The sequence below is a fragment of the Podarcis erhardii genome (genome assembly GCF_964252035.2).
Source record: "Podarcis erhardii genome assembly, chromosome: 5".
NCBI lineage: Eukaryota > Metazoa > Chordata > Lepidosauria > Squamata > Lacertidae > Podarcis > Podarcis erhardii.
The window spans coordinates 13,746,574-14,034,931 of record NC_138509.1 but is presented as its reverse complement, the minus strand read 5'-3'; the positions used below and the strand labels follow the sequence as shown (position 1 = coordinate 14,034,931).

At 46.2% G+C, this 288,358-nt stretch overlaps 1 protein-coding gene and 3 long non-coding RNA genes across 13 annotated transcripts; 2 read left to right on the top strand and 2 right to left on the bottom strand.

Annotated features, from left to right (window-relative positions):
* Positions 1-80,258: 80,258 nt before the first annotated feature.
* LOC309341685 lies at positions 80,259-82,290 on the bottom strand. Its single transcript, XR_014156531.1, has 3 exons — positions 82,175-82,290; positions 81,549-81,887; positions 80,259-80,852 (listed from the first exon to the last, which is right to left on the bottom strand). It is a non-coding gene; the product is annotated as an uncharacterized lncRNA (long non-coding RNA).
* A 33,561-nt stretch (positions 82,291-115,851) lies between these two features.
* Positions 115,852-119,145, top strand: LOC309343162. The gene is made up of 3 exons (XR_014157138.1): positions 115,852-116,994; positions 117,031-118,239; positions 119,020-119,145. It is a non-coding gene; the product is annotated as an uncharacterized lncRNA (long non-coding RNA).
* Positions 118,984-257,191, bottom strand: PAX2 (paired box 2). Of its 10 annotated transcripts, none has more exons than XM_081864353.1 (11): positions 256,580-257,191; positions 252,958-253,126; positions 252,570-252,731; positions 251,490-251,687; positions 198,866-198,951; positions 186,743-186,862; positions 151,415-151,590; positions 147,547-147,673; positions 130,846-130,947; positions 124,381-124,467; positions 118,984-119,198 (listed from the first exon to the last, which is right to left on the bottom strand). In XM_081864353.1, the coding sequence occupies exons 1-11, from the start codon at positions 256,620-256,622 to the stop codon at positions 119,008-119,010; spliced, it is 1,461 nt and encodes a 486-aa protein (XP_081720479.1). In that variant the 5' UTR covers positions 256,623-257,191; the 3' UTR covers positions 118,984-119,007. The 10 variants fall into 10 exon arrangements, with proteins under 10 accessions (XP_081720479.1, XP_081720481.1, XP_081720480.1 ...); XM_081864355.1 differs by having other exon boundaries at positions 118,984-119,919; positions 256,580-256,718; XM_081864354.1 differs by having other exon boundaries at positions 118,984-119,900; positions 256,580-256,718.
* Positions 257,192-265,442: 8,251 nt separating this feature from the next.
* On the top strand, positions 265,443-286,954 carry LOC309343203. Its single transcript, XR_014157180.1, has 3 exons — positions 265,443-266,210; positions 267,309-267,460; positions 286,127-286,954. It is a non-coding gene; the product is annotated as an uncharacterized lncRNA (long non-coding RNA).
* The last annotated feature ends 1,404 nt before the right edge of the window (positions 286,955-288,358 follow it).

Genomic DNA, 288,358 nt, shown 5'->3' with positions numbered 1-288,358 from the left:
CCAAGTGGGGCTTGCTGATGTTGCTTGCAGGTTTTCACATTGGTACCTGGGGCTGAGTCCAGTCAGGGGGAAAGACGGGGGTGCAAATAAAAATATGAAAAGAATAAGAATCTGGTTGGAAACTGGGAGAACTCAGTGCTGGATTAGGTGGGTCCTTGGCTTGATCCAGCATTACTCTTTTTATCTCTTTACCTTGACTATTATCCATAGCCTTCTTGAAGGGACGTGGGTGGCGCTGTGGGTTAAACCACAAAGCCTAGGACTTGCCGATCAGAAGGTCAGCGGTTTGAATCCCTGCGACAGGGAGAGCACGTTAAAGTGCAAGTAGATAAATAGGTACCACTCCAGCGGGAAGGTAAATGGTGTTTCTGTGCGCTGCTCTGGTTCGCCAGAAGCGTCTCAGTCATGCTGGCCACATGACCCGGAAGCTGTACGCCTGCTCCCTCGGCCAATAAAGCAAGATGAGCGCCGCAACCCCAGAGTCGGCCATGACTGGACCTAATGGTCAGGGGTCCCTTTACCTTTACCTTAGCCTTCTTGAATCTGTCTAATTCCCCCTTTATATCCATGAAATCCACATTGTGAAATATTTCCTTTTGTCTGCCCTGAACAGACCAACATTCAACTTGATAGGAGAGCCGCAAGGCCTAGTATTATGAGAGAGGGAGAGAAACTCAACGGTGTGCATAATTTCATATACCTGGCTTGCGTCTCCCCTTACTCATTACTCCCTCCACTAAACTAAATACCATATTTTTCTGTGTATAAGAGGATGCTTTTTGCTCAAAGAAATTAGGAAAAAATTGGGTGTCGTCTTATACACGGACAGTGAAAGCAGAGGGGGGACGTGTGATTAATGACAGCAGCAAGCAGGAGATTGGCAGTGGCGATTGGGCGGGTGATTGGTGGCTGTGGCAAGACCTGCTGGTGATTGGCTGTGGCAGTTGGGCAGGTGATTGGCAGCTGTGGCAAGGTGGGCAGGTGATTGGAGGCTGTGGCGAGCGGGGGTGAGCTGTTGGTGGTGGTGAGTGGGCAGACAATTAGCGGCTGCTAATGAGGTGTGCAATCGGCAGTGGCTGTGGCAAGTGATTGGCAGTGGCGGACAGGCGGGTGAGCGATTAGCAGAAGTGACCTCCCCCACCCCCCAAAAGCTAAACAACTTCATTTCTTAATTTTGGGTTAAAAATAGGCATTGTCTTATACATGGGAGTGTCTTATACATGGAAAAATACAGTAGCTTTTCTTCACAGGGAATCTTCCCAGTTCTTACTTCTCACACCAGATCCCAGCCATCATTTAAGATTAAGTCTGGGGACATTTCCTTTCTGGTTGGTTCCATGACCAACTGCTCTACGGCACAGGAATTAGGGCATCTAGAAGTTTTGCATCTTTGTGTTTACCAGAACATGTGGAGGGGCAGCCAATATTGTGCCCATCAGATGTTTTCGACTCTCAACACCCATCAGTCCCAGTCAATGCAGCCAGTGGTCAGAGATGATGGGAACTGCAGACCATAATACTAAGAGAGCACCAACTTGGCTACCCCTAATCTAGCGTATGTAAAGGTAATGGAAGCTAACCATTAATACCACACTTCCCGTTTTGTATGCCTCCATGATTTCTCTCTCCACCTCCACCTCCATTGGCTAGGATTGCCAAAAGCTGTTGAGCTTTTTGGCAAAATCTCCAAAAAAAGTGAGAGAAGTTTTAAGGTGTGTGTGTGGTTTTTTTTTTGAAATTTGAAATTAAATCAACAACACCTTTGATATGGGCTGTCATACGCCCAGGTTTCCCTTGACATTTTTATGGATGCCATTTTTGATGGGCAAATCCTGGACATATGGCAGCCCTGCCATTGGTACTCTCAGCATTTAGTTGGTGGGGGGTGTAGCGGGAATTGTGTCTGAAGTACTTTTGAATACAGTGGTACCTCAGGTTACAAACACCTCGGGTTACAAACACTTTGGGTTACAAACACCTCGGGTTACAAACACTTCGGGTTACAGACTCCACTAACCCAGAAGTAGTACCTTGGGTTAAGAACTTTACCTCAGGATGAGAACAGAAATCATTTGCTGGCGGCGCAGCGGCAGTGGGAAGCCCCAATAGCTAAAGTGGTACCTTAGGTTAAGAATGATTTCAGGTTAAGAACGGATCTCCGGAACGAATTATGTTCATGACCAGAGGTACCATAATAATAATAATAATAATAATAATAATAATAATAATAATACAATAATTTATTCTTCATATGCCACCCATCTGACTGGGTTTCCCCAGCCACTCTGGGCAGCTTCCAACCAATTAAAACACAGTAAGACGTCAACACCATTAAGAACTACCCTATATAGGCCTGCCTTCAGATGTCTTCTAAAACTCAGTTATTTATCTCCTTGACATGTGATGGGAGGGCATTCCACAGGGAGGGTGCTACTACTGAGAAGGCCCTCTGCCTGGTTCCCTGTAACCTCACTTCCCGCAGGGAGGTAACTGTCAAAAGGCCCTCGGAGCTGGACCTCAGTGAACGATGGGGGTGGAGAAGCTCCTTCAGGTAAGTTGGAGTCTGGTATTGCCACCCACACAGATTTTTGGAGGAGGGTACTCCTCATGTATTTTTTAGTTTAGGTGTTCATGGGCCAGAAATATGATCAGAAGCGTGTTGGTCATTGACGTGTGTATGTACATCTGCCTGTATAGATATCTTGCGAATACAGAGAGAGGAAAGATTTTTGTCCCCCTTTTAACAAAGTGGTGCCAAAAGGCCAAGAAGCAGGAGCAAAAGACTCTCCGAGTGTCCCTATTTTTCAGGGACAGCCTCAAATTTACAGAAGCTGTCCCGGTTTCTGATCTGATCCCGGAATGTCCTGCTTTTCCTTAAAGGTAAAGGGACCCCTGACCATTAGGTCCAGTTGTGGCCGACTCTGGGGTTGCGGCGCTCATCTCGCTTTATTGGCCAAGGGAGCCGGCGTACAGCTTCCGGGTCATGTGGCTAGCATGACAAAGCCGCTTCTGGAGAACCAGAGCAGCGCACGGAAACGCCGTTTACCTTCCCGCCGGAGTGGTACCTATTTATCTACTTGCACTTTGACGTGCTTTCGAACTGCTAGGTTGGCAGGATCAGGACGTCCCTATTTTCATCAGGGAAATGTTGGAGGTTATGGAGCAACAGCAGTAGGTGTGCTGCGTGGAACACAAATGAGACCCAGGCCCATGAAGGCAAGTTTCACCCCTCACAACGATATCTCAATCCCCTCACTCCCCCGACTGGTTACTGAGCACACTCAAATCCTGCAATGCTGTTACAGTGGTACCTCGGGTTAAGTACTTAATTCGTTCTGGAGGTCCGTACTTAACCTGAAACTGTTCTTAACCTGAAGCACCACTTTAGCTAATGGGGCCGCCGCGCCGCCAGAGCACGATTTCTGTTCTCATCCTGAAGCAAAGTTCTTAACCTGAAGCACTATTTCTGGCTTAGTGGAGTCTGTAACCTGAAGTGTATGTAACCTGAAGCGTATGTAACCCGAGGTACCACTATATTTGTTTTGGAAGCTGTCTCCACTGGGGGCTTGGGGATGCAGCAGTCAAACTGTGCTGGCTAGGCTCCACCACAAGAATCTTCTTCTTCTTCTTCTTCTTCTTCTTCTTCTTCTTCTTCTTCTTCTTCTTCTTCTTCTTCCTGCCCCCCCCCCACTCCAAAGTGAGTAATTGAATGAAAGAGGCAGTCGGTGCTGGTGCGGGGAGCTGACTTCCAGCCCAACATCATTAGGAGAGCTGCACACAATGGGGGATGACAGGGAGATTCAAGTGTCCAATTTCTCTCTTGAACTCTCTAAACAGGAGGCTCCAGTCAGGGAAGTCCCCTGCCCCCCCCCGTCCCTCCCTTCCCTTCCCTGACAGTTTCTTTATTAATTAACAGAGTTGGCCAGAGGACGGAAACAGAGGACAATAATCAACACAGATGGGGCCACAGACCTATTTTTAATAATGTGCATTGCATCCATCCTAATTGGGAAAGAAACACTGACCTGATTGGAATGGCTGGGCGGGAGCCCCTTGGGCTCTCTTTCTTTCTTTCTTTCTTTCTTTCTTTCTTTCTTTCTTTCTTTCTTTCTTTCTTTCTTTCTTTCTTTCTTTCTCCCTGTACTCCAATTTTTGTTTGGTGTAAAAAAATCTGACCCGGTGGGGGACAGAGGGGCCGTAAGAAAGACAAAACCTGAGCCTTTAAGGGGCAAACGTTGAGAGCGGAAGGGTAGGGAAACCAGGCAGAGGAGCTCAGGATGGAGTTGAGGCGGGAGGGGGGGGAATCGCCTCATTTAGTGGCAGTATCACAAAAGGAGAGGCGGAAGAGCCCAGCTGCTACCTAGGGAGATGTGTACGCGGCCTAGCAGGAAGCCCGGGGGGGGGGGGAGGGGGGGAAGGCAGAGAGGGGTGTACGTGTTTGAGTGTGTGCAAGAGAGCAGGGAATCTCATCGCAAGGGCCAAGCTGCCTGCTGAGCAATTATTACAACCCATGCTACTGTATAGCACTTGGCAGCCTTCATAGAAAGGCAAGCACTAGGATCTATATGAGTTAATTTTTTTCTTTTAAAAAAAGACATATTCATGGCGGTGCCAAAAATAGCAGGGTGTGTGTGTGTATGTGTCATAGAATGAGAAGCAACAGTATAGCTATGGTGGGTGGTGGGATATGGTAGGCTTGACTTATCTCAGAGTTTTGTTGCCATCCAGTCTGCCCGAGATTTTTGCCTGTCTTCATCTCCTGCCCATTGGCTCAGTAGAGACCATGCAAGAGAAATGTTGGAGGGTATGGTAAGGTAAAGGTAAAGGGACCCCTGACCATTAGGTCCAGTCGTGGCCGACTCTGGGGTTGTGGCGCTCATCTTGCTTTATTGGCCGAGGGAGCCGGTACAGCTTCCGGTTCATGTGGCCAGCATGACTAAGCCGATTCTGGCGAACCAGAGCAGCGCACGGAAATGCCGTTTACCTTCCCACCGGAGCGGTACCTATTTATCTACTTGCACTTTTGGGAGTGCTTTCGAACTGCTAGGTTGGCAGGAGCAGGGACCGAGCAATGGGAGCTCACCCGGTTGCGGGGATTCGAACCGCCAACCTTCTGATCGGCAAGCCCTAGGCTCTGTGGTTTAACCCACAGCGCCACCCGCATCCCTATAAGAGGGTATGGTAGGACATCCCTATTTTCATTGGAGAAATGTTGGAAGCTATGGAGTTATGCAACCCCCAAGCCAAGGAGATAACTAACTCTACAACCTTTAGAAGACATCTGAAGGCAGTCCTGCATAGGGAAGTGTTTTTAATGTATAATGTTTTATTATACTTTTATATATGTTGGAAGCTGCCCTGTGAGATAGGTGTGGCATAAATAATAAAATTATTATTAGTAATATTATGGAATAGAACGTCCCTATTTTCATTGGAGAAATGTCCTTTTCAACATGTTTGTGGGAGGTGGGCTCTTGGTTTTATTTGTTTTTCTTCTTGTTTTTTTTATTATTTATTGTCCTTTTTTATTTTGCATTTTTATGAGATCTTCAGACGAAGGGCAATACAGTGGTACCTCAGGTTACATATGCTTCAGGTTACAGACTCCGCAAACCCCAAAAATAGTGCTTCAGGTTAAGAACTTTGCTTCAGGATAAGAACAGAAATCGTGCTCTGGCAGCGCGGCGGCAGCAGGAGGCCCCATTCGCTAAAGTGGTGCTTCAGGTTAAGAACAGTTTCAGGTTAAGTACGGACCTCCGGAATGAATTAAGTACTTAACCTGAGGTACCACTGTATACAAATTTAACAAACAAGCAAACAAACATTATTAGAAGTACTTTGTGCAAGTCCCATTCTGAAGCATGGAAGTTCCCTACTCACTCTGGCCTTGCCATTTCCCGTCCTTTACACCCATGGGAGGCATGTGCGAGTGTTATACCCTCCACCCACAGACGACAAGGACGACAGAAGAATCAGAGGGAATGGCGATGGCGCCATGTCCTGTCACCTCGAGGAACTTGCCAGTACACCATATAAATCAAGGGCAACACTAACTAATTTCCTGGGTCGTTCATGATGAAAACACCACATTTCATGGCTTGTTGCCTATTCATAGAAAGCTCCCATTAAAACTTGGCAGATTATTGATACAATTTAAACAAACGGCGATAAAAATTGTGCGATATTCGGTGGCCAACAAAACGAAGCACTGAATATTGAATATGTCGCTGGTATATGTGGTAAAGAGGAAAGGAGGCAAACCTCTGTGGTTTCCCCCCTGCCTATCCCTCTCCACCCAGGAGTATAAGATCTTGCCTGCGTGGGGTGGGGTGCGACCCTTCGACTGAAATAATCCTAATATAATTCTGTGTTCTGTTTATCAGCTCCATCTGGTACGCAGGCTGAGACCCTACCTGCCCGCAGACTGTCTCGCCAGGGTGGTGCATGCTCTAGTTATCTCCTGCTTGGACTACTGCAATGCGCTCTATGTGGGGCTACCTTTGAAGGTGACCCGGAAACTACAACTAATCCAGAATGCGGCAGCTAGACTGGTGACTGGGAGCGGCCGCCGAGACCATATGAAAGACCTACACTGGCTCCCAGTACGTTTCCGAGCACAATTCCAAGTGTTGGTGCTGACCTTTAAAGCCCTAAACGGCCTCGGTCCAGTATACCTGAAGGGGTATCTCCACTCCCATTGTTCAGCCAAGACACTGAGGTCCAGCTCCGAGGGCCTTCTGGCGGTTCCCTCCCTGCGAGAAGCCAAGTTACAGGGAACCAGGCACAGGGCCTTCTCGGTAGTGGCACCCGCCCTGTGGAACGCCCTCCCACCAGATGTCAAAGAGAAAAACAACTACCAGACTTTTAGAAGACATTTGAAGGCAGCCCTGTTCAGGGAAGCTTTTAATGTTTAAGAGACTATTGTATTTTAATATTCTGTTGGAAGCCGCCCAGAGTGGCTGTGGAAACCCAGCCAGATGGGTGGGGTATAAATAAATTATTATTATTATTATTATTATTATTATTATTATTATTATTTTCAATTTAATGGAATATCAGCAGAGCACAGTGCTCCTTGCCTTCTTCCCAGAACAGCCATCTGTTTCCACACCTTCCAGCATTTCTCTGATGACAATAGGGAGGTCCTAAGGAAAAGCAGGACTTTCCGGGATCGTATCAGAGACCGGGACAGCTTCTGTAAACCTGTCCTTGGAAAATGGAGACCTTTGGAGGGCCTGCCGCCTACCTGCCTCATGTACCTGTCTTTGCCTCCCTTGTTCTATCTTGCTTCTCCCTTGTAGCGAACTTGCTTTACATGCAGAGAGTTCTTAGTTCACTGCCTGGCATTTCCAGGTATGACTGGGAATGTGCCCTGCTTGAACCCCCGGCAGACAATATTGAGCTCGCTGGACCAATGGTCTGGTACAATATCAGGCAGCTTCCTGTTCCCCAATGTCAATCTTCACCAGTCCCACACAACTGACATCACCATCCTGTCCCTTCTGCCACAGTCACCCAGCTGAAGTCCTTTTCCACTGCCGAAGACTGGAGCAATTGCTGAAGAAATGAACCGACCTTTCGATGTTAAACCAGTGGTGAAGAACTAGTTTTACTATTCTGAAGGAAATCAGCCCCGAGTGCTCACTGGAAGGACAGATCCAGAAGCTGAGGCTCCAATACTTTGGCCACCTCATGAGAAGAGAAGATTCCCTGGAAAAGACCCTGATGTTGGGAAAGATGGAGGGCACAAGAAGAAGGGGACGACAGAGGACGAGATGGTTGGACAGTGTTCTCGAAGCTACCAGCATGAGTCTGACCAAACTGTGGGAGGCAGTGGAAGACAGGAGTGCCTGGCGTGCTCTGGTCCATGGGGTCACAAAGAGTCGGACACGACTAAACGACTAAACAACAACAACAAACGTGGAGAATGAGGGACAGTGCTTTTCAGGCAAAGCCTGGACTTTCCAGAGAGGAAGTTTTGGTTGCCAGATATCTTACTGGAAACTCTCCTGCCCTGCTTTTGTCATTGGTTTGATGCACAGAACATCAGACAGAGAAGCTGCTCGCAACAGGGGGATATGCATTATCACCCAATGATGCCTGCACATCAAGCTGCTGTTGGAAGTCAGTCACAATGATGAGCTGAAAGGCTGGCAAGCTTTGCTGAAACATCTCCGACAGGAAACAGGAGTGAGGAATAGGAGGGAAATGGAACGGATGATAGCTCAGATGGACCACTGGATAGTTCAGTTGGTTAGAACATGGTGCTCATAATACCAAGGTCGCAGGTTCGATCCCAGTATGGGACAGCAGCATATTCCTGCATTGCAGGGGGTTGGACTAGATCAGTGTTTCCCATCCTTGGGTCTCCAGCTGCTGTTGGACTACAATTCCCATCATCCCTGACCATTGGTCTTGCTAGCAAGGGATGATGGGAGTTGTAGTCCAAAAACAGCTGGAGACCCAAGGCTGGGAAACACTGGACTAGATCAGGTTTTCACATACTTGCATCTTTAACTGTTGTTGGACTACAACTCCCATCATCCCTAGCTAGCAGGACCAGTGTTCAGGGATGATGGGAGTTGTAGTCCAAAAACAACTGGAGATCTGAGTTTGGGAGACCCTGGACTAGATGATCCTCAGGGTCCCTTCCAACTCCACGATGCTATGACACTAATTCACGTCCAGTTTTTTGAACCAGCAAAGATTCAAAATAGGAGCAAAATTGGCAGTGCTTTGGAACATCAAGGACTTTACGCCTGCTTTGTCCTTTTGAAGGACAGCGGATCACCGTGCCTGCCGCCTGCAACATTCAAACAAAGGCTTTTAAGAAGGTGAGGAGGCCAGAAAGCTGGATTGACCACCTGGGTTTGAAAAAGGTAATTGGCCAGCAGGGAGCACCATAACCTTTGTTTTTGCTCGGCGCTTCTCACTTGACTGGGCAAAGGCAAACACACAGCAGTGTTGTGTGTGCAAACACCCACAGACTGCGTGCCTGCAAAAGAAGTCCAGCTCCTCTCTGCAACCACAGAGCTCTCAAGCACCCAAACGTGCGACCAAAGGAAGGCATGAAGCACGTTCACTCTCAGAGGAGCTAAAGCAGTTCCTTTCAAGAGGAACTCTTGCCTAGCGCAGGATGGGGAAAATACATATGGCACATATAGGAGACAAGGTCTGCTCTGTTGTCCAGTCTAGTTATATCTCACGGCATCAAACAGTTTTATTATTTCTAAGGTTTCAATAACTGCTGGACAGATATAAGCTGAGCCAGGTCCCTGACTCAATCTTGAGCCACAATATAGCAAAGGAAGAGAAATATGTTTGCATTCTCATCCGCAAAGTAATGATATTTCCTAGGGGGACAGGGGCTGGGTGGGGGACTCCCTGGTCTTGAGTGGGGTAACTGTGCCCCTAAAGGGCCAGGTGTGTGGCCTGGGAGTCATTTTAGACTCACAGCTATCCATGGAGACGCAGGTCAATTCTGCGTTCAGGGCAGCTGTCTACCAGTTCCATTTGCTACTCAGGCTGAGACCCTACCTGCCCGCAGACTGTCTCACCAGAGTGGTACATGCTTAGTCCCACTTGGGCTACTGCAATGCACTCTACATGGGGCTACCTTTGAAGGTGACTAAGAAACTACAACTAATCCAGAATGCGGCAGCTAGAACGTTGACTGGGAGTGGCTGTCGGGATCACATAACACTGGTCCTAAAAGATCTACATGGGCTCCCAGTACGTTTCTGAGCACAATTCAAAGAGTTGGTGCTGACCTTTAAAGCCCTAAACAGCCCTGGCCCAGTATACCTGAAGAAGTGTCTCCACCTTCATCGTTCTGTCCAGACACTGAGATCCAGCTCCGAGGGTCTTCTGGTGGTTCCCTCACTGCGAGAAGTAAAATTACAGGGAACCAGGCCTTCTCCATAGAGGCACCCACCCTGTGAAATGCCTTCCCATCAGATGTCAAGGAGTTGAGTAACTATGCAACCTTCAGAAGACATCTGAAGGTAGCCCTGTATAGGGAGGTTTTTAATGTTTGATGTCCCTACCCTCTCTTTGCTATTTTTACCATGAAAAGCTAAATGGATGAAGCTGTGAATGTAGAATATTCCTGTAAAGCACATTTGAAACACATTTCCCCCCTCAAAGAATTATGGGCACTGCAGTTTAGCCATCACAGAGTTATTATTTCTAGAACCCCTTGACAAACTACAGTATCCAGAATTCATTGAAGGGGGAAATGTGTTTTGAATATGCTTTGATGGTATAGTACATAGAGATCCAAAAATTCATTGAAGTGCTGGTATTCCCCACATTTGAGCATAGATGCCTGTCTTTTCCTTGTTTTGTCCTGTACTTTAATCAAAAAGAGATCCTGATCTACTTACACAAAATAGAATAAAATTATAGATAGTAGTCCAATGTGACAATGATTAATTACAAACACAAAGATGGCATCTCAGTAGTTAAAAGCTTGAAACTGCATGGTTTTCCAAAAAGCTCCAATGACGGTAGAACTTACATTACCCAAACAGCCCCTACTTGCGGTAAGTACTTTTTCTGCAAAAGTGCAGGAGGAAACGGAGGCCGTTCAAAACAAAACGTTGTATGACTACATGACATGTTCAAATTGATCTATATCTCTTGAAGAAGTTATAAAAAGGGATGAGGTGGGGGAAAGCAGGTCTTAAATCAAGGAGGTTGAATCACTAAGTTTCGGAGCAAAGACAAAAATAGTACAAGAACTCCAAGCCTTAATCATATAATAATAAATTGTACAGTACAAGACATCCAGATATTAAACTCTATATCTAAAGCATTATTTAAAGGTGCCCTCCCAGCCAAAATGATTTTTTAAGAAGTCCAGTATATTTTGGATCACAAATGGAACAATGTAAGAACTATTGACCATAAGCAATTCACACCTAAAAATATTGTTATACGGCTATAGTTCACAATGACGATATAAAATATGGTTATGTTTAATGGTATGTTTAAAACAGGGGTGTCCATGGAAGACAAGATTTGGTTCAGAGCTTGCTTCGGTGCTTTGTATAAAGGTAAAGGTAAAGGGACCCCTGACCGTTAGGCAGAGTCACGGACCACTCTGGGGTTGCGGCGCTCATCTCGCTTTACTGGCCGAGGGAGCTGGTGTACAGCTTCTGGGTCATGTGGCCAGCATGACTAAGTCGCTTCTGGCGAACCAGAGCAGCACACAGAAATGCCGTTTATCTTCCCGCCGAAGTGGTACCTATTTATCTGCTTGCACTTCATGCTTTTGAACTGCTAGGTTGGCAGGAGCAGGGACCGAGCAACGGGAGCTCACTCCATTGTGGGGATATGAACCACCGACCTTCTGATCGGCAAGCCCTAGGCTCTGTGGTTTAACCCACAGCGCCACCCGCATAGTGGGGTGATTGGGTGCCAACTGCTTTGGAGACCCACTTTCCATTGAGTCAGAATTTTGCTGAACCTTCATTTCTCCACATTTCAGATCATGTGGAAAGACAGACCCTCCAAGGACCCCTATTTTCCAGGGACAGTCCTGGATTTACAGAAGCCATCCCAGTTTCTGATTTGATCCCAGAATGTCCGTATTTCCACCCCTATTTTTCTTGGAGAAATGTTGGAGGGTGTGGAGTTATGCAACCCCCCCTAACCAAGCAGATAAGTAACTATGCAACCTTTAGAATACATCTGAAGGCAGCTAGTATAAGGAAGTTTTTTTATAATGTTTACTGTTTTATTATGTTTTTATTTATGTTGGAAACTGCCCAAAGTGGCTGGCGCAACCCAGTCAGATGAGCGGGGTATAATTATTAAAATCATCATCTTTCTTTATCGTCATCATCATGATGGAACAGGGCATCCTTATTTGCATCGGAGAAATGTTGGAGAGTATGAAAGCTGTGGGGAAGCAGGAATGTAGATCAGCCCTGATTGTGGGGCTTCCATTTCTACTCTAATGGTGGGTTGGGGCCTGATTTGGGAAAAGTTACATGGTTGTAGTCACAACCATTGCGTACCCTTGTGACCCTCCAGCCAGTCAATGTCAGATTTAGGAACATATGCACATTTCACAACCTTTCTTTTGCATTTAATGCCTAGTATTCTAGAATTTGGATCTCGTGGGAATTTCAGAGATTAGAGGAGCAACTACATGCCTGCCTGAACTATGGCAAACTTCGTTACTGCGCTGAAAGTTTGTCTGCCGTGGGTAGTAGAGTCATACCTTGTGTTGCGTTAGGTTCATGTTGCGTCTTTTTAGCTTGTGAATGCGGCAAACCCGGAAGTTTATACTTCTGGGTTTTGCCGCACGTGTAGAAGCATTCTGCATGCTTTGCACATGCACAGAAACGCCGCTCTAGTTGTGGACTTTTTGGGGTGCAAATGGCACCCCAGAACGGATCGTGTCCGCAACTAGAGGTACCACTGTACTTGGACTTGGCACCATTGCCTCTCTCTTTTGAACTGAGCTCGCAAACTGCCTGCTTGCACAAATCAGAGGGAAGTGGCACAAAACATATGGCACCCCCCATCCCCTCCACAAAGAAACTGGGGCGATGATTTTGCAAGTCCTGCGCAAATGAAAACATTGAGGCTCCGTTCTGGATCTTTAACAAAAGTTAAGACATTTTGCAGTAGAAGAAAAAGCATTTTCAAAGAAATTGTTCCAGAATAATGGCAACCTTGTGTGGCAGCATGCCAAAAAATCCCCACAAATCAGCAACTACAGCACAACACTATAAGGGGCGATTGCAGAAAGTGAGATCTGTGGTCCTTCTACCCCAGTACTGTACTGCCTGGTATGACTGGCAATGGCTTTCCGGGATTTCAGCATCCTTCAGCCCTACCTTGAGATGCAGGAATGGAACCTGGGACCACCCGTCATCCACATCACGGCATCTTCTGTTGTCAGCACTGCTTCTTAGCTGAATTGTCTATAATTTTATTGCCCGGGGCCATGAGGAGCACAGGGCCATCCTTACCGCCTCCAAAAGGGCTTGTCCTTTTCTTGTTTTGTTTATGAAGTTAGTTAAAGTTTAAACAGAATAATATCCAAAATACAGAGTAGATTCACTGAAATCAACAGAGTCTGAGCATGTTGGATATCACCAAGTGCTTTAAAATAAAAATGTTTAGGGGTACTCTCATTTTGACTCAAAAAACCCAAAATTTTATAGTTCAAATCAGGGAAAATAAATACTATACGGTAAATGGACAAAAGTACAAAGATTCCCAAAATGTTTAGGGGTATGCGTACCACTGTGTCCCCCCAGAAAAAAGCACTGTCTATCACTCCCCAAAACTAATCTTGTGTACGACAATCACAAAAGCTATGCAGCTTGCCATTCTTGGAGTGGGGAAGTGATAATATATTTTTCTGTATTCATCCTGTTTTGACAATCAAAAAAGAGTAACCAAAACTCATCAAAATGTGCTTGCATTAGCTTTGCCTTCCCCTAAAGTTCCCTTTTTTTTAATCGAATTTTATTTATTGAAATAATAAGTTTGGCCATAGCCATAAATTTTTCCTATCATTTCCTCACATTGTCATTGTTTATAGACATGAAAGCATCTTAGCAGCACAAACAGAAAAATACCTCCGATTCAACAGTCAATAATGTTTTGAGAAAGTTGGTATTACTATGATCCAATATGGTCCATTTCTAATCATATACAGTAAGCTCAAAACTGCTTCTTTAAAGTTTAAAAAAATTAAAGATTTTGGACTGAGAGACCATAAACAACATTTTGGTTTAAAGAGACTCAGTTTCCTCAGATAACAACAACAACAGCAATAATTTGTAAACTGTTGCATACCCATAGGTCTTAGGGTTGTTCACAAGAGAAAGTTACCATATAAAAGCACAACATACATAATAAAAATAATTAAAATAAAAAACAATTCTAATGTATATAAACGAATGAAAAATACCCTCCCCAGCAAAAGCCCCCAACAGTCCCCCCGCCAACAAATACAAACACCCAAATTAACATATAACAAATACAAGTACAAGAATCCAAATTAACATATAACATTTAAAAACAATTTGAGAGCAACCCCACCCCAAAGAAAACATCACCCACCCGAGTTAAAACCCCATCTCCCATTAAAACAATATAGCAAAAATATATAAAACTTGCCACCTCTTCTTCCTATAAATGCAGTGAATAAACGAGCCCCTGCCCTGTGCATTGACAGGCGTCTATTTCAGTCTATAATAATATTATTTTAAAAGGTGTAGGCTGTGGGTTCCTAGATAGCATCATCTGTAGGGCTGCCATACATCCAGACATTAATGGGATTTCAAAGACGGAATTCATGCCCGTTTTGGATTTTAGGCAAAAAAAAAAGAGGAAAAAAAAAGGGGGGGGGTGTCCTGGTTTTTACTTTTTGAAATATGGCAACCCTAATCATCTGTTGGTTTTGGGAGGCCTCCCAGTGCGCTGTAATTGCTTTCTGTCTCAAACCTTTGCAGTGATTGGGAATAAAAAAACGCAACTATTACCAGAGCTTCTAATTCCTGGTGTACATTACATTTAAGGTGAGGAGTGCAGAGGTGCTTTGTCATATTTCTGTTGCTTTTGAAAGCAGTAGCTAACGATAGTTTAAGATACAGGAGCAACAACTGAGCGTGACATTCTAGAGTGTCCATTTTTTCCTACCTAACAGAGAACAGTTCTCTATTTTATGGTCTGTCAAAGAATCATCTTTTATTTGAAGGTTCCATCAGTACGAAAGGCTGACTAATCTGTGTCTGGGGAAAAGATAAAACCCCCTAAGAACATACCCTCCAACATTTCTCCGATGAAAATAGGGGTGTTCTACTCCACGATGATGACCCATTAGCAATGGCAGTAACTCAGCTTCTTTCCTTTTGGATGAAGTTAATCTAGATGAGATGTGCTTTCTTACGACTTTTCTCCAGTGAAAATAGGAATAGCGGGTCTCTCTCTGGGATCATATCAGAAACCATGACAGCTTCTGTAAAACTGGGGCTGTCCCTGGAAAATAGGGGCGCTTGGAGGGTTTGCAGTTGTAAAATAAAATGCCAATTAGAGTCTGTGGCCCTTAACGCCAATCACAGCAGAGACAGGGGTTTTTTTATGTGTGTGTATGGCAAGTAGTTTGGTGTTTGGTTCAAACAGTAGAGAGGGCTCAGCAAGGCCTGCTTTGGAAACACAGCGGAAATAGTGAGGATTGTGAGGAATTCATTCCCCAAATTATACCTCGGGTTGAATGTGCTTCAGGTTGAGCATGTTACTTCCGGGTTTCGCCGCACGCACAGATGCTCAAAATGACGTCACGTGCATGCGCTGAAGTGGCAAAACGCGACCCACGCATGCGCAGACGTGCTGTCGCATCGTATGTTCTGTTCAAGATGCGAACGGGGCTCTGGAACGGATCCCGTTCGCATCCCGAGGTACCACTGTACCTCGGTTTAAGAACAGTCCTGTCTATGAACGATTCGGTTTACGAACTCTGCAAAACAGGAAGTAGTGTCCCAGTTTGTGAACTTTACCTCGGTCTAAGAACGGAAGCCGAATGGTGGAAGGGCACCGGCGGTGGGAGGCCTCATTAGGGAAAGCGCGCCTCGGTTTAAGAATGGTTTCGGTTTAAGAACGGACTTCTGGAACGGATTAAGTTCGTAAATCGAGGTACCACTGTATAGGACTTTGCATTCCAATTCTTGGTGGCCTTGCTTTACACAAGTCTGTGTCCTTTGTGTTGAATCGTGGCCCCCCAAAGCCCCTGCCACCCAAATGCAGCATATTCCCGGCATTAAGGAGACTGTTTCTTCTCCCTCAATCGCCTTCCCCGGTGTGCGCACCAGCTCCTTTGGCCTTGCTTGCCGAATTTATGAAACGCATCCCCCGGGCTTGCAGGAGTCAGCCCTTCCTCCCCCGAGTGTGCTTCTGTGCTCGTGTGAGAGAGCTGATAATTGTGAGCGCTCCCTAGGAGAATCTGTGGGGCCATGGGACACAATAGGCAAGGTTTGAGGGTCTGAAACTGTAGACTTTAATAAAGCCACTGACAGCAAATAAAGAGTCTGACATGTGACTCAGATTACGGACAACAAGGGCTGCTTTGTAGCTCCATCTGCACCCTGATCGGGTCCCATACAGTAGCTGAAAGAACAGAACAAACTGCTGCTGCCTCCAGTAAATACAAGAGTGACACAAAGGCGGCCAAACAGACCAACTTTGTGCAGCTCTGCTACAGCTGAGCTGCCCTCCCACCTTCGCCTGCCCTCACCCCCATTCCTGGGCTCAGCCTTCCCTGGGTCCTTCCTTCCCATTGGGAATAACCAGGTGCTAACTAAATATAACACGCAGCCATATGAATTAAAAGCCTCGTTGCTTGCTCCTTCTGCTGAGAAGCAGTGATGGGAGGGAGATCTCGGAACAGATAAGGGAGGGGTGCCTCCATGCTTTCTCCACCCAATGGAAATCATTTGCAGCGTTCCAGACACGTTGACCTCACAGACAATGCATCTGGAACCCTGCAAGGTTGGGAGAACGACGGCCACTTTCCGTGGAGGCAGGGAAGGTCTCAGGAGTAGCCATCCCCCTGCCAAGGTGCCTCTGACCCATCCTGCTTTGCAGGAAACCAGCCCGCCTATAATGTTTAAGGTAAAGGGACTCCTGACCATTAGGTCCAGTCGTGACCAACTCTGGGGTTGCGGCACTCATCTCGCTTTATTGGCCGAGGGAGCCGGCGTGCAGCTTCCGGGTCATGTGGCCAGCAGGACTAAGCTGCTTCTGATGAACCAGAGCAGCGCACGGAAACGCCATTTACCTTCCCGCCGGAGCGGTACCTATTTATCTACTTGCACTTTGAGGTGCTTTTGAACTGCTAGGTTGGCAGGAGCAGGGACAGAGCTACAGGAGCTCACCCCGTCGCGGGGATTCGAACCGCCGACCTTCTGATCGGCAAGCTCGAGGGGCTCAGTGGTTTAACCCACAGCGCCACCCACGTCCTTTCTATAATGTTTAGTTGCCATTAATTGATACTTTTCTGGATCAGAGCTGATTTAATAACCTATGTGCGCATGTTGAAAGAGACAGCATAGTGCATATTGAAGGAGACCATATATTGCTTTTAAAAACAACAACCCAGTACAGGACTAACAAAACAGGACTAGCTCTGAAACTGCCTGCGCCAGTCCATTCTCCACTCGAGCAGCTTTCGATTCTTTCGGAGCGGCATGCAATGCAAACAAGGAATCTTCTCAGTCGGCACTCACCACCCTTGGGGCCTGGAAGGCTACTGAATCAGTGAAGCATTGGGGGCTACCCAATGCAGAGAATGGGGCACCCCCCCCAACTTCAGTCTGCCCTCAGCCAACCCTCATCTGCCTACCTTCTTGCTTACAACCAGCCCAGGGTGTGGCATTGGCTCTCAGATTCCTCCCCCATAACTCAACAGCAAGGAAGATGGCGGTTGGGAAACAACTAGTCATCTGTACCTATCATAGGCTGTGTCTTCGCCTTCTGTTGGCTTCCTTGACTTCTGCCTTATCGTTCCTAATAGGATTCCAGTGCACCTCCAAAGAGGATTCCTCCAGTAGCAGGAAGCTGTTCCTATCAAAAGCACTGCTAAAATGGAGGGTTTTTTGCTCCACTGTAGCTGTTAGGGTCGCGGGTGGTGCTGTGGTCTAAACCACAGAGCCTAGGACTTGCCGATCAGAAGGTCGGCGGTTCGAATCCCTGCGACGGGGTGAGCTCCTGTTGCCCGGTCCCTGCTCCTGCCAACCTAGCAGTTCGAAAGCCCGTCAAAGTGCAAGTAGATAAATAGGTACTGCTCCTGCGGGAAGGTAAACGGTGTTTCCGTGCGCTGCTCTGGTTCGCCAGAAGCGGCTTAGTCATGTTGGCCACATGACCCGGAAGCTGTACACCGGCTCCCTTGGCCAATAAAGCGAGATGAGCGCTGCAACCCCAGAGTCGGCCACGACTGGACCTAATGGTCAGGGGTCCTTAGCTGTGGTTTCAATGCAAATCGCTTCCTGCTCCCATCAGCTGATGAATGGTGAGATTGTTCTTTGCTCCAGCAAACTGGGAGCAACCAGGAGCTCACTTTAAGCTTCTGACTGTTCCTTTGAAGCCACATCTGTAGGGAAGATCTGCAGCCAAAATGCCAATTTATGTTTACTGCACAAGTTTATGAAGAGAGCTGAATGCCTAGAGAGAGCACCTCCGTGATATCATTTCCCTTTAATTCTGTAGCGGGAAACATAGGCAAAAGATTTAAATCCTTAGTATTTCCTCCTTGCCTCAGATCACTCTCTTTTTCATCTGCCTGCTGGTGGAGATGGACGTGTCGTTTGCTCTTAGCACATTTTAGAATGTAGAAAGTAAGAATAAAGTATCACTGCCTGCCTTGTATTCTTCACAGTGGCGTAGCGTGGGTTGTCAGCACCCGGGGCAAGGCAAGTTATTTGCGCCCCCTAACCCATGGATTTGCGCCCCCTAACCCGTGGATTTGCGCCCCCTAACCCTAACCCCCAGATGTTGCGCCCGGTGTGGCCGGCCCCCCCTGCACCCCCCACACTATGCCACTGATTCTTCACCGTAGAATCATGGAATCATAGAGTTGGAAGATACCACAAGGGCCATCGAATCCAACCCCCTTGCTGAAGCCTGGCAAGACTTAAATGTGAGTAAACATAGCATTTTTTCTTATACTTACTACAGAGTTTGTTGCCTGATTATTTTTGTAGGAGAGAAAAGGGGGAAACTCGGACTGCTAAGGCAGTCTTGATAAGCATATTTAAGGCTAAACAGCCTAGTCTCAAGTTTCCATTTTACTCTGCAAAGGGATGGCAATATTTTAAATCAGTAGAGTTCTAAACCCCACTCAACTGAGACTGGGGAGATAAATTAAGTTTTATATATCCTCTCCTGCTTATTGAAATCCACCCAACAACTTTGGTACATGCTCTATACCTGACATAAAATGTGATATCAGATAGGGAGTAGTTTGGTTCGTCAGGAAAAACTCCCCCATGGTGGGTCAATTTGGGACCCCTCCTGGGACAAATTTGGCCTGTAGGTTGGAGGTTCTCCACCTCTGCCCTAAACGATCCAGGATTGGAGTATCTGAGTAACTGTCTCCTTATGTACAGAAATTGGCCAAATCTTAAGATCTCCTAATAGGCTGCTCAGTATCTCCCACCCATTGGTGAAATTATAGTGAATAGACTCCAAGGAAAGAGTCTTTACAGTGCCAAGAAAATGGATTACCCTATCCAAAGATGTTTGGCTGGCCCTGCTCACCTTTTGGCAGGCAGCTAAGATTGCTTCCAGGGATAGGTCTTTTTAGGCACAGTCTTTTGAAACGGGTTTTGCTTTGTATCTCTGTGTTTTTAAAAATTCCAATCTGTTTCTGAGTCACTCTGTGCTCTCTCTCTTTCTATCTATCTGTATTTTGGGTCCTGAGCTGCTTTGTATAAAACAAAGCTCTGTGATCTCTATTCATTCCAACAAGGAATCTACAAACCTTAACTTTCCCCCCTTGGGGGCCAAAGTGGATGAAATTTACAGGCAGAGCCCATGAACCGACAGAAATATAGAGACAGATGAAAACATAAAGCTATACGGTACAGGAACAGCATAGTAGCATCAGGCAACTGGGTTGGGTATGTTACTGACATCACACTTCAACTTGCGGGGAGAATACCCATCACCCCAACAACTCATGTCTCATTATTTGGTTCCCCCAAAGAGCTGATGTACACCCCTAGCTTTTACTGCTGCTTTTATTCCATTGTAAACTGCCTTATACTTTAGTTTTATTTTAGAATTGCATCATCGTCATCATCATCATTTAAAATGTTATCATAGGTGGTCACCTTGATTCTATTGTTTTACATAGGAAAAAAACTGGTTTTAAATGAAATAAATAAATAAATGCCCACCTTGTTTGAAGAAGAGAGTGATCAGGTAAAAAATTTACTGACTCCTGACTGCTTTAGATGCCAAACAATCCTCACGGTGTCTCTACACTATGGAAGTGCTCACATGCACTTTTAAAGCAGGTGAAACTAAAAACTCCTGTTTTCAGCAAAACTGCAAGCCTGTCCAGTTATGGGCCCAGTAAGCTGCTGCTGCAGCTGTTCTTTAACAGAATTTATATACCGCTGGATTGTAAAACAAAAAAAACAAGCCCCACCTCTAAGGGATTTACAAAGATATAAAATAAAACTTTAAAACTATCATTACAAAGTTAAAGAAAGAAGAATGCACAAGTAAAGTGATGGGCTATGCTGAACCGAGCAAGTTAACAGCTAAGAGAACTTAATGATGATTGCTTTATGGAAAAAATGGACTATTTAAAGAAATATCATAGCATGATGAATTTGCCAGAAGGATTTGAACTATGAGCAACAGAAGGAATGGGAGATTATTGTATTATTGTTATGATAGTTATAAGAGGGAAGATCAGGTGCAGCAAGGGGGAGAAATAAAAAAACACAGTGGAAAATGGGATGGGAAGTTGACAAAACAAAACAATTTTTTTTAAAAAAATAATATTTATTAAAGTTTCAAAAACGTTACAAAAGTGAAAAAGAAAAAGAAAAGAAAAAGAAAATACAAAATACAAATTTTTTTTTTAAAAAAATTCAATCTTTCCATGTCTTGTCTTTCATTTACTTGTTTCCCAGACCTCCTCACACCTCCCTTTTTTGTATTCTAATTCAATTAGCAATTTCAGCAAATCCTTTCCATTTTTGTTTTTATCTTAGTAATTTATCTTAATATATTGTAACTTTACATTCCCACCTATTCATAATCCAATTTTACCTAATTCTATAACATTACTGCTAAAACCACATAACTTCATTCCCGCATCCTTCTAACATTCCTTAATTTTACAGTGTTTCTGTAAATAGTCTTTAAATTTCTTCCAGTCTTCTTCTACCAACTCTTCTCCCTGGTCTCGGATTCTGCCAGTCATTTCCGCCAGTTCCATGTACTCCATCACCTTCATCTGCCAGACAAAACAAAACAAATTATTATTTAATGGAATGTTTATGTGAAATTTCTGGAAATTTAATAAAACCTATCTTAAAAAACATTAAAATTATTGTATTTAAAAATATTCAGAATATGATTAAAATCAACAGGAGCTAAAATGATAAAGCACAAGTAACTGATATGTGTCTGGAAAAGTTTGCCTGATTAAAAATATTTTTAGAAGGTGTTACCAAATAAAAAGTTCAGCGAAGATGCCTGTCTGATGTAAATAGGTAGGGAGTTCCCAAGTTGTAGGTGTCGCGGCACTAAAAGACTGAATGAGCATTAATTGGCACCTGTAACAGTTTGAAGTCGGATGAGTTGATGGGAGTGGCTGCCGAGACCATATAACACTGGTCTTGAAAGACCTACATTGGCTCCTGGTATGTTTCCGAGCACAATTCAAAGTGTTGGTGTTGCTCTTTAAAGCCCAAAATGGCCTTGGCCCAGTATACCTGAAGGAGCGTCTCCACTCCCATCGTTCTGCCCGGACACTGAGGTCCAGCATCGAGGGCCTTCTGGCAGTTCCCTCCCTGCGAGAAGCGAAGTTACAGGGAACCAGGCAGAGGGCCTCCTTAGTGGTGGCACCCGCCCTGTGGAACACCCTCCTATCAGATGTCGAGGAAATAAACAACTACCTGACTTTTAGAAGACATCTGAAGGCAGCCCTGTTTAGGGAAGTTTTTAATGTTTGATGGCATTTTTAATATTCTGATGGGAGTAGCCCAGAGTGGCTGGGGAGGCCCAGCCAGATGGGCAGGTATAAGTATTGCATCTAGATCAAGGGAAGTAATAGTGCCACTGTATTCTGCTCTGGTCAGACCTCACCTGGAGTACTGTGTCCAGTTCTGGGCACCACAGTTCAAGAAGGACACTGACAAACTGAAACGTGTCCAGAGGAGGGCAACCAATATGGTCAAAGGCCTGGAAACGATGCCTTATGAAGAACGGCTAAGGGAGCTGGGCATGTTTAGCCTGGAGAAGAGGAGGTTAAGGGGTGATATGATAGCCATGTTCAAATATATAAAAGGATGTCACATAGAGGAGGGAGAAAGGTTGTTTTCTGCTGCTCCAGAGAAGCGGACACGGAGCAATGGTTCCAAACTACAAGAAAGAAGATTCCACCTAAACATTAGGAAGAACTTCCTGACAGTAAGAGCTGTTCGACAGTGGAATTTGCTGCCAAGGAGTGTGGTGGAGTCTCCTTCTTTGGAGGTCTTTAAGCAGAGGCTTGACAACCATATGTCAGGAGTGCTCTGATGGTGTTTCCTGCTTGGCAGGGGGTTGGACTCGATGGCCCTTGTGGTCTCTTCCAACTCTATGATTCTATGAAATCATCATCATCATCATCATCATTATTACTATGATCCCACAAGTGAAAATAAAGAGAATCTTGGACCCCTGAATGGGATTTTGGACCACATTTGAAAATGAGGGTGAACGATTTACAGCGAGGGGAGGGGATTTACAGGGAGTGGCCACCCCGCCCTGCGGTCTTGGGGAAGGAGAGCGGTGCCCGCAGGAGAGGAAAGGTCCCCGACGAGAAGCTGTTAGCATCTTTCAGGCCTCGAGTGCAGGAAAAGAGAAGCTGCCCTCGATAACACCACTCAAGAGCAATTTCCCCGCTGAAAGGTGGCCTTGACGAAGGGAAGGAGGAGTAGCCAGAAGCAGCTGCATGTCACTGCTGTCAGAGTTGGCCAGGTCTGTCAATTAAGAGAACACAGAGCAATCTGTGATCGCTGAAAGAGATCCCTTCAGTCTGCTTGGCGGCTGAGAGACAGGCCTTTTGTCTGCCTGCATGTCTCAAATAGTTGCAGGGTCCTGATAAGAAGGCATCCCATAAAAAAACCCGGCCTTATGTGGCAGCTCCGGCATACCTCAGCTGGGGCGCAGGAGGTGGGTGGGAGAAGAGGGAACAGTGCACCTTGGTTCACCAGGAGGCAAGTTAGTGACAGATGCCTGGTTTGGTGGTCGCTGCGTAAAAACCTGCTGTCACAAACTCTTGTTGATGGATGGCGTAATTTACCTCTCCCATCTCAATGGAGTTTCATAATGGACGAAAGGGTTATGACAGCGCAGAACAGAGGGGCAGATCATCAACTTTCAACATGTAGCAATGCCGGTGATGAAAGCCTCTTTGAGTGGGGAGCAGGGAGAGGACCACCAGCGTTCTTTGAACAGTGTACAGGATTTGAACCCAGCGCAGTTGTGAGACTGGGAGACAAGAGAGAGAGGTGTCTTAGAATCATGGGACCTATGCGGACGCTGCTTGTTTGAGATGTTTCCTTTGTCTGCCTTGGACAAAGATGGCGTTACTGCAATCATGAATTTATTTATTTTTTAAAAAGTGTGCCAGAGGCAAAATCATATAACTGCTTCTAACTGTTTGACATTTGCAGCCACTACCCGTTGGATGTGTCTGGTTCAAAGGCATACCAGTGTTTTTGGCAATTATATGTGTTAATGGCAACAACCAGGAGAAATGTTGGTCTTTCCCTGTTTTCTACTCATCTGCAACAAGATGTCTGGCTCAAACTGTTTCCAAACCATAAGGTACCATACAGGAGCATGCAACCACCAGCCTTTGTAAAGTATGAACAATTGTGGAAAACAAAACTTTGGGAGATTCCTAAATTTAGACATTTCACCTTGAAATTTGAAATGCACCGAAATTCATGCTCGCTTTGTATGCAGTCTCTTGGTTCTGGTGAGGTGTTGAGGGGATATTTTAAAATTTGTTAATATGGTTTCCCATGTCTTGAAACTTCCTAGCTGGATCGGAAATTATGTGAACAAATGAGGGTTGCTCGAATTGAAGGGTTTCCCCCCACCTATTGGCCATTTGAGACAGGCTTGATTGAATCTCCCCTGCATCTCTTTCCCCATCAGACTGTTGACTGGTAGAATCCAACTAAGTTTGCCCTATTTTGTACAGGTGTCTTGCAAATAAAAGCACAGAGGCACTGCTGTTGTTGGTAGCTGCCTGTCAGTGCCCTGGGGCTCCTCTTCCATTATTTATTTTCCTCCCTGTTTAACACCTTCCCCTCCCAATGCCTGGTGTGTGTGATTTTCAGCAGAACTGACACAGAAGGGCTAATTTCTCCCTCCCTGCTTCCCGAATTCTTGATCCTGATTACGCACCCCCACCTGCTATTTGCGGTTGCTAAAAGATCCACACATCTTAAACCAAAGCACGCAATGCCACGAGTCGCTTAGTCCTGAAAATCTCCAGATTTTCAGTAAAAGAAAGCACTCTTTAAAAAAGAAAAAAGAAGAGACTTGACCTCTGCTAAATGCCTCTTGTGTGATTCTCATAAAACACTTGATGTGAGAGACCACTTCTCATGGGTCTGATTCATGTTTGAGTGCTTTGCAAAAATTTTGTGTCATTTAACTGTTGCTTCTACTTAACACCCACAGTTTCATGATAATAGATATCCTTGTGTCTACCTGGCCCAATCCCTGGAATACTTAACAGATATCCGCAGGATAATTTGATGTGGTTGTAATAAGGGGCAGCTCAAGATGTTTTGCCGCCTGAGGCAAAGGACAAGCTGGCATCTCCTCCCGGTTTCATATGTAGGAGCCAACTGGACTGCACTTAAATCTTGCTGCAACACTGGTGGCAGGATAGCATCCCACCACGTCTGAGACAGCAGGCCGGATGAGAAAGCACAGAAGAGGTCATGTGGCAACAAAGGAGAACAGTTGGGGGTCCAGAACTGAGGGGCTGCTGCTGTCCTGTGAGCATTTGCCACCTATTTCCCTCTGCCTAATGGTAGGGCCGGCCCTAGCTTTAATTCTTTTCTCTTTATTGCACAAGTCTGTGATTGATCTGGCCTGTTCGCCGTTATTTCATTAACTAACCTCCTTTTGCCTTGAAATCTTTTGATTTATGTACATGTGAACAAAGCTGTAGCATCGCTTCTGTGCTGGTCAGTGTCCGGTGCAACGGCATTTTGTGCATTCTCCCCCGCTATTGATTTATTGCTTTGGGTGTTTCCAATAATCTACATCACGTCCACTTTCTGGAACAGTGTAATATATGTCACACCTCTGCAGCTGTTTATGGCTGATGTGTGAACACGTTGATGCTGAGTCACAGAGTTTGCAACGAGGAGGAGCACATCCTTTTCACCAACCACTGAAGGTGCAAAGGGATGCTGGCGTAGGAGAGGGCTGCCAGCCTGCTTTTTTAAAATTACTTTTTTATTCAAAATTAAAACAAAACATATTGTCCAGAAACATATCCTTATTTCACCCCTTTTTTCCTCCCTCCTCCTCCCTCCCCCCACAGAACCCCCCCCGACTTCCCTCAGTTCCAGTCTTTGATATCTCTAAAAATGCTGTTTTCTGCATGTTACACAGTTGTATAGATCCTCAAACTATTTAAGTAATAATTATCAATAAAAAGTTTGTGAATGTTTATTCAAAACCAGCCAAGGAGTCCAGTTCGCTTTGTTGCGTCTTCAAATACTTTGTAAAGGGTTCCCATTCATCTTTAAAGTCACAGTTATCCTTGTCCCGTAGCTTGTATGTCCGTTTTGCCAGTTCTGCATAGTCCATCAATTTTTCTTGCCATGATTCTTTAGTTGGAGTTTTTTCAGTCTTCCATCCTTGTGCTATTAAAACTCTCACGGCCATTGTCGCATACATAAAGATGTTTTTCAGCTTTTTTGGCAGATCTTTCCCTACAATCCCTAATAGAAATGCTTCAGGTTTTTTAACAAATGTTAAATGGAACATTTTCTTCAATTTGTTATATATCATTTCCCAAATTTTTTTAATTACCTTACAATCCCACCACATATGATAAAATGTCCCCCCACCTTTTCTTTACATTTCCAACATATATTTCAACTAGTTTTGTACATTTTCCCTAACTGCACTGGTGTTATATACCATCTGTACATCATCTTCATGTAATTCTCCTTCAGTAGGGAACAATCTGTAAATTTTAAATCAGTTTTCCATAATTTTTCCCAATCTTCCATCATAATCAGTTTTCATCTTGTGCCCATTTAATCATAACTGATTTTACCGCTTCATCTTTCATCTCCCATTCTAATGCCAGCCTGCTTTCTGAACTAACACAGACCAGGTCAGCTCTGTTTTGGGACTCATTCTAGAATAGAGTACTATTTCAGAGCCCAACTTTGACGGCTGCCCTGTTTCCCAGATTAAAGCAGCCATCCTTCATTCTTCCTTCCAGGTGATGACCCTGATATTCCTTCCTATTGCCATGAAACTTCCATGATTGCCTTGAGTCTATAGACTTAGGATCCAGTCCTGCCTGGATCCTCAGTTATAGTTCCAGACTCTCCAAGTGTCCCTATTTTCCAGAGACAGTCCCGGATTAACAGAAGCCGTCCTAGTTTCTCATTTGATCCCAGAATGTCCCGCTTTTCCTTAGGACTCCCCTATTTTCATCGGATAAATGCTGGGGGCTCTGGTAGGACATGCCTATTTTCAGTGGAGAAATGCTGGAGGGTATGGAAACATGGATGTCTGTTTCTGGGAAGAAAGTATGGAGCACTGTACCAGCTGCAGTGCCAGGATTCCCATTCCATTCTCCTCTCCTTTCTGCAACTCAATCGGTTTTTTAAAACCTCAATGGCAATAGCAAGGGCTCCAGCCAAAATCCTGTTCCCCTGCTCTCAGTATACGGTACATGCTTTAATTTAAAACATCAAAGGGGGTGCAGGGCTGGGGGGGGGGCTTCTCCTGCTGGGGGGGGGCTTCTCCACCCTCATAGGTGGCCATGGGTTTTGTGTGTGTGTGTGTGGGGGGGGGTTGGTTAAATCTTATGAAGAAAAAACGAAGCTCAAGTTTCCACGCACTGGTAGGTCCCAAACCTGAGCTGAATGAATCAGTTCAGCTCCCCTCTCCACCTATCTTCCACTCCAGGTGGCAAGGAGGTCGCAGAGAAACTGTCTCTTGCAGTAGGGTAGGCAAAATAAGGCCCAGGGGCCGGATCCGGCCCAATCGCCTTTTCAATCCGGCCCGCGGACAGTCCAGGAATCAGCGTGTTTTTACATGAGTAGAATGTGCCCTTTTATTTAAAATGCATCTCTGGGTTACTTGTGGGGCATAAGAATTCGTTCATATTTTTTCCCCAAAATATAGTCTGGCCCCCCACAAGATCTGAGGGACAGTGGACTGGCTCCCTGCTGAAAAATTTGCTGACTCCTGGAATAGACTCTTTCTCTTTCTCATAAAAAAATCCTGGGGGAGAGCATGAAGACACCAGTGCCTCTTTTGTTCCATTAAGAAGAAGGATGCAGGAGGTGCAGCAGGTGGAATTAAAACAAACAAACAAACAAACAAACAAACAAACAAACAACACAACACAACACAACACAACACAACACAACACAACAATAACAAGAAGTGCTGTTTTTCTAGAAAAAGAGGTGCCAGAACTCACCATGAACACCACCCTTATAATGGCAATGGCACCCACCTGAGAGGTGCCAGAACTGAGCTCTGGCTGAAAAAAAGCCCTGATAATAATAATAATAATAATAATAATAATAATAATAATAATAATAATAATATACCACCTTCTTGCAAGGATACATGTCACAATGCCTGAAATAAGGACGGAGCTATGTAGAGGCATTTGCTGGCTTTACAGTGCTTCCCACACTGTGATTTTTGCAGTGCTTTTTTTCCTAAAAAAAAATGTTTAGGGGTACTCTCATTTTCCTCCTCATATTGAAATACTGCCCCTCAATGATGCCAAACTTAAGATTCACAAAACTTTTAGGGGTATGCGTCCCCCCAGGAAAAAAGCACTGGATTTTTGCATAGCATACACACACATCATGACTCGCAATATATTGCCAGGTCAAAAATTATGAAGCCGATATCACGATAAGGACTCCAAACCAGTTTTGGACAATATATCGATACATCACTCAGCCCTAGTGCAAACTGGAGTGGATATCATCCAGTCGCAGTGGATTAAAGTGTACTCATTTGAGAGAGGCAGTGGTGTACAGTCATTGTTTCAAAACGTGGTGTCAATCCTGCGAAGAATGGTTCTCCGGGGATAACTGAGACTGCTCAAAGATCACCCAGCGACACCAACATGAGATATAATATCATCAACCTACAGATTGGTAGCTTGTGGGAAGAAGCTAGTTCAAGTGTGTCTAGGATAGGACAGCCATTCTTGGTGAATCTCTTTCTCTCCACCTTTAAGAGACGATTCTGTTCCTGAATGGCTGAAGAAGGAATTGGGCCTCTTTGGGGCTCTTAATGTCTTCACTGCCTCTAGTTTAGCACCTTTTATCTCTTAATGCCCTTAGCCAGCCAGCCAGCCAACCAGCCAGGGAGGTAACTGAAATCACCACCCAGCCATTTGCGTTTCCTTTATTTTCCCTGGTTGCCTCCCTGTGTGCGAAGAGCCTGATTTCAAGAGAGAGGGAGGAAAAGAGAAAAGAAGGGAGAGAGAGGGAGAGGCGCTAAAAGCTCATTTTCCTGGTAATTTACTCTTCTCTTCAGTTGGGTCCTGCTGCTCAGAAGCCTATTCCTGTTACAATATTAGATATAAACAAGTAAACTGTGTAATGGATCACATTAAGCAGACCCTGCATCTTGAGGCAGGATTTAATTTGCATGGCAGATTATCTTGTCTGCAGTAGGAGAGACGCCCTGGGGCACCAACCGCATTAATAGGATCTACTCTCTTAAAATCCATTAAGTCAATTGAGTGGACCACTCTATAATCTCATTTCAAATACAGCGTGAAAATGCTTAAACACTGGCCCCTATGACATTGACAGCAGCGGGGAAGGGGCTAAAGGGAAGCTGGAGACCTCACTGTACCATATTGCTCGCCTGCCTGCGGCAAGGGGGAGGGGAAGGGGAGGTGATGCTCTCTTTCAGCAAACTCTGTTCGCAAAGAGCTTGACAGCAGGAAGGAACGGGGACCAGAACAGGAGGCAGGGGCTGCACAGGGAATGAGCCTGGGCTGCGTTCCAAGTCGCAAAGAGCTGCTGGAACCAAAGTGCGCCGTTTTCCTACGAGGGTCTTAGGCCTAGGAAAAGGCAGAGTAATGGCAACTTGGCTTTTACGCACCTCCTCACAGTTCTCTGTTTATCTACACACCTGTGCCGATCCCTGCTTGGGTTACTTTGCTCTCGTTCAGACGTACAGTAGTACCTCAGGTTACATACGCTTCAGGTTACAGCCTCCGCTAACCCAGAAGGCAGCAGCAGGAGGCCCCGTTAGCTAAAGCGGTGCTTCAGGTTAAGAACAGTTTCAGGTTAAGTACGGACCTCCGGAACGAATTAAGTACTTAACCCGAGGTACCACTGTATGTCGTAGTTACTCACAAAACAGGGCTCCTAAGTTGCCACAGGTTCTCCCCACACACCATGTGCCAGAACTGAGAAGATGCTGCGTTTGAGGAGGGTGTGCCTGCCAAGCATTTAAAAATACAGTGGAACCTTGGTTTTTGAACGTCTCCGTCGACGAACAATTCACAACTCGAATGCCAAAAACCCAGAAGTAATTGCTTCCGTTTTCGAACGGGCCTCAGAAGTCGAACGGCTTCCGAGGCATGTTTCTCCATTTTTTCAAAGGATTTTGCTGACTGCCCTTTGATCTTCGGTTTTTGAACATTTTGGAAGTCGAACTGTCTTCTGGAACGGATTACGTTCGAAAACCGAGGTTCCACTGTATTCTGTCCCATACTTTCCTGATCTGGGCCAATTGTTAAAACAACAACAACTAAAGACTTATATATGAAATTGAAAGGAAGTAGAGAGTGGCGGGAGATATGATATTGCTGCCCCTCTTGCCTCTTGTTTAGCCTTGACCACAAAGAACCATCTCCATTGATGGTTAGGAGGGCGGAGATACCAAGGTCTTTGACTTGAGATGGATCTCTCAAGAGAAGGTATTATACAATCACATGACAGCAACTGGGAGAAGAGACATTGACTCTCAGGGTCCTGCTCCCTTTCCTGCGCTTCCTCTTCAGCCTTGGAGCACTTGCAAAGAGCGGAGGGAAAGTGTTGGAGAACTAAGGGCTGAGTTTCTCCTGAAAGATGTCAACCTCTGAAGATGCCTTCAGCCTTGGCCACAGTACAGAAGGAGTTCCATGGGGGAAAGCAATGCATCACCTCATTTTCCAAGACATTGCAAGTTAGGTGACGATTATTGTCATTCTTCAAATCGGGGAAATGAGGCACAGGTGAGTGGAGATGTTCAACCTGCACACTCTTTCCAATGGACTTGCCTTCTTCCCACCTCAGGGAGACACCCTTGAAGAATGGGTGTGTATGATATTTAGTACATGTGTCTTTACATGGGAGAGCAAGCAGTGGCTTGGACCCCAATATTTTGCTGCATGGACTGCTTTGGCCCCGAAGTTCAGGAGGATCCCCAGAACACCTTATGAGGTAGTGGGTGGTGGGGATACAGATATTGTGATTGTGTGTGTGTGTGTGTGTGTGTGTGTGTGTGTGATAGAGAGAGAGAGAGAGAGAGAGAGAGAGAGAGAGAGAGATGCAAACAACAATTGCCCTACTTCAGGCATGTCCAAAGTCAGGCCCGGGGGCCTAATCCTGCCCACCCGTCGGTTGAATCCGGCCCCTGCGTCCGTTTATTTTCTTAGGTAAAATCCTAAAACCAGGTGAGCAGCTTCAAACCTAAAAAAAGGTCGGCAACATCCGGGGGAAATCCCCCCAAAAGTTCAACGACTTGAATGCTAAAAAAAGCTCAAGAACCTTAATCGTTAAAAAAGCTGAACAAATTTGATGTAAAATGCAAAAAGAAGCGCAACAACTTCAATCCTAAGAAAAGGTCAACAACTTTGGTCAGCCCTCACGCATGTTCACGTCATCAGATCTGGCCCTCTTTGAAAAGAGTTTGGGCACCTCAGCCCTACTTGAAAGATGGTGGCAGAGGTTCCCTTCTACTTGAAATGATTGGAGTGAAGGATATTGAAATATTATTTCAAACAAATATGTTGCAGTGAGTTTCCCAAGAACTGATAGTCCTTATTTAAAACAACAACAACTCTGGAAGCACATGGTGTGTGTGTTTTAAAGGAGATCTAAGAAAAGCTGCGTCATCCATCATTAAAAAAAGAGCTGACAAAGTGAGGGCTGGAGGTGAGCCTGCAAAACTCACGTCTTTTTACAAAAGGTGTTAAGGGCAATCATGGGAATTACAGGTCTCAATGAGCCTCACATCTGGAGCAGGAAGAATTGCTGAGTAAATCATTAAAGGCAGAGTTATAAATGTCGAGATGTGCAAGGATAATCTAGTCAAGGGAGGCCAGACAGTTTCTGATTGGTGGCTCTTAATCTTGCCTCTGAGAAAATTCATGAAAAACAAAAATAGAAAAAAAGTATAAGGACTAGAAGACTACAGAATTGAAAGGGGGGCCTTGTCTTGGTATCCTTTACTAACCACCATGGGCGTAGCCAGGATTTTTTTTGGGGGGGTGGGGTGGGGAGCAGAACCTAAAAAATGCTGAACTTTTTTTGGGAGATCACAGACATTTTCTTTAAAATGTAAAAATCTGCCCCCCCAAAATACATTACGGGGAGCAGACTTTTGATTGGGGGGGGGAGACTTCTGCTGGGGGTGGTGGAGGCAGAATCTCAGTTTCTTAAGTATTTTTAATGCTTTTTATTACTTTTGGAGGATTTACACCCATGCCAATCAACCAGGAATATCTTGCTCTGATCCTGAACAGTAATAAATAATAATAATAATAAAAAAATTTTATTTATACCCCGCCCTTTCCAGTTCAAAAACTGGGCTCAGGGCGGCTAACAACAAATTTAAAACACTTTAAAACACTTAATTATAAAAGCAGCATAAAATACAGTATAAAAACATGAATAACAATAAAAATCAAAAATCAGTTAGATAATCCCCAGGGCTAGCTGGATGAATTGGTCCTACTTGGGCCAGCGAGGAGGCCAGGGGAGAATGAGCTGGGGGTAATGGATCATGAAGCTGAGGCTCCAATACTTTGGCCACCTCATGAGAAGAGAAGACTCCCTGGAAAAGACCCTGATGTTGGGAAAGATGGAGGGCACAAGGAGAAGGGGACGACAGAGGACGAGATGGTTGGACAATGTTCTCAAAGCTACCAGCATGAGTTTGACCAAACTGCGGGAGGCAGTGGAAGACAGGAGTGCCTGGCGTGCTCTGGTCCATGGGGTCACGAAGAGTTGGACACGACTAAACGACTAAACAACGACAATGCTTTGGAAAAGTAGTACATTGCAGCTATAAAGTTTTGCAGTGCAAAGGAGAGAGATTTCTTTTTCTCTTGAGCAAAATGGCACAAACTCACGGACAAGACAGCAGAAGATCGAGTCACACACATTTGTGGTGTGCGGAGGCCATCCCAATTTGCCTTCGGGAGAGTGGAGAAGGGAGAAGCAGCTTTGTTTTGCTCTGAGTTGGCTGAGAATCAGTTCTAGCACAACTTTATGCTGCACCAACATTGATAAATAATGCATTCTGTCCAATGGTAAGGCATCTATCTATTCATGGGGCTGAAAGGAAAGTAATTTTCAGTTATACATCCCTCCCCCACTAAGCCTGATCCAGGAGATTGGGGGACCTTCCATAGCTGACACAGGGGGTGAAGGGGACTTTAGCGAAGTGGGGGATTGTTGAACATTGTTTCCTTCCCCATTCCATTGACGGAAGCCTTACTGTTAAGTCTCACTGTTGGATCCAACCCCCCAAAAATATGTAAAAGAGAGCATAAATCTCTATCAGAGGAAAGCACAGCATGAAAGTATGTCTCCAGTACTGTAATTAGTTGGAGAATCTATGCAGGGGCAGCCAAAATGGCACCCATTGGATATTGTTGGACTCCAACTCCCAGGAGCTCCAGCCAGCACAGCTCATCAAAGATCATTGGAATTAGCATCCACAAACAAGTGGAGAGCACCCCATTGCTCCATACCCACAGCTGTAATCCATGTCTCCAGATGACACCCTACCTGAGGGAGCTTCAAGAGCACTGCTCTTTGTTAGGAGCCCCATCTCAGCTGTTGTTGTTGTTTTGTCGTTTAGTTGTGTCCAACTCTTCGTGACCCCACGAACCAGAGCACGCCAGGCACTCCTGTCTTCCACTGCCTCCCGCAGTTTGGTCAAACTCATGCTGGTAGCTTCGAGAACACTGTCCAACCATCTCGTCCTCTGTCGTCCCCTTCTCCTTGTGCCCTCTATCTTTCCCAACATCAGGGTATTTTCCAGGGAGTCTTCTCTTCTCATTTTAAGGGCCATAATTCAAAAGCATCAATTCTTTAGCAATTTGTTTTTTATCATATTTTTTGGAAATGTACATACAGGTTTGTTTCCTTTACATTTTTTTTAGGGGGCCCCAAGAGAGTAGGAGCCTAAGCTATGGCTTGTTTAGCTTATACGTAAATCCGGTACTGAGTTTGCACATTATCTGCTCCTTTTGTCAAAGAGCCTTAGCAGTCTTCCACCCCTTCCCGGCTGAGAGTTTGCTTTGTCCAGTTCATTCACTGAGCTGCGCTCTGAAATTCCTTCATTTCCCCTCTGCCAATTGACTTTGCCTGTCTCCTCGCTCTCCCCCTTTCTCAAGGAAACCTCGCCAGACCCATCTTTAGAGGTCATCCATTTAATTTGCTGCTTGTTAATCAGAAGGGGGTCCTGGTCTTCCTTCCTTCCTTCTCTCTCTCTCTCTCTCTCTCTCTCTCTCTCTCTCTCTCTCTCTCTCTCTCTCTCTCTCTCCCTGCCTCCAGAGTTCAGACTGGAGTGCCACCACCCCAACACACACACACACACACACACACACCACACACCACACACTGCTTTTGCTCATCTAGCCTCCATCTGCATCTCCTTTCCTGGATTCCTCCCCAAGTCTCCGTTATAAAAAAAGAAAAAAAGTACCAGATTGGAGTTACTGTGTAAAAGTGTTCATTTGCCATTTGCCACCATATGGGCCCAAAAGCAAAATCGTCAGCTAGGCGATTAAATCAAGTATGTCGAACAAAATGTTATGAACTGACATTATGGGTATATAATTTTATGCCATTTGTTGCCATCTGTTTATCTAAACAGTGCCTGTTCCACACAAACACACACAAATCTCTGCCACACACAAGGCTTGCCGCACAGCAGCCAGCCAGCTCTTGAATCTCTCTCGCTATTCTGCTTCTCCTTTTGCCCTTCTTTCTGCTTTTTTCCTTCTGCCTGACTCCCAATGACAAGGGGCAGAGAAGCAGCAACACCTGCAATTTTACTGTGGCGGATTGGGGGCGAGGGGGTGGTGGCGGAAGGAAGGAAGGAAGGAACAATTCAGTAAACAGTAGGAGCACCTCTTTAATTTCAGTCCCTTTTGCTCCTCTGTATTTATATACCAGCTAAAAGTCATAATAATAATAATAATAATAATAATAATAATAATAATAATTACCTGCCCCTCAGAATAAGATTCCAGGACTTTTTAAAATAAAATAAAATGAGCCAGTACTCAACATAAAGTGATAGGTTTACTATAAATGCCACATTTTTATTTTTATTTTTTTAATTTAATATAAATTTTATTAGTATTTTCCACACAACAACACGAAAAATATCAAAGAATAACAATACACAAAAACCAACATTCAGAAAATAAAACAAAAATCCATATCTTACAAGTTAACAATATAAACACTAAAATGAAAAACAAACATTGACTTCCACCAATCCCACAGCACCTCCTTTATCTCTCATTGTGTCTTCCTGTTTTCCTTATCATCTCTATCCTAACATCTAGATATAAATCCCTCTTTCTTATCCTTTCACTTCACAAGGTTATTCCAGATTCAGCCAGATTTCTGTCCTCGAACCTTGACTTTTAAGGTATTCATTTAGGCACTCCAATTCTTTTTTTTACTTCACTTTTTGGTTTTTGTCTTATTAACGTCTTTCAATTTGGCTACTTCTTAATATTCTGAGAACTTACATAACCATCCTGGTGGCTAAGTATTGGAAAGGGAATCAGTTACCCACTAGGGGAGAGTGGTTATGTAAATGCCACATTTTAAACATTTTTTTGTGAGGGAGGGGAAGTTGCCAGTTACAACCATGTAAAAATACATTAAAATTAGTTAAAACATGATGTGCTATCCTGGGTACTGAACTCCAAACATTTCGTTGTTTAAGAGAATCCCTGGGCTTTATAGAAGTGCATTAGCCCAAATTTATAACCCAGCAAAAACCTCAAATTAGCTTAAGAAAACTATGAAACCGAACTGCATTTGCAGTGAAAATCAGGTGTTTTGAGACTTCGAAAACGGAATGTTGAAGTGCACTCCTTGGTGAAGTTGAAGGCCAACGTATCTCAAAGAAGAAGTTGTTTAGTCTGTCATGATATCTCACTGCTTCTAGACAAGGTCTGATTTGGTACTGATTTCCTTTTTAATGGAAAATATCCCCCCCAAGGGACGCGGGGGGTGCTGTGGGTTAAACCACAGAGCCTAGGACTTGCCGATCAGAAGGTCGGCGGTTCGAATCCCCGCGACGGGGTGAGCTCCCGTTGCTTAGTCCCTGCTCCTGCCAACCTAGCAGTTCAAAAGCACGTCAAAGTGCAAGTAGATAAATAGGTACCGCTCCGGCGGGAAGGTAAACGGCATTTCCCTGCGCTGCTCTGGTTCCCCAGAAGCGGCTTAGTCATGCTGGCCACATGACCCGGAAGCTGTACGCCGGCTCCCTTGGCCAATAAAGTGAGATGAGCGCCGCAACCCCAGAGTCAGCCACAACTGGACCTAATGGTCTGGGGTCCCTTTACCTTTACCTTTATCCCCCCCTCCCCAGCAAAATAAATAAATGTATTCTTCAAATTATATTTGGATTCTGAAATGTAATGTGTGAGATTCAGGAACCAAAATGTTGGATACTGAGATACTGAGTGTAAGACTGAATTTCAAAATGCTTATAGTGTTTGTCTCCAGTCTCCACCGCTCCTGCCCTACAGGGATTTTGCTGCCCAGATAGCAGTCAAGGTGCAAAGCAGAATGTTTTCTGCCTGGGAAAAATGAATTCTTTCCCAGATAAACACGTCCACAGCTTTTGAAATTGCCGCAGATTGGAGTTGTACTCCATGGAAATTGTTTTATTCAGGAGCCCACAACTGTATCCAGTGTGGATCCTACTCAGAGGAGATCTGTGACATGAATGGATCTGGTTAACATAGAGTAGATTCATTGAGTAGTGTTTGGTTGGCTACAATGCCAGTTGTTATAATAATAATTTATTATTTATACCCCGCCCATCTGGCTAGGTTTCCCCAGCCACTCTGGACAGCTTCCAACAAAACACTAAAATACAATAACCTATTAAACATCAAAAGCTTCCCTAAACAGGGCTGCTTTTAGATGTCTTCTAAAAGTTTGGTAGTTATTTTTCTCTTTGACATCTGGTGGGAGGGCGTTCCACAGGGCAGGTGCCACTACCGAGAAGGCCCTCTGCCTGGTTCCCTGTAACTTGGCTTCTCGCAGCGAGGGAACTGCCAGAAGGCCCTCGGCGCTGGACCTCAGTGTCCGGGCAGAACGATGGAGGTGGAGACGCTGTGAGTATGATCTGCTCCTCTGAAGGAGAAGCTCCTGCAGATGAGGGTTCTGCTTTGGCTTTGCTCAACAGCAGGAAATTGTTCTTTGGAGTAGCTTTTCCACCATCGTTCCCTTGATTTCAGGAGGGCTTGAGCTATTTGCAGGGGCTAGTGTAAGAAGGCTTGCAATGAAGGCCATCTCCCTGTTCAAGGAGTTTTGATTAATCATGTCAGTTTCGTTCTATTAATTGGACGGTTTGCGTATAAACAAAATGGAAGTTCTGGAGGGTGGGAAGCATGCGTTGCTTTTAGATGATGCACCCAGGTGTCGCAGGAGGAATGAGTCTTCTACAATGATTCCGTAAAAGATGGCTACCTTCTATGAAGGCTCTTTTGAAATTAACCTAACCAATTAATTGACTACTTATAACAGGCCTACTTCCAAGCTATCCTTTGTCCAGTGTGCTTCTCCTTCTTCACACAAGACTTGGACCACCAGGTCGAATAATCCAAATATGCATGTGGAAGGTGTTTATGTTACCAATCACCTGAACTTGATGTTTCTCCTTACTCCACCCCAGCATCTTCTATCTGAGGTAGCTGCCTCACTCTGCCCAATATTGGAGCTGGACTTGTCTCTCCTGTCCGATTTCTACCCAAACACACACAACAAATATTTTAAAAAAACTAAGATCATGGCCACTGGTCCCATCACTTCCTGGCACATAGAAGGGGAAGAAATGGAGGCAGTGAGAGAATTTACTTTCTTAAGCTCCATGATCACTGCAGATGGTGACAGCAGTCACGAAATTAAAAGACGCCTGCTTCTTGGGAGAAAAGCAATGACAAACCTAGACAGCATCTTAAAAAGAAGACATCACCTTGCCGACAAAGGTCTATATAGTTAAAGCTATGGTTTTCCCAGTAGTGGTGTATGGAAGTGAGAGCTGGACCATAAAGAAGGCTGATCGCTGAAGAATTGATGCTTTTGAATTATGGTGCTGGAGGAGACTCTTGAGAGTCCCATGGACTGCAAGAAGATCAAACCGATCCATTCTGAAGGAAATCAGTCCTGAGTGCTCACTGGAAGGACAGATCGTGAAGCTGAGGCTCCAATACTTTGGCCACCTCATGAGAAGAGAAGAATCTCTGGAAAAAACTCTGATGTTGGGTATGATGGAGGGCACAAGGAGAAGGAGACGACAGAGGACGAGATGGTTGGACAGTGTTCTCGAAGCTATGAACATGAGTTTGACCAAACTGTGGGAGGCAGTGGAAGACAGGAGTGCCTGGCGTGCTCTGGTCCATGGGGTCATGAAGAGTTGGACACGAGTAAAAAACAACAACAACACATACAGCAACAGTGTTTTGTGTTGTGTAGGCTCCTATGATGTAAGTCATGTGCCCCGCCTGCTAGCCTGCTCCCTAAAATATCACTGGTTTCTTCATTTCTATATATAGGGTGCCTACATTCTGCATGGACTGGTTGCATGGCAACATGTGCAAATGGCTTTAGATACCTATGAGGTCCACAAATCACCATATAGCAAATATTCAACACAAACGGTGACAATTGGTTGTTGACAAAGGATAGCTGGACATATAAAGGGTCCCATTACCTTCAGTAGCTTAGGGCCTCATCAAATCTAAATCCATCCCTGTGCAAACTGGATTTTTCACAGGAGACAGAGTTTAAAAAGCAGGGTTGGAGATGGGGGATGGGGACTATCTTCTAATGTCAACCAAGATCAGGCCTGCTATTGGAAATGATTTGGCATGGCACCCGCCTGTGCCAGGCGTGATGTTCAGGGGAGGCACTAAGCAAAGGCATACCTAGGCTCCTGAAATGTACTCGGAGTCCTGTATTGATTTCATGCTCTTCATTGCAGCTTGTAAAACAGTGATTGAATTGCCCCCCAAACCTCAGACTTTTATATACATTATTTACACAATGAGTCCCATCTGACTGGCTGATTCGGCTTCCCTCCTGGATCCTGATTGGTCTTTTCCTGCAGGCCAATCAGTTGTTGCATTCTACGATCCTACCAGCCTAATAGGCTGATTAACTTTCTCCTGGAGCCTGATTGGTCTTTTCCTTCAAGCCAATCAGTTGTTGCATTCTAGGATCCTACTTGCCTGTTGTTCTAGGATCCAAGCTTAGTACATAACAGCTCCCTTGTGCCCTTGGCAAGGGCCCTTGAATCAGTGCTCCCTGGTCCCCTTGGCAAGGAGCTGAAAGCACTTCCTGCTGACTGGGGAGGGGGCCCCACAAGGCTGCTGTGACAGAGCCAGAATGGAGAGGCACTACTTTTGCACATACACCCCAAAGATATGCCCTTGGCAGGTGCCAACCTACTAACCCCTAGGTACGCCCCTGGCACCAAGTGCTCTAACTGACCTCACACTTAAGGCAGCAAGGTGGACTATACAGATGAGAAGACCTCTGCAGACCCCATGCCACCTTGCTTAGCAATTAAGGAGGAGGAAGGACTTATGGATTGCCACATTGCCATGGTCTCCTTCCTTTTTAATGCGCAACCAGGTTGTCCCCTCTCCAGTACAAATGGCCATCTGAGGTCAAAATGCAGTGAGGATAACTGACTGAGCTAGACTTTAATTCTTAAAATCCCATTCAGTAAAAGAGTGGGTGACAGGGCGGCATGGGAAGCATCAGCTGGGCATGAATAATTTGTCCAGGCCAGAAGTTAATGTAGGCAGTTACAGACCCTCCCTGTTTTCCAGGGACAGTCCCAGATTTACAGAAGCCATCCCAGTTTCTGATTTGATCCCAGAATGTCCCACTTTTCCTTAGGCTGTCCCTATTTTCAATGGAGAAATGTTGGAGCATATGGAGTTATCCAAGTCCTGATCCATCTGAAGGAAGCCCTGTATAGGGAAGTTTTTTTAAAAATGTATAATGTTTTATTATGTTTCTATATATGTTGGAAGCCGCCCAGAGTGGCTGGGGCAATCCAGTCAGATGGGCAGGGCATGAATTGTAAAACTGTTGTTGCTGTTACTGAATAGGACATCTCTATTTTCATCAAGGGACGCGGGTGGCGCTGTGGTCTAAACCACAGAGCCTAGTGCTTGCTGATCAGAAGGTTGGCGGTTCGAATCCCCGCAACAGGGTGAGTTCCCGTTGCTCGGTCCCTGCTCCTGCCAACCTAGCAGTTCAAAAGCATATCAAAGTGCAAGTAGATAAATAGGTACTGCTCCGGCGGAAAGGTAAATGGTGTTTCCGTGTGCTGCTCTGGTTCGCCAGAAGCAGCTTAGTCATGCTGGCCACATGACCTGGAAGCTGTACGCTGGCTCCCTCGGCCAATAAAGCGAGATGAACGCCGCAACCCCAGAGTTGGTCACGACTGGACCTAATGGTCAGGGGTCCCTTTACCTTTACCTTTATTTTAATCAAAGAAATGATGGAGGGTAGGCAGTTTTAGCAACTGCCAAGAGGACCTTCTAATTTCTGCAACTTCTCTCAGAAATATTTGCAAGGGGGGAGTATTCTGGCTCCTGGTTCAGGTACCCTCTTCATCCCATGAAGCACTTTCTGGGCCCTGGCTTCTTGCAATTTAGGAACACACTGGGACTGAAAGGAGGGGGTCACACACCACATGGCCTAGAGAGAAAGTAGGGGTGTTTGATGCTGTGGATTGTTTGCACCCAGAAAGAAAGCGCAAGGTGTGCCCTTTTCGAAACAGTTCTAGTCAAGTACTGTGACTACAGCTGCCACTAAAATCTACCACCAGAGATCACTATATATGAAGCTCTGCTTGCTGGTCTTGCATCTGTTATCCTGAACTCAGGCGCAACATGGATGCTGTACAGATCACCGGTACTGAGGAAACAGCAAGCTCCCCCTTCTTTGCAACATAACAGTTTATCCTTCCCTTGCATTTGGGAGAATCTGGTAATGCAAGTACTCAAATAACTCATGTCTGCGGTCATTTACCCCCTGCCAGCACAAAGCGGCTGTGCATCTCTTTCTCACAGTCACAAATGCCAACAGAATTGCCACAACTCTACTTTCCCCACCAGTCCCAGAAAGCACCAATGCCATTTTATGGGCTGGCTGCCTTTGCCAAATATCCCGACTGGATGTTGGTTGTCAGGCAGAGTTCACCTTGATTACACACAGGACTCACTTCTGGAGTCAAACAGGAAGAACCAAGCTTCCTTAAAACCCCCTCAGTACTTTGACATACATCTTCCTTTGCTCTTGCAAAACACCCTGAAGCTATTCTGTCACACCACTGTGCCAAAATTCACATGCCAGACACAAGCCAAGATGGAAGTGTAGCATATAGAGAGACACGACACCATGTGGAATCACAGAAAGTTAATGTGGTGGCTCTCATTTGTGTTGTCTGAATCTTGACTATGGAATTCAGCCTCCATACAGGTGTCAGTAACTTAACAATGGAATATACAGCTCAGAGAAATTCCCCTGCATCCGAAGACAGGCTCTGGTGGACTGAGCAGATGAGACCAAAGGTGGTTTCTGTTCAGATATCAAAATGATGAACTTTTCACACAAGAAAGGAGGCCTTTCGTGGGCTATTTTAAAAAATTACTGTGGTCAAAAGAAATTGCGGGCAGGATTCGAGATAAACTCAGTGGAAGAAAAACGATAAAATAATTGTAATGGAGAAACTATGTGTAATAGATAAAGCTACAATGCAGTAGAATAAAAGGTAAAGGGAGACCTGACCATTAGGTCCAGTCGTGGCCAACTCTGGGGTTGTGGTGCTCATCTCGCTTTACTGGCCGAGGGATCTGGCGTACAGCTTCCGGGTCATGTGACCAGCATGACTAAGCCGCTTCTGGTGAACCAGAGCAGTGCACAGAAACACCATTTACCTTCCCGCCGGAGCGGTACCTATTTATCTACTTGCACTTTGACGTGCTTTCAAACTGCTAGGTTGGCAGGAGCAGGGACCGAGCAACGGGAGCTCACCCTGTCACGGGGATTCGAACCGCCAATCTTCTGATCGGCAAGTCCTGAGCTCTGGGTTTAACCCACAGTGCCACCCACGGCCCTAATGCAGTAGAATAGGTTTGGGTAAAAACACCCATGTAGGAAAAAGGAAATGTCTTCGGGAGCAGAGCATTTGTTCCCTTCTTTTGTGGCATAATGCAGTTCACTTCGACTGCAGATTCCTGCTTGGCACCCACCCTATTTTCTGTGACTCTATTTTTTATTGTAAGTTTTAAAAACTGCCCTTAACGTTGCATTTTAAATTGTCATAAGTAACCCACCCTGGGATCTTAGGCTGAAGAGTGGATAATAAATTAATACAATAGGAGCGTAGGTTGGTATTTGGAGGTGCTGAGCCTAAGTGAGATGGTTCTGGATCAGGGTTCGCCAACGTGATGCCCTCCAAGATGCTATTAGTCTCCAACCATTGCCCATGCTGGCTGGGGTTGATGGGATTTGTAGTCCAACAACACTGGGATGGCACCGAATTGGCCATTTCTGATCTCGATTGTGTCCAGTCTCCATCCCACTCCTGGGCTGGGCTGGCTGGGCTGTGAAAAAGAACAACCTGCCTCAGCATTTGATGCTCAGCCAGCCCTAATCTCTGGAACGAATTTCTTCGAGATCCCTCTTTTGTCCGAGTCCCTGCTCCGCTGATTCAAAAGGAGCTGCCAGCCAGTCGCAGCCGCCGCCCAGATCCTGCTGAATCAGCTGTCCACCCGGGTGGCAAGCGTGCCTCTGCGTCGTATCTGATTGCAAATGAAGGACACCCAAACTGGGTCTCTCTGCAGCGAACAGTCTCCGGGAATGGGATCACTCTTTGGCACGTACCTACCTCCTCCAAGATCCCGCTTAGCATCATCCCTACTTTTGTAGGGCTCGGTTTACAAGGTACTGTAATGAAGGGGAGCTTGCAACTGAAGACTTCATCATCTTCCCCTACACCTCCAGCCTCTGGCCCCGGAACTATCCCCCCTTTCCTTTTTTTCTCATTTCGTACCATTCCTGGCAGTTGGCAACAGAGACTGCTGGAGACAAGAGAAGCTCCCTGGTGCCTCTTTTAATTGCCATTTAGTTAAATGAGAACAGAGACCTACAAATAAACGTCCCCCCTCCCTTCCCTACTCCCCACTGCCAGAAGCTCCGCATTTCAGTCAAGTGCTCACTGGAGAATTTGCCCATTTACTCTTGTTATTTGCATGATAAAGGCGGCTGTGCCAGCCCTGGCGCTGCTGCACTCAGCTCGAAAACCCACCAAAGTTGTCCCGAGCAGGCAAGGAGAAGGGAGGGAGGGTTTGCGGAGCGCAGCTGAAAGCCCTTTTTTAGTTTCGTTTTCAGTCTTGTCAAAAAGCAGCTCCGCTTGTCAGGGTGGAAGGAACTTGTAGAGGTGTGTTCTATAAAATGGATCAGGAGCTCCTCTAAAAGGCTCCCCTGTAAAGGGAATATCTGGAGCCCATTGCAGTGCTTGCAGCCATAGGAAGAAAGAAGACAATTTTCAATTATGCTGAAGTTTTGTTAAGCTAAAACTGCAGCCAACGTATACAAAATACAAAGCAACACCTGAAAGCTGATAATGATCTGTTACAGGCATGGGGAAACTCAGGCCTGGGAGCCAAATGTGGCCCTCAAGGCCTCTGGCTCTCAAAGCTCTCCCCATTGTTTTAGCAGGGGATTCCATGTAAGCCCCTACTAAACTGAAGAGGGGGGAAATCCTCCCTTTTAGCAGCAGCTTGCAAGGTGCTTTGAAGTCCCAGCTTTGGGACTTCAAAGCCCCTTAACAGGATACAATTGTGAAATGATGTGATTGACAGGTGGATAGCCCTGCCCACTCATCTAATTTGGCCTGTTAGCCTGATAAGGATGTGTCCCACGGAGGCAAAAATGTCCCCCACCCCTAGCCGAAGAGACACGAGGGAAGGAGTTGGTGAGGTCTTTGGAGAATGGGAGGGTTAGCAGGGTCTGGAGGAATGGGGGAATAGTGAGGTCTAGGGGGAAGAATACTTTCCAACATTTCGGTCCCCCAAATCGGGACGTCAGGAAGGGCTTCCAGTCAGGCACTCTGACAATCATCAGCAAGGTCACGTCAGAGCTCTGGTGTGACCCTGCTGACTTGCTTCAGAATAAGTGTCTTTTGGTCCAATGTTTTGGTGTGAGGACTCATGCATCAGTACAGACCAAAACACAGGGCATTCAAGGGTCCAAACAGAAGCCAGGATTGGATTCTGTGATCTACGATATCCCACTTAAAATGGGACACTTTGGGACTGGCAGAAATGACCGGCAGAATCCGAGACCAGGGAAAAGAGTCGGCGGAAGAGGACTGGAGGAAATTTAAAGACTATTTACAGAAATATTGCAAAATTAATGAATGCTAGAATGATGTTGGACTGAAATTAAGTGGTTACCAGCTGTAACTTTATAAAGGCTGAGTAATAAGCTAAAATAATCTATATTAAATTACAATAAGAATTTGCTGAATTATGATTTGATTTAGAATACAAAAGGGGGAGGTGAGAGGAGGTTCGAGACATAAGGTAACGGAAATAAGTGATTGGAATTATATTTGTTTTATTTTGTTTAAAATTGTGTGTTTTTGATATTTTTGTTTTTCCTTTTTTTGTGTATTATTTGTTTCTTTTTTGTGGTATTTATGTTTGTATTAAATTGGAAACCCTAATAAATATTTATAAATAAAATAAAATAAAATAAAATAAAATGGGACACTTTGCAGGGCATGGGGGGAGTGGAGAAATGGGTGGGGTTTGTTGAGGGGTGTGGGTAGGTGTGGTTGGTGAGCTAAATGAGTGTATGAGTGTGTGTGTATGTATTTCTTCAAGTGTTCCAGGTGCGTCCTCAAAATTTCATCTTGTTTCCCTCCTCCGGTAAGAAAGCATGCTAAAACTCTCCAAAGCTGGCTTCTAAGGGCTTGCTTGACGAAACCCTTATACTGCATTTAGAAATGCCCTTATCCCCTTCATAAGTTATCTTTCACATGTTACAAGCAGGGCCGGCCCTACCATGAGGCGAATTGAGGCAGCTGCCTCAGGTGGCAGAATCCTGCGGGGCGAGGAGAAGTTGTGGTGGCAGCTTCCAGCAAGTCTATGAGATCTCACCAGAAGCCACTAGACAACCCCAGTTAGTGAGGCATTGGTAGGGGTTGGCAGTGGGGGAGCTGGCACCTTCCTATTTCACCTCAGGTGGCAAAATGGGATGGGCCTCCCCAGCTCTTGTTCTTGCCTGCTCAACCTCCAAGCCTTTGTGCTTGGCGGGGGGGAAGAGAGATCTGAGGGGCTCCTTTGTGTGATCAGCTATAGGGGCAGGGGCGTCTTACCCATAGAGGCTAGTGGCTCAGGGTGCCAAGTTCTGGAGGGCGCCGGGGAGGAGGTGGAGGCTGGACGTGGCGCCTCCTGGCATCAGCTCGCCGCCCTCGCCCACCTCCGCCATGCCGCACTGAAGCAGCGCTGCACACGGAGCCTCTGCCTGCCATGGCCACCACGGCACGAAGCGGTCAGCTGAGCCTGGAGCCGCCACATCCAGCCTCTGCCTCTTCCCCACCGGAGGAGCTGCCCTCCAGCTGCTGGCCACCTCCTCCATCCCCGCAAAGCTGGGTGCGTCGCCAGCAGCGCCGTCCTCCCTAAAAAAGGTCGGCCACTGGGGGGGCGGGGGGGAACTTTGCACCACAGTGCCGGATATTCTTAAGACTGCCCTGTATAGGGGCTCCAGATTTCACCCCTCCCATATCCCAGAATCTCCTGACGAGTCTGCTGATTCTCCAGAGAGGAGGAGCAGTGTTCTGCTTTCTACTTATTCAGCTCCAGCACCAAGTCAGTCAGTCAGTCAGTCAGTCAGTCAGTCAGTGTGTCCGGGAGAGAGAAAGAGACTGAGTGTTAGAGATCGTGTGTAGAGATAAGGTTGCTGCTAAGAGCAGCTGCAGACACTCAGTGCAGCATTCATTTATGCTTAGACCTATTTAGCTCTGTATATAGTTTTGTATTATAGTTGTAGTTATAGAATAAAAGGAGATATTCTACAGAGCTGCTCTCCAAGTTGTTTATACACTGCCAGACTCTGCTATACTCTGCTGTGCGACGACTGTATTGTGGAAGTGAATCCGGTGCTCACAACTCTAAGCTGTGAGTCCACAGCACTTTGACCTGGTGGTCTCTGGAAGTGCTACCCAGCTCGCCTAGCCCAGTCGGGGTTGAAGTGCATGAGTCCAGTTGGTGACACTGGCTCAAGGGCGATGCTGACACTTACATGCTTTCAACTTACGGGTAGGTAGCCATGTTGGTCTGCCGTAATAGTAATAATAATAATAATAATAATAATGATAATGATAATAATAATAATTTATACCCCGCCCTCCCCAGCCAAGACCGGGCTCCGGGGCGGCTAACAACCAATAATAAAAACAAGTTGATTAAAATACAACTTAAAAGACAAGATTAAAATACAACATTCAAACATTAAAATGCAGCCTCTTCACAGGAGGAGAAAGGAAAAAAGAAAGAGGGGGAGGGAATCAAATTGATTAGTAGTCAAAACAAAATAAAAAAATTCCTTCCAGTAGCACCTTAGAGACCAACTAAGTTTGTTCTTGGTATGAGCTTTCGTGTGCATGCACACTGCTTGTCTTCCACCCAACAGTCAAAGGTCTGGGGGTGGAGCCACTGGGGGCAGGGAAGGTTGAGGGTGGGGCCAGCACCCACAGACCCCGCTCCTGCCTGCCTGTGTTCCTGGAATCTCTGAAAGCCGCTGTCGTGTCTCTTTGCTGCAATGCTTTAGACCCAACAAATCATTCCCTGCGATTTCCCCCAAACTATCAGATTGGGAAATCCTAACCTGCCCTTTTCTACAGCTTGGCATATTGTATTAAATCACTCCCATACCATCTTACTGTCTTAACAGCATATAAACATTTATTGATTTCTTTTATAACTGAGGATTTTAACAAGGACCTAGGTAGAATTCCAATGATCAGATGAGGAGGCAGAGAGTTAGGTGGGGAAATGAGAAAAGGGATCGTCCCTAGAAAAAGAATACAGTCCCATCATACAGTCCCCTGATAGGCCAGTCCAACCGGTCTGAGATCTGGACATCAGTTGGTCTTGAGCACAGAAAGAATGACTTCACATCACAAACTTGGGGCTTTCTCGTGTGGTTCTACCACCTGCCCCAAGAAATGCCCCAAGATGTTTTGGTGGCCGAAGTAATACACTGTAATGACACTATCTGGGCGATGACATAAATGGTGCAATCCTATGTGTGCTTATATGACTGTTGTCTTTGTCCATGGAGTTTTCTCGGCAGGGATACTGGCTTGCTGGTTCCTCCTCCAGGTGGATCACGTTTGATCAAAACTCTCCACTATGACCTGTTCATCTTGGGTCCCCTGCTCGGCATAGTTCATAGCTTCTCTGAGTTATTCAAGCCCCTTCGCCACGGCAAGGCAGTGATCCATGAAGGGGGAAAAGAGGAGAGCGCAAAATATGGTCTGAAGCTCAACATCAAAAAACGAAGATCATGGCCACTGGTCCCATCACCTCCTGGCAAATAGAAGGGGAAGAAATGGAGGCAGTGAGAGATTTTACTTTCTTGGGCTCCATGTTCACTGCAGATGGTGACAGCAGCCACAAAATTAAAAGACGCCTGCTTCTTGGGAGAAAAGCGATGGCAAAGCTAGAAAGCATCTTAAAAAGCATCTTAAAAAGCAGAGACATCACCTTGCCAACAAAAGGTCCATATAGTAAAAGCTATGGTTTTCCCAGTAGTGATGTATGGAAGTGAAAGTTGGACCACAAAGAAGGCTGATCGCTGAAGAATTGATGCTTTTGAATTCTGGTGCTGGAGGAGACTCTTGAGAGTCCCATGGACTGCAAGAAGATCAAACCTCTCCATTCTGAAGAAAATCAGTCCTGAGTGCTCACTGGAAGGACAGATCGTGAAGCTGAGGCTCCAAGACTTTGGCCACCTCATGAGAAGAGAAGACTCCCTGGAAAAGACCATGATGCTGGGAAAGGTGGAGGCGACAAGGAGAAGGGGACAACAGAGGACGAGATGGTTGGATAGTGTTCTCGAAGCTACCAGCATGAGTTTGACTAAACTGCGGGAGGCAGTGGAAGACAGGAGTGCCTGGTGTGCTCTGGTCCATGGGGTCATGAAGAGTTGGACACGACTGAACGACTAAACAACAACATGTGTGCTTATTCAGAGCAAGCGAGAGTCAAATGGAAACAGGCTGATCATAACTGGGCTTTCAGATTTCGTAACCTCAGTAGGCAGAATTTTACTGGCGTGCCGGGCTCCATAACTCATCAAACCTCTGGCTATTTTTCAACATCATTCAGGGCATTTGCTGGTCTGGCTTGACTTTACTCTGACAAGAACTTCCAAATACACACAGTACTGTACTCAATTTAGCTCTGACTTGGGGATATGCCCTCACTGTATTGAGGAGGCAATCTATGAGCCATGCTGCGCACTAGGTGATCAGGCTGACGGTTATATCACCTTGAGCTCAGTCACAGGTGGGTAGTTGAAAAATGTTTTGAAGGTTAAATTACATGAGGAAACCAGACACATGTTCAGAAAGAAAGAAAGAAAGAAAGAAAGAAAGAAAGAAAGAAAATGAGTGCTTTTATCTAATTCATCAAGTGTCTTACTGCAGTGGTGGATCAATTCATGATGCTATCCAAGTACATTTGTGTCCTGCCAAAATAATTCTCTGGTCTTTCGAAGGAACTTGGCGTTTCCCTGCCCATAGATGGTGGAAATTCCTCCGGTTTACCCGTTTGCCATTTTGAGGACACAGACTTATCATTATTATTATTCAACAACTACCAGACTTTTAGAGGACATCTGAAGGCAGCCCTGTTTAGGGAAGCTTTTAATGTTTGATGTATTATAGTATTTTAATATTTTTTTGGAAGCCGCCCAGAGTGGCTGGGGAAGCCCAGCCAGATGGGCGGGGTATAAATAATAAATTATTATTATTATTATTATTATTATTATTATTATTATTAATCAGTGTTGTATGCTGCCTAGAGATAAGCTGTGCGATCTGAGGACCTGGTTAAGAGTGTTTCCTTATGTCTGAGTCTAAAGGGACTAGAGAAGCTGGTTTGTTAACTTCTCCTTTAGATTGGTGGTTCCGGGGCGAGCATTGAGCATTTGTGTGATGCAATGAGGGGTGCATGGGCCCAGCATCACCATCTCTAGGTCACTGTGGGCCCAAAAGCTGATTTTCAGGTCTGTGTGGAATTTTGGGAGAACTACAATGGGGTATTGTTCCGAAGGGATGAGATACTGTTTGAAGTTGAGCTGCAGCCTCCTCCTGATTTAGCTGGCAGGTGGTGTCCCCAGGCCTGCCCTCCAGAACAGGGAAGGGAAGGGGTGATTAGAGACCTAACTTTCCTAGGATTCCCACCCCCATCTTAGTCACAGTTCACCTGTGTGCTGAGGAATTTTCTAATTGCGCAATGCATTTCTTGTGGAGTAATTAGGGCCCTGCCCTTATTAATTCCCTTACTTCTAAGTCCTCCAGGGTTGTGCGATTCGTTAGGAATGTATTTTGCGGTGCTTGCAATTCAATATTCTGTTTGTACCACAGTACGCGGGTGGCACTGTGGGTTAAACCACAGAGCCTAGGACTTGCCGATCAGAAGGTCGGCGGTTTGAATCCCTGCGACGGGGTGAGCTCCCGTTGCTCGGTCCCTGCTCCTACCAACCTAGCAGTTCGAAAGCATGTTAAAGTGCAAGTAGATAAATGGCTACCACTCCAGTGGGAAGGTAAACGGTGTTTCCGTGCGCTGCTCTGGTTCGCCAGAAGCAGCTTAGGCATGCTAGCCACATGACCCGGAAGCTGAACGCTGGCTCCCTTGGCCAATAAAGTGAGATGAGCGCCGCAACCCCAGAGTCGGCCACGACTGGACCTAATGGTCAGGGGTCCCTTTACCCTTTACCTTATGTTTCCAATGTGGATTGTGGCATAGCCAGGGCCTCCTCACATCACCAGGTGCAGCATTTTCCAGCTTTGGCTCTATCAATGATTTACTGCAAGAGGGACAGGCTAGAGGTGCCTGGAACCTACGAAGGTGTGTTGCTCTGCATCTGTAGCAGCATCTAGCCCAGGGGTCAGCAAACTTTTTCAGCAGGGGGCCGGTCCACTGTCCCTCAGACCTTGTGGGGGGGCCAGACTATATGGGGGGGGGGATGAACGAATTCCTATGCCCCACAAATAACCCAGAGATGCATTCTAAATAAAAGCACACATTCTGCTCATGTAATGACTGCTCCCCACATTAAATGGGGGCACCCTTTGCGTGGTCGCGCACAGCCCCCTGGACCCTATGCGGCACCATTAGCACAGGCTTGGCTTCACCTTCCCCCAGGTGGGATACCTGGAGGTCTCCGCCTACCTCAGTCAGTTGTCCAATCCCGCCTGGGGGAAGCATTGCCAAGGAGACCAGGCCAGGTAGGGGAGGGACTACCTGCCCACACAATAGAGGGAGGATCTTACCTGGGAATCCTCAGTTGGCTCCAGAGCTTCTCCCACCCTACCCACCCTCAGGCCTTGGGCGGAATCCTTTAGTCTATCTTCCCTAAATGGGGTGTGTGTGTGTGTGTGTGCAGCGGTGACCCACGCCCCCTTCCTCTTTGCAGCGGCGATACCAGGGTTCCCCGTTAAAGGGGTTTCTGAGGGGAGGCTTTGACGGTACGCCGAGAGGTCGTCATTGCTCTCCCCTGTGATGGCGCGTAACGGGGGTGGCTATCTCTGCTTGAACATATGTTCTCCAGAGCCGGCCCATCCCCCCCCCCACTGGATAACCCTGGATAACCCCTGGATCTCCAGCTTTGGACTGGGAGGGATAAACGCCCAATGCCTGAGCCAAGGTCTACCCACATCTGAAATATAATAAAGTTGTGGCCAATTTAATCCCATAGCATGTTGTCTTGAGTCTTTATTCCACATTGGGGGGGGGGCGCAGGGTTTGGGGGACTCCGCCTGTCCATGCAAAAACACACTGATTCCCGGACCGTCCGCAGGCCAGATTGAGAAGGCAATGGGGCCAGATCCGGCCCCTGGGCCTTAGTTTGCCTACCCATGATCTAGCCGTATGGCAAGTCTTCTCTAGGGCCCTGCATCATTTTTGATACTTTAGATTCTGTGAGCAGCTTTGGGGCGTTTCCCATTTATCACTTGTTAGGATACTTGTAGGTCTTTGTGCTCAAGGACAGGCAGTGCGACCTACATTGGCATTTTATGTCAAGGTGCTAGGCAAGGTGGCCCTAGGTAAAGGTAAAGGGACCCCTGACCATTAGGTCCAGTCGTGACCGACTCTGGGGTTGCGGCGCTCATCTCGCTTTATTGGCCGAGGGAGCCGGCGTACAGCTTCTGGGTCATGGGGCCAGCATGACGAAGCCGCTTCTGGTGAACCAGAGCAGTGCACGGAAACGCCGTTTATCTTCCTGCTGAAGTGGTACCTATTTATCTACTTGCACTGGGGTGCTTTCAAACTGCTAGGTGGGCAGGAGCTGGGGCCGAGCAACGGGAGCTCACTCTGTCGCGGGGATTCGAACCGCCGACCTTCTGATCGGCAAGTCCTAGGTTCTGTGGTTTAACCCACAGCGCCACCCGCGTCCCTAGGTCCCTAGGTGGCCCTAGTGGTGTTTTTAAGGCCTCTGAGAAGTTAGATGGCTGGATTCAGAGAGCTTCAGGTCACCACCTTTGGTCGGGCAAAATAAAGGACGGGTTGGAGGGAGGGATGTGGCTGGGTAAAAATTACTTAACCTGGTGCAGAAATAACTTCAGAGCCATCCACTGCAATGGCACACAGCAGTTACAGGGGTTTATTCAACTGAAAAAACACACACAAAAAACACATCTATTTTTTAGATGTCCCTTTTACGATGAGGCATGCAGGGAAACCATCGACCCCTCTGCTGGTGAGGCTTGCTGACCTCCCAGTAAAGCAAAAATTCGATCTTCTCCTGTTAGGCAAAGACTACAAAATGACCCAGATTGTCACCAGATTCTGCACACAGATCATCCCCCGATTCAATCTAGTTTGTTAAGAAAATTCCCAAACCCGGATCCATGGGCGACTTGGGGTCATTTCTCTAAGGTAGTCTATTTTAAAGTTTTTATGTGTTTATATGCCTATCACACTTTTAAATTTAAATTACATTGCTGTATATTGTTTTAAATGTTTGTTTTGCTATTGAGATTTGTAGTTCCATTTGTGTTTCTCAAGCTGGTCTCTGACCATAATAAATTCCATGCTATGCCACACAAAGCGCTATGAATTGCAACTGTAAGGGGGGGGGGAACCCTCTCTCTCGCTCTCTGACTTCGAGTCTCTGTCTCCGACCCAACCACCCCTCTTTCCCCCTGCTCTCCACCAGGATTGCTCAAACTCCCTCTCGGAGTCTGACGCACCCTGACTCTTCTGCCCATGCAAAAACTCCCCACCCCATTGTACCAGACACCTGCAAACCCCTTCTCTCGCTCTTCAACCCACCTGCCACCCCCCTTACCCGAGCAAAACCCTCTGTCTGTGTCCCACAATAACTCTCACTCTTGCCTCTCCCAATTCAGGCTCTGCTCTCTTCCTCCCACTGGACCCACCCTCTGCCTGCATCGTTTTGAGGAAGAGAAGCTCAAATGTGTGAAAAAAGGGATGCCGTTTGGACTTCAAACAGGACAAGGGACACTCCCCCCCCCCAAGAAAGCACAATAACATTTTTCTAGGGATGGGTAGCAACCCTAGGAGAGCTCTTAGGAGAGCTGGTACTGTGTCACATTTATCCTGTTCTGTTCATGACTAGGCTAAGGTGTTTCAAGCAGGTATTGTCTCGTTCAGCATTTTGGTGCTTAAAGCAGCTCTGCTGAAGGCCACCTTTGGGTTCTTCTGGCTCAGTGAGTTGCTAATCAAATCAAGTTTGAACATAACGGATAGAGCAGGCATAGGGAAACTCGGCCCTCCAGATGTTTTGGGACTACAACTCCCATGATCCCTAGCCGAGTTTGCCTATGCCTAGGATAGAGCCTACATATAGCAGAGAAGATGATAAAATTATTGATTTAAAAGATTCTTCCTAAATGTCCCTATGCATATTTCATGCAAACTGGCACCCTCTTTTTTTGGCAGTGAATAAATGGCAAAGCCAGTGCAGGTTATGGGGTACGTTTAAGCTATGGATGTTGGTGAGTACCCCCAGGCATCACTCAAAGAAGGTTTCTCCATAATGGTCTTTGGGGTTACTTGACTCAGGGCACTTGGGACAAGAATCCTCTACTTCATTTGCTAGAGAAGCAATGACAAACCTAGACAGCATCTTAAAAAGCAGAGACATCACCTTGCCGACAAAGGTCCGTATAGTTAAAGCTATGGTTTTCCCAGTAGTGATGTATGGAAGTGAGAGCTGGACCATAAAGAAGGCTGATCGCTGAAGAATTGATGCTTTTGAATTATGGTGCTGGAGGAGACTCTTGAGAGTCCCATGGACTGCAAGAAGATCAAACCTATCCATTCTTAAGGAGCCCTGAGTGCTCACTGGAAGGACAGATCCTGAAGCTGAGGCTCCAATACTTTGGCCACCTCATGCGAAGAGAAGACTCCCTGGAAAAGACCCTGATGTTGGTAAGTTTGAGGGCACAAGGAGAAGGGAACAACAGAGGACAAGATGGTTTGACAGTGTTCTCGAAGCTATGAACATGAGTTTGACCAAACTGCGGGAGGCAGTGGAAGACAGAAGTGCCTGGCGTGCTCTGGTCCAGGGGGTCACGAAGAGTCAAACACGACTAAACGACTAAACAACAACAACAACTTCATTTGCTTGGTGCTGGGGGACTCTATTAGGCCTTTTTTGGCCCATCTTCGATGTGTGGCTCCCCATAGGAGTGTGAGGAGGGCAGTCGTTTCTCACTCTGTTTGATTTAGGTACCTTGATTTAGGTGTTGATTATTTAAATAGAATTAAAAGTGATTTTTAAAAAAGCACTGCACATCCTTAAGTTAACCAATCAGGCTATAGCCTTTCGTTTTCCATTGTCTTGAACCCTGTCTCTTCCTGTGTGCTATTGTATTTCTTCCTGAAGTCGCTGCAACTTTGTGCATTGTCTCTTTCCCTGTTGCAGCTCTCTGGAAAGTGAGGAAAGAAAAACAGAAAGTGTGGGGTGGGGTGGGGGGGTTTAGGAGAAGCAGCTGTTTCTCACCGTCTCCTCCACCCTCTTGCTTGATGGGGTCAGAGGTCAGGCCAGGCAGCTTGCACCCAGCAGACTCCATGCTGTCCCTTCCAAGAGGAGTTGTGTTTTTATGACTGCCTTGAATTAAGATTGATTTTCCCAGGGATTCGCAGCCGCTTCCCCTGGGTCTACACTCCAAATACCAAGTGACATAGAATGGACTAATTAAAAGCACCATTTATCAGCCTTTCAAAATAGTACTTAGGAGTTTATTTAGGATTTGCTTCACCCCCCCCCCTTTATTGCTAAGGAAAACTCTTGTGCTTAAAGTACTTCTATGTCCCCCCCCCATACAACAAGGGACATTTCAACTGCCATGGGAAAATGGTTAAATCACCCTCTACCCTGTGCCGCCATTTCAATCTGAATTCAACTCCTCTTCCATTTTCTAAAAATGTGGCAATCCCTCCATCTTGTCTCTATGCTTTAAAACACATAGCTCCTTCTGTGGGGGCTTTTACAGGCAATGGGGTCACCAAGCTAGAAACATGAGGGAATAATATTGTAGAAGGATCGCTGGAGGATTTGACCAAGCACCTTTCTTACCTGCTGTTAGTAGGTAAAGGGACCCCTGACCATTAGGTCCAGTCGTGACCGACTCTGGGATTGCGGCGCTCATCTCGCTTTATTGGCCGAGGGAGCCGGCGTACAGCTTCCGGGTCATGTGGCCAGCATGACTAAACCACTTCTGGTAAACCAAAGCAGCGCACAGAAACGCCGTTTACCTTCCCGCCAGAGCAGTACCTATTTATCTACTTGCACTTTGACGTGCTTTTGAACTGCTAGGTTGGCAGGAGCAAGGACCGAGCAACAGGAGCTCACCCCGTCGCGGGGATTCGAACTGCCAACCTTCTGATCGGCAAGCCCTAGGCTCTGTGGTTTAACACACAGCGCCACCCGCATCCCGCTGTTAGTAGAGATGCTCCCAAATTTCACAACCATAGTATTCCTCTACAGCCCTCTTTCTAAACCTGGCACCGTCCAGATGTTCTGGACCTCAGCTCCACCATTCCTGATAGCTTATGTGGACACTGACCAGAGATGGACTCCCAAACAGCTGAAAGGCTGGGCAAAGGCTGCTGTAGAGAAACTGCTGTTCCAGCCCATTTCCCCCCAGCATGGCGAATGGGAACCACATGCAAGTATAAATGCAGATATTGGGTCAAGCATTAGGTTTTCCTTGAAGGGAAATGATAGGCAGTTAGTTGGCTACAGGAAGGAGGTAGGTTTCGGGAGAATTTCATCCAAATGGTAAAGCTGTGCAAAAATAAGAATGATTTTTTGTTTTTAAAAAACAGGGAGCAATATGAAAGGATTGTAGGTATTTTCTAATAAGTTTAAGTATGCAGTCCTAAACTCACTAACCTGAGAGTTTTCCCCATGGAACTGTATTGAAAAGGATTTCATGTACAGGATTGCGCAGTAAAGCTGTAATCCTGTGCACACTTACTTGGGAGTAAGGATCACTAAGTTCACAGTCATGAAAAGTTGGGAAAAGTCTGTGCAATATCCATGAAGCTTATGAAAAGAGGAACAGCTATGATAGCAAAAGTGCCTTATCTGTTTAATGTAGAAAAGGCCCTGGTAGATGATAATAGTGTATAGCTACTGGAAAAAAATAGCCACATTTGGGGCTTTTTGTCTTAGAACAACAAAGGTGTGTGCACAGGGGAGGCCCAATTGCAGGTGTCTGCACAACATGGAGGAAGTGAATAGAGCTTTTTCTCCCTCAAACACAGGGTCATCAAATGAAGAAGAAGAAGAAGAGTTTGGATTTGATATCCCGACTTTCACTCCCCTTCAGGAGTCTCAAAGTGGCTAACATTCTGCTTTCCCTTCCTCCCCCACAACAAACACTCTGTGAGGTGAGAGGGGCTGAGAGACTTCAGAGAGGTGTGACTGGCCCAAGGTCACCCAGCAGCTGCATGTGGAGGAGCAGGGAAGCGAACCCGGTTCACCAGATTACGAGTCCACCGCTCTTAACCACTACACCACACTGGCTCTCATGGTGGGAAGCTTAATGGTGGGAAATTTCAAGAGACATTAAATACCGTAAATTTCTTTATTTAATAGTTAAACAATGGAATCTGCTACCACAAGCTGCAATGATGGCTGCCGACAGTGTCACTGTGCTCTCAATTGTATTAGATTCATGGAAAATAATAAATAGTAAATAGTAAATAGTAAATAGTAAATAGTAAATAGTAAATAGTAAATAGTAAATAGTAAATAGTAATAAATAATAAATAATAAATAATATTATTTTGTACCCTGTCCATCTGGCTCTAATGGTCAAGATTCCAGATACCATCCACTGGGGAGCACAAGCAGCATAATGCTGTTGCCTTCGTCTAGACCACTGAGCCTCTTGGGCTTGCCGATTGGAAGGTCGGTGGTTTGAATCTCCGCGACGGAGTGAACTCCTGTTGCTCTGTCCCCGCTTCTGCCAACCTAGCAGTTTGAAAGCACGCCAGTGCAAGTAGATAAATAGGTATCGCTGTGGCGGGAAGGTAAATGAAGTTTCCATGCGCTCTGGTTTATGTCACGGTGTTCTGTTGCGCCAGAAGAGGTTTAGTCATGCTGGCCACATGACCCAGAAAGCTTTCTGTGGACAAACATTGGCTCCCTTGGCCTGTAAGCAAGATGAGCGCCATAACTCCTTAGTCGCCTTTGACTGGACTTAACCGTCCAGGGTCCTTTACCTTTACCTTTACCTACTTTGGGGTTTTCCAGACACATCTGGTTGGGCACTGTAGGAAATGGGATGCTGGACGTGAAAGGCCTTTGGCCTGATACAGTTGCAATAGTCATGGCACAAAATAAGGGTGTAGACAAGAGATTTCATTGAAAGGACGGTGAGGAAGGGCTCTATTTTTCTAACGTTCTAAAGGAAGAAGCAGGGACATGGGCGGCGCTGTGGGTTAAACCACAGAGGCTAGGACTTGCCGATCAGAAGGTCGGCGGTTCGAATCCCTGCGATGGGGTGAGCTCCCGTTGCTCGGTCCCTGCTCCTGCCAACCTAGCAGTTCGAAAGCACATCAAAGTGCAAGTAGATTAATAGGTACTGCTTCAGCGGGAAGGTAAACGGCGTTTCTGTGCCCTGCTCTGGTTTGCCAGAAGCGGCTTAGTCATGCTGGCCACATGACCCGGAAGCTGTCTGTGGACAAACGCCTGCTCCCTTGGCCAATAGAGTGAGATGAGCGCCGCAACCCCAGAGTCGTCTGCGACTGGACCTAATGGTCAGGGGTCCCTTTACCTTTACCTTAAAGGAAGAAGCTACTCACTGGAATTGGGGGTCAAAAGAGAGGAGAAGGAAGCAAGGGCCTGATGAATTATGCTTCTGGTGGTGTTCTTGGAGCCAACGAGGGTTTGGGAGGAATAATGGGAAAGATGGGAAGTTGGTCTCAGACTTGACAAACTATACTGACTGGGCTACACATGAGGAACCTGTCCCACTGAGCTGGAGAAATTAATAGATCCGGTGTCTTCTAGACCCCAATGCTTGGAAGACACTTGCTTTGGATCAGATGCTGACTTTGTGGGCCGGTGTTCCCTATGGGCCCCCTGCGGACTGAGCATCGCTTTCAAGGCACGGGTAGGGCATGCTTGTAAGGTGGCCAGGTGCTTCTCAGCTGAATGCATTTGTTCCACAGTATTACAGCCGGCTGTTTCTTTTCCCCTGCTTTCCAAAGCTGCTGCAACAGACGGTTGAGGCAGGCACTTGGGTCGGGTCCAAGATCTCGTGCAGCTCGGTCTCTTCTCTTCTCGGATTCTCACTGTGCACGGAGCTGGCCCCCCTGCCGCTCCGTTTCCAGCTTTTACAGCCACCCTGCCTGTCAGAACAAATGGCACAACTCAGAAAATAAACTTATCTCATTTGTATGAAAACACAACCCCTCCGGTTAGAGTGCTGTGCTGCTGCTTTTAACAAGGCTTTAAGTTCTCTGATTCAGAACATATAAGCAGTCTCCAAAAACTGGTCCTGTCCAAAAACTCTCCCCCACTTCCATATTTGCATGCTCACTAATATACCTAGAACATCATTATTGTGCTTAGAACACTCTGCAGCAGTGTTAGAAACAGACAGGAAAGCTAGGAGCTCAATGGCACCTTAAATCTAGGTTATGGGAGTCACAATGGAATGTCTAGGTGTGCTTTTTTATAAGAATACACAGCTGAAAATGAGTGAATGAAGGCTAAAACATTGTGTTCATTTTTCACATGGTCTAGTCCTTCCCCTGCCCACCCCCCTAATATTCCTAAGAAGGTCTCTTCTCCAGTCTTCAGGGAGTAGCTGGAAGTGGGGAGGCAGAAAAAGCTCCTCCTTTTCTTCCACTCTGCAGCTTTAATCTGAAATCTTAGGCGCAGTACCGTGCCCAGAGCCCAGAAACTGCTCGCACTAACGAAATTCCCTGTCGCAAAATGCGCCTAGGACAATGGGAGTTTCGAACCATGCTCTGCAGCCTGTAGAAAGGCAATCTGTAACCTCCAGTTACATTTTACAACCATGGCTTTCTCCTTGAAATGAAAATTATACAAGCCTGTTTTATAAATCTCAGATGTACTATTTTTATTTTTATTTATTAAATTTGTATACTGTCCTTCATCCGTAGATGTTGGGGTGGTTCACAACATAAAAAAAAAAAATGTATGGAGAAAATGAGATTTCAGTGCATTTCAGTCCATGCAACAATCTCTTTCTTTCAACACCACCTTCAAGAGCCTTTTTCTGTTCTCGCACATCACTTTGAACCATAGTTAAAAAACAAACAATGGCTTATTGTCATAGCTGTCAACTTACAGATTTGAAAATAAGGGACCAGCAGCCTCGAAAATCAGCAGCCAAAATAAGGGATTTTAGTCAACCAGCTGAAATACAAAGTTAAAAGGGACCAGTTAAAAGCGCCCAAATGGTTTTTAGCCCTTCGTTTCCAGAGGTTGCTGCTCAAGACACCAGCTGATGAAACACTGCAATTAAATAACTACAAGCAGCAACCACTTTTCGTGCAAAACGAAGTCCAAGCTACGAAGATGCTGCGCAGTTCTGTATCTTTTCTCTCATGCTCCATCTGCAGCTCTCAGTTCCATCAGGCGGGGTGGGAGTAAGAGGGGGGGGGGGAATAGCTACCGAAGTATACCCGTAGCTCAGACCATCTATGCTAGTGTACCACTACAAATCTATGGGAGAAGCGCTTGCGGTCCTTCCTCCGCTTTCCCCCTCTACAGTTAGCCCTTGGAACACCCGCCCGTGCCTCTGCCTCCTCCTCCTCCTCTCTCTGAACTGCTTTCTCTATGGTTGCCCTCACTCTCCTCTCAAGGCTCCTCAGCATTTCATAGGCCGCGCCAGGCTGCCCATCCGGGTCCCTCGGCGGCGCAGCTGCAGTATGGCCTAGTGGGAGTGGCAGCGATGGGCAGAGAGGAGGCCCCAGGCAGAGATGCTCAGTTTGGCGGCCGCAAGGAGGATGGCGGTGGAAGGGCCCAAGGCTCCCGCCAGTCCCGGCAGGGAGGGGTTCCCGGGGGCCAAGGCTGCTGAGAGGAGGCCGGAGGGGGGCGGGCCGGGCAGCCAAGCAACACAGTTGGAGCCTCCTTCCTCCCTGGCTGGCAGGGAAGGAGGGAGAGGAGCTGCTTCCTTTGAAACCCGGGAAATCTAAGGGGCATCATCAATAAGGGACAGCAGTGGGACACTGCGCTGGGATAAGGGAGTTTCCCGCCAAATAAGGGACGGTTGACAGCTATGCTTATTGTGAATGAGCAGTGGGCTGGTTCATGCTGCTGAAAAGTTATCAACCTCCTTCTCCCCCTATGCCTACTGGCACACTGCTGGGAAACATGCCAGAGTCAGTCAGTGGGCACTCTGCATATGCTAGGAGATGATGTTGGGGAGAGCTAGAGCAGCAGTGGATGGTAGAATCATAGAATCATAGAGTTGGAAGAGACCACAAGGGCCATCGAGTCCAACCCCCTGCCAAGCAGGAAACACCATCAGAGCACTCCTGACATATGGTTGTCAAGCCTCTGCTTAAAGACCTCCAAAGAAGGAGACTCCACCACACTCCTGGGCAGCAAATTCCACTGTCGAACAGCTCTTACTGTCAGGAAGTTCTTCCTAATGTTTAGGTGGAATCTTCTTTCTTATAGTTGGGAACCATTGCTCTGTGTCCGCTTCTCTGGAGCATCAGAAAACAACCTTTCTCCCTCCTCTATGTGACATCCTTTTATATATTTGAACATGGCTATCATATCACCCCTTAACCTCCTCTTCTCCAGGCTAAACATGCCCACCTCCCTTAGCCGTTCCTCATAAGGCATCGTTTCCAGGCCTTTGACCATTTTGGTTGCCCTCCTCTGGACACGTTCCAGTTTGTCAGTGTCCTTCTTGAACTGTGGTGCCCAGAACTGGACACAGTACTCCAGGTGAGGTCTGACCACAGCAGAATACAGTGGCACTATACAGTGGTACACAGAGCCAGTGCAGGAGTTGGGGGGAGGGGGGAACCAAGGGAAGGGTAGAATAACTGTATGCACAGGGTGGTGAGCAGCGATTGCTACTGGTGCCAGAGAGCTGGCTTTGTAGACAGAACTTGGACCAGGGATGCTTGTGTCCAAATCATCACTCAGAAATAATAATAATAATAATAATAATAATAATAATAATAATAATAATAATAATAATAATTTATACCCCACCCTCCCCAGCCAAGGCTGTGATCAGGGCGGCTAACAAGAAATAATAAAAACAAGTTGAATGAATACAACTTAAAAACAAAATTAAAATACAACATTAAAATATTAAAATATTAAAATTAAAAAATAAATGAGGCTTACGTCATGAGCAGCCTGGGACTAGTCACTGTCTTCCAGTATGACCTGGGATGGTAACACTTGGAGCAGGGGCAGGATATAAATATGATAAAATAATTAATAATACTGCAATAACAAATAATGCATAAACAATACTGTCTTGGAAAAAGAAGCTCAAATCTCCAACTTCAGCTCACGTTAGCTTTTTGACTTTTCCTCATTTGCTCTGATGGAATTTGTCTAACCTCAGAAGTGGTGGCAGTGCCGAAAATATGAATTTGAGCTCTAACATCGTAATATTTTCATTTTTTAATCTTTTTATTTAATGCAAACGGGATTTTTTTGTATTGTTTACTCAAGAACACCCATATCTGCACAGAAAAATATTAACGCTAGATAGATCTTCCCAAGAATTGGTAGGATTGTTCCTTGCTGGCTTTTGCAATGGGTCCGACAAAAACTTTTATCAGCTGAGATTTGTTGCTATTTCTCCTTTAAAGGTGTCTGCATTAAATCTGGAATCATGGAGCCACATGATGTGGAAAAACATATATTTCCATAATGGTTAACTGATGGTCTCTGATTTATTTATTTTTAATGTGTTTTTATTATATATAGATATCACTGTAAACCACTTTGCTATCTTGTTATGATATGGCAGCATATAAATAATTTTATTGTAAAAATACAACCCGAGATCTCTTGACATCTTTTCATTTACATAAAAGTAAATGATTTGGAAGCTGATTTGGAACAAGGCTGTGGCACTCTGATCAGGGCTAGGGGAGCTAACTATTTCCTGGATGCAAGTCCCCTCCCCGCACTTAGCTGTTGAAGGAAGAAACATAGAGATACAGTGGTGCCTCGCAAGACGAAATTAATTCGTTCTGCAAGTTTTTTCGTCTAGCGAATTTTTCGTCTTGCGAAGCACGGCTATTAGCGGCTTAGCGGCTATTAGCGGCTTAGCGGCAAGACGTTTTCGTCTTGCGAAGCAAGCCCATAGGGAAATTCGTCTTGCAAAGCACCTCAAAAACAGAAAACTCTTTCGTCTAGTGAGTTTTTCATCTTGCGAGGCATTCGTCTTGCGGGGCACCACTGTACAAGTTTCTAGCTAAAAGCAGCTCCATGGAGAGTGAGGAGCGATTTGCATCAGAGGATCAGGATGTCTTTAAGGCCTGATCCATCTCTCCTTCAATACTGGGCCTGCAAACCAAGCCGCCCTGCCATAGTAGCTGCTTTTAGGGAAATAGCAGATTGTGCAGAACTGAACTGTAGACTGGAAAACGAGAATCAGAAACGGACATGTTTGCCCCTCCATAGTCTGGTAACAGACTAAATCCACTGTTAGCCTTTTGTGCAGGGCTGGATTTAGGTTTGATGAGGCCCTAAGCTACTGAAGGTAATGGGGCCCTTTATATGTCCAGCTGCCCTTCGTCAACAACAAATTGTTGCTGTTTTTTTGTGTTGAATATATGCTATATGGTAATTTATGGCCCTAATAGGTAACTCAAGCCATTTGCACATGCAGAATGTAGGCACCCTATATATAGAAATGAGCAAACCAGTGATATTTTAGGGTGCAGGATAGCAGGCGGGGCCCATGACTTACATCATAGGAGCCTACACAGCACAAACACTGTTGCTGTATGTAGGTTTTCTTTTATTTGTTTTTTATCTTATATTTTAGAAATGTGCATCCAGTTTCCCCCCCCTTAAAATGTTTTTTGGGGCCCCCAAGAGAGTGGGGCCCTAAGCTATAGCTTGTTTGTTGTTGTTGTTGTTTAGTCGTTTAGTTGTGTCCAACTCTTTGTGACCCCATGGCAGTGGCGTAGCGTGGGTTGTCAGCACCCGGGGCAAGGCAAGTTATTTGCGCCCCCTAACCCTGAGTGAGCCAGGTAGGGGCAGAGAGCTGAGAGTGCGAGCGCCCCCCCCGATGTTGCGGCCGGTGTGGCCGGCCCCCCCTGCACCCCCCACGCTACGCCACTGCTCCATGGACCAGAGCACGCCAGGCCCTCCTGTCTTCCACTGCCTCCGGCAGTTTGGTCAAACTCATGCTGGTAGCTTCGAGAACATTGTCCAACCATCTCGTCCTCTGTCATCCCCTTCTCCTTGTGCCCTCCATCTTTCCCAACATCAGGGTTCTTTCCAGGGAGTCTTCTCTTCTTATCAGGTGGCCAAAGTATTGGAGTCTCAGCTTCAGGATGTTTAGCTTATACGTAAACCGGGCACTGCTTTTGTGCCATGTCGGACTGTGAATGATCTCTGCCTGTAGAATTGGGGGGGCAACCTTCACAGATGTCCTTCCAGAAACAATTCTTGTAAAGAACAGGCCTACCGGAAGTCGGTTTACCTGAGCGCCAACCTGGTGAAGGGACAGCAGCTCCACAATGCAGGATCCTCATTTATTCCTAGACGATATAGAGCTGAAGACCTTGGATCATCACTTTGGCCTGCCTGGACCATAGCCCAGAAAAGGGTGAAGCGAGGCCTGAGCTGAGTCAGCGTTCGTTCCTCTCCACCTTGCCCATCTCCTTCAGCCGTGGTCTCAGCTGTGCTTCTCAGAGGGCAGAGCGGCTGCCTCAGAGGGAAGGAGGCCAACCTAAAGCGATTGTTGCTGCCCACAACTCTCATATTTCATGTCATGCGGAGGAAGCCTGACTGCAGTGGCCAAGGCCTGACTTGGCTCAGAGTCTGCCTCATCTTGTTTCCTTTGCTCGGAACCGCCGATTAAATCTCTCTTCTCTCCTTGATGTCTCGAGGGTTACCAAACCCAGGGTTACCAAATCCAGACACACACTTGTAAGAGCTGCGTACAGGCAAAAAGTTCACCGGGTGCGGCTATTCTCACCAGTGGCATAGCATGTTGCCCTGGGCACAAAATTTCAGCGCCTGGTGCTGCCTCAATACAGTGGTACCTTGGCTCTCAAACTTAATCCGTTCCAAAACCAAAGCGTTCCAAAACCAAGGCGTGCTTTCCCATAGAAAGGAATGCAAAATGGATTAATCCATTCCAGAAGTCCGTTCCAAAACCAAAGCATTCCAAAACCAAGGCGCGCTTTCCCATAGAAAGGAATGCAAAATGGATTAATCCGTTCCAGACTTCTAAAAACAACCCCTAACACAGCAATTGAACATGAATCTTACTATCTAACGAGACCATCAATCCATAAAATGAAAGCAACAATCAATGTACAATTAAAATTAAAAACATTTCTTACTTGCACTTATGATAGTCATTGTTTGGATGGGGGGGGGGCTTTTTTCCATTTCCGCAGTCACAGAATCAATCAGTAGCTGAACTGGGTTCCACACAGTCACAAAAACAAATTAACCAAAAAAGCCTCAAAAACGCAAAATAAATAGCAAAAACAAAAGCGCCAAACTTAATCCGCTTTGGAAGTCTGCTTGACTTCTGAAATGTTCGAAAACCAAGGCACAGCTTCTGATTTGTGCATGTGCCCCAGAAACAATAGCCGCCAGCTGCATCGGATGTTTGGCTTCCGAAAAACATTCAAAAACTGAAACACTTACTTCTGGGTTTTCGGCGTTAGAGAACTAAGGTACCATTGTACTTCTGTTGCTGGGCTCTGTTGAAAATGGCTTCTTCATGTGAACCAGGAAGTGACCTCTCTAGACAACAGTAGCAACTCTGCAGCTGTGATCTGCTAGGTGATATGGATGCTGTTAGGCAGTTTAATGCACATGCATATTGTGCCCATTTCCATCCCCACTCCCTCCGCGGGTGCCCGGGCACTGGCAACCCATGACACACCACTGTTTCCCACCCCAAGAAAGACTGCATCTGGCAGAACTTTCCCCATGAATCTTTTCAGCTTGCATTTCACTTGGTCACCTTGCCCACCCATCTTTCTGGATCCTGTATCTCCCTGCCTAAACAAGTTCGCCACCTTTTCGTTTCCCAGCCTGCTTCTGCGCCTTTAACATTGGTGAGGTGCAAAGCAGGTGAGAATTTTTACCATTGGTTTTCTTAAAAAGAAAAATGCTTGGCTCGCTGAAGGAGGCACAGAAAAAGTTGGCAACCACACTGTCCGCTTGTCTGTGGCCCTTTGTGTTCTTAGGGTTGCCAATTTTTCCTTAAGCTAGGGCTCCTGAATCCTTACAAGCTACAAAACAGACCTGTATGTTTGCCCATAACACCACCATTTTCCCGATCTCTCCCTTTCCTCAGCACCATCCTTCCATGTGCAATTCATCTTTAAGGTTATGGCATACACACAAACATATATTTTTAGGCGCCAGGTGAGAATGTTCAACTTCAGCTAAGCTTTGAGCTAATTGATATTCTACAGCCTCTCAAATGTGTCTGTGGGAAGGGGGGGTTATTGTTTTGCTGTTTTGTTTTACTCATTTTTATCCCGTACTTTAGGGACGCGGGTGGTGCTGTGGGTTAAACCACAGAGCCTAGGACTTGCGATCAGAAGGTTGGCGGTTCGAATCCCTGCGACGGGGTGAGCTCCCGTTGCTCGGTCCCTGCTCCTGCCAACCTAGCAGTTCGAAAGCACACCAGTGCAAGTAGATAAATAGGTACCGCTCTGGCAGGAAAGTAAACGACGTTTCCGTGTGCTGCTCTGGTTCGCCAGAAGCGGCTTAGTCATGCTGGCCACATGACCCGGAAGCTGTACGCCGGCTCCCTCGGCCAATAAAGCGAGATGAGCGCCGCAACCCCAGAGTCGGCCACAACTGGACCTAATGGTCCCTTTACCTTTACCTTTACCCTGTACTTTATTCTGTGAACCGCCCTGAGATCTTATGACGAAGGGAGGTATACATACCCTCCAACATTTCTCTAATGAAAATAGGGGCGTCCCATTCCATAATGATTATTTTATTATTATACCCCACACATCTTACTGGGTTGCCCCAGCCACTCTGGACAGCTTCCAACATACATAAAAACATAATAAAACATTAAACATTAAAAATAAAACCCCATCCCTATACAGGATTGCCTTCAGACGGCGTGGGGGTTAGATAACTCCACACCCTCTCAACATTTCTCCAATGAAAATAGGGACATCCTAATGAAAACGGGGACATTCCAGGATCAAATCAGAAACTGGGACAGCTTCTGTAAATCCGGGAACATCTCTGGAAAATAGGGACACTTGGAGGGTCTGCGGTATATAAATCTAATAAATAAAATAAACTGGACAATCTAGTCCTGCTCCCTGACCCTAAATCATCCCTATCCTTTTCCTCACAAGTCCAGCAGTGAACCACGTTTAGGGAGTTGTCTGCAATGAAACGTGACAAAGCGTGTTCTCCTTCATGGAGAGCACGTGTTGCGGTGGGGGCCGCCAGGACACTCCAAAGTTGGGGGGCGGGCTAATTGATCGTTGGCCGCTGATGCGATTGGGGCTTCCCTTGTTGTTGGGAAGAAGTTAATGTTGCCATTTATTGATTGACAGCCAGAAATAGTAAAACTCCTTGCACGAGGCTAGGGCTTCCTCTTTTCGCCCGTGCATCGGATTGCCCGTCCCCCCCTCCCTAGAATAGGGTTGTTCGCTTTGACCTTGCTATGCCTGTCATGGGGTCGTCTGCTTTGGAGCGGGGGCCTGGTAGGAATTTTGTCCATCTGGCTGATTGGCTGGGGCCATTTGGTTTTTGCCTACTGCGTAGCAAATTGTCACAACTTGTAAGGTTCGCGGTTAGGCATTGGTTTATGGTTTGGTTGGTTGAGGGGCATGGATTGGCTGTGCCTGCCCCTCTAATGCTGCTGCTGCAAGGGATTCCGTTAAAGGAATCGGGGGCTAACTATTGCTTGTCCACTCTGTCAAGGGGGCTCGGGCCATAGCAATGAGTTCCTGGTTGCATTTGGGGTGAGGGCAGGTTCCCTGCTCCGTGTAACCCCCAAGTGTATTCCCCCATTCTGACTTTCGCATCGTGCGGAATGTCAGTCTGTCCCCCATGGTGGGGGCAGATAGTCGCAACCAATGCCTACGCAACCACTCACAAATTTGTATTTTAATAAAGTTGTGGCCAAAATTATGCCAAGAATCTTAAACAAAAAATTTCTGTGTGATGTGTGAGTTATTGGGGTGGACCTGGGGACCTTGACACACAATACTTTACAAAACTCCACTGTTCTTGTCTTCAGCGGATGGCTTGCTTGCTCTTTATGGATGCTGCATTCTTGTACGGTCTGTGCCATTTCTGGGCATACCAAGGCTATGGACCTGTGGTGGGCAGTGAAGGGAGCAAGCAAGTGGAAGAACAGGATGAGCGACCGGAGGCCACGAGCCCAAGATGGCTACTTTTTAGCTTTGTGCCTTGCATGTTCCTTGGCAAACCACGGCAAGGGATACAGAATGCCACAAGTAGTCAACCTAGTTGGTGCGTTCCGGCTCTCGCTATATGAGTCACCCCAACAGCCCCCTTCTTCCCCAGGCAGTGCAAAGATGCCACCAAAAACAAGGAGAAAAGAAAGCCTAAAAGGGCGAAGAAGGATTTTCATTATGAAGTTAATTAGCTTCTCTGAGTCAAGCTGCACCTTTTCAAGAGGAGGAATTAGAGGGATTTAATTGCTTTATCAGCCTTCTCTTTGATTTTCAGCAATCAGGCCGATTCCATTTAATTTAACTGCCACAGATGAGAAGAAAATTGATGCACTCACCTGCCTTGGAGCAGAAAAGAGAAAGCGAGATGGGGGGAGGGGGGGGAGGAAGGAAAGGAAAGTCAAGAAATTGGCAGATTAATGAAAACCAACAGCATTTGCTCCCAATTGGAACGATGTGCCTTGCCCCGAGGTGTTGGGATCTTTGTGTGTGTGTGTATGTGTGCTTCTGCAGTGAGGTGCACAGTGATGCGAGACCCATCTTAATGGTAGCAATGGGGAGAAACAGGGGGCTGCTCTGCCTTCGGGAAGCAAGGGAATGCATTCTCAAGGAGGTCGGGGACCAATTAATGCATATATACATGGATGATGTCGAGGAAGAACAAATTAATGGCTCAGGAGCTGGTAGCCTACGAAGTCTTGGCTCACTCTTGGCAAGTCCTTCCATTGGGTGATCATCAACTACCAACCGATGCCAGTTCCATGCTATGGAAACTGTAGGCCTTGCCTAGCTGAAGAAGATTTACCACAGGCTCTCTCCCCATATAATCTACTTTTATTTATACCTACTTAGTGCCTGATCCCCTCATCTGTCTCCTGAGAAATCTCTATGTGGGACAAGACGTTACAGTTAGAACTGGATATGGAACAACTGATTGGTTCAAAATTGGGAAAGGAGTATGACAAGGCTGTATATTGTCTCCCTGCTTATTTAACTTATATGCAGAATTCGTCATGCGAAAGGCTGGGCTGGATGAATCCCTAGCCGGAATTAAGATTGCCGGAAGAAATATCAACAACCTCAGATATGCAGATGACACAACCTTGATGGCAGAAAGTGAGGAGGAATTAAAGAACCTTTTATTGAGGGTGAAAGAGGAGAGCGAAAATATGGTCTGAAGCTCAACATCAAAAAAACAAAGATCATGGCCATTGGTCCAATCACCTCCTGGCAAATAGAAATGGAGGCAGTGAGAGATTTTACTTTCTTGGGCTCCATGATCACTGCAGATGGTGACAGCAGCCACAAAATTAAAAGATGCCTGCTTCTTGGGAGAAAAGCAATGACAAACCTAGACAGGATCTTAAAAAGCAGAGATATCACCTTGCCAACAAAGGTCCGTATAGTAAAAGCTGTGGTTTTCCCAGTAGTGATGTATGGAAGTGAGAGCTGGACCATAAAGAAGGTTGATCGCCGAAGAATTGATGCTTTTGAATTATGGTGCTGGAGGAGACTCTTGAGAGTCCCATGGACTGCAAGAAGATCAAACCTCTTCATTCTGAAGGAAATCAGCCCTGAGTGCTCACTGGAAGGACAGATCCTGAAGCTGAGACTCCCATACTTTGGCCACCTCATGAGAAGAGAAGACTCCCTGGAAAAGACCCTGATGTTGGGAAAGATGGAGGGCACAAGGAGAAGGGGATGACAGAGGATGAGATGGTTGGACAGTGTTCTCGAAGCTACCAGCATGAGTTTGACCAAACTGTGGAGGTAGTGGAAGACAGGCGTGCCTGGCGTGCTCTGGTCCATGGGGTCATGAAGAGTAGGACACGACTAAATGACTAAACAACAACAACAACAACAACTTGGCTGCATATGCTCGTACATTTCCATTCACAGCATCATTGAGGGACTTGGTTCTGTGCTGTTTCCCAGCATTCTTTGTTTTGAATATTCACAGAGGCATAAGTTGGAGATTAATAGGTTCTTATCATCACATCTTTATTAATTCATAGAAATATTTATATACTATTACTTCATAAAATATATCAAAGCAGTTTAAAACCAAAGTACATAAAGCCATACAGTAAAAAACCATGTCAAAAAGATTAAAAGCCAGCCAGCAATTAACTATTGTGGAAAGATACATTGTGGAAAGATACATTTTTAATTTCCCGCCCAGGCCTGGTAGAATAGAAAAGTTTTCAGCGGGCATTTAAAGGTGGAAACAGAAGACACCTGCTGAATCTCTACAGGCATTTACAGTCACCCATAATACTGGACCAGGGGACGCGGGTGGCGCTTTGGGTAAAACCTCAGTGCCTAGGACTTGCCGATCGTATGGTCGGCGGTTCGAATCCCCGCGGTGGGGTGAGCTCCCGTCGTTCGGTCCCAGCGCCTGCCAACCTAGCAGTTCAAAAGCACCCCCAGGGGCAAGTAGATAAATAGGGACTGCTTACTGGCACTAAGGTAAACGGTGTTTCTGTGTGCTGCTCTGGCTCGCCAGATGCAGCTTTGTCACGCTGGCCACGTGACACGGAAGTGTCTCCGGACAGCGCTGGCCCCCCGGCCTCTTAAGTGAGATGAGTGCACAACCCTAGAGTCGGACACGACTGGCCTGTACGGGCAGGGGTACCTTTACCTTTATAATACTGGACCAATGACACTAAAAGCTCTATTTCTTGTTTTCAAACGAGTCTCACCAACTTGAGGAATGACCAACAGCACTCATATGAAAACCCTATTAGAAGAAGATTGTGTTGATTGTTTCTCACGTTCAAACATACTTTCCCTTCACTTCAAATCATGATTAATTTTCCAGATTTTGAAAAGTGCCCCAAGTGTTAAATATAAATGAACAACACAGGAACCGAGTGTGTTGTGGGTTAGATACAATTCTGTCCATGGTACATTTGACTGGATTTGTTGTTAAAGGTAAAGGGACCCCTGACCATTAGGTCAAGTCGTGACCGACTGGGGTTGCGGCACTCATCTCGCTTTATTGGCCGAGGGAGCTGCCGTTTGTCCGCAGACAGCTTCTGGGTCATGTGGCCAGCATGACTAAGCCGCTTCTGGTGAAACCAGAGCAGCACACGGAAACGCCGTTTACCTTCCCGCCGGAGCGGTACCTATTTATCTACTTGCACTTTGAGGTGCTTTCGAACTGCTAGGTTGGCAGAAGCTGGGACCGGACAACGGGAGCTCACCCCGTCACAAGGATTTGAACCGCCAACCTTCTGATTGGCAAGTACTAGGCTCTGTGGTTTAACCCACAGCGCCACCCGTGTCCCTGTAGTAGTGTATAAATTGAATTGCTTATGTTTTGAATCATAGGGCTGGAAGGTAATGTGATCCAGCTCCCTACCTTGTTTGCTTGTTCGATTATTATCTCATCTTTTATTTATTTAATATCCCAACTTTTTCTTCCCCTTCTATCCATCCTAGTTTTCCTTCCACCCCTTTTGTAGCAGTATATTGGATGTTGCTTGTAGTATGCCTTTACTTTAACGTTTCTTAAAAAAACAACCACACACGGCTCACTATGTAAAAAGCATCAGGGATTTCAGGGTCTCCTGAAATGTTTTAGGTTTGTTTTTCAGTGCCAGGCAAAGTTCATCTCGTTCTCACAGTGGTTTTTAGGATCTTTTTATTGGCCTTAGGTGCTGTCCTTATCAGGCTGCTTCTTTTGCCGTTTTATCTTCTGTAGTTTTTATGAGTCTTTTTTATGATATATGTTGTTTATTATGTTTTAATAAGGGGTTGTTCTGCAAGTCACTTTGCAGGCACTTGTCAAAAGGCAGGATATAAATCCTATAAGCAAGCAAAGAAGCTAATGAACGGGCAAACCAACAAACCAACAAACCAACCATGGCCTCCAAAATGGAATAGCAAATCCCAGATTCTTGGTTTACATTGGTGGCACTAAACTCCAAAGCTTGAGACTTATCTCAGTTCTCATGGCTGTTTAATGCCCGCTTTTGATATACATGTCTGAAATAAAAACTGAAAAAGTGTCCCAGATCGATCAATATTTAGCTAAAGGAACTAGAATTTAGGGGCACGGAGAACCAAGAAGGTAGCTCTTCTCCACGTTCCCCCACGTTGAAAGGGTTAATTGGGAATTATTTCCCCCCAGGACTTCCAATTATAAGTCTCCTCCTTGCCAGCCTGCCACCCTCTACTGAGCTCAGGGAATCAAAGGCTGGTTATCGTGAATATTGAGCTGCTATAACCTCTGTCCCCTTTTATTAAAGTGGCACTGCCATGAATTTCTCAGTTAATCACACGTTGGCTTGCAGAGGTCAGGGAACTAAAGCAGAGCAGAGGAAGGTAAAATGGTATTATGCAAATGGACTCGGACGGGAGTCCACCCAGGAAGAAGGGGATAAAGCAAATAACTCTTCGAGGGAGAGGCGTGAATCTCTGGCACAGGTTTGCTCAACTTCTTCCCGTTGGGAAGAGCAAGATCAGGGGCGAAACCAGGGCCTTGGGAAGCTTTTAATGTTTAATAGATTATTGTATTTTAATATTCTGTTGGAAGCCGCCCAGAGTGGCTGGGGAAACCCAGCCAGATGGGCGGGGTATAAATATTATTATTATTATTATTATTATTATTATTATTATTATTATTATTATTATTATTATTTTCAGCTGCTTACACTTTGCACAGAGGGACTTGAAGGCTATGTCTTCATCAGCTTGAATACAGTATCCCGTAACACATACCCACTGGAATTGTGGGGTGTGTTTGTGTGTGTCGAGGTTCCAGTTTGCAGCCTTTTGCCTCTCTACCCGTTCATAGTTATGGGACAGCAAGCTGGCCAGCTTTTTCAAAAAGCCAGCTCAATGTCATGTACACGAAGAGCGACGTGTGCGAAGAGTGAAGTCCGAGACGTGGGGTTTTGTGACAAATAAAATAAACTGCCATAATGAATGCATTTCTGTCATGCCTCCCCCTCAGAAGCCTTTCCCCCCTAAACTAACTTCAGCTGTTGTAGGCTTTCAACTGCTATAGCCCCCTAATCACTTGACCTGCATCGTTTCTGTCTTTCTGACATGCTCCCCCCCCCCCCCAGATTGGATGGCCAGAACTTTGTACAATATTCCAAGTGTAGCAACATCATGCATAAAGACACGATGGTGGTCTTATCAGCAGGAATGGAATACTTGTATTGAATCTCATTTTGTTGTCCATTCACCCAGTTTGGAGAGATTCCCTTTGAAGTTCTTCAGTGTCTGCTTGGGCTCCCACCATCCTGAATTACTGGGCGCCATTTGCATATTTGGCCATTTCACTGTGCACCAAACATCTCCAGATCGTTAATAATTAAGTTGAAAGCATTGGTCCCAAAAGATGCTCTGGGGACCACGCCACTTTTGACTTCCCTTCCTTGTGAGAAATTCCTCTTTTTAAAATGTTCTCTGCTTCTTGTTCTTTAAGGTTTTCATTTATTTAAGCTGTTAGTTGCTTTTATCTGCCAAAGGCAACCCAAAGAGACTTACAACCAACCCAACTTAAATCCAAAAGAGGACTCACCATGAGTTTTGGCCATAGACTTCTTTGGAAGTCCAAATATTTTCCTGCTTGCTCACACTTCCATAACCCAAAGGAGAAATATTAAATGACATCTACTTCTATTCCCTGAAGCTCCTGACATCCATCTTGCACAGTCTTCTTAGCATCTTCATAATAATTATTTTTATTGAATATTTTTACCGCCCTTGATTTGAAGATCACAGGTGGTAGTCAATATAAAAACACTAAAATGCATATTATAAACAAACGAAGACAATACCCGCCCCCTAGTTTAAAAGGCAATATATTGTTTAATTATCCAAAGGCCTGGAAGAAGAGGAATTTTTTTGCTTGTGTTGCATACCCTCCTTCATTTTTCTGATGAAAATAGGGATGTCCTATTCAACAACAACAACAACACCCCTCCCATCTGCATTAAACATTAAAAAACCTTTCTATAAAGGGCTGCTTTCAGATGTCTTCTATCTATAGTGATAAAGAAAAAAACCTGGGGTATGGATTTACTCCGCTACCCAGCTCATCGAGGTGCCTCTCCCCACTGGTCTCTTGGGTCAACAAAAGAAGGAGTCTCCAGCCAAGTTAAAGAAGCAAGCAGCGGTCAGTAGACCTGATCTTTATTTGTTGCAACAAGCTTCAAACACACAAAGAGTAGGAACCCTGAGCATGGGGTTGTGTGAACTTTTAAGACCTCCCCATTTCCCATAATACATTCTCCAACAGCATCATCAATGCATCACAAATGAAATATACTTGGAGTCGAGAGTGGATTTCATGCTCTTTATTCAGCTCATAGTGGTGAGGAGGAATGGAACTTCCCCCAGAATGTCTGCTTTATATACATCATTTACACAATGGGCCCCACGTGATTGGCTAATTCCAGGATTCTCCTGTAGGCCAATCAGGTTGCAGATTAGGTTGTGGATTCGCTTCCACCTGGAAAACAGGAACCCTTGGAGCTGGCTTCCTCCACCTCGGCCCTCCAGATGTTTTGAGACTACAATTCCCCTCCCCCTTGACCGCTGGTCCTGCTAGCTAGGGATCATGGGAGTTGTAGGCCAAAAACATCTGGAGGGCCGAGGTTGAGGAAACCTGCCTTGGAGGGTTTGACAAAGCCATAACTTCCTTACCCCAATTCCCTCTCCCCCTGGTGTCCCCAACTTTCAAAACTAGATACTTACATGTGGTACTGGGAGTGGAAAGTATTGCATTGCCATCACTGGCTCATGCCCCCCCTTCTTGGGTTACACTTCTCACTGGCTCTGTGCCCTCCTTAGTGCTTTTGCCTGGCTGGAATTGGTGATAATACCTTATGTTTCCTTGGACGTAGAGAGGTACATGTGGAAAGATTTTGTATGGCTGGAAAAAGCATGCTGTCCAAAGGTAAGAGTCGTCTCCGTTGTCTCACACCCTTTTGCCTCTGGGCCCGCCCACCACTTCTCTGTGGCCCTCGGAAGACTCCCCATGAGGAAATGTGGCCCTCGGGCTGACAGAGTTTCTCCAGCTCTGCACCAGCCCTGTTTACCTTTGGTGACTGATAAGAGATATCGGGGCTATTTCACAATTATGAAGCTCAACATCAAAAAAACGAAGAACATGGCCACTGGTCCCATCACCTCCTGGCAAATAGAAGGGGAAGAAATGGAGGCAGTGAGAGATTTTACTTTCATGGCTGCTGTCACCACCTCCTGGCAAATAGAAATGGAGGTGGTGAGAGAATTTACTTTCTTGGGCTCCATGATCACTGCAGATGGTGACAGCAGCCACGAAATTAAAAAACACCTGTTTCTTGGGAGAAAAGCAATGACAAACCTAGACAGCATCTTAAAAAGCAGAGACATCACCTTGCCAACAAAGGTCCGTATAGTTTTCCCAGTAGTGATGTATGGAAGTGAGAGCTGGAGCATAAAGAAGGCTGATTGCCGATGAATTGATGCTTTTGAATTATGGTGCTGGAAGAGACTCTTGAGAGTCCCATGGACTGCAAGAAGATCAAACCTATCCATTCTGAAGGAAATCAGCCCTGAGTGCTCACTGGAAGGACAGATCGTGAAGCTGAGGCTCCAATACTTTGGCCACCTCATGAGAAGAGAAGACTCCCTGGAAAAGACCCTGATGTTGGGAAAGATGGAGGGCACAAGGAGAAGGGGATGACAGAGGACAAGATGGTTGGATAGTGTTTTCGAAGCTACCAGCATGAGTTTGACCAAACTGCGGGAGTCAGTGGAAGACAGGAGTGCCTGGCATGCTCTGGTCCATGGGGTCACGAAGAGTCGGACACGACTAAACGACTAAACAACAAAAATAGCACTTCTGACTTCTTAGTGCTTTGCCAGCACACCATGAAAAAGAGTCAAGACAACCAAACGTGGATAAATAGGTTATATATATTACACAGAACAACTTGAGGATCTGCAAAACAAAGTAACTAGTCAGCTTCAACCAATGGAACCTAATCAAATTAAGTCTGGGCAGGTGTTCATTAAGAGATGGGGGTAATTTCTATCTCCATCACCTGGGCAAGTTATCAGCTGTGGTCATGCAGCAAAGTTTATTGTGATTCCTCCCTCACCACTGTGTGGGCCTTGGGTGTAAGAGGCAAAAGGCAACCCCCAGGATCCGTAGGCCATGCCCGACAACAAGGATGCCCACCACCCAACGCTGCCTCAGGTAAGTGTTCCCATTCTTTCCAAAATCTTTTCAAATGCCCATACTGCATGCCAACTAACCAAATTTAAAGAACACCACTCAACAGCGTGGAGCAGGGGAAAAAAGAGAAGGCGTAGAGCCAATTAAGGTCTCTCCCCCCCCCCCAAACAAAATCCTACTCAGACCCTGGAAAACAAACAAACAACTAGCCTGTAGGCCCACACTGCAAAAGCCGAATAAAGAAAGAGGGAGGGAAATATTATTTTATTATTTATTAAATTTGTATACTACCCTTCTCCCAAAGATCACAGAGTGGTTCACAGCATAAAAATACAAAATGAAAACAGGCCGGGGAAGAGAGCCTGTGCTTTTTGTTTGCGTTAAAACATGATTCTCTGTCGATATAGAGATCACTCTTCCGCATTAGGAAGCCACTGGCAGAACGTCTGGTTAGAAGTGTGGTCTTGCAGGCATAACAAGTTCACTTTGGGTGGTTAATGCATGCTCTTATGTGTAACACATTTTTGTGCAAGCTATGCGAGCAATGGTCCAGGGCTCTGCCAACTCCACTTTAGGAAGGAAGTTAACACTAGATACCCATTCATCCAGCTAGGAAAACCCACCAGAACAAATATCTTCAAGCATTTCTGGTTCTGCATTTCCATTCCGGAGCATGTAATAAAGCATCTTACTAAATCAGCAAGTTATTACAGTAGCACGGAGCACAAAACGATTGCTTGGATTTATTTACAATGAGGAAGGGTGTGGCAAATTTGTTCATGGGTTGAAGGGCTCCATCTGGTACACAGGCTGAGACCCTAATTGCCCGCAGACTGTCTCGCCAGAGTGGTGCATGCTCTAGTTATCTCCCGTTTGGACTACTGCAATGCGTTCTACGTGGGGCTACCTCTGAAGGTGACCCGGAAACTGCAATTAATCCAGAATGCGGTAGCTAGACTGATGATTGGGAGTGGCTGCTGAGACCATATAACATTGGTCCTAAAAGACCTGCAGTGGCTCCCAGTATGTTTCGAGCACAATTCAAAGTGTTGGTGTTGACCTTTAAAGCCCTAAACAGTCTCGGCTCAGTATACCTGAAAGAGCGTCTCCACCCCCATCGTTCTGCCCAGACACTGAGGTCCAGCTCTGAGGGCCTTCTGGCGGTTCCTTCACTGCGAGAAGCCAAGTTACAGAGAACCAGGCAGAGGGCCTTCTCAGTAGTGGCACCCACCCTGTGGAACGCCCTCCCACCAGATGCCAAGGAAATAAACAACTACCTGACTTTTATAAGATATCTGAAGGCAACCCTGTTTAGGGAAGTTTTTAATGTTTGATGTTTTCTCATGTTTTTAATATGTTGTTGGCAGCTGCCCAGAGTGGCTGGGGAAACCCAGCCAGATGGGTGGGGTATAAATAATAAATTATTAGTAGTATTATTGAGTCTGTCCCTCACAATGGTCTCGTGAAAGGCTCAATCACTGTTGCTCCTAAGATTTAGTAGGAAAAGTAAGGTAGAAGGCTTCGCAAAGAGTCTAAAAGTGAAACGAGAAGCTGAATGGGGTTCTGCCAGGTGGTATAGTGGTGAGATGTTGAGGAGAGAATAAGCACAGCGGGGCCCTCCAGAACAGACCATCTAATTAACTGCTTGCTCTCATTTTATTTCCTTCAATCTTTCCACTCCTGCATCATTTGTTCCCTTGTTTAAGTGAAACAGCAAGATACTTCTCAAAATTTTAATTCTGAAGTGCTGCAGTTGAGTCCTGTTGGGCGGGATGTCCTGGGGGCTTTCTTCTTGATGGCGTTGAGAGAGCCGGCGTTCCTGGGGTTATCGAAACTCAACAGGTTTGGGGGAAATGGAAGAACTAGGATATCTGCAAGGGACCTGAAAGGGCATTTGTGCCGCTCACAACCATGACGTTATTTGCCCTCACCCCTGGCCCTGTCAGACTTTGAATGATGTTGCCTTTCCATAGCTGTGTTGCTGCGATGGTGGTCGCCATTTTTCTTCGCTACCGAGGCCTTGTATCGAGGGCAGAAATCAGCTTTTTCTGAGGGGAAGCTGAAATCGTAGGAAAACAAAATCTCTTGGATTTCTGCCTATGCTCACATCTACACCAGAGATTGAAAGCCCACTGTTCTCCAGCTAGATAGCTCAGCTGGTGCTGGTAATGCCAAGGTTGCAGGTTCTCCTCTCTGCAGGAGGCTGGACTTAGATGATCCACAGGGTCCCTTCCAACTCTACGATTCTATGATTCAAAGAATCATGGGAGCTGTAGTTTGTTAAAAGTGCTGGGAATCAAAGCTCTGCAAGGGACACACTACAGTTTCCAGGGTTCTTTGGGGGAACTGGTGTGTTTTCATGTAGCTCAGGCTTCCTCAAACTCACCCCTCCAGGTGTTTTTGGCCTACAACTCCCATGATCCCTAGCTAGTAGGACCAGTGGTCAGGGATGATGGGAGTTGTAGTCCCAAAACATCTGGAGGACCAAGTCTGGATCTAATCTAACCTCCTACGATGCAGAAATACACAGCTGTCCCAAACAGGGATGAAACCTGCAGCTTTGGCACCATGCTCTAACCAACTGAGTTATCCAGGCTCATGGACTAAACAGAAATGTGGGGGAGCCCTTTGAATGTTCTTTGAACGATGGGCAGTGGGTTCAAGACTCTTCAGGAGCTGCAAATAAAGGGAACTTGAAATGGCTACCAAACCAGCATGTTTCAACCAGAGCGAATATTTCACTATGGTAAAGGATGCGAGAAATCGCCCCACCTCAAATTATTAGTGCCTTAGGTTAATTTTCTGTTTTCAGGTAGGAAGTCTCTTCCATCCCTACCTGGTACCATCTGCACACAAGGCAAATATTCTACATACCCTCCAACATTTCTCAGATGAAAATAGGGATGTCCCATTCCATAATGATAATTTTACTATTTATACCCCATACATCTTACTAGGTTGGGGTCATGGGAGTTGTAGTCCCAAAACATCTGGAGGGCCAAGTTTGGGATGCCTGGATAGGTGATCCTCAGGGTCCCTTACAATTCTACAATTTCTAGGCACAAGTCCTTTCTGTTTGCCCCACTGCAGAAAACCTGATTGATGTTCTGATTCATTTTTTAAAAAAATATAATTTTATTTTTATTTTTTCAAATTAACAACAATAACAATCAAATACAAATACATATAGTTGTTTGGACTCCCCTCCTCTCCTTCCTTGGTTCCCTATACAAGCATTTGCAAAAGTGCATCTCTTCCTTAACTCCTTTATTACACTTTATACTTCTTCCAAAGTCACCTTTTAACTTTTGTTGTTTAGTCGTTTAGTTGTGTTCGACTCTTCGTGACCCCATGGACCAGAGCACGCCAGGCACTCCTGTCTTCCACTGCCTCCCGCAGCTTGGTCAAACTCATGTGCGTAGCTTCGAGAACACTGTCCAACCATCTTGTCCTCTGTCATCCCCTTCTCCTTGTGCCCTCCATCTTTCCCAACATCAGGGTTTTTCCAGGGAGTCTTCTCTTCTCATGAGGTGGCCAAAGTATTGGAGTCCCAGCTTCAGGATCTGTCCTTCCAGTGAGCACTCAGGACTGATTTCCTTCAGAAGGGATAGGTTTGATCTTCTTGCAGTCCATGGGACTCTCAAGAGTCTCCTCCAGCACCATAATTCAAAAGCATCAATTCTTTGGTGATCAGCCTTCTTTATGGTCAGGCTCTGACTTCCATACATCACTACTGGGAAAACCATAGCTTTAACTATATGGACCTTTGTTGGCAAGGTGATGTCTCTGCTTTTTAAGATGCTGTCTAGGTTTTCTCCCAAGGAGCAGGCGTCTTTTAATTTCGTGACTGCTGTCACCATCTGCCGTGATCATGAAGCCCAAGAAAGTAAAATCTCTCACTGCCTCCATTTCTACAGTGGTACCTCGGGTTAAGGACTTAATTCGTTCCGGAGGTCCGTTCTTAACCTGAAACTGTTCTTAACCTGAAGCACCACTTTAGCTAATGGTGCCTCCTGCTGCCGCCGTGCCGCTGAAGCACGATTTCTGTTCTCATCCTGAAGCAAAGTTCTTAACCCAAGGTACTATTTCTGGGTTAGCGGAGTCTGTAACCTGAAGCGTATGTAACCTGAAGTGTATGTAACCCGAGGTACCACTGTACTTGCTTTTAAATTAGCCCTGCTAATGTATTTAATTGTTTTCAATAATTTTTTTAATAATCCACATATCTCCCCCATTCTTTGCTGCAAGTTATTTTTTCATGATTTCTTAATCTTCCCGTGAGTTTTGCCATTTCTGCATAGTCCATTAACTTGCCATTCTTCCTTTGTTGGGGCAGTACCCTCCTTCCACCTCTGGGCAAATAGCATTCTGGAGGCTGTGGTTACTTACATAAACAATTTTGCCTGGTCTTTCGGTATATGCATTCTGATTCAGCAGCAAACTGCGTGTTTTCCTGAGTTGGTTGAAAGAACCTCTTGGACCTGGGACTCAAACTCACGGGACAAACGAGTTTGCGTGAGCCTTCAGTGAAGGCAGTTCTGAGCTTGTGGCCCAATGGTCTGACTCAGTACGAGACAGCTTCCTTTGTATGTATTTTCTGCCATGCTTGGTGAATGGTGCATGTCTTAAGCCAGGGGTCAGCAAACTTTTTCAGCAGGGGGCCGGTCCACTGTCCCTCAGACCTTGTGGGGCAGCCGGACTACTTTTTTTTTTTAAAGAACCAATTCCTATGCCCCACAAATAACCCAGAGATGCGTTTTAAATAAAAGGACACATTCTACTCATGTAAAAACACCAGGCAGGCCCCACAAATAACCCAGAGATGCGTTTTAAGTAAAAGGACACATTCTACTCATGTAAAAATACCAGGCAGGCCCCACAAATAACCCAGAGATGCATTTTAAATAAAAGCACACATTCTACTCATGTAAAAACACGCTGATTCCTGGACCATTTGCGGGCCGGATTTGGAAGGCAATTGGGCCTGATCTGGCTCCTGGGCCTTAGTTTGCCTAACTTAACAGGTGTTATATGGCGATGGATCGTGATAGTGAAGATGCAAGGAATGAACTCGTGGAACAGGAATGACACTGTGCATCATGGATATTTTGAAATACCACATTCAAGATGGAGCTTGAATTGGTGGCAGTAATTTAATTGCAGCTGGGAGGGGGGGCGGCAGGCTGACATTTTTTATTTACTTTGTTATTCTCAGGACTTCCAATATTGTGCTACTTCAATGGAACTTTCTTCCTTTCCTCGCCTCCTCTCTTCTCCTCTGCCTTCTACTCTTCTGTCTTGAGTTTGCTGCTTCTTGATTAAAATGTTGACTTTAACTTGGAATTAACCTGATTAATGTAATTGAAAGTAAAAGTCCGCTGCTCAGCACTTTGGGTGATGAGTGGAGATGGATTGAGAAAGAAAGCTTTCAGATTGAATATACTTCTCTCCCCTGGCTGTTAATTGCTCCGTTTACTGGTACCTGCCTCACTGACCGTCACTGTTTAGTCCAGTTAATGATGATACACAGTCCATACTTTCCAGAGATAATTAAAAAACATTTCAGCACATAACGGTACTGCAGGGAGTTTTCCTCTCAGTCACAGGGAAAAAAAGACCTCAGAGGGGAGCGGTGCGCTGGGAGGGGAACATGCGCTGTCGCAATCTCTGTAGAGTTTCACCCTTTGGGGAAAAAAAGAAGCATCAACTTTAAGTGCTGTTGCTAATATCTGTGCAGGTGTCGGTCTTAAGGAAGAGACAGGTAAGGAATCTGCTCTGGGGAGAAATGAGAGAGAAGTAAAAACAAATTAATGCAGGGTGGAGAGCCCCTCTTCCTATCATTGATACCAGGCACCCCCAAACTCGGCCCTCAAGATGTTTTGGGACTACAGTTCCCATCATTCCTGACCATTGGTCCTGTTACCTAGGGATGATGGGAGTTGTAGTGTACTGGGGGTGCCTTCCCTGCTTTTGAGGTTAGGGGCGAGAGTCTTGCTATAGGGCAGGAGGGGAGAAGCTGCTGTTGGGCTGCAACTCCCATCAGCTCCATCCAGCATGGGTGAGAGTTGATATTCAGCAGTATCTGGAGGGCTACAGCCTCCCTGTAGGACGTGAGAGTCCTTGGTTGAACTCTTGGAAAGCCCAGCTGGGGCGGGGATTGGATGGCTTCTTCCAGTTTCCTAAGAAGAGAGCTTTCCCTTGTTGCAGGACCCCCCCCCCGCCAATCATTCAGTTTGTACAAACACGCAGTGGCGTAGCGTGGGTTGTCAGCACCCGGGGCAAGGCAAGTAATTTGCGCCCCCTAACCCGTGGATTTGCGCCCCCTAACCCTAACCCCAGATGTTGCGCCTGGTGCGGCCGGCCCCCCCTGCACCCCCCACGCTACGCCACTGCAAACACGACACAAATACACAAACACACACACAACATATGCAGTGTTTCTGTTGTAAATTCATAGTAAATCAACCATACATCGGATTTACACTGGTCCACTTTTATTTTACTCCATGAAGGAAGGACTATCAAAGGGGGATGGTTTGATACAGGACGGCCATAATCCCTTAACCATACCAGCACATACACAGGAGCCCTACCCAGTTGGCATGACAACCTTGATGGTCCCAAAAAGAAGACCATCCAGGTCACAAAGGACTTGCATATGGGAGTGGATTCAACATGGACCAGAACAAAGGACAATGATCAGATTTTCCCTCTGGGGGCAGGAAACTGCCAACTCCCCTTTGTCCTCTGGAAATGACTCATGGGGAGGGGGAGAGGAGGAACCAGCCAGGTGACAAGATACTCAGGTTACTCCCACAACTCCTCCCTCAACCCCTCCTTTTTTGTGATGTAGTTGTGATGTAGTCTTTGGGGTGTAGTTTGTGGGATTAGTAACTAATAAAAGTTGGGGTCTTTTGTTGTTCTGGACTTCCGTTTTGCTTCATCTTGTTGCGGGTGGGAGTCCTGTTGCGACAGTATTCAATAAAGGCCAAGCCTACAGGCTGCTGTTTTGCTCCAAGTTATCCTGGTTGGTGTCTTTGTTTTTGTCTAAGGAAGCCCTCAGATTCCTCCGTTAATACCCTCTTCCTCCTTAGCACCCCAACACAGCACTGCAATGAGGAAGAAACCCCCTCCACCCTTTTGCCGATTGACAAAACGTTTGTGAGGAGTGTGAGTGCAAGCGATGTGTCATGCAGTCCTTGGAGGGAACCCTTCTGTGCCAGAAAAAGTTAACTACTTCTGTGCTCTCCCCATCTCATCCCCTATCTGATCACCATTGGTTTATTTGCATAAAATGCCATTTGCGTGAATCTGCAACATTTAAGGAGGTGTGAGCATCTAAAACAGGGTCTCCAGCTGTTTTTGGACTACAGTTCCCATTATCCCCGATCACTGGTTCTGCTAGCTAGGAATGATGGGAGTTGTAGTCTAACAACAACTAAAGACCCAAGTTTGGGAAACCGTGATCTAAAAGGATCGATACATTAAAGAGCTACAAGTGTTTTCCATAACTGCAGAATGAGGCTCACGACTAGGAAAAAGTATATACAGTGGTACCTCGGGTTAAGTATTTAATTCATTCATTTATTTAATCAATTACATTATTTCCCCCCCTTTAATCCCCCCCTCAACCCTCCATCTCCCTCCTACCAAGGACTTCCCTCAGCTCCCCTCCCTGATTTTTTTACATATCTTGTTTTCTGCACGTTATAAAATTGTACATACTCTTACTTTATCTATCATATGTTCAACTAATAAATTTGTGAATGTTTATTCAAAACCTGCCAAAGCATCCAGTTCGTTTTGTTGTCTTTTTAATACAGTGGTACCTCGGGTTAAGTACTTAATTTGTTCCGGAGGTCCGTTCTTAACCTGAAACTGTTCTTAACCTGAAGCACCCACTTTAGCTAATGGGGCCTCCCGCTGCTACTGCGCCGCCGGAGCATGATTTCTGTTCTCATCCTGAAGCAAAGTTCTTAACCCGAGGTAATATTTTTTTTTTTTAATAATATTTATTAAAAGTTTCCAGTTATAACAATATATATAAAAAAAAACATCCAAATTTAAGATCTTGTTTTCCATAACATCTTTCCAGGACTTCCCCTCCCCTCCCCCTCTTATATTCCAATTCTTACAAATAAATTCAGCAATTTATTATCCCAAATTTGAACCTTATTATCATTAGCCCAATTTAAAAATATTTTCCCATCTCCTAAGATCGACCTATTCCCTTCCACGCGTTCCCCCCTTTAATATACATAATAGATTAAAATATAATAAAATAAAATATGATTTTACACCCTTTGGATTCCAAATTTCCCTCCCCCTTTTCCTGGTTGCCTTAACCCGAGGTAATATTTCTGGGTTAGCGGAGTCTGTAACCTGAAGCATATGTAACCTGAAGCGTATGTAACCCGAGGTACCACTGTAATGGCATCCCTGAGTCCGTCTTTTGGAAAATAGGCTTTCACCATCTCTTTCTTTTTCTCAGTACGCCATGCAAACTTTATTGAAAGGTGAGCATGATCTTTGAATACGAGGCACATGTAACAAGCATTAAAAACTGAAATTAATTTAAAGGCAACCACCTTTTTGATATGGACACAGCGGCAGAGATATGGGGGGCATATGGGGAACTGCAGCTTTTAATGGCATCTTTGTGATCAGGTTTGTTCACAGGAACCTGAAAATGAACAGACACCAGATAATCTAAAATAGCTCTATTTCATGCAGACTAAAGATGGCTGCTTACAGTATACACCACATCAGCTACAGACAGGGAAACCTGTTGGGAGCAAAAAATAGAGTCTTAGTATTGCTTAGGAAAGCACTCCCAGGCAAGGAGAACAGCCCAGGGTTCGAGTTGGCAAAGTTAGCTCAGTGGGCCGCAGAGCCAGTCACACTGAGCAAAGAGTCTCAGCTGCTGTCACATATAACTACATCCAGCTGAGGGGCTGGCCCATTGACTTTTAATGGATCTACGGTACAGAATTGCAAGCTGAATTTTGGTTCTGCCTCATACATTCTTAGCAAATGCATGAGTTAAGTTCCAGCAGTAAAGCCTTCATTGCTGATGATAATGGACAAAGTGTAAAGAAGCCAGCTGGAGCTACTCATTTCAGGTGCACTGTTTTGTGACACTGCAACCCTGTGGGAGGCAAGGAGGGAATTATCTTTTTGGCTGGTGACAGGGTAGCCCCACTGGAAGGTTTCCTGAATGTCCCGGAAGGAAATCGACCCCGAACCTGTCTTTTCCCATCCCTGGGGTTCACAGGGACCAACCAAATTGGCATCTGCAGGAGATTCTTCTCTTCATTTATTGTTGTTGTTTAGTCGTTTAGTCGTGTCTGACTCTTTGTGACCCCATGGACCAGAGCACGTCAGGCACTTCTGTCTTCATTTTTCGATGCTGCCCATCTGGTGATGTCCATGTGTAGAGTCGTTTCTACACTTGTTCTCTTGACAGAACTCTATTAACCTTTGTCCTGCTTTGTTTTGATCTCCAAGGCCAAACTTGCCAGTTGTTCCTTTTATCTCTTGATTCTCTACTTTAGCATTCCAATCCCCTATAATGAGAAGAACATCCTTCTTTGGTGTCACTTCTATAAGGTGTTGTAAGTCTTCATAGACTTGGTCAATTTCAGTTTCTTCAGCACCAGTAGTTGGTGCATAAACTTGGATTACTGTGATGTTAAAAGGTCTGCCTTGGATTCGTATCAAGATCATTCTATCATTTTTGAGATTGCATCCCAGTACAGCTCTCGCCACTCTTTTGTTGACTATGAGGGCCACTCCATTTCTTTTACGGGATTATTGCCCACAGTAGTAGATATACTATTCATGGTCTCTTCATGGTGTCCTACAACTCTTGAGAAGATAAAAGGACCCTAGTGACCACCAAGAATGGCAAAGCTGGCCAATAAAACTATACCCAAAATTGATTATAGTTTCAGCTAGAGGTGTACATTAACCTTGTGTGGGGGCTGAATAAGGCAAATTGAGATGATTTGGGGGTCCCCCTCCCAAATCAAAGTACAATGTCAACAACCCCTTCCATGAGTTGAAGCAGGGACAAAGTCTTTATCTGTTGCTCTATATCTGTACTTTTCTGCGTTGAACAGTTCTATATTTTCCTGTATTGCTATATTTCTCTATGTCTATGGGCTTTGCAAAATTCAGCTTTGAAATAAGTGGAGCACTGACATTGTCTGTATTATAAATTTTTTAATTAAAGCGCAGCAGCGTTTGGGTTTTTTTTAAAAAAGTAGAAGCTTAATTTAAGTTTATTTTAAAATTCCAGGTTACTCTGCTGTAACAACAACAACAAAATCAAACACAAGGTCTAACACAGAACACAAAGAAGTAGTGGAGAGGGAAGACTGATGTAAAGCTGCAAACTTTAAAATAAATATGGGGAAGAATCAATGATCTCTTCATTATCGTAAAGTAAGGTAAAGGTAAAGGTACCCCTGCCTGTACGGGCCAGTCTTGACAGACTCTGGGGTTGGTGCGCCCATCTCACTCAAGAGGCTGGGGGCCAGCGCTGTCCGGAGACACTTCCGGGTCACGTGGCCAGCGTGACAAAGCTGCATCTGGCGAGCCAGCGCAGCACACGGAAACGCCGTTTACCTTCCCGCCAGTAAGCGGTCCCTATTTATCTACTTGCACCCGGGGGTGCTTTCAAACTGCTAGGTTGGCAGGCGCTGGGACCGAGCAGCGGGAGCGCACCCCGCCGCGGGGATTCGAACCACCGACCTTTCAATCGGCAAGCCCTAGGCGCTCAGGCTTTTACCCACAGCGCCACCCGCGTCCCTTTTAATCGTAAAGTAGGGAAGGGCAAAAGACAGCATTCCCATACACAAAGTATTAGGAAAGTGAATCTCTTTTACTTTACTTTCCCCACAAAAAGCAGCTTGGACCTATTTGTCTGCAATTTGGCAGGCTTAATCCACTCTGACGGCAACTCCTATGCCTGTAAATTTCATCCACTTTGGCCACGATGGGGAAAATTATAGCCAATGTTAGCTTCCCTATTATAGTAAATGGGGACCAGAGAGAATTGTTTTCCACAGAGGAGCTTGGAACCCAAATTACAGATCAAAACAAAGTGAGCATAAAGTGATATGGGAACAGATTGGAATGTTTTTAAAAATGCACAGATACAAGGTGAATCTTGGGACCTGTACACCACCCTAGTTTCATCTCTCACAACTGCAGTCCATTTGTCAAGCAGTGACAAGTTTTCCAAGTCGTGGGTAACCATGTCAAAAGAAGGGTACTGTAGAATGAATTTACTAGAACTAGGATACACAACTTTCTTCTACTACCAGCTCTACTAACAGTGTGCAAAGTAGTGAAAGCTGAAGTAGAGGCTTTTATGAAAGGTGATTGCCCTCCAATTTTTCAATATTTTCTAGCTCATTGACACTAAATTACTTATTAGATAAGCATGGACAACAAGACAGATGTCGAAATATGAACAACAAACCACAAGACACAAAATCTGATTAGGATAAAACATGCTCTTTACAACATAGGCAACTAGAACTAGAGCCAATCTGAAAAAAAATATTGGGATACAGTTCTAAATTTACAAACTTAGGAGCAAGAAGGGTCATGGATATTCAATAATTTACCATCTAGTTTAATGTATATAAACCTAAAGGAGAGCTTCAATTAAATGAAACGTATCATAACACTCCAGGCTCTAAAGGCTAACTCAAAATCAACTTTACTCTTTTATGTAAAATAATAAAAACAAGAAGTCGACCCTCAGCTTATCATAAATCTTCCAGATGCAGCAAGGATGTGTACTACTCATTGTTCAAAACCAACAGAAATACAGTGGTACCTCAGGTTACATATGCTTCAGGTTACATACGCTTCAGGTTACAGACTCCGCTAACCCAGAAATAGTGCTTCAGGTTAAGAACTTTGCTTCAGGCTGAGATCAGAAATTGTGCTCCGGCGGCGCAGTGGCAGCAGGAGGCCCCATTAGCTAAAGTGGTGCTTCAGGTTAAGAACAGTTTCAGGTTAAGTACGGACCTCCAGAACGAATTAAGTACTTAACCTGAGGTACCACTTTACCTTGTAGATTATGGGTAGGCAAATTGCCTTCTAAATCCAGCCTATGGACAGTCCAGGAATCAGTGTGTTTTTACATGAGTAGAATGTGTCCTTTTATTTAAAATGCATCTCTGGGTTATTTGTGGGGCATTGGAATTTGTTCATTCCCCCCCCCAAAAAAATATAGTCTGGTTCCCCACAATGTCTGAGGGACAGTGGAACAGCCCCCTGTTGAAAAAGTTTGCTGACCCCTGGTATAGATGGTATACAATTTATTGCAATAGGTTTTTTTTAATTGGTTTGAACTGGTAGGGTGGCTTTGATTCTTAGCAAATGCAGTTTTCAAGCCATGCAGTCATGCATATCCATTGACAATCTGTAAGTTGCATAACGTCTTGCAGGCCTGATAGGGTCACGTGCTGCTTTTCAACCAGGTGTCAAAATACCTGGGTAGTAGCAAAATCCGTTCTAGGATTGCTTTTATGAAAACCAACACGCAGCATTTGCTCCCCACACACCATACGCTGAAAATACAAAATCCATTTCCGCGGAAAGTCCAGATTTAGTAGATCTGAATTTCGTCTTTGTCATTATTTAAAAGCTGAGACCTAAGATGTAAGTCTGAAAATTCGGAACTTGCCACTGCAATATGAATATTGCCGCTTTTATCGCTGCTCCAATATTAAATACTGAAATCTCAGTGATTCCCCGCTCCTCAGATTCAAAATGTGATAATTGAAAAGGAAATGTTGCATTTGAAGTGGACAGAGGGAAAAATGAACATGTGAGAGTGCTGGCTGCCATTTCTTCCAAGAGAGCCTAAAGATTACTGGTTCACTCACTTACTAGACCAACTAGAGTGATGTTTGTAAGTGTCTTTCCTGGGATCTCATACCAGCTGTTTCTGTTCCTGGCGGTGTTTGTTAGCTGCCTGGGCTCCTAATTCTGCTTCAGCTACAATTGCCAGACAAAAAGGAGATTCAGGCAGCAACTGTATTCCAGAAATACAGCAGACTCGGAAGCAATTGTTATTACAATTGGGGTGGTGGTAGTGGCATTGTTTTTGTTTGTTACTATGGTACTTTTTTGTGTTTTTCTATTGCAAACCGCCCTATGATCCTTAGATGAAGTATCAAAATTTAATCAATTAGTAATACAAATAATGTGGGACGTGGGTGGTGCTGTGCGTTAAACCACAGAGCCTAGGACTTGCCGATCAGAAGGTCGGCAGTTTGAATCCCCGCGACGGGGTGAGCTCCCATTGCTCTGTCCCAGCTCCTGCCAACCTAGCAGTTCAAAAGCACATCAAAGTGCAAGTAGATAAATAGGTACCGCTCCAGCGGGAAGGTAAACGGCATTTCTGTGCGCTGCTCTGGTTCTCCATAAGTGGCTTAGTCATGCTGGCCACATGCCCCGGAAGCTGTACGCCGGCTCCCTTGGCCAATAAAGCGAGATGAGCGCTGCAACCCCAGAGTCGGCCACGACTGGACCTAATGGTCAGGGGTCCTTTTACCTTTACCTTTTACAAATAATAATTGCAACATTTGTGAATGAATGGCGTACAACCATTGTTTTCTCAGGTTGCGTGACTCCACCACCACCAGTTCAGATTCAAGACCATAAAGAATTAATATTACTATTACTTCTGCCCCATCTTTCCTCCCAAAGGAGTCCAGGGTGGCAAACAACAAAGCAGGAAAACAATACAATAAAATGTTGAAATAGATTTTTTTAAAAAAAAAACCTTTGGAAATTTATGCAGCGCATCTTGGACTCTGGTAGGATCCCAAGCTGCACAATCTAATTAACAAGGAGGGCTCTGTGTCTGAGCACTGCTCCTTGCAATGAGCATGTTCATGCCCCTGTGATATAGTGCGGCCGACAGCTGGGAATTACCTGGGGTGTGTTGAAAAGTTGGATTGGACCAGCCTTCTGCACCATGAGATTTGGACTACAACTCCCATCATCCCCGACCAGTGGCCATGTTGGCTGGGGCTGATGGAACTTGTAGTCCAACAACATTTTGGAGGGCACCAGTTTGGGGAAAGCTGGTTTAGACACTCTTCACCTACTCCTGCCTATCTGTAAGTAACCCACAATGGCCGGGGAGGGCAGGGAGAACTTCTGTAGATCAGCCCTGGTCTCAACGCTCGACCCTTCAGCTTCCATTTAATTCTGCAGACTTCTTTCTGCATTCCCTTTGCCTGCATGCTGTGGGACAATGAGCAGTAAAGGTGATGAGTCCACACTGAGACAGTGACGTGTCCCCCTTGCTGTTACATATAATTAATAAATAAAGCACAGGGGGAGTTCTTACCATGTTGGCTGCTATGACAGGGGCTGTCTACAGTGCACTTAAGCATTAAATGACCAATTTCTGTCAGACTAACTTCCCAAGCCTTCCTTCTCTCTCTCTCTCTCTCTCTCTCTCTCTCTCTCTCTCTCTCTCTCTCTCTCTCCCCCCTCCTTCTCCTCCTCCTCCTTTCTCCATTTGCTTTCTCACTTACAGAGCAAGTCTCCTCGCTCTCTGCACTTGGAGTTTTTCAGCAACTGATGGTTCCTGGTTCATTTCTGTGGAATTAATTGGTCCCTGAATGAATTGTTTTGACAGGGCAATTTATCATGTGTTTGGGTTGACAGTGCTGTATACCGGAGGGGTTCCTGGAGGGGAGGAGGGGAGATGGGCAGGGCAGTGGATGCCTGTGCCAGGAGTTTGCAAAGAAAGGAAGGCATGGGAGGAGGAAGAAGAGGAAGAGGAGGAGGAGAGAAAGAAAGGAGGAAAGGCGACAACCGGGAGGCAGTTAAAAATAGAAAGAGCCACATTCCGTTCACCATCTCTTCCCCCACCCCACTCCATCATGTTGAACAGAGGACAGTGTCCTGGTTATTCTCTCACCCTCTTCGCAAATGCAGACACTTCCTTTGCCAAGTTCCAGATTCAAACATGGACGGGACCCACAAGAGCCGGCAAAAGTTTTCTTGGCTGCCTGGGGTATATGTAGTTCTTTCTGGGCCCAATGTTCGAGTGGGCTCTTAGCATTCAAGTCACCAAGACCAATCACGAAGCCCTAAACCCTACGGAGGCAGCCTTGGATTAGCACACGACTGAGTTACTTCTCATTTTAGAAGAATGTGACAAATTTGACAGCTGTTATTTGAGTTTGTTTGGCATGATAATCAGGGGCTTAGCAATGCCAAGAGCATAAACAGTCAGATGTACCATTTTTAGCATGCAAAACTTGTGATTTATCCAGATTTGGCTTTTTCTGTTACCTAATGTTTGGATTCTCAATATTCTAAAATCTGTGGACTTAGTGATCATCCAGCCTTATTGCCGATTGACAGACAGACATACTGACGCAACAAATACTTGTCATTGACTGCAACTTCCCCCCATCTGGATGAGTGCATGTTTTGCTGACTAATGTACAGAGTTTATTTTATCTTCCTTCATTTGTCTGCATTGATATTCAGCAGCAAGCATTGCATGATGCTGTCAGATTTCATCCTCGTCCCCATGGTGGAAAACAAGACTAAGAAAAAAGCAGTATGACTAACGATACTGATTACAGGGCAACAATTGAGAGCCCGTTGCAATATACCTTTCTTCCTCCCCTTTTGAAAAAAAAATATAGGTGCAAGGGATTGAGTAAATTCTCAAACCTCAAACAAAAAGCTGTCTGCTATTTCACTGTTCAAGGAAGATGTTGCAGTGTGGTGGATGGTATTCAATGTTTGTCATCTGCTAGTAGAACCATGTAAAAGGTAAAGGTAAAGGGACCCCTGACCATTAGGTCCAGTCGTGGCCGACTCTGGGGTTGCGGCGCTCATCTCGCTTCATTGGCCAAGGGAGCCAGCGTACAGCTTCCGGGTCATGTGGCCAGCATGACTAAGCCGCTTCTGGCGAACCAGAGCAGCGCACGGAAACGCCGTTTACCTTCCCGCCGGAGTGGTACCTATTTATCTACTTGCACTTTGATGTGCTTTTGAACTGCTAGGTTGGCAGGAGCAGGGACCGAGCAACGGGAGCTCACCCCGTCGCGGGGATTCAAACCGCCGACCTTCGGATCGGCAAGTCCTAGGCTCTAATTTCAGGGAGTCTACTCTGTAGACTTTGGGGCTCATCATCCACACTTCTGCTGGTTCCATTCTTAGAAAGCACGTGTCTAAGTGGTTTTTCGTTTCTGCCCCACTTTCCCTGGGAAAACCTGCCATTTATCACTGACTCGGAACAAACTTCAATCCACAGAAAAACCGATGGATGTTTGTTCCATTTCAGCAGTAAGCAGGGGGGTTACCCCAGGGGAAAGCGGTGGACCAAGTGGAAGTGTAGACCTGCCTTAGTGGGTATCGCTCAGACACGGGTGGCGCTGTGGTGTAAACCACTGAGCCTCTTGGGCTTGCTGATCAGAAGGTCGGCGGTTCAAATCCCCATGACGGAGTGAGCTCCCGTTGCTCTGCCCCAGCTCCTGTCAATCTAGCAGTTCGAAAGCACCCCAGTGCAAGTAGATAAATAGGTACCACTGCAGCGGGAAGGTAAATGTGTTTCTGTGTGCTCTGGTTTCCGTCACAGTGTTCTGTTGCACCAGAAGTGGTTTAGTCATGCTGGCCACATGACCTGGAAAGCTGTCTGTGGACAAACGCCAGCTCCCTTGGCCTGAAAGCGAGATGAGCGCCGCAACCCCACAGTCGCCTTTGACTGGACTTAACCATCCAGAGAACCTTTACCTTTACCTTCACCTTTTTCCTTCCTCCGCTTCAAATTGGATATGGTGGTTGTACACACTATTTGATCACCCAATAGAAAATTATATTCCATCCCCTTCCAACAATCCCCCTTGGAATGATGTAGGGATAGCTCAGTTGGTAGAGAATGAGACTGTTAATCTCAAGGTTGTGAGTTTGAGCCTCACCTTGGGCGAAAGATTCCTGCATTGCATGGGGTTGAACTAGATGACCCTTGTAGTCCCTTCCTACTCTATGATTCTAAGGCGATTCAGAAGTGTGAAGGGCAGCTCCCGAGAGGAGTGCTGAGGCCATTACTGTGAGACAAGCGACAGCGGCTGAAGGTGAAAGAGACCAGCTTTGTATTCAGCTAGAAGTCCTCATTGGAGAACCTTTGGCCAAGTCTTTATTAGTAGACTGCAGGTGGATTTCAGTACAGTGGTGCCTCGCAAGACGAAATTAATCCGTTCCGTGAGGCTCTTCGTATAGCGTTTTCTTCGTCTTGCGAAGCAAGCCCATTGACAGCTTAGCGGATTAGCGCTATTAGCGGTTTAGCGGCTTTTAGCGGATCAGCTGATAAGCGGCTTAGCGCCTTAGGAAAAGGGGGAGGAAAGAGGGGAAAACCCGCAGGAACTCGCAAGACATTTCGTCTTGCGAAGCAAGCCCATAGGGAAATTCGTTTTGCGAAGCGCCTCCAAAACGGAAAACCCTTTCGTCTAGCGGGTTTTCCGTCTTGTGAGGCGTTCGTCTTGCGGGGCACCACTGTACAGTGGTAGCTCAGGTTACATACGCTTCAGGTTACAGACTCCGCTAACCCAGAAATAGTGCTTCAGGTTAAGAACTTTGCTTCAGGATAAGAACAGAAATCGTGCTTCAGTGGCGCAGCGGCAGCAGGAGGCCCCATTAGCTAAAGTGGTGCTTCAGGTTAAGAAGAGTTTCAGGTTAAGTACGGATCTCTGGAAGGAATTAAGTGCTTAACCTGAGGCAGTGGCGTAGTGTGGGTTGTCAGCACCCGGGGCAAGGCAAGTAATTTGCGCCCCCTAACCCATGGATTTGTGCCCCCTAACCCGTGGATTTGCACCCCCTAACCCTAACCCCCAGACGTTGCGCCCGGTGCGGCCGGCCCCCCCTACACCCCCCACGCTATGCCACTGACCTGAGGTACCACTGTATTACCATAATTACTATGCTGGAGATGTAAATATTATTCTTTATCACTGATATTTAGTCTCTCGTGTTACCTTCTTTTAAATTAGCATGATATGGCTTAGAACATGAGTAGGCACTCACATATTCTGAAAATACTCAAAACTTGCATGGCCTGGCAGAATTGTCTTCCACAGAAGACCACAAGTATTACTTTTTTAAATGCTTGTAAAATCTTTTAATCCATTCAACATCATTTGGATTTTTGATACAATTTTTCGGCATTTGCTTTTAAGTCAGATAGGATGTGCGTTTTAGAGGATGCAGGTGGCGCAGTGGTCTAAACCACTGAGCCTCTTGGGCTTACCGATCAGAAGGTAGGCGGTTCGAATCCCCGTGACGGGGTGAGCTCCTGTTGCTCAGTCCCAGCTCCTACCCACCTAGTAGTGTGAAAGCACGCCCCAAAGTGCAAGTAGATAAATAGGTACCACTGTGGTGGGGAGGTAAACGGTGTTTCAGTGCGCTGCTCTGGTTTTGGTGTTCCGTTGCGCCAAAAGCGGCTTAGTCATGCTGGCCACATGACCTGGAAAAACTGTCTGCGGACAAACGCTGGCTCTCTCGGCCTGTAAAGCGAGATGAGCGCCGCAACCCCAGAGTCATCTGCGACTGGACTGGACTGTCAGGGGTCCTTTACCTTTTTAGGATGTGCATTTAGCCCTATGAGATTGCTTTTGTTTTCACCGTGATCAGATGGAATCACAGTGGATCTCGCTTGCTGGATTTCATTGTATTGTTGTGAGCTGGATTTTTCGGGGGGTGGTTTGGGCTGTATGTCTGAGTCCTTTCTCACTCCTGGATCCAGCAAGGGTTAAAATCTAATGGAGGATTCCACTGTTGGAATAGCCAGACTAGCTTCTTGGAAATGGCCCCCAAGTATGGGTCATAAATATAAGAAAGAAATCTGCCAGAGGGGAAAGCCGAAGTTGAGCGTATGAGCTAGAAGCAGGAGGAAACCTGAGGGCAAGAGCCATGCCTGATTTCTGCTTGAATCCAAAGCTGTGACTTTGGGAGAAGCAAGACCTACTGGGGTGTTAATGCTGTGAGCCCCTCCATCTTAGTCTCAGGTTGTGATTTGTGTAAATGAACCATACATCATAAAGACATCAGTGTCTCTGCTGTCCCTCTTTCCAAGGAAACTGGATAAGTGCCTGTAACCCCTGGAATCTCTCATCTCTTGGAGACTGAGGTGGTGGGCAACAGTATTTTATGATATTGTTTCAATTTTCCTGTTTTTAACACAGACACACTCACCCTTGCCCAAATAAATTCTGTTTTAGGGTGATTCATAAATATAGTTAAGAAATTCCATGATTCTGGTCAGGACTGATGGTTTTGAACATGTTATGTCTGAGGAGATACGATAGCAAATCTTCAAATATCTAAAGCACTGTCACATGGAAGAGGGTGCTCTGGAGGCTGGGACTCGAACCAATGGCTTCAAGTTACAAGAAAGGAGATTGCGACTAAACACCAGTAAGAACTTTCTGACAGTAAGAGTGGAACGGTCTCCTTCAGAAGGTGGTGGACACTCTCCTTCGCTGGAGGTTTTTAAGGAGAGGTTGGGTGGTCACCTGCCATGGATGCTTTAGCTGAGATTCCTGCATTGTAGGGGGTTGGACTAGATGACTCTCGGGGTCCCTTCCAGCTCTACTAATCCATGATTCTACAATGTGTTCTGGGTAAAAATGGAGGCAGCTTGCAAATGTTGACAAAAGCTCTGCTGCCCAGTGGCGTAGCATGGGGGGTGCAGGGGGGGCCGGCCGCACCAGGTGCAACATCGGGGGGGGGCGCTCACCGCCTCCGGAGTCACCGAAGAGCCTCGGGCGCAGGCTGTAGCAGAGACCCATGTTTCGCGGAACCAACGAACTGTGCGCGCGTCCGGGCTGAAGGCATCCGGCAGGCAGCGGCTCTCAGCGCTCGCCGCAGTCCCCGCGCGTCAGAGCCGCGGAGGGGGTGCCAAGCAGCCCCTCCTCACAGCCCCACCGCCGCCGCTGCTGCTGCAGCTGCTGGGCCATGTTGCATTTTCCTCGCCTCTCTGCCCTCCTCCTCCTCCGGGCAAGCGTCGTCGTTTGGGCGGCAGCGCCAGCGGCAACTCGCCTCAGATCACCTGACACGGACCCGCCGCCGCCGCCACCGTGGCTACCTTACTGTAAATACCCCAGCCCAGGCAGCAGCAAGAAGAAGCTGGCAGCGGTGGCAGGTTAGGGGTTAGGGGCGCCAATTACTTGCCTTGCCCCGGGTTAGGGGGTGCAAATTACTTGCCTTGCCCCGGGTGCTTACAACCCACGCTACGCCGCTGCTGCTGCCCCCTCTGGTGAGTTTGTCTCCTGCAGCAGAGGGGAAGGGAGCTCCACTGCCCCTCCAAGGGGTGGCAGAGCTTTTTAAGGTAAAGTAACTGGAACCTCTAGGGACACGGGTGGCGCTGTGGTCTAAACCACAGAGCCTCTTGGGCTTGCTGATCAGAAGGTCGGTGGTTCGAATCCCCGTGACGGGGTGAGCTCCTGTTGTTGGTCCCAGCTCCTGCCAACCTAGCAGTTCGAAAGCATGTCAAAGTGCAAGTAGATAAATAGGCACCGCTCCGGCGGGAAGGTAAATGGCGTTTCCGTGTGCTGCTCTGGTTCGCCAGAAGCGGCTTAGTCATGCTGGCCACATGACCCGGAAAAACTGTGGACAAACGCCGGCTCCCTCGGCCAGTAAAGCAGGATGAGCGGCACAACCCCAGAGTCGTCTGCGACTGGACCTAAAGGTCAGGGGTACCTTTGCCTTTACCTTAACTGGAACCTCTGCCGCTTCATAGGAAAGGAGGAATCTGTCAGTTTCAGTATCTCTTAAGTTTCCCATTTTTGCCATATTAAGTTGAGTTAACATTAAATAACCATGGAACACGAACCTGTAAAGCAGCTTGGTCAATATAATGCTGACTGCACAAGTGAAAAACCTCACTTTATAGTCTTGGTCAGAGAAGAGCTTTTGGAGGAAATGGCACTTGGTTAATATTCTATCTGAGCATTGTGAGCTTGACAAATTCACCACTTGAGCTTGGGCAGCCTCTCCAGGTAGAAGAAGAAGAAGAAGAAGAAGAAGAGGAGAGTTTGGATTTGATATCCCGCCTTTCACTCCCCTTCAGGAGTCTCAAAGTGGCTAACATTCTCCTTTCCCTTCCTCCCCACAACAAACACTCTGTGAGGTGAGTGGGGCTGAGAGACTTCAGAGAAGTGTGACTGGCCAAGGTCACCCAGCAGCTGCATGTGGAGGAGCGGGGAATTGAACCCAGTTCACCAGATTACGAGACTACCACTCTTAACCACTACAAGAGGAGTTCCCCGAGTGCAGCGTGCATATTATTGCTTTGGGTTTTCTGCACAAATTCTCCACGTCCCCGAAAGCAGGAGAAGTTTCCTTATCAAATGGACGGATGGACTCATTTGCCTAAGAGGGAAATTCAAGAGTGGCTGTGGGATCAGTTAAACAGGGAATGTCCCCCCCCCAATACTGAGGTGTCCCGTTGGACCTATACTTTCAAGGTTGCTTTGCGCTTGATGTGTTCCCAACACAGAGAGAGAAAATTATAGTTGTGAAGCATTGCTGTGAAGAATGGCTGCACCATGACTTGGTCTTCACAGGAACATACTGCCCAAAGCACAGTGATGGCCACCTTTCAGTCCCTAGGTGCCTCTGGGTCTCTGCCCCTCTGGCTTTGGCTGCTACCCACTTTTTGTGGAGCTGGGTTGTCTCGTTCCATTTCCACCTGCAACCTTCTGGAGTGTATTGGGATGGACAAATCTGTCAATTTCCTTTCCTTTCAGTTTCTCATTTTCCAAATCTTCAGTTTAGCTAAGCCCATTTCTGCATCAGTTTGCAGTTTTTGTCTTTCCTGTAATATATGCATTCCCCCTCATATCAGGGCTTTTTAAAAAGTTGGCACTTGCCAGAACTCTGGCACCTCTCAGGTGGGCACCATTGACATTATAAGAAAACAAGGGAGAAGTTCAGGGTGAGTTCTGGCACTTCTTTTTCTATAAAAATAGCACTTTCTTATATAAAGAATTTTCCACATGATTTTCTGTAGATAGGTGTGTGCATGCACACTATTTGGCTGAAGAACTGCACTTCACAATTTGGAGAAGGGCAAATTTTGCAGGATAGCTGCGTTTCGGTTTGCATATTGATTTGGGCAGCACAGATGAGCCAGCTTCATGTTAAACTGTGAAGTGTACAATCCTTTTTTTTTTTTTTTTTAAATATTTTTATTAATTTCACAGAATAAAAAAGAACAAAAAATAAAATACAAAAGTTTCATAAAACATATTTCTTTTACAGGATCTTTTGGACTTCCCCACATCTTCCCGAATCTGCATTATTTATAAAACCAACTTCAGCATTTTGTTATCTTATTTCATCACTTATTGTATCTTTCATTTTGTCATATTACCCATTTCAATATATTTGTAACCCAATATTCATAATATGAAATCTTCAACTATATTATTATCTTATTTCATTACTTATTGTATCTTTCAATTCATTATTATATCTTTTAATTCATTACTTATTGTACCTTTCAATTTCATGTTACCAAAATCAAAGTTATTGTAACCATAGTCTTATATGTTATAGTTAAAACATAATGCAATAAAAATTTCCCTTAATTTCACCTCTCTTTTCTTGTACCTTAGTTTTCATTTCACCTAATTACCGTTGCTGGGGCTAGTATTTCCTAAAAAGTGCATTTTCTTAACATTCATATAACTTGTAATATTTTTGCAAATAGTCCTTAAATTTTTTCCAGTCCTCTTCCATTGTTTCTTCTCCCAAGTCTCGGATTCTGCCAGTCATTTCAGCCAATTCCATATAGTCCATCAACTGCGTCTGCCATTCCTCCAGTGTGGGTAAATCTTGTGTCTTCCAACACTTTGCGATGAGAATTCTTGCTGCTGTTGTAGCATACATAAAAAAAATTCTGTCCTTCTTTACCACATTCTGGTCTACAATGCCCAGAAGGAAGGCCTCCGGTTTCTTAGGCAAGGTATATCTAAGTACCTTTTTTAACTCATTATAAATCATTTCCCAAAAGGCCTTCACTTTCGGACATGTCCACCAGAGATGAAAGAACGTCCCTTCCGCCTCTTTACACTTCCAACATTTATTATCAGACAGGTGATATATCTTAGCAAGCTTGACTGGGGTCATGTACCACCGGTATATCATTTTCATAATATTTCCATAACTTTTCCCAGTCCTCAAACATTATGTTATGTCCAATATCCTGTGCCCACTTTATCATGGCGGATTTGACTGTCTCATCCTGTGTATTCCATTTAAGCAGCAAGTTATACATTCTTGAAAGTAATTTGTCTTTAGGTTCTAACAATTCTGTCTCTAATTTCGATTTTTCCACCTGGAACCCAACCTTTTTGTCTGTTTTAAAAATTTCCCAAATTTGGGCATAATGCAACCAGTCTCGCACCTTGCTTTTTACATTTTCAAAACTCTGCAGCTTCCAATTGTCACCATCTTTTTCTATTAATTCCCAATATTTTGGCCAATAGGCCTCCATGTTAAGTCTCTTACGTGCCTTGGCCTCTACCGGTGAAAGCCACCTTGGTGTTTTGCTCTCCAATAAGTCTTTATATTTTGTCCAGACCATAAAGATTGCTCTTCTAACAATATGGTTTTTGAACATTTTATGAACTTTAACCTTGTCATACCACAAATACGCATGCCACCCAAAAGCGTTATCGAACCCTTCCAGATCTAGGACATCAGTGTTCTCTAACAAAAACCAATCTTTCAACCAGCAGAAGGCTGCAGATTCATAATATAACCTCAAGTCTGGCAGGGCAAATCCCCCCCTTTCTTTCGCATCTGTTAGTATTTTAAACTTAATTCGGGGCTTTTTGCCCTGCCAAACGAACTTAGAAATATCCTTCTGCCACTTTCCGAAGCATACCACTTTGTCCACAATCTGCAGGGTCTGAAACAAAAATAACATTTTCGGCAAAACGTTCATCTTTATAGCTGCTATTCGGCCTAACAAGGAAAGTTTTAATCTTGTCCAAGTTTCCAAATCCCTTTTGATTTCTGACCAACATTTCTCATAGTTGTCCTTAAACAAATTCAAGTTTTTAGAAGTCAAGAACACCCCTAGATATTTTACCTTTTTAACCACATTTAATCCTGTCTCTTTCAAAAACTCATCTGTTTCTGTAGATGTTAGATTCTTAGCTAAGACCTTAGTCTTTTGCTTGTTCAACTTAAATCCCGCCACCCGACCATAATCAGATATTAAATCCAAAACTCTTTTTGTGCTAGAAACTGGCTCCTGTAATGTTAGTACCAAATCATCTGCAAATGCTTTCAGTTTATATTGTTTCACTCCGACCTCAATGCCCCGAACTGACCGGTCCCTTCTAATCATATTCAAAAGCACCTCCAGGACCGAGATAAACAATAATGGGGATAGAGGGCACCCTTGTCGTGTCCCTTTTTCAATATTGAATTCCTCCGTCACCACATTGTTTACTATCAATTTAGCTTTTTGATCTGAATATATTGCTTCTATACCATTTTCAAACCCCCGTCCCACTCCCATCCCTTCCAAATTTTTCTTCATGAACATCCAAGAAATGTTGTCAAAGGCTTTCTCCGCATCAATAAAAATTAACGCCGCTCTAGTGTTAATATTTGTTTGTAAGAGTTCCAAAATGTCAATAATGTTTCTCGTGTTGTCAAACAAATGCCTACCCGGGAGAAAGCCTGCTTGGTCTTTGTGAATCACTTCATTCAGTACTTTTTTAAATCTATTTGCCAAAATGTCTGCAAAAATTTTGTAATCCACATTTAGGAGTGAGATGGGACGGTAGTTCTTAAGTTGAGTCTTTTCAGTTTCTGTTTTAGGAATCAATGTGATGAAAGCTTCTTTCCACGTTTCTGGTGCCTTCTTACCCTCCATAATCTGGTTACATACCTCCATCAAGGGTTGTATCAAATAGTCCTTCAAAGTCTTATAATATTTGGAGGTAAGTCCATCAGGGCCTGGAGATTTGCCTAATTGGAGGTTTTGTATGGCACTCTCGATTTCCTGCTGTGTAACTTTAACATTCAGGGTTGTTCTCATTTCCTGAGAAATTTTTTGTAATCCGTTAATTTTAATAAATTGGTCTATCTCGGATTCTTTCTGCGGCCCTTGTGCATAGAGATCTTTGAAATATCTCTGGAAACATTTCCTAATTTCTTCAGGCTTCTGAACCATTCTTCCTTCAATCTCTAGATTTGTAACTGTATTTAGTTTTTGTCTTTTTTTCAACTGCCATGCTAGCAGTTTCCCACACTTATTTGCTGAATCGAAAGATCTTTGTCTCATTTGTTTAATTTTCCACTCCACTTCTTGGTTTATCAGTTTCATATATTGGGCCTGGAAAAATTTCACTTCTCTCAGCACTTCCTTAGACTTGGGCCTAGATCTTAATTTCCTTTCACCCTCACTTATTCCCTCCAATATCTTCAGCTTCTTTTCATTCCAGAGTCTTTTCTTTACAGTGTTTTGTTGTATTAGAAACCCTCTCATCACCGCTTTACTTGCGTCCCAGATTGTTCTTTTTTCCACCGTAGTGTTCAGATTTATCTCAAAGTAATCTTTGAAAGTTTTTTGGGCCTTCTTCACAATCTCCTGATCTCTGAATAAGGTGTCATTCATTTTCCATCTGAAGGATCCGGTTATGTTTAGTCTCAGTTCCATTTTCAAAGCATTATGGTCGGAGCAAGTTTTTGGGCAGATTTCCACTTTTCTAGTTTTAGGTGCCAGTCCTTTAGATGTCCATATTTGGTCGATTCGTGTCCATGACAAATGAGCTTCAGAAAAGAAAGTTCCTTCTTTTCCTAGAGGGTTCTTGACTCTCCATATATCAATCAAATCCCTATTGTCTGTCATTTCAAAAAAAGTTTTAGGTAGTCTGCCTTCTTTTGTTATGTTTGCACTCTGCGACTTATCCATATTTACAGAGACAACCCCATTCATATCTCCCAACATAATGATGTTGTTATAGTCTAAATAATCCAGTAAAGTCTCATGCAGCTTCTTAAAAAATTCCGATTTTCCATCATTTGGCGCATAGATTCCTAATATCAAAAATTTTTCACCATGTGTATGAATTTCGATAGCCAAGATTCTGCCTTGTTCATCTTTAAATAGAAATTTCGGTGACAGGCTCTCCTTTGCGTAGATCACTACTCCTCTTTTCTTAACTCTGTCCGAAGAAATAAATTCTTGGCCTAACCTTTTATTGATTAGCACTTTCCGATGAAGCCTTGTCACATGTGTTTCTTGCAGACAAATAATGTCCAATTGCTCTTTCTTCAATATATGGAATACTTTCCTTCTTTTTTCTGGAGAATTTCCGCCATTTATATTCCAACTAAGAAGTTGCAGAGACATCCTGAATCAATTTGTAGGCCTTACAATGGGGTGTCTAGTTCTCCCGATCCCGGCGGTGGCAGTGATGGTCCAGCTCCAGGCTGTTTAGTTCCTGGTGGTGGAGGTGGCCAAGACGCAACTGCTCCTTTCTGGAGGTCTTCCCCGTTGTCGTGAAGAAACTTCTGCTGGTCCTCTGGTGTTCTGATTCTTATTTTCCTTCCTTTATAGCTAAATGATAGTCCTTGCGGGAACTCCCACCTATAAGGGATTGTGTTGTTTCTCAACAACTTTGCCAGTTCTAAGTACGAGGCTCTAAGATCCAATAACAATTTGGGTATATCTCTGTAAATTTCAGCCTTTTTACCTTCTATCTCTAGAGATTTTTTGAAATGTAGGCCTAGTATCTTGTCTCTTTCCTCTCTTGATTTCAGAATAACCAAACAATCTCTGGACTTGTCTTTCTTCACCGATCTGCCCAGTCTAAATGCAGTCACAATTTTAAAGTCTTTATCCTCTTCTATTCCCCAAAATTTGGAGAATAAAAGTGTCAAAAATCCCTCCAAATTGCCTTCTTCCAATTCTGGGACAGCTCTCAACCTGAGGTTATTCTCCTTGTTTCTCAATTCCACCATCGACAGGTAGGCCTGTTGTTCCCCTACCTGTCTTTGCAGAGGCTTGATTTCACCTTTAATCTCATCAACTCTTTTACTTGCTTGCTCCGCTTTTTGGTAGGCTTCCACAGCTAATTTATGATTTTCAGCTGTAGCTCCTTGTAGATTCTCAATTGCCTGTGTGTTCTGAGAGACCTTTTCAGAAAGTACGCCAATAGTAGTTGTTGCTTGGTCTATTTTTAATGATTGACTGTCCACTTTTTGATTTAAAATTGCTAGTTGTTCTAAAATTTGTTTCAACACTGTGTCAGATCCTCCTGTTGCCATGTCCTCTTCAGCAGGCTGTTCGGCCTCCATCTCCTGTGCTATCAGGACGGTTGGAACAGATGATCTGCGATGATGAGCTAAAGTTGTTTGGACAAGTTGCACAGGCTTCCTTTCTTTTTCTTTTTCTTTTTCTCTTTCTTTAGCTTTGGCTGCTCTTGTTTTCCCTGTGCCACTCATTCCACACCTGCCTCTTGTTCAAGGTCAAGTTATCCTTTATTCCATGAGAAAGCAAGTCCAGAGTACACACAATTAAACCACAGAAATTCCAAACAAAAAATGTTTCCCAGGCCTCTATAGCTCCACAATCCTCTAGGGGGAGTATCTTAAAATTTCAGGGAAGGAGAAGATTTTTCCGCCATTTAAAGTTTCTGTAATGTCTTTTATAGTTTGTAATTCCAAGACAAAAAGAAAGATTCGCAGAGTCCTTTACTTTTTAAGCTAAAGCCACTAGGAGCCAGACTGGTAATTGCAACAGTATCTTAAACATTTAAAGTTTCAATATATGTAGCGACTTAAAATCTTGTTACTGTAATCCGCAAAATCTTGTTACTGCGTAATCCGCAGTTTGACAGCTCAGTTATATACTGACAGCCCGACGACTTGCGTTCTTAAAGCAAAGTCCCAAATACAAATCCCATAGGCAAAAATAAAGTCTCTCTTGGTCTTTTTAATAAGAAGACTGCAAATTCTGTAAATGCACGATAGTTCCACTTTACAAAGTTCCCATTAAGCGCCTCAGCGCTCCTCTGTACTTTTGCTTTGATCTTGAAAGCAGTATCGGGAGACGGACTTCCTTTTACTCGTCACCCGTTTTCAAACCCGGAAAAAAGATATTTAGAGTCCAAATTATAGTTCACTTTACTCACGGGTATGTTACTTGCCAAATTGATGTTCACAGGAAGAAAGGTCGACGCTCATCAGCAGCAGCTGCGCGGCTTCGCCTCCCGCAGAAAGAGCGATGAACTCACAGCGCCGCTCCCCCTTTCGCGCTCCGGAGCCCCTTACGGGGTCCCTTCCACACTTCTGGGGGAGTTCCTGGCGCCCGCCGAGTCCCACGGCCACGGGCTCCCTCTGCCCGTGGTTTTTTCAAACGGGTCGTCGCTATGCCGCAGCGAACGACCCTTTTCTGCGGAGCCCCTCTTCAGACAATGAAGACAATGAAGAGGACCGCCATCGCTGTTTCGCGCCGCCTCCGGAAGTCCGCCGCCTCCGGAAGGAGGAAATGGCACTTGGTTAATATTCTATCTGAGCATTGTGAGCTTGACAAATTCACCACTTGAGCTTGGGCAGCCTCTCCACGTAGTAGTAGTAGTAGAAGAAGAAGAAGAAGAAGAGAGTTTGGATTTGATATCCCGCCTTTCACTCCCCTACAGGAGTCTCAAAGCGGCTAACATTCTCCTTTCCCTTCCTCCCCACAACAAACACTCTGTGAGGTGAGTGGGGCTGAGAGACTTCAGAGAAGTGTGACTGGCCAAGGTCACCCAGCAGCTGCATGTGGAGGAGCGGGGAATTGAACCCAGTTCACCAGATTACGAGACTACCACTCTTAACCACTACAAGAGGAGTTCCCCGAGTGCAGCGTGCATATTATTGCTTTGGGTTTTCTGCACAAATTCTCCACGTCCCCGAAAGCAGGAGAAGTTTCCTTATCAAATGGACGGATGGACTCATTTGCCTAAGAGGGAAATTCAAGAGTGGCTGTGGGATCAGTTAAACAGGGAATGTCCCCCCCCCCAATACTGAGGTGTCCCGTTGGACCTATACTTTCAAGGTTGCTTTGCGCTTGATGTGTTCCCAACACAGAGAGAGAAAATTATAGTTGTGAAGCATTGCTGTGAAGAATGGCTGCACCATGACTTGGTCTTCACAGGAACATACTGCCCAAAGCACAGTGATGGCCACCTTTCAGTCCCTAGGTGCCTCTGGGTCTCTGCCCCTCTGGCTTTGGCTGCTACCCACTTTTTGTGGAGCTGGGTTGTCTCGTTCCATTTCCACCTGCAACCTTCTGGAGTGTATTGGGATGGACAAATCTGTCAATTTCCTTTCCTTTCAGTTTCTCATTTTCCAAATCTTCAGTTTAGCTAAGCCCATTTCTGCATCAGTTTGCAGTTTTTGTCTTTCCTGTAATATATGCATTCCCCCTCATATCAGGGCTTTTTAAAAAGTTGGCACTTGCCAGAACTCTGGCACCTCTCAGGTGGGCACCATTGACATTATAAGAAAACAAGGGAGAAGTTCAGGGTGAGTTCTGGCACTTCTTTTTCTATAAAAATAGCACTTTCTTATATAAAGAATTTTCCACATGATTTTCTGTAGATAGGTGTGTGCATGCACACTATTTGGCTGAAGAACTGCACTTCACAATTTGGAGAAGGGCAAATTTTGCAGGATAGCTGCGTTTCGGTTTGCATATTGATTTGGGCAGCACAGATGAGCCAGCTTCATGTTAAACTGTGAAGTGTACAATCCTTTTTTTACTCCTGCCCATGTGGTAACATTATTGCTGCTCTCCAGTACTGTGAAAAGGACATAGGAATAGGACCAGGCTGCCTATTGCATCCAAACTGCACTGCGATCTCCTGCAACACCTCTGTCCTCCCACCCTTCCTCTCACGGGGAGGACAAATTCTGTTAAGGGAGTCCCCGGGACTAGAGGGCTTTACTGCGTGACTGGCAAGCATCTTCTGATATGCCTAAGTGAGGCCAGCCAATCGGAGGAGCCCATTCCGCTGCTCTTGTCATCTGGCTTTGCTTGCAAAATATGCATTTGATTGGCAGGTGCATCAAAGTTCACAGTTTACTGGGTTTTGCAGAAGAGCCGGATCTGCCAATTTAAACAGGGGAGTGACACAAAACTTTCCATCTAAACGGACTAATTTCACCATAGGGAATTTCCCAGCAGAGCATGCCAAGGCGGGTGCAACCCAGCCTTATTTTTTAACAAGGAGTGAATGACAAATGCAAACGACAGTCTGGGCCTGACGGTACATCAGCATTTGACACTTTACACAGGGAGCGTGAAATAAACAATAGGCAGAGAAATTGAATTAGAATCGGCTGAGCATCCGTGGTACTGGTGGGGGTAGGGGGACGAGAAGGAAGAAATTAAGGGGAGAGCGGGAATGGGGAAAAGTGGGCGAAGCTGCCACCATTTTGATGTGTACTGCTGGGACTTTCTGTGATTCCACCTTGAATTTCCGCTCTAACACAGGTATGGCTGCCCAATAATCCTTTGTTTTATTAACTGAAAAAAGGGGGTGAAGGAAAGAAAGGGTGCTTCTGGCCCTTAAAGTTATAAGGGTGCTTGAAAAAGGAAGACAATTTGTCCCTTTCCCCTTTGTTTTTCCTGCTGTTACATCTAAATTTGAAAGCACACACCCCTCACTCTGATAGGCCCTCAGGAAGGCTTGTAACACTATAAAGGAGAAATAATACAGATTCTCCAAGTGTCCCCATTTTCCAGGGACAGTCCCAGATTTACAGAAGCCACCCCGATTTCTGATTTGATAGTGGAATGTCCTGCTTTTCCTTAGGACGTCCCTATTTCCATCAGGGAAATGTTGGAGGGTATGCACCCCCCCCAGTCAAGGAGATAAGAAACTATACAGTCTTTAGAAGACATCTGAAGGCAGCCGTGTATAGGGAAGTTTTGTAATGTTTTATTATGTTTTATACGGCCTCGGCCCAGTATACCTGAAGGAGCGTCTCCACCCCCATCGTTCAGCCCAGACACTGAGGTCCAGCTCCGAGGGCCTTCTGGCAGTTCTTTTTTTTTTTTAAAATAATTTTTATTGGGTTTTTACATTTTATAACAACAGACACACACACAAAGACAAAGACAAACAAACACACAAATACAATTACATACCCTAAGTTTCTTTACCCACTTTCATTGACTTCCCCCCACCCCCTCCTCTTACATCCCAATTCCAAAATTAATTCAGCAAGTTCTTACCTAACCTCTTAAAGATATTCACATTGCTTTTAAAAATTAAAATCTTTTGTTTATCTGTATTCAACTATCCAATTCTCTTATAATCATTAACTTCTTTTTTTTTTAAGGTCGATCTAACTTCCCCTTCACAAATTTTCCCTTTATTATATTAATTATAGGTCACATTGACCAAGTAAAACAAAACATAACATTTTAAAATTCTATTCTCTCCCCCCCCTGCCCCGGTTTCTGTCCCTTCCTAGACAAATGTCCAAAAAACAAACAAAAAATATTTCTAGCCCGGATTCCTCACGTCCGAGGCGTCTGATTCTCTGTCAGTCCCTCTCTGCCAGCTATGTTGGTAGTCCTCTTTGATGGTCCTAAGACCCCGAAGGAGTTCAGTCAGAGTCAGATCATATTTTCTTTCATTCAGAATGTTGAAGAGTGTTTGCTGCGAAAGACCATCTAGTTTTCCATACTCAAGAGAAAAGTCCCAATCATATTGCTTTGTTCTTTCTAGTTTTAATATTCCAAGTACTCCAGGGGCTTCTCTCTTCTTCTTTCTCATCTTTCGCAGGTCTGTAATCCAGAGGTCTTCTTGCTCATACTCTAACGCTGCAGATTTCTGGTTGATATTTTCCACTTGTAGTGTCTGAACTCCTTCTTTTTTCTCTGTCAATTCCAAAGGCATCTCTTCCTGCTCAGCTGCAGAATTTTTATCGTACATCTCCTTTGTGCATTCAGCAGAGTTGTTTGTTTCAGGATTCAAGGTCATAAAAACTTTACTCAGAGCCATACTCTGCTCCTGCAGGATTCCCACGAGAAAAAACATTTTTTCTATCTCCGCCAGTAATTTTCCCTCTGCAGCCATTGTAATGTCACTAATTCCCCCTAGGGGGCTTTCAGTTATTTAGTAGTCCTTTTCCAATAATCTGTTACTTTGTTATTATCAATACTTTGTTTCCAATCGCCTCAGTCCAAATGTATCAGCTTTAATTCCAAGAGTTATTAAATAGCAAAATTCTTTACTTTGTCCGCCCGTTTGACAGCTTCTTTGACAGCTGTCAAACTCCTTTCACTTCTTCCTCCGGGACCCAAATAGGACACTCCCGGGTTTTTTGGGGGGGATACACACAAAGTTCCAAATTCCCTTTCTCTCCAGCACAAAAATCTTGTTCTATCAAATTTGTGAGAAACTTTTAAATCATCAAAACAGTATTCATTCCGCCTTAATTCTCCGTTCCTTGCTTTGAAACGTCTATAAGTAGAGGGGGTGCGGACTTCCCTTTAACACATCCCCCGATCGTGCCGAATTCACAGGATAAAATTTTTAAAGTCCAAATTCCACTACTCACGGGTCCTTTGTTATCCAGTCCAAATTTTGGGAAGAAAGTCAGCGCTCTCCGGCCATGGCTTGCGGCTTCGCTCTACTGAGGTAGCGGTCTACTCTCAGCACCACGCCACTCTCCGTACCCTCTCCGCAGCCTTTAAAAAGGCTCTTCGTGGGTCGGGGAGGGCGCTTAAGGTGCCCACCGAGTCACCAAGTCCGCAGGCTTCCGCGCCTGCGGTTTCTGAGGGTCCCCGTGTCGCCGGCACGGCAAGACCCGTCCTCAGCAGAGCCGATTCCCTCCGGGGCTCGGAGGGAATCCGCCATTAGCCGTTCGCGCTAACCCGGAAGACCTGGCAGTTCCCTCATTGTGAGAGGTGAGGTTAAAGAAGGGAACCAGGCAGAGGGCCTTCTCAGTAGTGGCGCCCTCCCTGTGTAATGCCCTCTCATCAGATGTCAAGGAAATAAACAACTATCTGACCTTTAGAAGACATCTGAAGGCAGCCCTTTTTAGGGAAGTTTTTAATGTTTGAAGTTTTATTCTGTTTTTAGTGTTCTGTTGGGAGCCTCCCAGAGTGGCTGGGGAAACCCAGCCAGATGGGTGGGGTATAAATAATAAAATTATTATTATTATTATCATCATCATTATTATTGATGATGGAAGCAGCCCAGAGTGGCTGGAGTAGCCCAGTCAAATGGGCAGGGTATAATAATATTAATATTATTAATAATAATTTAATAGGGTGTTCCTATTTTCATCAGAGAAATGTTGGAGGGTATGAAGTCATAGAACTATGGTCTGTGGTCAACTTTTCAGGCAAAAGGTGAATTGGGCCTCCCTGGACAGGCTAAGCATAGCGACAGAAAATGTATTCCCTGATGCAAGGATGGGGAACTTGTGGCCTTTCAGACGATGCTGAACTACAACTCCCACCATCCTTAAACATTTCCTGTGCTGGCAAGGGCTGATGTGAACTAGAGTCCAACAACGTTGGGAAGGTCACAGGTTCCCCATCCTTGCTCTGCTGCATATTGCATCTCTGCCCATGCCACCTACTTAGACCAAGAGGTCTAGGTGAGAAATCCACATGTTTCTCAGGCTAACACTGAAAAGACAAGCAGCAAGTACCGTATTTTTCGCTCTATAGGACGCACTTTCACCCCTCCAAATATTAAGGGGAAATGTGTGTGCGTCCTATGGAGTGAATGCAGGCTCCTTGGCTTCAGCGATAGCAACACGAAGCCTCCGAAGAGCAGAGGGAGCGCTCCCCCCGCGCTCTGGAGGCTTCACATTGCTTTTGCTGAAGCCTGGAGAGCGAGAGGGGTCGGTGCGCACTGAACCCTCTCGCTCTCCAGGCTTCAGGGATAGCCGCCGGAAGCCTTCGGAGCACAGGCGAGTTCCCGCTGCACTCTGCAGGCTTCAGGTTCCTTTTGCTGAGGCCGGGAGAGCAAGACTCTCCTGGCTTCAGCAGAGAGGGAGAGCTGTGCAGCGCCCCTACAGCGAAGCGGGAGGAGAAATGGAAGGGGCTCTGTTTCTCCTGCCGCTTCGCTGAAGGGGCGCTGAGCAGAGAGGGGGAGAATTTTTGTTTCTTGTTCTCCCCCTCTAAAACAAGGTGCGTCCTATGGTCAGGTGCGTCCTATAGAGCGAAAAATACGGTAAGTGGGAAGGATTTTCTGCCTCTTTGCATTCCCAATAGCAGCATCACTTCTTTGGAGTACTGTGCTAAGGCTGGCCTTTACTTAGCACCCTGAAAACATTATAATAGCTTAACTACCTGGAGCGAGATGAAAGCCAGCATGGGGTGCCAAGTATGCTGATGTCACTGAGAGATAACTGGGTTAAAGTCAACAAACGAAAGCACCCATCAAATCAGCCCAACAAACAGCTGCTCCTCATACTGAGCCATGGCTGAAACACTGGAATTTTACGCATATTAAACTGCTCATACCAAGCAAATTTGGGTTGGCTGAGTACAACCAAAGCCCTGATTAGCCAATCTATTAATTTAGGGGTTAACCGTACAACAAGCCACCAGCTGCTTTTGCTGTGTTGATTTTTCATGCACTCTCAAACTTTGATTTCTGATTTGCTGCCACGTTTCCCAAACAGCTACCCTTCTTCCTTCCTTCCAGGTGAGGACCCTGGCATTCCTTCCTTTTGCCATGAAACTTCCATGATTGCCTTGGGTCTGTTGGCTTAGCATTCAGTCCTGCCTGGATCCTCAGTTATAGTTCCAAACCCTCCAGGTGTCCCTATTTTCCAGGGACAGTCCTGGATTTACAGAAGCTGTCCCAGTTTGTGATTTGATCCCAGAATGTCCCGCTTTTCCTTAGGACATCCCTAGTTTCATCAGAGAAATATTGGAGGGTGTGGTAGGACACCCCAATTTTTACTGGAGAAATGTTAGAGGGTATGGAGTTATGCAATCCACAAGCCAAGGAGACCTTTAGATGACATCTGAAGGCAGCCTTGTATAGGGAAATTTGTTTTGTTATGTACAGTGGTGCCTCAGGTTACATACGCTTTGCCCCGGAACTTTGCCCCGGAACCCAAACGGGGTCCATGAGCTTCTGTTTCTACTGTTGTGTAGCAAATTTCAGTCCCTTGCATAGTAATTAAGCCTTTACTCTTCCCGCTTCTACCCTTGCACTGTGCATTTGAGTCCCCCCGATGGTAATTAAGCCTTTTTTCCTCCCTCTTCTGCCCTTGCGCCACTCATCTGAGTCCCCCCGATTGTAATTACAGTGGTACCTCAGGTTACATACGCTTCAGGTTACATACTCTTCAGGTTACAGACTCCGTTAACCCAGAAATAGTGCTTCAGGTTAAGAAGTTTGCTTCAGGACATAGCTGTCAACTTACAGATTTGAAAATAAGGGACCAGCAGCATTGAAAATAAGGGACCAGCAGCCAAAATAAGGGACCTGCAGCCTCACCTGTTCCAGGCACTCCAGTCTTCCTGTCCTCCTGCAGTTTGGTCAAACTCAGGCTGGGTAGCTTCGAGAAAACTGTCCAACCAACTTTGTAACCAGAGGTTCAACTGAATAGAATCTGAATCACATTCACCACAAGGCCTATGCAGTCTCAACTTAAGATGGCTCCCCGGCTTGGCTTTGTACTGCAAAGTTTGCAGCAGCACGTGCAACAAAATGGTGTCTAGCATTCAAAAACCCCCTCAGCTTGCATTAACTAGCCACACACAAGGCATGCAAGCTCCACCCCCCAGTCGTTCTTAGACTTCTTATTAGGTGAGCAACACAGCGAAGCAACACAGTTAGAGCCTCCCTCCTCCCTGGCTGGCAGGGAGGGAGGGAGAGGAGCTGCTTCCTTTGAAATTTAAGGGACATCATTTAAGGGACATCCATCAATAAGGGACAGCAGTGGGACATGGCGCTGGAATAAGGGACTGTCCCTTCAAATAAGGGACACTTGACAGCTATGCTTCAGGATGAGAACATAAATTGGGCTCCGGTGGCGCGGCAGCAGCAGCAGGCCCCCATTAGCTAAAGTGGTGCTTCAGGTTAAGTACGGACCTCCAGAACGAATTAAGTACTTAACCTGAGGTACCACTGTATTTATATATGTTGGAAACTGTCCAGAGTGGCTGGGGCAACCCAGTCAGATGAGCAGGGTATAAATAATAAAATGATGATGATTGTTGTTATTGTTGTTGTTATGGAATAGGACATCCCTATTTTCATTGGAGAAATGTTGGAGGGTCTGTAGTTCTGTGTCTGTCCTGATGCCTTATGGACTTGTGATCTTGAGTGATGGGCATTCATCCTCATCCAGCATCAATTCAAGGAAGGCCTTAGGATATGTGGCTACTTTTTATTTGCTGTATTTATGTCCTGCCACGTGACACGCAGGAAGCATGCGGTGTGAGGACATGGTCTTTTGTAGCCATGCCTCTGTGTGAAATGTTACTGTTTGGGTGGGCATACACGTCCTCTGGACCACTGACAAGTGGCCCTGTAAGTACACAAGACAACCTAGAGAATTCAGGACTGTCTCCCCAGCCGGTTTGGAACATCAGGCTAACAACTTACGCCAAAAGGTGGCTGATGGAAGCCAATATTTAACAGTGTTGCCACAGTTTTAGTTAATCAGAGAAGGGATGGAAATCCCCATAAAGGAGAATGGAAATTAGAGCTGAATGCTTTAATCAATGCACCCATGTAATTACTGGCAAAATTCATCTGGAACTTATCTTGTGATTCAGCAAATAGGGGTTATGCCAACTTTTGCAAAGTAGATTCCTGGTGTCTTTTCATGCTCAGTGCATTTTAAACCATTTAATTTCCCAAATAAGAAAGGATTTGTTGATATCGTATAGTGAAGCGAAAGCATTGCCTTAACTAAATTGGTTAATAAGGAAGGTTGGACTTCAGTACTTATATATATATATTTATTTTCCTTGGTTCATGAATTCATTAGTAAGGTAAAGTGAGGTGGTTAATCAACAAAAAACAAAACAAAGCCCTTGACAGCTCTAGTTTCAATATTTACTGCTTGTGTGAACACTTTCCCCCTCTAAGCGTTAAAGGTTAAGATCAGACTCTCGTCAAGATTGAATTTTAATGAATGCAGAATCTTGTTTCCAATCTACTGTTCAGTGGAACAATTGGATTCTCAACAACTGCAATTCATACTACTTTAAAATAATGGGTGCAACATCATGCTGTTAGTTTGTGAGGGAAGGAATGCAAAAATTAATTTTATCTGTATCCAGTACTTCACATGGAGAGCTTTCGATGTGGTGGTAACATCTTTGATACCTATGGTGGAGTGCCATTACCATCTAAATTTCTTAATTACATTTTTGCACCACAGTTTCTGAAATGAATGCAGGGTAGCATGCTCTGTTGCCTTTGTGCTTCCTCACTACGCTCTAATTGCATTAGACAGTCATTCACCAGGTGAGTTTAATGGCTACCAAGGGATCAGGGCCATAGGTACAGAGGGGCTAGCCAGGTTTTTTTTGCCTCCAGAGAGGCACCATTGAAGCTCCCTGCCTGTGTGTATGCAAATGTATGTAAGGTGTGTGCACGAAACTGAGTCTTTGACCTGGGTGAAGTAAAGCCTAATTTTCTCCCCTGCCAGGGATTTGCATTTGGGTGTCCCTATATCAGACTGGTTCTTTACAAATATGACCCGTTGTAGCTTATAGCCTCCATGGGGGCTGGGAGGCTAATGTGATTGTGAAGAATGCTAGACCCAACAGTTTTCAAGATTTGGCCATTGGTATCTGTTGCTCTGCTGGTGGCTTTGGAGAGGGGTATCCAATGTGGACCCTCTAGATCAGCCTTTCTCAACCTTGGGTTCCCAGATGTTTTTGGCCTACAACTCCCATCATCCCTAGCTAGCAAGGCCAGAGCTCAGGGATGATGGGAGTTGTAGTCCAACAACATCTGGGGACCCAAGGTTGAGAAACACTGCTCTAGATGTTGTTGAGTTACAATGCCCATCCCTGGCCATGGTGGCAGAGGCTGTTGGCAATGGCATACCAACAACATTTACAGAGCACCATACTGGTTGCCCCCCAGCCTAGGTGATCTCTAGAATGAGATACTGATTAGCAAGGTTGCCTCTATATACAAACGTTCCCACTACCTTTCAGAGGCTTGCTTCCTGGTTAATGGTGGCTAGGGTGTTGAGCCAAGATGAGTGCAAAGCAAGGGGCAGAAACACTGGGCTTAATTTTCCTAAACACAGCATGGAGCTCATTTCCAGGTCTGTACTGTGGCAGGAATAGTGGCAACAAAGGCCTTTTTGTTGCATTTGCACGACAGAGCTGCTGACCCTCCAAGTCTCCCTATTTTCCAGGGACAGTCCTGGATTTACAGAAGCCATCCCGGTTTCTGATTTGATCCTGGAATGTCCCGTTTTTTTCTTAGGATGTCCCTATTTTCACCAGATGACTGTTGGAGGGTGTGTAATTGTGCGGACCCCGAGCCAAGGAGATAAGTAACTATACAAACAAACTTTAGACTCCCTCCTTTCCTTCCCAGCCCTACCTTTGGTCCACCAATATTCCAGTCCTCTTGCCTTTGAAACTTTCATGAAACATCTAAAATAGCACCAGTAGCACTGCCTTAAATATATATATTACCGCTTAGACCTTCTAGAGTTGGGCTGCCCACCCACTTAAATTTGTGGTTAAAACTATGGTTTGTTTTCAATTCAGAATAGACCCTTTAAAGTTAATGAACCCAAGCTAGCCATGTCCATTAACTTCAGTGGGTCTACTCAGAGTAAGGGCTTTTCCCCCAGCCGGAACTCAGTTCCGGCACCTCTCAGGCCATTATAAGAGAACAAGAGAGGTGTTCATGGTGAGTTCCGGCACCTCCTTTTCTGGAAAAATAGCACTGCTCAGAAAAGACTAGTGTTGACTATCACCCTTGTATTCTCTTGTGCCAATTTACAGTTCAGGTAGGGATCAAGTCAGCCTACCCTGACCAAGTGCTGGCTGGTCCTTGTGGTTATTGTAGAGTCCAAAACATACAGAGGACACCAGGTTGGGGATATCCCTTATCTTGGGTATCTCAGAGGTGACTCGATTTAAAAATAAAAGGCTGGGTTGGGAGGAAGTGAGCAAACAGAGATAAGCAAGCTATGGGTCTCTGTGTCACAGGCTGACATAAAAAAGAAATTGGTTGGTTTTTGGCAGATAAGAAATAAAAACAAAGAAATGAAGAATGGCCAGGTTGAGATGCAACAGCTTGGAGGGTGACAAGGACAGAAGGTCCTAGCAGTTGTGGCTCCTCCTTTTTTAGTTTCATCAGTCTGCACCCTAAAATGTGTGGAAACAAAATGGGCAGAAACTTGTGTGGGTAGGATCCAAATTAGGTTAGTTCCAAGCAGGCCTTTTTCCCCAGCAGGAGCTCACTGGAGCTCTGGCACCTTTCAGGTGGGCACCATTGCCATTCTGAGATAACAACGGAGGGTCCATGGCACCTCTTTTTCTAGAAATATAGTACTGGTTCCAAGTTGCTATGTAACTTACATTTGTCTTTCTGGTGCTGTGGTCTAAACCACAGAGCCTAGGGCTTGCCGATCAGAAGGTTGGCGGTTCGAATCCCCGCGATGGGGTGAGCTCCCGTTGCTCGGTCCCTGCTCCTGCCAAACTAGCAGTTTGTAAGCATGTCAAGTGCAAGTAGATAAATAGGTACCACTCCGACAGGAAGGTAAACGGTGTTTCCATGTGCTGTTCTGGTCTGCCAGAAGCAGCTTAGTCATGCTGGCCACGTGACCTGGAAGCTGTACGCCGGCTCCCTTGACCAATAAAGTGAGATAAGTGCCACAACCCCAGCTCCCTTGGCCAATGAAGTGAGATAAGCGCCACAACCCCAGAGTTGTCCGCGACTGGACCTAATGGTCAGGGTTCCCTTTACCTTATCCCCAAAATAAACCAAGCCACCACGTGTAAGTGCTCTTACCGCAAAGGTTATGAATGATTTTAGACAGTTCAGTGCGAGAAAATACTTCAGATTTTCTTTAAAGGAAGACTCAAGAGGAGATAAGAGTGTCATTTGTTTTGTTTTTTTTGTTTTTTGACAGTTTAATAGCTTCACATTGGTCTGTGATTAGTTCAGAATCTTTTCCTCTGTATTTTAATTGTCACTATCCATGGGCGAGAAAACATGCAACAGCCCTGTCTCTCCACGAGGGCTCATCACCACTAAAGACACTATTCTTTTAAAGAACACTTACAGATCACCCAAGGTGTCTGTTGCAACAGAAAATGTCTTGCTCCTCCCATCCCTACCATTCTATAAACTCCCCCCGCCCTCCCGATTCCCCCTTTCTGCGGCTGAGCCATTCCTGACTGACGTAAAGAAGGCTACGGTTCATATTCCCTGTGGACTATGTCAGTGGCAAGAGCTTCTGGGATCCTTTCCCCCAACACAGAAAAGTAGATACAGTCAAGGTTGTTCCTTTTTCTACCTGGGATGAATTTAGGGAGGAGGTCCAGCTGAAGAGGCCAGTTAAATGAAAGAACAACATGACAAGACGGACGAGAGGGAGATAACAGAGGGTAATATTGGTTGCCAATCCGAAACATCCCCCGAGATTTCTCTCCAAAGGTGTCCAAATACTCAGGCGATACTAGCAAGCAAAGAATCACAACACCCCGCCAGGTTAGGGTGTTTTCTTTTTATTCCTATTGTACAGCTGGGGAAACAGAAAGCACAAGGTGGCACAGCATGCCCAAATAAGGTCCCAAGGGGGGGAAAAAAACCCCTCCAAAGTCTTCAATTCACCTATTTGCATTGGCCATCAGACAGCCCTCTGTGGAAAGGGAGTAAAACTATAGGGAGAGCAATGGAGAAATATACCATGGCAGCAAAAGTAGAGGAATCAGGACACATGGGCAGAAATGCAAAAGATGCTAACATTTTTTTCATATTTTTTTCTTTTGCATAGAGAATATTTTCCCCCATTCGATTTTTTGTGTGTGTTTTTCTTTCCCTGCCTTTTCAATTTTTTTGTTTAGGTTTTTTTTATTTTATTAAAAAAAGAGTAGTGGTAAAGTCAACCACTTTTTGGGGGGGGGGCTGCTGTAGGTTGCCAGGGAAAAGGCCTTGTCAGGCTTGTTTGTTCCCACAGAGTCCGAGTTTGTGCTGTGCTTTATTGAACACAGAGCTTTGTTTTCAGTGAGCACAATGCGATTCGAACAGTACAGACGGTGCGTTCTTTTATCTACACGATGAGGTGAGCCTGTTTCAATCACTAGCATGATGAAGATGGAGAATGGGCTTATATACAAGAGGAATTGCCTTCACATTACAAACATCATCTTCCTACAAAGCAGCAAATTTCCCCCCGCAAATAACAAAATATTAAATAATTTTTGCATTTCCCGCATTGTCCAGTCCAGTTGAATCTATATGAATATTGATGGTTGTCTTCCGTAGAATATCATCACGTAAATCCCCCCCTTGTCGGTTACTAAACTTAACTATAATACTGCTTTACAATGCAACCCACCAACTGTAACTCAAAACAGCAGGGGCCAACACAAGAAATTCTTTGGCAAATGTAATACACATTTGCAGGTGGCTCTTCAGAAGACAAGGTAGAAAGACTTAAGACTCAGCCTAGTAGTCCTTTGCATAGGATGTTCCAAATAGAATTGCTTACTCTCTTTATGATCATGCCAGGCCAAATCAAAATCAATGTAACATTATCTATGTCAGCGGGCCCCAAATCAAGCCAGTGGTTATGGACAGACACACATTCCCCTTCTTTTCTACCAGTGTAAGTAAAAGACCATGACTATTCTCATTTGCATCTTCCTTTATTTGTGTTTTCCTGAACCAGATAATTTTAAGTAGGTGAGATGTGTCACTGTTCTTATACTCTCGCTTTTCTGGGATAGCCAAAGTTGGGGCTTCAAGGACCTAACAAGTTTTCAGTTGACCCAGTTAGCTATTTTCCTTCCCAGACATTCTGGGGTACATTTAACACTAGTCAAATGGGCAATAGTACATGGGCCGTTCCCCAAACAGTGTCATAAATACAGGCATGAGTAACTGGTGTGTATGTGTGTGTTTAAATTGTTGAGCGATGTAGGGACCCTAGCTGGATAAAGCTGAATTTGGGATGAGGTTTGAGGAAGCACTGAAACAGTTTCTGTTTGCCCAATATTTCTTTGTGTGCACTGGATGAGATAAAAAAGCAGGTATATTTACAGAATGATTTCCTGCTACAACCTTATAATTTGGGGGTGTTAATGGCATACAGTATATAGCACAGATGTGGATATAGGTAACTTCCGTAGGCCTGGAACATAAAAGCCTGTTCTTGTGAGTGTCTGCGACAAGCAAACAATTGTTTGAATCGTCTCAGACAAATATAGGTGAATTAAAAGAGAGTTGGTCAATTCACCTGGGGCAAGCAGGTTACAGAGAAAAATGGAAAGGCGCCATTGGAGTTCCTGGCGATCAACATGCTTTGTTGATCCCTATAAAAGGTGTTTATAAAGCAAAAGTATTGCCCCAAATACAGAGATCTCTTATTTCCCCTCGGATATGGCAATTTAGAAAAAGAAAACAGGGCTAAAAACCTTCTGCTTTACACTAGTTTGAAATTTGGTCCGCACTCTGCCTTCTGGAGATGTAAACTGGAGGAGGAGGTTGTTTTCGCCCCATGAATGCTTTCCCTTTCCCCTGTTGATAACTGCTCACCACATAGCAGATTTATGAAATATAAAATGTGAGCAAATTTTGTTCTGCCATCTTCTGCTTAAATGTCACCCTTCACAGCCAACCCTGCTGCAAATTCCACATGCAAAAACAATGTCTGTAAACCATCAGTTAATGCAGTTGTGCCTTTCTGCATGAAATGGCTCCCATCTGCATGTTTATTTTTGATCCTGGCATTTTGAGAGTTTGCATAATTTGGGATTTTTTAACCATAGGATATTTCATGGTGTGGTCGCAAGAGGAGACGAGCGCTGCTTACGGAACTTAAAGCGGATGCCAAGATAAGAGGATGGAGAGTGATGCAGGATCCCACCTCTCTGTTGCAGCAACCTTTTATAAGAACGGTAACTGCGTGTTTTTATCTATGGGTCCACAAAGACAGGAAATTAGCCTTAAAATTAAAAAAGAGTGAACTTCTTAGAAATCCAAATTCTGCTCAGTTTTTAGGCATGCAGAAACAAGGAAATGAACAGCCCCCAGGAACAGGGAAGTTGCTGTGCTGACTGATGTAAGACTCAGTTAAAACAAGCTTGAGGTTCAAGGATAAAACACCTGCTTTTTGCTGTATGCCACTATTTCAGAGTACTACAGCTCCATGGAGAGTAGAAACACCCCCCCCCCTTACCCCAGACCTCTAGTCCATATTGGTATAGCAGAAATGGAAGGACAGAGAACCAGAAAACATTCCCAGTTAGTCTGGAATTGTTTTTGTCCAGTGTCACATGCCCGAAATGTTTCTACCCCTTCAGCAGTGATTAATGAAATGTGGCACACCAGTCGCTGGGGGATTTAAGCTTTTTCCTTCATAAATCTTGCTGGAGTTGTGTATTAGGTGAACAAGTTCCCCCACAGAATACACTTGCACTCCTCGCCGCCATGCATGTAACAACTCCGGCGCGTAACAGGAAAAGAATGAAACCTAGGAATGAAAAGGGAGAATTATTCTTCATGTCTGCCGTTCAGGCTGGGGAGCTATTTCAGCTTGTTTTTGCCAGGACTTTTTGATTTTTAGAAAACGGGGGGGATTTGTTCATTTCCCTCCCCTTCTTTTTTGTTTTGTTTTTTTTACAGACCTTCAGGACAAAGCATTAAAAACAGTTATATTTATATATCTATTTATATAGTTCTTGATTTTGCCAGCAGGTTGACATCGCTCCATACTCCTGTCTGACTTGACTGTAGGTGTGTGTGTGCATATGTGTGAGAGACTTGCCATCCCAACTCCAGCCTGTAAGGTTATGACATCGGACGCAGTCGTTCTTCGGATGGAACGGTAAGGAAACCAAGGCCTTATTCAACCAACCTATGGAGGAAATGGGAGGGAAACGGGTCACACAAAACAACCCTTGTCGGACACACAGAGAGGATGACACAGGTCTTTCCCCGCTTTGCTAGACCGAGCCAGAGTTGGTCCCCTCTGGCTTCCGGGAACCGTCGCTTATCATGCGGAGATGTTTTTCACAGACGATCTCTTGGGGGAGAACAATGAGTTGGTACGCAGCATTCTCTCCTTCGTTACCTTCTGTCCAGACCACTCCCAAAAGACGACAGTGCAGGCTATATATTGCTCAGATTCCCCTCAGGCTTAAGAGGTTTGGGAAGCCTCGCATGGAAGGCTAGAGAGCCGAGGAACAATTTGTGTGGGGTGGTCTGAAGTACTGCAGTGGCAATAGTGACAGGAGCAGGAGCACTGGCCGCAGTCCTGCTTTTGCCATCAATCCAGTGAAGTAGCTTGGTTGGGTTACAAGGGGCATGAAGTTCTCAAAAATGTGCGGTATTCCAGTACGTTTCTGCAGTCTGAAAGAGGGCGGAGGGGGCAGAAGGGGCAGGCGAGGGACACGGAGAAAGTTTTCTTCATCCTTCCGAGTGGCGCAGAATGTTCATCAGACAGGTACAATATGGAGGCCTAGGCTGTCACCCTGCAGTTTCATGTGGTTTCCATGGTAACTAGTGGCGGTCATAGGCAGCGGCAGCAGTGGGAGGTGCGGAGCCCCGGGATGTGGCACTATAATAATAAGGGGAACCTGAAAGTTAACACAGGAGAAGAATGGACTGATTGAAAGGACATACAGTAAAATAAAATAAGAAAAGAAAGGAAGAGAAAGAGAGAGAGAGAGGCATATTAAAAGGAACTAGAGACAGAAACCCGAGGATGGGGACTCATTAGTGGCCAATATAAAGAACAGGGAACCTGCATTTGCTAAATTACCATATTTTTCGCTCTATAAGACGCACCAGACCACAAGACGCACCTAGTTTTTGGAGGAGGAAAACAAGAAAAAATATATTCTGAATCTCAGAAGCCAGAACAGCAAGAGGGATCGCTGCGCAGTGAAAGCAGCAATCCCTCTTGCTGTTCGGGCTTCTGGGATAGCTGCGCAGCCTGCATTCGCTCCATAAGATGCACACACATTTCCCCTTACTTTTTAGGAGGGAAAAAGTGAGTCTTATAGAGCAAAAAATATGGTACCTAGTGCTAGTCACACAGAAAGAGTTCTGGTGCAGCAGCTGCATTCTGGATTCCAGTTAGATGATGTTCAGGAGGATAACCTAGATTCATAGGAGCCAACTCCTAGAGGCCAAAGGTCCCTTTGGCCTCCTAGTAACATATTTGAGGGGGTCAGTCCAAGTTGATGGACATTGCCATTCAAATGGTATGTGTCTTGTGATTGATTAGGTGGGGCAAAATATTGGGCCCCACAATATTTATTCAAGTTGGCACCCCTGCCTAGATTCCTCGTGTAGCAATTACCTCATGCCTGCATTCATAGGAATAATTCCCCTAAAGCACCTCATGGATACCAAATGTCAGATTGGAAACCTCTCTGCTGTTCCACCACAATTACAATTCAGAATGTTTTGTAAGGAATGTTATGGTGCTGAAAACTTTACTTGCTTTGTGAGCTTACTGAGCTTCAAGCTTCCCAAATACCTGGGTTGCCTGGTCCACTCCAGGGAGTACTGATCTGGTTTTTTAAATTAAAGAAATGGGTACATAGCCTTCTTTGTATCGTGTTAAATATTCAGCCCTGCTAAATATTCAGGAGTGCTGAAAATCAGGGGAGGAAAAGGGGTGGGCCTTTAAAACAAAGCTGCAAAGCAGACAGCGATTAAACTGATGGGAAAAGGGGAGTTTGTAAAAAAGTGTGACATATTTTACAAAAGGGCTGTTGGCTGCTGCTAAGGGCAAGGCTGATTTTTGCAACAACAAAACCAGAAGAGCACAAACCTGAAGCATGTGGTGCAATGGATCAGTGTGTCTGGCTGTTAGCTAGGCTGGAGGTTCAAGCCCACCCAGGGATGGGTGTGGGCAGATGTCCTGCATTGCAGGGGGTTGGACTAGATGACCCCTGGGGTCCCACCCAACTCTAGAATTGGGTATAGAACATGTCTGCACCTGCCAGTTTTGTGTTACAAGTACTGAGAAGTGGAGCACAGCGTTTTGCTTAAGCAGTCAATTTTAGGGGACTTGAGGTGAAGGTGTAGGAAGGGCCTGAACCAGCAAAAGTATGGAATTGTTTCTAGTCCCTCGGCCTAATAATAATAATAATAATAATAATAATAATAATAATAATAATAATTTATTATTTATACCCCGCCCATCTGGCTGGGCTTCCCCAGCTACTCTGGGCGGCTTCCCAAAAAAATATTAAAATACTGTAATACATCAGATATTAAAAGCTTCCCTAAACAGGGCTTCCTTCAGATGTCTTCTAAAAGTCTGGTAGTTGTTGTTCTCTTTGACATCTGGTGGGAGGGCGTTCTTATGTTGCCCATTAGTTTGTTGCTTATGTTGCTATCTTATGTTGCCCATTAGGAAGCTGGACTAGATATGCCTTTGCTCTGATGCAGCAGGACTGTTCTTATGTTCTTACGATGTGTGCAGAGGAACTGATCAGATTCTTAGGGTGGTGCGTGTAGGACCAGAGAAAGGAAAGGGTGCTCAGTAACAGCCATATCAACTAGGTAAGACCCCCGTGGCTTTTTGGAGAAATACCCTCGCAGGTGGAAGATATCCTTCTCTGTGAGTTTCTTCACACAGTCAGTAAACAACTGCTTTTAACGCACTTCAATTTCTGATGCGTTTACATGATCAAGGGGCTAATCAGATGCAGAAAAGAGATGGAAGCTAATGAAAAGAGCCCCGTGAGAATTAAAGACTCTTGTCTCAAATCTGTTTCATATTAGGATAAATGGCTCTGTAAATAGCTGTGAGGCCCTCATCTCAGGCATGCAGAGATGGGGGTACTTTGGAATTCGCTGCGAGTACACAGGGGAGCTCACGTGGGAAAGTGGGTGGGATAAAACCCTCTGGGGTTCTGTGCTTACACAGGAGGGACTCGATAATATTTATTTTGCCCGTGCATGAATGCTTCTCTAAAGTGCCCAGAGAGCATGATGTACTGAGAGGGAATGTTGCAGGTCATCTTGGGTCTAGGGCTAACTACCGTATTTTTCGCTCTATAAGATGCACCAGACCACAAGACACACCTAGTTTTTGGAGGAGAAAAACAAGAAAAAAAATATTCTGAATCTCAGAAGCCAGAACAGCAAGAGGGATCGCTGCGCAGTGAAAGCAGCGATCCCTCTTGCTGTTCTGGCTTCTGGGATAGCTGCGCAGCCTGCATTCGCTCCATAAGACGCACACACATTTCCCCTTACTTTTTAGGAGGGAAAAAGTGAGTCTTATAGAGCAAAAAAATACGGTAATCCTCATCTGGTCTGACACCTGAGCCTTCCAGTAGCAGTCTGTGGGAGGGCTAGACTGGCCCATGCAGCCATCACCCTGACCTGCTTAAGTAAATTGCAGTGATGCTGGAGTCTGGAGCTACTTATCCTATCTTCTATTATAACAGACCCTCCAAGTGTCCCTATTTTCCAGGGACAGTCCCGGATTTACAGGAGTTGTCCCAGTTTCTGATTTGATCTCAGAATGTCCCATTTTCCCTTAGGATGCCCCTATTTTCATTGGAGACATGTTGGAGGGTATGGAGTTATGCGACCCCCCGAGCCAAGGAAATAAGTAAGTGTACAACCTTGGACATATGGAGGAAGCCCTATATAGGGAAGTTTTTAAATGTTTAATGTTTTATTATGTTTTTATAGATGTTTGAAGCTGCCCAGTGTGGCTGGGGAAACCCAGTTAGATGGGTGATGTACTACTACTGCTGTTGCTGTTTGAATAGGACGTCCCTATTTTCATTGGAGAAATATTGGATGGTATGTTATAATGGTGGTCCAGAAGGCCACATCCTGTCCCGTCAAATTGGCCAACTTTTGCAACAGGAGTTTCCATAGCCTCTTTTTTCACATGCCTTTCATAAAATGGGGGGGGGGGGCAAGCTGGAGACATAGCTGTTAGGAAAACTGAAAGTTGCATGAGTGCTGCACACATTTCTTTTCTGTTGTTATCTTTGTTGTTTTCTGGTTAGGCTTTGCAGGTTTCTGAAATGCTACAAAACCCTACAGAACCAGTTTACCAGAAACAGTTCCAGAATCAGTACACTCTACGGGACTACAATCTGTTTCTAGCCAGTTTGGTCCTGTAAAAACTGAGGTAGGTGGCTGTCTGAACACCACTACCTGCCATTTTCAGGTTTTGAAAAGCTTTGCTAACTTAGTAATAGTGAGATATTAACGATCCTGGAATAAACTTTGACTATTACTAAGTTGAGGGATGCGGGTGGCGCTGTGGTCCATAGAGCCTAGGGCTTGCCGATCAGAAGGTTGGCGGTTCAAATCCCCGCTATGGGGTGAGCTCCTGTTGCTCGGTCCCTGCTCCTGCCAACCTAGCAGTTCAGGAGCACGTCAGAGTGCAAGTAGATAAATAGGTACCGCTCTGGCAGGAAGGTAAACAACATTTCCGTGGGCTGCTCTGGTTCGCCAGAAGCGGCTTAGTCATGCTGGCCACATGACCCGGAAGCTGTATGCTGGCTCCCTTGGCCAGTAAAGCGAGGTGAGCACCGCAACCCCAGAGTTGGCCACGACTGGACCTAATGGTCAGGGGTCCCTTTACCTTTACCTTATTACTAAGTTATTAAAGCTTTTTAAGCCATTGTGTCCCATTTCTTTTCCAGACTATCAAACACTGCCCATTGTCTTATAGGGTTTTCTGTTAATTGATTTTGCCAACGGTGTGTTCTTTATAACCTTACTGTTCGCTGCTTAGAAACTCTGGTGTTAAGCAATGTATACCTTGTTCAAATAAATAAATAGCCTTGCAAAACAGAGACGTGGGCAGGGGTGTGGAGTGGGGGAAATAACTAAAGGTACCTCATTTGTATAAATGATCAGGTCATCCTCAAATTATTAACTGCCAGGAACAATGAACTGAGCTGATGGCTAAATCATGAAGTCATTTGAAGGTGGGAATGTACCCTCCGTCCCACCCCCTGGTGAAATAGAAACAAATAAGGAAAAGAAAACAAGGAGACAAACAGAAGGAGAGAGCAAGAGATGGAAGGGGATGCAAGAGAGATACTCACTTAGTAACGCAGGGTTGCTGAACCTCCAGGCCTCGTTGTAGGTTGTGTACTGAGGGTGGCTGTAAGGATTTCCTGAGAATTCACTCCCTAGAAAAGAGCAAAGGAGGGGGTGAGTCATTCATTAAGTATGTTGCACACTGAAGGTGAGGGAGCAAAATTGTGACAATGCCTAAAAGGGGAGAGGGGGAGCGTGAAGCCACACTTGTGAGTTTTCTCCTTGTTACCCATGTTTCCTTGTGCTTTCTCTATCTCCCCACTTTCATAATAATAATAATAATTTATTATTTATACCCCGCCCATCTGGCTGGGCTTCCCCAGCCACTTTGGTCGGCTTCCAAAAAAATATTAAAATACTGCAATACATCAAACACTAAAAGCTTCCCTAAACAGGGCTGCCTTCAGATGTCTTCTAAAAATCTGGTAGTTGTTGTTCTCTTTGACATCTGGTGGGAGGGCGTTCCACAGGGAGGGTGCCACTACCGAGAAGGCCCTCTGCCTGGTTCCCTGTAACTTGGCTTCTCGCAGCGAGGGAACTGCCAGAAGGCCCTTGGTGCTGGACCTCAGTGTCCGATAGAACGATGGAGGTGGAGACGCTCTTTCAGGTATACTGGACCGAGGCCGTTTAGGGCTTTAAAGGTCAGCACCGACACTTGGAATTGTGCTCGGAAACGTACTGGGATTTCGTACCATGATTTCAGCTTTGCCTGTGTGGACTAACGCAATGCAGGCATTAAACGTCTTCTATTTCTGACGTGCTGTTTCGGAGGATTTGGTCTGCCTAACCTACGGACGCAAATTGTGAGCTGGCGGGAAGGGGTGGTTTCAAAGGGGTGGGTGCAAAGATGCCCTTCCACTTGCCCAAGGGGACGACTCCCTGCTTTCCTCTCCCCCTGCGGCCACCAGCACACCCTCAAAATCTGCTCCAAGCAGTTGGGAGAACCCTCTGGAGCAGATTTTGGGGATGTGTGGAAAGAGAAGAAGAAGAAGGGGCAGTCCTTCTGTGTGAGTGGAATGCTGCTCATACAGTGTTAGGTACAACCTCAAGGTGTTCTTAATATATAAAATACTGTATTTTTCGCTCTATAAGACGCACCAGACCACAAGACACGCCTAGTTTTTGGAGGAGGAAAACAAGAAAAAAAATATTCTGAATCTCAGAAGCCAGAACAGCAAGAGGGATCGCTGCGCAGTGAAAGCAGCAATCCCTCTTGCTGTTCTGGCTTCTGGGATAGCTGCGCAGCCTGCTTTCGCTCCATAAGGTGCACACACATTTCCCCTTACTTTTTAGTAGGGCAAAAGTGAGTCTTATAGAGCAAAAAATATGGTATGTTGTATTTTCTAGGAAAGCTCAATCTCACCTAGGGATGGATGAATTCATTAGTTTTGATTTCTCTCATTTTCCCAGTCTTAAGTACTGTTCACCACATTTCTGAATTAGTTTGTGGAGTGTCGTTGTTGTTTCAAAACCAGCATCTCACATTGCACATTTCTCCTTGTAGACACATTTATGCAAACAGTTCCCCCTAAAGTTATGCATTTTGTATATTGTTTTCACTAATACGTGCATTTTTTTTTGGCCCACTTTCCTCTAGGGGGTTGGTTACATGACGCTCAGGGTCCCGTCCAAGTCTACATTTCTTTGATTCTAATATAACTTATTTTTTGCTCTATAAGACTTTTTCCTGCCTAAAAAGTAAGGGGAAATGTGTTTGTGTGTCTTATGGAGCGAATGCAGGCTGCGCAGCTATCACAGAAGCCAGAACAGAAAGAGGGATTGCTGATTTCACTGTGCAGCGATTCCTCTTGCTGTTCTGGCTTCTGAATATTTTTTTTTTCTTGTTTTCCTCCTCCAAAAACTTGTGGTCTGGTGTGTCGTATTTTTCGCTCTATAAGATGCATTTTTTTCCTGTTGGATAATTGCATCACAAAATTCGTAGAAGTGCAAATTTCAAATGTGCAAATTTTGTGTTTCGGCTTACGCATCGTTTCAGGGAGCGCAAATTGGGTGGCTTTGCAAAAGAATGGAAATTGTGCAGAATTTCTTCCCCCATTCCTGTAAGGAAAGCATGTGCAGGGACTTGTCCAAGTCAGAGAGGAGTTTCTTCACAAAGCCCTATCTGTGTCTGTAAAAAGAAGTCTCAGCTGCTCCCCCTTCTCCCATCTGTATTGTCACCCTAAACTGTTTACAGTGAATCTGAAGTGCAGGTTAAGTAGAGGAGAAAGAGCCTCTCTCTCTCTCTTTCTCTCTCTCCAGAGCAGTCAAGGGGATCCAGGGAGGGAGAAGCAGCGAGTGTGAAAGGTGTTTATTGACGAGGAGTGAAAGGAAACGTGCTGCAGGATAATGAGCTTTTGAGCTCAACTGTGACCAAGAGGAACTGAGCTATCTCCTTCCCCGATCACTAATGAAACACATGTAATTTCCTCATCAGCACTGGATTCTGTTTAACTGCTCCCTTTACAGCAGACCCTGGCTGTGACCTGCTCTCTCTTGGCTGGTCCCAAAGCTTTTCTGCCAAAGCCTAGGATGTTCTGTAAACGTTGCCAAGGAGTCAGAAGGCAAGCGGAGGCCAGGCTTTGGAGGAATAACAAAGGGTCCCCACAGAGGAAAAGGGTCCCTGGACATTACAGGCCTGTCCTGAGGAACCACCACCCCAAATCGCCAGGAAGTGCTGTAATTCAGTATGCTGATGACACCCAACTCTATCTGTTGAGGGATGGCCATCCTGACTCGGCCCCAGACACACAAATCAGATGTTTGGAAGCTGTGGCTGGATGGTTACGTGAGAGCTGGTGGAAGTTAAATCCTTTGAAGACAGAGGTCCTTTGGCTGGGACAGGACGATATGGGATTGGAGGGGCAACTCCCATCTCTTGCAGGGGTGCAATTAGTGCCAGCACCGTCCGTTAAGAGTTTGGGTTTAATCTTCGACACCTCCCTTTCCATGGAGGCGCAGATTGCAGCTATAACAAAGGCGGCATTTTCCCATCTCCGCCAAGCTAAGCAGTTGGCTCCTTACCTCTCTCTCGCCCTGACCTAGCCACTGTGATCCGCGATGGTCACCTCCAGACTGGATTATTGTAACTTGTTCTATGTGGGGCTGCCCTTGAGACTGACCCAGAAACTCCAGCGGGTGCAGAATGCCACGGCGAGACTCCTTACAGGGTCCTTGCTGCGAGATCACATTCACCTGGTGCTACACCAGCTGCAGTGGCTCCCAGTGGAGTACAGGATCAGGTTTAAGGTGCTGGTTTTAACCTGTAAAGCCCTATATGGCCTAGGACCCTCGTACCTACGGGACCGCCTCTCCTGGTATGTCCCACAGAGGAACTTACAGTCTTCAAACAGAAACATCTTGAAGGTCCCAGGCCACAGAGAGGTTAGGCTGGCCTCAACTAGAGCCAGGGCTTTTTTGGTTGTGGCTCCGATCTGGTGTAATGCTCTGTCACAAGAGACTAGGGCCCTGCGGGACTTGACATCTTTCCACAGGGCCTGCAAGACAGAGCTGTTCCACCAGGCCTTTGGCCAGGGCACAACCTGACTCCGTCCTTTGGCAATCTTCACAGAACTCTAGCCCAATGGTTGCCATCAATTTGATTTGAATTACTTTTATAATGAAATGATTTTAGAATGTTGTATTATTTTATTGTTGTTAGCTGCCCTGAGCCCGGTTTCGGCTGGGGAGGGCGGGATATAAATAAAATTATTATTATTATTATTATTATTATTATTATTATTATTATTATTATTATTACAAGTGGCAGAGCATCATCTGTTTTGCATGCAGAAGTTCCCTGCTTAAAAACTCAGCATCTCCAGCTAGGCAGGGGAGAGAGGCGTCTCTGAAATCCAGGAGACCTGCTGCCAGTGTAAAAAATTTTGAGCTAGATGGTTCAATGGTCTGATCAGATGATCCTCAGGGTCCCTTCCTACAATACTATGAGTCTGAGACTCAGTCTAAAGCATCTTCCTACTCCTTTTTCAAGCACCAGGGGATATACCTTCCACTAGCCTCATAGGACTTTGCTGGTCAATGTGGTTCACCGGTGGTGTCCCCGTTTCTCAGGGGAACTGGGGAACCAGGCTTCTCCCAGCTCCAGAAACAGGCTCACATAATATCTCTAGGACAGTGATAGCAACTGAGGGTAAATGTCAGAAATAGAAATTTATCTCCTGGAGACGGGGGAGTACCATCCAGGTGCCAATCATTCAGAAGGAAGGACTTTCCCCAAGTATCTCCTCAAAATTTAATACCCCTACTGTTTCGCCAGAGTGGTTCATGCTCTAGTTATCTCCCGCTTGGACTACTGCAATGCACTCTATGTGGGGCTACCTTTGAAGGTGACCCGGAAACTACAATTAATCCAGAATGCAGTAGATAGACTGGTGACTGAGAGTGGCCGCCGAGACAATATAACACTGGCTTCCAGTATGTTTCCGAGCACAATTCAAAATGTTGGTGCTGACTTTTAAAGCCCTAAATGACCTCGGTCCTGTATACCTGAAGAAGCATCTCCACCCCCACCATTCAGCTGAGGTCCAGCACCAAGGGCCTTCTGATGGTTCCCTCCCTGCGAGAAATGAGATTGCTGGGAACATGGCAGAGGGCCTTCTCAGTAGTGGTGCCTGCCCTCCCATCAGATGTCAAGGAAATGAACAACTATCTGACTTTTAGAGGACATCTGAAGGCAACCCTCTTTAGGGAAGTTTTTAATGTTTGATGTTTTCTCGTGTTTTTAAAATCTGTTGGAAGCCACTCAGAGTGGTTGGGGAAACCCAGCCAGATGGGTGGGGTATAAATAATAAATTATTATTATTTAAAAGACTTCTCTTCTTCACATGTACCTTAAGAATCTCTTTCAGTAATAATAATCAGTATCTAGACAAGTTGCCATCCAACCTGTTGTTGGTTTGCTGCTTTCCCATGATTTAAATCCTCACTTAGTTCAAGCCAACATGAATGCTTAATGCAAAATACGTAGGTTTCATATTCAGGACTGGCAACTCCACAGTATTTCCAAGCTGTTTCAGTTTTGATCCATGTACATTCCCACAAGATGCTCTCCTGCCAGCAATAATGCCAGGATGCGTCTGTGTTTTGTTGTGTGTTCCCCACTTCCCTAAACAGTGGGATGTTCCAGGGCATCACTCTATCACTCTACAGGTGTGGTTTCCTTTGTGTGAGAGAGCTCACTCACACACACACACACACACACACAGGCAAAAAACAGTGGAGGGAAACAGCAGCAAGCACTCCGATGAGCAGCAGATCTACTACCCAATACCAGATCCCCAGAGAAAGCCCTGAATCTTCAAAGTTCCTTCAGCCAACACTTAGTCATCAGATGTATTCTTACCCCAGTCTCCTCCCTTTAGTTTGCAGGGTGGGGAGGAGGCCATTATCCTATTCAAGTACACTGAGATTGCCATTTCCCTACCAATCATTAGCTCCCATCAGCCAACTATTCTGAGCTATTAGTAGCAATCTAGCTTGGCCAGCAATGCAATAGTGTTTGGAAGTGTGTGCACATAGCTATACATCTAACTGGCACACATATTAATCCTTTCCGTGTTTGCAGTTTTGTTCCCTCCGAATGCAAAAAGGGGAGCTGGCCTTTTAAAAAAATTAGTTCATGAACTCTGATTCACTGAAAGGAGATGCAAGGTATGTTGATTATTTGCGATAAAATGTGCAAGCTCTCTGTATGCCTTAGGCTCACGCTGAGACCCATCAGGTGATTAGATAAAAAGTAGTTCTCATACAGAATTACTGTTGGTGCAGAATGCAATGGCCAGGTTGCTGACTGGGTCTAGACTGTCTGAGCCCATGAAACCAATGCTGGCCTGACTACAGTGGCTACTAATTAGTTCCTGGCCCAATTCAAGTGCTGGGTTTGACCTATAAGGCTGATGCAACCCAGGACCCCAATACTTCAAGGACTGCCACTCCTGAAAACAAAAGTCAAAACCACTAAGAGACAGATCTAACTTGACTGCCCACCAGAATATAATTGATAGGGCCAAGCAGACCTCTCTTGGAAGGCTGCTCTAAATTTTGGGTACCATCACTGAAAAGTCCCAAACTCTTGTGCCCATCTGTTATACATCCAAGGGCAGAGAGAGGAGTGTCTTAGTGTAGCAAACTCATTCGGCGCAGGATACGGTTCCTGAGATATTCTGGTCTCAGGTCATTTAGAGGCCAAAAAAGAAGAATCAAGCCTGAAAAGGTTGGAGAAATAATGATTTGACTTACTGGCTCCACTCAGAACATTTGCAGCAGCTGCCACATTTTCTACCAATCGAAATTTCCCAACTGTTTTCAGTATCATCCAAGAAAACTCTGAGCTGGTTGACGAACAAACCCTCAAGCACCTTGCCCAAATATGACAAATTTGAAAATAAAAGCAATAGACTGTTCTTCTATCTAACTGAAACAGTTGCAAATGTGTCAAAGCAAGAAGAACTTACCAGGCACCATTCCTGCAAGAGTTGAGGTTGGGTAGCTGCCCTGTCCGGTTGGTGGAACATGGGGTGGGTAGCCAGGCAAGGTTGTGCTTGCCATGTCACGACCTAGCAAGGAGAAAAAGCAGGGAGAGCCGATTTCAGTACAGTAGCTCAGGGTGTGAACTTTAAGGAAGGAAGCTGCTAGTTCACAGAGTGCACCTCAGCTGCGAGCTCACTAGGTGGCATTTGGGTGTAGCAGGTTGTTTGGCAGATAAACATTCTTACCTCTACAAAGGCATCTGTACCTTCCTTAACAGAAGTTACAACGGTGCCTGTTGTGTTCAAAACAAACAAACAAAACCCTATGCGCTTTATTCAGTGATGCAGCTAGAATTGTATGCATGCTAGGTAAAGGTAAAGGTAAAGGGACCCCTGACCATCAGGTCCAGTCGTGGCCGACTCTGGGGTTGCAGCGCTCATCTCGCTTATTGGCCGAGGGAGCCGGCGTACAGTTTCTGGGTCATGACTTAGCTGCTTCTGACAAACCAGAGCAGCACACGGTAACGCTGTTTACCTTCCCGCTGGAGTGGTACCTATTTATCTACTTGCACTTTGACGTGCTTTCGAACTGCTAGGTTGGCAGGAGCAGGGACCAAGCAACGGGAGCTCACCCCGTCACGGGGATTAGAACCGCCAACCTTCTGATCAGCAAGTCCTAGGCTCTGTGGTTTAACCCACAGCGCCACCCGCATCCCTTGTATGCATGGGTATGTATGCATGCTAACCCAGAAGTAAATCAGATTCAGTTCAATAAGGGCAGGAGCAGAATTGGGCAACCATGCAGCCCTATCCTATGCAAGGAAGTTGCACTGAATTCAAAGTGATTTTGTGCCAGGTAAACACACCTACTATTGCAACCTAAGTCTCAGTTCCACAGCTTTGCGCAAGGATTAATGGGTATGGATTGTAATATACTTTGCGAAGCTAACAAGTCTTTAATTATATAGGTTAGCTCAGTTGGTGGAGCATGAGACTCTTAATCTCAGGGTCATAGGTTTGAGCCCCATGTTGGGCAGAAGATTCCTGCATTACAGCGGGTTGGACTAGATGACCGTTGTGTTCCCTTCCCATTCTACAGTTGTATGATTCTACGATAAGCAGCCCAATCCTGGGAATTTAGCCCCATGTAATCCAGCTTCCTTTATTTGCAGGTTTGCTTTTGTACGATTGCACCCATAACAACACAAACGCTAATAATGAAATACGTAACAAACAACTATAACAGCAAGTGTTCTTGACAGAGATGGGTGAGCTTTCAAAAGATTAATTTGGAAACTATCAGGAATAAGACTCTCTGAGGACTGAAGCCTTTTTATCTGCCCCTTTCCAAACTAAAAGCAGCTTGAGAAATTGCCGGACTGGTGGGAGCTTATTTCCCCCTCACCTCCAAACTAACTGAGCTCAAAAAGTGGATGTGCTGGAGAGCCTCCCACTCCCAGGAGTGTTTTGCAGGAGATGTGCTCACCCCTCACCCCGACATAGCTCCATTACATTAAACAGGAGAGGTCTGATCCACCAATTCTTCTCCGGCTCAGATTTTAATCCAAGGGAGAGAAGAATTCTAAAGCTTGTAATGTTTGCCTCTCTTTAGTTGGTTGCACTGTAACAAGGAGAACTTCACCCAAATCGTTGGTTCTTTCAGGAAACATGGTTGCTGCAGTTCTTCTGCTCAGTTTTAGGGCATTTCTACATTTGGTCCAGGCATGTAGAAGCTGCCCAGCATGAGACATTCAATTTCTCATCTACAGTTTGCATTTCTGTGATTTAAAATCAGCTCATAAGATGCTAAGACCATCTATTGAAGGGGAAATGAGTTTTAAGCAAATGAAAACCACTGATTCCCTATAGCTGCTAGGACAGAGGGTTTTGGTTTTTTTTTGCTCAGTTTGTTCATTCAGAGATACAGAGAAGAAATGTAATGATCACAGGATTGTTGCAGTAGCTTCCTTGGGAATATGTAGAAACAAAAATACATAAGCAGAATAATGATACAGGCACAGAGTTGACAGTTGCAAGTGACAACTTTTTGGGTTGTAAGTTCTTATTGTTCCCAGTTCTTTTGTGGATACATGCATCCACCTGAAGCTATGGAAGAAATTATTTCCATTAAAAAAGCGGAAACAAAACCCTATGAAGGTGCATGGAGGATGCCTTATTATAAAGACTAACTTGCGTAGGTCAGGAAGAAAGACGAGGACATGTTCACAGATACAGAAGATCACAGTTTGGTACTCTGTTCAGCTACATTCAGAATTGCTAATATGGATTAGAATGTCCATCCACAGTCATGGAGTGATAGGGTAGAAGCCCACACTTTCAACTACTGAGTACCACAATTATATGATGGGTCAGCTAGAGCATTCAGGTGTAACTAAGCATATTAGTGGAGTCACAGGACTCGCTGGTTTTGTTTTTAATACAGTACACATAAAGTGATTTGCACCATGTGTCTGAAAAAAATCTGAAGCCCAGCCAAGAAAGATGTCTCTAGCAACAAATTCTGAAGTGGCAAAGTTCCTGCTTTGTAGGCTAAACCAATGAAAGAAGAAACAAGTTATTTAAGAGATGGTTTTGAGCAAAAGCAGATTGAAGCCAAAGTTGAGGCTTGAGGAAACTTGCCAAGATTGCTCTGGTATGGAAAATAAGTTTAAAATACGTTGGGTGAGACTTTTCTCCTGAAGATGAACTATCCATTCATTTACAGATAGGTAGCCGTGTTGGTCTGCCATAGTCAAAACAAAATAAAAAAATTCTTTCCAGTAGCACCTTAAAGACCAACTAAGTTAGTTCTAGGTATGAGTTTTCGTGTGCATGCACACTTCTTCAGATACGAAGATATTATCTGAAGAAGTGTGCATGCACACGAAAGCTCATACCTAGAACTAACTTAGTTGGTCTTTAAGGTGCTACTGGAAAGAATTTTTTTATTTTGTTTTATCCATTCATTTGTTTTTCTCACTTGCATATAAGGCCCATCTTCAGAAACAGCTGCAGGCAAGCTTTTGTTTATTTCCAGAAGGAATTGTCCCATCAGGAGCAGAATTAAGTCCAGAATTATTACTGCTCCTTCTCCTTGCTGGATTTACTGCAATACCACTAGACACATGTTGTGTCTACTCTGGGCAGGAGGAAGCCAACCCAACTGCAGGGATTCTGGGTGAAATAAATAGTAATAGACCGCCTAAATGTTTCATGGGAAACATTCAGTAAAGACCAGCTCTTTCCTCCAACCAAAGCTTTGGCACGACTTTCTTTCAGTGGTACATCTTCAAGGATAAGAGAACCCACAAATCACAGCCTTCATTTAAAAAGATCATCTCAAAGATAAGGCTAAAGAGATGCTAAAAGGACACAAAACAAAGAACTGAGTTAAAACTAGTGTGACTTAATCATAGGGTACAGAGGGCCTTTCAAAAGCTCTGATAAACATCTGCTCTTTTTCTTAGCAAAAGGGACCCTTGGTGGGGGTGGTTTTTCTTTTTTTTTTTTTTGAAAACCATTATTTCCACCCTAATCTTTTAGCACACAGTCTTCAGCCTTTCTTTGTTGCATGCTTTCCAAACACTTTTGTTATCTTGTTCACTTCAGTGTCCAGTTTGTGCCTTGCTTTATTAAACAAACAAAAACTGAAGGGATGTCTCTAGCAACACTCCCCAGACCCTCCAAATGTCCCTATTTTCCAAGCACAGTCCAGAATTTACAGAAGCCACCCGAGTTTCTGATTTGATCCCAGAATGTCCCACTTTTCCTTAGGATGTCCCTATTTTCATTGGATAAATGTTGGAGGGCATGGAGTTATGTGACCCCCGAAACAAGGAGATAAGTAACCATACATCTTTTAGAAGATCTCTGAAGGCAGCAATGTATAGAGAGAACTTTTCTGGTGTTTAATGTTTTATTATGTTTTTATATATGCTGGGAGCTGCCCAGAGTGGCTGGGGCAACCCAGTCAGATGGGCGGGGTGTAAATAATAAGATGATGATGATGATGATGATGATGATGATGATGATGATGATGGAGGAATAGGACATCCCTATTTTTAACCTAGACAGCATCTTAAAAAGCAGAGGCATCACCTTGCCAACAAAGGTCCGTATAGTTAAACCTATGGTTTTCCCAGTAGTGATGTATGGAAGTGAGAGCTGGACCATAAAGAAGGCTGATCGCCGAAGAATTGATGCTTTTGAATTATGGTGCTGGAGGAGACTCTTGAGAGTCCTGTGGACTGCAAGAAGATCAAACCTCTCCATTCTTAAGAAAATCAGCCCTGAGTGTTCACTGGAAGGACAAATCCTGAAGCTGAGGCTCCAATACTTTGGCCACCTCCTGAGAAGAGAAGACTCCCTGGAAAAGACCCTGATGTTGGGAAAGATGGAGGGCACAAGGAGAAGGGGACGACAGAGGACGAGATGGTTGGACAGTGTTCTCGACGCTACCAGCATGAGTTTGACCAAACTGCGGAAGGCAGTGGAAGACAGGAGTACCTGGCGTGCTCTGGTCCATGGGGTCACGAAGAGTCGGACACGACTAAACAACAACAACATTTTTATCAGAGAAATGTTGGAGGGTATGACACCCCAGTCCACTGGGATTCAGCCAGTTGCACTGGGCAGAGGTTTGAGTTCAGGTGGAAAAGAGTAAGGAGCAATCCAGAGCAGGAAGCAACTTGCGTTGAACTTCCAAAAACACATGCTTAGGTTTGGGCTCCCCGATGCACCTTTGCTCAGTTTTAGACAGGGCTGCATTTGGGCCATACCATGCTGGCTGAAAGATGACTTTGGGGAGGGGGGAGGTGGACCACTGGGAAATGGCAGCAACATGAGTGTGAAAGAGAAATGCCTTGTGCTGCGTACAAAGGCTAACCTTGTTTGCACAGCCCTCGGGCACACCACTTTCCACAGCTCCTTCCTTCCTTCCTTGCTTTATTTCTTTTTTTAAAAAGCATTGAATCCCCCGCCCCCCCGCGCTCTAATCCCTTCTAAACCACAGCATTTTTCAGGTGCTCTGTGTAAGTGAAACTATAATCTCTGGTAAAACAGACTGCTTAAACTGCTGTAGCATTAGGCCAATCGAGTCCAGAGACCCTGGATTTCCCATCTGCCCAGCCACCAGCGAGAGGATTTCAGTCTGAAAGGCTGGCTAAAGCCCCAGCAATGGGAAAGAGCAGGACCAAGTCTTATTTTGCAAAGCTGCGGAGGGTTAAGAGACCAAAAGCTATTTGTCCTAGCATTTTGAAGCTATTCAAGACTGATCTTCCTTGTCAGGTTTTCAGGAAAAGATCAACCCATCCCATCCTTTTCCCCCTTCTAGTATTTATCAAGGTTTGGAAGGGAAGATATTTCACACCTCTCAAAGGATTAAAGAGTGAAGGAACCTGGAAGAGGAGTAGGGAGCAATAACAAACTGAGGGAGGGGGGAGAGGAGAATATTGCTGGCTCTTGTAATCAGCACATTCCTGATTGATCAGGCAAATGTTGGAGGATTTGCCCTTTCTTGGCACTCAACCACTGAAAATGCCAGGTGGACCATTAACATGCCAAATTTCTGCTGGAATATCAACCGGTCATCCCAGGGAAATCTTGGTTTCTCAGAAATTTCTAGTCTTCTTGCCCACAGGGATTTAAACGTTAAGAAGATGGGGGAGGAGTAAGACAGAAATCTGCTCCCATTTCCTAGTACTTTAGCCATTGAGATTTCTGCCAGTACCATCACGGTGTCACACCACACTTGGAATGCTGTGTACAATTCTGGCTAGGTAAAGGTAAAGGGACCCCTGACCATTAGGTCCAGTCGTGGCCGACTCTGGGGTTGCGGTGCTCATCTCACTTTATTGGCCGAGGAAGCTGGCGTACAGCAGTTCGAATGCACATCAAAGTGCAAGTAGATAAATAGGTACCGCTCCAGCGGGAAGGTAAACGGTGTTTCCGTGCACTGCTCTGGTTCGCCAGAAGTGGCTTAGTTATGCTGGCCACATGACCCGGAAGCTGTACACCGGCTCCCTCAGCCAATAAAGCCTTTCCATGTGCACACTAGCCTGTATTTCTGTGCTGTACTCAAGCACAAAACCCAGCAGACTGGTGGATCTCTCAAATCCACATTAGGAATGCACACATTTTTCTTACGTGCACAAGGAATTCAACATATGGTGGATCACGTAGTAGGGAAGAGAAAGAAGTTGAGCCATGCTTGTTTACTGAGCTGCCAGCAGGCTGGCAGAATCTTACCTAATGCCCACCTCTTCAGGAAACCTTGAATGGTTCCACTTCAAAAAAAATTTTTTTAAGCTCTTGGCCTTGGTAAGTCTGGATATCACACACTGTCTCTCGCCTTGTCATTCGCCCCCCAGAAAACTTTGCCCATCCCTATCATAAACACACCATGAATCATTCATCTTTAACAGATTATGCAAATTGGGGGGACATAAAATCAATAATAATCAATAACTGCAGCCACTTAATTGCCAGCAAAGACATTTTTAAGAATGAGCATTATCTGCAGTCTTTTCTTGGGTAATGGCACCATTAATCCAAACGTTGGATCCTGGCCTAAATGTAGCAGTATCCCTCCTCCATCCTTCCCCTCCCTGTCCTTCCCCACACCTCTGAGCGTGCGTTCTTAATTTCCAGGCTTTGCATTTCCTCTCATTACTGCTGGCACGCAACTCCGAATGTTAATGGTTCTTGCTTTTTTTTGTTACTCTGTGCCTGATTGAAAAGTCGCATACAGATTGAGATGTTAGTGTTAAACTGCCACCTGGGAACATCAAGCTGGGTCTGAAATGAACTTTTCTCCCTCGTAGAACCAGATGGATCAGCCAGGAGTGTTCCCGAGTGGGCCTGAGACTGTTCCAGGGCAGTGGAGTGGGGGGAGGAAGAGAAACACTTCTACTCCAGCTTAGGGGGTTCTTTGGCAAGAATCGACATCCTCTGCTTTTCTCAATCCCATTGGCACACGCCCTGTATTCCAAACCATGGCTGCTCCTCAATATCCTTGAAAGCGCTCCGTCTATCATTCTATCTATGAATCAACACCACTTCCATGACATGTATTAATAAAACGAGATGGGAAGAGGACCTGCAAGTACTGTATTATTCCGTGTATAACACACCCCCATGTATAAGACGACCCCTATTTTGGGGACCCTATATTAAGGAAATGGGGGGGGGTTGAGCTTTTTTGAGAGTTGTTGAGCTTTTTTGAGGAATCACTCAGCCGCCTGACCACCTGACCACCACTGCCAATCACACGCCTCGCCAAAGCCACCAATCATCTGCCCGCTCACCGCCAGCAGCTGCCAATTGCCCGCCCAATTGCTGCTGCAGCAGCCAATCGCCAGCAGGCCTTGCCGCAGCCAACTATCACCCACCCAATCGCCACTGACGATTTCTTGCTCGCGGCTGCCACCAATAGCACCTCCCCCTTCTGCACTATCCATGTATAAGACAACCCCCAATCTTAAACACTTTTTGATAACAAAAAAGCATTGTCTTATACACGGAAAAATAGGGTTACTCACGTGACTGGAATGTTACATGGGGAGGATTTGCATATGTAGCTAGCCAGTGCTTTTCCCCCCGAAAAAAATGTTTAGTGGTACTCTGATTTCCCTATTCATATTGAAATACTGCCCCTCAATGAGGCCAAACTTAGATTCACAAAACGTTTAGAGGTATGCGTACCCCTGAGTCCCCCCAGAAAAGAAGCACTGTAGCTAGCTCATGTTAAAATACGAGTAGCTGTATGCACTCATTCCTCTTACATCACTTTCAGGCTTAGGAATGTTTTGTGGGATCTTTCCTACATTGATAATCCAAAGCATGTGAAATAATAATAATAATAATAATAATAATAATAATAATAATAATAATAATTGTCAGAGCTGCCTCTAGGTCCCAGCTCACAGAGGACCAACGCCCGGTTGATGTAATGTACAAGAGTCTTTATTGAAGTTTAGTTTCCATTTCAAACCCCAGAGCGTGCAGCCCTACGTCTTGGCCCTAGACCGGCGAAGTCCCCTCTGAGTCACTGCCCCTTCCGCACCAGTTTAAGATCCTAGCCCGGCTCCACCTCCTGCGCTGTTCCTTCCTCCTCTGGGTCCTTCTGCCCCCTGGGGTTTCCTCCCTCCTGGACTCTTCTGACGCTGACCCCCCTGAGTCTTGCCTTTCCTTCCGGCGGGCTTTAGGACCTGGCTCCCTATCCGGGCTACCTGCTGTGCCGCTCGCCTGTACATTTGAACTTGGCGCGCGCGCCCAGCCGGTAACTTTCCTCTTGACCGTTTCCCCGCTCTCCGATGGAGGCGTGGTCAATCCTGACTCATCTCCTCTCGCTGGTGGTGAGAAGACTGGTCCCGATGCCTGGGACTCCTCCCCCCCACTACGCTCTGGTGGGGAAGCTGGTCCTGATTTCCAACTGCTGCTCAGGGAGTCCCCGCTGGCCCCTTCCTTCTGGGGTTTCCCCCTTGGCACCCCCCTTGCCCTGGCCATCAGCGCTCCTCTCTGTGAATCTTCCAATTCGCTGGAGAGACTCGTGGAATCTCTCTGACCACTGTCACTGCCTACACCCCCCTCGGATTCCTCCTCCTCACTCTCCATTTGCTCCATCTCCTGTGTCTCTGCTCCTGAACCCCTGACAATAATAATTTTATTTTTTGTACCCCACCCATCTGACTGGATTACCCCAGCCACTCTGGGTGGCCTCCAATGTATATAAAAACATGATAAAACATTACACATTAAAAAGCTTCCCTCTACAGGGCTGCCTTCATATGTCTTCTAAAAGTTATATAGTTACTCATCTCCTTGACAACTGAAGGGAGGGCGTTCCACAGGGTGGGTGCTACTACAGAGAAGGCCCTCTGCCTGGTTCCCTGTAGCTTCACTTCCCACAACGAGGGAACCACAAGAAGGTCTTTGGTGCTAGATCTCAATGTCTGGGCTGAATGATGGGGGCGGAGATGTTCCTTCAGGTAAACTGGGCCTATACTCTCCTAGATATACAGAAATCTAGATCTCTGTCATGACTGTGGAGTCAGGCTCCTCTTCTCTGGGGACTTAGGCTAGGGATTCAGAGTGGGAGAAGGAATCACCTTAAGTCCCGATAACACATACTGCAACAGAAGCAAATGGAAGTCCATTGAACCAGAACCTCTCTGGCCCGAGGAGGTTCAGTTGCCCATCACTGAGTTAAGGATTCCAGCTCAGATGCTCTACCAAAATCATAGCTTCCCCTTTTCTGTCAGAATCAAAGGCTGCCCAAGCAGGCTGGGGTGTTTAAATGAAGAGGCTTCCATTACAGAAGGCAGAGCTAAATACTGGGAAAGAGTTGCAATTCCTATTTAAGCCTCTCTCTCAGGGCAACTACTGCTGAAACAATATCTGAGCTCTGCTCTGAGCCCTGGAAAGCTGCTGTCCAGGGTACCATTGAAGCCTTGCCTCCCTATTGCTATCTTATCTAGATTAGGAATATATTCTCCATTTATCCTGCTTTTGGGATTGCTGGGAGGCCTCCTGAGGGAGAATCCAAATGGATGCCTCTTTTCTGAAGCAGCCAGGGATACAGCTGATGTTTCTATGAAAATAGCCATGTTCTGAGTTCTGCAGCCAGATCAAACATTTGACCGTAAAATGCTCATGATGCACACAGGCTGATTTTCATTTTGAAATATTGTAGTCCTTCTTGACTGAATCTTCCACTAAATTTCAGTTTCTAGATGCTTAAGCAGCAACACCTTAACGCAAAATAACAAGGGTAAAACCACTTTTTTTTTTGAAAAACCCAGATTAATCTTTCAGATAAAAAGTTCTTTCTTTTCATAACAACTGTGCGTGAGGGTAAAGGAAAGCTACTGGAACAAAAATCGTCCAAAACTGCATAGGACGTGAGTATATGGGCGCAATCCCTCAAGGTCTATATTGTTTTTTTCAGTGGCCTGTCCATTCGCTCTGACCCTGAGGTCTCAGCAGCTATTTTTCAGAAGGCAAATGGTTTGTTATCTCACTTTCTCAGCCCTTGCCAGTCCCTCCTCTCCCACATCACATGCCTTAGTTTACAAGAACATCAACATCTTCCCTTACCCAGCTACTTCGCAGATTCTGGTGAAATCTGAGGGTGAAATCGCATTACCGGATTTGACCATTTCCCCCATCAATGAGACAAATGTACCCCATCCTTACAGCTTGCAAAGGGGTTCAACTATAGGCTAGCTTCTGAGTAAAACAAAAGCAACAATCTTTAACCCTTGGAGTCTTTTCAAGCACTAGACCAGCTCCTTGCAAGCGTTTCCACACAAGCCCAATCCTCAACTATGTGGGGACCAGCCCAATCAACCCCATATTATACACTTATTAACACTTGTAGAAGCTTAACATAGACATAAATGCCAGAGCTACCCCAAGCCTGCCCAATGCTGGCCTCCCAGGGAGCGGGTGGTGCTGTGGTCTAAACCACTGAACGTCTTGGGCTTGCTGATCAGAAGGTTGGCAGTTCGAATCCCCGCGACGGGGTGAGCTCCCATTGCTCTGTCCCAGTTCCTGCCAACCTAGCAGTTTGAAAGCACACCAGTGCAAGTAGATAAATAGGTACTGCTGTGGCGGGAAGGTAAACGGCATTTCTGTGCACTCTGGTTTCCATCATGGTGTCCCGTTGTGCCAGAAGCAGTTTAATCATGCTGGCCACATGACCCGGAAAGCTGTCTGTGGACAAACGCCAGCTCCTTCCGCTGGAAAGCGAGAGAAGCGCTGTAACGCCATAGTCGCCTTTGACTGGACTTAACCATCCAGGAGTCCTTTACCTTTATACCTATTACAGCCAATTTAGTTACTGTGGAGATTCTCGTAAGAGTTCTAAACAAAGCAGCTGAGGAAAACCTGGGATAGTTACAAGCAGGTTACGAGATAAAGAGTTAAGTCTATCCATATCGGAATGCCTCCCCTCATTTTAAAGTAACTTTAGCAGAATATTGCACAACTCTAGGTCTATTCACTCATTCACAGGGAAGTTTTTAATGTGTGACATTTTAATGTATTTTTAATCTTTGTTGGAAGCCGCCCAGAGTGGCTGGGGAAACCCAGCCAGATGGGTGGGGTACAAAAAATAAATTATTATTATTATTATTATTATTACTACTACTACTATTATTTGGCTATGTGCAAATGAAGAGATGGAGCAAGTTAGAGAAATTGTGCTCTTTGACCCCTGCCCTATACACATTCACCTGAATGTGTGAACAGAGTCTATGCACCAACCAACTCTATGTACCTAGGCTCAGACTATGGATTGGAGAGCCGGCAAAACACATAGAGAAATGGTGCTGTATCTATACTATCCACACAAACTGTTTCCGTTTGTTGTGTACAAACAGTCCATCTATCCATCCATGTATGAATGAATGAGTGGACAACACTAACTCTGTGTTACATAATAATCAATGTTATACAGTGGTACCTCGGGTTAAGTACTTAATTCGTTCCGGAGGTCCGTACTCAACCTGAAACTGTTCTTAACCTGAAGCACCACTTTAGCTAATGGGGCCGCCGCGCCGCCAGAGCACGATTTCTGTTCTCATCCTGAAGCAAAGTTCTTAACCTGAAGCACTATTTCTGGGTTAGTGGAGTCTGTAACCTGAAGCGTATGTAACCTGAAGTGTATGTAACCTGAGGTACCACTGTATTTTCATTCTGCTTTTCAGACAAGTACTCTCTCCCAAGGTGGCTCGCAAGGGTTAAAAATTCTCATCCTGCTTCCCAGAGGCAACTGGTTGGTCACTGGGGAAAAACAGGATGCTGAACTCAAAAGGCCTTTTATCCAGCAGGACTCTTACTCTTCTTACATTTAGCACAGTGCTGGCAGCAGGCACTGAACATAATATTAAAACAAGGTACAGGCCCTGCTTCCAGACTTACAAACTAAAAATATCAGGAACGGAAGGGAGAGCGGAGGTAAAGAAAAGAAAAGAAAAGAAGGGAGAGGAGAAAGATGGGTTTGACAATGAAGTGGTGAGTTGTAAACAGTCAGAGACAATATGTGAGTGAATCCACCACAATGTGACACCACTGTCTACCTAGGCACCTCCAAAATGTAAAGCAGTGGATTGGGTCCCCTACTGCAATGCAGTTTTGTGGAAGCGAGGACCATCAGTGGTAGAGCATCTGCTCTGCATGCAGAATATATAAAATAATAATAATAATAATAATAATAATAATAATAATAATAATAATAATATTTATACCCCGCCCATCTGGCTAGGCTTCCCCAGCCACTCAGGACAGCTCCCAACAGAATATTAAAAACACGAGGAAACATCAAACATTAAAAACTTCCCTAAACAGGGCTGCCTTCAGATGTCTTCTAAAAGTTAGAGAGTTTATTTCATTGACATCTGATGGGAGGGTATTTGACAGGATGGGCACCACTACCGAGAAGGTCCTGTCACCTTACTTCTCGCAGGAAGGGAACCGCCAGAAGGCCCTCAGAGCTGGACGAAGGGTGGAGATGCTCCTTTAGGAATACTGGGCCAAGGCCTTTTAAGGCTTTAAAGGACAGCACCAACACTTTGAATTGTGCTCGGAAACATACTGGGAGCCAATGTAGGTCTTTCAGGATCAGTGTTATATGGTCCCACTGGCCACTCCCAGTCACCAGTCCAGCTGCCGCATTCTGGATTAATTGCAGTTTCTGAGTCACCTTCAAAGGTAGCCCCATGTAGAGCGCATTGCAGTAGTCCAAGCGGGAGATAACTACAGCATGCACCACTCTGGCAAGACAGTCTGCGGGCAGGTAGGGTCTCAGCCTGTGGACCAGATGGACTGGTAGATAGTTGCCCAGGACACAGAGTTGACCTGCACCTCCATGGACAGTTGCGAGTCTATGGGCACATTCTGGATTCAATCCCTGATATCTCCAGGTAGGGATGGGAATTGTCCCCTGCCTAAAATCCTAATCAGGGTAGACCAGGCATAGGCAACCTTTGGCCCTCCAGATGTTTTGGCCTACAACTCCCATGATCCCTAGCTAACAGGATCAGTGGTCAGGGATGATGGGAATTGTAGTCCAAAACATCTGAAGGTTGCCTATGCCTGGGATAGACATTGCTAAGGTAGATGAACCAATGGTCTGACTTGGTTCAAGTTTAGGAAGCAAACATATAACAGGGATCCAATGAGATTATAGAAATCAATCAAATATCTTTAAAAGCCTGAGAGAAAAAGCAGACATAATCCAGCCCCTAAAAGAGAGTAATGACGGTGCCAGGTAAACTATTCAATTTCATGGCAATATGAACTACTGCTGGTGGTTTGTTGGTTTGTTTTTAAGTGAGGGATACCCCCAGTTCACTTGACACTAAAGATAATCAAGATTAACCATAGATAAACACACACAGCACCCTCGTTACAAGGTGTGACAGCTAACATGTCTTTAGAGAAACAAGAGTACAGGTTTTTGGTAAGGAAAAATACCCGCCCCCCAAACCCACTGAAACACACCTAAAATGTAAAGGGGGGGGGGCGGAGAAAACCATAAACGGCAAGTGTTTAAATCATTCAAAGTATAAAAACACTTGGTATTGTGAAATCTAAAAAAATACGAAGGAAAAACAGGAACGGCGGGCCATTTCTTAAGCGACTCTTGTCGTGAAATTCTGTCCCTTCTTCACCTAACATCTACCAGTCATGATCACTAAGGCAGAAGACCGAACACCCATGTGGGGGTGATCTTTGCTAACATCACTAACTTCTGGACGCAGGGCAGTCCATCAAATGATATCAAACAATGTTTGTAGGAATACATATGTTCAGCCCATCACATGGTAGAAAATATCATGTTGTAATTAAGCTGGTCATCTATATTCACCCTTTCTCAGACAAAGGCAAGTTTGTGAGAGTCTGTCCTTTACAATGCAGCATGGGAAATGACCTTCATAAACCCAAACAGGCCCTCTTTTTCCAAGTTTAAAAAGCAAGCGGTGTTGCTCATTATTTACTCATTAGAAATACTCATTAGAAATTGGTGTTAGGAGGTTACCTGAGGTTCGGAGCCTGTTATGGGTGAAATATTGTTTCTGCCTCCCACAGTGACACCCCCCCCCCTTTATAGCAGGAGGTACCAAGCCATGCAAGTATTTGCCTAAAAGAGCAGGATTTTGGCTAGAAGGGATAAGTGGTTTGAGACGATGCGAGTCAAATTCAGCTCAGCATCCACAAGGTTAAAGGTCCGGCTGTCATGCATAAAGTATACTTGTGGCACTTTCCTCACCACACAAGATGCAAAAGTCCACTCCTATGTACAGCTAGTCAACATGAAAGGAGAAATTGTGGGTGGGTTTGTAATGAGCTGCTGTCAGCTTCCTGATGACACCTGAATACAATCCAGGTGGTGGGGTAGCTTCTTTGCATTGCAATCTGGATCAGTGAGTCCACTCACCTTCCCTGGTGAGGGAGGCAGCATTATGGGTCAGCAGTGGCATCACACAGGCCCCACAAGGGGGCTCAGGTCGCTGGGATCCTGCCTGAACAGGTGAGGGGGCAGAAAGCACCCCTGCACCTATCAGGAGCTGGATTCAAGCCTGCCTGCATGACTGGCCAATGGTAGGCAGGCTTGGGGGACGCGGGTGGCACTGTGGGTTAAACCACTGAGCCTAGGACTTGCCGACCAGTCGGCGGTTCGAATCCCTGCAATGGGGTGAGCTCCCATTGCTCAGTCCCAGCTCCTGCCAACCTAGCAGTTTGAAAACACATCAAAGTGCAAGTAGATAAATACTCCGGCGGAAAGGTAAACAGCATTTCTGTGTGCTGCTCTGGTTCGCCAGAAGCGGCTTAGTCATGCTGCCCACATGACTCGGAAGCTGTACGCCGGCTCCCTCGGCCAGTAAAGCGAGATGAGCGCCGCAACCCCAGAGTCAGCCATGACTGGACCTAATGGTCAGGGGTCCCTTTACCTTTACCTTAGGCAGGCTTGGACACAGGGCTGGCCTTGGGGGCAGACCTAATGAAGCAACCACCTGGTTTTCCTTGTCGGATTGACCCAGCAGGCGGACCGGAACTTAATGGTCACCCTATGCCTATGCTAAACCTCTTCCATTTGTATTCAATAAAGCTGTGGCCTTATTCAATCCAAAGTCAAGTGTGTGCTGTCCTTATTCTATATGCAGTCGGTTGGGGTGATGGGAGGCACAAAGCCTTGGCATGCAATTGTCTGGGTTAACAATCCATTTTGAGATGGAGATGCTAAAGGACAGGAGTCCTCCTTGTAACCTGAGGACTCAAGTTCTGCTTGAGGTCACAGTCTCTGAAGCAGCAGCAGCAGCTTTGCGAGTTGGGTTTGCTCCTGAATCCAGCTTTCACATCAGGATATTTAAGTAGCATCCATGGCCAGGGCAGTCACTTGGCCATTTTCATTCGAGTTCTGGTAACATTGTATTTGGACAACAACACCAATGTGCCCTGTGTAGGGCTGCTCTAGAAGACCATGCAGAACATGGATCCAGCCCAGATCATTAACTGTCAGTGGGCATCAACAGCACCCAACGCCTGTTATCTGGCGACTGGCTATTGTCTAGGCAAGATGCCAGGTGCCAATTCTTACCTTGGAACTTGAATACTTCTGGAAGCATGTGCTTCAATATGTCCTCCACCCTTCTAACAAATATACCTAGATCTAATTAGATGCTGCCTCCAAATGCCTGGCTATCATAACCAGTAGTCCCAGGGTATGCTCCGTACCTGGATGGGAGAGGTGACTGCCTAGGGACCACCTGTGCACCGTCTTGGCTTCCATGATGGAAGGAATGCAGGGATATCAATGGAAGAAAATACAACAGTGGCCACAAAAATACAGGGCTCTCTCAGTTACAGCACACCTGCCCTCGTTCCCCAAGACACAGCCTTCTGATGGTTTTTAAGACTATGGTTTCAAAAGGCCTTTTGGATGAGCTATGGTTTGGCAAGTTTTCGCTCAGTGTGGGCTGGCTGGATTTTATTGCTGAGTTTTGTGCTTTTAAAAAAAGTTTATAAAGTGTTCAAATGACTTCATTTGGTATTTTAACGTTTAGTTATTTATTCTGTGAGTCTAGGGGGCCAAAGGGGACACGGGTGGCACTGTGGGTTAAACCACAGAGCCTAGGACTTGCTGATCATAAGGTCGGCGGTTCGAATCCCCGCGACGGGGTGAGCTCCCGTTGTTTGGTCCCTGCCCCTGCCAACCTAGCAGTTCGAAAGCACGTCAAGTGCCAGTAGGCACTTCCAGCAGGAAGGTAAATGGCATTTCCGTGCGCTGCTCTCGTTTGCCAGAAGTGGTTTAGTCATGCTGGCCACATGACCTGGAAGCTGTATGCCGGCTCCCTCGGCCAGTAAAGCGAGATGAGCGCCGCAACCCCAGAGTCGGCCACGACTGGACCTGATGGTCAGGGGTCCCTTTACCTTTACCTTTTAGGGGGCCAAAAGGCAGGACAGGGGTGAATCAAGTAAATACACCTGCCAACTGGTTCAGCTGGGAAATCAATGCTGCCCCCCCCATCAGAGTCCTGCCTTCCTTCTTCCCATCTTTTTCAAGGTCCCTTTCCTTGGCTCTCTGTTTTGGGAGCATGCCACGGTTTTGGGAAAAGCAGAAGCGGGGTAATGACAATAGGAAAGGAAAAGCTTTTGACTCCGGCCTCTGCGCTCGTAACTTACCAGTCACTACAGGGTATGTCTGGGGTCCTGACACGTTGTTCCCCAGGTCTGGGTTAGCAGAGCTGGATAGACTTGACTTGACTTCATCAAGACCAGGGGTCAGAGCTGGGAGGGAGTACTCATTACCCTAGGGAAGAGAGAAAAGAAAGCTCTCTATTGATGGGCTGGAAGGAAGGGAACAGTGGGCAGATGGGAGGAGGGGGTGACAGTTAGAAAGAGGTGCAACACGGTCCCTGCACAGATGGGAGCAAAGAAGGAGGGCACAAAGCAGAGGAAGGGCAAGCTCTGGCCAGCACCCCCCCCCAAAGCCCACCTCCTCTTGCCTATGAATTTCCTTTTCCCTTATTGGCCAGATTCTATTGGGTTTCCCCAGCAGATGCTACAAGATAGAGGTTTGGCTGGGAGAATCCCCTTCATTCTTTGAAAGGCAGATTCAGAAAACTTGACTGTTCTTGCCACAGAGTGTAGGAAAAGGTTCTGCTAGGGGCAGAAAATGTCCTCTGGGGTGTTTGCATTGGGAGGAAGGGTGGGATTTGCTTGCTGATCAGCTCGTCCCCACAGACGTTCTTGGGTGCGCGCGCGCTCTCTCTCTCTCTCTCTCTCTCATTTTTTTATTTTTTTATTTATTTTAAAAGAGCTTCCTTTCTTGCTTCCCCCAACCCTTGTGCATTGGGGTATGAAATTGGGGTGGGGGCAGGCCACATGGCTAACAGAAGGGTGGGAGGGGGAAAACTCATTGCATTTGAAAAGGGTGCCCTGTCCAAAAGGCACTGGTAATTGCCTTTTTATTGTGGCAGCCTCCAAACCAGACACGGGAACCGGAGAGACTACAGGAGGGAAAAAAAAAAGCAGGAAAAGTTGTTCTGATTAATATTACGTTAAATTAAAACTGATTTTCTGCTCTTTTTGCTTTGTTTTTTCCCCTGTCCCCGCTTTCCATGCCAGCTCCCAGAGAGCTGCCCTCCTCCTGCCGCCCTCCCTGGCCAGCCGCGATTGCCTAGTCATTTCCAATTCCTTCTTGTATTGATCTTCCTGTAGAAATCAGTTTTGTAATTAGCTGCAAATTAGGCTTTCTGCTGGGGGTGAGGCTGCCCCCTGATTTATCACTGGAGTAATTCGCTGTGATCGGAGAGAAATTAAAATGAACTCAATTAGGCTTTGGATTTGCTTTATGGGCCCCATTCAGAGTTTCTGGGGGAAGAATGACTGTGCTGGTGTTTAATAGTCTAATGAAAGTAAATAAAGGTTATTCATTGTAATAAACTCAGGGACTCGGGGATAGCAGGAGCCTAAAGCCAAGCTCTCCTTCACTTCCCATTGTTGGTTTACCGCTTGGGGTGATTGAAAAAAGACTTTTGATCTTTGTGTTAAAGGCAAACCGCTTGGGGGATAAAAGGCAAGCCTGGGGGAGGCAGGTAAAGCTGGAGGAGGGACAGAGCTTTCCAAAGCAGCGCTTGGGCTTGGCATCAAGCAAAGGGAAAAAACGCTCCATTCATTCTGGATAAGTCCTTAGCTTCTGCTGGCTGGGCTGAACTGAAAGAGGAGGACTTCCTGCTGAACTGTATCAAATCCTCACAGGTTGTGTCCTGTCTCTGACAAGGGCACAACCACCACCACCACCATCAGTTGGAAGATGGCACGAGGAAGCTCTGTTTGGCCGTTAGGAAACTCAAAAGAAGAATTCTCTGTAAACTGAAGGGTCTGTTAAATCAAAGGTGAGCATTTTAGTCAGTGACTCAGCTTCCTCAACCCTTCTTGCCTAAAGTTTGACATTATTATTTTTAAAAACAACAACAACACCACACCCCTTGTTTTTGCAACCTAACGTTCCTGTATTACTATGCACAGGAACAGAATGAGAATTTACAGGTCCTCTGATAACTGTTCTACAATAATAAAATAGGACTTGGAAACCCATTTTTTCTATTCTCGGAGGATAAAAATAAAATAATGCTACAGATTGCATCATGATTTTACAATAAATGTTTCATCTATTCATTATGTATTGTGTGTGCGTATGTTTGTGTGTGTGTGTGTGTGTGTGTGTGTGTGTGAGAGAGAGAGAGAGAGAGAGAGAGAGAGAGAACTTCCCAGGAAATACTTATTGAAGGGTGGTATATAAATCAATTAAATATTTTTTTTAAGAAACCCACTCAAAGGACTAGCCTTTTAGAAAATATCTATCTACAGCTCTGTGCGAGAGATACTGTTTTCACACTCAGCTGTGACATCTCCTATTGGAGTTCTTACTCGGGGAAGGGAATTAACTGTCTGTGACCTTAATGAGAACAAAAATTACACTGATGTCTTATACGTAATGTGCACAGAATCTGGTCAACTGAATCTTCCAAAGTAGCCTTCATTTGTGTATCCCAGATGGAAAAATATAGACTACTGCCATCTTTAGGACACAACTGTTGAGCACAAACAAGAGTGCATGTGTGCATATTTTGGGTGCGTCCTTACACAATCAAATAACCAAAGGGAAGGTGTGTGCATTCACACAAATGCCTAAATGGTGTGTTTGAGTAGCTGTGATTGTCTGAGGAGCGTTGCAGGAAGTGTGCAGTTACCCAAAGTGATGTAAGTGTGGATGTGAGTTATAGGCTGCCTTCAACATTATCATCCAAGGTGCCTCAAGGTGTACAAACAATACTATGGGAAAGCAGTATGTGTGTCTGTTTCCAAAAGGAGGCATGAAAAGAACCGATCTATTGGTGGGGAGGGGAGCTACAGAAGACACAAGACTTCTCTAGAAAATGTGCCTGCATGCTAGTATTTCGGCATCGCATTTCCATGTACCTTAAAGCACAAAGTGGGCACGCCAGCACCTTTCAAAAGTTGGAGATGTGCTTTCTGTGTGCTTGGGTGTGTGAGCATGCAGGCAGGTTTTGCACAAGTGTGTGGTGCATAGCTGTCAACTGTCCCTTATTTGGTGGGAAAGTCCCTTATCCCAGCGCCGTGTCCCGCTGCTGTCCCTTATTGATGATGTCCCTTTAATTTCCCGGGTTTCAAAGGAAACAGCTCCTCTCCCTCCCTCCCTGCCGGCCAGGGAGGAGGGAGGCTCCAACTGTGTTGCTTGGCTGCGTTGCTCACCCAATAAGGAGTCTAAGAATGATCAAATCGGCCGCATTGCCTGGGGACTCGCCTTTGCTCAGCACTTCCCAGCGGAGAGGTGACGGTAGTTTTCCTTGCTGCATCCCCTTTGCCGGGTTGCTGCGCTGTGGGAACCACCGCTTGAGGCTTTGTTTGGCTGCTGGCTGGGCTTTCTGCCTTTGGCTGGGAGGGGCTCAGAAGTTGAACATAGCTGTGCTCTGAAAATCACTTATTTTGGCTGCTGATCCCTTATTTTTGAGGCTGCTGGTCCCTTATTTTCAAATCTGTAAGTTGACAGCTATGGTGTGGTGACAACTGGGGAAGCAAATGATGTGTGCATGCCATGGACTCAAATGAGTTTTTTGTCTGCCTGTCATTCTTTCGAGACAGATGCAGATATGACCAGCTTTAAAAGAGTGTGGGGACTCACAAAGAAAAGTATGCCAAGTGGGAGGGTGGGCATGTGAAAATGGATACATCATTTACACCACAAACTCATGTTGGTTTCACGCCAATTTAACTGTCACGGCTTCCCCCACAGAATTCTGGGAACTGTAGTGCGGGGAGGGCATGAGAGCCTTGTTGAATGGCTGTCCCCCCTCACGCAGCTACAGTTCCCTGGGGGGGGAGGGGTGATTAGGAAACCGATTCAAGGTCTGTAAATGCAGAGTAAGGCAAGTACAAGAAGTAAGGAGGAGTGAAACAGCTTCTCCAGCTGCATGTATCCCAAATGCTTCTCTCCCCTGCCCCCCCGCCCAAGCTGGGTCCACACCTGCTCAGATTTGATGTGCTCTGATGCCTGAAAGACATCAGGGTAAGAAGGACGCTCGAAGACCCGATCTAAAGCTTCCAGCTGCTGCTGCGTGAAAGTGTCGGCGCGAAGGTGCTTCCGCAAACTATCCACACTGCTCTGGGAATCGCCGTTGGGGACTGAGCCCTCGGATACTTCTGCGAGACACAGGAAGAGATAACAGGGCATTAGTGAGGGTCGTCTCTCTCTTGCCAAAAGCACCCAATGTCTCCTTCTCAATTGTCTGGGCAAGAGGGTCTGGGAACCTGGCGACGTTTGCTCCAGATCCCAGGCCCGATTACCAAGTGTCTTTGTGCGAGCTGTCCACCCCTTTTAGAGGACAACATCGAGGCTTCAGAACCAAGCCCAGTCTGCACAAACGTGTACTCTGTGCTAGAGATGGCGTTTCACTTGGTGTTTGGGGCTGTTTGCATCAGCCTGGTGCAATCTGGGCTGTGGAGAATTAGGGCTTAGTTTCTTAGTCTGATTATTCCTACTCTTTAATATAGATAATCACCCAATCTACATACCATGTAGCAAAAAAGAAATAAAGAAAGAAAGTGGGGGGGCGGAGGTGAGGGGAGAGTATAGGACACCTGGATGCAAACAATACAGGATGCAAACAATTTGTACCTCTTTACAGAAAGGAGTGGCCTTTCAGAGCAATGCTCTCCAGTGCTCTGCATAAGGGCAGCTTTTGTACAATATTCCAAATGCATATAATCACTTAATGAGCATTCTGAAAACAACAAAAAACCACACACTCAAGGCTGCTGGCGCGATTCCTCCTCCTCAACCCACATGCCTGCAGTCCTGTTAGTCTACACATCTTTCTCTCTCTGTCTGTGACACAAATAGACACACACACACACACACACACTTTGCATCAGATCAAATTCTCTGGGCAGTCCACACCAAGCTGGGCACTACCTCCTGAACACAAAAGCTCCACTTTACTATGCCCCGGGGCAGAAATTCTCTGTTTCTTAATCCTACTTGTATGTGCACTCTGTCCGGCTAAGGTCTTGAGTTGTTGTTCATATACCACCTTTGACCTACGCTAGACAAATTTGATAGAAAACAGCTTTGTACTACATGTATGCAGCCATATTTAGATTTTTTAGGGGTAGATTTGCATTGCCCATGACGAGATCTCAAAACAAGCCCCAACATCACTGTCACGAGGTAAACAGACCACTAAATAATTACATTTGATTCCTTATTGAGGAATCGCCCATCCCCTTCCCACGTCAGGCTCTGTCTATTGCAATCCTCACCAACTTCTGCATCCGGTTATCAGGCACGGAAGGGTGCGATTTTGTGCGTGCCTCCCTATGCAGGGAATAATCTGGAACCTCAGACAGCACCCCGCCCCCCCAATTCCAAGCTGGCTTGCGCTTGCAGAGATACAACACCAAAAGCCTAGCGATGAATCGCCATTCAGATTTCAAGTTGTCGTTAACGACAGCTTTGTTGGACAGATACGGCGGGTCTGTGAGGGTGTTGTGGACTTTGCACTGTTCTCTTCCTCCCCATGACAACCAGGGGGGTCTCTAGCAGCATCTCTTCAGCAGCCAAACTATAGAGATTATAGTTTTGTCTCTTGGCACCCTACCTCAAGGAGCCTGCAGTCCAAAAGCTTGCTTCTCCATTGTGGCCTACGGTAGTGGCCACTTCCCTCCTGACTGTTATACATGTCAGTTTATATGTGATTATACAATATGATATAATCAATACTGCATTATATACAGTAACCTAATACAATATCACTTGTAAGACCATGGACAATATTACATATTGATTAGTGCAAGCTTGCAGCCTCTTGCTCCCCCACCCTCCCCGACATTCTCATTTAGTGTGGGGGTTGGGGAAGAAGTTGGAGCTAAACTACCTCTCCTCATCTCATTTCCATAGAGTGGGCTTTGGGGATCACTGACCCCCCCAAAATGCTCAAAATCCATGGGTTCCACTCATGCCTTTATTCAGAGGTAGACTTCACAGCAGGAGGGTCGGCGGAAGGAATAATGGGCACAAACCAGTCAAAAACAAGCCCTTCTAAGTCCCAGTGATTGCAATGGGAGACATGCAAGCACATGTTTATGCTGGCATCCTTAATTTTTTTCTAGATTTGTGCCTAAGATCAGAGTTTGTACCTTGGGATGGCTCAGCAACACCATCAAGGAGCTAGGGAAACATAGGTCCTCAGAAAAGGTTCAAAGAAAGGTGTATTTTTTTTACCTTTTATGCAGCTCAGTGGGCCATGAAACAGTATATGAAAAAGTCTGAAATGTATCTGTGGGTAGGGACAGGCATCAGACTCTGTGAGGATGTTGGGCTAGGACCCTGGTCCAGCAGGGCTGTTCTTATATTAACGCTTTTAAAAACCTAGACTGGCACATGATGACTACTAGGCAACTACAGGCATAAATCCCTAAGTCATTTTTTGTCTAGCTTAAGGAAAATGGCTGATTCTAGGCTGTTGCATGACTTCTGGTGACAGGTGCAGCAGTGGACAAGCGAAAGGAGACTGAAAACAAAGAGTCTCTGGGATGCAGATACACAGGGCTTCCCAAACTTCCTCTTCTCCTGCTGCCCCCCCCCCACCAAACCAGCGGGGAAACTGCTCTTTAGTGCTCATTCGGAGCAAAGGACAATTCAGGTTTCCCCTGGACTGCCTGTTGTTCCGATCTATCACTAAAGAGTGGGTTTTCCCTTGGAAAGGACTGGGGCAAGCGCAGAGGCACCATCTTGCATCCAGGATTGGGGGTGGGGGCAGCACATGTCATGCATGTGTGGCGTCATACGTGTGGCACCAAATTGTCAGGAGGAGGCCAAGTGCTGAGCCCAGAAAGAGCCAACCACTGAACAGTGCTGCCTTTGGCCTCCTCCTCCTCCTCCTCCTCCTCCTTCTCAACATCACAGGGGCCTTGCCAGAAAACACAGAGGGGGCTGAAGACCCCTCTGCCCCTTGGAGTTGGTGCACTTAGGCAAGCAGAAAACCGATCGGACCCGTGCTTTCAAGCCATGCCACAAGGAGAAATGCAGACGACCCCACGGTGTCAGAGGCAATTGGGAGCCAGCCAGGTCCCCGTCCGGGGTGCCTCAATGCCCAAGCCGCTCCTAACCCGAAGGAAAAGCAAGGGGAGGAATGCGGACGATGCTCTAAAAATGAATTAGGCGGCAGTCGAGGAGGAGGAGTGGGAGGGTGGCAATGACAGTTATTGGACAAGCATGAATTTCGCTCCACCTAATCTATACAACGGGGAGAAATAATCTATATAACATTTCAGGTTCAAAAGTCTGTTTGACATTCTGCCTTCTCTTCCCATACATCACACTGCTTTGCCAGAACGGACTGTCTGAAAGCCGTGTTTGGGGGGTTGTCCTCCTCCCCACCACACACATGCAGGCCTGAAAAAGCCCAAATGACTGCCATGTGAAACAGCGCACTGGAAAGTCACCAGTTTTGGTCCAAAATCTTCAAGCCCCCTTCCTCTCTCTCCAGAGGACTAAATACAAACGGACAAATCAATGTATTCAAATACGTACCTCGCCGCCACCCTGTGAGCCAGGAGTAGCTTACATTTATTGAACAGCCTCCACTGTGCGATTGTGGGAGATAGGAGGAGATAAAAAGGCAGGAGGGTTATCAGGGCCCAGGGAGCAGAGAGAAGGGCACATCATAGCACCTCTTCAGGCAAGATCAACATGGGAAGCTGCGGAGGACAGCAGGCTTGAAAGAGCAAAGGCCACATTGGGATAGGGAGGAAGCAGTGCCGGATTTACATATAAGCTAAACAAGCTATAGCTTAGGGCCCCACTCTCTTGGGGGCCCCCAAAAAATGTAAAGGAAAAAAACACCTGGATATACATTTTCAAAATATAAGATAAAAAACAAATAAAATAAAACCTACAAACAGCAACAGGCTCCTGTGATGTAAGTCATGGGCCCCTGCTCTCTTCAATATCACTGGTTTGCTCATTTCTATATATAGGGTGCCTTCATTCTGCATCTGCAAATGGCTTTAGATACCTATTAGGTCCATAAATTACCATAGGGCATAAAAAGGTAAAGGGGGCCCCTGACCATTAGGTCCAGTCGTGGCCGACTCTGGGGCTGCGGCGCTCATCTCGCTTTATTGGCCAAGGGAGCTGGCGTACAGCTTCCGAGTCATGTGGCCAGCATGACTAAGCCGCTTCTGGCGAACCAGAGCAGCGCACGGAAACACCATTTACCTTCCCGCCGGAGTGGTACCTATTTATCTACTTGCATTTTGATGTGCTTTCGAACTGCTAGGTTGGCAGGAGCTGGGACCGAGCAACGGGAGCTCACACCGTCGCGGGGATTCGAACTGCCGACCTTCTGATTGGCAAGTCCTAGGCTCTGTGGTTTAACCCAAAGCGCCACCCGCATCCCTTACCATATAGCATATATTCAACAACAGAAAACAGTGACAATTTGTGGTAGACAAAGGACAGCTGGACATATAAAGGGCCCCATTACCTTCGGTAGCTTAGGGCCTCATCAAAGCTAAATCCGGCCCTGGGAGGAAGTTGGCAACTTGAGCATGGTTGTCCAAGGGCATCAGGTAGCAATAAGCAAGGGGTGGGAATGAAACCATCCTCTGCTTGCAGGGATTCTCGCCACCCAGGAGATATTGTCAAGCCATATTCCAATTAAGTAGCAGACCTTAGTGCTGGTAGCATTAGCCAACATGTGCAATACAGTTATTTACATGTATGCATCCCCTTCTGATTGGCAAGAAGGCTATTGTACCATAAATGAACAAACGCTTGTCTGTCTCTGGAGGCTTCAGAATAACGCCAGCGTAAAGTGGGAAATGGCCAAGCAGCCTAATTCTAGGGCCTTACACGCCTATAGAGCCAGGTCTTTCAGGTAGCACTCATCGAATCATTTACATCAACCCTAGGTCTTGGGGTCTGATTTGTGCCTGCATTTTTAAATGCTCCACCAATCTGTACCCCATGATCCTCCCCCTAGGCTATGGATTTGAACGTAGCAGATTTGGATGAGAGTCATCCACCCGTTTAGCTGCAGGCCCAGCTGATTATGATGACTTTGCGATGAAAGGGGGTGAATTTGCCACCCAGACAGCACCCACATGTGGGTGACAGTCACACATGCTCCAGGTATGTGCAGTTGCAGTCACCATACATGAAGATCTACAAGTCGTTTACATGCTTTGCCCTAAACAACCCATACATGAAATTCAAAACATGAAGTAGGCATTGAATGGTGACTTGGGGGCAAGGCTAACAGCAATTATAAAATGGTTTTCTTTCTGTTTTGGTTGCTGTCTCATTCCTTCCTGTCTACTAAAGGTTCTGGGTAACTCAAATGGCACCAGAGATAGAGAAATAACGAACACACAAATACCTACCTGTCTTTTGTTGTTGTTGTTGTTGTTGTTGTTGTTATATTGCTCCTAAAAGCTTTGGAACCTGCGTGCTAAATCATCTCCATTCTGGGCAGCACAAACTGCACTGTAATCTAATTAATGCAATCTGCTACAGCCACCTTTGTATCTACAATTCCACATAGCGCATTCATGCCTGTGTATGAAATGTGCATGTGTACACTGTGACTTTGTTTGCAGGAGCTGAAACCTGAGCTTTCTCAAGCCACTGTAAGCTTCTCTTTCCCTTCATTTATTCAGGGCCCTTCAGATCTTGACAAATCTGTCACTCTAAATTTGCGAGAGATTATGGTGCTCTCCCTCGTACGGCGAGAGGTGATATATGATATCTGCTGCCCCTATTGATTGCCTGATCTGGTGGCAGAGGGCCGGCAAAATGAACTTGAAATGAACATCATGCCTCAACTCATTGTGCGTATAATACACTACTTAATCCCACATTTTTCAGCCACTATGGAATTCAATTGATCAATCATGTCCCACTGATAGTTCTGTTCTGGGGGTTATTCCCGCTCTGCACACAAACTTAGGACATCAAATGCGACAGGCCCCCATACAAAGAGAGAAGGAGAGAGATGGGGGGAGAGGCAGCCCTACACACAATTATCTGGCTGCAAGCAAGTCTCTGGGAATCCAGTGGGGTTACTGCTGAGTAGACGAGTACAGGATTGCAGCCCCAAAGATCCAACAGACACGGGTGAGAAGATGAGACAGCAAGGAAGGCACGGATGCTGTTCATATTCCACGAGAAAGGAAATTCAGGTTCTACACCAAATAAATTTTCTGCATCAGAATACTAAAATTTATATTCTGCACTGAAAATAAATGATGCTAACCGAGGGAAGCCGGTGCAACACTCTGCAGCTCCCACCCTGTTAATGGATAAAGTGCTCGAGGCAGATCTATGAGGCATGGATTCAAATGCTTGGTTAGCCATGGTTTGAAGGCAAGCTTCCTATCTGTGTGTTGGAGCTGGGAGCATGGGAAAGCGAACTTGAAAATTATGAATCCCAAGGGCCCGCAAAATGGCGAACCGTCAGATTCTGAATACTAATAAGCAGCGTTCTGTGGCACAAATCCATCCAGTTTATATCCCGCCTGACAACTGTGACAATTGAGATTCTGTAGTGTCCCAGCTGAAAGGGATCCGGCTGATCTCACAGAATAAGAGATCTCCCCAACTACTTGTTTTAAAGTTGCCAGATTTCAAACCTTACACATTTTTTCCTTCCTCCAGTGTTTAGAGCTTCTCTAAGGGCTGAGGCCCATGGCATGTTTCCAACTGGCTTGGCCTGCTGTCTGAAACAGCAGAAAAGACCCCTGGCATATCAACGTCCTGGGGTCCTTCCAGTGAGCACTCAGAGCTGATTTCCTTAAGAATGGAGAGGTTTGATCTTCTTGCAGTCCATGGGACTCTCAAAAGTCTCCTCCAGCACCATAATTCAAAAGCATCAATTCATTGGTAATCAGCCTTCTTTATGGTCCAGCTCTCACTTCCATACATCACTACTTGGAAAACCATAGCTTTAACTATACGGACCTTTGTTGGCAAGCTGATGTCTCTGCTTTTTTTGATGCTGTCTAGAAAATGTAGTATAAACATTGACAACTGGGAAACACTGGCCTGCAAGTGCTCCAATGGGAGAACAGCCTTTACCAAAGGTGTCATGGGCTTTGAAGATGCTCAAACTCAGGACAAAAGGGAGAAATGTGCTATGAGGAAGGCACGCTTGGCAAACCCTCAGCATGATCAATTACCACCCAGAAACCTATGTTCCCACTGTGGAAGGACGTGTGGATCCAGAATTGGCCTCCACAGTCACTCATGGACTTGTGTTTACGGAAGACAATCTTACTCGGCTACGAGTGATCGCCAAAGAAGAAGACCCGCCAACATTTCTCCAATGAAAGTAGGAACGTCCTATTTCATACCCTCCAACATTTCTCCAGTGAAAATAGGGACGTCCCAGGGAAAAGCGGGACATTCTGGGATCAAAAAGGAAACCAGGATGGCTTCTGTAAATCCAGGACTGTCCCTGGAAAATAGGGACACTTGGTGGGTCTGAAACCAGCATGGTTCTACATTTAAACACTCTCCCCTGGGACTAGCGCAGCCTACAGTGCTTCAAAGGGGGAAATTTGTGAGTGGAAGTGGCCTGAGGGAGATCTTCAACCAAGACAAACAGATATCACTGCTCCAAAGCATTCCTTATTTTTTGAAATTAACTGGCTAATATAAGCCCCCGCTTCTCCCAAACTTTCCCTCTCCCTCTACCCCATTCTCTGTTGCTTCCCACCCCCGCCGTCAAAGCTCTTTCCCCCTCAGCTGTGCTCCTGTGTCCCAAAGCAGCCAAGGCCAGTCAGCGTCTTTCCGAGATATCCCCCTTGGGGGGGCTTTCATATCACTGCCAGTTGTTGCCGTTTCAAACTCAATTGTTCTCCTTGGTACTGAGGCAAATGGAGTCATTAATTACCTTCTATCGGCTGGGACGAGTTTAGAAAACGATCAATACACAGCGCTTGTCATTCACAGCAGCTAGCCCCAGTCTGCACAGAAAGGCCCGCCCCCCCCCCACAACACGCTTTGGGCCGAACAATTGGCTGAACAACACCGGCGATTCAAATTCTAGGGACCCTTCCTCAAGCAAACTGTCCAAGGAGCAAGGGGGAAAGGGATTCTTGTCCCAATTTCCCACGTGACCGACCCCAGAAAACCCCCCAGAAAAATAGGCTTCCCACCTATTTTTGATCAACACATAAGAAACAGCTTTACTTGAGTACCAACCCCACAGAATGTGCTAAAGGGACATTTACAATCGCACACAGTTCCCCTGGCGCAGGTTCCTCTCAAATGCATGGCTCTCAGATTGTATGGGGCGCACCAGGCGTGCATACCCTCCAACATTTCTCCAATGAAAATAGGGACATCCTACTCCATAATCGAAGGGATGCAGGTGGCGTTGTGGGTTAAACCACAGAGCCTAGGACTTGCCGATCAGAAGGTTGGCGGTTCGAATCCCTGCGACGGAGTGAGCTTCTGTTGCTCGGTCCCTGCTCCTGCCAACCTAGCAGTTAGAAAGCACATCAAAGTGCAATTAGATAAATAGGTACCGCTCCGGCGGGAAGGTAAACGGCGTTTCCGTGCACTGCTCTGGTTCACCAGAAGTGGCTTAGTCATGCTGGCCACATGACCTGGAAGCTGTACGCCGGCTCCCTTGGCCAATAAAGCGAGATGAGCGCCGCAACCCCAGAGTCAGTCACGACTGGACCTAATGGTCAGGGGTCCCTTTACCTTTACACTCCATAATTACAATAATAATAATTTTATTAATTATACCCTGCCCATCTGATTGGGCTGCCCCAGCCACTCTGGGCAGCTTCCAACATATATAAAAACATAACAAAACATTAAACATCAAAAAAAGCTTCCCTCTACAGTGGCACCTTGGGTTACAAACGCTTCGGGTTACAGACTCTGCTAACCCGGAAGTAGTACCTCGGGTTAAGAACTTTACCTCAGGATGAGAACAGAAATCGCGTGGTGGTGGCACAGCGGCAGGCCGCATTAGCTAAAGTGGTACCTCAGGTTAAGAACAGTTTCAGGTTAAGAACGGACCTCCGGAACAAATTGAGTTCTTAACCAGAGGTAGCACTGTACAGGGCTGCCTTCAGATGTCTTCTAAAGATTGTAGAGTCACTTATCTCCCTGGCTTGGGGGTTGCATAACTTCATATCCTCCAACATTTCTCTGATGAAAATAGGGACAGCCTAAGGAAAAGCGTGACATTCCAGGATCAAATCAGAAACCAGGATGGCTTCTGAAAATCCGGGACTGTCCCTGGAAAATAGGGACACTTGGAGGGTCTGTGAAAGGTAGGTCTACCATTTTCTTTAAACTGGTGGGGGTAATCTGATTACTGACTCAGTCAACAGGGAGGAAGGGGGGGGGGAAGGATTTTACTTCCTACTCTCCAGTTGTGGCTTCTTAATGAATTTTTGCCTTCTGCAAAATGCAAGCAAAAATGTTCATCCTTTTTTTCGCTTTTTTTTTTTGAGGATCAAATGACCTCAGAAAACCCAGGGGAGAATACGAAACCCCCTTTGAAAACGACAAGGTTGGTGCTGATGAGGACGATCCTTTGTTGGAATTATCCAACTTTTCACGAGCTTTTAAAAATTATTTTTGAAGGCACGATTCACAATGTAGACTAGAAATACGTACAGTTACTCGCTCAGGATCGAGGGTGTCATTCACTGAGGATATAAATGTCAAATATTCCCCAAATTGGAACATATGCCCTGCATCTACTGATAAGGATTTGATCAGCAGCTGGCAGTCCAGACCTCTGCATGTCTACTCAAAAGTAAGCCCCATGGTCTTCGGTGAGGCTTTTATTCCCTAGTAAGTGTTTTTAGGCTTTCTTTGGGGGGACTGGCACATTTTCTACAGTCCGTGGATAAATAAATGCGTACTTAACGAAGCACATGAAATAATGCAAATATGAGCTTGACAAAAGGAGAGCGGCACCATGTAATGAAGTGTATAAGCATCTCAATGAAGATCGTTTGTAAATAATACGCAGACTGCCTATATGTTAAAGACTGCAGAATGAATCTGAAAACTCAGTACAAGGAGTATTTTTAAAAAGCGCCTGACGTATGGCTGGCTGGCACAAGGCAGTAAGTTGCTCAGGGCCAGAGAAGGAAGTTACAGAATACCAAATGGGAGCCTACTGGCTTCCAAGATCGCCTGAAACACTTCAATTTTTGGCCTGCCATAGCACCACAGAAATCTGACCGGCAGTTCTCTCTGGAGAGAGAAAGGTGATGACACCTCACTGTAGTTTAAGGAGAGATAAATTTGAATTGAGTTCAACTTTTATTTCTTTAATCGGATTGCAGCTTTTAGAACTCAGAATGCCAGGTTTCGACTGAAAATCCATTGAGGCAGGTGAATTTTGATGGAGAAGTTTATGAATCTGCAGCTCGAGCCTCGCTGAGAGTCACCACACCAGGGCCCGATTCTACCGTTGCCCTACAGCTGTGGAATAATCTTCCTGACAATGCACCATGTTGGAAGAGTTCAGTCAGCAATGTAAAATCTTCTTTAAAAGGGTTTAGGGACTAAGATGAAGCGTTCTTATTGAAATGGATGTTTTGTTTTGTTTTTAACTTGCTGTTTTGTTCTGTTTATGAATTTTGTAGGCCCCTTCTAAGAGTCTATGAAACTTGGCGTCATCAACACCACACTTGAAACAACCGAGCTATCCTGAAACTAATGAAACAAACAAACGAATGAATGAATAATAAATTCAAAACTATGTTTAGCTTGTAACATATTGGGTCATGCGAAGGACACCTGGCTTGGTGTGTATGGGGAGGTGGGGGGGTATATTCAGTAAAGTAAGATACTGAGCAGAATACTAAGCTGACAAGCCCCTCCACACCAAAAGTGATCAAACTTATTTCAGGGTTGCTTCTCTGCACGCTTGCATACATTTTGTCCCAAAGTCATAGAACAGGCCAGGCTGCCTTTCATGAATTTGGGGCACAATTCCACCTGAAAGTTCTCCCACATCAGCCTTTTTCGTGTAATAAAGTCAAACCTTGGTTGTCAAACACAATCCATTCCGGAAGCCCATTCGGCTTCCGAAATGTTTGACAACCGAGGCACAGCTTCCGAATGGTTGCAGGAGCCGGCGGCTTCCGAAGGACGCAAGATGTTCAGCTTCCGAAAAACATTCAAAAACTGGAGCATTTACTTCCGGGTTTTCGGTGTTCGGGAGCCAGAATGTTCCAAAAAGGAGGTGTTTGGGAGCCGAGGTTTGACTGTACAGTGGTACCTCGGGTTACATACGCTTCAGGTTACATATGCGTCAGGTTACAGACTCTGCTAACCTAGAAATAGTGCTTCAGGTTAAGAACTTTGCTTCAGGATGAGAACAGAAATTGTGCTCTGGCAGCACGGTGGCAGCAGGAGGCCCCATTAGCTAAAGTGGTGCTTCAGGTTAAGAACAGTTTCAGGTTAAGAACGGACCTCCAGAACGAATTAAGTACTTAACCTGTGGTACCACTGTAATGATAAAAGTTTTTTTAAAAATCAGAAGCATTTTTACTTGGTATTATACGTCAGGACATTAATAGGCAAGATGTTAAATTGTTTTAATATGCAACAACTGCGGCAAGAGTATTGTTAGCCCAGAAATGGAAACAAGAAGAAATTTCGGCAAAAGAAGAATGGCAGACGAAATTAATGGACTATGCAGAATTGGACAAAATGACAGGAAGGATTCGAAACCTGCGGGACCAGAGATTTACAGAAGATCGGAAGAAGTATATGAATTATTTGAAGAACAACTGTAATCAACAAATTACTCTAGTAGGACTACAAGAAGTTTTGTAAGGAGAAATATATGAAGTGTTACACAGTAGAAAAAGATGGAGATATTGGTTATGAGTCTGAAATGTAATAGGGAAGATAAGAAATGCATACAGAGAGATTAGATTGGAAAATTTTCAGACAGGATTGATGGAAGTCAAAAAAATTGGATAAGATGTAAAAGTATGTTTAATTACTGTTGAAAATGATATGTTAAACACACACACACACACACACACACACACACACACACACACACACATATATATGAATGATAATAGTTTTATTATTAATGATAATGATAATAGTTTTATTATTTGTACCCAGCCACTCTGAGCAGCTTCCAACCTCTATAAAAACATAATTAAAACATTAAGAGCTGGTGTGCTTCCTTCATACCCATAAGATAGGTAAAGGGTAAAGGGACCCCTGACCATTAGGTCCAGTCGTGACCGACTCTGGGGTTGCGGCGCTCATCTCGCTTTACTGGCTGAGGGAGTTGGCATACAGCTTCCAGGACATGTGGCCAGCATGACTAAGCTGCTTCTGGCGAACCAGAGCAGCGCACGGAAACGCCTTTTACCTTCCCACCTATTTATCTACTTGCACTTTGACATGCTTTTGAACTGCTAGGTTGGCAGGAGCAGGGACTGAGCAACAGGAGCTCACCCCGTCGCGGGGATTCGAACCGCCGACCTTCTGATCGGCAAGTCCTAGGCTCTGTGGTTTAACCTGCAGCGCCACCCGCGTCCCTGCCCATAAGATACACAGCGGTATATTGCCGGCCCATGAACGAGGTGAGAGTAATGCTTCTCTGTCCCGTGCCCCACAAAGCTTTCTTCCCCAGTAGTAGCAGCAGCAGGAGAATCAGCAAAGCTGTTTGTCTTTGCCACCTGCAGTAAAATAGGCTCACCCCCTAGGCGTCCATCAAGGTGGAGCTCTGTTGAGAGGAACAGGCATCCCCTGGGGTCAATCGCCCCGCAGGCTTTAGGGTGGAATCCTGTCTGGCTTCCCGGCCCCATTTGTGGCGGTAGGGCTAGCCTCCTGCAGCATCCATCCTCTACCAAAACAGAAGATTTCGTTAGCTTAAAGGACACAAGCGTGGCAAAAGAAAAAAAGGGGGGGGGAGAGAAGGGTGGGTGGGGAAAGGGAGAAAGAAAAAAAAGAGATTACCTTGCATGCAGTTCCTAACTATGCTTGTTTAGAGAAACTGCTTGCATTTATGAAGGCTTTGGTGCGGAAAGCTGGGTTGCAAATGACTGCATCGGAACGACAGTAAAAGCCATTAATTTCCTGTTATGTTATCCGGTGTTGGGGGCTTTATTAATTTAATTTTACACTGTCGAACAACAGCGAGGGCTGACACCACCACACTCAGAGGGCTCTCTCTCCCCCCCCCCATAGCTGCGCTGGCCTGACATGCAAATCAACGCTATTATGGGAACCAATGAAGTCTAAGGGGGCTGGCAAAATGCAGCCGTCCCTCCTCCCATGAAACTCACCAGTTGTTTACACACACACACACACACACACACACACACACGGCCAGAAGCAGCCATAATGCACTCAAGCAGCCTCGCTATTGTCACACCCTCACTGCCTCCTGACTGGCTTGGCCTCCTCTTCTTGCTCTGATCTGCACAACGCATACCTGCTTTCAAAAAGCTCTCTTCTCTCCCATCTAACCTACCGCTCCAAAAATAATAATAATAATAATAATAATTTATTCTTTATACCCAGTGGCGTAGCGTGGGGGGTGCAGGGGGGGCCGGCCGCACCGGGCGCAACATCTGGGGGTTAGGGTTAGGGGGTGCATATCCACGGGTTAGGGGGCGCAAATCCATGGGTTAGGGGGCACAAATTACTTGCCTTGCCCCGGGTGCTGACAACCCATGCTACGCCACTGTTTATACCCCGCCAATCTGGGCGGCTTCCAATCAAGTGTTAAAAACAATACAGCATTAAATATTAAAAACTTCCCTAAACAGCTACCTTCAGATGTCTTTTAAAGAGAAGATAGCTGCTTATTTCCTTCACATCCGGTGGGAGGGCATTCCACAGGGCAGGCACCACTACCGAGAAGGCCCCCTGTCTGGTTCCCTGTAACCTCACTTCTCGCAATGAGGGAACCGCCAGAAGGCCCTTGGCGCTGGATCTCAGTGTCCGGGCTGAACGATGGGGGTGGAGACGCTCCTTCAGGTATACAGGTATACAAATCTGCCTCCGCCCCCCCGCCACATCCTTCAATTTACTGCACAATTTCATCTCTTCCAGACTACCCATTCATTTCAAAATGCTGTTTCTGAATCATCCGCATCCCAGCAGCAAGAAGGTGATGGCACATGCCTCCTTCTCGATGTGACACATGCCTTCCTTACAGAGCCCTCGCCTGTGATATGTATGCAAAAGAATTTGAACAGCTATGGGAAATGCTAAAAAAGGTGCTCTTTGTTTTTGGCACTATCAGTGTTACGTGGCGCTTTGCAGAAAGGCCGGTTCGTTTGTGCACTGGTGTTTAGGAGATGTCTTTTTCGCGTAAATATTGCTTAAGGGCGACAAGGCAGGAAGGCAAACCCAGCGTAGGACAAAATGCAGTCGTATCATTTGCTGTTATGATGCAACCTAGGATTTTCCTTGGAAAGTTTCCATGACTGGCCCACAGATGCAAAAGTATGAAATCAGACATTCAAGTTTCTCTGGGTATCCCATGAAGTGGAATTTCACTAGCTCAGATAACAATACTTTGCATATGATGTGAAACCTGTTCCAAAGAGGGCAAATGTGTGCGTTCACATGAATTAGGGAGCAATCCTCTTTCTGGAAAACATTTTGGCAGAACATGCTCTTGAGAAAGCACTCTGCTTGTTCATTGGGAGTTTGGGCATTAAATGAAATGGTTGCATTCTGTCCTGCACTGTGTTGCCTTCTTCCTGGCCTCTGGATCTCCCCTCTCTGCCCCTGGAACTTTGACTGCATTTTATATTGGGGATAATGCAACTTACACAAGTTCATATCCCTATTCTTCCCATTATAGAACCAAAACTGCTACCAGCCCCAAGCTCCATGTTTTGCACATCAATATTGCAGGTAAGAACACCTCTTTGCATATAGCGTACCCTCAAGTCCACCGATAGTGGTTTCTCCCACTGTTGCAACCCATTGATCTCTCTCTCTCATTCTCTGTCATCAACTCCCTTTTCCTTATGTTAATTTCCATCGCATTGGGAGGCATCTTTTTGAGATGACCAGGGCTTCAGCATATATATGGTCAGTGGCAATCTCACCCCCTCAACACACACAACACCTGGGACTCAGCTCCATTAGTTTAAAAAAAAAAAAAAGTGTTTTGAATGCGTTATAGACATGCAACACCAGATGGCGCTGGAAAGCAAAAGAAAATTATTTAGCTATTTTTCCATAGCGGTTCTTTTTATGATGATTTAATTTCTGACTTATTTATAGCATTTCCCCCCCCTGTGTGTAGATCTACCCCTGGACTATTCATCCCTCCTCCCCCAGAAGAGAATCCTGCACACCTGAACTTAGACAGAACAAGAGTGTTGTGGAAGGCAAGAATTCTCTGGGCTTATACTTTCCCAAACCCATTGATGTGGGACCTACATCAACACACACACATATTTCTTTCTTACACACACACACACACACACACACACACACACTTATGTGTGTTATCTGGTTCTCCTACGACCAGTACATATTTCATCTGCACATTTCATTCAGTCATTAAACAGATATATTTTAAAATGAAATGTCTGTTGAATACACTTTGTTGGGAGTTTGTTTGAGTGTGGGGGTGCACAGAACCACAGACCCACTAGCTGCACCAGTAGAAATTCCTTCCTACAGCTACAAGCTGAGATATCCCACAAATAATAATAATAATAATAATAATAATAATAATAATAATAATAATTACCCCGCCCAGCTGGCTGGGTTTCCCCAGCCACTCTGGGCGGCTCCCAAGAGAATATTAAAAACATGATAAAACATCAAACATTAAAAACCTCCCTAAACAGGGCTGCCTTCAGATGTCTTCTAAACATTAGGTAGTTGTTTATTTCTTTGACATCAAATCCCACACCCTCAATCTTCACCAAAGGCCCGAAACACATCAGGGCCAATTTTACATAACCACTTTTGGGGTTTATTTCCCCTAAAAGAAGAGTCGTCTTTTGTCTGCTTGGACAGAACATGGCTGTATTTTGGATCAGTTGCATGCGTAGGTCCTTGACCATTCGGCATAAGAGAAGCTTCTAGCTGTCATGCAATGAGTTTTCACACATTCAGCCTAGGTAAGTAAAATGTTTGCCTGAAATGGATTTGCTCCCCAAAAAGCATCCTCAAAGTCCACACACGCCCATTGGGATGCTGTGCATTCTGCCCTGCAAAAGCTCGTGTGCATTGGCTACCTTAATGTGGCAAATGATAAAATTTTATTTCGGTAATTTATATCGCACAGCTGGTGTTTTGAAGTGTTTGATCAGCGACAAACAGCTGTATTTAATATTTGGCAACCGACGCGCAATGGCATATCACAGTGGCTTTGACATTTCAACCTTTAGGCAGCGTTTTCAGCCGTTTGCTGAAGAAGCTCTTCGTGCCTGCCAGAGGGTTTGCAGACATGTTCAAGGCGGGTGCACAGCCAGTTTGCACAAGCCAATGTTAGGCTTCATCATCGCCCATTATTCCCTACGTGCATGTCCTAAAACGAATCCATCACTCCTCAGAAGCTGCTCGTTGCAGATGGAGATCTTAAGTGGTAGGCAAGCTGACTTTCAACTCCTCTAACCAAGAAGCCCCGACAAATCTCCAAAGGACTCACGGGTAAATTATGCACAATAGTTATTTGATAGTTCATTTGCAATACTATTTGACGTTAGGTAGTGTCGTGCAGAACCAAAACTGACATGCCTGCTGTGGAAAACCTCCTAGGCTAAGATCTCCCTGCTAGGCTTGCCTAGTGATATGTCTCCTAGAATCATAGAGTTGGAAGAGACCACAAGGGCCATCGAGTCCAACCCCCTGCCAAGCAGGAAACACCATCAGAGCACTCCTGACATATGGTTGTCAAGCCTCTGCTTAAAGACCTCCAAAGAAGGAGACTCCACCACACTCCTTGGCAGCAAATTCCACGGTCGAACAGCTCTTACTGTCAGAAAGTTCTTCCTAATGTTTAGGTGGAATCTTCTTTCTTGTAGTTTGGAGCCATTGCTCCATGTCCGCTTCTCTGGAGCAGCAGAAAACAACCTTTCTTCCTCCTCTATGTGACATCCTTTTATATATTTGAACATGGCTATCATATCACCCCTTAACCTCCTCTTCTCCAGGCTAAACATGCCCAGCTCCCTTAGCCGTTCCTCATAAGGCATCGTTTCCAGGCCTTTGACCATTTTGGTTGCCCTCCTCTGGACACGTTCCAGTTTGTCAGTGTCCTTCTTGAACTGTGGTGCCCAGAACTGCACACAGTATTCCAGGTGAGGTCTGACCAGAGCAGAATACAGTGGCACTATTACTTCCCTTGATCTAGATGCTATACTCCTATTGATGCAGCCTAGAATTGCATTGGCTTTTTTAGCCGCCACGTCACACTGTTGGCTCATGTCAAGTTTGTGGTCAACCAAGACTCCTAGATCCTTTTCTCTGGCCCCCATGATACCCTAGGAGTGTTTTAAAACAGCTGGTGTCATTTGATAGATAACATTCAATGGCAATTAGTATCTTAGAGCTGGCATCTTGTGAGATTTCAAATTTGGAGCTTTCCGAAACAAACAAAAGCCTAATTTAAACCTTAATCAACTTAATAATAATAATAATAATAATAATAATAATAATAATAATAATAATAATATATTTATTATTTATACCCCGCCCATCTGGCTGGGTTTCCCCAGCCACTCTGGGCGGCTTCCAACAAAACCCTAAAATACAATAACCTATTAAACATTAAAAGCTTCCCTAAACAGGGCTGCCTTTAGATGTCTTATTTATTTTTCTCTTTATTTTTCTCTCCCACATCTGGTGGGAGGGCGTTCCACAGGGCGGGGGCCACTACCGAGAAGGCCCTCTGCCTGGTTCCCTGTAACTTGGCTTCTCGCAGTGAGGGAACCGCCAGAAGGCCCTCGGCACTGGACCTCAGTGTCCGGGCAGAATGATGGAGGTGGAGATGCTCCTTCAGGTATACTGGACCGAGGCCGTTTAGGGCTTTAAAGGTCAGCACCAACACTTGGAATTGTGCTCAGAAACATACTGGGAGCCAGTCTAGGTCTTTCAAGATGGGCGTTATATGGTCTCGGCAGCCGCTCCCAGTCACCAGTCTGGCTGCCGCATTCTGGATTAGTTGTAGTTTCCGGGTCACTTTCAAAGGTAGCCCCACATAGAGCGCATTGCAGTAGTCCAAGCGAGAGATAACCAAATAGTTTATTGAGCTGATCCTCTGGGAATCATTGTTCAGATAGGATAAAGGTAAAGGTAAAGGGACCCCTGACCATTAGGTCCAGTCGTGGCCGACTCTGGGGTTGCGGTGCTCATCTCGCTTTATTGGCTGAGGGAGCCGGCGTACAGCTTCCGGGTCATGTGGCCAGCATGACTAAGCCGCTTCTGGCGAACCAGAGCAGTGCACGGAAACGCCATTTACCTTCCCACCGGAGCGGTACCTATTTATCTACTTGCACTTTGACGGGCTTTCGAACTGCTAGGTTGGCAGGAGCAGGGACCGAGCAACGGGAGCTCACCCCGTCGCGGGGATTTAAACCGCCGACCTTCTGATCAGCAAGCCTTAGGCTCTGTGGTTTAACCCACAACGCCACCTGCGTCCCTAAACTTTATCCTAAAGTTTAGGGTAACCTAAACTTACATAATAAAGGATTTATTATACCAGTGGTTTTCAACCAGCGTGCCCTGGCACCCTGGGGTGCCATGAATGATGGTCGGGGTGCCTCCGTCCCTCTTTCCTTCCCTCCATCCTCTGATGCCCTCTTGTGTCTCTGCCTCCCAAAGGCTTGTGTGGCTGTTTGTTGCAGCAACCCTGGCTACAAGCTCCGTAGGTGAATGGTGCCTCTGGAGCTGGCCAGGGGTGCTGGTTGACAGCAGCTGAGGCAGCCTTGGAGCAAGCAAGCAAGCAAGGGATGGACTCCATCTCACCAGCCCTTGCTTTTAGGAATGGACAGACAAGTCCTAGCCCTCTGAGGGGCAGTGGGAGAAGGCAGCTCTATTTGGGGCAGTGGGGGTCAGCTCAGAGACCAGGGACAGCAGCAGCAGCTGCCCGGGGGACTTCCAAGGAGAGGGGAGAGGAGAAGAGGCTGAGGGAACACTCCCCAAGGGAGGTGTTTGAAAAAGGGCGAGAAGATGTCAGCTCTGCAGGCCAGGGGTGACATAACTGGGCTCCTGAGCCCCACAGGGGTGCTGCAGAAAGAAGGTAGTTTGTCAAGAGAGCCGTGGACTCAAAAAGGTTGCAAACCGCTGTATTATACATTTGTTGACAGCAGCTAGAATGACTCTTAAGCATTTCTTGAAAGTTTTATGCAGGGCTAATATTAAAACTCAGCATACTAAGTTTTGGGATATCGCCCTTCTGGGAAAATGAACATACAAATTGAGAATCACCAGAGGCCTACGTATAACGGATAATTCTGTACCAGTTTTGGTTTGACTTTATCTCCTTGGTATGTAAGGAGCAATACGGGGGAAGAACCTCCACCTGCTTTTGAAGAAAATTACTAATACTTTAACACAGAATGTAAGCTTAAGCTTAATATTGTGATAAGTTTCCCTTGACATGGTAGTGTCTCTGATTTGTTTAGCATTTATGATTATTGAATTCAGCATGTGTGCCTCTTTTACAGTTCTAAGTACTATTTTCCAAGATATCATACGCCTTTGGTTTGTTTAATTTGCTTTATTCAAAGATTTTTTTGTTATCATACGTTTCACAGTTTGTTCTTAATACAGCGACTGCTTGCTTGTTAATATACTGTAACTACTTTTTTTATATATTTGTAACTCTGTGATGGGCAAACTGCGGCACCTAAAACGTTATTCACAGCAGCTGCATCAAGAGTTCACTAATCGAAACACAATTTTTTTGCTACTTTATAACTTCTGTTTAGAGTTCAGCCTAGTTAAGTGAAACAAAAAGCTCTGTGTGTGTGCATGTGTGAGTGGATGCATGCTTCAAGGGTTGTGTGGAAGGAGTAAGGGAATTAAAAACTCACAAGTGGCATTTCTTTATCATAAGTTAGTTCCCCCTAAAGCTGAAACTAACTGGGCATCACATAAGAACCTCTGTGAATTCTGAAGCTGAATATTCCCCAGATATGCTCTGAACACTTAAATATTTGCTGAACAGTAATTGAATATTTGATATCTATATCTGACACCCGGCAATCTCTTATTTCATTATTTGACAGTATTTGAGGGCTGGCACAGAATGGTGTTCCATGTCTGACAGTATTTAAAAACTGGGACACGGTAGTATATTTGACAGCTCACAGCATAGGAGATTGTCCTGCCAAAAATCAAAACGATCAAGAGATGACAAGATGATTAAAGCACTCCCCTTTTCAATTTTGGAGGTGTGCTTCTGCTCTCACCACCCAAACCAGAGTTCAGAATCTGAAATTCCGCATTCCAAAACTGAAGGCCGAAAGCATCGCTTGTGCATTTGTGAATGTTCACCCCAGCAAGTCGCTCTTCCTCTGTATCACCACACAGCCCCCTATTTCTCTCTGGCTCAATGTTGGGCGGTGTCACCTTGTCTCCTCTGTGAGATGGAGGAGAATCAAACCCTATGGAAAGCTGGTGGAGGAGCTTTGATGCCTGCCCTGCTGCAGAGCTGATTTGCTCTTCAGTCACCAAGTTAGATTAAAATGCCACCTTAGTTTTTTTGTGTGTGGTGGGCTGGAGCAGAAGCGCCAGTTCTCAGGGTATATATAGACGGGGAGATTATTGCTGGACCTGAGACAACCGCTGAGCAGCTCCTGGAAAAGGAAGCCCCCTGCTGCTGCCTTTTGTAAAGGTTGGGATTTCTGAGCCTGCCATTGTGGAGAGCTGTCAAGGTCAGCAGGTTTGGGTTCACTGAACGGTCAGGATGGTTTGAATTACTGGTGCTGTCTGCCGATTCCGCCACTGATTGCTCCCTGCTCTGGAGCACCGGCGGTGACAAGATGCTGTCCGTGTCGTGCGCAAAGACGGCAGCATGACCCTTGGGGACAGGTTTCCGTGGTAGGGAGGCTGGGTGCTATGAAAAACCTGGGTGGGGGTAAGGATGGAAAATGGCACCCTGTGCTTTGACTTGGGACCTGAAATGATGCTTTGCTGCTTCCAAATCTCTGCCCCTCACCCTTAAAGAGCCCCTTATTTAATAATAATAATAATAATAATAATAATAATAATAATAATAATAATAATTTATTATTTGTACCCCGGCCATCTGGCTGGGTTTCCCCAGCCACTCTGGACAGCTTCCACAGAGACCAAAATGTCAGGCTTCATCTTGATCTTATGTGGACAGGAACCACATCTCAAGCTGGAAAGGACGGAGATTACCCATAATTCCTGGAGATAACCAAATCCGAAAGCTACCATATTTTTTGCTCTATAAGACTCACTTTTTCCCTCCTAAAAAGTAGGGGAAAATGTGTGTGCGTCTTATGGAGCGAATGCAGGCTGCGCAGCTATCCCAGAAGCCAGAACAGAAAGAGGGATCGCTGTGCAGAGCTCCCTCTCACTGTTCTGGCTTCTGGGATAGCCCCTCTGTCCCTTCCCCCACCTCCTGGAAAAGCCTGCAAGTGCCGTACACATGCTCCACGCGGCTCATGAAAGAGAGTGCTGAGAGGAGCCTGGGATATATCCCAGGCTCTGCTCAGCGCTCCCTTTAAAGAATATTTTTTTTCCTGCATTCCCCCTCTTAAAAATATGGTCTTATGGTCAGGTGCGTCTTATGGAGCAAAAAATATGGCGCTTTGATGGCTCATCTAGCACTCTGCCAACTTATCTGTCTATCCCTGGATCCTGTCCTGGTCATAGCCCCAAACTATGTGCAATATTGCAGTGCCTAGCAATTCACCCTGAAGCTAGATGATGAGCGTATCCAAGAAGAGAGTCATTGTGGCCAAGACAGGTACGCTTTCTACGACTGTAGACTTAGACCAGGGATGTACTTCTAACTCTAGCCTTCCTTTTAACTTATTTTTACCATTAGTTCATTAATTCTTCCTCACCCACTCATACGTACATAGTTACGCCCTCCCTCCCGACACCTTTCGGACATTCTGCTTTTTGGTATGGCTTCTTGCCCTCCAGATGAGGCCTGGGTGGCAGGTGCCTTGTGATGACAAAGAGGATAGCTCACCTGCAAGGGCATCGATGCCTAACTCCACCCCTTTGAGCATCTTCCCTCATGGTTTTGCCCCGACTTTGCCACTCCATGGCAGCTTGGCTGCTCTTCTGGGGATTAGGGGAGGGAGGACAAATCCAGGTGGCTCTAATAATGTCAGCGATGAGGTCACATGCACCACATTGCAAGCATCAGACCCAAATCGTTTAGGTGTGCAGGCCACAGCAGCAAATATCCACAGGTGGGGGTAAATGCTTAGCCAGGAATCTTTCACAACCGGGGCTCTCTACCACCCGTCCTAGTGCCAGCTGCCAATCTGATCAGATTTTGTTTATTTTACAGACATACAGGGTCAAGTTTGCTCACTGCTCTGTAAGCGCTCTGTCTGCTCATAATGCATCGGCTGTTTTAGATACAGATAGATCCACAGACTGTGCAGAGCCTACATGACATACCCTCCAACATTTCTCCAATGAAAAATAGAGACAACCTATTTAATAAATTAATTAATTAAATAAATAATAATAATAATAATAATAATAATAATAATAATATTTATACCCTGCCCATTTGACAGCCACTCTGGGCTGCTTCCAACACATATAAAGAAATAATAAAACATTAAACATTAAAAAAATTCCCTATACAGGGCTGCCTTCAGAAGTCTTCTAAAGGTGGTATAGTGCTACCTCGGGTTACATATGCTTCAGGTTACATACGCTTCAGGTTACAGACTCTGCTAACCCAGAAATAGTGCTTCAGGTTAAGAACTTTGCTTCAGGATAAGAACAGAAATCGTGCTCTGCCGGCGCAGCGGCAGCAGGAGGCCCCATTAGCTAAAGTGGTGCTTCAGGTTAAGAACAGTTTCGAGTTAAGAACAGACCTCCGGAACGAATTAGGTACTTAACCCAAGGTACCACTGTATAGTTACCGGTACTTATCTCCTTGGTTCGCATGACTCCATACCCTCCAACATTTTTTCAGTGAAAATAGGGACGTGCCCCATACTCTCCAACATTTCTCTGATGAAAATAGGGACATCCTAAGGGAAAGTGGGACATTCTGGGATGAAATCAGAAACTGGGGTGGCTTCTGTAAATCTGGGACTGTCCCTGGAAAACAGGGGCGCTTGGAGCGTCTGACAACACACCCACCTGCCCTGTCATTGGCTTAAGGGTGGTCAAGGTCTTAGAGAAGACAAGAAGCCCAGCAAAACAACGCAGGAACCAGGAGTGTTCCAGCAACCGTCTCCTCCACCCCAATTCTTCACAGCCCCCTCCCCTCCTTCACTTTCTGCCACAACCCGCTGGATGGAGGAGCCTGCCTGGTTCCTAGAGTCTTGCTGGTTTACATTAATGAGATACATAAAGCTTAATCCAGCGGTGGCCTGAGCAGTTCTACAAAAGGAAGTAATAGCAGCCTGCCATGAGCAGTGTCGCTCAGGTAATTGGTTTATCTATCTGGAAGCAGGGGTAGCAATCTCCACCCAGACAGACTAGTAGTAAAGTCTCTTCCTTAAGGCTATTTCCTTTGTCTTTTCAATTGCTTTGCACATCCATGTGAGAGAGGGAGAGAGAGAGAGAGAAAAGAGAGGGGGGGAATGTTAATTTGTGAATTAATGGCTTTTCTCAGCGGAATTGTAAATTCAAATGTCATCTCACATGGTGATACTGCGCCTGGGCTTCTGAGGAAGAAATGATAAACGCCGCCCCCCTTTCCCATCCTCCCCCTCCCCAACATACACACACAGACACACATTTGGCTCCTCTCCTCAAGAGAGAATCATGTAGGGCAAAACATGCTACTTTTAATTTGCAGTAACAGCACAACAGAGAATGCTGCGGTGGCTGTTTCCCAGCCCTCCTCCTCCTCCTCCTCCTCCTCCCTCGCATAACCTGGATGACTCCCCGATTGTGTCTTCCCTCATGCCCATTTCAAACATGTCTGAGAGCACAAAATTGTTTCCGCTCTCCCCTTTCCCCTTCCTTGCTTCCTTCTCCTCCACCTCTGCCAACTACTACCGAGAGCATCATTGGGGAGTGAGGAAGAGGGTCCCCTTTCTAAAGGGTACCGTGCTCCCTTCTCCTTCAGTAGTCAGGTGAATTAATGACCCTGAATTTAAAGTGAGCGCTGATATTCTGGCCTTCTTTGCCTGCCTTGCAGAAAGGGGAGGAAGGCTTCATTGTTCCTGAGCAGGAGGCGGGCAGTTGTGAGGGAGATTCATGGATGGAGATTGAATATGCAATTTTCTTTCACCTTGCCAAGAGCTGCCCCTGGGCTGTGCCTGGCCTAAATTCCCCCCCTCCTTCTATTTTCCCCATCTCTGCCATCTCTGGCCCTCCTACCTCCCTTTCATTCTTTCCAGAAAATTACCTTCAAAATTGATTTCCACTTTTACAAACAAATATAATGGGAACATGAAAGGGGGGAAAAGGCAAGTCCGTTGCTATGATGAATTAAGGCTGTCAGAGGCTCCTCAAGTCATCTCTGCTTTGTTTTATGGGCCAATCGGGATTTTCTTTTGTCAGTGGTGGGTACTGACAACCACTTCCTGTCCCCACAACTTAACTCAGCGTCTTAACACTGGGAGGGGATCCCTAGAAATTATCTAGTCTGCCCTCTGCCCAGAGGCAGGTGACCCGTTCACCAAGGCTATAGTCCTGGCAAATACTGCTGAATTCAAGAGGACTTACTCCCAGGTAAGTGGGGTTAGCATGGCAGCCTTTGTTATAAATGACTTGGCTCAAAAGAAAGGTCTTGATAGCTCATTAAAATGGGGAAATGTTTTATATTGGAGTCTAGAACTTGCGGGGAGGTGCATCACAAAAAGAAGAAAATAAGAAAGACCATTTGTGGGTGATCAGAAGACTAACACATGGCGGTTGGTGCTGTGCTCTAAAACACTGACCCTCTTGGGCTTGCTGATCAGAAGGTCGGCGGTTCAAATCTCCACAACGGAGTGAGCTCCCATTGCTCTGTCCCAGCTCCTGCCAACTTAGCAGTTCAAAAGCATGCCAGTGCAAGGAGATAAGTAGGTACCACTGTGGCGGGAAGGTAAATGGCGTTTCCATCATGGTGCTCCACTGTGCCAGAAGCAGTTCAGCCATGTTGACCACATGACCCAAAAAGCTGTCTGTGGACAAACGCCGGCTCCCTTGGCCTGAAAGCGAGATAAGCGCCGCAACGCCATAGTCATCTTTGACTGGACTTAACCGTCCAGGGGTCCTTAACCTTTCACCTTTACCTAACAGATGGTAGGTTTATAAAGAGTTGTCATTCCCAGGTTGCAAACAGCAGAAAGAAACAGAAGGAAGGAGGGACTCCTTCAAATATTCAGGGCCCAACCCGTTAAAAGCGTTAAAAGAAAGCACTGTCAGTCAAGAGATTAGTAGGACATATATTGCAGATGGATGGCTGTGAGAAGCAGCCAGTGTTTTTTCTGCTCCCATACAACTATCTGAATTTGAATTCAGAGGGAGCTTGAGAACTGTGCCTTCCACTTGTGACAAAACAATTCTGATGACTCATTTGTCCTGACCTGGGATCTGGTGCCACACGCAAACGTGGAACTTTGGCGTCACAGAATTGGCCTGTGCATCTTCTGAGTCATCCTTCTTTCTCTCCTCCCTCCTCCTCCTCCTCATTCAGATTGCTTGGAGAAGTTTGTGGTGGGGCATTGACTGACAGGCATCTCTCATTCCTACATCCTAATCAACTTGCTGGAGTGAGAACTTGACCTCTGGGAGCAAAGCTGGGAATAAACTGCCTCTTCAAAACACAGCTTCATCTGGAGGCTGAAGGAAGCTGTTAAACACACCAGTCTGCCCTAACTTTTTTGTCACGGTAGAGATTAGCGCAGCCTAGCTATCTGCGGCAGCAGAAGACAGGCAGCAGTAAGGAGGGCGCAGCTGCGTAACTAGAAGGTCACACGGGGTGCCACAACCACATCACAAAACTGCTCTTGTGGAAAAAGCCAGGGGTCAGTGCTTTGCTGCAAGGCCACAGTCCTTCCGCTGATGGCAAAATGTACGGGTTTCCTCAGTACACAAACTTCTGCTGTTCCTCATCAAGAATACATGATCAGCTGTGCCAGAAAACCGCAGAGTTTGGGGGTTCCCAAACCCCTCAGAGCTTAGGGCTGCTGCTCCTTGCCTCTTTCAGCAACGCAGGCGATGCTCTCAGCCCCACCGTTAGGCAGACTGAAACAACCACCTCAGGCAGCGGATGCTGGGGTTAGGGGCAGCACCAGCTCCCGGTTCTCCCTCCTGAGCCCCCAAACCATTTCTTTTTATTGTCACATCGCCTGTTCTGCCCCACCACAAACCCCAGTTTGGCCTACTGTCTCAGGTACAATGAAGGATGCTACCCTATTTAACTGCCTCTCCTGTCAGCTAGGGACAGAGCCTAGGGCTTGCCGATCAGAAGGTCAGCGGTTCGAATCCCCGTGATCGGGTGATGGCGTTTCCGTGCGCTGCTCTGGTTCGCCAGAAGTGGCTTAGTCATGCTGGCCACATGACCCAGAAGATGTTTGCAGACAAACGCTGGGAGCAGCACACGGAAACACTGTTTACCTTCCCGCCGGAGTGGTACGTATTTATCTACTTGCACTTTGACGTGCTTTCGAACTGCTAGGTGGGCAGGAGCAGGGACCAAGCAATGGGAGCTCACCCCGTCGCGGGGATTTGAACCGCTGACCTTCTGATCGGCAAGTCCTAGGCTCTGTGGTTTAGACCACAGCGCCACCCACGTCCCTTAGGGATTCATACTAGACTGCAACAACAACAACGACAATAATAATTTGTACCCCATCCATCTGACGGGGTTGCCCCAGCCACTCTGGGCAGCTTCCAGCAAATACATAAACATAATCAAACATCAAACATTAAAAACTTCCCTGTACATGGTTGCCTTCAGATGTCTTCTAAAGGTTCATGCTAGTCACTTTGCCAGAGTTAGATTCAAGGGCGTTCATTTAAGCGTCGAGCAGTTGTCTTGTCCCATGTTGTCCATTTGGATCACTTCTTGAGAATATTTCTAGTCTCCCTCTTTGGTCCTTATGAACAAGGTGAAGGTGCTGCCACCAAAGGAGTTGCCACCCTAGTTTCGAGAAGTTTTATTCCAGTTCACCTGGGAGTCAGACTTCTTCTGCCCTTCCTTCTCTGCAATCTCTTAACTCCACTCTTACTTCAACAGCTTTGCAAGCGGGCCAAAGTACTCATGCTTGGCACTTGCAAATAAATAGACAGCTGCCCCTTTTACAGATCCTTTAGCTCGTGTGCATGGAAGCTATAACTAACACAGTCGGCTCAAATGTCTAAAAGCCAAAGAACATTTGCATAATATGCGTTCTGTGGTCTATATTCTAATGACAGGGAACTCTGCATTTTTCAGCTTGTCGTAAACCTGGACATTGGAAATGCCATCCAGACACAATGCAGCCCACGCCACCTTCAGCAACAACGCAGACAGGAAGAATGGAATAAAGAAAACCAAATTCCTTTCTGCCTTAGGTGAATAACAAAAACAAAGCAACCTGGATTGAAATATCCACATGGCATGAAAAAGGCTAGTTTTGGTTATGCCATCAAAGCATATCATCCACCCACCAATGCAAGCAAACTGCCTGAAAAAATCAACATCAGGTGGCATAGGTATAACCCTGTGACAGCACTGCAGGGCATGAGACAATATACATTAAAAAAAAACATAAGATTAGACCTGCTGGAACAGACTAAAGGCCGGTCCAAGCCCAGCATCCTCCTTTCACAGTGGCCAAACATGCGTGTGAGGAGCCCGCAAGAAAGACCAAAGGACCACAGCATTCTGCCCACAAAATCCGCAGAATGTCTAGCTCCGAATCAAAACCAGGAGCCAGTAGCAATCAAACAATATGCTCTGATACATGGGCCCTTGTCAGCACTCTGGCGGAAGCATTCTGCATCGGCTGCAATTTCCAAGCAGTTTAATAATAATAATAATAATAATAATAATAATAATAATAATAATTTATATCCTGCCCATCTGGCTGGGTTTCCCCAGCAATTCTAGGCGGCTCCCAACAGAATATTAAAAACACGATAACAGACATTAAAATTTTCCCTAAACAGGACTGCCTTGAGATGTCTTCTAAAAGTCAGATAGTTGTTTATTTCCTTGACATCTGATGGGAGGGCGTTCCACAGGGCAGGTGCCACCACCGAGAAGGCCCTCTGCCTGGTTCCCAGCAACCTCACTTCTCACAATGAGGTAACCAACAGAAGACCCTCAGAGCTGGACCTCAGTGCCCGGGCTGAATGATGGGGGTGGAGACGCTCCTTCAGGTATACAGGGCTGAGGCTATTTAGGGCTTTAAAGGTCAGCACCAACACTTTGAATTGTGCTCGGAAACCTACTGGGAGATCTAGTAGAGTATGCTACAATAGTCTAATCCAGGGCTCACCCACCCCTCCCTTTGTGGTGTATTTCGGGACACATTCTGCATACCTTCCAATATTTCTCTGATGAAAATAGGGATGTCCTATTCAGCAACTATTTATTATTATTATTATTATTATTATTATTATTATTATTATTATTATTTCCCACCCATCTGACTGGGTTGCCCCAGCCACTCTGGGCAGCTTCCAGCACATATAAAAACATAAAAAACTGGACTTTTTTTTAAACTTCCCTATACTGGGCTGCCTTCAGATGTTTTCTAAAGGCTGTACAGTTACTTATCCCCTTGGTTTGGGGGGTCCCATAACTCTATACCCTTCAACATTTCTTCAGTGAAAATAGGGACATCCTATTACATACCCTCCAACATTTATCTGATGAAAATAGGGACATCCTAAGGAAAAGTGGGACATTCTGGGATCAAATCAGAAACTGGGATGGCTTCTGTAAATTTCGGGCTGTCCTTGTAAAATAGGGACACTTGGAGGGTCTGTGGTGTGTTGCTAGAGACATCCCTTCAGGTTTGTTGTTTTATAAAGCAAGGAACAAACCGGATAACTGAGGTGAGCAAGATAACAAAAGTGTTTGGAAAGCATGCTATGATAAAAGGCTGAAGACTGTCTGTGCTAAAAGATTAGGGTGGAAATAAAAGAAAAACCACCCTTACCAAGGGTCCCTTTTGCTAAGAAAAAGAGGAGATCTTTATAAGAGCTTTTTTTAAGGCCCCCTGAACCCTATGATTAAGTCACACTAGTTGTTACTCCCAATAACTCCATACCCTCCAACATTTCTCCAGTGGAAATAGGGACGTCCCAAGGAAAAGCGAGACATTCCAGGATGAAATCAGAAACTGAGATGGCTTATGAAAATCAGGGACATCCCTGGAAAATAGGGACACTTGGACGGTCTGGGCTTTCCAGCTTTGAGTGTTTGTTTGTCTTTCCCCAGGGAAAATCATGTTTTACCACTGAATTAGAACAAATGGTTTTCTATGGTGTACTCCCAGTCTGTGTGAACAGTTGAAGGTTGTGTTCTTCCCAAGTACAGTGGTACCTCAGGTTACATACGCTTCAGGTTACACACTCTGCTAACCCAGAAATAGTGCTTCAGGTGAAGAACTTTGCTTCAGGATAAGAACAGAAATCGGGCTCTGGCGGTGCGGCAGCAGCAAGAGGCCCCATTAGCTAAAGTGGTGCTTCAGGTTAAGAACAGTTTCAGGTTAAGAACGGACCTCCGGAACGAATTAAGTACTTAACCTGAGGTACCACTTCACTGTTCACTGGATATATACTTTACTTTATACTTTATTGTCACTTGTACAACCAGCCAGGGTGTGAATCACCCCTGAGAATTTTCCCCACTCTCCTGAGGCAACATTCTTCCGCGATGTCATCCAGCGGATTCACGGGACAGCCCATAATATTTTGTGCTGTATTCACCACCCTCTGTAGGCACTTCTTATCAGTTGATGTCAAACCAGCCTACCACACCGTGATGCAGTATGAAAGGACGCTTTCTATTGTAGACCGGTAGAAGGAGACACGGGTAGCGCTGTGGGTTAAACCACAGAGCCTAGGACTTCCTGATCAGAAGGTCAGCGGTTTGAATCCCCACGACAGGGTGAGCTCCCATTGTTTGGTCCCAGCTCCTGCCAACCTAGCAGTTCGAAAGCACGTCAAAGTGCAAGTAGATAAATAGGTACTGCTCCAGTGGGAAGGTAAACGGCGTTTCCGTGCGCTGCTCTGGTTCACCAGAAGCGGCTTAGTCATGCTGGCCACATGACCCGGAAGCTGTACGCCGGCTCCCTCGGCCAATAAAGCGAGATGAGCGCCGCAACCCCAGAGTCGGTCACAAATGGACCTAATGGTCAGGGGTCCCTTTACCTTTACCTAGAAGATCACCAAATGTTGATGGACATCATTCTTTCGCTTACCAAAGGTAGCAGAACCTTCACCCACTTTCGGCAGGGGTCTCGCTTCCCTCAGGAACTTGACACAGTGCGTTCCCTTGCTTAATCCTTTCCCCACTGAATTGCTCAACTTAATCAAGAGTAAGCTTTGCAAACATTTCTTTTCCCCTTCGCTTTGTCTCAATTACATTTGGCTCGGGGCCAGAAATGGAGGGAAAGCTCAAACCACTTATTTCTTGATTTGGGAAGGCAGCAATTATGACATTTGAGATACCAGGCCACTCTAGCATCACGCCTCTCTGAGTCTTAAATGGGCTTCCGCAAGCTGATGTCTCTGTCGCTCCTGTGTGGGACCCTAATCTACAGATCTCTTCAATCTATAAATTACAGCCTCTCTTGTTCCTACAGTTACATAGACACAGGCAATCAAGCACTCTGCCTCAACTTATTTTTGTCCACCCTAAAATGGACAATAAGTGTAATTCCCTATTCCTTTTTGGGCCGTTGCAGCAAAAACAATTACGAGCATTGCGGCACCCTCAAGACTGATACTTGGGGCATTGGTTTTTGTGGGTTGGAGCTGATCTGGACAGATGTGATTGCCTAAATTCAAGGCCAGATCAAGGTAGTTGGGAGTCCTGGTGCTTTTCTTAAAATTGGGGGTCCCTTTCCCTAAATAAAGGAAAAGGGACCCCTGACCATTAGGTCCAGTTGTGGCCAACTCTGGGGTTGCGGCGCTCATCTCGCTTTATTGGCTGAGGGAGCCGGCGTACAGCTTCCGGGTCATGTGGCCAGCATGACTAAGCCGCTTCTGGCGAACCAGAGCAGCGCACGGAAACACCATTTACCTTCCTCCCAGAGCAGTACCTATTTATCTACTTGCACTTTGATGTGCTTTCGAACTGCTAGGTTGGCAGGAGCAGGGACCGAGCAACGGGAGCTCACCCCGTCGCGGGGATTCGAACCGCCGACCTTCTGATTGGCAAGCCCTAGGCTCAGTGGTTTAACCCACAGCGCCACCCGCGTCCCTAGTTTCCCTAAATAGGAATGCATAAAATAAGGTGACTTGCGTTATCTTAAGAACTACAAATAAACTGTGGACTTCTGTTTCACAAACAACAAAATATTATGCAGACCTTGGTAAGCAAAAAGAAAATACTTTGACCATGTGCATTTTCTCATTTTAACTCTTATTCTTTTTGCTCACTCTGGGTCACTCACCAACTCTGACCCTAGCCTACCCTGCATGGCTGTTGCAAAGAAGGAGGCATGAAACGACTGCAAGTGAAGACTTTGTGCTTGTATCAGAGGCATCCAATTGGGGCGCCTTTAACCAGAGCGATGCATCTCAGCAGTATAAACAGCCATGCCCCTCCACCCCCTACAGATTAAAAGAGCCCTAAAGCTTCAACCAATCTTAATCTGGCCCGGTTACTGCATGTTTTAGATGCATAAGTCCCATTCAGCTGAGCTTACTTCCAGGCCTGTAGTCACTGGGGTTGTGGAAAGCCAAGTGATCCACTTTCATTCTTAAAATGAAAGTGGTTACTCCCCACTTGTGGAATGCTCTCCTCAGGAAGGCTTGCCTGGTTCCTTCATTACATATCTTTAGGTGCCAGGCAAAAACATTCTCCTCTTCCCAGGCCTTTGGCTAATTAAACACTCCATGACCTATTAAACTGGGGTGTGTGTGTGCAATTGTTTTTGCTTGTTATTATGGTATGCATTTTTGTGTTTTTATATTGTAAACTGCCTTGTAATCTTCGGATGAATGGTGCTGTGGAAATGTAACAAATAAAAAAATGATAAAACAGTGGGATTTTTTTAATTAGAAAAAATTACAGGTAAAATAGTAAGGAAAAGCATACAGGCTGAATCCATAAAAGCACCGTATGAGGCTAAGTTTAGGATAAGCACAGTAACAACCTTGTGAGCCTATAAGGGGCGTTTTTTGTCTTTTTTTCACACGGGTGTATCTTAACAATTGTTTTTCTTTTCACGTCTTATTTTACCTTGGGCACTTATGATTTTATACTGGGTACAAAAATTGTTTTAAATTTTTTAATCAATGCAGGTCGTACTTTCCCTAATTTTCCCAGCAAAATCACTGTCCTGCCCAAACTGCAAAGCCAGTGAGAAAACTAATAGGATGTTGTAATATATTGTTTATTTTATTCATAATAATTTAATTGTGTTAAAGCTTATCAGATTATTTTATATCTGTCTATATTTAAGTAGTGCTCATTTTGCACCAATATGTACCTGGGAGTAAGACCCATTAAAAACAAAGAGATTTACTTCTGAGTAGACATGTACATCATTGTACTGTACATTGACTATATCATGAATTCTTCAGTTCCCGCAGAGCAGAAGATATGCCTAAGTCTCTTTGCAATTTTTTTGTATTTTCCATTTGCTGTGTGTGTGTGTGTTCTTTAACACCTACCCAGCCTAACACCTATTATGCTGTAGCATTTGCAGAGAATAGCTTCTAGGGAGAACCTAAGCTTAGATTATCCCCCCACAAGAAAGATGTATTGCAGTTGCTTGAAAGAAAGGAAGGGCAAACAATGGAAGTTTCAAGGACTAGAAAATGAGGGAGAAGCAGGAAAGAAAAGTGCGTTAAAGGAGAGGGGTAAATATGAGCTCTTTGGGACCCCAGGGATTTAGCCTGGCATCTAAGCACAACTCTGACTTCACTCATAGGCTAAAAAGACTGAAAAGTGGAAGCAGCGAGAGGCAGGCAGGCTCGTTTCACAGAAATCGCTTAGATGATTGCCTGCACATTTTGTGTTACAACTTTCTTTCCAGGAGGGCTAGAAACTTCCAAAAGAAAAGAAAAGAAAACTCAGCATCTTGCTGGCAGGCAGTGTGGCGTGTCGGTGTGATGTAGTGGGAGACTTGGGTTCAAATTCTCCCTTGGCCAAGAAACTAACTGAGTGACCTTGGCTGAGTTGCTGCCTCTCAGCCTAACCTATTTCACAGGGTTGCTTCCTTGGAGAAAAAGGTGGGATATAAACACAATAAGTAAATAAAATAAAAGCATATGTCGCCATAAATGTTTTACAATCCTCTATATGTCTCAATGAGTTTGATGTGGTTTGAGGTAAATAAACATTGAATTGTAGCCTGGCAGCATAGGCCTCTGCAAAATGGCTGGGGAAACCCAGCCAGATGGACAGGGTATAAATATTATTATTATTATTACTTAGAAGTAAGTCCCATTAAGCCCAATGGAGTTTACTTTCAGGTGTTTTCTCTGAATTGGCAAAAAGTTCCATTGAATTCTATGGGACTTAGTGGACATACAGTTGTGCTATTAATCTCTCAGGAGTCCATGCAGCCCTTCAAAATTGATTAGAACAACAACAACAGCACAACAGTGTTCGTTTATATTGTGCTTTTTGAACGTTCGAAGCACATTGTACGCTCATTCATTTATCTTTACAACCACCACGTAATTCCAGTGTTTTTGTTCTGCATTGCAGAAGGGGAACCAGCGATTGCTGAGCATTGATCACAGATCACACCCTCAGCCTCACCACCAGCTCCTATGGTAAGAATCCTGCCACCAGCAATTCCTTTGCCCACATCCATTTTTTCTTCTCAGTTTTTTTTTTCAGTTAAAATTTTCATCTGGATGGTATCGTTTCCACACATGAATATCAAGCTTAAGCCAAGAGTTTTCACTGTGTTTATAAGCACAGAGTTATAAGCATGAGTGCGCATATCAGTTCATGCCAACAAACACTGAGCATATACCAAACAAACAACAAACACTGAGCATATACCAGCTGGAAACAAACGGAGACCATCTACATTTTCAGGAAGCGTTATTGGTACCTGGCAACATGGACTGGCATGTGAGGATCAGCGTTTGATGGAACAGTATAGGCAAAAGTCACCATTGCCTAGTGAAAGACTATGAATTGGTTGTGGTGCTGCGCATAAAAACATATCCTTCTGGAAGGAAAGGAAATTATATCTCTACCTTTTTCTGAATGCTTCCCAAAAATCACATTCGTCAGTGTGAAAAGCCTAAAGGGACCCCTTTAACATTAGGTCCAGTTGCGGACGACTTAAGGACAGAGACACCAGAGAAGCTAATCTGTAGAAGATCGCATTGATCAAATACATTGCACAACTAAATTCTTTCATTTTGGGCTTGCAAACCATGAGCTAAAGAGATTGGCAAAAAGAGGAGTATATTTCCCCCCCATTTTTCAATTCTGAATGCATGTTTTATTTGTAGGGTGCCAAAACACAACAGCTGTCTCTCTCTCTCTCCTTAAAAATAATTCTCACATTCCTAAACCTTCTCTTCCCTGGCCCTGAAAGCCAGGTTTTGTTTCTTGTCTTAAATATTGCTAGGGGGTTGGGTATACAAAGTGGATCTTTCCAGAATCACCCTTTTGCTGCCTTTGATTAGAAATTCAGGATGAGCCACCTTGGTGTGAGTCCAAGGCTCAATCTAGAAACCGGGAGGGGAGTTTGTGCCTTGGCTCCGGGAACGAAATCGGCTGGCTTTGCCTCCTAACGAGAATTCAGCTGGTCATGAAAGACTTTCCGGGCCAGTCGAGTTGTTGTGGTGGTGCTGGTGGTGGTGGTAGGGAACCATCCCTAATCTATGACTAATCCAATATGCAAAGCACCTGCGAATCCTGGTCCAAAACTGGAGCTTAGGGGTGGTAAGAGGGAGGGCAAAGAGAATGGGAATGAGAGGGGCAGAGCAAAGGGGGGAGAAAGAAAAAGGAAATAAATGAAGGGAGGATGAACCCCTCCCTCCCCCTACCTTCGTCACGTTTCCTCTTCTCTCCATTCGACCGAGGAATCCCCAGAATCCCATTAATGGAGTAGGAGCCCACCGGATCATTGGAGGCACTGGAGACGGGAGGGGAGGCTGTACTGGGAACTGGACAAAATGAAAAGGGAGAGAGGCCCATGAGGAGAGCAGAAGGTAGAAACGCTACAGGAGCACACCCTAGCCTCTCCAGAGGTAGCCCTGCTCACCCGGCTAAGGGAGACCCCACCCCTTCGCCAAAAATGCCTTTCAGTTGCCAACATAGCTCGTAAATCCTTTGCAAAACACTTATTTCTGTCACACAACCTATCTCAGTATGTTCAAGGCTGGCTAGAATTCTCCTGGTAAGCTGAAAACCCCAGCTCTGCAATCGAATTCGCCTACAGTGGTACCTTGGGTTACAGACGCTTCAGGTTACAGACTCCGCTAACCCAGAAATAGTACCTCGGGTTAAGAACTTTGCTTCAGGATGAGAACAGAAATCGCACAGTGGCAGCGGGAGGCCCCATTAGCTAAAGTGGTGCTTCAGGTTAAGAACAGTTTCAGGTTAAGAACAGACCTCCGGAACGAATTAAGTACTTAACCCAAGGTACCACTGTATGTCTATTTTGGTTTGTGTTTTACAAGACTCCATTGTGCGTAGGATTTATTTACTTATTTTCAGAATGGAAATGTGTATAATGCATTTTTAAATAATAATAAAAATCAAAGCACTGTACAACACACACACACACACACACACACACACACACACACGTATTCTCCTATAAAAAACCAAAATCATAGATCACAGTCTAACTGTAAAAAGAATATATTTTTCCCTCTCTCTCTTTAATTGTCTGCAGAAGCCTAGCAGATTAGAAAAGTTTTCAGGAAATGCATAAAAATTGAAGATGCCTCCTGAATCTCTGTTGGAAGAGCATTCCACAAGACTAGGCATAGTGGGTTGGCCGGTGAAAGAGAGAGAATGAATATTCAGATCCGGTAAGGAAGATTAGAATTTTGCAACATGACAGTAACTTTTAAAGGAGTTAAACCTGCAGCTGCAGCTCACACAAGAGAAGATATTATTTACGACCAGTGCTTGAGTTACAGAAGGTACACTTGAGGGTTGGTCAGCCCTCTTAACTTTTGTGATGGTGCCCTTGGCAACCGTGTCTAACAGGTATATATGATTTAGTTAAATTTAGGGACTAGGGGACTTGGTTTGTGGATTTCGCTAAAGGACTCTCCAGCTTCCTGACACCCCTCCCCATAATTAAAGCCCTATTTACGGCCCATTGTCATTCTGCTCACCTTCTAAAGTGTATCCTCGCTTATACTGTTGGATACTAGAACTGTCGCAAACTAGATGCCAGTCTCATGGTCAATAGAGGGCAGAATTACATGGCAGCTAAACACACATGGGTTGCCAAACCCACATTTGCAGAGATATTATTATTATTAATAATATATTTATACCCCACCCATCTGGCTGGGTTTCCCCAGCCACTCTGGTCGGCTCCCAACAGAATATTAAAAACATGATAGAACATCAAACATTAAAAACTTCCCTAAACAGGGCTGCCTTCAGGTGTCTTCTAAAAGTCAGGTAGTTGTTTGTTTCCTTGACATTTGATGGGAGGGTGTTCCACAGGGCAGGTGCCAGCACCGAGAAGGCCCTCTGCCTGGTTCCCTGTAACCTCACTTCCCGCAGTGACGGAACTATCAGAAGGCCCTTGGAGCTGGACCTCAGTGTCCGGGCTGGACGGTGGGGGTGGAGACGCTCCTTCAGGTATACTGGGCCAAGGCAGTTTAGGGCTTTAAAGGTCAGCACCAACTCTTTGAATTGTGCTCAGAAACGTACTGGGAGCAAATGTAGGTCTTTCAGGACTGGTGTTAGGTGGTCTTGGCGGCCACTCCCAGTCACCAGTCTAGCTGTTGCATTCTGAATTAATTGTAGTTTCTGGGTCACCTTCAAAGGTAGCCCCATGTAGAGCGCATTGCAGTAGTCCAAGCGTGTTTAAACAAGCCACCATGTTTTTTTGGTCTAAAAATGCCCCAACCGCTGGAAGTTTTCTTCCCAGCACCTGCTCCAGTTGTGGGGGGTGAGCATGTGGGGGGAAAGGCCTGTTTCCTCATGACATGCAGTCCACAGCCTTTTTCAAATACTCCTTTCGTAAAGGCTGTTGATATATTGAACCATGTACATGCAATTCTAAAGGCAAACAGCCTCTCCCTGACCCAACCCAGCTACAGGTCTGCCAGCAGAGAAAGTTTGCTCCCCCAGGAACTTAATCTGAAAGGGCCACTCTCCTCCCCAACAGCCTCACCCCCCGAGACAGCCAAAATAGGTGCTTTCCAACACTGAATATCAAGGAAGTTTAGAATCATAGATTTGGAAGGGACTCTGAGGACCATCTTGTCCAACCCCCTGCGATGCAAACGGAGGAATCGAACCTGCAACCTTAGCATTATCAGCGCCATGCTCTAACCAAGCATATAAACAGAACATAAAGTGAGCCGTGAAGCCATTCTGAAAGGACCCCAGCTGGACTGGTTTGTTATTGGTTAGAATTCCTGGTTAATCAGGAATCCTGGAGCAAACCTTGAAGGGAGAGCAAGAAGGACTAGAATGGAGGCAAAATGGCCACAAACATCTCTCCTCTAAATATTGGCTTATTGGGTTGTGTGAAGTAGATCCATGGCTTGCAGTTAGAAAGCTACCTCTTTATCCGGCGTTAAGCTCAATAAAAGGCAATTCAAAGAAAACCTATTCTGTGCGTCAGCACTGATTGGCAGGTGCCTGTTTTGTTAGGTTAGTTATGTCATAATTTGATGTATTTGTGCCTACGCATCACTTTGAGTTCTTAACAGCAATTAAAATGAACCACGAAATGCAATAAAATGCAAAAGCAAAATACAGCGTAACAGCAGAGACAAGAGCAGCAGATAAAACAGAGTTGTTGGATAAAAACATCTGTTTTCTGTTTTCTTTTTCTTTTTAAGGAGGCATAAACAGGAAGGTTTTTGCCCTATGGCAAAACAGTGCAAGAGTGGGGACTGTCCAAGCCATTAATGAGCATCGTCCTGCATTTGAGGGGATGTCTGAGCTAGAGAACAGTCTTCCTGCATTTGAAGACATCTTCCATTTGCAGGCCTGTCCATTCTGGGTACCATTTAATGATGGAGAACTATTGGAAGGGAGAGCAGGGTAACACGAAAGTTGCCCATTGGCAGTTAGTGCCTGGAGAGCAGAGGGAGGGATCACCTGGTCCCAGTCTTCCTCACTATTTAAATTATAGCAATCCTTCCAAATTTGCATCAATTAGCATGTGCAAATGTTATGCAAAGTGCCTGTGCTGCCACAAGCTCACCTTGCCCATCCTCAGAGCAGCTTTGCAACTCTTTTAAATCAGATTTCACGTTACAAAAATAAGGCATATTCATGCTTAGAGAAGTTTGAGTTTACTGCAGGGCAATTGTTGGCCCAAACTGTCATGTCGAAGTTAAAATCATTTTTTAATGACAGTTTAAAAAAAGAAAGAAACTCTTCTAAGTTCACCAGTTGTATTTCTTAGCCACTGATATATCTCACCCAAGCCCTCCTGCTTGCTATGTTTTTTAGCAGTAAATGAACACCATACTTCTGAACATAGTTTTCTGTGAACACAAGAGCTGGGAAGTTGCTTGTTTAAAACACACACATACCAGTGGCGTGTGGTCAGTGGACTATGGGGACTAGCTTAATCCCCTAAATGTTCCCAGTAAATCAGAGGGTATTAAAGTATTAAAGCCTGCTGCCTCCTTCCCAAAGACCAGGAAGTTTCTGCTCATCTGTTGGGGGGGGGCACGATGCTCAGATGGGGCCAAGACCCTCCTGCCACTTTCCCAAAGCCCACCCAACTTTTGAAAGGAATACAAAGGCTCAAGCATCCCTTTAGAGGCCTGACACCTCCTTCCCAAAATCCAGGAAGCTTCTGCCTGGCTTAGGGAGGGAGGCATGATGCTCACAAACGGGGCGTTGCTATGTCGGCCCCCCCCCCAATCCCCCTCACAAGCTGGTGCCTCTGGCCCTAACTTTCTCCTATGAAAAATTTCCCCACACACCACTGACACATACCCACTATTTTGCAAGAGTCTATTACACGACATGTAAATATTAGAATCACAGCATGGTTAACAGTGAAAGTCTTCATGGGAATATCCCCTGCATAGGCTCACTCCTTCCAAACAAGCCCATACCTTGGTTCTCGAACATAATCCGTTCCAGGAGTCCATTCGACTTCCAAAACCACTCAAAAACCAAGGCGTGGCTTCCGATTGGCTGCAGGAGCTTCCTGCACTCAAACGGAAGCCGAATCAGATGTTCGGCTTCCGAAAACACTTTCGCATACCAGAACTTCTGGTTTGCAGCGTTTGGGAGCCAATTTGTTCGACAACTAAGCCGTTTGCGAACCAAGGTACCACTGTAATTGGTTACTGGAGCTCACTGTTGCTGATAAGTGTCACTCAGTTAAACAACACATTTCCCATATGACTGTACAACTAACCAGCAAAATCCCATTTTCCTTCCAGGGTATGTATCTGCATCCCAACACAAGTTAAACGAGTCTCATTAGGTGGGGCGGCCTGTCCTGTTTCAGCACCTGAGGCGAAACAGGAATGTGCAGCCATTTCCCCACACGGCTGTGGCCCACTTTTGCCAGCAACTGAACACTGCAAACCCATTGCCAAACTCGGAGAGAGTTAGGGCGCACCTCATGGCATTGCTATAATAATAATAATCATAATAATAATTTATTATTTATACCCCGCCCATCTGGCTGAGTTTCCCCAGCCACTCTGGGCGGCTTCCAATTGAGTGTTAAAAACAAGACAGCATTAAATATTAAAAAACTTCCCTAAACAGTGCTGCCTTCAGATGTCTTCTAAATATCAGATAGCTTTTTATTTCCTTGACATCTGATGGGGGGTGTTCCACAGGGCAGGTGCCACTACCAAGAAGGCCCTCTGTCTGGTTCCCTGAAACCTCACTTCTCGCAATGAGGGAACCGCCAGAAGGCCCTCAGTGCTGCATCTCATAGAATCATAGAATCAGAGTTGGAAAAGACCACAAGGGCCATCGAGTCCAACCCCCTGCCAAGCAGGAAACACCATCAGAGCACTCCTGACATATGGTTGTCAAGCCTCTGCTTAAAGACCTCCAAAGAAGGAGACTCCACCACACTCCTTGGCAGCAAATTCCACTGTCAAACAGCTTTTACTGTCAGGAAGTTCTTCCTAATGTTTAGGTGGAATCTTCTTTCTTGTAGTTTGGAACCATTTCTCCGTGTCCGCTTCTCTGGAGCAGCAGAAAACAACCTTTCTCCCTCCTCTATGTGACATCCTTTTATATATTTGAACATGACTATCATATCACCCCTTAACCTCCTCTTCTCCAAGCTAAACATGCCCAGCTCCCTTAGCCGTTCCTCATAAGGCATCGTTTCCAGGCCTTTGACCATTTTGGTTGCCCTCCTCTGGACACGTTCCAGTTTGTCAGTGTCCTTCTTGAACTGTGGTGCCCAGAACTGGACACAGTACTCCAGGTGAGGTCTGACCAGAGCAGTGTTCTCTGCCCTATGGCAGGGAAGATGAGTGGCGACACTGTGCACTATGCCATGGGGTGGGCAGGGTGCCAGCGCTTGTACTTCTGCCACCTGAGGGAGATACTTCACTCTGCCCCACAGGCAGGCCGATTCTGCTCCGCAGACCTGTGCAGGACTGCAGTTTGCCATACTGATTACAAACAGCTCTCCATTTAGGGTTACGGTCCAAGGCACCTCGTGTTTAAGTGAAACCGCGTATGTCTGAAACACCATTGAAACATTGCCATTGCCCTGTTATTCAAGGTCTGTTTTACTTTAAAGGGGGGAGCCCAAGAGGTAGGGAGGAGTGTGGTTTAAGGAAGAAAGGAAGGGAGAAAGGGGCCCACTGACATCCTCTGCTCAAGGGTCCCCAGAAACATCCAGCCTGCCCTGCTGGCAATGCTGAAAATTGATGCTGGTGGAAGGTGAATTGCCATATTACCGTATTTTTCGCTCTATAAGACGCACCAGACCACAAGACGCACCTAGTTTTTGGAGGAGGAAAACAAGAAAAAATAATATTGTGAATCCCAGAAGCCAGAATAGCAAGAGACATCGCTGCGCAGTGAAAGAAGCGATCTCTCTTGCTGTTCTGGCTTCTGGGATAGCTGCACAGCCTGCATTCGCTCCATAGGATGCACACACATTTCCCCATACTTTTTAGGAGGGAAAAAGTGAGTCTTATATAGCAAAAAAAACGGTAATTGAATCACCGAGTTTGGAGGCATCTCTAGGGTCGTTTCATCTGTCCCCCTGCTAATAATAATAATAATAATAATATAGTTTTAATATACCCTGCCCTCCCCAACCAAGACCGGGCTCGGGGCGGCTAATACCTGATATAAAAGCAAATTGATTGAAATACAACTTAAAAACTAGATTAAAACACAACATTAAAACATTAAAATACAGCCTCATTTCAATGGAAATTCAAATCAAAAACTTTTTTGGGGATGAAAACGTCAAGTCTTCACCTAGGCTAACTATCCAGACTGTGGTCCTAACATGGGCCAGAAAAAACCCAGGGAAGTCCCCAAATAGGCGTTCCATCACAGGAGGAGAAAGGAAAAAAGAAGAGGGGGAGGGAATCAAATTGATTCCAAGCCGAAGGCCAGGTGGAACAACTCTGTCTTACAGGCCCTGCAGAAAGAAATCAGATCCCGCAGGGCTCTGGTTTCATAAGACAGAGTGTTCCACCAGGCCGGAGCCAGTGTTGAAAAGGCCCTGGCTCTGGTTGAGGCTAATCTGACTTCCTTAGGGCCTGGGACCTCTAGGGTGTTGCTATTTATAGACCTTAAGGTCCTCCGTAGGAAGTTCAGTGCTCCAGCATCCCCGACAGGTGACCATCAGGCCCATTGTTAAGCAGCTTGTACCATCAGAAAGTTCTTATAATGTGAACCCATTAATTTGAATCCTACTCTCTGCAGCTCCTTCCTGCCCTCCATCATCCATGAGACACTATCAAAATATTTTTAGGTGGCTATCATATTGCCTCTTAGCTGCCCCTTCCAGACTAAACAAAGGCAGTTCCTTCAACTTTTCACCAAGAATTGCTGTCTAGGCTCTTCACAATCTTTGTAGCTCTCCTCCAGGTACATTACATGTCAGAGACTGTGCTGAGGAGGGCTGCACAAAGGAGGAATGGTGGGAGCCTCCCCCTTCCCCTGCTCCTAACCAGGATCCTGAAGCTGCCCAGAAGCAGTGGAACAGTATAAAATTGGAACAGTGGTTTGCAGAGGGGCACAGTTCTGAAGACAAAAGTTGGGAAGAACTGGGTGGTGAACAGCTAGGAGAAGAAGAACCAGAAGAGAGAGAGAGAGAGAGAGAGAGAGAGAGTTAATGGACTCCGGTTCGCTGGAAAATGTCCAGCCGATCAGTCCAAGGTCACATAGATTAGACAAGGTAGCTGCACAGAAGGCACAGCGGTTGCGAGATCAGGTTGCAAGACGAGGAAGTGACTCGGGGGGGAGTGGGTGGAAACCTTAATTGGGAGCACCTTTACTCCGAGAATAGACTCTTCGTTCTTTCGCTGTGATCATTAAAATCTCTTTAAATGGCTATTTTTGCTTTGTTCTGCTTATCCACAGCTAAAGGGAGGGAGGAAGCTGCTTCCCCAAAGCCTCACATTACACTTGGTTGATGTCCTCCTTTAACTGCAGTGCTCAGAACTGGACATTTTGCTCCAGTACAAAAGAGTGGTGCCATTGCTTCTCGTGAACTGAACACTATGCTTCAGCTGACGTAGCATGCAATTGCTTGCGTCTTTTTAGCTTCAGCCCCCCATTTTCCTTTAACTTTATCCTTTCTTATGCACCTCCTTATGCATCACTTTCCTAGTCCCAGTTGCTCTTTTGGGTAGAGTGCCTCAGGCAATAATAACCTTCAGCCTATTCCGCCTGCCTTTCCCCTCTGTGACATCAGGGCACCACGGCCAATCACTGCCGGGCGTCTCATCACCATTGCCGCCACCACCACCATAAAATCCCTCGCCGCTGTGGTTTTTAAATTTCCTGCCCCTGGGGAACCCCTTCTTCCTCAGTTTATCAGCCAAGGAAACCCTAAGCTAGCCACAGAATCTCTGCACATTTTATGGTTCTGGGACATAGAGTAATCTTGGTCTGCAAGGAGTACTCCAGAAGGGGTACTGTTTAAGCTGATATGCAGACACCACTAAGATCTTAAGCAGGAATTAGAAAGTCATTCCTGCAGCACTCCCCACACCAAGAGAATGTACTGGAACACATTGCTCAGGAACATCTTAATGTGCAACCAGCAAAATACACAATATCCTCTAGCTGTGCATTTTGGGACAAGACTGGTGACGGCAGGTTTTGAGCAACTAACCTCCCCTTACTAAATTTCTGATCAAGAAATTCCTGATAAGCTTTCTAATAAGCGTCTTTAATTGATAGACTGGCTTTCTGCTTGCTATTCTATCTGTTAATAAATTATAATTAATCAAAGTCACAAGTTGCACTGCAGTCACCTGCCATCTTTGCAAAGGTGACTGTTTCCCATACCTTAACCATAGAAAATTTAACCATCTAGTAAGCAAAATGACTATTGTCAGAAAGAAAATATAGCTTTAAGGCGCTTTTAGAATTCAATTTGGGGGAAATATGAGCTATTCCCAGTTACATCAACAGAACAGTTTAAAACGACTACAAAACCGTCAGTATCAGGATCCAAATACAGTGGTACCTCGCAAGACGAAATTAATTCGTTCTGCGAGTTTTTTCATCTTGCGATTTTTTCGTCTTGCAAAGCATGGATTTTGGAAAAGCTTCAAAAATCACCAAAGTCTTCAAAAACCTCAAAAAAGGCTACCACACCGCGTGCTATGAGTTGCTCCTCGAAGTCAAGTCGCAACTGCACCCCCTGAGTGCACGGTTTCAAGAAAAAGGAAACAAACTTGCAAGACAAAGGAAACAAACTTGCAAGATGTTTTCATCTTGCGAAGCAAGCCCATAGGGAAATTCGTCTTGCGAAGCAACTAAAAAAAAGAAAAACTCTTTCGTCTTGCGAGTTTTTCGTCTTACAAGGCATTCGTCTTGCGAGGTACCACTGTATATAAATTAGGGTTGCAATAATTAACCAATTCATTTGCTAGACTAATTTATACTATAATTTATATATATATCAATCACTATTTTTAACATCAGTATGTACAAAGACTGCAGGTGGAGAAGTAGCAGGAACCTAACTTCAGAAGAACCAGAAATTCAGCAGGTGCAGGGAACGAGAGTATTCATCCAAGAGATATAAATCCCAACCTCTTTTGAACAATTAGCTCTTCATCAGGGGCCTGACAGAAAAAGAAATAGGCTACATCTATTACAGTTTCTTAGATGACTAGCTCCAAAATGAGCCACTGACATACGGACTCCCTCCGTGGCAGCTGAGCCTGCAATAGATTTGAGCTAATCCTGATTCTGACAGTCCCCTAGAGAAGAGCTAATTGCTTTTAAAGAAACGTTGGAATCTATACCACTTACTCGGACTAATACAGGTGTCTCCTTGCACCTGTTGGGTTCCTGCTTGTTTCGTGCTGCCCTTTGGTGTGAGCTAGAGGTGTAGACAGGGACGCAGGTGGCGCTGCGGGTTAAACCACAGAGCCTAGGACTTGCCGATCAGAAGGACGGCGGTTCGAATCCCCGCAACGGGGTGAGCTCCCATTGCTCGGTCCCTGCTCCTGCCAACCTAGCAGTTTGAAAGCACATCAAAGTGCTAGTAGATAAATAGGTACCACTCCGGCGGGAAGGTAAATGGCGTTTCTGTGTGCTGCTCTGGTTCGCCAGAAGCGGCTTAGTCATGCTGGCTCCCTCGGCCAATAAAGCAAGATGAGCGCCGCAACCCCCCCTGTTTACCTTCCCGCCGGAGCAGTACCTATTTATCTACTTGCACTCTGACGTGCTTTTGAACTGCTAGGTTGGCAGGAGCAGAGACCGAGCAATGGGAGCTCACCCCATGGTGGGGATTCGAACTGCTGACCTTCTGATCGGCAAGTCCTAGGCTCTGTGGTTTAACCCACAGCGCCACCCGTGTCCCTGACTGTATGTTATTCGGGCGATAATGTGCCATGAACAGACTTGGGGAACAGTCCGGTGGCTACAGCTGGTTAAATTTTTGGAGCAAAAACCTTCAAGGAGGCTGGATTGAGCTGTACCACCCCTCTATGTGCACAGACTCTGGTGTCTTTTCTTCCAGCTTCCAGGCTGTATTACGGAAGATTTGGCTGCTTGGCACAGAAATAGAATCTGCATGCCCATTTCCTCAAAGGCTGTTCCTTCCCTGCACTGCAGTCTTGTTTGCATCCCAGCTTGCAGTGTTTTGGAGGAGACGTTCTAGGAATGTGGCATTGGAAAACAGGACAGCTCCTCCTACATTTGTCCCCTCGCTTCTTTGGCAAACTTACATTATTTGGCAGCTGATCTAATTTAAGTACCTTTCACATCCATGAGACAAAAGTCATATCCCTGGGGAAAAGGCTATTCAATTAATTCTAGCCTCTGTTCAGTCTTCTATCGCTCCCTCGGTGTGCGCACACTTATAAAACCTGCGTAGAGCAACACCATTTTTTGAAATGTATACATGGATATGGGGCACACTGCGTTTTCGATCCTGCAGGAAATGGGCTCTAATTGCTAACTGTGGTTACAAGGGATTTCTTCACACAGGTACAAGGCAGGTTTCTGAGGCAGCAGCAGCAACTTCTCCTCTGAAAAGGAAGATTTCTTTGCTGCATAGATGTGCCCCAAGCAATGGGACAGCAAAGCTTTCATACAAACATGAGGATGACTTTGGAAGAGCAACTGCAAGCTGCCACTCAAACATACAACTTCTGTGCCCAAGATCTAAGCCTAGCTAGAGGACAGGCTCGATGCTGCTTTGGCCTTGGGGAGACATTCATGAAAGCTTTGCCTCACTTAATCTTGTTCTTTTGTTTAACTGTGTGCTGGACCTGTGCATAGCTGTCAACCGTCCCTTATTTGGCGGGAAACTCCCTTATCCCAGTGCCGTGTCCCGCTGCTATCCCTTATTGATGATGTCCCTTAAATTTCCCGGGTTTCATGCTCGCCGGGCTTGGGAGGGAAGCAGCGGCTCGGGGTCCTCCGCCGTGAGAGAGAGCGTGTGCACGAGCTGCCACGTCTCCGTCTCTTCCTTTTCCCCCTCAGGGACACGTCATGAAGAGACGGTGGCGGTGGGTGGGCAGGCAGCCCCTCTCTTGCAAGACTTCTGCTGCGCTGCCAGGGGAAGCTGGAGGTGGCAGCAGCGGAGGCTGAGGAGGCGGCCTGAGGGAGGAGGAAGAGGAGGGGATGGGGAGGGAGCAGCCGCCGTGGCACCACAACCACCTCATGCCGGGCTCATGGGCGGTGTGGGCGAGAGTCTCTCTCCCACCCACCCCTCTCTCTCGGGCAGGGAAGGGCCGATGGAACTCCTCGCGCCAGGACGACGGCAGCCCCGACGTGCCGTTTAGCATCCCATCCAACCAGTGCAGCATCTTAATGTAGTGATTTCCCCCTCTGCATCCCTTTCATAACTATTTTTATAAAACATTTGTCCATCCATAGTTCACATTTTTACTACAAGTTTTCTGTCAATCCTACCAAGGTATGTAAATCTTTACAATAGCTTTTCAACTAAATTATAAACTTTCCCCATTCTTTATTAAAGAGGTCCTCTTCCTGGTTTCTAATTCTGCCTGTAAGCTTTGCCATCTGGACGTCGTTCATCAGTTTTGTCTGCCCCTCTTCTTTGGTCAGAGTTGTAGACCCTTAAGATCATCTAATCCAACCCCCTGCAAAACACAGTCAGTGGCAGCAAAAGCAGCATGGCTCCATCAGTGGTGGATTTCTGTATGAGCTAAGCAAAATCCCTTATTTTCGAGGCTGCTGGTCCCTTATTTTCAAATCTGTAAGTTGACAGCTATGGACCTGTGTATGAGACCACTCAATTCCTGACATTACTTTCTCCCTCCCTCCCCACCTCTCTGGTTTTATCTTACCTATAGTATGCCCAGGTGCAGTAACTCCAGTTGCACTCCCATCTGGTGTTGGGTGGAATGGCTGCTGCACTTTGGTTCGGATGATCCTGCCAAAACAAAACAAACAAACATACTAGCTATTAAATCTGTCTCTTTCGGTTTTTAATTCTCCCCCCGTCTTAAGCTCATTTGCCACGTTTCCGTGTCAGTTTGCAAATTCCGATTAAAAGTCCTCACGGAAATGTGAAAAACGTATTTGAGTGAGCACTTCTCTTAGCATTCATGTTTTTGAATGCAATTTTGCAAAATATGCATATTCTTTTGAAAACAGTTTCTCCTAATATATGCATTTTTGCATGTGGTTTTTTTGGGGGGGGTAGTAGAACTGTATGGGATAATTCAGAGAAGTGCAGATTTCAAAAGGTGGCAGTGTTTCAATGTGCATATTGCTTCTGAAAGTTCAAATTAGCTAAGTTCAAATTGAAATATGTACATTTTCTCCCCACCCCCAGTCTGAACCTGAAGGATAGAGTCTGCAAGTGAAAACTCAGGCATGTAGAATGTATGTTTTGAATTATTATTATTATTAGTAGTAGTATGAAAATACACTTTGTGTGCCAGTGACCAAGAGCCACTTAGCCAAATGCATTATGGGAGTTGGTTTACATCTCACTTCTTAATGAAGTAACTGTTTAGGGCTATAATTTGATTCTTACAAGAGAAAGAAGCGGGTTGGAGTAAACTGCCCTTAAGGATGGTCTAGGAAGTTTAGCAACATGTAAAGAATTTTTTAAAAGACATATAGTCTTTGCCATTTTCTATGATGATCCCATTTATTGGTGAAAGGGTTATCAACATCGGGTGATACAGCAATTAAGTTATACTCAGAGTAGCTCTCCTGACGTTAATGAGCCTAAGTTAGTGCGATTAACTTCAACATACCTAAGGTAAAGGTAAAGGGACCCCTGACCGTTAGGTCCAGTCGTGGACCACTCTGGGGTTGCGGCGCTCATCTCGCTTTATTGGCAGAGGGAGCCGGCGTACAGCTTCCGGGTCATGTGGCCAGCATGACTAAACCGCTTCTGACAAACCAGAGCAGCACACGGAAACGCCGTTTACCTTCCCGCTGGAGCGGTACCTATTTATCTACTTGCACTTTGACGTGCTTTCGAACTGCTAGGTTGGCAGGAGCAGGGACCACGCAACGGGAGCTCACCCCGTCGCAGGGATTCGAACTGCTGACCTTCTGATCGGCAAGTCCTAGGCTCTGTGGTTTAACCCACAGCGCCACCTGCGTCCCTCAACATACCTACTCTTGAGTAAAATTTAGCTGAATACCACCCATTGTTCTTAACATCTTCCTTTATATACAGAACCATACAGAGTAACTTAAGCAAAAGGTAAGTCTTGCACCAAGTCTTACAAGATAAATATTGAGATTAGGGATGGGACAAGAGAACAGGCACAGAGAGAAAGAAAATAAGAGACAAATGTAACAATCTGTGTATGCACTCAGATGTAATTGTGCTTACATAGGCTCAGGGCCAGCCCTACCATTAGATACAGTGATAATACCCACCTCTGGTGGCAGGTGCTGGGCAACATTAATGGTGTCCCCCATCAGTGTTCCTCCCGAGTCTCCCACATGGCCTATTCTGCACTCACATGTGGCCTTTTGCCCTAAGTTGTGGTAGAGGACACTATCCCCTTCACCACAGTATTGAAATAATATTCAACTAGCCGTTCAGCTGGCTTCTGTATATGGAATGGGAGTGGAGGCGCCATCTTGTATTTTGCTTCAGTCAACAAAATGCCTTGAGAGATGGCTCTGCTTAGACTTCATTATGGTTGGGAAGGTTGATGAAGGCTGCAATCGTAGGAGTATTTACCAGGAATCCCAAGCAAATGCCATTGAACTTGGAAGGGCTTCCTTATGAGTAAACATGCTTAGGGACTGGATGAAGAACAGGCCATGGGCTTTAACAAAGCTTTCAGAATGTCAAGAATGTAACTGGCCAGAAAGGATGAAACTAGACATGAGGCGGGAAAATGCAAAAGCTATTGTGGGGAGGGGTGGGTTATGTAATTGGGACTGTGGCACTGGTAAAAGGGTAAAGGGACCCCTGACCATTAGGTCCAGTCGTGGCCGACTCTGGGGCTGCGGTGCTCATCTCGCTTTATTGGCCGAGGGAGCCAGCCCAGCGTACAGCTTCCCGGTCATGTGGCCAGCATGACTAAGCCGCTTCTGACAAACCAGAGCAGTGCACAGAAACGCCATTTACCTTCCCGCCGGAGTGGTACCTATTGATCTACTTGCACTTTGATGTGCTTTCAAACTGCTAGGTTGGCAGGAGCAGGGATCGAGCAACAGGAGCTCACCCCGTCGCGGGGATTCGAACCGCCGACCTTCTGATCGGCGAGTCCTAGGCTCTGTGGTTTGTGGTTAACACTCTCTCTCTCTCTCTCTCTCTGTGTGTGTGTGTGTGTGTGTGTGTCTCTCTCTGTCTCTCTCTCTCTCTCTCTCTCACACACATACACACACACACACAGAGAGAGAGAGAGAGAGAGAGAGAGAGAGAGAGAGAGAATGAGAGATTTCCTAACAAAAAATCACACGCTCTCCAAAGCAGGGGAAAAAACACAGGTGCCATATTTATTATATATTCTTGCCCGAGGGGGAAATAGGAACTTCAGGGCATGATTTTAATTGGGAAAACAGCATAAAGGAAAACAGTTAACCCTTCCCTCCTTCAGAGTCGCATCCAAACTGATTCAGAGAGCCAGACAGACACCCTGGTAGTTATTACATTTTTAAAAAACACTCACAGGAGATCTGATGACAAATCTCCCAACAAAGTAAAGGTGGCAGCCCACAGAAGCACGGGTTATCTTACAGCTCTTTCTCCCAAAGGACTAGTGTCCAGGTACTTTGATATACTCTGCCATGGGGCCTGTATCCCAGGGACTGCACAGTCTTGAGAACCAGTCTCTGAGACCCCTTGCATAGTTGTGAATCTGAGTAGTGTCTTCAAGACATAAACAAAACAAAACGAAGTTTGCCTCTCTGCTCATGTAAGACTTTCCATCTTGACAATTCAATACTGTACTCATGAGAATTCAACTCTAGAGCTCCTTTTCAGGAGAGAAAGGAAAGTCTCCCTCTTCCTGCTTCCACATTTCCAAGAATAATATTTTCTCATTAGCTACCACCGGAATACATAATTCTGATCGGATCAGGAAAGAGTGCGACTTTGGTGCCAGAAGTGAAACTTGCAGCTTTGTGCCACCATGAAGGAAGTGGACAAAATAATGATCCAAGTTGTGCTGGCTGACAAGGTCAACAGAGCTCCCTGACCCAGTAATACAGAGATGGTTTAACCTCTTTGTTGAACATAGATCTTGTAGACATTGTACATTTTCTCAACACTTAAGAGTTCTGCTGTGTGGGATTAGGCTTCACAGGAAGCAAAAAGACAGAGAAAAGCGAGCTTTGGGGGAAATGTGAAACAATAGAATAGTATCATGCTGGGGCTCTGGCAGACACAGACCCTCAAAGTGTCCCTATTTTCCAGGGATAGTCCCAGATTTACAGAAGCCATCCTGGTTTCTGATTTGATCTCCGAATGTCCTGCTTTTTCCTTAGGATGTCCCTATTTTCATGGGAGAAATGTTGAAGGGTATGGAGTTATGAGACCCCCGTGCCAAGGAGATAAGTAACTGTACAAACTTTAGAAGACATCCTCTATAGAGAAGGGTTTTTTTATGTTCACTGTTCTGTTTTTATATATGTTGGAAGCTGCCAAAAGGGCAACCCAGTCAGATGGGTGGGGTAAAAATTAATAATTATAATAAGGCATCCCTATTTTCATCAGAGATATGTTGGAGGGTGTGGGACTGTAGAAAGGCTCATCCCTTAAGAACGATGCTTTATATGTTCTAGATCCTTAAACTACACGGTAGAAAAGTTGACAACGAGCACACAAAACAACAACAAAAGTCATTTAGAAGACTAAAGGGGGAAAGACAGCATATGCAAGAGCCTCTACATAATGAAAGACACAATATATAGGCTTCAATATATACGTTGATCCTAGAAGTCGCCTACCCGAGTTGCGTGAATTTAGAGTATTTTGTATGATAGCAGAAAACAGACACAGCAAGTTTATCAGAAAATAGGTAGAACACTGATAATCATACCAGAATCTAGAATCTAAAGGAAGGACAGGGTAGGTTATATTGTGTTGCAGACCCTTCCAAGTTTTCCAGGGGCAGTCCCAGATTTACAGAAGCCACCCCAGTTTCTGATTTGATCCCAGAACATCCCACTTTTTCTTAGGAGATCCCTATTTTCATCCCGGTGGAGTATCGGGTCAGGTTTAAGGTGCTGGTTTTGACCTTTAAAGCCCTTTGTGGCTTAGGGCCCTCGTATTTATGGGACCGCCTCTCCTGGTATGACCCACAAAGGACCTTAAGGTCCATGAATAATCAGAGTTCAGAGGTCCCGGGCCCTAAGGAAAGTCAGATTATCCTCCACCAGGGCCAGGGCCTTCTCAGTGATGGCTCCGACCTGGTGGAATGTTCTGTCCCATGAGACCAGGGCCCTGCAGGATTAAATTCCTTCCACAGGGCCTGTAAAACAGAGCTATTCTGCCTGGCTTTTAATTTGAATTTAGCCTGATCTTTTATTCCCCTTCCTTCCCTCCCCTCCCCTTTTTATGAAGATTACCCGCTCTGGGATCCCACAGCTAATTCTCCACTGGTCTCCTCGCTTGCCCAAATAGGACTAATTTAGCCAGCTAGCCCTGGTGATCATCTAATGTTTATTGGATGGGTGCCCCCCTCAATTGATTTTTGAATTCTGAATTTATTTATTCATGTTTTATACTGTATTTTATGCTGTTTTTTGTTGCATCAATTAAGTGTTTTAAATTTGTTAACTGCCCTGAGCCCAGTTTTCTGAACCAGGAAGGGCGGGGTATAAATAATTTATTATTATTATTATTATTATTATTATTATTATTATTATTATTATTATTGAAATGTTGGAGTGTATTGAGTTATGTGACCTCCAAGCCAAGGAGATAACCTTTAGAAGACATCTGAAGGCAGCCTGTATAGGGAAGCTGTTTTTTAAGGTTTAATGTTTTCTTATGTTTTTATGTATCCTGGAAGCTGCCCAGAGTGGCTGGGGCAGTCCAGTCAGATGGGTGGGATATAAATATATTACTACTATCATCATGGAATAGGACAAACCTATTTTAATTGGAGAAATGTTGGGGGGTATGGTGCTGTTCTATGATAATAATAATAATAATAATAATAATAATAATAATAATTTATTATTTATGCCCCACCCATCTGGCTGGGCTTCCCCAGCCACTCTGGGTGGCTTCCAACAAAATATTAAAATACAGTAATGCATCAAACATTAAAAGCTTCCCTAACCAGGGCTGCCTTCAGATGTCTTCTAAAAGTCTGGTAGTTGTTGTTCTCTTTGACATCTGATGGGAGGGCGTTCCACAGGGAGGGTGCCACTACCGAGAAGGCCCTCTGCCTGGTTCCCTGTAACGTCGCTTCTCACAGTGAGGGAACCGCCAGAAGGCCCTCGGCACTGGACCTCAGTGTCCGGGCAGAATGATGGGGGTGGAGACGCTCCTTCAGATATACTGGGCCGAGGCCGTTTAGTAAACCAACAAAGTGCCCTTGTGAGTTTTCCAAAGTTACTTGGTTGATCACTATTGGACACAGGCAGCTAAACTAGATGAGCCTTTGCCAGGCATGGTTTGGAGAGGGGAGCGGCAGTATAGCTGCCATAACCTGTATATTGTGGTTTTGAAGTACCAAGAAGCACGCTCTGGAGGAGATAAGTTCTAGAGCTGCCCGGTGATTGAAGACAGAAAGGGGCAGATATTACAACTGTTCCTTCTTTGCTCCCACAAAGCACCCTGAAGTGATGCTTGTGTGAGCATATTGATCCCACCTCGGTGCTCGCACCCCCCCCCCCCCCGCAGCAGCCCCAGGAAGCAGTGATGGGGTGCAGGCAAAAGCATGGAAATAGAAAGCTATAAATTATTTGTGACAGGAAAGCAATAGTGCCGGAGTGCTACGCACAAGTCCTGTGTCACTATTAGATTCCTTTTAGCCTGATGACACTCTAAGAGAGGTTAAGTGTCTGGTGGAATCCTATACGTGGGGAGCAGGGCAGCCTGGGAGCAGAATGCTCTGCAGAGAGGGGTTATATCAATTCTCCAGGCCAATAATATTCCTTTCATTGATCACAGCCCAAAGTTCAAAAATCTCATTACAGCTTGGCAGACCTGGAACTTTTCAAAAATCAATAGGGTGATATAATGTATGTATACTTAGTAGAAATGTATCTATTCATCAGTCCGTCCGTCCAAAATCCGCCCGAGGGGTTCCGAACGAAGCCTACACATTGTATCATGTTTGGCTACGTAGCCATGTATTCGCTGTAATAAATGAGACCCGAAGTCTCCCTGGCAACCTCGGGTGACACACAATGAAGGGAATTTCCTGCTTTTGGTGTCATCATGGCAGGTTCTATTCATACTGCGGTTCAGCAGAGCTGCCCTCGCTCGACTTAGGGATTTGCACAGCTCTTTTGCTCCCAATAACTCAATTGCAAGCTTCTCTGAACTGTCTCCTGGACTAACTCAGAAAGCACAGAAGTTCTAAGTCCCTCTTTGAAGCTTCTGCACAGCTGCGTGAGCTGTGATTCGCATCTAAAAGTAAAGGGTCCCCTGACCATTAGGTCCAGTTGTGACTGACTCTGGGGTTGCGGCACTCATCTCGCTTTATTGGCCGAGGGAGCTGGCATACAGCTTCTGGGTCATGTGGCCAGCATGACTAAGCCGCTTCTGGTGAACCAGAGCAGCACACGGAAACACCGTTTACCTTCCCGCCAGAGTGGTACCTATTTATCTACTTGCATTTTGACGTGTTTTCGAACTGCTAGGTTGGCAGGAGCAGGGACCGGGGAATGGGAGCTCACCCTGTCACGGGGATTCGAACCGCCGACCTTCTGATCGGCAAGTCCTAGGCTCTGTGGTTTAACCCACAGCGCCACCCATGTCCCATGATTCGCATCTAGGACTTGCAATTTGTGTAACTGTTAAAAGGTTCCTGAAAATTTGATTCTGCTCAATTGCTGCATGTGGAGGGCAGATACCTCCTCTATGGTGACCCTTTGCCAACACCGTTCCCCCCCCAGATGGACTTAGTAGATGTGTGTTTTGGGCACACATCCCCAAAACTGTTGAAAGGAAAAAGACTTCCAACTAAAGATTCTTAAACTATATTGCTCTGGGGCCTGTCATTTCCCCATTTAGAAAAATATGGGTAGGTGACTGCTACAGGGGGCTCTCTGCACTTCACAAGTTTTACAACAAATCAGCACAGTGTTGTTGTTTTTAAACCCTAAGAAAAATGTTTGATATATTGGTGCAACAACAACAACAACAACAACAACAACAACAACAACAACAATAATAATTTATACCCCACCCATCTGGCTGAGTTTCCCCAGCCACTCTGGGCGGCTCCCAATCAAGTGTTAAAAACAATACTGCATTAAATATTAAAAACTTCCCTAAACAGGGCTGCCTTCAGATGTCTTTTAAAAATAGGATAACTGCTTATTTCCTTGACATCTGATGGGAGGGTGTTCCACAGGGTGGGCGCCACCACCGAGAAGGCCCTCTGCCTGGTTCCCTGTATCCTCACTTCTCGCAGTGAGGGAACCGCCAGAAGGCCCTTGAAGGAGGACCTCAGTGTCCAAGCACTGAAGAGGAAGGAACTGTATCACTTACTCAATGTTGATGTTACATATAGCTGGAATCAAAATTTCCAGTTTTGCCGTGAACATCCGCCACACAGGGTAGGATGAGAAGGTGAGCAAAAAGATCAAGTGATATATATACAGTACTGATATAATCCCCTGTGGATTATAACTAGATAATGGAAGCAAGTAATTCAACAAAAATCCATTGCAGATTAAAATACACCCTGACTTGTTTGGTGTGGACAGTTCTTTGCTGATTTTCCCCACCCAAAAAAAATATTTAAAAAATTAGACGTTTTAAAGTCAGGTAATGTGATGCCTTTTCTTTTCAAATATAAATGTCATTTCATGTGCCCAAATCAATTACTTCACGCATAGCCATGGATAATGTAATCACTACTGAAATCTATGTATACTACATCATAAATGACAAAACCAAGTATTAGTTTGCAACAGATAAGATGCAGGTCAAGTTCCAGTGGCAGACCAGAAGTGGAACCTGCTTATCAATAAAATATCTGCAAAAAACCCTTAAATTATAGCATTTATTCACACTGAATAAAATAACTTAATTATCAGTATACTTTTCTCAACACCACCACTCTGTATCCTACTAGTTAAGTCTACTGTATTCCATCTGCCACATACATTGGAGCCAATCCCCTATACAAGGGTTGTCTGTTATTTTCTGTTTATTGGCTATCTCAATTTGAGCACCTATTAGCAGACTGCACCAATTGCTGCCTATAATCGTCCCCCAAAAGGAGACATTGTGAGGCAAGTGAGAGTACGAAGGACTAATTCAAATGAAGTATTTCCAGAGATCCTCAATTGCCCAGCACATAAACCACATGTGGAAGTCATTCTCGTGAACAGCATGCTACTATGTATAAGGGTTATTGCATCTACTTAGCCTTTTCTTGAACCAAGTTATCTGGTTGAGGAAAATATCAAACTTTCCAGCCCTACAAAACTCCTTCTCGGGTAGAATGACCCAAAGGAGTGAACCTAGGACTTTCTACACACAAGCAGCCCCTCCAACAGTGAACTACAGGCAATACCCAATTTCTCTTCCACAAGAATACCTTGCATTAGTACATGTGAGCAAAGTTACAATGAAATGAATCTTCAACCTTCTAGATTTCAGCAGCGGTAGTGTGTTTGAGGACAGGGGCATTTGCAGGGAAACCAAAATGCTTGTTTATGAAGCTGTTGAACTACCAACCTTACTGTATGCTTGTGAAACATGGACCAATTATAAACGCCATCTCCAACTCCTACAAAGATTCCATCAACAGTGTCTCCAAAAAAATTTGCACATCACTTGGGAAGACAGGGTAACTGATGCCACTGTACTGGAAGAAGCAAAGATCACCAGTATCGAAGGAATGATTCTTCAACATCAACTTCGTTGGACTGGTCATGTTGTGCGGATGTCTGATTATCGTCTTCCAAAGCAACTACTCTATTTCGAATGGAAAGTGTAATGCTGGTGGTCAACAAAAGAGGTTTAAAGACTCTTTCAAGGCAAATCTCAGAAAATGTAGCACAGTGGTACCTCGGGTTAAGTACTTAATTCGTTCCGGAAGTCCGTTCTTAACTTGAAACTGTTCTTAACCTGAAGACCACTTTAGCTAATGGGGCCTCCCGCTGCTGCCGCGCCGCCGGAGCACGATTTCTGTTTGCATCCTGAAGCAAAGTTCTTAACCCGAGGTACTATTTCTGGGTTAGCAGAGTCTGTAACCTGAAGCGTATGTAATCCAAGGTACCACTGTATAAACACTGACAATTGGGAAACACTGGCCTGCGAGTGCTCCAATTGGAGGACAGCCTTTACCAAAGGGGTCATGGACTTTGAAGACGCTTGAACTTAGGACAAAGGGGAGAAACGTGCTAAGAGGAAGACACGCTTGGCAAATCCACATCGTGATCAACTCCTGCCCGGAAACCTATGTCCCCACTGTGGAAGGACGTGTGGATCCAGAATTGGCCTCCACAGTCACTCATGGACTCACTGTTAAGATCGTGTCCATGGAAGACAATCTTACTTGGCTACGAGTGATCGGCAAAGAAGAAGAGCTAAAATTCTGGAACCTCTCTCGCTCCATTCTACAGCATTATTTTGGCAGCCCCCGCAGCACAGCACCCAGGGTGAGTGCAGAGGTTGTGCTTACCTATAACTGCTTTTTCTGGATGCAGACTATGTCAGATCTTCAGGGTCCCTTCCAACTTTACAGTTTGATGGTATCTATGATTCTAACTAGCAGCTCTAGAGCTAACTTTTATCTAAGGGCAGATTCACACCATGCAGTCAGAGCACAGCAAACACACATTTACCATACCCTCCAACATTTCTCCAATGAAAATAGGCATGCTTATTATTATTATTATTATTATTATTATTATTATTATTCCCCACCCATCTGACTGGGTTGCCCCAGCCACTCTGAGCAGCTTTCAACATATATATATATATATATTATAGATATTTATTAAGGTTTTTTTTATAAAAGAAATGCACAAATAATAAACAACATTAGCTATATCATAACAAAATCTCATAACTTCTTTGGACTTCCTCACGTCTCCTGCTCCCACTTACATCGTTAATTTTTTTTTCAAGCAATTTTTTTGTTTACAATCTTATTTCCGCTCATTTAAATATAGTCTAACAATTCTCCAAAAGGTTTATGTTTTCCTTAATCTCACTTATCATCAGATTCCAATCTAATTTAGTGGTGGCCAATTATTTTATGATCAAGCATCCTTCTTAACATTCAACCAAATTACAATATTTTTGTAAATAAATCTTAAATTTCTTCCAATCTTCTTCAATCCTTTCTTCTCCCAGGTCTCGGATTCTGCCAGTCATCTCCGCCAATTGCATATAGTCCATCAGCTGCATCTGCCACTCTTCCAGTGTGGGTAGATCTTGAGTTTTCCAGTTCTTAGCGATGAGTATCCTTGCTGCCGTTGTTGCATACATAAAAAATGCTCGGTCCTTCTTTAACACCTTCTGGTCGACAATACCCAAGAGGAAGGCCTCTGGTTTCTTAGTGAAGGTATACTTAAATACCTTTTTCAACTCATTATATATCATTTCCCAGAAGGCCTTCACTTTAGGGCAGGTCCACCAGAGGTGAAAGAATGTTCCTTCGTTTTCTTTACATTTCCAACATTTATTATCAGACAAATGGTATATTTTGGCAAGTTTAACTGGGGTCATGTACCATCTATATATCATTTTCATTACATTTTCCTTCAGAGCATTACATGCAGTGAAGTTCAGCCCATTGGTCCACAACCTTTCCCAGTCCTCAAACATAATGTTATGCCCAATGTCCTGTGCCCACTTTATCATAGCCGATTTAACCATTTCGTCTTGTGTGTTCCATTTTAACAGCAAGTTATACATTCTTGATAATACCTTAGTCTTTGGTTCTAACAATTCTGTTTCCAGCTTCGATTTCTCCACCTGGAACCCTAACTTTTTATCATTTTTAAAGACTTCTTTAATCTGAGCGTAATGTAACCAGTCTCGCACCTTATCCTTCATTTTCTCCAAACTCTGCAATTTCCAATTGTCTCCATCTTTTTCTAATATTTCCCAATATTTTGGCCATTTGGCCTCCATATTGGGTCTTTTTCGGGCCTTAGCTTCCAGAGGGGAGAGCCACCTCGGAGTTTTGTTTTCCAATAAGTCTTTGTATTTTGTCCAGACGTTAAATACTGCTTTCCTGACAATATGGTTTTTAAAGGCCTTATTGATCTTAACTTTGTCATACCATAGGTATGCATGCCAAAGCTTTCAACATATATAAAAACATAATAAAACATTAAAAGCTTCGCTATACAGGGCTGCCTTCAGATGGCTCAGGGGTCAGATAACTCCATACCCTCCAACATTTCTCCAAAGAAAACAGGGACATCCTAAGGGAAAGCAGGACATTCCACTATCAAATCAGAAACTGGGGGTGGCTTCTGTAAATCCAGAACTGTCCCTGGAAAATAGGGAGATTCTGTATTACTTCCTTCCAAGGGATTCTGGGAACTGTATTGTTCAGGATTTTCAGAAGTGCAGTTATGTGAAGGGGAGGGTAAAGTTCTAGTTTAGCTAGGGTTGCCATATTTCAAAAAGTGAAAATCTAGACAGAAAAGTTATTGAGCTTTTTTTTCCAGTTTTGGCCAAAGTCGTTGAGCAAAATCACAAAAGAATTGGAATTTTTTGAGCTACTTCTGAGGGAAATCGGCAAAAACGACTGCCATACGTCCGGATTTCCCCAGACATTTTGCTGACTTCTGCCCAGACACTGCATGCGGTTCAGGTATTACAGATATGTCTGTGAAATTCCAGACGTATGGCAACCCTAGTTACCTTTTCTGGATTTCACCATGAGCTGTAAGCTGTGTGGGTTACTTACTACCTGTCCAAATATGTTGTGCCTTGCAGACAATGGAATATTTCCGCTTACAGATATCTCTCTCACACAAATATATAACACACACCCCTGGGGCAAATTGTGAGTACACAAGCTTTTATTTTTAATTTTTGCCTTTCATATTATCCTCAAGAGTTACCTCACGCCTAAGACTATGCTGCATTTGTGTATATGCAGCTAGGAGAACACAGCCTTGGGAAAATATTTCTCCTTATTTCTATGTATGTGCAGGACATTGTGTGTGTAAGAAAGAATTATGAAATACTAAGTGAATGTGCCGTCTATCCCATTGATTTTTCAGACTCCAACTTGTCTTTCATCTCTTTCCTTTTGTTATCCTGGGGGCATGGCAGCAAGCCCCTATTTTAAATACCTTTGCTTCCTCCCATCTCCTCCTCCCCCTCTCCTCCAAAAAAGTGTCAATATTTTATTTGGATTTTTAACTTCACTCCATAACAGTTGCTTGACCTCCTGACTCGTACGAGTCACATAAATTCTGAGACTTTATTCAGGAGCCATGTTCCCGCTATTGAATAAGCAATTTGGGAGGATGAATTAATGACTTGTGCTGTTGCTGGAAAGTCCCTGAAGAAATATTAAAATTGCTTGCAGACTGAATCAATACTCACTGAACACTGAGCATGAGGACTTGGGTTGTTTTTATGGCACAACAAACAGAAGCATTGGGGAAAGGAAAGGGGGTCCCTGAATACCCCACAAGCACATTCACTTCTTCCCTCAGCCTTCTTCAATATCAGCTGATTCACGCTAAGGTCAAAGGTCCTGTGTCCTGGATTTGAAACCCAGGACAATAATCCCTCTTCCTCTTTCCACAGCTGACGTCTCTTGCAATTGAAGGTCCATTTTCTTAATGCGGGTGGGGGGCTGTACAGGATCTCCCTGACACTGATGCTGCTCAACCCCTGGAGCCCTTCCAGAGTTTGCTCTTAGGAAATGGGAATATTTAAACTGTCTGTATGTGACAGGTGCAGGCGGCTAGAAGCAGTAAAGGTGGATCCCATTCTGAAGGTCAAGGAGGGCTGCCTTGGGCCTGTTGGAGGAAGCACTGCTGGGATGTCTACTGATTTGTAGCATTCTACAAGGCTGGAAGGGACGCGGGTGGCGCTGTGGGTTAAACCACAGAGCCTAGGGCTTGCCGATCAGAAGGTCGGCGGTTCGAATCCCCGCGATGGGGTGAGCTCCCGTTGCTCGGTCCCAGATCCTGCCAACCTAGCAGTTCAAAAGCACATCAAAGTGCAAGTAGATAAATAGGTACCGCTCCAGCGGGAAGGTAAACGGCGTTTCCGTGTGCTGCTCTGGCTCGCCAGAAGTGGCTTAGTCATGCTGGCCACATGACCCGGAAGCTGTACACCGGCTCCCTCGGCCAATAAAGTGAGATGAGCGCCAGAACCCCAGAGTCGGCCACGACTGGACCTAATGGTCAGGGGTCCCTTTACTTTTACCTTTAGAAGGATCTAGGCAAGGCATAAAAGCATAGGAACCTGCCCTACACAGAGTCAAAATATTGGTCCAAGCTGGGATGTGCTTAGCAGCTAGGAGAAACTATATTTATTAGATATTGTTCTTCCTTCCTCACGTTTGTGAGTTCTGCAGAGCACTATCCCTTTGCAGCTTAAAAGAGAACCTTAGATATGGTACTTTCAGCCTTCCGGTTTAAGTAATCCAGAATGAGAAAACAACGCCACTCTCTGCTCAGGCTAACAGTGACCTTTGGGACAGTAAGTTACAGCTGCCTGAGTCAGTAATCGAGTTACCAAGACATACTTAAGCCTAGCTTAAAAGTCTGACTTGCAGATGTTCTCGCAATGGTGGAGAAGAGCAGAAAGAGTGTGTGCCTAGGCAAGGAGAAAAAAATGACAGCTTCACCCTGTTCCTGTTGGGGTACAAAGGGAAATGATCTCACAGAGTCCTCTCTAGCAAGTTGAAACCCAAAGGCAGCTTGGCACACCCACAGCTCTGCCCTCCAAACCTTGCCAACATTTCCTGCTCACTGCCCCACCCCCCGCATTATGCTGCCTGAGAGACCTGTTTCCTCCTGTCTAAAAGTAGGGCCGGCCCAAAGGGCAGCATCTTACCCACAACTTGGGATTTAGCTTAGTATATGATCACCTCTAATACAAAGATTTGCTTTCCTATGGGCATATTAAATTGGCATGGCCTTGGCATGATCTCCCCACCAACAATGGTGTCGCAACGGGGGGCATGGGGGCACTACGCTCCAGGTTCCATGTCTGTGGGGGTGACAAGAAGTCACCCCGCGGGGGCTCACGGCAGCGCAAGCAGCCATTGCGCCACTGCCACTGCCTTTGAAGGCTTTAGCCGTGAGCAGAGGATCCTGGAACAGGCAGCAATCTGCTAAGTTAAACGCATTTGCAGCGTCGCACGCATGCACTGTACGTAGGAATGACAAATGTGCTGTATAGCGGTTTGCGCCCGCCCCGGGTGTCCCTACGCCTTCCTTCGCCCCTGCCCACCACAACAGAGTTAACAGGCACGAAGAATAAATGCTGCCATAAGCATGCGGTACGCATAGCCCACTAAAATCCCCATGATTCCTATAGGGGTTGCACAGAACTAATAGAGAGAGCTGGACTGCCTTGAACAATCATCATCTCCAAGTTAGTTCTCCAGTAAAATGGCAATATAACAGTGGCCTACTTTCCAGGGTTGTTGTGAGGATGGTGGGACTGCAGCAGACCCTCCAAGCGTCCCTATTTTCCAGATTTAGAGAAGCCATCCCAGGTTCTGACTTGATCCCAGAATGTCACACTTTCCCTTAAAAGGTAAAGGGACCCCTGACCATTAGGTCCAGTCGCGAATGACTCTGGGGTTGCGGCGCTCATCTCGCTTTATTGGCGGAGGGAGCCGGCGTACAGCTTCCGGGTCATGTGGCCAGCATGACTAAGCCGCTTCTGGCAAACCAGAGCAACGCACGGAAACGCCATTTACCTTCCCGCCGGAGCAGCACCTATTTATCTACTTGCACTTTGAGGTGCTTTCGAACTGCTAGGTTGGCAGGAGCAGGGATCGAGCAACAGGAACTCAACCTGTCGCGGGGATTCGAACCGCTGACCTTCTGATCGGCAAGTTCTAGGCTTTGTGGTTTAACCCACAGCGCCACCCATGTCCCCCTTAGGATGTCCCTATTTTCTTTGGGGAAATATGGGAGGGTATGGAATTATCCAACCCCAGAGCCATCTGAAGGCAACCCGGTATAGGGAAGGTTTTATTTAATCTTTAATGTTTTAGTATGTTTTTATATATGTTGGAAGCTGCCCAGAGTGGCTGGGGCAACCCAGTAAGATGTGTGGGGTATAAATAATAAAAATATCATTATGGAATGGGACGTCCCTGTTTTCATCGGAGAAATGTTGGAGGGTATGCTGCAGCATGTTGTATATGTTAAAAAAGTTATATATAAATGTAATTCAGTTTAACCAATGTCCTGGCCTGGGGCTCCAGCCATCTCGATGCAACATTTGATTCCCCACCCTGACTTCCTTGTGTGTTGAGGTCACTTTCCAATCAGTTAGTGAATAAAGGCACACTTTCTCTAGTCCCAATGCATGTTGTTTGTGACTGTTGTCCTGGAATTCCTTGGCAAATTTGTACTATGGCTGTGTACTCAAGGAGAGGTCGGGGTGTCCCCCCCATTTTTTCTTTTAGTCTTGTCTGCCTAGGCAGCCGTTACTGTATGTTAATACCTATGGCTGCACTGCTGCATGCCTATGTGGCAGTTTCATTGATCCTATCAATATTATTTTGTAATTCCCTCTTCAACATTGACTTAGCAAGCAGTCCCAGAGCTCCTGTGTATTGAATAATGATGTCAGGGTTTTGTAATAGCCTCTTGTCAGCACAGGGAGTGCATTTGCCTTTCCTGTGTCTACAGCTGCGATAATTTTATTTTGTGATGCTCGTTGTGTTCCAGAAATTGTACTACAATGGCTTTGTATCGCAACCCACGCTACCTTCTCTGCCGGGGGTTGGGAGACCATGCTGGAAAATGCATGCTCACATTTATAAACAGCACAGCATCGAGAGATGTAGGCATCTTTTTCTGTAATCTGTATTCGTATTTTAACCCCTGCCCCCCACCCCAGACGCAAACACACCTAAATGAGACACTTAGGCCTAGCCAAACACTGCACTGCTATCTAATTGTGTACATTTTTATCATTTGGTCTTGTGTACCTATGTTATCATGCTTCCTGTGTGAAAAGGTATACGTCCATGTTGACATTCTGATACTGAGAGCCTCTAAAAACTGACACTAGCAAATGACTTAGTAATAAACCAAGCACTGCCCTGGTAAGCTGCAGCCTCTGTGATATACTAAGTTTGCAACCAGATAACTACACTTTGGTGAGGCTGAACTAAGTCCCATCCAAACAGCCAAACTTAACATTTGCTAAAAAGACTACAAGTACTGCCAGATGAAAGTGAAGATGCACATGCAGATGAATGAATGAATTAGTATTTATCACTGTAGAGGAAAAAGACTGTCATTGGACTATGGTAAACAGTGACGATTGCACCAACCGGTACAGGGACACGGGTGGCTCTGTGGTCTAAACCACTGAGCCTCTTGGGCTGGCTTGCCAATTGCAAGGTTGGAGGTTCGAATCCCCACAACGGAGTGAGCTCCCGTTACTCTGTGCCATCTCCTGCCAACCTAACAGTTTGAAAACACACCAGTTCAAGTAGATAAATAGGTACCACAGTGCCGGGAAGGTAAACAGCATTTCTGGGTGCTCTGGCTTCCGTCACGGTGTTCTGTTGCACCAGAAGCGGTTTAGTAATGCTGGCCACAGGACCCGGAAAGCTGTCTGTGGACAAACACCAGCTGCCTCAGCCAGAAAGCGAGATGAGCACTGCAACCCCATAATTGCCTTTGACTGGACTTCACCGTCCAGGGGTCCTTTACCTTTTTACCTGCACCAGCTGATGCACAGAATTCCATATGCATCTCTGGATTGCTAGATGTGCTATTGTTGCCTTACGTACAGGCATGTATGTACATATTTATATACAGAAGATCCACATGGAAGGCTGTTCCTTCACATGGGTGGTGCTTACTGGATTGGGACATACAAGCCATATCAGCAATCCCTAAAGGGGGGCTAGCAGCCCCTCCAATTGTCCCTATTTTCCACAAAGAGTCCTAGATATACAGAAGACGTCCTAGCCATCCCGGAAAATCCTGCTTATCCTTAGGACATCCTTATTTTCATCATAGAAATGTTGGAGGTTATTGACTTATGCGACCCTCCGAGCCAAGATTAGTAACTATGCAACCTTTAGAAGGGAAGTTTTTTAAAAAATGTTTATTGTTTTATTATGTTTTTATATATGTTGGAAGCCGCCCAGAGTGGCTGGGACAATCCAGTCAATTGGGTGAGGTATAAACAATAAAATTATTATTATTATTATTATTATTATTATTATTATTATTATTATTATTTAGGGCATCCCTATTTTCCATCGGAGAAATGTTGGAGGGTGTGGACTAAAATAGCTGGGATGGCGACAGCCCCATTTGTTTGCTTCTGTGATTGCCCTAATCACATGTAAAGTGAGAGGCACAAAGGGGTTTATAATAGGAGCATCGTGAGGAGCATGTAGGGACATGGGTGGCACTGTGGGTTTAACCACAGAGCCTAGGACTTGCCGATCAGAAGGTCGGCGGTTCGAATCCCCGCGACAGGGTGAGCTCCCGTTATTCGGTCCCTGCTCCTGCCAGCCTAGCAGTTCGAAAGCACGTCAAAGTGCAAGTAGATAAATAGGTACCACTCCAGCGGGAAGGTAAACAGTGTTTCCGTGCGCTGCTCTGGTTCGCCAGAAGCGGCTTAGTCATGCTGGCCACATGACCTGGAAACTGTAAGCTGGCTCCCTCGGCCAATAAAGCGAGATGAGTGCCGCAACCCCAGAGTCGGCCATGACTGGACCTAATGGTCAGGGGTCCCTTTACCCTTTAAGGAGCTTGTGAGTGAGGGGAGTTAGAATCATAGAAGTTGGAAGGGCATATCTAGGGTCATCTAGCCCCCCCTCCAAAAAAAATACAGGAATCAGCTAAAGAATCCCTGACAGACCCAGCCTCTGCTTAGAAGCCTCCAATCAATTCTCAGTGATTCAATCAATGAGTTGAATCCTCTCCTCCTTACCTTCCTGTGGTCTGTTGTTGCAGACACTTTTCTCCCAGCCCAGTTCGTTTTTTGGGAACAGAGCTCGGCTGGAGGAGGGGTGGGAGGTTGGGCAATAGGCTGTAGGAAGATAAAGTTGGGGGGGGGGTGTTTGGAGGATGGATGGCGGCTAACAGATTGAGGTTGAATCCTGTCAAGACAAAAGTACTGTTTTGGGGGGACAGGAGGCAGGCAGGTGTGGAAGACTCCCTGGTCCTGAATGGGGTAACTGTGCGCCTGAAGGACCAGGTGCGCAGCCTGGGAGTCATTTTGGACTCAACAGCTGTCCATGGAGGCGCAGGTCAATTTTGTGTCCCGAGCAGCTGTTTATCAGCTCCATCTGGTACGCAGGCTGAGACCCTACCTGCCCTCGGACTGTCTCGCCAGAGTGGTGCATGCTCTGGTTATCTCTCGTTTGGACTACTGCAATGCGCTCTATGTGGGGCTACCTTTGAAGGTGACCCAGAAACTACAATTAATCCAGAATGTGGTAGCTAGACTAGTGACTAGGAGTGGCCGCCGAGACCATATAACACCAGTCTTGAAAGACCTACACTGGCTCCCAGTACGTTTCCGAGCACAATTCAAAGTGTTGGTGCTGACCTTTAAAGCCCTAAACGGCCTCAGTCCAGTATACCTGAAGGAGCATCTCCACCCCCATCGTTCTGCCCAGACACTGAGGTCCAGTGCCGAGGGCCTTCTGGCGGTTCCCTCACTGCGAGAAGCCAAGTTACAGGGAACCAGGCAGAGGGCCTCCTCGGTAGTGGCGCCCACCCTGTAGAACGCCCTCCCACCAGATGTCAAAGAGAAAAATAACTACCAGACTTTTAGAAGACATCTAAAGGCAGCCCTGTTTAGGGAAGCTTTTAATGTTTGATAGGTTATTGTGTTTTAGTGTTTTGTTGGAAGCCGCCCAGAGTGGCAGGGTATAAATAATAATAATAATAATAATAATAATAATCTCGTCTCACCTACACAAACCTTTTCGTTTTAGAAGCAGAACCCCCACCTGCCCACACAAAGCAGACACGGGATAAACAAACATGGCAGCTGCTGTTCTGCCCAAACATGCTTGAAGCTCAATTCTTCCATTGACACCAGCTGATTCATTTCTAAAGAGAATCTTCCAACCTGCACAATCCTCAGTCACAAAGGTCAACGCATATACCTGGTACCCAACTGTAATGTTGGAAAGATGCCTTTATCACCGGAAGAAATTTGAGTTTTCATAACAGAGCACTCAACACCACCTCCTGGTTATCTTTGCTGGCCCTCTGTTCTTTGCCACTCATCTTTCCCTGACCGCTGCATTTTCCTTCCTAAATCCTGTGTGTGACCTTGAACACACATAATGCGACCAAGAAGTCTTCTCTCTCCCCCCGCTTGCCCATCATCCTCGCCTCCTCATTCTCCTCCCTCACCTTCCACTTAGAGGTGGCAACTTCTAAGGGAAAGCTGGGAAGGGGGAGAGAAGGAGGGTGGCTTTAAAATAATTGGAGGCTGTTAAATGGAGGAGCCCAGCATATCACTCTGGTAATGGAAATAAATTCTGTTGTATTTGCATTTTAATTTTCCACATAAACAAAGGCTCAGAGTGCGCCTTCTTCAGCAGAATTGGCGGCCGGGATTTAATTAGAAATGAAAAGTTTATAGGGTCCTCTTTAATGCGATTAATGCACAGTTAACATTTATCACATGCATATGCTGGAGTTGCCTTTTCGGAGCAGCCATAGGCCATGAAATGAGTTTCTTTTCACTATTTTGAGAACTTGGGAGTGAGGACGCCCACCACACCAAGGCGCACCCTCCTGCCAGCTTGGAGGCCCCCAGAGACTCTAGTTTGCTGCAATATCTTTGAGGGTGGGGAGATAGATGGCCAGGAATGGTCCAGCATCTCAAGCTAGCAGACAGTAGCAGCCTGTAACTCAAAGGGCCTTTGAGGAAAACAACCATTAAATCAGCTTGATCCTTCTCTCTCTCCTGGGCCTTCTTTTATAACCAGACAGTTCACATTCTAAAATGTACACAGGTTTAAATGAATTTGCCATGCAAACAGTGGCCTGGCCACAAAGCAGTGGACATTTGACAACAGTAGAATGAAGGCTGCGTATTCCTATCCCTGCCCTGTGGTCACCAGGTGGCTCTCCAAGGCTGGATCTAGACACAGGGGGAAAAACATTTCAGGAAAATGCGCTGTAAACATAATGGGAAATCACGTTGCCAAAAGTCAGAACTCCTCAGCGCCATCTGGTGTCACGGTGTTATAACGCATTTAAAACACACTTAAAAAAAAATAATGTAGCTGAGTCGCAAGCAGACTTCTGTGCTTGTTAATCTAGAGGGCAAGGCCCAAATCAGAGACAGGAACTAAAATGAATTTGCCTCCCAAAAGACTCCTGATGGCTCCCCTTTGAAGAATTTGTAGTATTACTCTGGATATTTGAGTACTTGCCAAACAGCTGATGTTTGTTACCCAGTTATATTTGATGCAAATAGCTGATATATTTGATAGCATGAGAACTATCAAATATTGTCTGCTACAACATATTGTCACCTACATTTGCTCCCAATATGTTTCCAAGCACAATTCAAAGTATTGGTGCTGACTTTTAAAGTCCTAAACAGCCTCGGCCCTGTATACCTGAAGGAGCATCTCCACCCCCATCGCTCAGCCCAGACACTGAGGTCCACTTCTGAGGGTCTTCTGGTGGTTCCCTCACTGTGAGAGTTACAGGGAACCATGCAGAGGGCCTTCTCAAAAGTGGCACCCTCCCTGTGGAAAGCCCTCACATCAGATGTCAAGGAGATAAGTAACTATACAACCTTTAGAAGACATCTGAAGGTAGCCCTATATAGGGAAGCCTTTCAATGTGTAATGTTTGGTTATGTTTTTATATTTGTTGGATGCCACCCAGAGTGGCTGTGGCAACCCAGTCAGATGGGTGGGGTGATAATAATAATACAGTGGTACCTCAGGTTAAGTACTTAATTTGTTCCGGAGGTCTGTACTTAACCTGAAACTGTTCTTAACCTGAAGCACCACTTTAGCTAATGCGGCCTCCCGCTGCCGCTGCGCCAACGGAGCACGATTTCTGTTCTCATCCTGAAGCAAAGTTCTTAACCCAAGGCACTATTTCTGGGTTAGCGGAGTCTGTAACCTGAAGCATATGTAACCCGAGGTACCACTGTAATAATAATAATAATAATAATAATAATAATAATAATAATAATAATGGATTACTCTGGATATTTGAGTACTTGCCAAACAGTTGACGTTTGTTACCCAGTTATATTTGATGCAAACAGCTGATATATTTAATAAAAAAAATCCTTCCAGTAGCACCTCAGAGACCAACTAAGTTTGTTATTGGTATGAACTTTCATATGCATGCACACTTCTTGAGATACACTGAAACAGAAGTCACCAGACCCTCATATATAGTGAGAGGGTGGGGAGGGGTATTACTCAGAAGGGTGGTGGGAATGGGTGATTGGCTGATAGGTGTAGTAAACCTGTTGACGACTGTTAATGACTGCAATTGGTCTTACAGGAAAAAGCAAGGGGTGAGATGGCCAAAAATAGCTCTATCATGTATAATGAGATAAGAATCTAGCAATGGGAACCCGCATGGCCCTACAGAGATGTCACTTCAGTGCTGCTGACGCAGAGATTTGACTTCACCCCAGAAGCACACTCCATTGGAGGCAAACAGATCCCAACAGTTGTTATCATGCAAGCTCAAGAAGGACACTGACAAACTGGAACGTGTCCAGAGGAGGGCAACCAAAATGGTCAAAGGCCTGGAAACGATGCCTTATGAGGAACGGCTAAGGGAGCTGGGCATGTTTAGCCTGGAGAAGAGGAGGTTAAGGGGTGATATGATAGCCATGTTCAAATATATAAAAGGATGTCACATAGAGGAGGGAGAAAGGTTGTTTTCTGCTGCTCCAGAGAAGCAGACACGGAGCAATGGTTCCAAACTACAAGAAAAAAGATTCCACCTAAACATTAGGAAGAACTTCCTGACAGTAAGAGCTGTTCGACAGTGGAATTTGCTGCCAAGGAGTGTGGTGGAGTCTCCTTCTTTGGAGGTCTTTAAGCAGAGGCTTGACAACCATATGTCAGGAGTGCTCTGATGGTGTTTCCTGCTTGGCAGGGGGTTGGACTCGATGGCCCTTGTGGTCTCTTCCAACTCTATGATTCTATGATTCTATGATTCTATGATGCTATGCTCTTGAAGAATGCTGGTCTGTAAAGGAAGCCCTGCATCTCAGCTGTAGAATCCCTGCAGACTGCATTGGCATTTTGGGACATGTTCTAGTTTCACAATCAGTTTAAATAGGAGCACTCCTGAGTGTCAACATCATCTGTTATGAACTGAAAGTGTGAAACCAAAGACACTCAATATTCCCTTGTGACTACACGTTGCAAGGAAACATCAGGCTTGCTACTTCACCATCATATGTACTTCATGCATCTGAGCAAGTAGGGTCTAGTTCACAAAAACTGTCTCAGTCAATTTGTCAGGTGCCACAAGATTCTTTGCTGGTTTTCCTGCTACAGGCACACAGCTAGGTCCCTAATATTTCACGACCAACGGTTTATGGGATTTCATACCCGAAAGCTGCCAAAATCAAAACAAGCAAGCGATACCAGCAAGTCAAAATCATTCAGGTGCACATGTTGAGGCAAAAGATTCACTTTCAAAACACAAGTCTGAATTGGGCAAAATGGACAGCTGGGCCAGATGTTGCTAGCCCAGAGATGGAAAGAAGATAAAGTCCCTACCAGAGAGGAATGGCAAATTTAGTTGATAGACTATGCTGAAATGACGAAACTGACTAGAAGGTTCTGGGACCAGGAAGACCAAAACTTTAATAAGGAATGGGAAAAAATTATAATTTACCGTATTTTTTGCTCTATAAGACTCACTTTTTCCCTCCTAAAAAGTAAGGGGAAATGTGTGTGCGTCTTATGGAGCGAATGCAGGCTGCGCAGCTATCCCAGAAGCCAGAACAGCAAGAGGGATTGCTGCTTTCACTGCACAGCGATCCCTCTTGTTGTTCTGGCTTCTGAGATTCAGAATATTTTTTTTCTTGTTTTCCTCCTCCAAAAACTAGGTGCGTCTTATGGTCTGGTGCGTCTTATAGAATGAAAAATACGGTACCTTGAAGACCACTGTAAGCAGCTGAAAATGCTAGGATTGCAATAACACTTGTAAATTAATGAGAACTACGGACACAATGGAGGGATAAAAATTTGGTTATTAGAAAAAGATGCAGTAGAAAAGGTTTAACAACCGAAGGTGGGAAGTCCAGAGATTCGTGGAAATCTCATAATTTTAGATGTGGTATGATTATAAATTTAAATATGTAAAACCAAATAATTTTTTTTATAAAAAAAATGAATCGGACAAAATTGGAAAATGTTGGGGGATGTCGGATACTTGAATTGTTGCAGGATCTAACTTCCCACTCGCTTTCCCCTCCACTTCAAAGTTCCAAACTCTCAGCCCGAGCCTCTCTCAGCCTGTGCAGGTGGTTTAAAGAACAAACCACACATTAGATGACAACCTGGGTAATGAAGTCCCACGGCTCCTTCTCATTTTCAAAGCACCTACCCCTGCGTGGTTGTGTGTGCACTGAAGTGAAGAATAGAGGGGAAGAGAGGAGAAGCATTCACCCATCTGCCTTTCCTCTGAAACTCAACCCTAACCAAGCTTTCCAGCAGGATTCCCAGACCCATGTTTGCAAGGTAAACACTGGGTGTGTGAGGGTGGGTGTGTGCTCTATGACCAGCCCTGCACCCCCTATTAATCTGCTGCCCTCTGGTGCTATGGATGGTTCTTCCCCATTGCTAGGTGTCAAAGTAAGATTCAGCTATCATCCTGCTCAGATTCCGCACATGGAATGGCCTGTGTGCCGCCTTGCCCTCTATCTCAAGCAGCAAACTGCCTTGCAACGGTGCTAGTACGAACCAAGTTTCGGCACTCTGATCAGCGTTCGTAATTTGGGGCTGAATTATTTGGTGAAAACAATCATGTAGCCAATATACGCTTATTATTCCCACTATCTCCCGTTTTATAGCTGAAGGAAAGAAGCAATGGCTTATCTGAATGATTCCAATGGCTCTGAAGAACATCTGCTGAGACTGAAGGAGTCTAGCGTTCATCGGCTACATTCGTCGGTGGTACATTATGCCGTCCTCAGAAGTTCTCCAATATATATTCACTAGTAAATCAATTACCTGTGGGATTAGCCAACAGTCCATGTAAGTTATGGGCTTCATTTTCCTCTTTTGGAAAAGTGCCTTGGACAGTTGGTACAAAAGCTGATCCCACATAACCCTCACCTTCCCAACCTTGCAAGCTTTTAAAAATCATTTGTGTCCTCAGGTGCCCCTTTCTCATGCAGTCTATCATCATCAGGCCAGTCTCCCTGTTCTTGCATCCCTCTCTATGCAGGCACATTTTCCTCAGCAGATGTTTTAAAAGTGTGCGTGAGTTTTAATTTGTTTTAGTCTATTCTATTGCAGTTTTAGCTTCCTGCTTGTTCTAAATCATGGCTGTAAGTTTTTAGTGGTAAGTTTCTTGTTTTATCTTTTCTGTAAACCACTTTGAATTTGGTGGGGTTTTTTCCCTATAATCAGGTGATATACCGCATTTTTTGCTCTAGAAGGCTCACTTTTTCCCTCCTAAAAAGTAAGGGGAAATGTGTGTGCGTCTTATGGAGCGAATGCAGGCTGCGCAGCTATCCCAGAAGCCAGAACAGCAAGAGGGATCGCTGCTTTCACTGCACAGCGATCCCTCTTGTTGTTCTGGCTTCTGAGATTCAGAATATTTTTTTTCTTGTTTTCCTCCTCCAAAAACTAGGTGCGTCTTGTGGTCTGGTGCGTCTTATCGGGCGAAAAATACAGCATCCGTTTTGTGAAATAAATAAATATCCCACATCCACTTTCCAATGCGATAAGCACTTCCGGTGGCAAGGTTTCAATTTTTTTACAAAAAGCCCCTTTGAAATTATATGTTGGACATTGTCTACCTCCTTGCAATATTGTTTTATATCAGCCACGAGAAAGGAGGGAAGAAGAGGCTGGATCCAGTTATTTTCCCCCCTCTCCCTCTGTTTTCAAGGTAAGCAGGGACAACCTTTGTTCTTTGAGAAACAGAGATAATGATGGTAGTGGACACTGATGGACCAGATGATTACCAGTTCATCAGCCATGCCGTGGAGCCTTCAAGACATGAACTGGAGCTATGACAAGTTGATCCTTCTCCACTGATCATCTCCAGCATTAGATAATAAATAATAAATTATTATTATTATACCCCGCCTATCTTGCTGGGTTTCCCTAGCCACTCTGGGCAGCTACCAGCACATATAGAAATGTAATAAAACATCAACCATTAAAACCTTCCTGTTTCAGGGCTGCTTTCAGATGTCTTCTGAAAGTATCCTGTTAAAGGGATCCAGGGGTGCGGATTCTGTCCAATGCCCGGACGTGGGCTAGGGCCATGCCACAGCCCCAATGGGGACCCTTTGGGGTGCCCCTATTTGATGCAAGTCATAGGGCTCCCCCTATTGGTGATCTACCCTTAGTTGGACTCCCTGCAGATGGGCGGGACTTGAGATATAGGCGGGCTTCACCCAATGCCTAAGCCAAACCGCTCACATCTGTAACCGATGAAGTTGTGGCCTGTTTGAACCCATAAGCCAAAATCCACTTGTCTCTGTGTTTATTTATCCACTAGGGCAGTGTTTCCCAACCTTGTGCCTCCAGCTGTTTTTGAACTACAACTCCCATCATCCCTGACTAGCAAGACCAGTGGCAAGGGATGATGGGAATTGTAGTCCAAAAACAGCTGGAGGCACAAGGTTGGGAAACACTGCACTAGGGAACTGTGGGTCATGGGGCCTTGGCATCTCCTTGACATCTGATTGGAGGGTGTTCCACAGGGTGGGTGCCACTACCGAGAAGGCCTTCTGCCTGGTTCCCTGTAACTTCACTTCTTGCAGTGAGGGAACCACCAGAAGGCCCTCAGAAGTGGACCTCAGTGTCTGGGCTGAACGATGGGGGTGGAGACGCTCAATGAGAGGCTGCAATGAACTGGAAACTCTGGCAGAAATATACCTTCATAAGGTTAGACCATATAAGCAACAGAAAGCAGGTGTGTGACTAGCAGGTTCTACATTTGAGTGTGTGAACAGCAAGGCCAGCATGAGACAGATTGACACATGAGACGAAAATGGTGTCCCCCCTAGCCGCCAAGGAAGAAGGGGTGAGTGAAGATCTACATCAGGAACAAGGTGGGGGATAAAGAGTCGCTTCCTCTTGCCTCATGCATGGGCCGGCCCTAGTGAACAGCCCTACATTCAATAGTCAGTGAAAACATTTGGATCTTAGGCTAACTGAGGAGTCATTGGACCTTTCATGAGAAGAAGAGAAGTATTTGACCACCTGGATTAGAGAAAGAGAATTCACTGGGAAACGGAATGTCTTTTAGAGAGGAAAGTGTATCACAAAATTTTGAAAACTCTCACATTGGGCCAAACCTGATGTGAATAGCAATTTGCAAACTAAAGGCTAGAGTTCAGTCTGCAGGTAAATGATGGAGGGTTGTTTTTTTTCTAATGAAACTAGCAATTTTAGGCCTGCCAGCTTCCTTAGAATCTCATGTGAGCCCCTTGAAGGAAGAGTAGGGTATCAGTATGCTAAATAATAAAGTCTGTACATAAAACCAACCACTTTTAAAACATAAATCAAATTCAGCCATTTGTCATCTCAACAGTTTCAGCCTTTGAAAGTCAGCACCTCTAAATATACCTCAGTGCTGTTATTTGTTCTCCAACTTTTGACGTGCTTTTTTTCCCCAGCCGTGGCAGATGCTCTTTTTGCCACCAGCTGACCACAAGTCATGCAACATTACCCAATTTCAAGGAAGTGCAAAAAAAAAAAAAAGGAGAGTAAACTGAGAAGTTTTGAGAAAGGAAACAGCGACAGAGGCAGGTTCAAGTCTGAGAGAAGAAAGAAGAACCACTGACTCTTCATTTACGTTTTGGTCAAAAGGCAGAAGCAAATCCAGTCACCTAAGCAGCAGCCTTGAGCTTCAGCACAGGCAAAATGCACATGGCTTATCCCAACATCTTGAAACAATCTTCTGAATCAACACGTTCCAAGATTGTCACCAGAACAAAAATCATCCTCACCAGCTGTTTCTCCTGCATAATTGACATTTGCCCAGGTGTTTTTAGCTCAAAATGCCAACCCAGAGCACCAGTAAGTAAGTAAACGAATGAATGAATGAATGAATGAATGAATGAATGAATAAATAAATAAAGTGTGTGGCAAAAGCTTTCATATTTTTATTAACAGGCTCTGCATCAAAATATGGCAAACCAAATGCCATGCTTATTGTGGCACAAGCTACAATAAATGGGTTAGCCTTCACATATGACTATTGGCTATTTTTGCCAACACAGTAGGGCACGCTGAATGTTTCCACTTTCGAATTCCCAAAAGTGAGGGGTGTTAGAAAAAATTCTGACATGACTTGGGAATTCCAAAGATATTTGGGCTAAGTGAATATAATTTTGTTTTGCTTGGTAAGTAAAATGTGTTTTAAATTGCATAGAAATCATTAAAAGTGATCGCCAAAAATTTGAGTTGTTATATTATTAGGCATTACCTGACATTTTCAGAAGGTAAAATTAAAATCCTTTAGTTTTCCAAAAGCAGTTTATGTGCTCCTTCATAAAATGTACTTACCAAGCTAAATGTTGTCTAGTCACAAAAATAATATCAGACTTAGAATTCATAGACTTGGAAGGGACCCTGTGGATCATCTAATCGAACCCCTTGCAATGCAGGAATATGCAGTTGTCCCAAACAGGGATCGAACTTGCAACCTTGGTGTTATCAGCATCATGCTCTAACCAACTGAGCTATTTTATATTATAAGACTTCACTGAAATTTGCAAAAATTAAGTTTCATCCCCTAAAATGACATGCCCTACTAATGCAGCTTTCAACAAACTGGTTCCCTGCAGATATTTTGGGCTAACTCAGATACCCCTCTGGACGGTGGAACGATAGAGACAGTAGCTCAACAGATGACTTCTTTACTGGCGCCGTATAAAGGAATAGATATGTTTGTAACCCGATATGAATTGCTGGGCCACTGTATTTTTCTTGCAGGTGTATTTGAATTCTACCATCAGGTACAATGGAAAGAGATCTAATTCTCAGCTGCTTGGCTCCCAGCTCCCTCCCTCCCCACAGAGAGCATGTTAAACATGAAGTATAACATGAACATTCTCAGATGTGAACAGCTATTCTCAATCACCGAATCAACAGTGGGGTCAGAAGGGAGCTCTGGAGCCAGGGAATATTAGGTAACAGTGCTGAGGCCCCGATCAGCCACCGTTTCTTCTGTTGCCACCCAAGCCAGAGCTACAATCGCTAAGGGCAAAGAGGGTGGGTTAGGATTTCCAAAGGGAAACGGCCCAAGAGGCGGGCAAAATGGGAGGATTTGAAGAAAGGTCTCATTAATAAACCAGGGCAGCAGGCAGCAAAAAGAGAACAGATGAAATATAATGCGGAGAAATGCGCCCAGGGTGACTTTGCAAACCCTCGCTTCTTTGCCTACATGCAAGTATCAGCAAAGAGTCATATCTTATGCCAAAAAGCAAGGACACACAGAGAAACCTTTTGCTCCTCTGCAACATTCCAGTTACACTAGGAGGTGATGTCCCCGTCTAGACACAAGCCCTGCTCTGTGCTTGCCAGATGCTGTTTGTGATTGTTGCTGCCGTATCTTGCTAGGAAGGCCGGGAGAAGCTAAGACCAGGCCACTTACAGAACGTTCACTACTTTACTAATACGTGCAAACGAAGAAAGCAAAAACCAGGGTATACTGTGTGCTCTAAACGTTCTGTTCTCATCTACAGCTTGCTGACATCGTACCTTCCAATATTTCACAGATGACAACATGGTAGGGGTTTTTGTTTTCCTCTCTTTCACAATTTAACTTCCTTTCTTTTCTTCCTGCCTCTGAAGCCAAGTGTCAACCATTCTTAAAGCGATCAAGGCTGAAGCAAGCACATCCCCTTCTCCCAGATAAATAGTTCACTGTTACTTCTGGTTCTGAATCTGTTCTGATCTGGCGCCAGATCATGATCTCAGTTGCATCCCATACGACTTTTTTTTTTTTAAATGGTCCCCTCCCACTCCCTCTTTCAACCTTTTATTTGGGGCAGAAGGGCAGAGGGAGGGGACAACAAATGAACCTTTGCAGAGAGAAAAATGTATTCTCTTGCATACGGCAACACACACTTGTGAATAGTTACATACAGGCTACAAATAAGCAGTTAATAGCAACTTCGTGGCAAGAAAAATTCTCAAGGTCTCCCGTAAATGGCCCATGTTTGGGGCCAACCAGCAGGAAAAGGATAATAAATAACATAGAAGTATCATAAAACTTCAACAGAACCCAACAGAACTTTGGTTTCTCCCACAACTCTTTCACCTTCATTGTATAAGCTTGGAGATCAGAATACACGCCTTCAAAACCTTCCTCAGAAGAACACACCTTGTCTGTGAAGCCTTCCTGCAGCTCGGTCCAAGTTGTGGGATAAGCAGCTTCATACAACCAACACACTCAAGTCTAATTAATGCACGAAGGAGTTAATACCATAGATTAAGCTGTCCTACCAGGCTTAGCTAAATCACTTCCCATCACCTGGGAGGAACTAGGTAAGCAAGACTTTGTTCTCCTCCGCTCTACTTGAGAAGCTCCATGTGTGAAGAGGTTTGAGCTGATTGCCCCAGCTTAGTCTGCATGGCTCTCACCTGTGCTCCTATAGCAATAATTTAGGAACTTTCACCGCTTTAGAAATAAGCCAAGTTTTAATTCCTGTGTGTTCTAATTGATGTAAGGGAAAACACATGAATCTGACCTTTGGAGCCTGTAAATAAGCAATTTTTAAACTTACCAAATATGTGGTCTTTTCCTATGCTGGAGGAGGTGGGAAGCTTTGGAAATAAACTTTTTAAGGGAACATTTTGGAACTCACTTTAAAGGGCAGTTTTTAAGGCTTTAAAACCTATATTTCCATGCTTTGCTTTGCTGCATGTTTTGTGATTCTAAATCTCTGTTGGGGTTCTCTCACCAAAGAGTACTTTCCCCAAACTTTAGCTTTGGGCATCCAGGAATTCCCCTTTTTACACCTGTTTTTTCCTTGAACAAGGGAGTTGAAGTTCTTCCCCTGCACTGATGGTACTAGCACTACATAAATAATAGCTAATAATGATAGCTAATAATCAATTGGTCCAATAAAAGATATATCACCACAGCCTTTTTTCTGGGAGGACGCAGGGGTACAATACCCTTAAACATTTTGTGAATCTTTGTACTTTTGTCCATTTACTGTATTTATTTTTCCCTGATTTGAACTATAAAATGGTGATTTTCTTGAGTCAAAATGAGATTACCCCTAAGCATTTTTTTAAGGACAAAAGCACTGCATATCTCCATATCACAGCCTTGGAGCCTAATGTGGCTATTAAATACATTAACAGCAATCCTGCGTGTTCATCCAATTCAATGGCAGCTAAGACGCTACAGAAATTCTGCCTCCCATCTCTTGGCAAGAGCAGGTTATGGAAAAATACATTAAATCCTGCCTCAATTGCACTGACTGCCAATCAGCTTCTAGGCCTAATTCAAAGTTCTAGTAATTACCTATGAAACTGGGGGAAAGTTCTCTGTCACTTCAGAAGCCTCTTCTCCCAAGTTATCTTCCTGTGCCCTGGTATCAGCCAGGGAGAATCTTCTCTGAGCACTCTCTATGTCAGGCGTTGGGAATCTTTGACCCTCTATAGCAGGGGTCAGCAAACTTTTTCAGCAGGGGGCCGGTCCACTGTCCCTCAGACCTTGTGGGGGGCCGGACTATATATTTTTTTTGAGGAGGGATGAACGAATTCCTATGCTCCACAAATAACCCAGTGATGCATTTTAAATAAAAGCACACATTCTACTCATGTAAAAACGTGCCAATTCCCAGACCGTTGGTGTACCAGATTTAGAAGGCGATTGGGCCGCATCCAGCCCCCAGGCCTTAGTTTGCCTACCCATGCTCTAGAGCAGTGTTTCCCAACCTTGGGCCTCCAGCTGTTTTTGAACTACAATTCCCATCATCATCCCTGACCACTGGTCTTGCTAGCTAGGGATGATGGGAGTTGTAGTCCAAAAACAGCTTGAGGCCCAAGGTTGGGTAACACTGCTCTAGAGTGCTGAACTACAACTCCCATTATCCCTGGCCATGGGCCGTGTTTTCTGATGCTGATGGGAGTGGTGGTTCGGCAACATCTGGAGGGGCAAAGTTTTCCTATAAGTAAGATCTGTGGAACTTCACACTATGTCTGTGACACAGGCTTCTCTGTTGCCGGAGAACTGCCTTAGTGACATATTTGGAGCCGATCTAAGGTCTGCCTTGGTTCTCAAGCTTTAAAAACTTGAAAGAAAGGCAATAAGGTTAGCTAGATGTAAGTCAGGTGTGTGCCCCCAAGTGCACATTGGAATGAAGGCGCTGCGCTGTGGTAGGTTTCATGCACTGCATAGTTTGATGTGCATCTGTGCACATTCCTAGAAAGGAGTGCTCTGCTGATAAGAAGATGGCATCTCAGAACTGAAATGCTGGGGAGTCCCTTCAGAGATTCTAAGTTCTTTTACTGAGTTTTCAGCTTTAAAAAGCAAGCACACACATTGGGTGTAACCATGCGCTTGGAGTTTGTGAGGCACTGATTTTGAAAAAAGCAAAGAGCATTAGGTAAAGGTAAAGGGACCCCTGACCATTAGGTCCAGTCGCGGACAACTCTGGGGTTGCGGCACTCATCTCGCTTTATTGGCCGAGGGCACCGGCGTACAGCTTCCGGGTCATGTGGCCAGCATGACTAAGTTGCTTCTGGCGAACAAGAGCAATGGATGGAAATGCCATTTACCTTCCCGCCAGAGTGGTACCTATTTATCTACTTGCACTTTGAGGTGCTTTTGAACTGCTAGGTTGGCAGGAGCAGGGACCGAGCAATGGGAGCTCACTCCGTCACGGGGATTCGAACTGCTGACCTTCTGATTGACAAGTCCTAGGCTCTGTGGTTTAACTCACAATGCAAAGAGCATTAGTGGACACTTAAAAAAGCAAACAGTGCAGGGATGCTGAGTGCCCTTTGTCCAAATGGAAAAATACATGTTTGGTAAGCATGCTGGCCCTCTGTATAGTTCCGCTAGAAAATCAAGCCAACTTGAAACTGGGATTGCCTAGGATGTGAAGTGCAGATGTTCACAAAGCGATGCTCTTTGGGACTGCCATTGTAGCATTTGCTTTTTCATTCCACATGCCTTCCACTGTTCCTCCTGCTTCCACGTAAGAGGACAAATACAGGTACTGTTCTCCTGTTCCCATGCCTTCCTTCCCCTGCCATGCCTCCCAGGAGTGAATCCGCCCCCCCCCCCCAGCCTCCTTCGTTGGTCCACCAGCATCAAACTATCCTTGTTGTCCATTTCCCAGCAACAAGAGCTCTTGTTACAAAGTTATTGATTGGTTTTCCTACAGACAGATGGGCTTGTCAAGGTCCGCCCCCCTCCCTTTCCCTACCCTCCTCGCGGAATCCACCTCTGTATGGGCTTATTGTTGCCTCTCGGGGGGATAGGATTGCATAGGGGGACCACCCGAGAGGCAACGTCCCTCACACACAGACCACAGACTGTAATAAATAGAGCCGGGCTGAGCGATAATAAAAGCAATTGAGTGGGCAAAAGATTTATATCTCCTCATATTTGAAGTGATTGTTTTATTGAGTTCCCGGTACGGTTAGGATGCTATTTATTTATTTATATGTTTACGGGGGTTTTTACAGCACAGCCAAGCACCCTTCCCCGTTTTCTTGGGTGGGTGGCTGGGTGGGTGGACCCACACCCGGGAAAAAGATGTGGAAGGAAAGTGCGACAGGCCTTTTGGGAAAACGAGCCCTTTAAGGAGAATGGTTCTCAGGCACCGATCATCCTCTTGCTTTCCATAGCGCTAGTTGTGATTCTCGCAGGGACAGCGCGATGGTTAAAGAAGCATAAAGTCTGTGCTCAGGAGAGGGAGGGGCCTTGCTGCATAGAGAAATCTAGCTTAATAGTAATGATAATGATCACATTCACCCGGTGCTATACCAGCTGCACTGGCTCCCGGTGGAGTACAGGATCAGGTTTAAGATGCTGGTTTTAACCTTTAAAGCCCTATACGGCCTAGGACCCTTGCACCTACGGGACCGCCTCTCCTGGTATGTCCCACAGAGGAACTTACGGTCTTCAAACAAAAACATCTTAGAGGTCCCAGGCCACAGAGAGGTTAGGCTGGCCTCAACCAGAGCCAGGGCTTTTTCGGCTGTGGCTCCAATCTGGTGGAACGCTCTGTCACAAGAGACTAGGGCCCTGCGGGACTTGACATCTTTCCGCAGGGCCTGCAAGACAGAGCTGTTCCACCAGGCCTTTGGCTCAGGCACAGACTGACTCCCTCCTTTGGCAATCTTCACAGAACTTTAGCCTAATGGTTGCCATCAAGTTGAGTAGCCATTAATTGTATAATGAAATGATTTTAGAATGTTGTACTATTTTATTGTTGTTAACCGCCCTGAGCCCGGCTTAAATAAATAAATTATTATTTATAAATAAATTTCATTATTATTATTATTATTAATAATAATAATACATTCTAGTATTGGATATGCATTTCCTTGGAAAAGAACACAATGTTTGCAAAAGAGGATAGCATTGAAATGGCAGGACATTTCTGGAGCGGAATGGGTAGCTGTCCCCCCACCTTTTAAAAACCACATGGGCACCTATATGAAAAGGCAATTTCACACACACCTTTTTAAAAAACAACAACAACACCTGATGTGCACCTATGGAATGATGGGATGTAAATATTAGGGGAGCACACCAGCCACAAGATTCAACTTGCATCTGTATCTGTCACTTTGGAAAGCAGGCTGATCTGTTTTAGAACCACTCTCTTTGCCATTCAAATTGTTATTTGGGACTAAACTGCATGTGTTTAAAAATGAAGGTCTGTTTCCTCCAGATTTGCTGTAATAGGGAGTCTAAAAATGGCTATAACCTTTTTTTCCCCCTTTCCCGCAGAAGTGGATAAAATTTACTGGCGCAGCACTCCCTCTAGAGTAGATTAAGCCTGTCAAAATGTAGATAGATAGATAGATAGATAGATCCAGGAGGTTTTTGAAGCAGGGCACCTTTGGAGTTTATTTTTTAAAACAAAGGAAAAGTCTTCTCCCCCCACCCCAAAAAAATTTCCTGTGAAAATTGGATGCCGTTTGCAGGCACGGTTACCCTTTCTGAGGGGATGAATCCTGCCAAATTTCAGAATGGCGGCCTTGGTGTTCTCCCACAAGGGCAGATTTTACTGTTTTGACATAGGTACATTCGGACTCATAGTTTTAGTGGTGGAAAAAATATTGTGGATCCCCGAGAAATACTGAGGTGGGGGACATATTGCTATCCCAGTAAGGACCCTGTTACTCCAAGGATTACTGGCAGAGGAGTTTAGAGAATATAACCTCTTCTCCCTTGGAGAGACATCTCTCTCTGTTGACTTGAGGGGGTGGGGGAGTGTGAAAAAATCACACCCACCCACCACAAGGACCCTGTTACTCCAAGCTCATTGGTGGGCAGTGTCTTGTGGTCAGTGGACATGGGGGACTCGGCTAGTCTCCCAAATGTTTCCCTGGTGTCCCCTTCCCAAAGTCCGGGAAGCTTCTACCCAGTTTTGGGAGGGAGACATGATGCTCATGCGCATGGCATCACAACGTTGGGACGTCATACATGTCAGTGTCCCCTCCCCTGCCCTTGCAAGCCAGTGCCTCTGGCCTTAATCTTCCCTACAAAAAACAATTGATCTTTGTACTTGCTTCGGAAAGTATGACTCGGTGCCACCGCCTTTTAAATCCTGAGACGCCAGCAGCAAAACCAAACTAACATATCGTACGTTGACAACATTTTGTCGCCCACATAATATCTATCACATGGCAGAGGTTGCCTTTCTCGGAGCACTGTGGGACGGAAAGAACTGTAGGATCCATTTCCTTGATTCTCACTGCCAGCTTAAAAAACCGTAGCATCTTTGTCATCAGTGAAATCAGAAGCTAACTAAGCCATTTAGCATGCTCACAAACAAATGCAGTGAAATATTGCAGTGTGGAATATTTTTGTTCAGGATTCCAGCTACTCCATTTCCATCTCCTAATAATAATAATAATAATAATAATAATAATAATAATAATAATAATAATTTATTTATACCCTGCCCTCCCCGGCCAGAGCTGGGCTCAGGGCGGCTAACCCCAATAAAATTACCGTAAAACATAATGGGGAGGGGGAGAAACAAACAAACAAACAAACAAACAAAAACCAGTTTATTAAAATACGGGTTAAAATACAGTTTAAAATGCAGCCTCATTTTAATAGTAGCCCATAAATCAAAACCATAAGGGGAGGGAAACATAAGGGGCAGACCAAAGGCCAGGCGGAACAGCTCTGTCTTGCAGGCCCTGCAGAAAGATATCAAGTCCCACAGGGCCCTAGTCTCTTGTGACAGAGTGTTCCACCAAGTCGGGGCCAGTACTTAAAAGGCCCTGGCCCTAGTTGAGGCCAATCTAACCACCTTGCGGCTTGGGACCTCCAAAGTGTTGTTATTTGTGGACCTTAAGGTGCTCCGCGGGGCATACCAGGAGAGGCAGTCCCATAGGTATGAGGGTCCTAGGCCACATAGGGCTTTAAAGGTCAAGACCAGCACCTTAAACCTGACCCTGTACTCCACCGGGAGCCAGTGCAGCTGAAAAAGCACTGGGTGAATGTGATCATATAGTATTCCATTCCCACAGCCCTCACTAAGCTGTTTTCTTTTTGGGGAGAGGGTGCCCCCAATTCCCTCCTTCCGCTGTGTTTAATTAATTTTGAGGTTCCCCAAGCATACTGATACCTCATTCTTGTGCGTGCTTGACATTTTGGGTACCTAAGATTCAGTACTTGGATTATTTAGATCACTATTAATGTGCTTGTGCGCACGTGTTTCAAACTGACAGGCAATGGTGAATAGACAGCATGGGATTCTGATCCATGATATCACAGACACTGCCCAGTAGGTAGGAACTTTAGAATTACCATGCTATATCTGACCAGGTTCTGCCTAGACAGCACTCTTGCTTTCAACTGTGTCCATCAAGATGCCTCTGGAAGTTCACAAGTTCACACAGGAGATGGCTATTCCATACCTGGTAGCTGGAGATAAACTGTCTGTGTGCATAGGGGTTATACTGAGCAAATAACTGTTGGCTTTTCTGCATGAATTTTTCTAATCCCTTTTTATTAAAGCCCTCTCTAATCTATCAACAGATCTTGTGGCAATGAATTGCATAAGTTAATTATGCATTGCATGGAGAAGTCTTTCCTCTTGACAGTCCTGAACTACTACCAGTTTGGTGACCTTGAGACGTACTGTTATGGGGGGGGGGGATAGATAGATAGATAGATAGATAGATAGATAGATAGATAGATAGATAGATGATAGATAGATAGATAGATGAGATAGATAGATAGAGATAGATGATAGATAGATGATAGATAGATAGAGATAGATAGATAGATAGAGATAGATGATAGATAGATAGATCTATCATCTCTCTATCTCTCTATCTCTCTATCTCTCTATCTCTCTATCTATCATCTATCTATCTATCATCTATCTATCTATCATCTATCTATCATCTATCTATCTATTATCTATCTATCTATCTATCATCTATCTATCTATCTATCTATCTATCTATCTATCTATCTATATCTCTATCATCTATCTATCTATCTATCTGTCTATCTATCTATCATCTATCTATCATCTATCATCTATCTATCATCTCCCTAGCCCTTCTGATTTTCATTGTAATAATAATAAAAATATTATTACTACTACTACTACTATTATTATTCTGCCAGCCACTCTGGGCAGCTCCCAACAGAATATTAAAAACACAATAAAACATCAATCATGAAAAACTTCCCTAAACAGAGCTGGCTTCAAATGTCTTCTAAAAGTCAGATAGTAGTTTATTTCCTTGACATCTGATGGGAGGGCATTCCACAGGGCGGGTGCCACTACCGAAAAGGCCCTCTGCCTGGTTCCCTGCAACCTCACTTCGCACAGGGAGGGAACTGCCAGAAGGTCCTCGGAGCTGGACCTCAGTGTTTGGGCAGAATGATGGGGGTGGAGATGCTTTTTCAGGTATACTGGGCTGAGGCCGTTTAGGGCTTTAAAGGTCAGCACCAACACTTTGATTGATTTAAATATACTGGGAGCCAATGTAGGTCTTCCAGGACCAGTGTTATACGGTCTCATCGGCCACTCCCAGTCACCAGTCTAGATGCCACATTCTAGGTTAATTGTAGTTTCCGGGTCACCTTCAAAGGTAAATCTAAAAATCCCCCCCACGTTCTCCATGTTTTCCTCCAACCACCTGGATCTTTTCTATTGCCCTTTTCTATACCTTTTCCATTTCCGTATTTCATTTTTGAGATGGGACATCCGAAACAACACACAATGTTCTGAGTGTGGTCACTCCAATTATTTTCATAAATCATATTATGCTGCCTGCCTCTTTCAATCCGTCCTTAACTTGAAATGGTTGGATTTAAAATCAGGAAGCAATAAAAAGCAGAAAAAGCAGAGAATAAGCAGAAGTGAAGACAAATCCTGAGCGATAGCAAAAGTGCTCAGGAGGTGCCCCATTTCAGTTCCACAAAACTACATGCCCTCCAACATTTCTCTGATGAAATACGGATCTCCCATTTCATTATTATTATTAATATTAATATTACCCGACCCATCTGAATGGGTTACCCCAGCCACTCTGAGTGGCTTCCTACATATATAACAACATAATAAAACATTAAAAATTAAAATTTCCCCTAAACAGGGCTGCCTTCAGATGTCATCTAAAGGTTGTATAGTTCCTTATCTCCTTGGCTTGGAGGTCACATAACTCCATATCCTCCAACACTGCTCTGATGAAAATAGGGACATCCTAAGGGAAAGCCATGCATTCCAGGATCAATTCACAAACCAGGTCGGCTTCTGTAAATCAAAGAAAATTGTCCCTGGAAAATAGGGACACTTGGAGGCTCTGAAACTATGCATCCCTTTGCCAGTGCAGGTTGGTTGTGCTACGGGGAGATGAACACGCAATGGAGGAATTAAATATAAAATCTGGCTCGTGGTAAATACTTTGTAGAAAGGTGGGATATATACACTCTTCCTCTGTTTCTGATGTTCAGACTGTGAGGACCATTGCTTTTGTAGCCATCATGGAAACACCTCTGTGCAAGACAGGGGGGACAGCTGGCTTGGGGAGAAACCCAAAATTTGCAGAAGTGCATTTTTCTAAATAGAAAAATCTCTGAGCAAAACCCCCCAAACAGCCCAATGAGTACTGAGCATGTTCAGAAGCCACCAAATGCTGTCTGGCTGGGGGAGACTCAGAAGAACAAGGGAGAAGGGAACTGGAATGGAGTATTCTGGGAGGTGGCATGGCTAATTGGCTGGAACACTGAACATTCCACACTGCAACATTTTGTTGCAGGTCCAGTAATAATAATAATAATAATAATAATAATAATAATAATAATAATAATAATAAACAACTTATTGCAATGTGTATAAATTGTAAGGGGATGATAGGATGCAAGCAGATGCCAAACTATAACGTGATGACATATTGTATTCTCTAGACTTCTTACTGTAACTCTCCAATGCAAAGATTCCAGGAAAATGTGTAACTGGGGATTTTCCACATGGACTAAACGGGATGGGGATTAAATCAAAGTATACAAAAGTGTGCCAGTTCAGCTTCGGGTGTTTAACAAAAAAAATATAAAAGGCACACCTAGATGGTATTCTCAGCTGAGCTTTCTCACACTGCACTAGCACTGAAAAACAGGAAATTGAAAAATGAGGAAAATAAACCAGGTGACCACCAGTCAGCCTCCTGCCATCAGGGATCTTGAAATAAGGTCCTTTGACACAGCTAGGAGTCACCCCAAGGAGTTATCCCAGGACGTGATCCATCTCACTCCTTGTAACAACATCCCACTCGATCTCTTTAAAAATGCACATGTAGTTAAAAGCTCAGAGGAAAAGAGCGGTTGTGTCCTTAGCATGACCCATCTTCATGGCTCTGTTGGAACATCATTCTTGTTGGTCTGCCTGCTCCTGTTTTTCAGCCCCACTAGTCTGTTCTAAGGGATGTGGGTGGCGCTGTGGGTTAAACCACAGAGCCTAGGACTTGCCAATCAGAAGGTCGGCTGTTCAAATCCCCGCGGCGGGGTGAGCTCCCATTGCTCGGTCCCTGCTCCTGCCACCCTAGCAGTTCTAAAGCACATCAAAGTGCAAGTAGATAAATAGGTACTGCTCCGGCGGGAAGGTAAATGGCGTTTCCGTGCTCTGCTCTGGTTCACCAGAAGTGGCTTAGTCATGCTGGCCACATGACCCGGAAGCTGTACACCGGCTCCCTCAGCCAATAAAGCGAGATGAGTGCCGCAACCCCAGAGTCGGCCATGACTGGACGTAATGGTCAGGGGTCCCTTTACCTTTTTAGTCTGTTCTAAATGCTGCTGCTGCTGCTCATTCTCATCACTGATTTTCCCCTCTTTGTCTTCACTTTAAGCTCCTTCTACTCACTTTCAAATGCCCCACCAATGGCCCTGTTCCACTCTCTCCCTATCCTTCTCAAGGGACTCGCAGAAGAGGTGCCAAACGTCTAATTGAACCAAAAGTTATATCTTCCCCACTATTTCCAGTGCTCAGGGCAATGAGTGCTGTCGCTTATGCAGTGAAAAGCCACCATCCATGAAGGGGAAGGAGGGAGGTATCAGCAGGCTCAGGGAGCCCCGAAGTTTGCAGAAGTAGGAGGAGAAAATAAAAAATATTTAGCAGGGAAATGGCAGGGAACCCCAAGAACGGCCTTGGCCTGAAGGAGCGTCTCCACCCCCATTGTTCTGCCCGGACACTGAGGTCCAACGCCAAGGGCCTTCTGACGGTTCCCTCACTGCGAAAAGTGAGGTTACATGGAACCAGGCAGAGGGCCTTCTTGGTAGTGGCACCTGCCCTGTGGAACGCCCTCCCTTCAGATGTCAAGGAAATAAACAACTATCTGACCTTTAGAAGACATCTGAAGGCAGCCCTGTTTAGGGACGTTTTTAATGTTTGATGTTTTATTGTGTTTTTAATATTCTGTTGGGAGCCTCCCAGAGTGGCTGGGCAAACCCAGCTAGATGGGTGGGGTATAAATTATTATTATTATAGAACAATCCCAATGGGGGACTAAATACTCACCCGTATTGTCCTTTAATGCAAGTTTCCTGTACCACCATTAATGCTCCATTGTCCGTATGACGTCCTCCTTCAAATCTCTGCCTTCCCACAATTCCCCTTCTCTCAGTTCTGACTTTCTCATACCAGGGGTACTCCAAAAAGAAGACAGCATGACAAAATCTGGGCCGAGGGAAGTGTGGGGTGACAGCAGGGACGCGGACTTATAAAAAATATTGGGGGGGCCCGGGAAAGCTCATGAATAATAAATAAGCTCATGAATATGCAAATAAAGTGGCTCCGCCTCCTCGTGAGCGAATAGGGGAGAGCGTGCTGCGCCTATTAATCAGCTCCAAAGGAAATTGGGTGGAGCTTTTGCTCGGGAGGGAGGGCAGGAGGCATGCAGCCCGCCCCTCCCTGTGCATTTTGGGCTGGGGGAGGGGCGGCGATGGCGCTCTGCTGGAGGGGCGCCGGAGATTATTGGGGGGGCGGAGCCCCCCCAAACGAATTTTTGAGGGGGCTCGGGCCCCCTCAAGCCCCATGGAGTCGGCGCCTATGGGTGACAGTGATTTGGAGGAGAATGTCACATGCACCATGGAGAATTAATAGCGACGCAAGAAGCTTAATATCCTCCTTAAACAACAGCATGGAGGAGCCCTGAGCAGCTACCGGGAGGGGATGGAAAATCAGGTGGAATATGGAATGGAATATCCTGAAAAGGAGCACCCCATACTGCAACATTTTGTTGCAGGACTAGTTCTGTCTGTTCCCTGGGCTTTTTCAGGCAGTATCTTACCACCGGTATGCCTTTAAATATAAGAACTGACTCCCTTTCTCTTTTATTGCATCCAAGCATTTCTTAAGACTCATCCATTCATCTGGACTTTTCCTGGTTTCCATTTTCCTTTCCGTCCTCTAGTCCTAACTTCTGGCTGCAAACTTTCAGACAGGATTCGATTATTTCTCATTTTACTTCTTCTACAGTGCCCAGCGATTTCAGGTTCTCTGTTTGTAGCATTGTCATTCCTGAAGTGGGAACACTTTCCCTTTAAAATACCGGGATATTTAGAAAGGAGGGTTTTTTAATCCACTCTTATTATCCTTTCATTTTGATTCACCCCTGTGCACCAAACGCTATCACGGAGTTGCTAAGGTTAGTAGTGTTCTGTATCTTTGTGCCGTATTAAAGGGTATTATTTCAGCTGATCACAAGAAGCTGAAGGAAACCACCGAGATGCACTAGCTCAGAATTTCCTCGCCTCTTTCATCCTGTCTGTGAACACAGCACTTCGCCCTTTCCTGATCCTGAAATCTTAAATCCAGGAAATGAAACCTACAGAGCCCTGAGAACAAGCCCCCTGCTGGGTAAAGCAGAGTAAAGCACTTGACCCTGAAATTCTGGTATTTCAAATTAATTGATGTAAAGCTTAATTCAGGTGCTGTTTAATGCACTTTCTGCAGCGAGGAAGCTCTGCCCATATATAGCGCAGCCTGCAGCTTGCAGATCCGCATTAGTGTTTGCTGGGGAAAAGACACAGGGGTTTAGAAGTTTTTCTGGCTGGGGGAAAACACACATTTGGGGCTGATATCGCTTGGCTTTATTTATTGACCCTAGACTCTCCCCCCCCCCGCACTCCTTTCCTTGGCAATCACGTTATGCCCCAAATTCTAGAGCCCCTCCATATAACCATTTGCTCCCTATAGTCTTGAAATTGGAAGAATCCCAGATTTGTTAAAGCCTGATCCTATGCACCTTTACTGAACTGTAAATCTGGTACGCGCTCAATGGAACTAAGTCACAAACAAATGTCAATAGTAAACAGAGGCGGTTTTAGGGTGGCACAACGGGGGTGAGGCTCATTGGGGGGCCGCACTGCAGGAGGCGCCAAAACAATGCTGTAGAACACGGCATGAGAGGCAGTGTGTGTGTGTTGTGTGTCAGATTTCGGCAGCGCACAGGGCGCCACTGAAATTTGAGAGCTCCAAGTCCACCACTGAGAGTAAATGTGCATAATACACAATGGGGAGCAAGTCACACTGATCACTGGGATCAATGGGAATCCTACAATCCTATGCATGACAGATGCTCCACAGAACTATCTCCCATTCTTCTTGTTTTTCCCTGAGCATGTTAACGCCACTCTTCTCTTTATGGAGAACAGCGCAAGCCAAAAACCCAGGATTACGCATTATATATAACCAAACGACGCAGAAAAGCTGCTCCAGGTTCCCAAACTTCCTGTGCTTTTATCTTTGCTTGTTATGCGCATCCTGCACCTCCCACATCATATGCTGCACTGATTTCTGGGAGCATCACTTCACAATCAACATCTACTTTGCAGGAACAGAAAGAAAAATGTGCCTCATGAACAAGGATCTCTGTTTACAAATTACTGAATCCCATAGTAAACAGACAACTGAAGCCGACTCAAATTCACTGGCCTGTGTATCATATGACAATCTGCCAGTGACTATACGTGGAGGAAAAAAGAAAGGCTGATTTATCGGTACTGATTTATCGATTGGGAATATTTATACCCCACCTTCAAACTGGGATCTTCAAAAGCAGCTCACATCATCCACACATGAAACGAAATTTTAAAAGGCAAAAAACCCAGCAATTAATATACAATGAAACATAAAAGCAGCGGGTGGCGAGAACAAGACTAAAACCCACAGCCAACAGAAGGCTAAGAAACAGCAGTATCTGTTCAGGCACAAAGGGAAAATAAAAATGGCTTTGCCTGGCACTTTGAGCTTGTTTAACCTAGTTGTGGTTAAACAGTGGATGTAGCCTACCTTGATTTCAGCAAGGCATTTGACAAGGTGCCCCATGATATTCTTGTAAAGAAGCTGGTAAAATGTGATCTTGACTATGCTACCACTCAGTGGATTTGTAACTGGCTGACTGACCGAACCCAAAGGGTGCTCATCAATGGTTCCTCTTCATCCTGGAGAAGAGTGACTAGTGGGGTGCCACAGAGTTCTGTCTTGGGCCCGGTCTTATTCAACATCTTTATCAACGACTTGGATGATGGACTCAAGGGCATCCTGATCAAATTTGCAGATGACACCAAACTGGGAGGGGTGGCTAACACCCCAGAGGACAGGATCACACTTCAAAATGACCTTGACAGATTAGAGAACTGGGCCAAAACAAACAAGATGAATTTTAACAGGGAGAAATGTAAAGTATTGCACTTGGGCAAAAAAAAAAAAAAAATGAGAGGCACAAATACAAGATGGGTGACACCTGGCTTGAGAGCAGTACATGTGAAAAGGATCTAGGAGTCTTGGTTGACCACAAACTTGACATAAGCCAACAGTGTGATGCGGCAGCTAAAAAAGCCAATGCAATTCTGGGCTGCATCAATAGGAGTATAGCATCTAGATCAAGGGAAGTAATAGTGCCACTGTATTCTGCTCTGGTCAGACCTCACCTGGAGTACTGTGTCCAGTTCTGGGCACCACAGTTCAAGAAGGACACCGACAAACTGGAACGTGTCCAGAGGAGGGCAACCAAAATGGTCAAAGGCCTGGAAACGATGCCATATGAGGAACGGCTAAGGGAGCTGGGAATGTTTAGCCTGGAGAAGAGGAGGTTAAGGGGTGATATGATAGCCATGTTCAAATATATAAAAGGATGTCACATAGAGGAGGGAGAAAGGTTGTTTTCTGCTGCTCCAGAGAAGCGGACACGGAGCAATGGTTCCAAACTACAAGAAAGAAGATTCCACCTAACCATTAGGAAGAACTTCCTGACAGTAAGAGCTGTTCGACAGTGGAATTTGCTGCCAAGGAGTGTGGTGGAGTCTCCTTCTTTGGAGGTCTTTAAGCAGAGGCTTGACAACCATATGTCTGGAGTGCTCTGATGGTGTTTCCTGCTTGGCAGGGGGTTGGACTTGATGGCCCTTGTGGTCTCTTCCAACTCTATGATTCTATGGTGCCACAACAGAGAAGGCCCAGTCGCAGTCATCACCCACCATTCATCCCACAGCAGCAACACTCATGAAAGGGCTCCCCAGATCATCTGTTTACACAGGGCAGGGCGTTATGAGAGCAGGAGACACTTTGCCTATCCCAAAAAATACACCATGGAGCTTGAATAATTCACACTTTAAATCAGAAAAGAAGAATGCTTCTTCCCATTTCCTCCAACATTTCTCCCATGAAGAAGAAGAAGAAGAAGAGTTTGGATTTGATATCCCGCCTTTCACTCCCTTTAAGGAGTCTCAAAGCGGCTAACATTCTCCTTTCCCTTCCTCCCCCACAACATAGGGGGAAAATATGAAAATAGGGATGTACTAAATATTATTATTATTATTATTATTATTATTATTATTATTATTTTACTATTTATACTCTGCCCATCTGACTGGGCAGCTTCCAACATACAGTCGTACCTTGGAAGTCAAACAGAATCTGTTCCGGAAGTCTGTTCCGACTTCCAAAGCACAGCTTCTGATTGGCTGCATGAGCTTCCTGCAGCCAATCGGAAGCCACGGAAGCCCTGTCAGACATTCTGGTCCCAAAGAACATTCACAAACCGGAACACTCACTTCTGGGTTTGCGGAGTTTAGGAGCCAAAACGTCCGAGTACCAAGGCGTTCGGGATCCAAGGTAAGGTACGACTGCATATTAAAACATTAAAAAATACTTCCCCATACAGGGCTACCTTCAGATGTCTTCTAAAGGTTGCATAGTTACTTTTCTCCTTGGCTTGGGGAGGTGGGGTCGCATAACTCCATGCCCTCCAATGAAAATAGGGACATCTTATATGATCTCTCAACCAATTGCTCTGCTTCTAGCTAGTCTACCTGCAATCACAGCACCCAGAACTCCCTAGCAACCTTCCAGGAACCTTAGGGTCATGGGATTTCTAGCTGTTTCACTCATGCACCCAAGTGGGATCTGAGCCACTAATGCTGGTTTCCTCAAGCTCGGCCCTCCAGGTGTTTTGAGACTACAACTCCCATCATCCCTGACCACTGGTCCTGCTAGCTAGGAATCATGGGAGTTGTAGGCCAAAAACATCTGGAGGGCCAAGTTTGAGGAAGGCTGCACTAATGGACTATTCTCTCCTCTGCCTCAACAACTCCCATCTGATATATACATGCATGTCAGGCCTATGGCAACCAAATTTCCTTGGCTGCCTAGAGTTGCTCACTGGGGTCAACGCCATTGGCTCCCACCCAAACAGGGTCCCTGAATGCACCCCTCTGCTTTCTCCCAAGCAACAGCCTCTCCCCTCTCTCTCCCCCCTACCAATATCACAGCGATAAGATATTTCATAGTATATTGATAATAAAAATAAAAGCAGGCAGCCATGTTGACCCATCCCACCTCTCGCTTTTCGTCAAACGCATGAGGAAGTGCTCTGCGGATCCTGAAAGCTAGCTCCCTGCTCTGTGATTTTCAGTTGCTCCTAAAAAATGTCACTGGTGCTATTTAGATTTGTGTTTCATAAAAGCTACATTACCACGGGAACTTCTGCAAACATCGTGACCGACTAAGACTGCCGTCTGAAACATTTACCCGGTTTCCCCAGCCACTCTGAGCGGCTTCCACAAAGACCAAAAATACACTAAGATGTCACACATTAAAAACTTCCCTGAACAGGGCTGCCTTAAGATGTCTTCTGAATGTCAGGTAGTTGTTTATTTCCTTGACATACGACCGGGAGGGCATTCTAGAGGGCGGGCACCACTACTGAGAAGGCCCTCTGCCTGGTTCCCTGTAGCTTTGCTTCTTGCAGTGAGGGAACCGCCAGAAGGCCCTCGCGCTGGACCTCATGAATAAGTCCCAATGAATCTACTGCTCAATTGAATCCAAGGAGACTCTACTTCTGAGTAGGCACACAGAGGATTGTGCTGTGAGGCTGCAATCCTGTTCTAGCCTTTACCCAAGAGAAAGCTCCATTGGCTTACTTTTGAGTAGACATGAAGAGAGTTCCACTGTAAGACTCTATCCAGAAATGCAATAGAGAAACAGCACTGAAAGCCAATAATATAATTTCCCATACAGTGTGATGCACTTATCTGAGAGTTGAAAACGACGCATCTGTAATCTATCACAGCAAGTAAACAGCACAGCCTGTGTGCTCAGAGTTTTGTGCCACAATCTAAAGAGCAATCAGCGAGCCCTTTCCTTCTCTGGTAGTGCTGCAGAGAGAGGGGGAAAAGTTGCTCTTTCTGTCTGGCACCCGGCCAAGCAAGCGGAAGCATAACCTCCCCTTGGGTGACATGCAACCGCAGCAAAAGCTGCAGCGCACCTCAGAAACATGGTCCTATAAAGATGGACGGCAGTCCGTCTTAAAAGCCAGAAGCCCGCACTCTCTATGGCTATGGCGAAACAGCAAGCCGAGTGGGGCACACAATCTGTTTGACACTAGCGAGATGGTGCAGATTCCACAAGAAACAGGACATTGCCAATTGACGCTGGCTCGGCCTGCTCTTGTGCTTATAGAGGGGATCTCATCATCCAAAAGCAGCCGGTGAAGTTTTTCCACGGCACGGCACTCAACACTACCCCCTGCTACTTGCCGCAGGTAAAACTGCTGGTCAAGTCACCGGGGTGGGGTTCAAAAGTTGGCAACTCTCCTTACGGGAATACTTTGGTCTCTGGAAATTGCCCGACAGTTTCAAATCAGAGCACAAGAGGGACAAGAGGAGACAGTTGTGTGGGTGTCGTGGGATTCGTTTTAAGGAAGGCAGTAAAACCATTTGAAATGGAGTAAGCTCCAGTCAAACGAAATTCAGGAGGAAAACAGCCAGCTATGCATATTTCCTGCACAGAACAAATGGTAGAATTAGGAAAGTTTCTCCCATTTAAAAGGTAGAACAGAACTACTTGCTTCATTCAAGTTACTGCTTTCAATCTACACAACTGAAGTCCAGTTACACTTCTCTCTCTTGCACAGAATTGTGCCCCATTGAACTTAAGTTTATTTTTACCAATTAATTAATATATGGACGTGTCTTTGCTGCTTGTTCAGAGACAGCTGCCCATTTCAGGAACTGATTCCACCCGCCTCCATGTATCTTAAAAGACCATCTGATCGCTACAGCCTCTGTCATAGGTTTAAGTCATCAACCTATGTCCAAGTCTCTCTTATTTCTTTTCTTTTCTTTTCTTTTCTTTTCTCTCTCTCTCTCTCTTTCTTTCTTTCTTTCTTTCTTTCTTTCTTTCTTTCTTTCTTTCTTTCCTGGCTTGAGAAAGGTTTCATACCAGTTACTACTTTCAAAGCTGAGATATCTGTGTTTCCCAAGCTCCCCTTTTCTTAAACTAGGGTCAATGATACCAGGGTCACTCGCTCCTCATCAAAGCAGCACATCGAGACCTGAAGTAACAAACCTTCCATAGGTTCTCATCTATCTATCTCTTGATTTATGGCCCGCCTCATCTCAAAAGTAACAAAAGCTGAAGAAGACACAGGCACACACATAACAAAACAGAAATAAATTCCAGGTTGTTTTTCAGCACTGATCGGCAGTAAATTTATAATGCAGGTATACAGTCATATTGTGGGGAAAGAAGAGGAGGAGGAAGAAGAAGAAGAAGAAGAAGAAGAAGACGTTTTTATTCTTTGGTATACTGTATAGGTGAGCAGAAAGAAGGATAGGATACTTTGGTTGCAAATTTTAAAGTTGGGACTGCTCTTCTATTTCGCCGTACCATGGTATACCCCATATATTCCTTATATTCCAACATATAAAAAGGGATATTAAAATTATATTATGATTATTCAAGGATCTATGTATCCGAAATTTGACTGTGCCGTTTCTGAAAAGAGAAAAAATAGACTCCAGCTGAATCAGCTCTAAAGGCTTCTTACAAAGAATCTTCCGTTTTGCACATGAAAAAGAAACTAAAAATTTCTGACTTTATGCCTGTCATTATGTAGCACTTGCTCTTGGAACACAGAAGTGATCAAACGAGACAAGGTATAAATATAAAGTAAAATAAACAAACTCCAGGCAAAATGACACGGTTCTTATAGTTTCAAGACGCCAGATCTGAAATCTGTTACTGAGGGATCACTTCCGAATATTTGCGTTTGCAAATGTAAACACTCATTTCCCACATGAGAGTTAAGAAATCTAGTGGGAGCAACGGAGGGCAGTTCCGTCGCAAATGATTGTGCAAATATGAATTTGCAGGCCACATCGGCAAGGCGTTGGCAAACCATTAGCAAAATAATGACATGGTTTTGCGTCATCGTTTTTTAACATGCATGTGAACTAGAAATCGCCTGCTTATCTGCCCGCCCAATATTTGTGAATATCGGACAAGCGTTTGCGTTTGGATTTTTTACTAAACCTTCCTTTCTGCACTCTTGTAAAGATCAGAGATTTCCCCACAGAAGTTTGCGGGAGGAAATACTGTTCAGTGGAAAAAATATCAGGCTTTTTTGGTGGGGGGTCTAAATACTCCCTCCCGTATTTCTCAACTCCAGGGTTCCTCATTTCTTTCTGCCATTGCTCATGGCCTTAAATTGAGTCATTTTTTGCGTGCCTCAAATTCCAAGAACAAATCCCCCCTTGACTAATGAGTGAAAGGAAGAAGGAGTGGGGAGGGCATGAAAGGCTGATGCTTTTTAAAAAATCTGCACCAAGATAACTTTTAATTATTAGGGGAACAAAAAGGGCACCTTCTTCAAAACTGAATTTCAGAAGGTTGAGAGATCTCTCAGGACCCAATGGGTGCAATCATATTTACCAAGTTTCTGGGGAATATTTGCCAAGAGTATGATCAGACCTTACGATAACAAATGCTGCTTGTGTTAACACATTTAACTTCATTTCTGGGGCAGACCGAGCAAACGAAGGTCTCCCAGTTAAATGGATACCAAGTGGATCTAAGAAGTGCCTGAGTCTCAAGACGATGCCCTGGGCTGGTGCATACACAACCATTTGTGGAATTTACTCATTCTATTCCCACATGCCTAACATCAGCTGCTGCAGTTGCCCCTGGAAGCTCCTTGCTCCTCTGGTAAGTTGCCATCTAGTCAATATTTAAAGGTAAACTCAGAGCTACCTAAACTCGGAACTGACCTCTCCATTCAGCAACCAGGGAGTGAAATCTAATAGTCCTGATCCAGAAAAGTAGCCAAAGCAGAAGACCGTGTGCATATTCTACACAGAGATAAACAGTGCACAAATGTGGGGCTTGGGATGGGGGGTTGCTACGGCTAAGAAACCAGATTCTGTGTGTTCTACGGGGTGTGGTCTTTAAACACCACCGCCCATCGCTTTTTGCACATCACATCCTCATGCAAAAACTGCTTGACTCCCTAAAGACAGTTCCTACCACCACCCAACTAGGATGGTTGCCTGATAGTTACATGTGTCAGAGCCGCCAACAGCAGGTTTTCTGCGCTCGCCAAGAAAAGTGTGCTGCTCTCGGAAGGGAACAAACCCCGAATAAAATGAAACTCTCTCCCGGCAATTTTGAGGTGCTGAGTTATTCTCTCTCCTGACTGCCCTTCTACAGCTGATTCCAAAAAGGTGCCTGGATGTCACAAGTGTTATTATTTCAGTCCCGAACAGAGACGGTAGGATCTGGGATTTTTCAAAAGGAGGGTGTATAATTAGCCAATCAGTATTATGTTACTCTGTTCATAACTTAATAACCATTTTAATACAGATGGCACACACAGGGACAATTTCCTGGGATAGCCTTGCAGTATATTACAGAGAGACAGTGTGTTTGGGGGGAGCTTTTTTAGCCAAGGTACATTCTCCAAGTTAATTTTACCTGCTGTTTTGAGATGATTTCGGATAATTCCATATCATTTTCAAAAATATTAGAAGCCATTGATCAAAGATGCCAACTTGGGGGGGGGGGAATGCCTCCTGGCCATTAGAACTTTGACAAATCTTCTATGGAAACCACATAAATTAACAAAGCATTTTTTCCTCTATTCCTATCGGTGAGAATGACTTCTTTTTTAAAAAATGGAATTGGCTACATTTTCTATGTATTTCATGATTAACTATTTAGCCAAGCAGCTGTAGAGATGGATGCTAGACTGTTGTGTCCATCTGGATACAAGTGTCTCTGTGGGGCGACTTTCTATATTACTTTTTCCTACATGGAGATTCATATCTCTGATATTTGCAGCAGCTGCCCCATTCTGCAGTTGGTGGCAGAAAATACTCTTGCATCTCAATCTGCATGTTTCAAAACACATCCATTTAGAGTTTTCTTTTCTTCTCCTTACATGCATTCTTAACATGCCCTGTATAAGGGAGCTCCAAATACAGGTAAGTCTAAAAATCTGCTCAGATATGTAGCCGGCATTAATTCCTTTGTAACTGATGACAACAGTCCTTCAATCCCACTTTCCTCTTTCAAGCACAACCAATAGTGTGTGTGCCTATCTAAATCACAGTCTCCAGATCACCTAGCACAGGATCTTTGTCCTCCCAACGTCAGCACATGGAATAGTGGAGTGTCTCTCTTTGAAGGAGAGTATTTAGGGTTCTTGTGTATTCTGCCTTTTGCAGGTGTGCAAATTGTCCTACTGCATTGTGTTTGAAAGCACAGGGGATGTATTGCTCTCTAGTTGATTCTCTTACATTGTTGTCTCAACACCAGCACTGGATCTTATCACAGGGGTATCTGTCTTCTATTTATTTAGTTATCTATAGGTAGAAAGACAGGCAGGCAACCTGCTTTGGAAGAAGGCACAGTGAAACGTACAAGGCTGGCATTACTCTCTGACCACTTTTGTACGGCACACACTCACACAAATGGGGCGCCACCCCTATGGTATATTCAGAAACTTGGGAAGGAAGGAAGGAAAGAAAGAAAGAAAGGCACACATCAGCAGGGAACCCGAAATAAGATGCCATACTAAAATCGAGATAGCGAAAAATACGCGTGAGACGCACACAGAGCGCAGGCAGAGGCGCCTGCGCGTAGGCAGGCAGGCACACAACTGTTTGTAACCCTTGACCTAAGCGAATCTTCCTTTCAGAAGTTTCTCCAACTCCCGAGGGGCTCGAAAAGGTGCGAGGGCTCTTTCTTCCTCCAAAAGGAAGCGTCATTGCCCGGGGGAGGGGGAAAGAAAGGCCTCTTATTTGAGGGGGAGGAAAAGAAGTAGTAGTAGTAGAAGTTAAGACTTTGTTTAAGACAAATAACCATTTGGTATTTGAACGGCACGGCAATCGTCTGCACGATATAGGAGCTTTTCATGTTTTTAGAGGTTTAACCGGAGAGAAAATGCCCGACTTTCCCAGGGAGGCAAATATACTATGAGCGCGTCCATCTCCCCTTTTCCCCAACAACCCGGACGCCAATTGCGCGCCGAAACAACTGTTGGGGAGATGCGCCGTGGACCCAGCTCCCTGCTCCCCCTACCCGCGTCGCCACCCTACATTTCGTTAGCCCCATAACCATCTCCTTTCGAAAATCTGCCCCGGCGAACCAAGACAAGCCGTCGGAGCCCCACGGGCACGCCCTAAAGCAGATACAGAAGCGGTCCAGAAGCTCGCACGCGCGCCCGGAAACTGGAGTGGCTCCATGAGTTAGGATGGAGACCTCTTTTTTTGTCCTTTCAGACGAAGTGTGAGCGAGGGAGAGGCAGGCACACAGAGAGAGAGGACTCAGAGAAGAAGAGAGGAAGCGTCTGTTGGGGTGGGCAGGGGCCTTCAGGGCCTCTAGGGACAAGGGCGGGGTGGGGGGAGAAGGCGGGCTGGGTGTCCCGCCAGGAAAGCAACCCGGTGGCGCTCAGAGGCTGGGGGGGGGCGCAGGAGGCGCTGGTGTGTGCGACTCACCGGTTGATGGAGGACACGCTGGGGACGGTGTCGTTGTCGCAGATGCCCTCGGCCAGTAGCCGGTCCCGGATCTCCCAAGCGAACATGGTGGGGTTTTGCCTCTTGTACTCGGCGATTTTATCCACTACTTTGGGGGTCGCCACTTTGGGCTTAGAGCCTCCGATCACGCCCGGCTTGATGCTCCCCGTCTCGTAGTACCTGCAAGCGCAGAGCGAGGTTCAAAGCTGAGCCCCCGAGCTTGCAGGGAAGCCTCCATCCACGCACCCCGCGCCCACCGCCGCTCCCGAACACGTGCACACAAACCAACGGGTTGGGGAGGCGATTTTTTTGGACCCCGCATTCCCGCCCCACCCCTGCGAGGATCTGCAAGGGAAACCCCACTCTCGCATCCCGTCCTGGGGCTGTCCTCCTGGGGCTGCAGGGTCCGCCTTGCCTGGAGTCAGCCCTCGGAAACATCCCCCCCCCCATTTTCCACAGGCCCTTGGCGCGCGTAACGCCTGGTTCGGCGGGGCAGGACGATGCAGAGGCCGGGGGCACCCTGGCCACAACACTCCCCCCTCCCCCCTGCCCATGCCCACCTACAACCAGGAGAAGTTAGCTAGACACACTTAACCGTGGGGGAGGGGAAAACTGAGAGTTGCTTTTTTGAAGGGGGATTTCCTCGACTCCGATTTCCTCCCCAGCGCTTGGTCCCGGGTCTCCCCCACCCCCTAAAAAACCCAGACGCATCTTTTTTCCTCTCTCTCTCTCTCTCTGTCTCTCTCTCTCTTTCTCTTTCTCTCTCTCTCTCTGCCCTTCGCCGGGCAATTGCTAATCCCTTTGCAAATCCTTTGCAAAGAAAGCGGGGTGATAGTGGAAAATCTACATTTTTTTGGACCCCCCTCCAGCCCCCTCCCTGGCATGCACTCGGCTCAGCTCCCCCCCCCCCGTCTTCTCCCCACTCCCCCTCTGAGCTGAGCTCTGCTGTAGGGCGGTGACATCTACTTGGCGGAGGGGGGGAGAGAAGGAAGAAAAAGAGAGAGAGAGGAGAAGAAGAGAGAGAGAGAGAGGCAGCCTGCCGGCCTGCTGGTTCCTGCTGACCTGGGGGTGGAGAGAAAGTAGGGCCCGGCCTGTCTTAGCTGGGAGGAGGAGGAGGCGGGGAGGGGAGACTTGCAGGTTGGTCTCACAGCAAATTGGGTTGCAATCGCTTTGTTTCTTTGCTTGGTGGGCTTTTCCCCCTCTTTCCGAACCCACAGCAGGTCCCTGTTTTAAGATAGTGCCAGACAAAAGAAAGCAAGAGAGGAGCGTGGGTGCTGGGTGGCGGGTGCGCAGCGCCGACGAGCCGGGCCTCCCTTCGCCCCCGGGGTCCAGGGCTCCGCTTCCAGGTCCACACCGAGACTGTGCCAAGGGGCAGCCGAGGCGCCTCTCTCTCTCTCCCCCTCCCCGCCCCTGGCGGCGCTTGCCCTCCCCACGCGCGCCCGGGCCTTACCTGCCCAGAATCTTGCTGACGCAGCCGTGGCTGACCCGCAGCTGCCGGGAGATGTCGCAGGGTCGCACCCCCTGGTGAGCCAGCTCCACGATCCTTTGCCTCACCACGTCCGGCAGCGGCCTGCCGTTCACAAACACCCCCCCGAGCTGGTTGACACCCCCGTGCCCTGCTGGGGAGAGAGAAGAAACACGCACACACCAGCGAAGACCCACGCACACCGGGGGTGGGGAAGGGAGGGCAGGAGAGGGGAGGGAAAGGAGGGGAAAGGGAGAAAAACATTAGTCGGGGCAGTTAAGCCGGACAAGTCGCCAATGACAGGGGAAGGGGTGGGGTGGGAAGGCAGGCAGGCAGGCAGGCAGGCAGGATTCGACCCCCGCGCGGGGAAGGGAGCCTTCTCCTGGAGCCCAACGGGGCTGGGTGCTCCCCTGGGGTTTTTTTAGGGTCTTTCCCACCCTAGGGAGGGTGGCAGGTGATTGACCTGGCCGTTCCTACCGGAAACCAAAATCTCTGCTCAGGAGGAAGGTCTCCTCAAATTCTCCCCTCCTTTTCTCTCTCTTTTCTTCCCTCAATTTATATTTCCACTCGGCTCTGTCCAAGTTTCCAAACAGGCCGGGCTCGATCCTCTGACACGGGCGAAATCCTGCTTCTTTCTGAGGGACCGCTCAATTGTTTCATAGCAAAATGATTGCTAAATTTGTTACATAGACGCTGGTATAAAAATAGAACGAAGGAGTCCGTCTCTTTTCTTCTCCCCCCTCACTAACATTTTATATCTTTCCTTTTTCTTTATTTGCTTTTCGGCATAATTTCTCCCATTATACGGAATTATTTTTCAGGGGAATAATAATTTACACCAGTTTCGGGTGCGCTTTGATTTTATTTTATTTAAGCCACCTATCTTTTTATATATTCCTCTTTATCCTCCCCGTCTCAGACAATCTCCCAGACCCGAGCTGCCTTTGCAGCAGTCTAATAATTTATAATTTAGCTAAATCCAGCGGGGCAGGAGTCTATCCCTGCTGTCCTCGAAGCAGGAATTTCACCGAGCAGATTTTAATCCAGCGCCTGCCACAATAATCTGTGGGGGTTTGGATGTTTTGGACAGCGCCAAAAGGCTCTAAGAGAATCCCCCCCCCCCCGCGTTGTTGTTTATTAGCCTTTCCCCGCGGTCCCTTCTCCCTTGCGCCTCGATCCGCAACTCACTTAAGCCGAAATATTTCCCTTTCGGGCGCTCCAGCCCAGGCGGAACCTGCCGTGGACTAGGGAGTTGCTTGAAGCCCCCTATCCGGTGTTTAACTGGAATAGGTACCGGAGCGATGTTAAGTGTCAAAAGGTCCCTGGAGTGATTACACCCACAAGGTGAATAGAGCGTTTCTCTCGCGCTGCATTTAACTCGCACACAACGGACCTAACCTTTGCTGCTGCCTGGGCGAGGTAGGAAGGAAAGGAAAAACAGAGAGATCTTAAGTCTTTGGGTTTTTTTCCTCCCCAGGCTTACTGAAAAATGATCTGTTTGTATTTTTGCCGAGCTCCCACCCTCCTCGGTACTCAGTGACACTGACTTATTGGCTCTGAACTTAGTGGAAACTCTCATTGCCCCTGCGATCGATCCCAGTCCTTTCTCGCAAATAGAGTTTTTTCACCTCCTTCCAGGATGCTCAGCTAGGAGCAGCTTCTAAAGCCCGTTTACATCCTATTTATTGGCGGGGAGGTTGCACAGAAATGCACTCCACGCCGCCGCTCCCCAACCACTGCCACGGCTTTGTTTTCGTGAAATTAAGAGGGGATTTCAAGTCGTCTTCCTGCAACCGCCCCGGCCCCCCAACCTCCTGAGCATCCACCGCACACTTTTCACTGTCTCCCTTTATTTTTTTATTTTTGCAGGTGGAATGGCGTTGACCGGCCTCTCTTTCTCTCTCTGTATCTGTTTGTTTCCTTCATTTGTCTGGGTCACCTTCTGCAGATGTTGCCTCTAAAGTTACCAAGCAGGCAATTTCTGCAGCACCTCATTCCTGAATAATTCAGGGCACCTTTGATAACTCGCATTACAGAGTATTAAAAGGCAACAGATGCAAAAAAGATTAAGGGATTAATAATTCAGATTATTGCACCTGCGTCTCCCCAGCCACACACCAGCCCAAGTTCTGAATTCACTTCCTTCGGGCTTAGAGCCTGTCTTTATTTTTCTACGGCTGTTTCTCGCTTTTCGTGCTCCGGCCGTTCCTTTGTAACGCAGGGCGCTCGTTGAATGGCGCACGCTTCTACCCGGAGCAAGTCAGAAGAGGTTGTGGGGGTACGAAATTCACCCCGTTTCCAAGAAACAAAAAAACAACAACCCGCATTTGCAGGAGGGAATTAAACCTTCCGATGAGCCGCGTTGTTTAATTTTAAACGGTTCTAGATATACCTAATGTGGGATTCGGCCTGTTAAAACATTCCTACATCAAACTGCAGCTGGAATCATTTCAGTTTTGCTTTTATAAGAGGCAGGTGATTGACACGAAATGTCAAAAAATGCGAAAAATATAGACAAGGTCGGGTTTTTTTTTTTTTAAAGGTATTTATTGGTTGGAACATCGGTCCTTTTCGCCCGATTTCCTGGTCCCAAAATACGTTTTAACTCCTAACACATTGTTTTCCCCTCCTTTGTGTCTTTTTAAGCGAGATTTTTGTGTAGGGCATATGCTTGAAAGTTAAGGATGTCAAAAGTTAGGGATTGCTGTTAATTATTCATTTACTGACTCTCTCAGTCTCCCCTCTCTGGTTTCAACTGAATGTTGTTGCTTTTTGTTTTGCTTTAAACAGAATTGTTTCTCCGCAATTTCCTTTTAAATAAAAAGTGTTAGGCAAGGCGGTGGTGAGCCGCGACAATAAGAAGAAAGAGCCAGGTTGATTTCTGGGTTTTGCTCCTCCTGAAATGGATTGAGAAAGAAACAATTCCGGGATCCTCTGGCCCTCCGCGTCAGAAATGGATGCATTTAAAAGACAGGCCGAGGATTTGGGGCGGCGGGGGGGGGGAATGTGGCAAACTGAAAGCTCAAGGCACAAAACTTCAGAGAAGGCAAAGCGAATCGAACGGAAAGGCCTTTAAAATCCTTATTTTAAAGGAAACGCTCTCATCTTACGCCAAGGCTGGCATTTCCGCTCCTGACCCCCGTTTAATAATTGCAAATCAGATAATGTAAAATCTAAGGGGAAAGGCAGTATATAGATTTATACCGACGTCTTATAAGCATACTATATTATGTTCCTATCCAATTATAATTTCATTATATTCTACGGGCTTTTCTCTTGCCTAACTGAAGCCCTAGGTTGCATTTTTAAAGTCCAGAACTCCTCCGAACTATTTCAAAGATTTGGCTCTATGGAAAGGGAGTTGGGGGCCTTCACTCCGCTAAGCAGCGTCGCCAGGAGTGTGGGGTGAGGGGGTCCCTTCTGAAACCTCTCCCCGCGCCCCCCCCCCCGCAGTCCACTAGAAAGTGGAAGGACTGCCACGGCTGCCCGGCCTTTTTCCTGCTTCACCTTCCAGCCGACGGAGATGGCAAGCGGGGAAAGGGCTCTCAGGTGCGGAGGGAGAGGAGAGGAGGAGGCGGCGGCGCCGAGGGCTGCTGCCGGTACTCACGGTGCATCGCGGAGAAGGGGTCTGCCTTGCAGTGCATATCCATGGGGAGGCAGAGGAAGGGGAAGAAGTCGGCTGACGCCGCCGTGTCGCCGCGCAGAGTCAACTTCGGCACTTGGGGGAGAATCGGGCCGGAGGCGCGGCGGAGCGGACGGGGAGCCGGCTCGGCGCGCCGACGGGGACCGGGCGACGGCCTGGACGAGGAGCAGAAGATGGAGAAGCAGAAGCGGCGGCGGCGGTGGTGGCGCCGCCCCCCGGGTCGCCCTTCTTCCCTCGCTGCCGGTCCTGGGCCGGCGGAGGGCCAAGGGAACTTTCCTTCCTCGGCGGCACTCACGATCCCCACCCGGAGCAAGGACAGGTGCACGGCATGGCGGGGGCCCCGTCGGGCCGGCGCAGCGCAGCAGCGTCGCGCTCGGCTCTCCAAGTCGCCGGCGCCGCGGAGTTCGCTTCTGCCAAGTTCGTTCGACGGCACGGAGGCAAATCCGGGAGCGATGGGCCGGTGGGTCACCCAGGCAGGCGCTTCTTCTCTCCGCCGTCGAAGATCTGCTTCTGACTCCGCTGCTCCGGGTTCCCTAGGCGGAGGGCGAAGGAGGAAACCCGGCTCCTCCTGGTCCTTCCAGACTTTTTCCCCCCTGGCTCGCTCGCTCGCTCCCTCCTTCCTTGTCGCCTCCCTCCCTCTCCTCTCTCTCTCTCTCCTCCCCCCTGTCTCCTTTTTTTTTCTTTTTTGCACAAGGTGGGATGTGCTTGCCACGAGCTTTGCCTGGAGAATGGAGCTGCCGTCGCCGGTGTGCGCCTCTCTAAAAGCGGCAAACCCCCCTCCAGATCTCACCCCGGACTCCCCCCCTCTCCGTACACACACACACTCTCTCTCTCGCTATCCCTCTCCCTCGCACACACCTCCGCCCCCTCCCCTCTCGCTCTCGCCCTCCCTTTTTCGCCAGGCGCGCACACACACACACACACACACAGAGAGAGAGAGAGAGAGAGAGAGAGAGAGAGAGAGAGAGAGAGAGAGATGGATGGCTTGTCAGACAAAGGCAATAGATTCCAACACTCTCGGATTCGCCAACACGCAGCGCCGGAGACCCGGCGAGGAAGGTCCGGCGCTCTGTCACCGCCAAAGCGAAAAACGCACCCCCTCAAAAAAAATACAAAAAAATACGTACCAACAAATAAATATATCTGTGTGTGGGTGCCGGCGCGGGGGAGGGGAGCAGATCCAGGAGACCAGGGAGAGGGGAGAGGACCAAAACCGCCGAGGTATAGGAAAGGCGCGGAGTGGTTGATTGGTTGGTTGGGCGATCGGGGGATCCGGGAAGGGCCACGAAACTCGCAGGGGGCATCAACTGTTGGGTAGCACCTTGGCAAGTCCGCGGGCGCAGAGAGTCCTCGCGGCTTTGTTTTCTTCCCTCTCCCACGCCATGGGATGATGAAGGGGTCTACTTTCGTATTTTACGCGCGTTGGAAGCCTGCCGATGTAGATGTAAATGTGCCCCCCCCCCCGAAAACACTTCCCCCGCCGCCATTATTTGTTTTAATGTGGGAGGCCTTCCGCCTCCAGAAATCTCAGCTGCTGGAGCCGAATCGAAGGCGAGGATCGACTTTTGCGCGCGCGCCTAAGCGCGCGCCCTCCCTCCCGGTTTGCCCCTCAGTCAAACGCAGGCGAAAGGGTCGGATCTGGAGGCGCGGGGGCCGCCCGGGCAGCGAAGCGGCCTCGGCTTAAATCGCTGGAACTCGGCGCGCTCCCCCTCGAGTCGCCTGGAGGTCGGGGCTGCGGCCAGCAAAGCCAGCAGGCACTTGTCCACCCCAGTCTCCCACCCGCAGACCTGAGCGATTGGGGACGAGGCCCTCCAGGTCCCGGGGATTAATCTGTGCATCGGGAAGGTCGTGTGAACCAGCTGTGTGAAGGGCCTGCGGGGAATTCAGTTTAAAAACGCCTCGAACTCTGGCGTAAGAAAAATCTGGCATAGGGAGGAGATGGAAAACACTTTTTTGCGGTAGCTGTCAGTCATTTTCCAGTCCCAACCACGTTTACTCGGAGGCAAGCCCCACTGATTCCAATGGGGCTTGCTTCCAAGTAAATATGTTGGGTATTTCCGCCTTCGTGGGGCTTGTTTCAAACGTCCCAGATTTTTGTACCTCTGCCCGCATTTTCATTTTGTTCCATTAGAAACGGAATTATAAAACCGCGCGTGTGTGTGTTATGACTTAATGACCCTGTCTCTTATTTTTCCTCTCCCGTTTTCATTTTAAACTTTTAATTTTTCTTTATTATTATTTTTTGTACGATATGTATTAGTATATGGATTTCAAAAACTGGCAAAAACTGAAAGAGGTGGCATCAGAAAACACGCGCAGGAAACTGACGAAAGAGAGTCGGGAACCAACCTGAGATTAATAAACAGACAGATGTGAATATTAGCTCGGGTTTTTGTTGCCTTCCTCGGCTTGTATCATTAGGCGAAGCGCCGCTCCGTCTTCCTCTGCCTTCTTTGATCCATCCTTCCCACCTCTCCGCTTATCTGTCACAAACTAACCTCTTTGTTTAATAACCAGTTAAGCCAAGGATCTCCTTGATGAAATATTTTCCTCCATCTCATAAATCAAATTGGCACTTAAGCTGATGTTCTCTCCCTTTTCTCTTCGTCTCTTTTCCAGCTCTGTGTTTACAAAAGCGCCTCTCTCTTTATTTTTCTGGACATTTTCGGCCCGCTTGTGTGTTCGGCGGCTTAAATTATTATTCTTTTTCAAAAACAAAATCGCTGGACGGGTTTTCTGAGGGCTCTCCAACAGTGAAACGCCGCCCGCGTCACACGGCAGAGAAAGTGCCGGCGCCAAATTCTCGTTCTTCTGCTCCACTGGATCAGAGATCGGTTTGCCACGGGCCTATTCTAGGAAATGGTTCGAGGGCAGTTCTAATATGTGCGCAACGCTCTTGTGATCGATGGGAATAAGTAGGCTTAAAATTCGAATAACTGGGCCGTGGGAGTCGTTGGTTAATTGTGGCCATATCCAATATAATATTTTTTGGAGTTCGCCTATAATTTTTGTACCGGCGATGCAATATATTATTTTATTACGCACGCTGTCTCTCCTCGCCACCCCACGGCCTTTGTTGCACCCCTCCCAGCCGTTGGATATTGTGCTGTTCGCCTCCCCCCACTCCACGTCGATCCCAGACTGAATTTCCTCCCCCCACCTCAGACTTTTTCCAACTCCTTTGAGGAGAGCAGCCGAAGCTGTAGATCAAAGAAGGAATGCCTCCCTTGCCGCTCCCGACCAGGGTGGAGTTGGAGCCTGGGTGATGGCAGAGGTAGGCTGTGCTAGTGTGCCTGGGACCCTGCTCAGAATACAGGTGGAAAACATGATTTGCTCTGAAGCAAATCCGGAACGAATACAGAGAAAGGGGAAGGCGGCGAAATCCCCTTTCCCGGTTGCGCCTGTAGATGGCGCTCCGCGGTTTGCTTTCTGCGCAGCTTCCATCGCCAGACCTAGGGAAAAGTTTCAAAGTAACCGGATTTTAACTTAATCTCTCCCCTCCCCCTCCTCCCTGGAGTTGCTACACACACACATACGCCCGCCTGTATCGGGAAGGGATCCAGAAAAGGCGCAGAGAATTTATTTAAATTATACCGAATCCACACACACCTTTTTACTGGAAATAAAACAAGATAGTTCCTGGTATTTCCATGCTATTTCTTCCAGACATATGGAAGACATATTTCATCTGCAAGAAGCAGGCCCAGAGTCCACAACCCATAAACCCCACTTCGGACATCAACCAACAGCGGTGACTTAGGCCCAGCCGACCCATTTGGAACCCCCCCTGCTCTTTCCTTCGCAGCCCCCCCCCCCGGGGGTACATCTGTTCCTAGGAGGCTATTGTTTGCCTCTCCCCGCAAGGCCTTCGCCGCCCTCCCCGCTTCGTCATTAGCGCACAGGGGAGTTCATTCTGTCTTGGAGCAGGTTTATAGGCTGACCCTATATTTAAGGAGACAATAGTTCTGATTGTGGGAACGAGGCAGTGGAAGCGGGGGAGGGCCTGTTCCTTATCGAGGTTATACAGGAGGAGGAGGGAGAAAAGCCTCTCCCACCCAGAGCCCAATGCTTGGGTGGAAAGTGGGCAGGTGCAAAAATGCAAACCTAGAGAAAGGGCGTCCACACGTTGCCTTCTCCAGGGGCTCCCCAACAAGAGAGAAGCGAAGCGGCTGCAAGAAGGTCGTGCAGAGCCGCAGATGCAACCAAATCCCATTGAAGTATCGGATATAGAACGTTGTTTTAATTGCAGCCGTAGGTCTTATAAAACATCCCAGCGCGAGAACCATTATATATGTATATATTTACGGCCCTGAAAACAAACAGATCGCTACGGATGCCATCTTTATCTGTGAGTAGGTATATCAGTTGTGCTCTCCGGGCTTCCAAAGAGTTGTTAGAGAGAGCCTCTAATCTCACGGCACGTCCGAAGTGTCAGCCCCTGCCCCTCTCCGAGCAAGACTTCCTGGAGGAATTGCTTTGTCAACAATCAAATCCACACAACAATCCCTATCAGCCTGAGGGGGTTGGGGGGTTGGTTGTTCCTCAAGTAGGATCCCTGAAACCGTTTCCCCTTCTTCCTTCCCCAAACAGATGGAATGACTGGATTTCAATAACTATAAAGAACCCCCCCCCTCCTCTCCCTTCCACCACCCCCTCTCTCCCCACCTCTGTTATCTTTGGGAAAACTCCCCAAGTCCCGCTCGCGGCCTGTCAGGCTTGGCTGCTTCTCCCCATTTTTACATTAAATGAATCTTCTTTCTCCTTTTTCAAAGAGGGTCTCCTGTCCCCGCTATTCATCGCTCACCTCCCAACTCGGGACATTTACACTTCAAAAGAGGCGACCGCTCCTCTGCGGAAATTTGGAAGGAAAAAAAAAAACAAAACACAACCAACAACCCACAAACTTTTGGAGGAGTAGCGGAGGAGATAGTGATCTTTGCATTTACTTCATTAGCTCCTCTCCTCCCCCGGCTCCTTAGCTGATCAAGTCAAACCTATTGATCGCATCCGAGCCCCTGCAACACACCGAGGCTCTCCGAAGGTCACCTCAGAGACCTCATCCACTCCCGGGGAGCCTGCACAACAATGAAGTTTATCTTAACCTAGGGAGCTCTAGATAGTATTTTTGCACCTCGACCCTCCTTGCCTTCTTGAAGCTAGAGGATACAAAACCAGGCCGCCACCACTAACAAGTAACTGCTACCAATTTCCCTCCTCGTTTCTTTGGGGCGCAAATATTTCCTGCCAAACCAGATTGGACTCCGTCTGCTCCCTCTACCGCGGCGAGGTCCTGGCGGCCTCCAAACCGGGCCTTACTGACAGGCAGAGAAACCTTGTTGCCCTTTCAGGACGGGTTTAGTCTACAAAACACGCACACCGCGCGTTTTCCAGTTCCCGGTTTGATTCAATAAACCCAAATTCTTGCTCATTTCTTCTTGCTAAAAGGAGACGGCGTTGGGCAGTCATCTAAGGGGAGAAAGCCTCGATTATCTTATATGCATGAGATAAGACTATCATTCATGGGAGAGGGGCTGCACACAAGCGGGCACACACGCGCTCCAAATGCGCGGCGCGCCAGGTAGGGGTAATCAGAGTTAAAAACAGCAGCAGCAGCTACAGGGAGCCGTTGCGGATTTAAACCGGGCTCCGTTTCCGCACATTTAATATGTCCCGCATGCCGAGCTTTAAAAAAAAGCTCACTTGCCGCTTGTGGAAACACTGGAGCAAATACACAGAGAAGCCCTGGATGAGCTGAATGTTGAGAAGTTGCTGTGCATTGCTCCGAAGGCGCCCACTCCCCAACTCCGGGGCGCTTAAGCAATAGGCTGCTTGGTGGTGGATCGGGCCCTCCGCGGAGACTTGGCGCTGCCCTCCGCTTCCTGGTCCGTCTCTCTCCCCACCACCCCTCCCGGTGCCCGGATCCTCCGTCTCTTCTCCCCCCCCCCCTTGCCCCTGTGGTCACGTTGGAGGATGAGGAGGGGTTGGCGTGGCTTTTTTTTTTGAGAGAGAGAGAGAGCTTCTGGTACAATATGGAACACCATGGGCTGCAATTTCACACTCCACGGCACATTTCCCCTAAAGCTACTTTCTTCTTTCCCAGCCAAGACCCCCTCATTTCCCTCCTCTCCCCCCCCCACCCCTTTCTCTTTTGTGACTCCTGGGTGGGTTCCATGTCTGGGGGACTTGACGGATACAGTCAGGCTAGGCTTAGCGTGGGCACCTTGGCACCGGGCAGAGGGGGAAATGAATGGACAGGGTGGAGGGAGAGGCAGGCGCGGGAAGGGGGGGGCGAGTCTTGCGGGCCTCCTGCTGCTCCGGCTGTTGCTGGCTCTTCCCCCCACCCTCCAGCCTTTCTTTCTTCCCCCCTTTGCTACATTTGTTTGCCCTCAAAGCTAAGAAGCCCACGTGCGCCGCTCTTTATTCGGCAACCGACACTTTAACCTCTCCTCTTTACAACGGAGCGTTGGCCACAAAACCCAGACAAGCCGGAGACCTTTTTACAGCCTCGGCTGGAAAGAAGGGGGAGGCCAGCTCAGGAGTGTGTGTGTTTTCTGCAGCGGGGCTGGCCAGCTCAGGGTTTAAGCTCAGAGTTTAAACTCAAGGGTTAAACCCAGCAACTAACGCCCACCCACCCCTCCAAACAAGGCGGAAAAGGTGCACCCATGCGCGAGTGCTTCCTTCCTTGCTTGCTTGCTGCAAGCAACGTCCTTTGCAGTTGCATGCATCAGGAAAGCAGGTGGGCGTCCGGAGAGGAGCTGCAAATATGGGGAAGCAAGCGAGCCCCTTGTGCGGGGAACTGGGGTGAGGAGAGGGGAGGCTTGCTTTTGGTAAACAACCGCTTGGCGAGGCTTTGGGCGCAGACGGACAAGCTCCCCCACCCCCTGCAGCCCGCAAATGCAAGGCGGCTGTAATTTGGTGGCCTCGCCCCTCTCGCCTAGAAAATGCCCATCTCCATTCCTTTATTTGGTGATGGCGAAAACGGCTGGGAAGGCAGCGGGCAAGGTGGGCAGGAGACGTTACCTGGTTCTCCTAGACAGCCTTAGATCTTAAGGCGCTTGAGGGGGGTTTGGTTCTGTCCTGGCTTCCCTCTCAGAAACAGGCTTTCTCGGGGATTCCCGCCCCCACCCCTGCCAGAGATATTTTTGTCTTCTCTAATTTCTCCATAAAACTCCCGATGAGTGAATTAGGCGCTTATTAAAGTCTCCTTTTAATCAGCAGTAATGGGAGATTTCCTCTCCCCCCCCCCCAGCTCTGTCCTCTCCCTCCCTCTCTCCGTCCAAGGTTGGCTTGCCTTGGGGCCTTTTGCAAATGTTAGGATTTACAGTGATCACAGACAAAAACATTTATATAACCCCCTAACTATAATGCACCCATAAAAACGGGGACATAGGTGGAAACTGCTGCGGCTCAGCGAAAACCCTGGCGCTTGCCCATTAAGTCCCTGGAAAGGGTAATTCCAGTAGAGGCAGGGCCAAAGTGAAATGATGAGAGCCTGCAATTCACAAAGCCCTACAGGAGAGGATTAGAAGGGGAAGCACTATATTCCCATCACCTCAAATCCATGAAAAAGGGGGAGCACTTCTCCCTCCCTCCCTCCCACCAAACAAACAACAATTCAGTTCCTAGAAGGCCGAGAGGGCAAGGAGTTTATCTGTAGACTCTCTAGATAATGAGAAAGCAGAATATTCCCATTTTCTTTTTCTTTCTATATACATATTTTATATAATATATATATCCATGTTACGGCCGTTGTTTCCATGTTACTGGCCAGTTCCCGCATGAAATTATTTCTATCGATAGAATAAAGGCACCTGCGATGTTGTTATTAATTTTCTGGTGTTCTTTCCATGACTGTGACATTATTTTTTAAGTGTTATTGCCGATGTATATTATCTGAATAACTTACGAATACTTCAAACGGCGCATCGTTACTTTTAGCAATTTCTGTTTGCTGAATAAAGGCGCTTTCTCTCCCGGGAAACAAAACGGTGGTGAGACAAAGTTAACCTCCACACGACAATCTATGTGTGGACGCCACTATGCCACCCAGAATTTGGAAACGTGGCCTCTCCTCATTCCCTGGTAAACCAGGAGGATAGCGATTTAATGCTGAGTTTGTCTGGAGGGAGAAGGGAGATTAAAAAACCCCAGAAAGGGGCACCGGCTCGCTCCCCGTCTCTGACCCTAAACCTTCCGCTTTCAGGTGGGGAGTCAGCCTCAGCCAGGGCCTTGGGAGGGCGAATACCAAGGAAAGTTTCTTCGTTTGCAAGAGAACAGTTTCCATCTTTTTCCTATAAGGGGGGAAAGGGGTGTTGTTGTTGTTTCCTTCTTTCCCTCACCGTTTAATACTTCTTTGTAAAATCTGAAAGCAGGTAATCCTCAAATCTGAAGTCTAATTAAAAAGTGTGTCGGTCCAAGTCACTCGACTTTGGCAGGAATTGCTAATAGTGTGTGCGTGTGCGTGTGCGTGCGTGTGCGTGCGTACGCAGGGATCGGGAGGAATCGGGAGGAGGAAGGGTGAATTATTGAACAAGAGTCCCCGAAAGGGACAAATTAAGGGGAGGGGGAGGGGGAAAGGGAGAGGAGAACGAGGAGAACGAACGAACGAACAGGGGAAAAAACCACACAAACACCCAAAGACCTCTCTGTGCAATTAAACAAATGCAGGATTTTAAAGTTATCTGAGACCATAGCCCAATAAAAGTATAGCCGCTTTGGGAACCTTTTGGCTGGAGGAGCAGATCTAAAATCAAGATCAAAATTAATAATAACAATAATTGAAATGATGTAAAAAGAAAGGGTGGGGGGAGAGGAGAAACTGAACATTTAAGGGCAACATTAAATAGGGCATATGAGAATTGTGAACGGCTCCAAAAGCTGAGCAGCCAAATCTTCTTAGAGAGAAAGAGCTCCTTTCGTTGTTCCGAACAAACACCCCAAAAGACCCCAGCCCAAAGCGATGCGAAGCGAGCCCCAGGTGAGTAGCAGGGGGGAAAGGGAGCCTTGCGGGACGCAGGGAAGCTAGGAGACACTCGGGTTCCTCCGCTCCACGTTCAGCCGGCACCGGCTGGGAAAACGATGGGCTCATGGGGGAGGTCCGTGCTGCAACGAAGGGGCCAGAGAGGCAGGAGCAAAAGGGGCTCCCCAGTCTTTGAACTGCGGCCTGGCCGGGGCTTTCCAGCATCGCCTCTCTCCCCGGCCCACCCAAGCTTCCTCCCCGATTTCTCCGACCCCGAGGTTTGCAAAGACGCCTCTCCCTAACCCACCCCTCACCGCTGGCCAGTCTTTCCTCTGCGTGGGATCCTGACCTAATGGATTTCGCTGCAGCCCTTTCCACGCGGCGGCGGCGAAGTTCAGGATTTCCTCTCTGCAAACTTTTCTCAATATAGCCGCCCTTGGATGCTGCTGCTGAGGTGGTTAGTTAATTTTGGACACACTTTTCCCTTAGAGAGAGAATAAACCTCCAACGATTTCTCTCTGCCCAACACCCCAACAAACTTCGGGATCGATCTCCAACTTTTCAGAAGATCGCGCGTCTTCTTCTGCTCAGAAGCAGCCCGTGGCACCTGCGCTAATCCTTCGCGTACATTTTCAGGTAAGACGGCGGTAGTTCGTGGAGAGGAAGCGGAGAAAAGTCCCGAATGGATTATAATTTCAGGAGTCCTGGCGCTGCTCTAACTTTCACAGGCCGAGGGATGGGTGGAGGGGAGCGACCGAGGGGTCGACAGCTCACCTTTTGCCCGACCAGGCAAAAGCCCCAACCGACAAGCAAAGCTGCAACAGCCTTTCGCGATAGGCCAAGCCATCCTTTTGAATATATTAGTTAATAAAACGGATTAGCAGAGCTCCGGGGCGCCTGCCTGCCCTCTTCGCGCGCGCGTGTGTCTCTGTGTGGGGTTCAGAAAAGGACAAAGGAGAGGAATTTTAATATATACACATATATAATAAATATATGTGGGAGTTTCCTTCTGGGCCTAGGTGATAATGGTAACACTGCGCTAAAGCTCGAGGGGAACCAGCAGAGCAATCACGACTTTGAGGGTTGGAAATCTCGTTTACCCCACTTCTAAAATGGGCAGGATTTTTAAAAGGGGAGAGGACAGAGGCTCCAGCTCAAGAGCTCCAGCAAAGTCTGCTTTCCACACCGTGGAATCGGGTTCCTTCTTGCCTATGCTGTCTCCGCATAGGGGACCGCGGACACCCCCCGCCACACAAACACCGCAGGACCGGGAAGGCCCCGCAAACCCACCGGGGCTGGCGTTTTTACGCGAAGGCTTACGCGGCACTTTGCTCGTCCCCAAACCCGGGGGAAGAAGCAGAGTTTCTGTTCGGTTAATTTCACTGCGCCCTGCAGCTCCCCGCCCCCCAATACAAAAAAATATTCCATTTTTCATCCCTAAAGGAGCCGGAGTGGGGGGGGGGAGTTCCCCAGACGTCAGTCTTTGCTTCCTTGCCATGCTTTCTAGGGCAAATTGCAGGGAGTTTGGAGAGGTGGGGAACGGCGCGGTGGGTTGGGTTGGGGGTTAAAGCGAGGAAGAAGAGAACTAGCAAGCTGCAAAGGTTGCTGTTGCGATTTGCTGTTTTTTTGGGTTCTGATTTAGCAAAGCTACCCAAGCCAGAGTCCTCGCCCGGCTGCTTTCTAAAAGGGACCAGCGGGGCGACAGGAGGGATTTCTGTCTCTCTCTCTCCCTAGCTCTCAGTCCTGGTTCGTGAGAAACAAAGCAAAGCCTAGGAAAACGGATGGTGCTCTAGCTGCGGGAAGGGAGAGGAAGGACGGCGAAAAGGCCTAAGAGGGACCTACCGGGCCGGCTCGGTTGGTGGAGGAAGCCTCTCCCCGGAAGAAGGGTAGGTATTAGGGGTGGGTGGGGTGAGAGGGGGATCCGGAGGGCGGGCGGGCAGTCGGTGACCACCTGACCACCCCTTCCCTAAAGTCTGCGACCCCTCTTGGGAGAAGGTCTCACTAAAATCCTTGGGAGGGGGCGGTCGGCCTTGAGAAGGACGGAATCCCTGCCTTCGGGTGGAATAGAGAATGCCATTTCCAAAGTGTGGGTGTGTGTGTAAGGGGAATACACGTGTTTGCACGCGCGCGCACCTCGAGATTGCCTAGATGTGCACCTTAGACGCCATTGTTTTATGCCAATTTATTAGGGTTCCTCCGTCACCTCCCCTCCCTGCGTGGTACTCGGCCCATTAATTAAGCCGATATTCGGATTTAGGCAGGTTTTTGCGTGTGCAACCAGTACGGTATTGAATGGCTTCGCAGACTGATCCCGAACGGAAGTTCCCATCCCCTTCCGTGGGCTTTACTTCCGAGCAAGTGTGCAAATTCATTACTGTGATTAATTCTGCCACTCTTTTTAAAAAGGCAGCTCCGCTGTGTAGTGTGGAAGGGGATATCGAGGCCTCACAACCCACCCGCTACATGCTGGTTCAAACCCCATGGATTACCCTAAAAGTGGCATACGAAAACAGCGAGCTTAGGAGCCAGTGGAACATTAGAACCAACGTGGTTGTTTAGGAATTTGGGAAGAGGGAGTTGTGGCCAATAATAGGATACGAAGTGGCCTCTCTGGATAAACCGGAAGGAAGAGGGAGGGTAGGAGAGAGAGAGATAGAATCCCAGTTTGCACCAGTGTTTCCCAGTTTCACACTGCTGTTGTTGCTTTGACTCTGCCACAGAACTGCCTCATATTGTGTTTAATTTTGCAACTGTCTGGCGGAGAAGTTGTGGCAAGCTCTGATTCTGCAAGTTTGAACTTCAGAAAGGAGTAAGAACGGGGGCGGGGGGGGGGAGAGAGAGAGAGATAGGAGGAGATTTCGAGCAGCCTGATCCCATTAGCTCCGTCCTTGGGTTGCAAATTTATACGGTCTAGGAGGTGAACAGATGGACTATCAATTTAATTCCATCTTCAACACCATCAGAGATTGATTTTCTACTCGCTTTTAATTTTGCTATAATTAATTAGATCATTACAACTGTTTTCTATTGATCTTCCTATTTAAACCTCAGATGCAAAGGGACTTGGGCAGATCTTTTAGAGACACAGAAGGGAAATGGAACAGAGGGGACTTCTAACGGGGGGAGGGAAGGGAGAAGAGGGATTTTCTACCGAGAATCATTGCGTGGGAGACTGGAAAATTGGCTGGGCCTTCTCTCCTAGGTGGCAGGTGTGAAACACACGATTAATACACAGCAGTACACTTAACCCGTATTAAGTGTTTGATGTGTTCCTGACTTTATTTGATCAGTGATCATGCATCCTAAGGCCCGCATCGAACCCGAAAAGTTCATTCATTTTGAGGTTCCCCTACAAATCGCCTCCTTCGCAAACTCACATGCCATCAGTTATAGATTCCCTAACGCATATTGCATGTTTTAATTGGATGCATTTCATCTTCCTTATATTGCCGGATATGTTTACAGAATCTCTCTCTATAGAAGTGCTTCCTAGGTTTAGAGAAACTTCGTTAGAATAACTAGAGAAAATAGACCTTTTTCTTTTAAAAGACTCCTGTTTTTTCTTTCTTTTAAAAGACTCAGTTGGTTTGGTTCTGTTGAGTCCAACAAGGACTTCAATGGCCCAGCAGCAGAAACTCCTGCCCCCCCACCTCACTCATAATTCCATAAGTCAATAAGTCTTGAAGCCTCTCTGTGTCAGCGATTGCGGGACCAGGAGCCCAGATTGTGAGCCCAGGCAGGGATCAGAATGAAGCAACATTTGGAGATCGGTTTGTGACCCCTCAACCATCCCCAAGGCACAGAAAGCTCTTCAAAGATTTAATCCGGGTGTACACGTGGCAGCTATAGGGTGAGCTCCTCAGTTTCCAAAGCTCTACTCACTTAGCCCCCACCGCCAGCCCCACTCTTAAGGGGACGCCCTGCGCTCCCGGGACAGCTAGATCCACAACGGAGGGGGCGAAAGTACTTGCGCGGGACATTAACAGGAGGAGAGCTCCATAAATTAGTTTGTAGTTTGCTGTTTGGCAGACCCCGCGCACAGGCGAGGCGACCACAGCAAGAGTGGGGCCAGTTTGGCCCCAAATCCAAAACCTTAGACACTGGCTTAAATTTCCCCATTTGACACCAAAACTTTATTCCTTCCTTTCAAACGGAGCGCACGCCAATTTCAGCTGGGAGGGAAGTCGTGATAAGCACCAGGAGGTTAATTGGAGAAGAGCGGCGCCACAGGGAACCAACCAGGGAAGCGGAAGTTTCCAAAGGACCATTTCATTGGGTAAAAGTCCGGATTGCACTCGGGGGCCGCCGCAGGGAAGGCTCCGCAGTACCAGATTTCAGACGCGGCCCGCCGCACACCTGTAGGCTCCCTGGAGCCAAGCAAGTCTCTCTATATCTGATGGGGGGGGGGATTCCCTTCCCCTGCTGCTGACACCGGGGTGCTGGTGTGGTGGGGAAAGATCTCTGCCTGCCTGCCTTGTGAATATTCAGCGGGGCCCAGGGGCCCTAGCCAACCGCCTCTTTCCCCCACCCCTCCCTCCTTTACCTGCTCTCCCGCCTGAGCTGTGAGCCATGCCTGCCTTGCCTAATGGTGCGTCTCCCTGCCTGGGCCGCTTGGCTCAGCCCAGCAGATCGGCCGCGGCCTTTTCGCGTTCGCTGCTCCTCTGCCGAGCGCTTCGCTGGGCCGTCTTGCCGGCTACCCCCCACCCCCACCCCACAGCCCCACTTTGGAAATCTGGGAGCAACCACCCAAAGCTAAACGGTTTAGATAACGAGAGAACGAGAAAGGGAGGGAAGGAGAGGAAGAACGAAAGAGAGGGGGAGGGAGAGGGGCTCCTCTACTCACCCCCCTTCCCGGGGAATTAAAAAAATAAATAAATAAACCCTGGAAGAAGGAGATGCCGCTCCACAGATCCTCAGCCAGCTTAAAAAAGGAGGGGAGAAAAATTGCCAGCACAAGCACACTTTGTCTCGCGTTCTTAAGATGACAAGAGGCGCTCCTCTCCGCTAGCCCTCGGGGCCCGGTCGCAAGTGGAGAGGGGCGAGGGCATGTACAGAGTGCCTGGGACCCCAAGAGGGTCGTTGCTGAAGCTTGGCGATGGGAACCTCATTTCCCTACCCTACCTATTATTATTATTATTATTATTATTATTATTATTATTATTATTATTATTATTATCCAGCCCACCTGGCTTCCATCACATATAAAAACATAATAAAACATTAAAACTTCCCGATACAGGGCTGCCTTCAAAGACCGTCTGGCTAACAGTCACCACCTTTGGATAGCCTCACCAGATATCCCTTAGGATCATTGGGGAGGAGTGGGGGATGGGGACCCCGTAGGTCATCCAGCCCAACCCTCCTACTCTGTTCAGGAAATCCAGAGTTAGAGAACCCCCCTTCGTGTCCTCCTCACCCCCTCTCCCCGCGCGCAAAGAAACCCTGTTATCCAGCTTCTGCTTGGAAAACCTCCAAGGAGGGAAAACCCAACACAAACCCAACCTTGGGTAATCAAGGCCTTCCCCTCCGTGGTCCAGCAGCTACCTGCAGGATGGTGGCGAGAGAGCGCGCTTCTGGCCGAGGATCGCTGCCAAAATCCCTCGCAAGTCGAAGAGTGGGGAGGCCCAGCTCCAGAGAGTAAGATGCCAACTCACTTTGTCGGCAGCGGAGAGGGCGGGGGCCTGCTGCCATTATTTAAAGATCTCAAGAACCACTTTAAGGAAGGTATGGGGTGTGTGGACACGGCAGCTAGAGCCTTGCCCTGACTCGCCTATAGACCCATTGCTCTCAGTGATCTGTCTGAAAAGCTGGCAGCCACAGTCAGCCATCTAAGCTCTCCTCCCTCACCCGAAATGCCAAGATAATTCTAGGTCGGATTCAGACGAGATATTGAACTCGGGTTCCCCATCCCCGTCAGCAGTGGTGCCAATTTGAATAAAATATGGGGGGGGCAGGTAAGCCCCTCTCCGCATAATCGATCACATGACGCGGTGCACGCACACTATTTGAATGGCAATGCCCATCAACTTGGGGCGCAGGGGGAGAGTGGACTCCCCCTCAAAGATTTTATCGGGGGGCGGCGGAAAACCCCTTGGCCCCTAGGAACTGTCTCCTATGTACTTTGGAATATCGCTAAGGAGAGAGTGTGGCCCGCGGGCGTAGACAAGGGAGGGGCAGCTGCCCCCTCCCAAATCAATAAAAATCCATAAATATATGTATATTTATACATATATACATATACATATACATATACATATACATATACATATACATATACATAGCTAGCTGAGGTTCTGCATCCCCCCCCCAACAAAAGGCCTGCCCCGCTTGACAAAAAGCCTGGCTACGCCCATGGCGTGGCCCCCTTCGAGCCCCCGAGATTTGATGGCCGGTCAGCTTCACCGGCGCTCCGAAGCCTGTTTGTTGGACAAATCCTGTCTCTTCCTTCTGCAGTTCAGGATTGCGAGAGCTGGCGCGGCGGCAGCAGATGCGCCTGGGAGCCCATTCTTCCTCGCCTTTCCCCCCTCCGCCTCCCCGCCCCCCATTGATTGAAAGTCTCTCAACTCCAACAAGGTACCCTAGGAAAAATGAACCATTCGCTCATCGATTCTTCATTAAAATTACATTTCTGCATTTGCTAAATTGGTTTTAAAATGCTTCCCCTGTTATTATGGTCTTGTCAAAACCAACGCCGGGCTGGACAAACAGTGTTTTAAAAGCCGGGGGGGGGGGTTCTTCCCGGAACTATGAGGAGCTCCTGGGAAAGAGGGGTGGGGGTGGAGGCCAGGTGGCCAAATTTTTTTTGGGGGGGGGCGCGAGGAGGTGGGGTGGGGGACACCGAAGGGAAAGAGGTCGAGAAGACACCTCCAGTGCCACCATCCACCAACAAGCCAAGTTGGGGGGGGGGTGATTTGCATCGAGTGGGGAGACGGGACGCAAACGCGGAATATAGCCGAACCGCTTTATTAATAATTGTAAGAATGTCCGTTTGTTGAGTGACCCATCGCCAAAGGAACTTTCAAACAAGCGCAGGCATGAGCTTGCCTCCTGACAGTGGTGATCTATTCCCCTGGTTCTCCCCCCCCCCTCTCCGAGTCTGTGGGCGCATCTCTGCCAGGCAGAGGATTGGCAATATAAACACCCCCCCTCCTCCCCAAGAGAGGTCCTTGGAGTCCACAGCTAAGCGCCCAAGCCCACCTCGGAGCACACACACCCCGCCACTGCAGCGTGTCCCCCTCCCCATCTGCCACTCTCACTGGCGTTTTATATGTGGGGAGAAAGAACCCTGGCAGGGACAATTGGGTGGGTGGGTGGGTTGGTGGGGGAGCGCTGCCTCTCGAAGCTGCTGTCTCTGGCGAAGAGCAGAGGAGCAGAAACGTCTTCCTGATGTGTTTATCCCCTAATCAGTTCATTAGTTATAAACAACATGACATTAGAAGTTAGGAAGCATTTGATATTAATTTTTATTTAACTAGTTGATGTTTAATCCGTCACGCCAGGCTGCCTAGGAGTTAGAGGGAGAGAGGGAGAGAGAGAGAGAGAGGGAGGGAGAACTGCCTGACACCAGCCAGTTAGACTTAGAACTTCATATGCCACCGTCGTGGTCTTGGGGGGGGGGGGCGCAAAGAAGAAGGAGCGGGTCGAAGGAAAGAGGAAGGGGGAGGAGAAAGGGCCCAGAGGGAAACAGAAAGAAGGGGGGGGGGAGAAAGGAAGGCTAGAAACTGAAATAGAGGACACCCCCCCAAAAAAAAAGACTGAAAGAGGAAGATAAGAAGCAGATGACGTGTAGGGTACCACCACGATGGGATTCGTAGAAAGAGGTTGGGGGGCTTTGCGTCCCATCCTAAGAAGGACAACCTCTCCAACTTCTGCGCCACCCTACAGCCTATGCAGTCTTACTCTGAAGTGGCGAGGAAATACCCCCGCAACCCAGTTAAACCAAGCGGGGCTCGCTTAGGATCGACCTGCGCGGTTCTGAACCCGATCCACAACTCGATTCATTTCAGCCGCCTTGGTTTTCAGCAGGATTTCTCCAGCTCCGTCCTCGGTCTGCGCAACTCTGTTGTGGATCGGTCCCTTTGGAGAACTGGGATTCTCCCAGAAAGCCAATTTCGGGGGAGCGCTGCGCGGCTTGGGTGGCTGGTTTGCCAAGCTCAATGAGCAGCGCAAACGCAGCGCCATCCCTCGTTCAGAGTCGCCGCTTGGAATTAATCCTGCGCGGGCTGCAGGAGCAAAGCACCTCGAAAGAGGTGGGTTATTTTGCTGGCTCACACCTATAAGCACCAGGTAGTGCGCAGCCCTTCATTGCCCAGTGACCAAAAATTGCCTTGCCCGGGATCAGCCGGAGAAATAAAGCCAAGCAGGCAAAGGAGCGCCCCTGCTTCGGGAGATGGAATAAAAAGCGTCCGGCGTCGGGTGTGAGCGCAGGAGATACCATCCAACTTCCTGGAGACTTCCAGGGGAGCCAATACTAGTCTTCATTATACAAATAGGAACTAACCCCACTCCCACCCATCATACACACGACATTCTTATAATTTCAACTGCAACGACGAAGTAGAAAATTACCCCTCTTAATTGAAATGTTTAAACTTTTAAAAACATATGGATAAGATAGATATAGACACAGAATGTCATTTGGGGCTGGTTTCCTGCGCGTTTTTGCACAGACGCATCTCTCCGGGGACCTCTTGCGATGTATCTCTCCCCGCCCCCCTCTCCTCAACATAAAAACATCGGCGATCTCTTTGAAATATATATCTGCTATTAATCACTCGCCCCATCTATCTGCAGTGTAAAGGAAATAGCTCACATTCCCAAGAAAATTGCCCGTTGTGCCTCGGTTAATAGTTAACTCCGGAGGAGAAAAGTTCCCAGGGAAATGAGGAACGCGAGAGTAAGGGGGGGGGGGCGGGGAATGAAAAGGTGAGCAGGCAGCGTCACTCCTTTAAAAAAAATGGGGTTTGATCCGCCAGAGACACCCCCGTCTTTTTCCTCTTTCTGGGAGGAATCCGGGTCGATTTCCAACTTGTAACCCACAAGTCCCGAAAAGGGGACTATTGCGCGAGGTGTGGTTGGACGGGGGTACAGTCCCACCGGGTAATGCAGGGAGGTAAACATGGAGAGGGGGCGCGGAGGGGGCGAAGTGAAGTCGGAGCAACAAGCCTGCTAGCCCGATCCGCAAACCATTTAGGCCAGAGTGGAAAGGGGGTCCACGCGCGCGGGCCAGCCTCAGGCAGACAACCCAATAACGGGCCAGGACCGGGAGTGCTTGGGCTACTAGCCCCCTTTGTTGGAGGGAGGTCTCGAGCGCTCCCCCGAGGCGGATTAGAGAACCTTCTGGAGTAGTCAGGATTAGTTTAGAACCACTTTTCTCGCCATCTCGGTGAAAAACCGGATCATCAAGGGTGGGGCTAACAGGCGGAGTGGAATGGTTGTGAGTGGCCACATTCAGGCTCGCTCTCTAGCGCGGTTAGAGTAGCACTCGGAGAGGGTGGTGTAGATATACTGAGGGATGGAAGGTTTGAAACGCACTGGGAAATCGGACTATACTTAAATTGTCTCACATGCCTGCGCACCGGCGCGCCTGCCCGCGCTTTGCACCCCCAGAGGCTCTCCGCCTGGATCCCGCCTTCTCGGTTCAGTGGGTAGGCACTGGGCGAAAGGGTCTTTTCCGCGGTGGCGCCCTGTCTCCCAAAATCTCCTTTTCCGCCCATTTGATTTTCCCGTGCTTATCCGTTGAATTCGGGTTCGAGTGAGCTGTCTGAGTGCTTTTTAGCGCCGCTTTATAATTATCTTATTCTCATCCTGTCGCATTTGCTGTTTTCAAAATTTTGGTCGGTTTTTGAGAGCGTTTTGCTGAAATGAAAACTCTGAACAAGAGCCAGCGCAGAGCTAATAAAGTTAAGCAAAAAAAAAAAGCAAATATGAGGATGTATCCCACCCGGTAGTCATGATCCGGTTTCGGGACCAGGCGAGGAAGGAAAACCTCAAGGATCCTGCACTGCAGGGGGTTGGACTAGATGATCCTCAGGATCTCTTCCAATTTAACAATTCTATGGTGATGATCTGGTTCTCGCACATTTGAGAACTGAGTCAATTTCCCGCGCTCTCTGGTCTTCCTTCTTCCCTTCCTGAGCCGCCGCGATCTAAACGTGTGTTCAGAAGTGGCGCTCAAGACCCGGGCTTAGCTGCATTTGTGAGCACGTGTGAACCCCACCTGGGTGCGCGCGCGAGCCTATCCGCCACAACATTGATTGCACATAGTAGCCGATGTCGGTTCGCCAACCCCCCAGCTCACCTGTCCGCCACCCAGAGTCGCTCCACAACTTTCTCCACGGGCTTGGAGAGGGAGGAAGGAGCGCTTTCTTGGCCAAGCATAGCTAGCCCCATCCTTTACCCGTTTATTGGGGAGTAAGACCCCCTACCCCGTTTTGTGGGACTTGTCCCCAGGCGAAGCGCGCAGAGGGCTGTAGCCTCACCCCGATTCTTAATCCGCGGGAGTGGAAAAAGGAAAGCTGGTATTCTTTAGGGAGTTTATTAAAGTGTTTATATTTCACTAAATAAAACAGAGATGCGAGCAAGAAAGGGCGAGAGTTGCATCCTGAGCAACTTGAATTCAAAGCCCGCCTTTTAAGGCGCCTGCCTCGATTCCCCGACTGGCGGGTGCTCTCTGGATGCCAGAGTCGGAGAGAGCCGTGGGTTTGGCAGATGGTCCCGTTGACCAGAAAGGAAACTGAGAGAGAGAGAGAGAGAGAGAGAAAGCAGGGCTTGCTCGACAGCAGGCAGGAAGATGACGACGGCAACTTAACAAACATTAACCAAACTTTTTTAAAGCGCAAGTCTGTAACCACGAATGAGAAAACCAGAGGGCTCGTGGGTTGCCAAAAGGGAGAGAGATAAAGGCTTCGGTTCCATTTCCCGTTCTTGTTTCTTTCTTCGCGTCGCCACCGGGACTTGAAAATCACCATTATTCTTGTTCTTCCACAGAATTTAGAGTGTGAAGAAGACAAGAGCGCTTCACGGTCCTTAGGAGAAGCTTGCGCGACAGGTCACTGGTAACAGCAGATTTTAAGAGGGGTCGGTGGGCAGAAAACCAGCTGACCCTTCAAGGGACACCCTTGACTTGGCTAGGAAGGCTCTGGAGGGACTGAGTTGTGGTGGGTGAGAAATCGGAGCTGCCTCCCCTCTCCCCGGGAAAGGGGCTCCCGTTCTGGCAGCCGCCTTTCTTACTGCCTTCCTGCAGAACGCAGGCGGTTTCCCCCAAATAAATTCTCTCTACTGGAGAGAAATGGTCAGTCAAATTAAAAGACCATCCCAGGCAATCGGCACTGAAAAGGATTAATGCGCCTTGCAATCCTGAACATGTCTCCTCCTTAATAGTAAATCCCACCGAGTTCAACGGGACTTAACTTACTTGGGACTGCAGTCTTAATCTGCCAATGATTAATTCTCGGCACACTTACTTTGGAGTAAATCTAACTGAACCTTATTGGAATTTAGTAAACCTGTGGCGTTGTCAAAATAATAATAATAATAATAATAATAATAATAATAATAATACTACTCATGGTGGTTACATCATGGAGGTTACATCATAAAAACACAATATAAAATCACAAAACACATAATAAAGACAAACAATGCTCTTCTCAGATTAACATACCCAATCAAACACGTTTTATGTGTTAATATCTTTATTGATATGCTACTTCTTGGGGGGCATGGCTCACTCAAGGTGCTTCACAATATCATGAAAGCACCACAAGTGTGTGTGTGTGTGTGTGTGTGTGTGCGCACACAAAAAACCAAATCTGAAAAAGGCAGCAACAGTAGCAATCATTTAAAAGACCAATTGGACAAGAAAAAGCTGTAGTTAGGAAAAGGCGCGTTTTAATTTAATACTTTAAAAGGTGGTGTATTTTTTTTAACTATTCGAAAAACTGCAACATAGAGGTCATCTGCGCCCCGGAAAGCAGAGCGCTCCATAGTCTAGGGGCCCACCACGAAAAAGGACCTGACTCTTGCCAGTTGCAGTCTCAATGCCCGGACAGGTTGTAAACGTGGAATCCTTGAATTCAAATTAAAACTTATCCGTCTCAATTTTAGATTTAACATTTAACTCAAATCCAACTCTTCTCTAGGTTTTCAACTTTCTGAACTTCTAAAAAAAAAAAAAAAGGACAGAGCACCTCAGGATGGCAGCAAAGCAGTGTAAAAGTAAAGGCGGCTTAGAACAGTTCTGGGTGTGTATTGGGACTGGAATTGTGTTAGCACCACTGTGACTTCCCTAAATATGTTTATGTGGACTTATGGCCCAGAGTGTTCAGCAGCAGCAAGAGAACTGTGAATCGTTGGCCTCTATCCGTTTATTCGATTGGCATCGAGCTGCTTCTATCAAATATACCTGCTGCGCGCAGAAGCGTTTACACCGTTCCCTCTTGAAAATAACTCTAATATCAATTCCAACAAGAACCGCACTCTCTGCCCCTGTTCCCTGCTCCCATTTCAGAGTCCACAGTGCGGAATAGACTCCTTCCCTTACCTTCAAGCAGACCCTCAATATGTGGGGAATAAATATTAGCCTATGAAAGACCTTGAGGTGTGCTTAGGGGTAGAAGGAACGCGCTGAGAAGTCTTTAAAGAACTTTAAACTCGACTATTCCGGGTGAACTGGGCTGCTGATTCAAAACTTCAGCCTCCAGATGGAAATTATCCTGGGTGGATCTGTGGCCAGGCAATTCCCTCACCCTCGCGTGGTGACACTGGCTCTGGGTGCTTCCACAAAACGTGGGCGCCCATCACCCGGACTGAAGCCCCTCGGCTCAGGTGCTCTCTCCTTCCACGATCTAATGGCGTGGTCCCCGAGGTGCCGCAGGGTCCGTGCGTGATTTTTCCATGGCTCACTCAGATTTTTCCATGGCTCACAGTCTCACAGAGCTGTGTTTCCTATCAGCCAGGCAGGTCTCCTACTTCTTCCGCTTTGCCCTTTCGCTCCTTTCCGGGACTGAGGTGGTTCTCCCCTCGCATAGGGAGGGGGCTTCCTAGTCGTCGAAATGGGCAGGGGTCGTATTACTTCTTCCACCACTGCCATCGTAGGAGTCTCCACCTAGTGGTCGAGGTCGCTGTGACCCCCACCTACGGACGTAGCTAGTTTTTTGGGGGGGCAGGCTTTATGTTGGGGGGCAGAACTGAGTTATCTGCGACGCAATTGGTCAGTTAGTTAAGTACAGTGGTACCTCGGGTTACAGACGTTTCAGGTTACAGACGCTTCAGATTACAGACTCCGCTAACCCAGAAATAGTACCTCGGGTTTAGAACTTTGCTTCAGGATGAGAACAGAAATCGCGCGGCGGCACCGCAGCAGCAGCGGGAGGCCCCATTAGCTAAAGTGGTGCTTCAGGTTAAGAACAGTTTCAGGTTAAGAACGGACCTCCGGAACGAATTAAGTTCTTAACCCGAGGTACCACTGTATTTTTATTTACCTACTTGATTGGGGGCCAGCTGCCCTCTGCACCCCCTGGCTACGCCCGTGCCCCCATCCACTAAAATGTTTTTTTGGGGGGCTGCCCCCAAGTTCATTCAAATGGTGTGCGTGGGCCGTGTCTTGTGAACAATTACGCGGGGTGTAATTACCTGTCCTCTCCAATATTTTATTCAAGTTGGCACCTTTGACTACAGTATATGTTACATGGGCAGAGCTCGTCTTATTATTACTACAGTGGTACCTCAGGTTACATACGCTTCAGGTTACAGACTCCGCCAACCCAGAAATACTGCTTCAGGTTAAGAACTTTGCTTCGGGATAAGAACAGAAATCGTGCTCCGGCGGTGCGGCGGCAGCGGGAGGCCCCATTAGCTAAAGTGGTGCTTCAGGTTAAGAACAGTTTCAGGTTAAGAACGGCCCTCCGGAACGAATTAAGTACTTAACCCGAGGTACCACTGTATTATTATTATTTCCCCATCACCACTACGTATGTTTAGATATCGCCCAGCCCTTTCAGAAGTCCTGCTTAGGCTCAAAAAAGGTACTTCCTTCTTCCTTCGGGGTTCTGACCTGCGGAGGTTGCGGGGACAGAAGCCACCTCCCTCGTAGCAGCTCTTCTCTTTTCCCTGCTGGGCTTCTGCATCTCACTCTCTTCTCCCATAGGGCCACTTCAGCCTGAAAGCAGATCTCGCAGAGACGAAGCGCCGTCGGGTTGTTTTCCCTTGAGCCAGTGAGGAGGCGGCAGGCGAACCCCCATCCCTCCCTCCACTTCTCGTTCACTTTCTGTCTGGATGTGAGAACAGGAAACGGACTGGGGATTTCGCCCCCCCCCCACCGCCCTGCCCCCGGGACACAATCCAGAATACCCTGCTCACTCTGCGCCCCAAATCTCTCTTCTAAGGAGATAGCGCCTGCCCTTTCTCTCCCTTCTCCTCCTGGGCTCCTGCTGGCAGCCGGGCACGAAAGAAACTTAGTTTAGTTCCCCTTCATTTCTAAACGGAGAATTGCTGGGGGTTCATTTGCTCTTATTTATCCTCGCAAATCCTTCCCCTTTCAATCCCAGATCCCTGTATTGGATGGGGACGCGGCGGCCGGCATTACGCACCAGCGGGAGGAAATTATTTTGTACACACTCAAATGGCATGATCTTCCTTCTTGCTTTTTTTATATAGTTCAGGGCCTGGCCTTGAAAACGCGTACCTCTCTAACCCTGGCCTAAATTAAAGGGTTGATCCGCTTTTCGACTGGTTCCTAACCCAGCATAAAGGGACAGGGGGTGGCTCTCCCTGAAAGTCTCTCTCTCTGTGTCTTTTGGTGGCTTTCCTGGGTTAAAGTAGATCAGGCCCAAATCCATCTGAAAGTCCAGCGACTCCTGCCCTTGAAATCCGTGGGGGATCAGAACTGTTGCTGCTTCGCCAGGATTATAAAAGACCCTTCTGTTTCCTGGTAAAGGCAGGAGACGCCAGGTGCAGTTTTAGTGCAGTTTGAAAATCTTCAAGATGTTATTTGAAGCAGGTGCCCACCTTGGAAGAACTGCTAAAGTTTGACAGAAAAAAAGAAATATTGAGTGACTTCACTGGGAGTACTCTCGCTGAAACTAATGGACCTAAATTAGCAAAGTTCATTAATTTCAATGGGTCTACTCTGAGTAAAATTTAGCTGACTGCCACCCATTGTGTGCATAACTATTGATTCTGCTTCCCCGCCGCTCTCTTCGCTGCTGTTGTCGTGAGATTATTTTGGTCGGGTCAAAATCCGCTTCCTCACCCCCCAGCCCAGCCCCACATGATGACGATGATTCGGGGGCTGGTAACAGGATGTATTGGCAACCGAGCTCCCCGCCCCTCTTAACAATTTCTTGCGCGAGTCTGTCTCTCACGAAGTTCAATAGCACTTTCCCCTGAATAAATGCGCAGACTTTGTGCGCAAGGGCGCAGCGGATCCGTTCGGTCGATTTGCAAGCGAGGAAACTGAGTCCTCAAGGACAGGAGGCGCGGGGCCTCGCATCCCTCCTCCTCCGAAAGAGGAGAGCGGGAAGGAGCTGTCTGGCTGGCGGGCGGCTCGCCAAAGTCCGGCTCAAACCTTTGCGGGCAAGAGAGGATCAGTTGTGGAATCCAGGCCGGGGAGCTGGAGAGGAGGAGCGGGTGGTGGAGGAAGCCTAAACAGCTTCCGGATCCTTTTAAACTCTCCGAGCCAGCTGAAAAGCGCCAGGCGCGCCCAGGGAACCTAACCGCGCGCCCCTCCCGGAATTGAAAAGTGAATGTTCCAGGGCTGTGGGAAGAGAATTCTTGGAGGCTAAGGTTCGCCCTATTTTTTGGAAGAATCGGAGCGGGGCGGCGGGCTCCTCCTCTCCAACTCTCCAGTCCCGAAAAACGCCCGCACTCATTTATTATTATTATTATTATTATTATTATTATTATTATTATTATTATTATTATTATTATTATCACCACGACGGTACGTTTGTGTAAGAGATGGGTTACCCATTCCTCCGTCCAACCCATTCTGAAAACGCTAGGAACCTCTCTCTCTAAGAAAATGCGAGGAAAGGGTCTGGAAAACCGCCTCGGTTCCAGCCCCCGTTTCCTTCCTTTTTGCGTGTGCAACAAATGGGGGTGGTCCGACTTCGCTTCTGTGGCCAAAACTGGCTGCACGCTCACTAAAGCCTCGGACAATCCTGTAATCTGAGAGACTGACTCTATAGCAGAAAAGGGGATTAAAAACAATCCGTGCCAAAGTCCCCCTTCTTATTTCAAAGCCTGGACGTGCTGCAAACGCCTGTCAACCTGCAAACGGCGATATCCCCCGTACATTTAGGCCTCTGGCTGAACATAGGAAGCAAAGGCGTTAAGAGAGTCAAGATCAGGTCCGATTTTAGGCTTGTATACTCGGAAGTGCGTCCCCAGCGGGTAGGCGTTAGTCTAATGCCTTTAAAATCAGGCGGTTGGGATTCCACGCCATATGTCTTCATTCAGATTTGGTACCTGCCTAAAAAGCAGAGACACACACAAACATCACACGATCGCCTGCTTGCATACTAGTCAGCCTCTATTTAGCAGCTGTTCTGGGGAGGCGTGCAATGCTACCTCCATCCACCCTAATATGCCCTCTGGTGAGCAGAGGTGAGCCATCCACTCGCTTGCTTTTTTTTGCGTGGAAACCGCCGTGCGCCGTCGTTTCTTGCTCGGCTTTTGCCCTGGTGGAAGTTGCACCTCGGCTCATCTTCTTTTCAGGCTTTCCTGACCTTTCACCGACCAAAACTGACTCTAGTTCCCAAGCGAACGGGCCACAACCAACCCAAAATGACTCTTTGCTGTCCGACAGACTGAAGCAGTTCGGGCAGGTACCTTCAGACTCCTTGGGAAGGCCCTGTCTTCCCACTCTGTCTGTACCTTCCCGATCAACCCTCTTTCCCGTCTAATCCCCATCGCTTCCCTCTCTTGTCTTTTCAGACGTTAGCACAGCGCCTAGTGGTTTGGCGCACAAGAACTCGGAGTCAACGATTTCCCAGCCCCGCCTAAAGTTGGTTGCAAATCCAGAAGGACTTTCTCATCGCAGCCCCAGAGCCCCCCGCCCGTTTCCTTTTGAGGACTGTTTCCTTCACAGCCAAGTATTAATTTGGCGGCCCCACGTCGATTCTCCGAAGGCTCCGAGCCTAAGGGCCGCTTGCGATGAAGTTAAGTCTTACAGCACCCAGGAAACACTTTGCTTCCGAGTCAGCGAGCTTAGCGCGCGGTGGCAAAAGGATGAAGGCCGGGCGAGGTTTCGCTTGACACCCTGTGCGCGCGCGCACCTGTGCGCGTGGATTCGTGTTGGCCTCGTTCAGTCGCGGTGCGGGCGAGGGAAATAAAAATAAAAAGCGATTGAGTCCCCACTCCTCCCACCCCAGTGCTTTGTCAACCTGGATGCAAACCGGTTTATGCTTCGGATGAGTTGAACATAACCCGAGGTCAATTCGCAGCCAAGCTTGAAGCGCTACTAGTCGGCCGGTTTGGCTTCGCCCGCCGTGTGGTCAGTGGTGGTCTGAAAGGCACAGCGGCGAGCCTCTCCCCCCCCCCAAATCAGGGGTGTTAAATAGGCAGCGGAAGTCAGTCTAGAGAGAAGTCCCAGTTCGCTTCACCCGGGGCAGATTTGTGTTGCTGAATGGCCCCCCCCCAACTGAAGTCGCCTCTCCCCCCCACTCCCGCGTCAGATAGGTATTTTTAAGAATTCGGAGGCGTGTGAACGTTTCCCATCCTATGGCGGCACCCTCTAAAACCCGTGGCTTTTAAATAAGTTCGGGGGGGGGGAGTTACGGCTTAATCTACGCCCTCCCCGTTTCCTTTTTGTTTCAAATGTCCAAACTGAAGCTCCAGAGGCGATTTCGATCCAATAACAGTCTTAGCGCTCGGGATTTACTTCCAGGGGTAAGATGTGTGAGCTCTATTAATAATCATAAAAATCCTGCTAACCCTCTTTTTAAAATTAATAACTCTGTAATTATAATAATTTTATGTGCTTTTTTTTATAAGAAGAGGTTAATGTTGTCACAGTGTGGGGACAGGAAGGGGGAAGTCAAGCGCGATACCGCTGCTTAAACTGACACCTTCCTATTTTATTAGGAGACATTATTATTATTAGACATCTGCAGGTAGAGAATTAAAATTAAAATCGCTTTCAACAATTCAATACACTTTTTATCAGCCATCTATCTGAAAATCAGGAACATTCATCATCGGAGGCATTCTCCCTGAAAACAAGAACCCATTCAAATTTTATACAAATTATCATATTTATCATAGTCTGAAAATCTGGAGTAACGTCTCCACAAACTGTCTGCCAACTCCCTGGGGAACTGAATCGCACTTCGGAGCAGCTAAAAGAGATTCTCTCCCCCCCCCCTCTCTCTGTCTCTTCCACCCTCCTCCTCTCTCCCTTAACCCCTTTCCTGATTCCTGATACAGAAACGGAAGATGAAGATGAAGAAGAGGAGGACACGGAAATAATAGTATGGATAAAATAGATTTCTCTCTCCCTCCGCGCCCCCCCCCCGCGTCACACATATACACAAAGAGGCAGCCACACTTCGCAAGATAAGTAGGTTTCCTCTGACGCAAAGGTTATAGGCGGTCAGGCTAGTACGCTGCATGCCTGAATTGGAGGCACTAAGTCTCAGCTTATTGTTTTCGGAACCATTTCCCAGGTGCCAACGTAGCTTACTTTCAAGTAACCGTTTAGTGCTGGCCAATATGCTCCCTCTCTAAGCCCATGCGCAGTAGTCAATCCTGGGAACTGAGGGCAAAGTCCTCTCCCATCTCCCGTCCCCAATCACCTTCTTATTTGGGCGACTTGAAATGGGAAGGGACAACACCCGTAGATCTGCAACAAATTATACAGTTTTCACATCCCAACATTTTCTGCGAGGAATTGGGGGGATAAAAGAAGGCTGCTTGCCACATATTTGCAGGCTCTCTCCACGGCCCCTACTCCCCCTGCAACAAGGGGATCATCCATCGAAAGTGAAGCTGGACAATGAATGGTGTTGCTAAGTTATTATCCCCCGAGTGTGTGTGGGAATAACAGTTGAGCAGACTGGATTTTTGGAGAGAGTTTAAGAATAGCATACACCAACCAGGCAAGTCCCTCTCTCGAAGGAAGGGACGGTAGAATCACATAACTGCCTTAGTTTTCCACTTTGGAATGACTTGACAGTCAATCCAGAATACGCAGATCCCCTTTCCCATCCCATGGCTCGTATGTAGGGCGACACACATGTAGCTAGACCGTGCTCATCTGCGCTGGAAGAGTTCTCTGTAGCTATCCCCATAGCCGAGGCGTCCCGGGACCTCAGTTTGCTACTCCGACTTTGGCTGGCAGTGCTTGGGAGAGCGCCAAGTGCGCTACTTTGAACCCACCCACTTAGCCACAAAGGGGCACAAAATGCAGTGAATCTTAGAGGCAGCGACATCAACCCGCGTCAATGGCAGGACAACTGGACTCCACACGTTGCTTACTCCCGGTGAAACATACACGAGCTGCAGGCTCCTTCGAGAGCTTCCCTGATGAGCATCGCAGCCAACCAACGCGTGTGGGTCCAGAAAGGAAGCTCCACGGTTCCATCACGCAGTGTAGGGAAAATGTGAACGTGTGAACGGGACTATGTACCCGTGCAAACGCCAGCTCATTAAGATGCGCGCAAATCGCGTCTGCTTTCTTCTTGGGCACACGCCAGCATCGGACCTCTGCGCACCCATTTTTCAGGATCACACTTCCAAGAGGCTGAGGGAGGAAGAAGGCTCGCTGACTTCTGTGACTTACTTCGTACAATGCACAAAACACACACCATTCTCTAGTCTTGCCAGCGTTCGGCTGGAACCCAATTTTGGCCTCTCCTGGTGGAGGATTCTGCGCAGGTTCAAAGCCGGCATCTGTTACTAAAGCAACAGAAGCTGATAGACAGTGAGTGATCTGATTTTCCCATCCTCTCCCCTCAACATGGCCCGCTCCCTGTTGGAACCAGGATTCTCCTCCTCTCCAGGCCCATCTCCTTTAGCCCCCCAAGTCACCCCCGGCCGGGAAACTGTCCTTTAAAAAAAAAAAAAAATCCAAGTGAAGGAGGAGAACATGCAGAAAACAGCAGTGTGTAGGGTTGTCTCTTGTAACTTACGCATCCTCTCTAGGCCAAGGGAAAAGAAAATGAGTGGGGCTGCTGATGGAAACCTTCCAGAATCTTCCCAATCACCTCTTTATCTCCACCGTAGGAGGCAACTCCTATGTGCTGAGGTCCTTGCCCCCCCCCCAAATATTTGAGGGGACCTGCCGCCCCAAAATTGACGGGCATTTTCATTCAAATAGCATGTGCGTTGCATCTTGTGATCGATTATGAGGGGCTGGGCGTGACCTACCGCCCCAAAATTTTATTCAAGTTGACCCCCCTGATCCCCACAATTTCACGTTACCTTGGGGGCACCTGCGGGTTGTGCGCCTTCCCACCACGTCACTGCGATGAGAGGCGCGCGTCCCTCTCTACGATGGAGCAAGGAGGGGATTTTTAACATAATTTATTTCCTTTTCTCTTTTAACAAAGAGTCTCTGGACCTGTTCAGCGGGAATCCTCATATTGCGGCCTTTTTACACTGGGAAGGCGAGAGAGATCTGCGGAACTCCCTGCGCATTGATGTACTACTTTCACGCCGCTTTGGAAAGCAATTCTGCCCTCCTCTAGAGCCGCTCTCAACCTCCTCTTTTGGTTTCAGCCCCAGATGCATGGCGAAGCAATGGATCGGAATCCAGAATTGCAAGACTTTACGGCGCTGCTAAGGAAATCTGTCTGATCTTCGGCGAGAGGGAGGTGTTCGGCCGCAGGGGAGACTTCAGAGCACTCCAGATTTTTCTGGATTCCAAATGTCCTAGGGACCCTACGCTCCAGAACTCCGTGCCACCCTCCTTTGATCTGGAACCCTCCCGGCGCCTCCCTGGTCCAAGTTAGAGACCTGCGTTCCATCCTCAGGCGCCGCACCGCGGAGGGAGCCCCACAGCCGAGCATCTCTCCCGGTCTACTCCCCACGTGCCGGGTGGCCCCTGGACTTCACACCCTTCAGGCAGGAGCAGCGGCCGCCACGTCCCCGCAAAAAAGTAGTTCCAGCACAATGTTTGTTAACTAGGTTATCTAGGCCGTAGAAGATTTTAATGTTGAATTTTATAGCTTTACCACGCTCTACCGTCCTTGTGAATATTGTAATATTGCATTTTTTACAAGTTACTCTTCTGTTAATGTTCCAGCTAGTAACTTTTATAATCCTCCTCAATGAAATTTTTTTGTATTCTTCCGCACCGTTAACCTCAATGGCGGCACCTCAGCCCCTGGCAGGAGGCAGAGAGATGAAATGAATTCCTCTTTAATCAGAAATAATAATAATAATAAAAACACACACAAGGCTCCCTCTGCCTCTTTTATTTCAGCTTCGCTTGGAAACGGGGTGGGGTGGGGGTGGGGCTGAGGAATCCCGCCCCCTGTTCTCCCCCCCCCAAGGCTTCAGGGATGGGGAAGAGAGAAAGAAAGAGAATGCGTGGGTGTCTCTCCGTCTATTTCTACGCCCATATTTCTTATGCAGTCTGTTGGCAATGTCTTGGTTGACTGTGAATGAGAGAGAGAGAGAGATTTCCCCCATCACTTGAGCACCTTGCTTTGTATCTGCTGGGTGCATGATAAGTTTGCAGGCCCCAATCCTCCCTCCCCATCGAGGAGCCTCTCATTATCCCTTCTATAAACCACCGGAGGCAGCCTTTTAATGCCTACCTTGAAGACGGAACTAGGCTGCAGGCTTTAGTTTAGCTCTCACGTTAAAGATTCGGGGGGCAGGTTCTGTAGGGATGTGTAGACACAGCCCGACAAGACAACAAGAATCCGCCGGCAGCATACGAATCAATCTGGCTAACCTGACTCAAAAATACACACTCACACCCTGCTCACACACAAAAACAACTCTCACTACAGCCAACCAGTGACAACCAACCACACCCTAAGCCACCCTCAACCTCTCTCACCACCAAGGAAATACAAGTGAATAGTAAGAGAACCCACGCAAGACAACCCGCCCCACTAAGTAGAATAGAAGCACAACCACCCGACCCCACCCCACTCACCATTCCCCTCCCCCTCTTCCTCCTTCCTTCTTTCTTTCTTTCTTTCTTTCTTTCTTTCTTTCTTTCTTTCTTTCTTTCTTTCTTTCTTTCCTTCCTTCCTTCCTTCCTTCCTTCCTTCCTTCCTTCCTTCCTTCCTTCAACTGTTTAAACCAATTCATGAACCAAGAACCTGTACATTGACCACTAATAATGAAATATATGTTGTAGATATTTCCCCCCACATTTATTATGCTATTTTTGTGATATGCAAATGACATGAGAAAACTCGGTATACAGTGGTACCTCTAGATGTGAACAGGATCTGTTCCGGAGCCCCGTTCACATCTAGAAGCAAACGTAAATAGCGACAGCACGTCTGTGCACGCACGCGTCGCTTTTCGCCACTTCTGCGCATGCGCATGATGTCATTTTGAGCGTCTGTGCATGCGCAAGCGGCGAAACCTGGAAGTAACGCACTCCGTTACTTCCAGATTGCCGTGGAGCGCAACTCGCTCATCCCGAAGCACATTCAACCTGAGGTATGTCTGTACTTGTTTGTACAACATTATTCTTGTTTATAAAACCCAATTAAAAGAAAGAAAGAAACTAGGATCTATTTCATAAATATTATCCTTCCTTACATTTGTGAGTTCAGCAGAGTACAACACTTTGTCAGCAAATATAAGGGAGCTGT

Excerpts from the sequence above, each read along its gene's own strand:
- PAX2 (XM_081864353.1), bottom strand. The coding sequence starts at position 256,622 with ATGGATATGCACTGCAAGGCAGACCCCTTCTCCGCGATGCACC. Across the intron at positions 253,127-256,579 it reads CCCCTTCTCCGCGATGCACC|CAGGGCACGGGGGTGTCAAC; the intron begins GTGAGTACCGGC and ends CTCTCTCCCCAG. Across the intron at positions 251,688-252,569 it reads TACTTTCTCTCCACCCCCAG|GTACTACGAGACGGGGAGCA; the intron begins GTCAGCAGGAAC and ends CTGCGCTTGCAG.